General features: G+C 46.1%; 5 protein-coding genes across 18 annotated transcripts; 2 read left to right on the top strand and 3 right to left on the bottom strand.

Moving 5' to 3' along the window:
* Positions 1-3,687: 3,687 nt before the first annotated feature.
* LOC116795349 lies at positions 3,688-7,089 on the bottom strand. 2 transcript variants are annotated; one of them, XM_032705009.1, is made up of 4 exons: positions 6,645-7,088; positions 5,691-5,852; positions 5,215-5,304; positions 3,688-4,912 (listed from the first exon to the last, which is right to left on the bottom strand). In XM_032705009.1, the coding sequence occupies exons 1-4, from the start codon at positions 6,738-6,740 to the stop codon at positions 3,719-3,721; spliced, it is 1,542 nt and encodes a 513-aa protein (XP_032560900.1). In that variant the 5' UTR covers positions 6,741-7,088; the 3' UTR covers positions 3,688-3,718. The 2 variants fall into 2 exon arrangements, with proteins under 2 accessions (XP_032560900.1, XP_032560901.1); XM_032705010.1 differs by lacking the exon at positions 5,215-5,304 and having other exon boundaries at positions 6,645-7,089.
* A 3,563-nt stretch (positions 7,090-10,652) lies between these two features.
* Positions 10,653-85,529, top strand: PHF20 (PHD finger protein 20). Of its 7 annotated transcripts, none has more exons than XM_032704626.1 (22): positions 10,653-10,751; positions 12,924-12,974; positions 14,287-14,334; positions 26,170-26,221; positions 32,365-32,479; positions 38,394-38,565; positions 38,715-38,799; positions 39,517-39,596; positions 42,979-43,366; positions 43,748-43,855; positions 44,821-44,997; positions 46,188-46,361; positions 53,440-53,718; positions 62,177-62,356; positions 65,385-65,483; positions 66,080-66,241; positions 68,469-68,638; positions 73,734-73,833; positions 76,568-76,763; positions 79,253-79,652; positions 81,126-81,309; positions 82,818-85,529. In XM_032704626.1, exons 5-22 carry the CDS (start codon positions 32,397-32,399, stop codon positions 82,958-82,960), a joined length of 3,180 nt encoding a protein of 1,059 aa, XP_032560517.1. In that variant the 5' UTR covers positions 10,653-10,751; positions 12,924-12,974; positions 14,287-14,334; positions 26,170-26,221; positions 32,365-32,396; the 3' UTR covers positions 82,961-85,529. The 7 variants fall into 7 exon arrangements, with proteins under 7 accessions (XP_032560517.1, XP_032560516.1, XP_032560519.1 ...); XM_032704625.1 differs by having other exon boundaries at positions 68,442-68,638; XM_032704631.1 differs by having other exon boundaries at positions 10,719-10,751; positions 32,365-32,438; positions 68,442-68,638.
* Positions 85,530-88,912: 3,383 nt separating this feature from the next.
* On the bottom strand, positions 88,913-91,660 carry SLA2 (Src like adaptor 2). Its single transcript, XM_032705289.1, has 7 exons — positions 91,577-91,660; positions 91,376-91,524; positions 91,155-91,241; positions 90,803-90,906; positions 90,102-90,251; positions 89,824-89,947; positions 88,913-89,726 (listed from the first exon to the last, which is right to left on the bottom strand). The coding sequence occupies exons 1-7, from the start codon at positions 91,658-91,660 to the stop codon at positions 89,579-89,581; spliced, it is 846 nt and encodes a 281-aa protein (XP_032561180.1). The 3' UTR covers positions 88,913-89,578.
* Positions 91,661-95,246: 3,586 nt separating this feature from the next.
* On the bottom strand, positions 95,247-157,185 carry NDRG3 (NDRG family member 3). 3 transcript variants are annotated; one of them, XM_032704863.1, is made up of 17 exons: positions 157,122-157,180; positions 140,065-140,178; positions 129,952-130,057; positions 126,015-126,050; positions 107,440-107,545; positions 106,645-106,765; positions 106,106-106,168; positions 105,720-105,780; positions 103,988-104,074; positions 103,393-103,449; positions 102,176-102,279; positions 101,749-101,814; positions 101,260-101,311; positions 99,905-99,952; positions 99,200-99,235; positions 99,059-99,110; positions 95,247-96,781 (listed from the first exon to the last, which is right to left on the bottom strand). In XM_032704863.1, exons 3-17 carry the CDS (start codon positions 130,006-130,008, stop codon positions 96,603-96,605), a joined length of 1,125 nt encoding a protein of 374 aa, XP_032560754.1. In that variant the 5' UTR covers positions 130,009-130,057; positions 140,065-140,178; positions 157,122-157,180; the 3' UTR covers positions 95,247-96,602. The 3 variants fall into 3 exon arrangements, with proteins under 3 accessions (XP_032560754.1, XP_032560752.1, XP_032560753.1); XM_032704861.1 differs by lacking the exon at positions 140,065-140,178 and adding an exon at positions 97,282-97,320 and having other exon boundaries at positions 157,122-157,178; XM_032704862.1 differs by lacking the exon at positions 140,065-140,178 and having other exon boundaries at positions 157,122-157,185.
* Positions 157,186-167,544: 10,359 nt separating this feature from the next.
* On the top strand, positions 167,545-230,992 carry RALGAPB (Ral GTPase activating protein non-catalytic subunit beta). Of its 5 annotated transcripts, none has more exons than XM_032704856.1 (31): positions 167,545-167,632; positions 174,108-174,320; positions 174,746-174,948; positions 178,986-179,149; positions 179,756-179,942; positions 184,370-184,501; positions 185,582-185,760; positions 187,975-188,123; positions 188,230-188,446; positions 193,317-193,352; positions 195,047-195,248; positions 196,619-196,786; positions 197,550-197,664; positions 197,913-198,060; positions 200,782-200,846; positions 201,029-201,161; positions 203,139-203,260; positions 205,628-205,810; positions 208,045-208,196; positions 209,811-209,998; positions 212,128-212,234; positions 213,793-213,945; positions 214,579-214,788; positions 215,524-215,682; positions 217,649-217,817; positions 220,367-220,489; positions 221,228-221,364; positions 222,117-222,225; positions 224,630-224,708; positions 225,127-225,275; positions 226,925-230,992. In XM_032704856.1, exons 2-31 carry the CDS (start codon positions 174,138-174,140, stop codon positions 227,116-227,118), a joined length of 4,515 nt encoding a protein of 1,504 aa, XP_032560747.1. In that variant the 5' UTR covers positions 167,545-167,632; positions 174,108-174,137; the 3' UTR covers positions 227,119-230,992. The 5 variants fall into 5 exon arrangements, with proteins under 5 accessions (XP_032560747.1, XP_032560746.1, XP_032560749.1 ...); XM_032704855.1 differs by having other exon boundaries at positions 203,127-203,260; XM_032704858.1 differs by lacking the exon at positions 193,317-193,352.
* Positions 230,993-238,321: the final 7,329 nt, after the last annotated feature.

Below are 238,321 nucleotides of genomic sequence, written 5' to 3'. Positions count from 1 at the left end.
AGAGGGTGGTGAGTGGCCTGTAGGACAAGTGAGAGCAGAAGGAAGACCAGGAGCATCGCAACCTCACGCAGCCCTTCCCTAAGTACATCTGCTGCCCAATTTGAGTGTTCCCCAAAGCTTTGCTTTGAAATGAGCTGATTTTGGCCAAATCAGAAAAGCCCACAAACCAAGTGCTTCAGCTCATGCCCTGAGACTCAGGCTTACTCGTGCAGTCCCCTTGGCCTGATACCTGGATCACTTAAAAAAGTGATGGCCAGAGCAGCAGCTGGGCTTGGAACACGCCTGTGATTTGTTCTGGGCTTCCACCAGCAGTGCAGTTGGACCCTGTGCCAGAGGGTGGCTGGGACACAGCTCACTTGTCTGGCTGTGAGAGGAGGCAACTGCGGCTTGTCCGTGACCTGCTGCCAGTGCTGGAAGGGTGATGTGTCCCAAAGGGGCACCACGCCTGCAGCACTGGCTTTCTGTGGCCAGGTTTTGGTAGCATGGGGGGCTACAGGGGTGACTTCTGTTAGAAGCTGCCAGAAACTTCCCCCATGTCGCCAATGCCAGCTGGCTCCAGGAGAGACCCACTGCTGGCCAAGGCCAACCCCATCAGGAATGACAGTAATGCCTCTGGGGTAACCTATTTAAGAAGAGAAAGAAGGTTACTGTGCAGAGGAAAAATTGCAGCATGAGAAGAACGAAGTGAGAATGTGAACAACTCTGCAGACGCTGAGGTCATTGCAGAAGGAGGGGCAGGAGGTGCTCCAGGCACTGGAGCTGAGGTTTCCCTGCAGCCCGTGCTGCTGCCCATGGTGAGGCAGCTGTGCCCCTGCAGCCCTAGAGGAGCATCGGCGTGCAGAGACCCCCCTGCAGCCCTGGAGGAGCATCGGGCTGCAGAGACCCCCCCTGCAGCCCTGGAGGAGTGCACACTGGAGCAGGTGGATGCCCAAAGGAGGCTGTGACCCCATGGGAGGCCCATGCTGGAGCAGGGCCCTGGCAGGGGCCAGGCAGAGACGGGAGGGTCCTTGTCCCGCTGCTGCCCCCGCGCTTGTTCGATGGTCTGTGGGTGCAGCAGGTTCGGCACAAGCAGCTCGTGGAGGCGGCGCCGAGCGGGGCTGTGCCGGGCAGGGCTCTGGCTCCGGCACACCCGGGGACTGTCTGCAGGACACTCAGCAGCAGGAAGATGGGGAAAGCTGATTTAGCTGCTCAGCGTTGCTGCTTTTAGAGCTCCTGTTTTCCTGCAGCATTTGTCAGCCATGGTTAATGGGGGAGAGAATTGGGTGTGGATGCAACTGGGGAAACGAGCTCAGACAGGGTGAGGGGACAGGGAAAAAGCATGGGCATTCAGAGTGAGGTGGACCACAGAGGGACCCTGCCAGCGTTGACTGCTTACAGGTGGCCATGCAGAAAAGCTTTTGGGACACATGGAGTCACTTTTCATTTCTACTGTGCCTTCCAAAGCAGGGGACACCAGCTGAGGACTCTGCCCAGGCCACAAAGGTTTGAATCTGCATATCCTGCCCAGGCTTCTACCTGGACCTTCCTCTTTGTCACCGAGTAAGTGATCCCATGTTGTCTGAAGTGTTTAGTGTTTACTCCCATAAAGGGAGCTTGTGTCTGAGGGCTGGAGGACTGTGTGACCTCAGCTGTAGGGCATGGGGGCTGGCAGGAATTGGGGCCCAAGGCCATGAAGGTGTTCAGAAGCTCAACACTGGTCTGCAAAGCTATGACTTCTCCCAAAGGAGAACTAGTGGGTTATGTCATCTCATCTCCACTTGCAGCCCCATTTCCTCCATCCCTTCTGTGCTATGTCTGGTCCTTCGCTCAGATCACAGGGAAGCGGGGAGACTGGGTAGGTGGTGAGGAAAGTGGAGGGCATGGAGTGGAGTGGGGGCAGGACCCTCTCCTTTGAGGGCAGTGAGCTACTGGATTGCCTCAGCTGTGAGGTTCAGCTTCCCTGAAATGACCTTCCTGCTGGGGAAGACAAGGACACTGCAATTGCAAATGGGAAACACTGGGCTGGGTGTCCCCCAGTGGGTGCTATCTCCCCGCTCTCAGGGCAGTTTAGCCAGACTCTAAAGCCCCAGGGACCACAGGAAGGCCTGTAGAGCAGGATCTCAATCATCTGCAAGTAGACAGCCCCATAAAGGACGGAGATGTGAAGGGTCTACAGCCTGCCCCCTTCTCCCAGCTGAATCAGCAGGGATGTCTGGGTGCACTGATGTAGAAGGCCCTGCCTGTTTGTGTGTCTCTCCCAGCCACTCCATGGATGGGGCTGTGCCTGGTCTGGCCAAGAGCACAGACTGAGGGTGGACACTCTTCCCTGGAAACCTGCAGCCGGTTCCCAGCCTCTGGTCTGAGGTGCTCTGGTCGGCAGAGAAGGGGGTGAGAAACTGTCCCAAGGTAGAAAGTAGCCAGATGTGGAGTGCTGCTGTGATGCTGGCACGCTGGCAAGGTGAGTCACTCACCTCCCACCCTGGGTCAGGCAGACCTGTGGGACCCCCGGCAGCCTCTGACAAGAACAGGTACAAGCAGGATGAAGCACGATGGGGAGCGCTGGACACAGAAAACTCATGCCTGGCCTGCTGCACGTCGGTGTGGAGGGCAGGGACTCTGCCCAGATGAATGTGTAAGCCCCGTGCGCGGTGCCGGCCGGCATCTCCTCTCCCAGCAGAGCAGGCGCTGCACAGGCAGCAGTGACCCCGCGTGGGCTGCGCGGAGGCAGCCGAGGGCTCCCGCCTCTGGCAGAGGCCCGTGGGCAGGGAAGACAAACCCTGCGGGCACAGAGGCCCCTCCCGTCCCCTGCCACGAGGGCCCAGGGTGGCCGGGCAGGGAGGAGCGGGGGATCTCGGGCAGAAATTGCTCCCCCGGGTGCTCGCCGGGGCTGCTCCTCGGGCATTGCCCCTCACGGGAGTGACTGTCTGTGCTGGGCCGTGGGCCAGGGCAGCACGGTCAGTGCCAGCAGAGCTGCTGAGCTCGGGGCCAGCTCTCCCACAGCACTGCTGCACTGAGGCCCTTGAAGGGAGGGAGCTGTAGGACACCCCACTGGGAACTTCCTCCCTCTTCCTCAGGAATGTCACCTGATCACAGAGCCTGCCCTTGGGTCTCTGCCTGAGCTGGGTCAGCTGTTTCTGTGATGATGGGGACCCTGATCCCAGACTGTGCACTGACCTCCTCCCCTGACCTGCCTCGTCCCTGTGGGATTTTCCAGTGCTCATCTGATCACTGTCACCATTCCTGCTCTGCTCCCATTTACCACTGGCCTGGCCTGTGCTGGTCAGGGCAGTGCCCTGCCTGTCCCACTGCCAGCTCAGCTCCCACTGCCAGCTGTCCTGGCACAGCTCCCGCTGATAGCAAATCCTGTGGGGTGCACAATACTGCCTGTGCTGAGCATAAACAGATGAGACCTGAACAGATTCCCAGAGAAGGGAGAGAAGGCCCCAACCCATTCCTCAACTTGCCTGACAGCAAAGCTTGCCAAGCAAGCCAAAAATGCTGGCTACTCCTTGCCTCCCTACCTCTGATTTCCTGTGAAGTTGTGTCTCAGTGAGACTGAGGCTGCAGAAGGCGATGGGACAGGTTTCAGCATGGAAAACCCCCATACACAGTTTGGCCTGGCTCGAAGGAAGCACAAGCAAGCCCTTGGCAGTAAACTCTTTATTGACAAAACAAGGGCGTGGATCTGTGAGTGCTGTCCAGGGGCTCTTCACCTCTCCTGCCACACACCTCGCTCTCCTCAGACGGGCTGTGGGCGCACAGCTCTGTGCCGTGCTCCGGCCTGGGCAGGGGGCTTCGGCCCCGCCGGAGGGATGGGCTGGTGGGAAATCCGGGGGTTTGCCACAGGCCCTTTGCAATCCTGTTGGGTGGTCAGTGCAGCCTCAGGCTCGTTCATCCGCGCTAACACCGAGTCAGCAATCCGATCTGCCATGGACCTTATATCCAAAGAGTCAGCTAAGGCAGTTGCCTCCAGATTCATTTTTTTCTCCAAGTTCTCCTCCACTGTTGCAAGACCCTCAGGCTCCACGGTTTTGGCACGACCAGTCCCTTTTACACGCTGCTGTGGTTCTAAGGCAGGCAACTTCGCTCCTGTGTTTGCTTCCAGGTTCTCCTGTTCAGATGCTCCAGGGAATCCTGGCTGCAGCTGTCTGTTGGAGTCGTTTCCCCCAGGAAGCTCCAGAATTTCAGTGTGCTCACAAGTAGAGTCTTGTTCAAACTGAGAAGCTACAAAGGATTGCAAAGTGCAGTTAACACTCTCAACAACTTCTCTGGTGAGTTTGTCAAGGGAAGACTGTGCAGATGCTATGTCCAAAGTGGCTGTTTCATTTTCCTTGCGTTCGCCTGCTTGGGTGGCTCCTCCAACAACAGGCTGCTCCTTCTGCCTGGCTGCTGCCCCTGGCTCAGGAGCTTTGGACATGCTGGATGCCAGACGCTCCCCCAAGATCTCCAGCACAGTCGCTACAAGTTCTTTGGCCACCGCTTCCATTTCCTCACGGTGATCTACAGAAGGATCCGAAAGCTCTACTCTCATGCAGCTGCCAAAAAATCTTCCTCTGATCGCCTGCGCAATCCTCCTTAGACAGCTGACACGCTTATCCCCGGGAACCTTCAACCTCTCCAACACTTTTTGCACCACAATCTCAGCCAGCTCTTCAAGCTTCTGGGCTTCTGTTGATTGCTCAAACAGGCCGCTGGCAGCAGCATCTGGCTTCCTCTGGGACTGAGCACGAGCGCTCTTCTTGGCACCTTCCTGGCCCAACCCAGCTCTGGAGTAGATTTGGCCCGATTTGAGGGGAGTCTTCCTGTTCTTGGGCTGAGGTGGGCAAGATGGTTTTTGAGCCTTCAGCTGCTGCTCTGCCTGGCGGGAAGTGTTGGTGGTTCCGGGCCGTTTGGGGCCATGCTTTGATTTGGCCAGAGGTGGCTGAGTCCTCCCCTGAAAGGTGACACCAGGTTGTGGCCGCTGTTGCCTGGACAAGTGCTGAGGCTTCCCACAGGTCCAGGACAGCACTCTGCTTCAGCCAGGCAACGAGGGCAGGAGAGGACTTGTGCTTGCACATGGCCCTCATGCCCGTGCCCACCCCAGCACCCCACGCTGCCTCAGCCCCGAGCCGCAGAGTCCATTCCTCGCCACAAGGCCCAGCCCTCAGCACAGCTCTCACCTCTTGTGCACTGAGCACCTCCCCTGCAAGGAAAGCCCCAGCCCTCAGCACCACCCTGTGCCCATGCTTTACCCACCTCTTTCCGCATCAACATCTGCTCTGACCGGTCCCTGTGCCTGGTCAGATACTGCCTGTACTCATTGAACTCCTTCAGAGTGCAAACCACCTATGGAGGGACGAGGGCAGAACCCCCCAGGCACTGTCAAACCATGCAGAACTGCCCTCCCCAGTGGGAGGGGAGCTGCTCCTCTGCTCACCATTGCCCCCACTGCCCCTGGTGTCAGAGCCCCTGATTCCCCCCGGCCAGGGCTGAGCGATGCTCCTCGCCCCGGCTCCAGGCCTCGCCCCGGCTGCCTCCTCGGCACACGGGCAGCACGGGGCTGCCTGAGAGGAGCAGGGCTGGGACTTCCCAGGGGGATGTTGGCACCATTTCTGCTCCCAGGGAAACCAGCCCACAGCCCTGCCCTCTGCCCACAGCAGGCGGCTGCAGCAAGTGCTCTGGGAACCCGCTTGGAGAGGGCTGTTCTTGATCAGCCCGACACTCAAACCTACGTTATTGTCACGGGTAACAAAGCCCTGTCTCCTCAGCAACTTCAGGACATCCTTGCGATGGTGGTAGTCCCGCAGGAGGGGGTCATGCAGGCAGTTGTATTGTATAGTGAGGTGGTGGTTGTAGGGATCATCCAGGGTGAAATAAGGAAATGGCCGATGAAGCTGTAAGAGAGATTTTCCAGAGTATGAAGGAGTCAGGAGAGAGCAGGAAAGAGGTGCCACACGGTACTTGTGAAAAGGTAAAGGTTGAAGACCGAGCCTTCTCCATCTTTCTGAAGGCACAGAGACCCACACAGCCAAACTGCAGGGCCAGGCTGGGCTGTGATGGGTTGGGGGAGAGAAGACAAACCCCACCAGCAACCCACCAGCAAAAAGGCAGGTGGAAGAGCTGCAGACCCATCCACAAATGAGCCTTCAAACGTCAAGTCCAGCATTCAAATGCAGCCAATGGAGAATGCAGGAAAGAGTCTCCTTAGCTTAGGCAGGCCCATGACTGCCACCGGGAAGTCTCTGCCCTGGGAATGAGCAGCACAGGCTGCAGGAAGAGGAGGAGGACAGTGTGTGCATTCCCCAAGAAGGGAAGGCAAAGCTGCTCCAAAGACACCAACAAGGCAAGCAGGAGAAGGCTGGAGTCCCCCTCAGAGGTGCCCCAGAGCCCGGCTCGACATTGCTGGGTGAGCGGGAGGGCGCATTGCCCCAGCACCCCAACACAAAGTCACCTGCTGCAGGTGTGGGCCCTACCACACACGTGCACCGAGCCAGAAACCAGTGCAGAGAACTGATAAGTCCTTTTTCTCTGCGTTCCAGAGAGCTTGAGCTTCCCTCCACTGCCCAGCCCTGTCCGACTGAAGGGCTGCAGCTCCTGCTGCAGAGCAGGTGGCCACAGGAACTCCTCTACCTGATGGGAACCCTACCAAAGAGGAGAGCTGATCTACCCCTTTCTACTTGCTTTACCTTTTCCCCCAGTTTTGCCCTGCACAAGACAGGCTTGGATCCAGGAAACACGGGGATCTTGACTGCGAGTGGGAGATCCAGCAGTTTAGGGTCCATTTCACAGGTATCTCCTTCTCCCAGGTGTGGTGTTCTGGGCCCAAGCTGGGAACACACAGACACTTGCACAGCACTTGCAAGAGAGGACAGGTCCTGAGGCCCTAGAGCAGCCCCTGTGTCCCAGCTCCCCAGCTGAGCCCTGTCTGTTGCCCAGGGCTCCCCTCCCCCCCTTATATCCCAATACACTCAGCAGTGTCTCTGCCTTTCAGCAGGACACCAGCAATGAGATGGTGTTCCACGGGTCCTTCCAAGAGCTTTCATGGTGTTACGATCCTGCACTGACTCCAGATGGGTCTTGCTCCAGAGGCACAAGCCGGTCCCAGTATACCCACGGGACATTGTGAGATCATAGTTATGTCACATCACTGCATTGTCACACCACTGTGATGACATCCTGTCACACAGAAAGTGTCCACCAAACCCATGGGTGGGGACCCCCTGGAGGCCCCTGTGGGCCTTCCATTATGTGTGACCCAGCTGAGAGAGCTCATGTCCCCAGGCCCCTTCCCCTGCTCTGTTCTGTCAGTCTGGGAGGGAAAGCAGGTGTCCTCGCCAAAGGAAGAAATGCGAGGAACTGCCACGCCAAAGATGCCTGATTTGGGCTTCACTTTGCCTTTTCTCCCTTTTTAGACCTTCTTCCCTGTCACGGCCAAGCAGCTGCAACTCAGGCAATTGCTTCATGGCTGCGCTTCGCGAGCGAAGATTTGGGAAGGCTCTATCCACATTTGCTACAGGCACGCTGGTGACTTATGAGGCCAATACGTGACAGACATATCCGATTGCAAAAGGCACAGCAGAAAGACTCCTTAGATGGTATATTCTGCAAAACACGGTTCTTTCTGCGTTGCCTTTTCTCCTCGAGAGTGATCCTGCACTAGAGAGGAGACAGCAGCGTTATAGATGGTGTGTCTCCAGGCCTCCCGATTGGAGGCCAGAGTAGACCAGTTATGGTGATCAATATGGCCAAGGCTGAGATGTTGTTTCAGGGAGTCCTTGTATCTCCTCTTTGGGGCTCCTCTCTTGCGGCAGCCGGTGGCAAGTTCACCGTAAAGCAAGATCTTAGGGAGGGGGTGGTTGGTCCTTCATCCTGGAGACGTGCCCTGCCCATCGCAGCTGTGTTCTCATCAACATGGCCTCTATACTTGTGACTGCTGCTTGCTCTAGAACAGAGGTATTGGTCACATAATCTGACCAGTGGATGTTTAGGATTGTACGGAGGCAGCGCTGATGGAAGCATTCTAAGAGTCGCAGGTGGTGGCGGTAGATGACCCATGATTCGGAACCATACAAGAGAGCAGACAGCACAATGGCTCTGTAAACACTGATCTTTGTACTTTTCTTCAAGTGTTTATTACACCATACTCTTTTGTGGAGTTTTCCAAAAGCACTGTATGCCTTTGCTAACCTGTTGTCTATCTCTGTCAATCTTACCGTCCGAGGAGATGAGGCTACCAAGGTAATTAAACTGCTGGACTGATTTGAGCTCTGATTGGCCAATGGTGATGTGGGGACGATGAGGGACTTCCTGAGGTGCAGGTTGATGGAGAACCTCTGTCTTCTTTAAGCTGACTTCCAGCCCAAAGAGCTCAGCAGCATCTGCAAAGCAGGATGTTAGACGCTGCAGAGCTGCTTCTGTGTGGGCAACAAGGGCGGCGTCATCAGGCAATTGCACCAAACTGGATATTTGGCCCATCCCTGTCAACATCTAATTCCTGATTCACATCTTGAGAAACAGAAGAGAAACACAGGCCAAAGGAAATCCCTGCCTTCCCCTTTACTCAGGCTCCCCCTCAGCCCAGACACCTCTCTGCCGCCTTCCCAGTCTCCCCTGCCATTGTTTCTGCTGCTCTCACTTCCTACCCCTTTTTGGCTGGATTTGGTGAGGTCTCTGGTGCTCGTTTCTCCAGCCCCTCTGGTTCATCAGGGCAGCTTTCCCCCTGCAGAGCTCCTGCTCGTCAAACAAAGGCAAGAGGCAGGCACAGCAATCTGTTTGGCTGTGCAAGGATCACCACAGGTGTCTTGGGAAACAGCGAGAGGCACAGCCCAGGGATGGTGTTCCTCTCCTTCCGAAGCAGTTTCTGGCACATGCTCCAGCTGCAGCTCTTCTCCTGTTCAGCAAGTGGAGGAGCAGCACCAGCCACAAGGGCCACAAGCCCCACACTGCATTCAGCTGGCATAGCCTGTCATGTGTTGAGCATGGTGATGTCCCTGCAAGGAAATCCACTGAAGTTTACAGCACAGAACTGTGGGAGCTCAGCAAGAGCAGGAGAAAGGAGGGCTCTGCCCAAAGTCTTGGCAGGGGCTGAGGAAAGCAGTGCTCCTCCAACCAGTTTGGGCCCCTTCCTGGGCTGCAAAACTTAGTTTGTCCACGTTTACTGCTTTCCTTGATGTGTTGGACAACACTGGATCCAAACGGATCCTGCTGATCCAAGCAGGATCTGCCTGTGACCCGGCTCGGAACAGGCAAAGCCAGGCCAGGTGTCTGTGTCAGAGCACTGTTCCCGTTCCCTGGGAAGGGCTGCTGCTCCATGGCCGGGCAGAACCGGCAGGTATGGCTGATGTCTGAGTGCTCCCGGTCATTTTAACCAGGGATGCTTGCATTGGATAGAGACAGTGCACAAGGAGAAATGTCACCAACTGGCACAGGCACATCCGTGAACTGCCAAAAGCCATGTGCTCTCAGTGGGAACAGCAGAACAAGCGATTCCAGTGGGATCTAGGAAGACCCATTTCTGAGGAGAAGGAAGTGGTTTCTGACATGTCATCTCAGGGCAGGTGTGTAAGAGTCTGTGGGCTTTTTTAAGTCGTGAAACTCCATAATGAAATACAGTGCTGTCAAAAAAGGCATTACACAGACACTATGGTGATGTTTTGGTGAAATAAAATAAATATCTATTTCCCTCAAAATGTTGGAATTATTCTTTAGCTACTTTTATTTTAATTTGTTCTCCAATTTTTTTTCTCTTCTGGAAACCTGCAACGTTAACACCCTATGTGAGATTTCAAGGTTCAAATATAAATCCAAACTGATAACTATATTTTCAATCCCTTTTTTTTCCCTGTCGCAGTATTTTTAGCAAGCCACTCTGCTCCCACAGATTCCCGGCACACAGCTCACAGGCTCTGTCAAACCACTCGCACCCGCTGCCGTGCAGCGGTGGGGACACTGGGCTGAGGTTGATGTCACAGGAACAGCCACGTTTGTGCAGCGCCAGCAGTTCCTGCGGCTGCAGGAGGAGGACAGGAGGGAAAAGCTCTTGGATCGGCCGGGCAGCCCCGGCCATCCCGGCACGGCAGTGACTCTGCCACTCACGAACCTGACAGGCAGCAAAGCTCTGCTGGTCTGTGGGCCCTGAACAGGAATTCATTAATTATTCCAGGAAACCTACGTGATTTTATCCACCCACAGTGACAAACACTGCAATATTTGCCATTAGGAACTCCAGCCTGCAAAGAGTTTTGCTCTTCTGTATCAGTGCGGTTTTGGCTTTAAACTAGCATAAAACTAAAAAAAAAAAAGAAAAGAAAAAAAAAAAAAAGAACAGCTCCGTTATCTACAGAAGGACCCGCAGTTCTCTGGCTGCACCGGAGGGTGAATAGGGCTGAGGGGTAGTGACGGCCTCCTCGGGTGGGCACTGTTCAGGGACACGGGACGGTACCTGGGGGCACCGAGCAAGCCGGTGGCTGCGGCATCCGGGGCCAGGTGTGCGGAGGAACCTCATGGGTGTCCCCAGGGGCCAGGCCGTCTGTTTTCGCCGGTGTTCGGCCCGTGCCAGCCCCGCTCCCGGCCCCGCTCCCGCTCGATGCCCGCGCGCACCCCCCTCACACGGGCCCGGCCCCGCCCCCGAACCGCGCGCGCCCGCCGTCCGGAGTGGGCGTGGCTGCTCCGGCTCCGCCCCCCGGCGCCGCATCGCGGCGGCCATTTTGTGCGGCTGCGGTGGGTGCGCGGGGCTCGGGCGGGCCCGGGCGGGGTGGCTCCGTTCTAACCCTTTTTCCCGTACAGATCCCTCGGTAAGAGCGCGGCGGCGCCCGGGCGGGCCGGGCCGCCTGCCCTGCCCTGCCCTGCCCTGCCCTGCCCTGCCCTGCCCTGCCCTGCCCTGCCCTGCCCTGCCCTGCCCCGCCCCGCCCTGCTCTGCGCTGCGGGCCCGCGGTGCGGCGGGGAAGCGCGGGGAGGGAGGCCGGGCGGGCGCGTCCCCGCGCACAAAGGGCTGGGCTGGGCTGGGCCGGGCCGGGCCGGGCCGGGCGGCGCCTCCTCCCACCCGCGGGCCCGGGACGCCGAGCGGGGCCGCTCCCGCCTGGCCGCGGCTCGGCTGAGGCCCCGCGGCCCGGGCCGGCCCCTGCCCGCCGCCCCCTGGCCGTGTCGGGCCCGGCCGGCGGAGCTGCGCGGGCAGGTGAGTCCGTGCGGGCCGAGCGCGGGCCCGGGCGGCGGGGGCGGCCGAGTGACCTTGCGGCGGGGCCGGGGCCGGCCGGTGGGGGCTGTGTCGGGGCCCGAGGCGGGATCGGAGGGGCCCCGAGCGGCGGGAGCGGGAGGGGCGCGGGGCCGATCCCGGGGGCGCCTCTCCCGGCGCCGGGGGACGGGAACCCGCGTGGAGCAGGTACCGGCCCCGCCAGGGGTTCGCCACGGCCGGGGGAGGCTTCCGTGGGCGGTACCGCCGGCTGGAGGCTTCGCGCCCTTCTGTGGCCCGCGAAGTCAGGAGCACTTCTCCATCCCGCTGCGTTTTGTCCCTTTAAAATGTTTTAAAGAAACAGAAATGGTTGTGGATCCCACAAGGCGGTGACGCCTCATGGTGTACAGTTGGGAGGCACCGTGGTGGTCTTCCTGGCGGGCCTGGCTTTAGATACGGCTTATTGCCGCCGAAGTGGGGTTTTGTGTCAATGGACTTGGTGTGGATGCTCAGTCTGTAGCCATACCAGGGCTTGGTTAATCGAAACAGGTTGTCAGTACAATTTTAGCAAACAGTTGTATCTCCTTTACTTATTGAAAATCTTTTGGGTACCAGAGATGTTTCTGTGATCCCATGCTATTGTTTGTAGCCTTAATGCTTGAAAATATATCAAGAGGGATATCTGAATATTGATAAGCCCAAGTTGGATAAAAGAAATACCATCTTTCTGAGTACAGAATTTGGTGTTGTATGCAGTAGGAGAATTAAACCAAGTGTTAAAAACAATGACAATGACTTGAATTAACCTTTTGTCAGTATATGTACAGCAGCTTGTAATTGAGCGTTTCTGTAGCAGAGATGCTTTTGAACCTGGGTTCATTTAATTTTCTGTAATGAGTAAAGATCCTTTCACGGGACCAGTTTCCAAAAAAAAAGGCCAAATGAGAAGACTTCAGCAAAGATCAGTAATTATATAGTTCTCTCTTTAATTTTTGTGTGACTTTTAATAGTTTCTTGATGGAAGGTGGCTTCGGTGAATGCACTTCGTTTGACCTGAGTCAGCCTGTGGAAGAGTTCAGTTTACATTCTTGCAGATAAATCTGTGGATGTCTCCTCTATGGAAATAAAATCTTACTTGAGCGGGCTGAGAGTAAAATCTCTTTGCCTGTAATCCAGAGGAATTAATTAAGGTCAAGTTGGGAATGTGGCTAGAGTGGTAATTGCTCATAACAGTGCTGTCTTGACTGAAATGTAAGAAGCATGTAATTAATTCTTACCTTTAATTGGCTAAGTTCTCTGTAGCACTTTCTTTTGCTCTTGTAGTTCCTGGATGACCTAGGCAAGATATTGACCTAAATTCCCCCCCTTGGCCAGGAAAGGAGAGTGCCATCCCTAATTTAATTGTAGGTGGTGATCAGTTCTCTGTAACTGCACGTTTTATTTATAACTGCACCCGTAGAAGCCAGGTATTGTGTGTAGCTGTAATTTGTCAGACTTTGGCAGGAGCTGACACTGGCTGTCCCAGCGTTTGTCCCCTCTGTCCTGCCTGTGTGGCACTGTCCTGCACACATGTGGGCAATTGCCTTGTGAACTGAGCTAAAGAACGTACACAGGGCAGGGGGAGGATTTGTTGCTCAGCCCTACCTGTGGTTGTTGTCAGTATTTATACTGCAGTCTTGATGGTTGTCTGGACCTACTGGTGCATCATATGAAGAAGTCTTGTGAAGTGCTTATGAGAGTTCATTGAACTGCTGAGCAAGTATACCCCTTCATACTTCTGTTCCTTGCTTGCCTACAGGTTTGCTTTGACTCCTTGTGCTTCCTCTGCAAGAAAATACTTTTTTTTCAGGTAAGAAATGGTGACTTAGAGCTTTTGGTTTGTCTTTACTGTCAAAATGCCGGTAGCTACATGGGCTGTGTATTTCTGAAAACCTTTTTGGAACCAGTGGCTTTTCAGTTTTTTTGTGCCTGCAAGCACCAGGCTAAGTGATGATGTGTGACCATGTGAGTGTATACTGTGCCTATGCTGACTGACTGCAGGTAATAATGGTTACTGGAATATAAACACTCCTTTATGAGGCATGTTAGTTTGTTGACATGCCTTTGTGTTTTACAGGGCTTAAGAACTTCCAGCCAGCCTTGTTTAAGTGTAGCCAGCTGCAGTCTGCCTCATTTTTTTTATAAACCTATCTGAAATGGAATCATTAAAATTGCTTAAAAGGGAAAACTCTCCATCTGTTCTGCCTTAGCTTGGTAGCCTGTCTGAATGGAAAGAGAGGAAGCACTAGTGCTTAGTGTGGGGTGGTGGTGAGATGTTTTTTGCTATGAATTTAACACCAAAGAGCTTTCCTGATTCCCAAGGAAATGGAGAATATCCTCTTATTGCACAGAGTCCTTGAGTCAGGAAACTCTCTGGAACATCTATAGTGCTCTAGATGTGGAGCTGAGCATCCTTAGGCTAGACCTGTGTGTCAGCGGTGCAAAGACAGTGCTATTGGTCGGGTCTGAGTTAGGATTTTAGTTAGGCTTAAAAGCATGTGTTGGCATAGCGGAGGTTGTGAGTACACCAGGCCTGCATCGCTTCCTCCCTGTTCTGTAGTTTGCTAATGGCTTTTTTATTTCATGATCCCCTGTATTTGTATCAGTCCAGTGCCTGTGCTGCAGCTGTCTTCTCTATATTACTGTTATCAGTCTTACAAAAAAATGCACTGATTTTTTTTGTTTGTTAGTTTTTCCTGCTGTATTTTCATCTCAGAGCTGGGAGACAAGTCTATAAGCAGCCATGAAGTGCACCCCTTTCCTTCCTTTTTATAATAAAATGGGGGAGTCACATCCTTTTTGCACTGTTGCACATGCACAGATGATGTGTCTGCTTAATGAGTTATCTTCAATAAAGGCAGTTTTTCATCAAAGCTCATGGCAGTGTAACTTGGAACATTTCCTTTTATTTGACTATCATGAAAATATCCTTTATTGACAAGTAGGATAGATTTAGTCCTGTCCAGGCAGGAAGCAGTGGAATAAAACTGAGAATGCCATGTCTAGGTGTCAGAACACTGTATATTGACTGGGTGGTGCCTTTCAGTGGCCAATATTGCAGGTGGTATAAATTATCTCTGAAAAAATGTTTCTCAGGCTTTTTTTTATGGATGTTTTTACAGGTAGACTTCTTCCAGGAGTCATAAGTCCAAGCCCAGTTGCTGCTGCAGGTATTGTAACCAGATAATTTTTGTGCTTTCTGACTTGCTCCCTCCATTTTCAGTCATAACATTTTCATCTGATAGCTAGAATTTATGTTGATGCTTGCTGATAAGCAAAATCTTAGGTTTAGCATCCTGCTGTAAGTGTGTACTGTGCTGCTGGAACATCCAGAGCAACCTCAGAGCCAGGGGCAGGACATCAAAGCTGAAGAACTAGTTGGTCAGTTTACTGACCACACATAGTCTGAAGTGTTAAATTTCTGTCTGAAGTGTGGGTTTCTGTACAATACTGAGGTATTGTTTTCAGAAGGGATATAGGTGGTAGTGCTTCAGTACTTTGGCGTTGTAGTCAAGCAGACTGTATGTAAGCAAATGGAAGTTGTATTCTTGGACTCTGCTCATTTCTTAAAGCTGTTTTCCTTTAAGAAGATACCTGCTGTCTTGGTAAAGTAGTGACATTGAGCCCACATGTGGTTCTTGTCCTGATTTGTCATGCAAGGCTGCCCTGACAGCACTTGGTCTGGGGTTCCGTAAGTTCAACCTTAGGCTGCTGCAGCACCACCCTAGACCAAGTATTTAAATATAGTCCCACTGTAAGTCAGTTTGTCCAAGGAGTTTTGTGGGATTGTTGTTGGTTTTGCTTCTGAGGGAGTGTAGAATGGCAATGAGAAGCAGTCCGCTTTTTTTCCTTTTCCACATTTAATTTTTATTTGTCAAAGGCACTTTGAGCCCACAGGTACCCATTAGGCAGGGCAATAAGGTCTTTTTTGGGGATGGTTAGACTCAGTGCATTCAGCATCCTGAAGTGGTTTGTCCTGGTTCTGGTGAGGACAGGGTTAATTTTTGCAGTAGCCAGGAGGAGGCAGGGGCTGGGCCCGGGCCCGGCTGGTCTCTGTTGTTGGGCTCTGCCTGTAGTGGTGAATCACACCTGAATCCATTGCTCACCTCTCCTATACACTTCTGTTATGAATATTGTTACCTTGGGTGCTACCTTTGGGAGTGTGTTAATAATCACATCCAGTCTGTGGGGGCAAGACGGAAGGATGATTTTCCCCAGCTTTTCAACCCCTTTTTCTGCTTCAGGCATGTTACAACACCTTTTGTGAATTTTGAATTCCCTTTGGATGTTAAGGAAAGCATGTTCTTGTCGCTAAGTCTGTCAGGTCTCCTCAGTGTGGTCCACACCACGGTTAGAATTAAGAAAGATATTTCTAGGGAGGTCTTGCAGAGATTTGCCCTGAGGGTGGATAGTCATGAGTGGCATGGATTGTGGGAGGGCACGGGCCAGTATTTGGAGGACTTCTCTCTTCTGATGGTTTGGAAGTTCACCTCTGACCAACTACAGAACCCTGATAAAGTGATAAAATATGTGGAAGAAAAATGCTGTGGCAGTTGCAGAGAGGTGCAAAGTTTATGCAACCTGCTAGGTGGTGAAATGCCAGGGAAAAAGGTGTCCAGTGCCTGAGAGAATTAGCTGTGTTGCAGGTAATCCATAGACATTCAAATAAAAAGCAGTCCCCTGGCCATCCAGAGGAGGTCAAGTGCACACAATCCACGTGGTAGAAGTTTGTACAGAGCATGCTGTCGTTGTACACCAACTCATTGGCATTGATGTTAATGAAAGGAGGAGGACAAACAGGGCTTCAGGGGACAACCTGACACGGGCAACAGGAAGATCATCTTTTTTCCTCCCTACTGACCTGCGCCTCTGCTGTGGAAAAACTGTCCAAGACTGTGGACAGACTTGAAAGGCTTGAACAAACCAGAGAGGAAATGTCCCATGCCCTGCTGGTGCGGACCAGAGTCTCTGCTGTTGGGATAAGTGCCACCCAGCTCAAGAGAGAGGGGACACGCTGTGAGGTAACCTGTGGGTTTACCTGACCATGCATGACCATGGAGAGGATATGATGAAGTGGGATGGAAAACTCACCTCTGCCCCAGCAGCACAGGTGTTGTGTGAGTTGAGAGGGAGAACAGCCACCACAGGAAATTCTTCAAGGGTAAATACTGCTCTAGTTTCCTGACAGAACAGGAGGGCTGATGTTACTTCCCATCCTCCTGAAGGGACCTGCAGTTCCTATTTACAACAAGTGAGCAATGAGTGCTATGACCAGAATTAGAGGTGCCCTGCCTCCAGCCAGGTGGACAACTGGATCTACTGGACCGTGTGGATGCTATGGCCTGGCACATCAGACCCACAGGAGCATAAGGCTTTAGTTGACACTGGTGCACAGTGTGCCTCGATGCTATCAAGATACGTAGGGGCAGAATCCATCTCTATTTCTAGGGTCACAGGGGGATCCCAACAGCTGACTGTACTGGAAGTTGAAGTGAGTCTGACAGGGAATGTGTTGTAAAAACACCCCCTTGTGACTGCCCCCGAGGCCCCATCTGTCCCCAGAAGGGCATTACTGGGCTTTTGGGATAGCTGCTGTGGAGACAGAGGAAATTAGGCAGTTGTATACCTTGCCTGGTCCTTGAGAGGACCCCTCTGCTGTGGGACTGCTGAGGGTTGAAGAACAACAGTTACCAGTTGCTACCACAGCAGTGCAACGTCAGCAGCACCGCATGAACTGGGACTCTGTGACCCCCAGCCAGGACGTGATCTGTGAACTGGAGACTGAGGGAGTGGTCAGGAAGACTTTCTCCCCCTTTAACAGTCTGTATGGCCAGTGTGTAAGTCCAGTGGAGACTGACAGTGGACTGTCATGGCTTGAATGAAGTCACACCACCACTGAGCACTGCTGTGCGGACATGCTGGAACTTCAGTACGAGCTGGAGTCCGAGGCAGTCCAGTGGTGCCACTATCAACATTGCTAATGGGTTCTTCTTCGTTCCTTTGGCAGCAGAGTGCAGGCCACAGTTTGCTTTTACTCGGAGGGGTGTGCAGTACACCTGGAACCAACTGCCCCAGGGCTGGAAACACAGCCCCACCATTTGCCATGGACTGATCCAGACTGCACTGGAAAAGGGTGAGGCTCCAGAAACTTACAGTACATTGATGACATCATCACGTGGGGCAACATGGCAGAGGCAGTTTTTGGAGAAAGGGGAGAAGATAATCCAAATCCTTCTGAAGGCCAGTGTGCTGGTTTGAAAGTTAACCAGCAGAGGAAACCGAGTCAACTCAAAGAGAGATTACAAGTCAGAATAACAATTTAATAAAATAATACAATAAGTACGACCACACAGACAAGCAACAGGCACTAACCCACAAAGCCCAAATGTACAACCCAGCACCCCGGGGTACAAACAAAGCGGTGCTACCTGGGTCCCCCCTTCAGTCCAAAGCAAAGGGAGAGGGGAAAAACCTGCGGGTGGGAGAGCTGCTGCAGTCCAGCCAAAAGTGGTAATTGTAGTCCGTCCGAGGGTGGTGGTGAACTGCAGTCTGGTTGAGAGCGATGAGCTGATGCCTGGTTGAGAGCGATGAGCTGATGCCTGGTTGAGAGCGATGAGCTGCGGTCCTCCTCTGGATCCCACGAGTGGTAAAAAGGTTCCGAAACTCCAGGTTTATATACTCTCCAGTTCAGGTGGGAATGTTCAGTCCTCCCCTCAGAGCGGGGAATTCCATAAAAGGGTGTTTAGTCCTTCCCTCAGAGCGGGGAGTTCCATAAAAGGGTATGAGGGTGCTCATTCCATAAAAGGATATGAGGGTGCTCAGGAACATCCCCCCCCACACACCTCGCAGGCCTCTACTGACAACAGTTTCTGGGAAATGGCATGGAGGGCTATAGAATACACAGTTTGGGCTATACCCATTCAGTGATGAATCGGTCCCAGCTGTTCTAACCAGGACATTATCCACCCCTTATTCTATGCCGTCCATGTCATGCCCAAATTAACCCCCTTAAAAACTATGTCTCCTTAAAACTATATACACTTACATATATATATATATATATACACAATGAAACATTACAGACCATTCTCACTCAAAATTAGGTCCCCTTGTGGTACACAACGTGTCTCCCCATCTTTTTGCATTACCCACCAGGTGGAACCAGGTCCTTGAGCAAAAACAATCCCTCGGATGGGTTTGCCTTTGCTTGAGGTGGGACTAATCCAAACAGTCTTCCCTAACATTCCTCTCATATGCACCACAGGGACTTTATCTCCATCTACAGTATGCAAAAGTTCTGATTGAGCAGGGCCAGCTCGATTGATGGAGCCTCGGGTGTTGACCAACCAGGTGGCCTTTGCTAAATGCAGCTCCCAGTGTTTGAAAGTCTTCCCACACAGTGCCTTCAGGGTGGTTTTCAGCAGTCCGTTGCACCGCTCAACCTTTCCAGCCGCTGGTGCATGGTAGGGGATATGATACACCCACTCAATGCCATGCTCTTTGGCCCAGGTGTCTACGAGGCCATTCTTGAAATGGGTCCCATTATCAGACTCAATTCTCTCCGGGGTGCCATGTCGCCACAGGACTTGTTTTTCAAGGCCCAGGATGGTATTCCGGGCAGTGGCATGAGGCACAGGGTATGTCTCCAGCCATCCAGTACTTCCTTCTACCATGGTCAGTACATAGTGCTTGCCTTGGCGGGTTTTGGGGAGCGTGATGTAGTCAACTTGCCAGGCTTCCCCATACCTGTACTTCGACCACCGTCCACCATACCATAGAGGTTTCACCCGCTTGGCCTGCTTGATGGCAGCACATGTCTCACAGTCATGGATGACCTGTGAGACAATGTCCTTGGTTAAGTCCACCCCTCGGTCACGAGCCCATCTGTATGTTGCATCTCTCCCCTGGTGACCGGAGGCATCATGGGCCCATCGAGCCAGAAATAATTCTCCTTTGTGCTGCCAATCCAGATCTACCTGAGAGACTTTAATCCTGGCAGCTCGGTCCGCCTGCTCGTTGTTACGATGCTCCTCAGTAGCCCGTTTCTTGCCTACATGAGCGTCTACGTGACCGACCTTCACACTCAGCTTCTCTACCCGGCCAGCGATGTCCTGCCACATCTCTGCCGCCCAGATGGGTTTCCCTTGGCGCTGCCAGTTGGCCTTTTTCCATCGCTCCAGCCATCCCCACAGAGCATTGGCCACCATCCATGAGTCAGTGTAGAGATAGAGTCTTGGCCACTTCTCTCGTTCAGCTATATCCAAAGCCAACTGAACGGCTCTAAGCTCTGCAAACTGACTTGACCCACCTTGTCCTTCAGTCGCTTCTGCAACTCGCCGTGTGGGGCTCCACACGGCTGCCTTCCATTTTCGGTTTGTCCCTACCATGCGACAGGAGCCATCCGTGAAGAGCGCATATCGCCTTTCATCTGCTGGTAGCTTGTCATATGGTGGGGCCTCCTCAGCCCGTGTCACCTGCTCCTCTTCTTCTTCAGAGGATAGTCCAAAACTCTCACCTTCGGGCCAATTGGTGATAATTTCCAGAATCCCAGGGCGATTAGGATTCCCTATCCGGGTTCGCTGCGTGATCAGAGCGATCCATTTACTCCATGTGGCATCGGTGGCGTGATGTGTCGAAGGAACTCTTCCCTTGAACATCCAGCCCAGCACTGGTAGTCGGGGTGCCAGGAGGAGCTGCACTTCGGTGCCGATCACTTCTGAGGCAGCTCGAACTCCTTCATAAGCAGCCAGGATCTCTTTCTCAGTTGGTGTATAGCTGGCTTCAGATCCTTTGTATCCCCGACTCCAGAATCCCAGCGGTCGTCCGCGGGTCTCCCCAGGCACCTTCTGCCAGAGGCTCCAGGAAGGGCCATTCTTCCCGGCTGCAGTGTAGAGCATGTTCTTCACATCCTGTCCTGTCCTTACTGGCCCAAGGGCTACCGCATGGGCAATCTCCTGTTTAATTTGTTCAAAGGCTTGTTGTTGTTCAGGGCCCCACTGGAAATCATTTTTCTTCCGTGTCACAAGGTAGAGAGGGCTTACAATCTGGCTGTACTCGGGGATATGCATCCTCCAAAAGCCCACAGCGCCTAGGAAAGCCTGTGTTTCCTTCTTGCTGGTTGGTGGGGACATGGCTGCTATTTTGTTAATCACCTCTATTGGAATTAGGCGGCGTCCATCTTGCCACTTCACTCCTAGGAACTGAATTTCCTGAGCAGGTCCCTTGACCTTACTCCGTTTAATGGCAAAACCAGCTCTTAGGAGAATCTGGATTATCTTCTCTCCTTTCTCGAAGACTTCCCCCGCTGTGTTCCCCCATACAATGATGTCGTCAATGTACTGTAGATGTTCTGGAGCCTCACCCTTTTCCAGTGCAGTCTGGATCAGTCCATGGCAAATGCTGGGACTGTGTTTCCACCCCTGAGGCAGTCGATTCCAAGTGTACTGCACACCTCTCCAAGTGAAAGCAAATTGTGGTCTGCACTCCGCTGCCAAAGGAATGGAGAAAAAGGCATTGGCAATGTCAATGGTGGCGTACCACTTGGCTGCCTTGGACTCCAGCTCGTACTGGAGCTCCAGCATGTCCGGCACAGCAGCACTCAGGGGCGGTGTGACTTCATTGAGTCCACGGTAATCCACTGTCAGCCTCCACTCTCCGCTGGATTTACGCACTGGCCATATAGGGCTATTAAAGGGTGAGCGAGTCTTGCTGACCACCCCCTGGGTCTCCAGGTCACGGATCATCTTATGTATAGGGGTCACAGAGTCTCGGTCGGTGCGGTATTGCCGACGGTGCACTGTTGCTGTGGCTATCGGTACCAACTGTTCTTCAACCTTCAGCAGTCCCACAGCAGAGGGGTCCTCTGAGAGACCAGGCAAGGTGTTCAATTGTCTAATTTCCTCTGTCTCCACAGTAGCTATGCCAAAAGCCCAGCGAAGTCCTTTTGGGTCTTTGAAATACCCACTCCTCAGGTAATCTATGCCAAGGATGCACGGGGCCTCTGGGCCAGTCACGATGGGGTGTCTGTGCCATTCCTTCCCAGTCAGGCTCACTTCAGCTTCCAGTACAGTCAGCTGTTGGGATCCCCCTGTTACCCCAGAAATAGAGATGGATTCTGCCCCTACGTATCTTGATGGCATTAAAGTACATTGTGCGCCGGTGTCCACTAAGGCCTTATATCTTTGTGGCTCTGGTGTGCCAGGCCACCGAATCCACACTGTCCAATAGACTCGATTGTCCCTCTCCTCTACCTGGCTAGAGGCAGGGCACCCCTAATCCCGGTCATGGTACTCGTTGTGCTCTTCTTGTGAGTATGACCTGGAGGTCCCTTCAAGAGGATCAGACGTATCATCATTCCTGTACCGTCTGGAGTCTTGCCCACGAGAGACTGGAGCAACATTTACCCTTGAAGAGTTCCTTGTGGCACTTGTTCCTCTTTTCAGTTCACGTACCCGGGCTGCTAAGGAAGAGGTGGGTTTCCCATCCCACTTCCTCATATCTTCTCCGTGCTCACGGAGGTAAAACCATAGATTGCCACGTGGAGTGTGTTCTCTCTCCTTAGCTGGGGGACGCTGGCTCCTGATAGCAGAGACTCTTGTTTGTCCTGGCGCGATATGGAAGATCCCTTCCTTAATTTCTTCTCTTAGCTTCTGGTGTCCCTCTTCAATCTTCTCTTCCAGGCTTCGGACATGTTCGGCCAGTTTGGTTTCCACACATGAGACATGGGCTCGTAGTGGGGCGGTGACAGTGTCTTCATAAATCCTGAGTTTACTGACCAACGCGCCCACCTTGTCCTCTCCTTCCCTCCATTGCAGCGTTGCTAAGTAGCGGGAATACATTTCTGGCCCGAGTCGTGCAAACTTTAACCACATCTGGGATGTGCACTGTACACCATCTGGACTTTTAGGGAATCTTTCATCCTCTGAAAAGATTATCTCCAGTACAGCTAATTCTCTTAAACACCGGATACCTTGTTCCATTGTGTTCCACTGTCCTTGCTGTACGTGGAGGTCCTCCTTACAAAGGTATCTCTCCCTCACACTGGACAACAGTCGCCGCCAGAGGCTGAGAGTTTCCTGCCTCCTTCCAGTCCCCTGGTCAATGACTACATCTCGAGACAGGGATCCCAGCTGTCTGGCTTCACTCCCATCTAGGATTGTATCGTTAGCTGCGGCATCCCAGATTCGGAGCAGCCAGGTCAGAATGGACTCATTCGCCTGTCGTGTGAACTCTCTCCGGAGCTCACGTAGCTCACCCAGGGATAGGGACCGAGTGATTATTTCTGGCTCTGTCTCCTCCGGTGGATGTGAAGGTCCTGCCTCTTCATCATCATTTGCTATACGGACTGATTTAGTCTTTGATTTCCTTTTCTGGACAGGGGCGACTGCTATTGGTTTGGGTTGTTCTTCTGGCTCCTCGATGGTTTGTGTGGACACGGTGCCGGTTGATTCATTTCTTTCTCCCTCTGACTCAGCTGTGGTTTGGGTGGACGTGGTACCTGTGGATCTGCTCCTTCTCTCCTCCCCCTGACAGCACTGTACCATGTCAAGTAGTGTCCGGTAGGCAGTGGCCAGGGCCCAGCAGGTTGCTGTGAGCTGGCCATCTCTGGAGCTGCCAGAGCATTTTCCTTTCACCAGTCTTATCATGCTAACAGGATCCTGCAGTTGTTCAGGGGTGAATTTCCAGATCATTGGAGGAGAAAACTTCTCCAAATACTGGCCAATGTCCTCCCACTTCCCGTGCCACTCAGCATTATCTGCTCCCAGGGCAGGCGTCCAAACAACCTCCCTAGAAGGCCCTGTTCTGACCCTAAACATGGTGTAGACAGTACAGAGCAGACAAAGCAACACTAACAATAACATTATGCTGTCCTTAACATCAAAAGGGAACTCAATATTTTCAAAAACTGTTGTAGCAGGTCTGAAGGGGAAGAAAGAGGTGAGAGGCTGGAAACAACCATTCCCCCCTGTTTCCCCAAAGGGCTGGGTGCGATTTTTAATGAGGCCCCAGAGGTAACAACCCAAACCCGGACAGGCAAACAGGACTGAATACACATTTACAATGAAACTCATTGCTTCTGATGTTATGATCACATAAATATAGTAAACTAATAAAGCAATTTGGATCCCTCTGCCTGGTTTTAAAAAAAGCATCAAAACAGGCAAATAGTTCCCCATATGTGGAAATATGAACATGCTCAGATACAACATCCACGTGAATGCATCAAACAACATGGTGATCAGGGAGTTTCTATATCCAAATAGACAAATGCTTAAAATGAAATTGTGATTCTGACTTCTCTCCCTCTGCCCCACGTTGGGCGCCAAAATTGTGCTGGTTTGAAAGTTAACCAGCAGAGGAAACCGAGTCAACTCAAAGAGAGATTACAAGTCAGAATAACAATTTAATAAAATAATACAATAAGTACGACCACACAGACAAGCAACAGGCACTAACCCACAAAGCCCAAATGTACAACCCAGCACCCCGGGGTACAAACAAAGCGGTGCTACCTGGGTCCCCCCTTCAGTCCAAAGCAAAGGGAGAGGGGAAAAACCTGCGGGTGGGAGAGCTGCTGCAGTCCAGCCAAAAGTGGTAATTGTAGTCCGTCCGAGGGTGGTGGTGAACTGCAGTCTGGTTGAGAGCGATGAGCTGATGCCTGGTTGAGAGCGATGAGCTGATGCCTGGTTGAGAGCGATGAGCTGCGGTCCTCCTCTGGATCCCACGAGTGGTAAAAAGGTTCCGAAACTCCAGGTTTATATACTCTCCAGTTCAGGTGGGAATGTTCAGTCCTCCCCTCAGAGCGGGGAATTCCATAAAAGGGTGTTTAGTCCTTCCCTCAGAGCGGGGAGTTCCATAAAAGGGTATGAGGGTGCTCATTCCATAAAAGGATATGAGGGTGCTCAGGAACATCCCCCCCCACACACCTCGCAGGCCTCTACTGACAACAGTTTCTGGGAAATGGCATGGAGGGCTATAGAATACACAGTTTGGGCTATACCCATTCAGTGATGAATCGGTCCCAGCTGTTCTAACCAGGACAGCCAGTTTTACCATAAAGTCAAGTCAAGGAACCTGCCCAGGAAATTCAGTTTTTAGGAGTAAAATGGCAAGATGGTCTTTGTCAGATGACAGTGGACGTGGTCATCAAAATAGCAGTTGTGTCCCTACCAACCAGCAAGGAGGAAACACAGGCTTTCCTGGGCTCTGTGGGTTTTTGGAGGATGCATATTCCAGATTACAGTCAGATTGTCAGCCCTCTCTATCTAGTGACCTAGAAGAAGAATGATTTTAGATGGGGTCCTGAACAACAGCAAGCTTTTGAACAAATTAAACAGGAGGTTGCTCATGCAGTAGCCCTTGGGTCAGTCAGGACAGGGCAAGATACGAAAAATGTGCTCTACACTGCAGCTGGGAAGGATGGTCTTTCCTGGAGTGTCTGACAGAAAGTACCTGGGGACACTCAAGGATGACCCTCGGGGTTCTGGAGTCAGCGATACAAATGATCCGAGGCCTGCTACACCCCAACTGAAAAAGAGATCCTGGCAGCTTCTGAAGGAGATTTTGCTGTTTTCCAAGTGATTGGCACTGAAGCACAGCTCCTTCTGGCACCCTGAGGGCCAGTGCTGGGCTGGGTATTCAAAGGGAAAGTCCCCTTGGTTGCTGAATGGCACTGCCACTATGTGCCATAACTCCCATGGACAATGAGGATGGACTGCTCCAGGTACATCAGCTGTGAGCTCCTACTGCAGCCTGACCCAGTCAACAGCACCCCAGCCCTCCTGGCCTGGAAGACATCTAGGAGGTGTAGACCTCACCATCATGGGCTGAATGAACTCAACAGACATCTTGGAGGGACTGCCATTGACTGTGGAAATGCTGCTCGTGCTTGTACGTGTGTGTGTGTGTGTGTGTGTATATATATATATTTAGAAGGTGTAGGATTTGTGCGTGATGTAGATGGTATAGAATAAGGGATGGATAATGTCCTGGTTCTGGCCAGGACAGGGTTAATTTCTGCAGTAGACAGGAGGTGGCATGGCCAGGACCTGGAGGTGTATCTGTACCACCTGCTGTTATTTTCTGGGTTGGCATGGCTGGGAAGGGAACATTGACATGTGAATTGCTCACCTCTCGTGTACACTTTTGTTATGAATATTGTTGCTGTTACTGTTTGTTTCCTTATTTCATTGCTGCTTCCAGTAAATTGTTCTTACCTCAACCTGTGATCTTTACCTTTTGTGCCTCTGACTCTGTCCAGCCGCTGCAGGGGATGGGGAGCAGGAGGGGTGAATGAGTGAGTGCCACATGGTTTGGAGTGGTTTCAGTGGGAACACTGACTTGGACAATACCAGTCCTAAACCATGACAGGTTCTCTACAGCTTCAGTTAGGTAGAAACCAGGAGAAATGGCATTGGAGTGCCCAGTCTGCAGTCTAAATTGGGCTTCTGGGAACAATTCAGGTGGCTGTTTGTGCCACTCCTGCGGTGTGAGGAAGCCTGTGTGTATTGACAGGAATTGGATTTATGGATGAAGAAACTGTTCTGGAGAAACTCTTCTGGTTCGTTTCTTGTATGAGCAAAACACGGCTCCTTCTTCCACAGGATGAATGTAGTTAATCCAGCTGAGGTTGTCTTCGTTACCAGGAGAGGACTGCTTAGTTAATGGGTAGTTAGTTACTACTGCAGTACCTGGTGCACTAGAGTAGGAGTAATGGTAAAGTTACAGGTGACTTTTATTTGACAAAGGGTAAATAAATGATGGAGAAATTTGATGTGGGTGTGCACAGGGAGTATCTGTGTGTCTGTAAGGGTCTCTTTAAGTTTCTCTCTAATCTGGATCACAGCAGCCTCCTGACCTGTAATGAAATACTTCCACATTAAATTCATGTTTTAGAGGTGTTATTCTGTTATTGGGATATCGTTGACTGTAGAGAAAATATTTTTCTTAACTATGAACTACTTTTAGTCTCAGAAATCACATGACTTATTTTTCCTTTCCTTTAGTTGTACATCAGTGTTTGGAATGTTTGTGACCACATAAACAAGTTTCCTCTAGGTGAGTATAAGCATAGATCCTTGGTTTTGTTAATTGTAGCTTTTCTTTAAGCCTTTGAAGTTTTGCTTTAAAATTGAGGTCTTTCGTAATTCTTGCAGAGGTACTGTGGGTAATATTTATCTACATTAAATTCTTACATTCTTAAAGACTGCGCATTTTCAGTTGAAGGAAAAATGGGAGTCTCTTTAAAGTAGGTTTCCATTAGTGTTGCTTTATTTAAGGAAAAACTTGCTTTATTTCATGTGACTCAAACCTTTTTTCAAAATGTTTTTGTTTGTTTGGTGTTTAGGAATGTTTGTCTTTTACCTTTAGTGTGTTACAGGGAAAAAAAGGGGAAACCAGGACAGCTAAATAGGACATGATCAAATGACTGAAAAGAATTATTTTCAGTAATTAGTATTTATTTCTTTAATTGCACTTGGTAATTCAAATCGATTTTATTATAGGAAATTTTTTTTTTTCTGTTCTGCTAAATTGCTCATATTCATAATTTCTGCTTCCATTTTGGTCTGTTGCAGTTTTCACAACCAATTTGAACTGAGCACAGTTACATGAAATGTTGCTGAGGGCATGAAAATTACATTCTCTGTGTCCTGTAATCTTAGGGAGAGTGTGAGATCTTGCTCTGGGGAGGGTCAGTCATGTAACACCTTTTCAGTTTTGTCACTGAGCACTTTGAGAAAGTCTTGGTTTCTGCCTGAGGAGGAGAGCAAATGTAGATTTTTACTGGTGTCAGTTCTGTTAACCTGCATGTATAAACTAGAGGAAAAGTAGGAGTCTGAAATCCAGTCTGTTTTACGCTTTCAGGGAATGTTTCAGTGTTGTACAGCATTCTTATTGTGGAAATACTAAGTGTCAGTTCAGGAGCCAGTGTCAGTGTTGAGTGGCTCAGAGTTTGCCTGTGTAGTTGTAAATTGAATCTGGGAAGCTTTTAAAGCAAGAAATGAGTGCTGGTGAAGATCTAGTTGAGGATCTTACATTGTGCAAATAAGAACTGCATATACTCCAGTGTCGTGTTTGAAATGTGTCTTTTGAATAGGAAAAGGGAGGTGATGCAGTATTCCTTGGAATTTGTTCCAGTGTCAGAAGGTCTTCCTGCCCAGTTTGAATCTTTCTTATTTCTTCTCCCGTTGCATTAAAAAACAAACAAACAAACAAAAACCAACAAAAAACCAACCCCAAAGCCAAAAACTTGACTAGAGATCTGAGGTATTGTGGTTCGAAACAGTGTGAAGGACATCATCTGATGTCCTGAAACAGAGTCACCTGGCTGTGAAATGGTACCCAAACAGAATGGGCAGGAACGTAGACATCCTTGGATGGATAGCTACCCTAAGCTGTTCTTGGGGTAATGCTTTTAACAGGTTTAATATCTGGTTTTGTGTGTAGGGTCAAATACAGTGAGGCGTACTTCGTGGTAGCAGTGCTGCAGTAGTCGAAACCTGGTAAGCAGAGGTTGTTTTGTGTGCAGGCAATAAAGGCTGTTGCAATCAGCTTCCCAAGTCAGTGCCAATACAGTTTGTGGTATTTAAGTGTTTGTGAGACTTGCACATAGTCTTCCTAAGATGCCATGAGGACTGTATAATATAAATGGTGTCTGTAGATCCTGTTTTGCAGTCTGACATCATGGCTTTTCTCCTGTAGGTGTGTGGGTTCAGCACAGCATGGCTGTGGCCATCCACCTGCAGGGTGTTCCGACTGCAGTGGGGACCATACACTGCTCTGGAGTCCATTCCCCCAGGGGGTGGGCATATTGTAGGGGTAAGGCTTTGGAGGTGTGAGGCTGGTGTCATGTGTGCAGATGATATGAGTAAAAGGTCAAAACTGACTATTGCAGAGCAAAAAAAGTCCTGATGTTCAAAACGCGAATGGACTTAGTCCTGGGCAGTTTCATACTGGGCATGTGGGTATGCCAGCAGATTTGGAACACTGGGGAGGATGGCAAAGTCAGCTTAGGCTTTGTGGGAATCAACTGCGAATGTGTTTTGCCCTAGAAGGAATCAAAATAAGCTTGTGTTGCTTGTGTAGGAAGGGCAGTGCTGCCTGCAGTACCCGGGGCAGTTCCACGTGTGCTGCATCTCCAGGGAACACAGGACAATCTCTGGCTAGTTGCTTTTACTCCCTGGTTTTGCTACTGCTTTTTATTACTGTCCTACCAGGTAGTCCTGCTGAATCACCACTGAGGTGCTGAGTGCCTCATAGGAACTGGAGCTTACCATCCAGAATAAAACTGAAATTTTCAATGCAAAGTAGTTCTATATTTATGCAAACTGTTGAAGTTTACTGTTCTCTTTTATCAGGTTTGAGAACTGTGTTTGTTTTTTCATGGAGTTCCTCTTTTTTTCTCTCTATTGTATCCTTATGATAGAGGGAGGGAAATCCCTGGGTTTGGTGTGGATGCACAAAACAATGAAGGAGATAAGAGGCTGAACTGGGGGAGGGAACTGCATTTCTTCTGAGCTGCTTATGAAGCATTGGATGGAGACCATACAAAATTTCAAAGTGGGACTGATTTCAAGGCAGGGCTTTTGGTGTGATACTACGTAAGGAATGTTTTAATCACTCAGCAGGCATTTGGAAAACAGTCTTTGCCAAGGTAGGTGTGGTTTGGAAAAGGCTGCAGTGATTCTGCAGTTTCCAGAGAGAAAACAGTAGAGGCTGTTATTAGTGAGAGTTTGCCATAACTGCTTGGGTTTGCTCTATATGATAATAGGAAACATTTCTTCAGTTTCCAGAGGAACCCTCTTTTATTGGAATTTGGTGATTTGTCAGGTTTGGGGCTTGGCACTGACAGCCTAAAGCTGGAGAGAGTAAGAACAGCTACAGGTGTGCGGGACCTGCACTGTTAGCAGAGCAGAAAGCTTGTTTTAGAAGTCAAAAATTGTGACCCCTGAAGGGATCAATATTAATGTAAGCGTGTTCTCTTCTGCATTGCCCTGACATAAACATGCTGTCTGACTGGTACCTCATAGTATCTGAATACTTGACTAGCCTTCAAAAGTTAAATTCCCTCACGGTGACTTTTTGATGGGGAAGAAAAGACTTACCCTTGTAGATTTAGAAACATTTGTGTTGGATGTAGTGACTTGTCTAAACCCTCAGGTGTTTTTTCCTGAAACAGATCTAATCTTTATAGTGAAATAAGTTTTGGAGAAAAGCCATACAGTTCTCAGGGTAGGCTGAGTGACTACCCCTTGTTTTAATCATGGTCGTGAGCACACAAGAAAAATATATTCTCAGAGTTACCAGAGTGGAGAGCCTGCTTGTGTCCCATTTTAGGTACTAAGTCAGTACAAATTGATTTTCTGATGAAGAAAATTTTAGAAGAGATGTTTTGGTGAAGTGTTCTTATTTCCAAGTTGTAACTATGGCTGTGTCTGATCTGTGTGGGGTTGTTGGTTAACCTCTTGTAACATGGTTCCAGGTTTTTAAGTAGGCTTTGCAGGAGAGGACAGAGGCTAAAACATAACATCTCCAAGTAGAGGCAAGTCCCTGTGTTCAGTGCTGGCTCCCTGAGCAGTGAGGTTCTGCGCGTGGTCGGGGTCATGCTGCTGAAGTGCCGGTTGGCGTTGCCTCTTGCTCTGGTTTGTGCAGAGCCATGAGATGGCTCCCGGGGAAGGTCGGATCTCCTGGTTTCTTACCCTAAGGCCATGTGTTTCAGGGTGAAATGGTTCACATCCTCCAATGAGTAATTTCTCTCATGTGATGTTCTACCAAGTATGTGTCTGGTTGAGGAAGCTGTTCCTGACATGGGCTGCCAGTGGAAAAGCCAGCCTGCTTTCATGGCACGCTCGTCACGAGGACTGCTGGGTCATAGTGCACACCAGTGGTAGGATGTGAGAGAACCCAAAGCAGCCCAAGTTTCCTAACTTGGGAGGGGAGAGGAAAGAAGACTTTGGAGGAGGGGGTAGTGATATGAGATTTTTGCCCGTAGAGGTTTTTCCTCTCTTTCAGCTTTGTGGTCAGCTGCCATGTAACAAGCTTATCCAGGCTGGTGAAGTGCAGTGTGTGTGTGCTGTGACTAATGCTGGTCAATGTTAGCTGACTCTAGCTGTGTTCAGATTTTTTTCATGGAATCTGTAGCTTCTGTAAATATGATTAAATGGCATTGGCTGTTTTATCAGATTTTCTTTTAATTGTGCTACTTGTATTTTTTTAAATATTTAACCGAAACTATAGTAAGACCTTCCTCACCAAACTTGATGTGTTTATATAGGCCCTATTGTGTAAGATCCTGTTTCTGAAGTCAGGAGAGGTGTATGCTCCTCTCCAGCTCCATGTAGGTGAGCTGAGCTGAGTCCCCTGTGTCCACGTGGCAGCTCTTACTGAAGGGGACCACTGCCATTGCTTCTGGGAGTACGTTGGCTTGCCATGTCCCTCCTTAGTTAAAAGAAAAATATGGGAAAGAATCGTCTTGCAGATGTCATTTCTTCCACAAGTGTTAAGCAAAATGTGTCTGCTCCATATTTGGAGGCAGGAAGTTCCATCGCTAGCCTAAGAAAGGGGTATTTTTATGATGTAAATCTGCAGAAAAAATAGTGGATGTTTGAGTTGTGGGTGGATAAAACACTTAAAAATAAAATGTAGCTTTGCACATGCTGCTTAGCTTTCCTTTTTGTTTTAATTATTACATTCTAATGCAAAATAAACTGTAAAATCCCAACCATCCTAACTTTTTCTTGATTACCTTTCCCAAATAAAAGTTACGGACTCCCGCTCCAACCTTTAGAAGACTGGGCTGATTCAGATTCATGCTGTGTGAACTCAGTCTGTTATAAGATGCTCCAGAAAAGTAACTTTCAGTTCCTAGGTGGCTAGAATGTTTTATCTTTTGGTGTGAATTAAGCTTACAGGCAGTAGCATTTTTTTCCCATCCCCTTGCAGGCTACTTTAACAGAGGTGAGGATCAGTCTAAAAGCAGTGCTTTAGAGGAAGGCAGCAGAGGAGCTTTTGGTGGAGAGGTTTCTTTGCGGTGTGGTGGTTGTATGGAGGTGGTTGGGCTGCCTCGGTGGCCAGGCCTTGGCAAATGGCCTGGCTTACAAAGTGTGGTGAAGGAGTAGCTTTTCCCTACCATAGCAGCTTTATGACTTTCCTAAATATCTTTGGTTTCTGAACCACACTTGAACTTAGAGTAGTTCTTCACAATGTCAATCCTTTCATAGATGCAGCTCAGTTGATACCATTGCTGTTTATGCCCTGTGTGAGCCAGAATGCTGCTGCTTATTTGTGTGCATGTTCCTTGTTCTTGTAGTGTAAGACCGGATGGTTTCTTATTTTAACTTGCATCCGTTTTGTCCATCTTTAATGGAATCTTGAAGATACAGCCTTACTGTAAGGATGATGCTACTGAATAAAACTTATTTGTGATTTTTTTGAATCTTGTGAGCTTGAAGACTGCAGGAATGGATGATGATTTGTATCTTCTAATTGTGGGGAATGACTGACAAAAATTCAGGAAAAATAACACCTGAGCAGGCTTTCCACTAAATGTACTTTGAAAGAAATTACTTTGGCAAGATTTCTTAAACTTTTGTATTAACTGTTGGAAACAAATCTTAATGAAGACTATTTATATTTTCCGGTTAAAATGGTGGAGGAGTCGGATGAAAGCAATGCAAATATGCAAACAGTATAGACAGTCTTCTAAAATTGGTTAAAGAAACGACGTATTTCTGATGTCTTTGAACTCTATTGCACTTGTAGTGATGAAGCGACCTAGTGTTCTGGAGTGTTGCGGTAGCTGTTGAAAGATTGTCATTGTGTTTGTTTTTGCCCACTTCCTGTTTACTGGATTCCTTGTTTTCATCAAAACCGGGAGGGGGGAGAGAATATTACGAAACTTCTATCTCAGTTATGAATAAACATTGGGTTGCATGGTTCTTAATCGACCTGAAACTTGGACTGATGGACAGAGGTTGAGCTTCACTCTTTCATGGTCCAGTAGCTGCCATTTTGAACACATTTTTGGAATGATTCTGCACACTGTCACTTGGGAACCCTTATTTAAGACATAATTGCCCCCATTACTTTCTGCAAACCAAAATTACAGCAGTCCCTTAACATCTAGCTTCTGGGAATTATAGTGCATAAGCTTATTTTGTATATGTCTTGATTAGTGATTGATATTTAATTGCATTTTTCAGGGGAATAAAATCAGCAGTGTTGATATTACAAAATGACAAAACATCCTCCGAATAGAAGAGGGATCAACTTTGAGGTGGGAGCCCAGTTGGAAGCCCGTGACAGATTAAAAAACTGGTATTTTTTTAAAACCATTCATATTATATTAACTTTAAGTCTTTAATATCTTAAACATTTTGTATTGGTACAATATTTAGAGTCCTAGTCATTGGTTTGTAGGAAAGTAGTTAATTTATAAAAGTTTATATACCAGTGGTTGAAATGGGCGATAGATGTTACTGTGTTGTGCTGACCCTTGAGAAGTGTCTGGTGCTGTGTCTGGGAATAGGGCTGCTCCAAAATCTAGTTGGACTTCACACTCTTCTTCTCCTGAATTCACCCTTCAAGTTCTGTGCTGTACACAGACTGCAGAGCAGATGTTATGGAAGAATAAATTCTTTGCAGTAAAAAATACCCAAGGCAGTTCCTCACTGCTTCCTTTCCCAGTGCTGTTGTGAATTCATAGGCTTTAAAGTCTGATTGAATGTAGTGGCCTGTGCTCCTGTGAGGGTGGGTGGTGGGGAAACATATTCTACTCTAACAAAGTCTGCTCTGGAGCCTGTGTTGCAACCCTCATCTGTGACAAAAAGCACTTTCCTTGACTAACCACTGCAGTAGGAAGACAGAAAAGGACCTAAAAGCTTCTTGGGCTAACTTTGAACTTTGTAACTCTGTCCATTTCTGGTAGTCAGCTCAAAACTTGGCATTTAGTAATTCTCAGTGAATGAGGCATGCAATGAAAATTGTTAGAGTCAAAAGACCTCCTACAAGAAATAATTTGGTTTTAGCTCCTGTAGATAACTTCTCTTTCCAGAAATCAGTTATAGTTGACCTTTATTGAGGAGTCTGTGTGAGACATGACTGTACTTAAGGCTCTGGGACCTGCCTATAGGCTAAGTGTGCAAAGTCAGTGTTGAAAACCATGTGGACATCTCAGAAGGATGGAACACTGCCTTAGACATAGGGAATTTGTTCCAAAATATTCTGGTTGCATGCAGAGTATTTCTCTATTTTACAGGTACAGGGGGATTGGCATTGTGAAAATGAGTAAACGTAGCTCTTTCCATAAAGAACATGAGTATGAACACTAAATCATATTTACATGTTAATTTGGCTTACCTGTGTAACCCAGAGTTGCATAGGTAAGCACTGATCTGAATCTGCCTGCATCTTTGGTATTCTTGAATTTTGTTTATACAGTAAAAACAAGCAGTCAGGGCTACCCAAATGAGATCTCTTAGCCTGTCTCTGCTGTAGGCTGATTCAAGATGCAGTTTGGTATAGCTGGTGTTTGAGGAAGGCTAATAACTCGTGTCCGTGACTGTTATCCTTCTGACATGTTTGCACAGCCACTGTCTGAGTGTGGGTGTACGCAGCTCTTGCATGGGAAAACTTTGGGGGGGAATTCAACAACCTGCTTTCCACATAATCCTTGGCCTAAATTTGAATTTTGGATATGCTGAATGTCCAAAACCAAACCATGTTCTTTGGGTTTTGGAAACACTTGATTTTAAATGGCTTGTCTTACACAGAGTGCTTTGCAGCTCTGATGTTACAGCTTAGTTATGAACTCTCCAGTTGTGAAAGCTTTCATTTGCTTGCTAAGCTTTGAAACCTGGCTTGTGTGTATTTCTGTTTCCAGGGTTTCTGAACCGTAATTTGTGAGAGCTGGGGGCTTATTTTCTCTGAGCAAAAATATCAGTGGTGTCAGGCTGACACAACTCCTTGGTGTGGGTTTGTAGAGGACAGCAGACTGCTCTTTCCCCTGCCGTGTTCACCTGCCCCTGTGTGACCACAACCAGCCTGTGGTGTGGTTACAGAACTTTGTTTGCTGACACTTACTTTTCCCAGTGCTAGACCTTTGGAGGTTTAATTCTCCTGTTTGGTCAGAGGGCTTTGATTTCTGTGCTCAGTACCAAACACATCTGTCAGTTCATGGGCCACTACTGCTGCTCAAATGGCAGTGGTGCTTTGGGAAGTGCTTCATTTCAGAGCCCGATGCACCTCCCTTTCATGGCAGTGACTTGTGCCCTGAATTGCTAGTTCAGTACTTTGAGGGTGTTTGGATGTGATGCCAGCCCTACTGAAGAAGAGCAGACTGTGTGTGCACCAGCAGAGTAGTCAGTGTGGGGTCTGCTCCTTGCCGGAGTGCAAAGTGAGTGTTGCAGCTGTAGAGCTCATATTGGAGGTTGCTGTGCTGTATTTGGAATTGCAGCATATTGGAAGTGCACTTCACTCCCTGGTGCAGTTGTCTGTCACCTCCTATACTCAAACTCCAGGGAGTACAGTGAGTACTTCTGATTCTTAGCTTAGTTCTTAGGGCTTGGGTTGATGCATCAGAGTTGTCATGAAAGACTCGTGACAGTGTCTGTTGACCTCGAGGTGCTAAAGGAGGAGAGCTCTGGCCATATGGAGGTGCCCCTGTGCATGCTGGAAGGTCTCCTAGTACATAGTGCTGGAGTTAAGAGGGTGGAGGAGTGGGACTGCTCCAGTAGGACAGTCCTGCATGGACAGATCCCAGAGGGGGTTGCTGTAGTGATGGACATGGACACGCTGTCCTGGCTGAATTGATTTCCTGAAACCTTTTACATAGGATCATTTAAACTCTTCAGTGCTGGCTGGCTGCATCCTCTCTTACTAAGAAGACAACTGCACTGGTTACCTGTAGCAGGCAGATAATACCATCTCTTGTGTTACCTTATTCTAATGACACCTCCCAAGTTTTTCTGTCTGTTGTCTGAGTGAAATGGATATGAAGAGACTTTTGATTCTGGTTAGGGCTCTTGAGTGTTGAAACCAGATTAGTATTGTGAGAGTGTGGTGTACCCTGTTAAGATTTAGATTGTCAGTCCCATGAGTTTAATTGTTCATGCCGTCAGGAATTGCACTCAGTACTCGAAATGATGAACTCCCATGGCTGTTGTCCTTTGCAGTACTGGTTCTTCCTTTCCTCTCTGCGTTGCTTTGACTGCACTAAACTTGTCCCTTCCCAGCTCCAAGGGAGTGGGAGTTAATAACAGTTCTGTTTTCCTATATAGATAGGAAAGAAGAATGGAGATAAACTAGTCCAGGGAATTTCCAGATATTTACCTCTTCCCAGAGGAGAGTAGTTTTACATTTGTGTCTGCCATAAACACATTTTCATACTGTTTGCTGTGCTTTGACAGCCATGATCTGAAGTGGCCAGTCATTGCTGACTGTGATCTATTGAGAGTTACGTTCTTTGAGTTTTTGATTGTCACTTGGGTTCTTACAAAACTAATGCCAGCAATTTGGGCATCTTAAAAGGTTTTCCCTTACTGTTTAGCCAGTTCCTAAGGCCTTGAAAGGTAGAGCTCACCAATCCTTTCAAATTGAACTGGAAAACTGCTTGTTTTGCCCTCCCAGTAAATTGCAAGAAGTCATCTCTGATTTCAGCTTGTTTTTCACAGTGTTTTAGATAAATATTCAAATCAGTACCAGTTGGGGATTTCTTACCCAGGATCAGTTAGCTGCCTTGAATACCCATTGAGTCAGCTGAATGCTTCCTTTGTGGTTTGGGGGAGGATGTGTTGTGCCGCCCTGGACACATGGCTTGTACTCTCTTTTAGGCCTTAGCCAGGCTTCAGCTATTGGCCTTTCACTCTGTGTGTCCTCCCAGAGTATGTTGTTTTTGATAAACAAGCCTGAATTTAAGTTACCTCTACCCCTTGACATGTTCACAGGCCTTTTGGAGGATGTGTGTGGATGTACTCTGTTACTCTTCTGTAGAGATGAGGGAACACTTGTACCTCCTGACACGGTGTGCTCGCTCAGTGCTGTGAAGGGGTGCAGGTGTGGGAGGAAGGAAGCTTGCACTGTCAGTGTGTGGTGCTCAGGGCTGTTGGGAACTTGTGAACCTTTCTGCTTTGTTTTGAAGCTGCCAGTGCTGTCATCTGAAAGGAAGGTGGTATTGGGGAGGGGGCTGTCAGAGTTCATGGACAGATCTAGCACAGGTTCTAGCAGGTTACTATTCCAGTCGAGAGCACTGAACAGACATTAGCCGATGTTCATTGCTTCAGAAAGAGAAGATTTGTTGAGGCTTTGCAGCATGTTCTCCAGGAACTGCCTGGGAGCTCTAGTCCAACCACACTAACTTAGCCAAACTGAAATTTGGTCTCACTGTCAGGTATGTTTTTCTTGATGGTCTGGACTCCCATCAAGGAGTCTTTAGAAGGTGAGGTGGGATAAGTGCAGATGGCACTGGTGTGTGGTTCTGGGATGATGGTTCCAGAGGAGAAGGTTCTCCTTTTTACCGCATCTGAAGTGGGGAACAGTCTTGCACTGTGGACTTAGTTGGCTCTTGTCACTTGGGCTTGTCTCTCCTCAGTGGGAGACAGTGAATTGTGTTTACCAGAGATAGTTATTTGCATGAAAGGGATTATCTTGATACTGAGTCAGTACTCTGTCACTTTTATCAGCTTCCCTCTTCATCTTTGAGAACTAGACAAGTCCCAGGCCCACTGCAGTCCCGATGGCTACTCTCTTATTGAGAGGACCTGAGATTTCCTACCTGGTTTTGCTGTGCTCAGATTGTAGGGAATGGGATACTGATTTTTGTCATTACCTGTACTTAGTGATATTCAAAACCAACCTATGTTTAGTGGAACTACTTTGTGACTCTGACTGTTGCCCCCTCATGAACTTGTGCAGGGCAGTGCTTGAGGTCACCTAAATATGAAACACCTTGACTGTCACATGAAGGAAGTTGCTTCTTTTCTAGGAACCTGGTAGTGAGTTAGAGATGTCCCTGCCATGAGTATCTTCCATTTGACTTCCTCTCCTCCACAGCCTTTGCTGCATGTGTTTTGGGAATACACTGGGATGAACTAATGGCATTGTTTGAGGCATGTGGCACTGAGTGTTAAGCAGAGCCTTAGTCTGTGGTTGCAGTGTAAGTGTCTAGTGTGGCTTATTTGTATCTCTTTCTAAACAAATCATGACTGGATGTGTCTCACATCTGCTGGAGGATTTCAGTTGTAGGTAGCTTTGCTTTTCCTGTGTGTAGGTAGGGTTGTAGAATGGTAGCCTGGGTTGCATTTAAGTCTTAATTCTGGCGTGTCTGGGCTTTATTGTGTAGTATCAGTCTCCTTTTGAGATGCCACTTCTTTCTACCACTTGTTCTATCTTCTAAGTGTGGCTTACCAGGTAAAGAATACTTGTGGATTTGGGTTTTGTCTTCAGCCCTTTGTTCAGAGTTCACTGAGACCTTGCCTTTCTTTCAAAATACTGAAAACACCAACAAGTGGAAATTTTCTCCTGGTGTTATTGTGGAGAGGAAAACATTGGTACTTGGGATGTTATCTTCAGTTGGGGTAGTGAAATATGCTGTGATTCTGAAATACTTGTTGAAGTTACAAATTACCAATGCAATTTAAAGAAATACAGAGTTTACAAAGTCTTCCTGATCAGAAACATTTGAATTTGACTCATCTCAGTTTCCTCTGCTTCTGAGAGATTTGTATTTAAAATCCCAGGACTTTGCAGATGAAATTTAACTTTGAGAATTTAAAACTTAGATTAGGTTTAGTGTGCCTGCTGGGCTTTTGCTGTTGCACTGGGAAGATGATTCATGATGCCTGTTGATGGATATCTGGGAGAAGTGAGTGCATTGACCCCCAGGTGTTATTCTTGATAAGAATGAGCTAAAGCTTTTAGTTTTGTAAAATGTGAAATATCTAGGTGGGGAATGTTTTTCTGACTTTTGGATCTCTAATTACATTTCTTTTTCCACCCCAGACTAAGAACTCCTTAGTTGTCTCCTTTTGCTGCAGCCAACGTTTGCCTTTGCTGTTCAGTTTGGGGTTTGTTCTGTGCTTTGCTCAGTCATTTTGTAGCATCTTTATCGCTTATACAATTGATACATCAAATTAATAATAAGACTGGAGAAGCTAAACCAAGCTCTATTTGTATGAAGTGTCTGACACAGCTTACCTTACTCTTAATTAAAGTATTTTAATCTACCTTTGACCAGGTATCCAGCTCACATTGAAGAAATTGATTATGAAGAGGGAAAAGTACTTATCCATTTCAAACGCTGGAACCATAGATATGATGAATGGTTTTGCTGGGACAGTCCTTATTTGCGTCCCTTAGAGAAAATACAGTTAAGAAAAGAAGGATTGCATGAGGAGGAAGGTTGTGCAGTAAGTAGAACTTACAGGACATTTGAGTATGTAGCAGTTTAATGTGCGGCTTCTTTTAAATATTGGAAGGCTGATAATTGTAATGTTTTAATGAAGTTATATGTTTCAGTAATTCTCAGATGAAGACACTTTTGACTCCTGTCTTGCAGGGGTTTCACATCAATGACCAGGTGTTGGCGTGCTGGTCTGACTGTCGCTTCTATCCGGCCAAGGTTACTTCTGTTAACAAAGATGGTAAGGACTTGTTTCTGGGTTTTAATGGTTGTTAGTAATGGATTTCTAATTGTGTTGGGACCTCTTTGCTTAGGTGGAAAGGTAGTACAGCAGACAGAAGACAACAGTGGGAAATTGTATTTTCAGTTATGTGTTCGTCTGCCATCAACTTTTTCAGCCTCTTGTCCTGTTTGTGAGATAAAACCTTTCTGCTGGGATATCCAGTCAGTAATTTTTTTAAGTATATATTTGAGAGAAATTATTCCTTAAGTTTGTTGTCAAAAGATGCATGTAACTGCAATAAAACTAGTGTCAGAGCTGCAAAAGCCCTTTAAAAACCAGAGGGGATGTGGAGAGGAACCATGAAGGACTTATTCTAGTGCTGGGCTTACTTTAGGTTGACTGTGTAAGATCAAGGAGAAAATGGCTGTGTAATTATGTATCAGAATATTCCACCAAGAAAATTTTGGAATTTTTTGAGTAAAGTGCATCTAAGGAGCAACTCTATAAAGATTAGACATGCACCTTTATTCTGACCAGAGTTATTTTGGGTGACTTTGCTGAGTCTCCCTTATTTGGCCTGTGATGGGAGCTCTGCAGTTGAGGGTTCTAATGATGTAGATAAAGCACCTTTTGTTGTCTAGAGCTAAGTATTCAGCTGAAGTATTGGACCTGGTAGGAAATGCTCTGTTAAATAACTTCTGATCTTTGAACTCATGCTTTATTTTCAAATTTTAGGTACTTACACTGTGAAGTTTTATGATGGTGTAGTTCAGACAGTCAAGAACATTCATGTCAAAGCTTTTTCCAAAGATCAGGTAGGTATTGTGCTTGTGCTGCTAGTGTATTCGAAGATGAACAGTTCAGGTGGCTGGGTTTGATGAACTATAAAACATGAAATGAATGAAACACCCTTATTGCTAAAATACAGTATGTCTGAAATGAAGCATCTTAAAATGAAGAGGTTATGTGAACCTTTCTGGTGTGATTTCCAAACTCTTGGGTTCAGGTTTTTAAGTGCACCTCTTGAACTAAAGAAGTCATTGACATTAGTTTATGTATGCCTTAAAAATAAAGGGATGAAAACTGTGGAGGGGGCAGAAACTGTTCTTTCCCAAAGTAACTACTTAATTGTCCTGAGACTTTTTTTAAGAAACGTGGCTATTAATCTTTCACCTCACAACTTTGAGAAAAGAAGCTTTTTTTAACTATTCCTTGTTCTACTTCTGTGGTTTGGCTTTTCTACCAACCTTCACCTGCTCAGTGTGGTGGGTTCAGCCTTCAGCTCATGATGGAAAGTAGTAGTAAATCATTATATCAAAAAAAAAATAAATTGTCCTGCTTGTGGTGAGAAGGAAGAAATACTGCTTTGTACATTGATTTTCATGTGTGAGCACCCTGTAGGAAAGGCTGACAAATTCTAGTCATGAGTAACTTGGTCAAAGCTTCTTAAGTACCTGCTTCAGAATAATTTTCATTACAGGGAGGGTTTAAAAGTTTTAGATCTTTCATCAGCTATAACCTGTGGGTTTTTTGTCATGCCCTCTGCTTTTAGTTTTCTGACACTTGTTTGAGCAAAGGAATCGACTCTGTCTCCCCAGCACAAGTATTAAATGCAGATTCCAGGAGTGAATTATCAGTGATAGAATTTGAATTTGTCACTGTTGTGAGGAGGTGTGCCATTCCTTGGAGGTCTCCAGATTTCTGTATCTGCTAGGCTGAGAGGGAAAACTATTTCAGATTTGCCACAAAGTGCCCTTAGTAGCTTTTAAATGGTTATTGTGGTGCCAGGTTGAAGGTTGACTAATACTCACAAGGGAACTACCTGCATAATCTTCATTGCCATGAGAAATGTTTCCACCCTATTTAGCATTAAATAGATGAAGTTGAACAATCTGAAGAAAGATTCTGCATAAGAAAGCCAAAATATTTTGTGTCTCCTTCGGGAGTTTCATGTTTCTGCATAGCTCTGGAAAGTTTTTGAAAGGAGCTGAAGGAGTTGGGGTTTTTTTCTCCTTTTAACCATTGACCAGATTTCTCAGTCTAAGAGAATCTCTTTAAGTTATGCTAGAACATTTTTTCTGTCCTTTAGCATAAAGCAGTATAAAGTGAGAGTTTCCTAGTGAGCTCTGTTTACACAACCGGAAGTAAAGTTTAAAAAAAAAAATCCTTGAGCCACTGGAGAGCTCAGGATTTGGATACAAGTGTGAGTTAGGTGAGTGTAGATTCAGGTACAGCAGCGTGTTGGACGTGGAGGGGAAGGTGTCTCGCTCTGTTCTTCAGGAGGAGAGGCTGGAGCCACAAAGGCACACATGGCTCATATCTTAGTAGTTGTTAAGGGAAAAAAAGGCTCCAAACCCACCTGAAGGGAGCAACATAAGCTGATCAGAATTTCTTTAATGAGAGTGTAGAGGGTGTAACAGGCTATACTGAGCAGTGATGGTAAAATGCTAGTGACCTGAAACAGTGGGAATGTGCCTTTGAAAGGACATGCAGCTTTAGAGATCAGTGACATCAGGAGGTGATTCAGACATACTGTATTCATGATTCAGTTTCCTGAGAATATTTTGACTAAGATGGCTTATGAGAGTTCCAGTAGCACTGACTTGATTCAAATCAGCTGGTTCTGTGAGCAGCACAAGTGCTGAAACATAGTGCCTGAGGGGGGTTTTTTGAGTTGGTTTTGGGTGGTTGTTTTTTTTAATAATGAAGCTTCTCCCATAGCTATGGCACTTAAGGAGTTTACAGAAGACAGATTATTGTGATGTCTGGTAAAGGGGATGCTCAGACATCTAAAAGGTGAAAGGCTTTCTTCCCATTTTCTGAGTTGTTTTCATGAAATATATGGCAGTTCGATTTCACACTTTTAAACAGTGATTTATTTTTGTTTTTATTCTAGTCTGTCCCAAGTATGGTTGAAATAACATAGAGGGTGAAGCAGATTGCTTGTTCACCATTTTATTTAAGCATCAATATTATTTCTTAGGGCTATGGTCTGAAAATACCTTTAAAGGTATCACTTCATGTAAGCCACGGATAGACAGGAAGATTGGGGTGGAAAGAGGCAAGATGTAGTGCAGTACAAGGAAATAGTGAGTTTTAAGTGTATTCTCAAAATTTTTTATAGCTCAAATCAGCTGTCTCACTTTCTTTCCCCAAAGAAGTGTCAAGGTATTTAGCCTTTGCTGTCCCCTGATCCTGGTTTCAAGCTGAAGCTTCTTGTGCCCTGCAGAACTGTGTCTGGAAAGGAGCATGGTTGCTCCTTAATGCTTCAAGTTATTAGGCAACAGGAAGAGAGAAGGTGGTTGAACTAAAGGCAGTGTTGGCACATGACCAAATGGAAATTATTAATCCAGGTGCAAAGCTAGAAGGTTTATGTTCATTTGGGACAGCCAGAAGGAAGGGAAAAAAACCAAAATCAGTGTGTATCATCCTCCCCCCTTTCCAGGGATGTTAATAGGAAGCCTGATCACAAAAGGGAGAGGACATGAAGGAGCTGTTGGTACAGGGTGTTCTTCCTGGTCCAGTGTTATCTAATAAGAGCTCTGAGGAAATGAGGTGGCAGTTGAATGTTGCATCAGTAGCATGCTGGCCAGGGACTGTTAAGGATTTTCATGTCCTCTCATGCTGAACACAGATGACAAAAAAAGTTCAAAATTTTACATTTAAGTTTGAATGTGTGAATTCTAACATCACATGGTTCCTGATGACTTTGGTGATTGCAGTTGCTTTACATGACTCTGCCTAGCAATTTTAGCAGCAATTTTTTAGCAAGCTAACTGCAGGTCTGTTTTGAGTGAGACTCTTCTGTGAAAGGAAAGCAGTTTGCACATCCAGGTGATTGAGCTGTTTGCCCTTTTCTGTGCTCCAGAGTCCCACTCCTTCTGCAGTGTCCCAGGTAGACTTCAAATAGTACTGCACAAGCTGGTAGGGACTCAACCTGCACCCAAGAACAAAGGAACAGCAAGTCTCTTCTGCCCCTGAATTGTGCAGGAGGGATGTGTTGCACTGTACTCTTGCTTTGTCCTGTTGGCATTTCACCAGCTCACGTGGCTCTGAGTTTTAACTGGGGGTTGCAGTAGAACATGTACTTTTATCCTTTTTAAAACGGGACAGGGATGCAGGACTGCTCAATACAAAGGCAAGGGGTGACTTCAGACTGCAATAAGTTGATTTTCTTATGTCATTCTCTTTGTCTAGAATATTGTGGGTGATGCTAAGCCTAAGGAAAGAGGTAATGAAATTCCGTCATCTCCTGAAAACCGGGAGAAATTTAAAGAGCAGAGGAAAGCAGCAGGTAACGCAAAGAAAGACGAAGATGAAAAGACATTAAAGACTGAGAAACGAGTTAAGCAACCTGATAAAGAGGGAAAATTTATAGTCATCTCGGAAAAAGGCAAGGTCTCAGAAAAAAATATATCTAAGAATGGAAAAGAAGATAAAGAGAATATATCAGAGAATGATATGGAATATTCAGTAGATACACAAATTGAGAAGAAGCCTGAGAATGACAATGTAAAGAGTTCACAGGAGAACACAAAAGAAACTAAACGAAAGCGTGGCAGACCACCAGTAACACCTCCAACAGGTATGTAGCTAAGGTTAAATGTTTAGGCCATAAACTTACCTACAGGAATAAGAAGTGTCTTACTCTTTCACAGCCTACATCTCTAGAAACTTTTAAAAAAATTTAAGCTCCTCTTTGTTCAGGACAGCTGAGAGCATACTTGTCAGGTTTGGAGCCTCAGTGGCTTCATCAGAGATCAGATTTAGGCAGGTAACCTCCATGTATTATAAAACCTGTATTATGTATTATATACCCGCAGTAGGACTAAATGCTATGTGTGGGCAGAAAACGAGGTGGAGCTGTATTTTAGGTCGTAAGGCTTTGGAATTTGTGTTAATGTTTCAAAGCTTCATATCAATTCATATCAAAGCTTCAGTCAGTTTTTCTTCTCTATCTAAACAGAGCCAAGTTCCCAGACGCTGCAGCCCATAACTTTGGAGTTAAGGCGTCGGAAAATACCTAAAGGAGGTGATGTTCCAGCAAAGCGTCCCAGGATTGAAAAAAACCTGTGTGAGTGTTTTCTGCTACTCAACTCTCACACTATTTATATATATATAAAGGTCTTCAATCTTAAGGGATGGGGGAGGGGGAAAGTGTGTAATATTAACCTTGAACTCTGATAGATGCATTGACTGAAATTCGACACCCGTTTTTCTTATATTGGCCATTCATATGTGGCATCATACTGGAATTCCTTCCTAGATCTTGGAAGTTGGGTTTGGATAAAGGAGGCATCGGCTGTGAGCCTTGATAAAGAAGTTCACAGATGTAGGGGAGGCAGTGATTATATTGCCTCCGATATATAGAAGGTTATAAAAGCCTTAAAAGTTGTAGAAACTCCTTGGTTAATAGATGCAGGATTTACCACAGTGTTTAGCAAAGGCACTTTAATACTACATAAATGTTCATGTCACTGCAGCCAAATAGCTTTCTGCTTCATCTTAGTGTGTTGTGTATTGAGGTTGAAGAGCTTGAGTGTGGTGATGAGGAAAGAAAATTATATTCTCTGTAGTAGTCTCAGGACCAAGGAGGTGAAGATCTGAAGAAAGCTCTTTCCCTTCCTTAGGACCACAGAGTCTTAAAACTTTAGTGTGTGTACATTATTCAGCTTAGGGTCACAGTTGTTTGTGTATCTGAATTCTCATCTAACTCCTGCTATTACTTATGCCTGTGGTACAGCTGCTGTTTAGAATGTTGTGCCAGATACTGGTTGTATTTGTACTTCAATTCTGTTACTAGAAGAAAAAAGTTGAGAGCTCATTGTGATAGGCTTTTGCTGTATTTTTATTTTTATTTATAACTGTTACAATTGTAGCTTTTACAGAGGCTTAATCATCCAGACTTTTTAGCTTTTGCTGTTAACCTCAGTCCTTAAACACACTTTGAAACTGTTAGAGAGGGGAGAACTTAAGTTTGCTTGTGGGCTATTTAGTAATCCTGTAACTGCATGGTACCATTAAATATGTCTGTTCCAGCTCAGGAAAAATTCAAGAACTCTTCAGATAATGCTGAGAGAGACCAGATCCGGAGGCGATCTTCAAGACTCTCGTCCAGTATTAGCCATGAGATTTTAAATACGGATCTTGTCACAACTTCTGCAGAAATTCCGCCCTGGAAAGATGCAGTATGTAACCAAAAGGAGTCTGAGAAGGGTAAGTGGCTTCCTGGTGTACTCTGGATTTGTGTGGTGAGGTAGTTAGTAATCTACTTGTTATAAGCTCTGTATTTTCGCTCGCTTAACCTGCAGGCTCTGTATCTGCAATTAAAACCTGATTGCATCAGCAGTGCAGGGAAAACTCATGGAAAGTTTTACTCTCTCTGCTGTCCTGGTTGCATTTTGCTTTTGATTCCCTCTCCATCAGTAACCCTGGCATTTCCCTTGGGAGGTGGGAGCTTTTCCAGTGGAGGATAACTGATAACTGGCCTTGCAGAAGAATATTTTTCAACCTGTGGAACTCTCCGAATAAATAGTTTGGTTTGATTGTGGGGGTGGGTTTTTTGTGTTTTTGTTTTGGTTTTGTTTTGGTTTTGTTTTGTTTTTGTTTTGTTTTTGTTTTGTTTTTGTTTTTGTTTTGTTTTTGTTTTGTTTTTGTTTTTGTTTGTTTTTGTTTGTTTTTGTTTGGTTTTTGTTTGTTTTTGTTTGTTTTTGTTTTTGTTTTGTTTTTGTTTTGTTTTTGTTTTGTTTTTGTTTTTTGTTTTTGTTTTTTGTTTTTGTTTTTTTTGTTTTTGTTTTGATTTGAGGGTTTTTGGTGTTTGGTTTGGGTTTTGGGGTTTTTTTTGTTTGGCTTGGCTTTTTGTGTGTGTGTTTTTGTCTGTTTTTGTTTGGGGGGTGTTTTGGTTTGGGGTTTTGTTTGTTGGTTTAGTTTTGGATTTTTTGTGGTTGTTTTGGTGGGTTTTTTTTGGAAATGCAGGTTACGCTTGTGAAAATGAGGTAATCACAAAGTTTCAACACTTTCAGATTGAAGAAGTAACAACCCAAATGCTGAACTTACAGTTCTTACAGTTGAATCCTGTTGAACACAAAAAGCATCAAATGGGATGTTTTATTCTTAGACTTAGGGGAGAGAACACTCCCTTTTGTGCCCTTTTGGGGGAGCTCTGATAGTGGTTTGAGGAGACCTGTCCTATTTTGGGCTATAAACAATTACTTAGCCTGTGTGTTTCTGAGAGCTGTCAATGTAGAGTTGCTCCAAGGAGCTGTGTTGTGTGTGACTCCAAGAGCAGTCAGAGCATGGATGGGTATGGTTCTCCATGCAATGTGATGAACACCTTCCCCCCCCCAGTGTTCTGCAGTATGATTTTGTGTGCATTTTACTCAGTGGAAATCCTTTTCTTATTCCAGCCCAGTTAGAAATTCCTGTTGAACCTGACCAAAGTTTCAGTGAACAAGGATCACCTGGAAACACATCGCAAAGTGCAGCACTCGGTACAGATGCCAGTTTACAGGAAGGAAAAACAGAAGACACTGAGTGTTCCTCTGTTACTGTCAGAACTCAAGAACCTTCTGCTGCTACAGGTTCAGATTTTTCATGTTTAATATCGATGCGTTTCTTAAGGCAACTGATGCCAGGTGTTTTGTGCTTGTACAAGTGTTACTAACAAAAACTGTGCATTCTTGCAATGTTTGCGTTGGTAGAAAATGTTTATTTTTATTCCTTATGGACTTGGTTTTAATCTTGTGCTTTGGCAATGGACAGTGATCTTCTTAAAAGTGGAAATCATAATTTCTAAATGACTGGGTGTAATATTTCAGTATGAGTGATGAAGTTAACAAATGCTTGTTCTCAGTGTTTGGAATTCTGGATTAAGTTGGACTAACATCCTAAAAGATCAAGTTCTTTTATCCTTTCCATGCTGCAGGTATGTCATAACATTGCTGTTACTGCTGTCTGGGAATCCTGATTGTGCATTTTTATATCCTTATGTTTAGACTATTTAGAGGCTTTAGTGCAAATTTATGAAGCAGTTCAAACATTTCAGTGTCTGTCTTAATATATATATATTCTCTTTTCTCTTACCTGAGAGTGTTCCTACCTTGCTTTTTCAAATTAAAATTTCCTATGCAGATAGTACACTGTGTCAAAATGTGATGCTGTCCTGTGATTATTTCTCATAACTTTAATCCTTGGATCTACAGCTAAGTGGGAAAACTTGAACTACAGATTTCCTAGTTTCTGCTTTATCAAAAAAGCTGAATTTTAAATGGAACAGAGCATTTGGAGAGACTTACAGTTGCTCAGCATTGCTGGAGTAACGTCTGTGTGCTAACTTCCCTCCTGTTTGGTTATTTCAAATTCCCTGCTGCTTGCACATACCCTCTTCCACTGCCTCTGGGGGAACTGCACAGGTGGGATGTCCTCTCCCTTTGTACTCATGTGCACCCTCAGTGCAGGAAGGAACTCACCTCTTTCCTTTTGCTCAGGTTGGATGTGTAAATGGTCTTTTACTGTTTAGAACTCTTTTGATGTTGGTCTCCTTCAGCTGTTGCTGAGCATTTGTAATTTGGGCTTAGACTCGGGAGAATTCCAGCTGAATGTGTAACCCCTGTGTGTGTGTGGTGTTAGTCCCACTAATGGGGATGTGGGATGTGGTCTTCTCCTGAGCCTGCTTCATGAGGTACAGGCAGGAAGGCTGTGAGAGCAGAGCTGGGCTCACACCTACCCAAAGACTCTGATAGAGCTTGTGTACTCTTGTTCCTGGCACTTCTGTCAGGACTTGAGCAAGCTGGATTAATTTAGGAATATGCACTCACGTTGAATTCTGACCTAAAGTTCAACACGGTGGTGGTATGTACAACTCCACTCTTCTGAGCATGGATTTTGTTTTATTTAATTAAAGCCATCTCGTGTACAGTTATAAATGCCAAACATGCACCTGGGTGGACATCCAGATGTGACAAGCAGTTGTTTTTGTTGGAGAGAACTTGTAAGGATGGGGAATAAAAACTGTACTGGGTCTTCTTGAGTAAATACTGTCACCTGAAATCAAAGTACAAAAATCTACATTTCCATACTTAGAATCAACATTAGAAATGTTATGAACAAGTAGTTTATTGAGACGAGTTTTAAAATATGTCGATTCTATCATGGATAAATGCTTTGTAAATGTGTGTTTCCCTCCCCGTGCTCTGCCTTGCTCATGGGATCATACCAGTCCCTCCAGTGCTGAGGAGCTGCCTGATGGGGACAGCAGGGATCAGAGCAGTCCCTGCAGTGCTGATGGGGCACAGCAGGCCTTGCTCTTGCACCAGCTGCTGGGGAGGGGCATGGAGAGGCCTATGGGTAGGACCTGAAAATGCCTCCGAAAATCTCCTGTGGCTTCTTGCCCTCGTGGAAGGGGTGGTGTTACAGAGCCTGGGCATGTTGTCCTAAAAATAGCTGGTGTTGGAGGCTGAGAGCTGGGTTAACTCCTGTTGAGGGTGATTATGAAGGGAGCAGGTATGGATGGCTCCAGATAGAATAACTGTATGTCAGACAGTTATGCTTGTTGTGCGCTCAGTCTGCCCTGTGTATTAAACTGATTTTGGGGCTTGGGAAGAGAAGAAGTGCAGTCAGAGTAGGTGGTGCAGGTGGAAAATGGGGTGTTTATTGCATGCAAGATTCCCACAAAATACAGCACGGAAGTTCAGGTCAGCAGTAACTTCTGATACATAGAACAAGTGCAATATTGTAACCCTATACTAACATTTTTATTTGTAGGCTTTAATTCTAGTCACTTGATGAGAATTCATTCTCTTCCTAGGAAAGTAGGAAAGTACTGCAAAACACAATAATGTTAATAACCTTTATTTTCTTCAGTGTGATATGTTAGGGTTGTTAGTGAGTAATGCACCCTGGTAGTACTAATTTTACCCTGCATGATTTATAGGAAGAATGTAAAATTTATAGCATTTGAATATCAGGAATTTTTAAGGACAAAAGTGTTCTTTTTAAAGGGTGTTTTTCAGTGACTGGTTGGTAGATGATTCAAGATTCATAGTAGTTGCAGACATAACAGCACACACAGTCTGGAATCCTTTTATGATTGTATATTTTAAAATGTGTGTTGGTAATGTGTTCTGAAAGGGCAGTACAGCATTTCTTGTCAAAACTTAAGCTCCTTTTAAAATTTTTTCAACAAAATTCTGATTAATGTGGTAGTAGATAAAAATCCTGTTCTGCTGGCTTTTGGCACCTCTAAGGACAAGGGACCAGAAAGAGTGATCAGAATTTAGCTAAATCAAGTTGTCTTCCAAAAAGCTGGTGACAGTCTGGTGGCAAATCTTTGCAGCCAGTTAAAGCTGTGTTTCATATATCTGAAAACAGGCTTACAAGCACTGTTCAGTAGCTGTGAGTTTACTCTTACAAACTGATTGGACTTTAAAGGTGAGCTGCCTTTGCTTTGCACAGATCTGCTATTGTGTTTGTAGTTGTATTTCCCAGCACTCTTAAAATTACTTCTTTATTTGCATCGACGTGCATCGGGGATTCCATTTGCCTTATGCTCACACCTGTTTTTCTAATTTTGTTGCTCTTAGCTTTGGTTTCATTTAAGGAGAAGCATCCATTTGAGAGAGCTGCTGTTTTCCTGCAGCTCACCTGGGTAGGCTTTGATCCCTTCAAGGGAGGGTAGAAGTTGTCACTTGGAGCTTGCCAGTGTGGTAGGTAAATAAGTCCTTCCTGCCTTGTTCACTTAAAGCTCCTAATAATGAGGCACCGCGATCTGGTCCCAGTGTTTCAGTTACACCTCAAACTGCAGGTAGAGCCTTTACCTCCTCCCACCTGGCCCCTGTAAAGGTACATGGAGGGGCACATGGTGCACTGCACACTCACACCCTCACTGTGCAGCACAGGCTTCCCTGCTTTTATTGGTACCAATTTAGTTCCAGCTCAGGGAGGAAATAGTGAGGGGAGGGTTGTAGGAAATACTGCCTTGAGTAGTTCTTGCATCACCAAGTAGTGTTACAAGCTCAAAAAATCATGCCTTTATAAATGTGTAATGACCTGTGACTATTGATGCTGTATGTATTTCTTATACCAGGCATCTCCTTGTATGGATTCTGGATGCACTGGAAATGCTTGGAAGCTGTCCTTACCTAAAATAGTTTGAGAAGACCAATTAAGCAAGGTGTTTTTTGTTTCACAACTGAGATCTTGAAAGAAAGAGGTTTTTGAAAATGAAGGAAGAAATATAGTTTGAGAGCTTAAATGATGATCAGGAACACTTGGTGAGCTCAGGAAAAACAAGATTTCAGAAGAAATAAGTTGAAAGAAATAAGTAATTAGTGAGGTGAGAAGTGGTCCAAAGCACAGTGTGAAAACTGTCAGAAAGGTCGTGGTAACAATCAGTTGTGAAGATTATGTACCAGAGAATATGTGTCCTGGAGAGACTCTGTGTTTATTTTAACAGCAAGTGAAGAAATAATTTGATCTTCACATGGTATGTCTTTGGAGACCAGAAAATAGAGACTGGAAGTCTCCTCAGTTTAACAGGCAATTGTGTGTGGAGATCTGGTGGCTTGAAACTGCAGCCAGGCCAGCTTTAACTGGGGGGAAATGGGAAGAGTTCTGTGCACTCCTGGCTTTCTTCAATCACTTACCAGGGTGCCGCAGGAGATGCTGCAGGATGGCAGACCTTCAGTCAAGGTACTGTACTGCTGCCAAATATTCCTGTCCCAGCAGGAGTCAAGTCAAACAAAGAATGGGTGGTGGGGGAAGAACATCTCTGGTGGACTTGGAAGCTCCACACTGTGTGTTTTACTATGGACTTAGTGCTCAGTGTGACCCTTGGATCATTCAGCCCTGTGAAAACTGAGGGGTTTCCTCACTGGAACACCGAGGGGATATTTTTGAAAGTTAAAGCAGACACTGATGCTTGACCTTGAGTGTCTATGCTCAATGTTGTAATGGCTAATGGAAGGCCAGATGAGGAGTTTTAATTTTGGTTATAAACATGGAAAAGAAATAGCAGGTGTGAACTTACCATTAACTTCCCTCTGAAAAGGCAATTGCCTGAAAATCTGAAGATAATACAGCAAAACTTTCTCTCTATAGAAACCAGTTTTAGTAGCATGTGTTGTGAGCAAAAATTCTGTTTGTAAGGATGGCAGCTGCCCCTTTGGGTGTTGGTGTAGGAAGTGATTTCCACAGCACTCAACTGAGAGTGTCGGCTCTCCAGAGGCTTCCCTGGGTGGGGAAGTTGGGTATCAGCTGCCTGCTGTGCCCAGGTGACAGGGAGTTCTATTGTGTTACTTGTAGAGAAGGAAAATGCACCCAAATATGGTGGTGATAGGAATAAATTAAGCAATTTCAAATTGTGTGGGATTTTCTGCGTTTTTATTACTCTGAAGACATTCCTTTGGCATGTTGCAGTAAGCTTTTTGTCTGCTTTCTTTCCCCTTGCTCCATACCTTTGTTATCTCTTATTTCTAAGCTTCAGCTGACATGATCCTGTCCTCTCTTCTAACCTGTAGCTGATCAGTTAAAAGTCATTCCCTGTGTCTTTCTCCAGAGTTTGTCCAGCTCAGTGAAGGGGAAGTGCTCTGAGCTGGGATGCAGGGCCTCATCCCGACAGTGGTACAACAGTTTCCCTTGTCATCCCTGTAATTTTTTTTCCTAAGTCTTTGGACCCCATTACTCCCTTCTGCTGCAGTTACGTTTTCCTATCTTTGTGTTAGTTATTAAATAATAACAAGTTCTCAGCATTCATAGTCCTGAATGCTGGTTTTTAGCTTTACAGTCAAGAGAACCTTTCTGTGTTTGCTTTCACTAAACCCACAGCCATTGCACTGAGCCTCCCTGAAATACTTTTTCCTTCTTTCTGAATGCAGCTTTTGATGGTCTGCAGCATATTTTGATTTTGGTTTGGCAAACTTTGTCATTCTGCAAGTGCGATTCAGTAGTCTGTCTTTGCTGCAGTCCTGCTGATGTCTCTGTCAGCACATTCTTAACATGACTGTGCCATGAGCCTCCTGCTCCTTACTGCTGTGAAACCCCCAAAAGCAGTGCCTTCGTTTGTACTGTTTCCTTATGTAGAATCACTAAGTGTTCTTTCATCCAACCTGGTGTGCATACAAATTCATCTCTCCCTGTACATCAGCCTCTGTGGTGTCAGTGCTTATGTTTTCTCTGTGTTCCAGTTTTGTTTCTTTGTCAAGACACAGTCCTTCAGGGCTGAGTGTGCCTCAGGCACAGCTGTCTCGGGTGCCTCTCTGCACTGGGACATAACCTTTGTCTGCAGCTCAGTGACACTGTTTTTGTTGCTGCATGCCAAAAACCTGTAAGCAAACTGTCCTGTGTTTTTATCCCAGGATTGTATTGACACTACCTTTAACACTCCCATTCGATGCCTTCCTGCATATGGGCACTTTTAGAAAATCTTACTCTTGCTCATAATGTTTCTGGGTTCTTTTGTCCCTTGTTTTCAGCTGCTTCTACTGTAACGTCTTGATTTTCATTCATGCTCAGTCACTGTTGCTACGTCTGGGTCTTGCTTTTGAACACTTCTTGCTTAATCCTGCAAGTTGAAAATACTTATAAATAATATTTTAGTACTGGCAAAACAAATTCAAAAATTGTATTTGGAAGCTGTTTTTTTAGAAATGACACCTTTTTGAAATTGTGTCCTAGTTGGAGAGGGATTTTGTGACAGTGTGTGTATTAGTGATGGATAATTGCATAGAGCTCTTTATATCTGAATGTTTCCTAATTTTTACCTCTCCTATGTTGTATTGCGTACAGATAGTGGTGACAGTAATCTGATTTAGTTTAAAATGTTTCTTTTGTATGTTTCTTAGCAAAAACATGAATTAAAAGTTTCTGAAATGGTAAAACAGGAACTAGGAGTTTACCAGGTCAATTTAGATACAGCCCCAAGTTGCATGGCAGTGCTCTGTAGAATAGGTGCCTTAAAATGTTTTTCTGTTTGAGCCTGAAAACGTTCCTTGCTGTTTTTGAGAAACTAGGTAACTATAGCTCATAGGGAATGTTTTGTAACAGATGCAGGCAGTTTTCCTTTTGCTTGGTTTCATGCTTTCATTGCTGCTTCAAAATTGAAATAAATTTCAATTTTACTTGAAAAAATTTTTTCTGACATATTGCTTCCATTGTCCTTGGAAATAGCCAGGCTGCAGGGGTGGGAGCCAGAAAGCAGTAGCAAAGTAATGGTTAGCAGAGAAGCAAAACTGTTTTCCTTGGAAAGTGCTTTCACCAAAGGTGTGAATAGTTATAAACAATTAAATAAATACTTTATAGAACATTACTTAGAGACATAATCTCTGTGTGATTCAGTCTTTTAAGTGAAGGAGCACTTATACACTGGTATCAGCTGTTGGGCAAGGGACTCAGGGAAGCAAAATGTTATTTTCTAACAGTAACTTACTCATAAAAACACTGACTCCATGATAACCAATTTTTAAGATCAGTGTAGGCCGGAGTTTTCCCTTTAAAGCTATTGACCTTAAAGGCAGATACAGCATTAACATTTTATTTTTAGCATTTCATGGCTAATATGTTTGAATGCATGCTTACTTAACTTTTTTTGATGTTTTAAGTTTAGGAAACCATTTGATAAATATAGCCAATGCATGGGGGAATTTATCTGTTTTGTTCTTACAGTAACAAAACCTTGTAGGAGAACAGACTTTCTTGCATCAAAAAAAGCTGCAACTGTTGACCAGGATCACAAGTTTAGATGCAAGTTCTTGGACTGTTCAAAATCCTTCCGCAAAGCCAAGTTATTGCATTATCACATGAAATACTTTCATGGAGTGGAGAAGGCTGCAGAATCACAGCAGAACCCTGTAAAAAGAAATATTCAAACCAGAGCTTCTTTGGCTTCTGAAAAAGCTAATCAAGAAAGGTCAAAAAGAGGACGGAGCACAGCTGGTTCACTGTGTAAGTATGGTGCTGATCTCTTCCTTTTTTTTAAACAGCAGCAGGCAGGACAGGTGGAAAAGAACAGAAATGGATTTTCTTTTGGGCTTAAGGAGTCTTTCTAGGGCTCAGTCTTAGCATTTTTCTATGTGGAGAAGAAATATAATATGTGTGCCCATGGAGTTTTAGAGAAAATAATACTGAAGAAATTCCCTTCTCTAGAAATACGGATCATGTTCTGGTAAAGAACTCACTATGCATCTTCTCTTACTTTTCTGTAGCAACTCACTTGCACCTTAAACCTCTGTTCCTTTTTAAAAAATACAGTTCCCTGAGTTTCTGACTTGATTTCTGTTTCTCTCCTGGCTTGACAAATAGTACTGGTTGAAGACTTCTGTCCTTTTCTGTATTAGGGAAAAAGTCTGGGTAACTCCAGTTCTGTCCTATTTCTTCCTTGGTCTTTACATTTCATGGGCTGCCTTCAAGCATGTGCCTGGCTAGAAATCCGGTTTCAGTTCCTGAAATATTTACTGTTCTGTGGGCTGAAAAATCCTGGTATTTAATAAATGCAGTTGTTTCAAATGGGCTTGAAAAAGATCCTCACACAACATATGGGTAATGGAAAGGAATAAAAACTTAATAGTTAGCAAAAAAACCCCAAACACATTCTTTTGTTTGTTTGTAAGTTATAACTTCTTCAGTTTGCAAAATCACATTCGCTTCTGCTTCCTCTTCATTGTCTGAAGCACTTTCTGCCCAGTGCATGACACTGGCGTGGCAGTGTAGGTCTGGTGTGAACTGCAGTGGGATTGCTGATAACCTGGGCAGACTTTGCTCTTGTGGACTGATATCTCTTTGTACTGCGGGCCCATAAAACTAGTCATGTCTTCTGTCTTTTCATTCAACCTCTCTTATAAAATCCAGCTTTCTCCTTGCTGAATTCCTCAGTGTTTTTGTCTTTCCATTTGATCTTTCATTAATATTCTGTTTAAGAATTTCAATCTTGCAAGTTGCTTACAGAGCTCCAGCTCACCACAGCAGAAGATACCTTGTCTTACTTTGCTTCATGGCTGCTTTTCTTATGAGTCCAGAAAACAATTTTTCGCTTGAGGTGCTACTGCTTGTTCCTAAAAAGATCAGTGAAACTTTACATACTGTTATTACATGTAACCCCCAAATACTTCTGTAGGTTTAAATCCTACAAAGGCATAAGATTGGATTAGGTAGAGATAGTTTTCTTTAGATATATTAGGATGTGATGGCTTGCATGTGTTATACTGTGCATGCAGCTTAACTGAGCCCAAATACCGCCTTGAGGAACACACCTGAGACTAGGCAGTGTGAACACTGGCTGCTGACAAGTGCACAGGGATCAAAACAGGCTTTGTGCATCTCATGTGCTTCTCCGTTACCAGACTTCTGTTAGGGTCTTTCTAACTTCATAATTATTTTGACTTGTGAAGTAGTTTTCCTGTGATTGTCTTGGATGTACTGACTAGTGACTCAAGATCTTGACCCTTCCATTTATCCTTTCCAAGTGCACACTGTTGCTTTCATGTCATCATCTCATCATAATTCCTTGTGGTGTTGAGATGTAACTGTATTTGCTTATTTTTAAGCCCCACCCCTCTCATTCCCCTTTTGTGGATAGATACTTTTCACCTGGATCATTTCCATGATGGGCTTCATAGGATCTCCCTGCTCTCAGCCCCTGGGGTGTGCTGACAGCTGGTGAACAGCACATCAAGGTGGAAGGTGGGCTGTAAAGATCTCCAGTCACCTTCACAGTCAGAGCCTGCTGGTGTGAAACTACACTAAGGTTTTTCTTGATGAGGAAAAGTAATGTCATTATATATTAGTTACAGCATATGTCTGATACTAAGTGCCATTGGTTTGTAGCTCAGTGTATGTTCTTAATTTCTCTAGTTTTTGTTGTGGTACCACACAGTCCAAACCAGAGTTAATGGGGTTATGAGCTCACACTGTTGTATTTGAAGTTCTGTTCTTCTGTCTTAATGGCACACGTAGGAAGCCAAGTCTGCTAAGCAAGACTTTCTGTGTACTGATGCTTTTATGTCACCTTTTCAAAAGGCTTTTCAGGATGTACTGCTTAGAGTGAAGGCTTTTGAATCCATAATTCAGTCCAGGATGTGGTGGGTCTACTTTTCATCCTTACAATCCTTCTGTGAGCAAAAATTCTCCTGTTCAAAGAGAATATATTTAAATTATTTTACCTTTGGTACAAATGTCCTTTTCTTATATATTAGGTTGATTTTTAGTGCTTAAGAAAAGGTGGGTATTTCTAACAGATAAAGCTTTAGAAATTATGAGTCTTGTTATTCCATAAACTTGAAGATGCTCTTGCTTTAGAAGCTTTGTCACACTTAGGTCCTTATTTGACAAGTTTTATTTTAGAGTTCTGAGACTCCTTACTGTTTCTGCTACACATAAATAAATGGTGGGGGTGGTCTGTTACTCGATATAAAGTGAAAATACTTTTTGCGCCTAAAGTTCTAGAAAAATCTGCAATATTCAAAACAGTAGCAAAACTTTTTCCGTGCAGTGCTTAAAATTAGAATTTCAACACGTAAAAAAGAAGATGGATGTAAGAGGTCTTCAGTGACCGTGTTGTGGCATGTGAGAAGGAACAACTTAAATATAATTGCTTTGCATTACAGTGGAGACTGAAATTTTGACATCTGAAATGTGAATTGTGCCACTTGGTGTTGGCATCAAAGTTTGAGTGAGCTGGAGAGGTTAGTGTTGGACTGATTTGTCCTGTCACTCCCTTTTTCCAAAGAAGGATCTTGCCTTTGCAGTGGCAAATTTGACAGATAGCTCTCTAAGTTCTGTGGTGGCTCTGAACAGAGGGGAAGGAACTACCATTGCCTGCTGCTTGTATTTTATATATGCCTTACAGAATATGCCTGAATAGAGTGACTGGGACTTTAAGGCCACTGGATGTGTTCAGGCAATACCTCTTTAATTAATTAGGAAGTACTATGAAATCATGATGATGGAGCAGCTCCTCCCCCATGCCCATGTTACAACACTTACCTCCACAAGTTGCTGCTATTTGGTCTCCAGGAAAGAATTGTTCTCCCAGAGAAGGCCGTTGATTTTGTGTCCCCCTGGACCACAGGAGATGGAGGTATTCCTACCCTCAGCTCTCAGGTTGCATCGCACCTCAGCAGAGCCACCTCTGGTAAAGAGGAGGGTGAGACCTGCACTGATGCGTGTGGGTGCAGGAGCTTCCAAGAAGTGTTTTGAGCCTGGACCGCAGACACTTCTCACTTCTCTTTTGTCTTAGACAAGAGAGTTGTTTCAGGTTCTGACAGTTCAGATTGAGATTTCTATCAGACTTCTCTCTTGGGAATTGAATGTGGTGGAGTATCTCTGGCAGGTTTTGTCAGTTTGTTACTTGTTGATTGCTGCAATAACAAAATGGAGTAGAACTGGATTTCATGCCTGTATGCATTAGTCTTAAGACAGGCTTTTTTCTTTGTGTCCCTTCTCTTTTGCTGCAGAACCCCTTCGTTTACTATTGAAGTATGTCATCACATAGTGTAACTTGTGCCCTGCAGACACTTATTGTAAACAACATTCTCTGAAGGTACCAGTTTTCTCCTTCAGATATGTCTGTCTGTCCATGTAAAGTACCTGCAAATGGTTATTCTTAATAAAGATTGCTGTGTCTCTTCCTAGACCACTCCAAGGGCACGAGGCATGGAATAGCTTCCTTTCATTCTTTCTACCTGTAACTCAGAATTTGAACATCTCAACTTTGAGTTTTTCTGAATTGGTGGCTTTCATTTTTTAGTAAAATATCTTCATTTTGAGGTTCAGCAAAATGTAGTTCATGCCTTTCACGTTTTCTGAAAGGTGAAAGTCAAAACCTGAGTGCCTGCACAGCTGTTGTACCCCATGTCATGCCTTGGTGAGGCCCTCTACTTGATAAGGACTGGAGACTTCTGAGAAGACTGTAACCTCATTAGATGGGAACAAGTAGGGGAGTTGATAACGTGTGTGCGAGGAAGTGCTATCATAGGTGATTTATGTGTTCTTGAAGCTCTTCATAACCACTTAGTAGTGCTGACAGACCTTACACTGCCCCTCAGCACAATTGCTGTAGTAACACGGACCTCATCAGTTGATACTACCCATTTGCTCCTAGGACATTGTGCAGCTCCCCTGAGGAGTTTTACTCCTAATGGAAGGTAAAATAAGTTTTGGGACTTCAAAAATGCTGTTCAGTATTAGGCCCTGGTTTAGTGTGTGGATACGTAACAGTAGCCTCGGTCTAGGAAGATGCTGCCAGTCTTGGCTCTGCTGTGTTCCTTGCCATGAGAGAGAAAAGAAAGGAACAGATCTGCGGTTTGTAATTTGGAGACTGTAGAAAATCTGTCCCTACTGTGGAGTCCATAAAAGGCACTTAGAGAAGGAAAAAGTCAGTAGGTTTAAATTTTTTTACGTAACTTCATTGTTAGAAAATTCTGCCTGCTCAGAGTTACAGTATGTCCTGATAGTGAATAAATGACTTAATGCATGCATTCTTTACATGAATGCATGTAAAGAGAAAAGAGGCTTTGTCCTTATTCATGTTACTGATGAGATCTGAATTGTGCATGCGTAGGGTTGGCAAACATCTCAGACATCTGGTTGTTACTGGTAGCTGTTCACAGGTGAACCTCTGGCCTGTGCTGTAGTGATTGATTGTCAGGTTGATCCTTTGGGGGATTTTTCTGTGTCCTCTGAATTCTGGCTGCCTTTTTGCTAGGCAGTGGGATGTGCATGGTGATCTACAAACACAGGGCTTCTCCTGGCAGCGGGTGAAGATGTGCATTAACACCTTCCTTGTTCTGCAGAATTGCTGATAGTCATTGGTTTGTCCTGACAACACTGTGTTTGGTGTGTGGGGATGGCTATGAGTCAGGATGATACGTGGTCTTTCAGATCTTGAATGATATCCAAAATATCATTCGCTGGATATTCTCAGCAAATGATCTCACAGCTGTGGATGGTGAATACTGTCTGATTCACAACACAAGACTGGGAATGCAGTCTCTTTGCTTCCTGGGAATGCCGAGTTACCTTCTGACCTGGGGTCTGACATCAGTGTTCCAGGGGGACATGAAGCTCTTGCCTTGCCTGTCACCAAGCCTTGGTGTGCTCAGGAGTAAGTTCTCTGAAGCTCTATCTTTGTGGTTTCTGCATGGCTGAGGTGGTTTCAGATCTCAGCTCTGTATTTGTTGATTTCTAAGATCCTTCACTGTTTGTGGGTCATCTCATCCTATGGAAGAGGATAAGTTTTCCAGGTTTAGGAGGGAGGCCTGAAACAACTCCATGGGAGAAGGCTGGGGGCAGTTAATCAGGAAGCCTTCTTGTCTCCAGTATCTTGTGAACTTATCTCCTGTTCCTTTTAGTGGTATTTAGTGTAATCTGAGCTAGAAATTAATCTGCTCTGATGTTTAATCACCATGTCACTGTTCAAGAAGAGGGAAGGTGTCACTGGCCAGGATATCAGGAGGCTTTTTGTGCCTTTTCTGATTTCCCTGAGGTGGGACACAGGTGCAGGTGTCTTCATAGGGCCTGCACAGACAGCTTTAGGAAACACATGGGGGTCTCCTATGCAGTCCTAATGGGAGTCTCCAAGAGTGCAGCCCTGCTGTCACTACAGCCTCACAGTATAGTTGGCTTGGGACTGGGTGGAGGCAGAGGAGTAGGAAACCTTCTGGAGGGTGAAGGTTGGCTTGGGGAATCCAGAGGATGGAAGCAGGTGGCACACTCTGTGGGTGGTATTAATGCAGGATGGGGGAAATGTGCAAGTTTTAAAGCCACATGCCTAAATACAAGGTCCTGGTTGTGGTTGTTATGAATAATTGCACTTTGTTCTTTAGGGGATAATTTTATAAATTGACCTGAGTTATACTTGCAAGGGGAGAGGAAAAAGGACACTTCAGTGTGGAAGGTTTGCAAGTTGGCATCTCCATGGCATCAGTTTTGATGTTTGCTGTCCCAAAAGTTTAGGATAAATTTCCAGGTTTTTTTTTAATCTCATCTTCTCAAATTTAATCACAATTCATAAAATACATTTCACAGTGCTCAGAGGTCTTGTAGACCCTCTAAACTTTTTTATCAGTGGAACAAAGGTGTTTCAAAACTTAATGTGTTTGTGTCAGTTATTGAAGAAAAATACATCCAGTGTATGAAAGAGTTCCTTGAGCTCCCCCAGGACTGTGTTACAGGGGGCTGAAATATCTTAGATTATTATTAACCTGTGTGTCATAAAAGATAAGACATATTCTTGGCAAAAAAAAAACTCCTTAAAATTTAGTCTCACAAAGCTAAAGAGACCCCAATGGACATGAAATACTGTTCTGTTGACCCAGAGCCTGTGTGCCCTGGTCTGAGCCCACAAGAAGCCCAGATGCCCTGTGCTCTTTCCAAGACTGGTGGGATCAAGGTACCCATGGGTTTCTTAAATGTTAATTCATGAAATTGAGTTGAGCTGTTGGGAGCAGGGAAAGCTAGGAGGGAAACCTGATGAAGGTTGTCTGATTTGTATGGATTTTTTTGTATTGTAATTTTGGGTTTCTCTGGGATGACATTCTGTGAATATTTTTTACAGGCATTTTTGTTGCAGCGTGGTAGACAATCAGGAAAGCTGGAAAAGGGCTCGTTTATGTGACTTCTCACCCTGTGCTGCAACAAACTGCATTTCAGAAAGTTTGTTAGGGCACTGGTGTTCCCAAAGAGATTATGAAGTACTCTAATCTTATTTCTCAGCGACCATGTAACCATGGGAAAAAGTTTTCTGTCTGAACTGATGGTGTCTTGTTCAACCCCTGGTCATGGAAGTCCGCAGAAGAGCAAATTCTGTTAGTAGGAAGTCTTACAAAAGTAGACCCAGCTTAAAAACAAACAAGCAAACAAAAACAGCAACAAGAAAATGAACAAAAAACCACGACAAACCCTCTTTATACTTATTCCTGCAAGAGGAGTTAGTCCTGTTGCAAATGAAAGGTCATGCATGTACTGTGGTGCTAATCAAGGAGTATCTTCTGGTTTTGGTAATTCTTTCTGGACAAAACCTGCTCCTTTCTACAGTCTTGCAGCTCTTGAGGTAAATAAGCACCCAGAGAAAGGCACCAGTGCCTGGCTGGACAAAAGGCACCTTTTAGAGTCTTGGATGGAAGTCAGGGTTTTGTTTAACTTCTGTCCTTTGGGGCTGCTGTAAAGCAGTAGGGCAGGTGACTAGAAGATACCAGTTTGATTACAGAAATAGCTATGGGTGGCTCCTGTTCTTTTTTTCTTTTAAGTTCTAATGCATCTTCAGAGTGAGAGGACCAGGGAAAATGTCATCTGATGGCCTTCAGGTTTCTGCATCTTGGACTTCCTTTTGCCTGAGGAGATCCACTTGATCCTGAAAGCTCTGCAATGTGCCTTGTTATTGCTTCAGCTTGAAATGTTGAGCAGGGCAGGGGGCTTGATACCATTTCTTCTCCTAAGTGTGTTCTCTAGGACTCTTTTCCTTCTCTTTTTAGTCACTTTCAGGTTCTACTCAGAATTATTTAATTAGAGGTGTCCAAGAGGCATGTTAATCTTCAGACAAGAAGAAAGTTACCCTAAGTATCCACTGAACTTTTGAGGTGCTTGTGATGATAGAATTGGACATTTTGATGCAAGTCAGCAAGATGTCACCTTGGCCGCTGGGTCTCACTGACTTATTAATAATGAATATTGAACTCCAAAATGTCAGTGTACTGGTCTGGTTTACTCTGCTGTACTACTTGCCTTGCAGCCTTAGCTTTTACCATCTTCCTCACTCTTTTTCCATGTCCAGGAGTTGTTCAGGAGGAGTTGCTCCCTGGAGTTAGGAGAAGGAAACTGGCTTGACTTAAATAATAATAAATGGAATCTCAGGTGAAGCCATTTCTGTATCTCATGATTTTTATGAATTTTAGGTAGTGATTCTGAATTCTTACATCTCGCTCTTGCTTGAAACACTGTTGTTTCAGTGGTATGTATTTTAAAACTGCTCTTCCTTATATGTGCAGAGCTGCTTTATGCCATTTCTATGTGCCTCCTTACAAAGCTCACTTTGAGGACAGGCTGTGGTTCCTCTCACTAAAATAATAGGGCTCCTTTTCTCTTGGAGAAACTAATAAAAATGACTTGACCCATACCTCTGCCAAACTGAACTGTTTCTCTTTCCTCTTTTCTTTGAAGTCACAGTATTTCTGAAAGAATAGAGCTTTGGGGAATGCATGTGCATCCACTGTTTCTTTTTGAAGGGAAAAAACCCTCAACAAACCAAACAAGAGCACTGGAGGTTTGAGCCTTTCAGTCAGGGCTAGGACTGAGCTGAGCAGTGTCTGATCAGAAACACTCCACATGGACTGCCAGAGCTGCTGCTGCTGAACTAGACTGACTTTTGAAAGTATTTAAAGCTTGGACTTGGTCTTTGTTCTCTTTGTAGATGCTCCTCTACACATAGCCCTAAGGAGTACCCCATATAGAGATGAAAAAATAGAAAAGAGAAGAACTTCAACTCCTGTAAGTGCATTAAATAGTCACCGCCATTCTCTTAGAGACCAAACCAGGAACCACATAGCGAGAGCACTGCGGAGGCCTCGGGACAGAGACAGAGTTGGACATGGTACGGCTTTGGGTTTAACATGCAGAGTTAAACTTGGAAAGTCTTGGAAAACTTTTAAGCGTTGTAAGGAACTGATAATGTTGATAGCACATGTTCTGTATACCTACTTTTAGAGAGAGTAATTTTGTATAAATGTAGGGTATGAAATGTAAGCAGTGCTGTTTCACTGTCATTTGGTAACTTTTCTTGCTGTCTTCATTGGGGTTTATTCTTCCCAGTCAGTGGGTAATATCTTTAAGATGTAAAAAGTACTTGAAGTATTAAAGGGCATGAAAAGGTTATTGCTTATTTTTACTGTTTGATATGTGGGTCTTAATGCTGTTAAACTCTTGACTGTCCAAAACATTAAATGTTTTAAGTAATCCTGTACTTATTGAGATACCTAAACGTAAAAGGGGGGGATGTGGTGGGCATGGGGCGCGGTGACCTGGGGTGTTTTATTTTGTTAGGGGTGGTTTTTTTAATAGCATTTGTAATAGCGTGTTTATACTGAACCTGCTCTAGTAGAGGTGGGTGACAGCCATACAGTGGATGGGGGGGGATGTGTGTGCACACACATGCACAGAAACAATACATATGTTAAAATACTTTATATGTGTATAAATAATATATAAATAATTTCCAGGTACCTCTGGATTTACTACATCACCACTTTCAGATATATGGTGAGAAAAACACAAACTCTGAGCTTAGACTATTCTGTCTATAACAGATGATCTGTGTCCTGGAGATCTTCACCTTCGCTGCCTGTCTATGTGTTGTTCTGTTGATCATAGCAGTGAGGCAGTGCCTGGCACCTCTCTTTGTGCTTGGGCATCTTTTGCTGCCCACCCTTGTAGGAAGGCCTGACTGAGATCCCTCAGTCTCCTCGCTGTTCTGACTCAGTGGGACACGTCTTCCTGGGGAGTGTGGTATTTGAAGATTAGAATGAACTTTCACGTGATGGAGGATGATGAGTACTCATCCTGGTCCTCATGAACCTCTCCCATTCAAGGAAGTTGAAGTTTTATGTTTTTGCAAAAAAACCCCAAAGCTTTTAAAAATGTAGTTATTGAAAATGTAGCTTCATTTTTAGGATTATACAAGGCAGTTTATCATTCTGTTTGATCACACAAACCTGTGAGGATACTCCTAACCAAGACAGTCTCCCTATCTGGTCTTGGGTCAGTAAGAATTCATTACACTTTAGAGTGCTTGTGAGAAAGTTTAAGACAACAAGATTCTTCAGTACACAGTTTTTGGAAGGCCCTGGTATAACACTTGAATATTTGTTCTTTGCAGATTTTTTTTTTTCAGGGAGCATGCATTAACTGTGGTGTGCAGTCAGAAGACAGCTGTACACAGAAATTTGCAAATACTTAGATTTTTTCAGATTTTAAGACATACAGGTTAGCTCAAGGGGGGAAAAGTGTAGAACAAAGTGACAATTTCAGTCATATTTATGATGGATATATTCACAGTGACTGAGACAGCTTACTCTGTGCTCTTGGATATCTTAAAACAAATCCAGTGATCTGACCATGTGAATGTCAGTTCCCAAACAAAAGGAAGCAAAATTTTCCTGCTTCTGTTAAGCTCAGTTATTCTCTCTTTGCCCTTCTGGAAGAATAAAATGGCAGAACTTCTTGTATCCCTGTGAGCAGGGAGAAGGGAATGGTACCCGGAGGATCTTGAGCGTTGGAAGAATAGGAGATATGAGGACAGAGGAAAGTAAGAAGGAAGTTGTACTGACACTTGAATAACCCCCTCAACAGCCATGGAGGGGGGAGGAAGATGGCTTTTGTGCTGCCAGTCCTACTGCCCTTGGAGGACAGGTGACTGGGGTGGCCAGCTGCCATCAGGGCAGCAGCTGATGTGGCACTGAGACCATCACTGCCCAAGTGCCAGGAGAGGCACAGCAGGGGCAGAGGAGCAGGAGACGATCAAGGACTAAGAGGATGGGGAGGTGTGGGGCTAGACTCTCCTGAGCATGTCTCCTGCATCCCAGTTGATAAACATGACTGATATTTGCAGTTTCTCAGCTATTTGTGCCATAAACACACAGCCAGTGAATTGGGCAGTTTGCTATTGGCATGTATGAAAGAGGGTGACGTAATACACGGGTACTGCTGGTTTGCTTCATAAGTGGTTACAGACCAGCTTAAATGGTTTGCACAGGAGATTTCTTACAGTATAAAGTGTCTTTAGGTGCTTATTCTGCTATCCATCACCAGAAATTGAAATAAGTTTGTGAATAGGAGGGTGAGTGGCTCAATCAGCCAAGCTCTCTGAGAGCAGAGCCATTCTGAGGTGCAAGGCATCCCTCCATAGCAGGTGTTGATTGCACCGGAGCTGAGTCAGGATAATTTACTTAAGGAGCTGTGTAAGTATCTGGATATTCTGCTGCAGAGTCCTAAATCTGAAGGACAGAAGTTGTAGACAGACTGGGATCTGGAATGCAAGGATTTGTGCCCACGACCTCTCAGCACGGTTATGTGGCACCGCGCGTGCTCTGGTACCGCGCCTTTGAGGTTGGACGGGACTGACACTCAAACACATCCCATAAAATAGGATGGAGAACAGATGTTGAGAGAATAGTAATTAAAGCCACTTGAACTAGCTGTTACTCAATTTGCAATGAAAACAAAATATTTGACTGAGGAACTGAACTGAAGTTAGGGGGGGTTGGGGTTTTGTTCTTGTCAGGCTTCTGTTACAATGCTACTGAAATGTTCATCCATAATAATTTAGGAAGTGGATATAACAAATCCTCTTCTTTTTTTATAATTTTCTGAAGTGTGTAAATAATAAATGGGCACTGCTGTACAATTGATTTCTCCCAAATGATATTCTAATTTTGTTATGGCACAATCAAATTAGAACTTTAAAATACACCATTCCAGTTGAGAGCTGGAAATTCTTACAAATAAATTTTCTTGGGTTTTTTGCAGTGAAATGGCCTTGATTGTCCAAAGAAATCGTGGAGGTCTTTATAAGTAGAATAAATGTATATATTTAAAAATTAATTTGCAATATTGTCTAATTTTAGGTGTTAAAGAACATGAGAAGAACAAAGAAAGAAAATCCAAAGACTATGGAAGATCCAAGTCAAAGAAAAAGAAAAAAAAGAAAAAGAGATCTAAGCCTGGTAACGCTCATTTTTCTTCTGTAGATGAAAATGGCGCTATTATTTTGTATTGTTACTCAGTCTAGCTCAGTCAAGAGCAGACATTGCAGTTCAGACTGCTTTCTTCACTAATATGTTAGCTCTGATTTTATTAACTGGTTAATTTTAAATTGTGGTTAGCATGATCTGCCCACTTTGAAGTCCGTGGGATTAGGGAATGTGTGTAGCCTGTGTGAGTAGCAGTGGGATGTGAGGGGCAGGTTTCCAGCCAACAGTGCTTGTGTGGAAGTGCCTGTAAAGCAAAAGCATTTGTACACCTGCTCACCCTGAGGACTAGTTGGGCTGGAAAGGGTGGTCACTTAAAACCTTTCTTGCTTCTGTCAGCAGTGAACAGTGACTGAACAGCTTAAAATTTTCTGTTTCAGACAAAAACTTTCTTGCCTGTCGAAAGCTTGCCCAGCTTCCTGCAGCACTGTGTAGTCCTGGAGCCCCAGCACATCGAGTGGGGACGGGCTCAGTGACTGGATGTGCCTGCTGTGGGTGTGCATGGGGCTGTTCTTCTGTCAGCTTTTCTTGACCACAGATTTCTACTGTTAACACTTCTTAAAATTTTACAGGGTATTCCGGCGTTGGGGAAAACACAGATGTCTCACAGGAGCTTTCTCCTGAAAAATCAGTTGTCACAAAATCTATTTCTTCAAATAAATCATCTGCCCACCCGAGCACACCTCTGCACTGTACTGATTCTGGACAGCACAGGGGAAAATCAAAAGCAAATGGTGAGATAACTCTCCTCTCTGTCTTGCTGGTTCTGCCTTTTGTTGCTAGTAAATATGTGAGCTGCACTAACATACTTGAACACTAGTTCTTATGGTGTGAATTTGTCTTACACAGCACTCTGTGTGTTTCCTTGTCCCTGCCTGACGAAGCTGGACCCACTGTTTTGCCAGATGATGTTGCTGCTTTTTGCTCTGACTTTACCTTCATATACACGTTAAGACTGTTGCCCTTATTTTAGTAATCAGATTAATTTTGCGTTTTTTGCATCACCTTATTAACTCTAAAATAACCATGTTCAAACTTCATAATTACATTTTTCATATTTTGAAAGGTTTCTACAAAGTGAGAGCTCCTTGAAAGTTAAAAATGGGTGCTTTGCAAGTTTGCTACAGAATGTGCTGTGTTTGAGAGACCACTGGGTGTGGTGGTGTGTAGTTGTGTAGATACACTGTGATACCCGGTCATAATGACTCTGAGCTTCCTAATGAAGAGCTCTTGGGTAGCTGTTTATTGAGTAGGTGTTTATTGGTGTCTTCACAGTACTTTGTACACAGAAGTCATAAAAATGTGGCTGCTGTGTTCCAGCATTCGTAATCCTAATATCTTGGTCCAAATTACTATTTACTGTCACAAGATGGTACACTAAAAAAGACAGCAAACAGTTTGTTCTCTCTCTTGTTCTTAAAGCTCACAAATTAGAGGAAATAGGAAACGTATGACAGCTTGATGATGTACAAGAATCTTAAATTCCTTATTGTACAGCTGCACTGTGAAGGACTATCTGATTATTTTTTTGGACACAACTCTCGTTGTTTGACATTAGGCAAAACTAAAAATTAACTTCAGTTAATTCCACTACATAGGCAAAACAGGAAACATTAAAAACTACTGAAGTGCATTTGGTGGTATTGTCTTGAAACGCATTCTGCAAGTCTAAGCAGTTGTGTTTTCAGACTATATCAGCCATAGAACATACAGTAACTTGGCCATCAGTTGCCCAGACTTCTTTTGATCAATTCATAGACATTGAAAGTGGTGGGAAATATTGGAAATGGTTTTTATTTCATCCTTATCACAATTGCTTTGCTGCTTTTTGCATCTGCAGAAGTTGTACCACCAATAAAAGCTGTGCCTAGATAAAGTGTGGTGTAAGTAGAAGTGAAAGTCCTGTGCAGTGTGGCAGTGTAGTGTGCCTGACCTGTCACTTCAGAGCACCTTGGGAGTGTCCCAGCTCAGAGCTGGAATGAAACTTTGCAACTATTGCATTGGGTTCTCAGCCCTTTTAATTTGAGAACAGATATTTCTCCAAAAGATGTAGTTTATACCACAGACTGGTGGTTCTGGTTTTGCATTCTGTGAGCTAAGTGATGAAAATAGTTCTACCCACCATAGGTGAGACCCCACAACCTTACTTAAGAGTGACTAAAGTTTTCATCTTCCATTCCCCTCCAACTCATTAGATTATTTCCAAATAATTAAAATCCTTGTCTTCTTCCTCCAATCCTCCCATTCTATCCCCAAGGAAGATGCAGACATTGATTAATATTATTGAGATAAGAATATCAATTTAACCTGCTCTTTCAGTAAAGATTTTCTTGGCAGTTTTATTCAATCCAGAGATGCATTAATGCTTTGGCTAAGTGGTGTGAATGCATTCTGGAAGAATACCTTGGGCTATACACTGCCCATGAGTTGATCCTAAACGGGAGACTAAATGAAAATAATAATTTCTGAAGCAAGATTAAATTCTGTGTTGGACTCAATGTTTCTGTCACGAAGACATCACTTTGTGAGATTGAATGGTTCATAAAACAGAACCCTCTTGCTGCTTTTTGGGAACTCCACACTAAAAGTGCCAAATCACAATTCTGCACAAATTGCAGCAACTAGTATGACTCCTATTTGGATGTACAAGCCTGGTTTTGTTTATAATACTTACCTGTCTAAAGAGAGTTTGGATCTTTGGTTTGAGACACTGTATGCTGAACTTACCATTTTAATGACAGAAGCTGTGAAGTTGGAATATTTTTAAGGAGCTATTAATGAAAATATGAAACTTCATGATGTAGTAACCTTCAATAAGGAGTTAAATTTTAATGTTCCTTGAATGACACTGTGAACTCATACTTGTAGGAATGTATATCTGCATACTTGGGATGAGATCTTGAGGGTCGTTTGACCTTTTTTGTAATCACTTAGGATTTTATATAAATACTTCTTGTGCAGAGGATGACACCCTGAGTGAGTCATCTATGGATAGCTTGCTTTGGAGTGACGACGACTGCAGTCAGGATGTTGATGTAACCACCAACCCTGATGAAGAAGTTGAAGAAAGTGATTTTGAGATTGTTCGGTGTGTTTGTGAAGTAAAAGAAGAAAATGACTTCATGATTCAGGTACGAATTGGAGGGTAAATGCTCATGTCAGTGGAAAAGCATTTGTTGGTGGTTGTTTTTTTTTTTCTTCCTGGCAAGAAGTTTGACTGGAAGGTACAATTCTCCAGATAGGCTGAAGGAAAAAAAAAGTAATTACTGGAGTGTTTTGCTTTGAAGCAGAGCTGCACTTGTCCATTCTGCAGTAGTTAGCAAATTCTTAGTTCCTAATCTTCGTAAGGCCATCTGTCCATTCCACATATAGGCGCTATTTTTAAACCAGCTTCCCAGAAAACTCAGAGCAGCTTCTATTATCTCTTCTGCTTAAGACTGTTGGTAAAAACCTCTTTGGAAGTGCCCTGCCTATTTACTTTTACTTTTTGAGATGTTTGTAAATCGTCAGGAAATAATTCCATATGGAGCTGCTTTGAACCGTCACACCCGGTTCCTCTCAGTTTCAAATAGCAAAGTCAAACAGATCAACTTCATTTTTTTTTTCTCTAATTTTGCCATTGCTCCTTACATGAGCTGGTCCACATTGCTAATTCCCCATGAGTTTCAGAAGTAGCATATGCAGGAGCTTAAGTGTGTGATGCTCTTGAACGAAGATGACAAGCTTTTTGTAGTTGCCCTTCTGAAGAGATGAGTTTCCTGAAGAAGTTAGTTGATTTTGGGTGTTTAGGGTTTTTTTGTTTTGCCTTTTTTTTTTTAAGAGGCTCCCACCCTTCCTATCTAGATCACCTTTTTCTTGTGTGGACCTCCAGTTCAAAGTGTCAGTAGTGTAGCCTTTGAGGTAATTACTGCATTCTTTTGAGGTTTATTTGTGAAAGGATATGGCATGACACTAACACTAACTTCAGAAATATTTTTTTGGCACATGAACCTCACTCCTCATCTGCAGCTTTTGAAGTCACTTTCCCAGGCATTGTTCCTAACTTTGGCAAGGCTTGAAATCCACTTTACAGAACCCCTTGCTGGTACAGTTCTTGGCCTGTTCTGTGAACTGCATTTCTCTTAGGCAGTTTGGAACTAGGAGGGAAGACAGAAGCTGAGCTCAACTGGCTTCACAGCTGCTGATGATGTTTTGGTGGACTTTGCTTGAATGGAGGCAGAAAAGTGTTAAGGTGAAGAGGGGAGCACTGTTCAAGTTGCAGCGTGAAGAATTCTTGACTTCTGCAAAAGACCAGTAGAAACACCTTTTTTGCCCTGAACATCAACAACCTAATTTTAAAAATTTTTAATAGTGCTGGCTAATGCAGCTCAGTTTGATGTGTGTCCTTAACAGTGGAGTGGAACAGCTGCCTTGACTGGGGAGTTTTCTCTGGCCTTGCATGCGATTTCATGGAGGTTTGCTGGGGAAGGTGAGATACTTTGTCTCTTAGTGGTGAATTCACTTTGATGCACACCTTTATGTTAGTGTTGGATGCTGACATGCAGGGCAAAAGGTTCCTTGTGCATTGGGAGGGGAGGGTGCAGTGATGGGCAGATTGAAGTAAATCTGAGTGTACAGGAGAAAAGGAGTCTGACGGTGGGGAATAAAGGGGGTGGATGTTTTCTGAAATGACTTTATACTCCAGACTACTTCTTTGTGTTTTAATTTTCTGGGAAAACTTAGTTCAACACTAGGTCAGGGTTGCAGAATGTAGGGAACTGTGAGCTGGCTCAGGACACAGCCTATGGAAAGCTTTCCTGGAATGTTCTGTGGGCTGCTTCTAAGATTGGCTTTCTAGGTTGAACTAGTTTGGGGGTTTTTTTGAGCATCTTGCAAAGTTTTAAACACTTCAGTTGTTTTATGAAAGAATTGGCTGGGAGAGCAGGTTATTCTCTCTGGAAAAGAGATGCAGATGGACAGTGTGGTGAGTACCTGCATTCATTGTGGGGATTGAGGCAATAGGAATTGGGAAGCAAGGAGGCGGTCACAAGATTTTGTGGGGCTGAGATGGGGGTGCAGGTTAGGTTGTTTGCTTAAGGAAGCAAATGCTGTCCTCCCCACAGCTTTCTGTCAACCTGTATTTTTGGGAAAATGTTTTGAACAGTCTGGTTGTCTGTTGATGTAGAAATGCCCGAGTTTACTCTTTTTAAGAACAGAGCAGTAATACAAAGCAAAGCTGCTATGTTATACAACTGTGGAATTATCACAAGGGGAACCTATTTTCAGCTTTTCAGAGGTGGAGTGCCAAGATTGACACTTCCCTTTGGCTTTATAGAGCGAGAATCTCGTGTAGTTGTCATAACTTTATAATTAGGAAAGATTTCTTCCCTATTTTCCACTCACACTTCAATCTGACACTTGGAAAATGAATTCAGAGCTGTCTGCCTTAAGGAACTTGGATTTAGATTGGTCCTTTCTTTCTGAAGATAGGTCATTTTGCTCAGGTATGGGGTTTCAGAAGAATACTGTCCTTCTTTGCACTTTTCTCCCTTGGGATGTTTATTTTTCCCCTGCTTTATTATTCTGACTGAAATGTACTGGCACCTGGGGTACCTGCTTGAGCAGGCTGTGTACCCATCTGCCTGGACTTGGGATCAGAGTTAGGAACCAGGGCAGCTTCTTCATGCATGTGGCTGGAGGTTCATTTCTCCCAGGATACATGGATCCCCTCCTCTCTTACAAGAGGGAGAATGAAAAGTCATTTTCTCATTGAGCTGTGCTCATTGCCACGAATGTGCCAAATTTAGAAATAATGGGGGAAAATGTTAATTTTAAACACAAGCACCTTATTTTCCCTGAAAGATTAGGGACATTTAAGGCTTAATGAAACTCATACACATTTAAAATGGGAGTTGGTTCCATTTAGGTATTTAAACTAATAACACCCCCCCCCCAGTTCCACTTAGAGATTTTATATAAACTTTCTTTATCCTGAACTTGCCTTAATTAATTGTCTTGAGCAATTTGTGCATTAAGAACATCATGTATTGCACCAGGGTGCAGAACTCTGGGTTTGCATTTATGGAAGTACCTGCTTCAGGTAGTAGAAGTTTAAATCAAGAAAAAGCATAAAACCCCCAATCTGTTGTTGGTTAATGCTCTTTTTCCCAGTCTCTGTAACTCTGGAAGGAGGTTACTAGATTCCATTTCTGGAGCCTTTGTAAAGCAGCTGAGTAGCATTGCCCTGTGTTCTGTCTGGAGGCACAGTACTCCCTTTTCATGGTGAGGCCCAAACCAGTCCAGACAGACTGTTGTTGTCCCTTCTTTTTGGTCTTTATACCTGAACATGGGTGTGTTTGTGTATGATGTATATGATGCAGAGAATTCTGGGGCTGGGTTTGGTGGCCTCAAGTGATGGAAGTAAATGGACTTGGGATGTTTTTGTTCAGGAATGTGAAAAGTTGCTTTAAATACATGTCCTTTGTGTTCAGTTATTTCTGTTGTTACTTGAATTTCGATTGAAATATTTTTGCACAGCACTGTATGTTTTCCTCTTCCAAATTTCCTACTTGATGTGCTTTGAATCTCCCTGCTACTGCCTGGGCAGGGGTAGCTTCCCTGCAGCGTGTGTGCCAGCAGGAGCCTGGAGCCTGGCCAGCCATGCTGTGCAGTAGAACCTGCAGGTAAATGGAGGACCTGTGCCCTGGTGGGGTACATACTTAAATATCAGTTGAGTAAAGTAAAAAAAAAAGTTGGGATGCTTCACTGGAGTTCTGGGCAAAATTGCCTGGAAAATCACTGAGTGCAGTCCTGTGCAATATGGCATGATTTATTGGATGCAGGTGTAACTAGAACCAGGAGCTCACTTCTTGTTTTTACCACAGTCTGTTTTTTCTCAATCCATTTTCTTTGTTTTAGAACACCTTTTTCTGGCTCTAATAATCACCTTCGTGAAAGTAGGATGGTGTCTTTGCCTTTTTTGAAAACAACTCCTTATTGCTTTAGGACTGTTCACCCATTTTGTAAGGCAAAACATTGTTGGTCCCATCCTTCAGAAACCTGTTTCTCTACAACCTTTTGCGTTCTCTCTTCCCAGGGCTTCTATTTCCTCCACCCCAGGGCCACTCATTTAATGCAGTGAAGTATTCAGAACCTGGTTGTCTCTCTCTGTCCCTCCTACCTTGAGGAATGGCAGCAGATAAGAAGAGCATTAATAAAAGTGGTGTTGAACACAGATGAGATGTTTAACAAGTTGGCATCTTTGTAAGTCAGTGAGGAGCAGCAGCTGAGGTTGCTTGCAGTTGCTGATGGGGTGTGTTTTAGCTCATATTAGAATCCTCCACCAACACTAACGAGACCCCTGCATTAGGCTTTTGGCTCATGCTTGGGAAAACAGTGATTTTGAACTGACATCACAGTTTCAAATCAAAATTGACTTAATATGTGGGGGGTTTATTCCGTGTTTCAGTGGTCTGTAGGCTGCAGTCGAATTTTGTCTCCTGTGAAGATATGGGAGGGGGGAGAAAATAACAGAAACAGAACATGTGAATATAGGGTTTTTTCCTGCTCTAGAACTGTTTAAGAACAGTAGCTCTAAGAACACTGATTGTATTTTCAGTAGTGTAACTGTGCTAAATAGATCCAAACTGTGTCCAATCTTTGCCAGTATGATGCCCCCCCTTGGCAGGATGTTGGAAGCTTTTGATGCTAGTACAGCTGTATCTGCACTGCAGGTTTGTGCTGGTAGAGCTGCCTTTGAAATGGATGAAATGTTAGTGCTACAAGAATCAGTAAAGCATAATATTGGCTAGTCCTGTGTAACATAAGTGTCTCTGGGATTTTGTAATTGAATGTGGTTTACTGTTTGAGGGGAAAGCTTTTTAAATCAGAAAAATAGATCTGTTTCACTGGAAAAAGCTTGATTGCATACTGATTGCTGTCCTGGTTATGTGCACATGCATCCTGTGAAAGATCTTCATCTCCAAAGGGAATGTTTTTGTACCTTTCAGAATATCTGCTTTCAGTTTTTAATTGTCATTCTCCAGAAATACACATGAAAAATGTCTGGGAAAGGCTCAGATTTTATTGCAGTCTGATTCTTCAGTGTGTTTGCTTGTCGCTGGAAGGTGGGTTGTGGGTCTTAATACACCTTTTTGTCTTAAAATATGTAGATGCTGTGTCTCTTAATTGATGTATTGAGCTCGTGGCCTTCGTTTCTGTTAATGTGCACTTCTTGCCTTTGAACAGTGTGAAGAGTGTCTGTGCTGGCAGCATGGAGTCTGTATGGGTTTGCTGGAAGATAATGTACCTGAGAAATATACTTGCTATATTTGCCAAGATCCTCCAGGTACAGAAATTTAAGATTACATATCCTTCTTACAGATGTAGTACATTTGCTAGTTTTTATATATATATAGCTCAAAGATTAAACTCCGTTTTTCCCGTAGCTGTGTCTGTCACTATAGGTAATTTTCAGTTACAGAAAGTTTAATTTCTGTGAATGTCCATGAGTCAATATTGTGGAATTACAGCTGGACAGGAATGGAGTGGATGTTTTCACTGTGATGACCATCTGTCACGTTTTGCTGTAAGAAGGACTGCACTGGCTGGCTGTGGTAAATGAGTGTAGAAGCACTCAGGAAGCTGAAGCAAAGACTCCCCACGGGTGCATCTCAGGGGATGTGGCTGCGTCTCTTCCCCAACAAGGCTGGGCTTCCGTGTTCTTTATAATCAGTCAGCACAGGGCTCTGCAGCTCTGGCTCTTGTCGTTGGCTGCATCCCCTGAGACAGCCTGTGTATTGGCATTTATCTGGGGGAACACAGAGGGGATTAAGCAACACTTTCCCTTCTCCTAACGATGTATTTTTAAATACCTTGGTCCACAGCAGGTAAAATTACACTTAGGTGAATATTTTCTGACTTCCTACTCCATGGATTACAAAGCCTCGATGAAAATGGAAACAGATGAGGTTCTTGCTTGAGTCCATGTTTAAAAATGGCAAGAAAATAGATCTGTGGCCTAGTGAAAAGACCTTTTTGGTTTATATACATAGTTGGATTGTGATCTCAGATTTTTTTGGTTGTTGAAAGATATAGCTCTTCTGTACCTTAACTCATGGATTTGTGTAGTTGGTTTACTGATGTTTGTACTCACAGCAAGAAAGACATGCCACACTTAAATTTTAAACTATTTCACTACACAGATAACAGTATATTTAAGGGGGTTTTTTACAGTATCTTGCTTCTAGGATTTTAACCCTTTGTTTTCAAGATATGCTTTGTGTCAACTGAAGTTAGTTTTAAATGTAACTAAAATGCACATGCAAACTGTCATCACACTTGAATATCAGAATGGTTTTGTGTAAAAACTGACTACAGCTTAGTTTTGCTTATTTAATCATTAACTGTTCCTTTGAAGGTTCTAAAATTTACATTGGGGGAGCCTAATTTTTACCTCTGTTTTCAACAAGGAAAATGTCCAACTTTTTAACTGCATTGATGGCTTCTCAATTTCAGTGACTCTGCTTTTGGCTTGAAATGAGCTAATAGGCTCTGTGGATCTACAAAGAAGTGGCTTTTAAAACTGGGCATGGCAATTCAGCAAAATCTTTTTTAGGAGCTTTCCCCAGTCTAAACTGCTGAGATGTGTTACAGCATCACTTACGCTTCTGGAAATAAAAGCAAATTTGGTGTAATTTTGTCTCAAAACTGTATGAACTGCTATTTTACTCAATTCTGTTTCAGTCAAGTGGGATTTTTAAGACATTGGTTAACATTTACCCCTGCTTAATCATGATCAAGATGCTTACAGTGTAACTGATTCATTCAAGCTACACCATATACACCTCAAAAGGGAGCGCTTTTTACCTCAGTGTACACATCATCTCGGTTGTTCAGCTGACCATGAAGTTCTAAAAGTTTCCATTTTATTCTTCTGGACTGAACTTTATTTTCTGTTACAGATGGCAGCTTCTCTAATGCAGAGATAAATGAAGGAGGGCTAATGTAGGTGTGTCAGGAACATCTCCAACATGGTCCTGACCATACCTAGGAGTGTCCTTCTTTGTACAGTGTGGGCTGAGCTGTTACAGCCTTGAAAATTCCTTCTTCCCTGGGTTGATTTCTGATGCCACTTAACACCCCTGTAGTGCCATCCCTTGTCCTTACTCTTTTCTTTTTTTTTAGTTTCTCCTTAACTGCTGAAACCTCCAGTCAGTATTGGCCTGTGTGTATTGGAGAGCTTTTTGGGGCTGTTCTCAGTCTGTGCTCCAACATTATCCCTGGGTTTGGGGGCTTGCTGCCTGGGCTCTATGTAGGGCAGTGACTGTTTCTCAGGGTGCTGAGCTGTCTGCTGAGAACATCTGTTGTAACAGTACGTTTTACAGAGTGTGGGGGAGCTTTTGTTGCATATTTGTTTGTGTGTTTGCAATTTAGCAAGCATCTACAGTTCTACTCTTTCCTGCTAATACCATTTTTTGACAGCTTAAGTTACTTTTACTGATGCATTTATCACATTTAACGTTTCATTTCAGTTGTTGTTGATACTCCAACCTCTTAAACTAGAATTACCATCATTAATAGCCTAACTTAGGAGATTTTCCATCAGAACCTCATCATTGGTTCCTTTAAAATGTAGTTTTGAATACCTGTACTAATACATGTGTGATGTTTAAAAATAAGACCACTGGGAAAGGAAGTTCACTGCCTTTTTCTGTGTTTTGCTGTCTACAGAGACCTGCATTCAGACTGTGGTTTGTCATAACCATGGTTAGACTAGACAGTGTGATATCCTGCTAAAATATGCCTTTCTCTGCCTCAGCTGCAGCTCTTTGTTGCTGGATGTCCTTGGATGGAATTTGGGGTCTGAATGGTTTTACAGTTGGGCAGAGGTTTTTGAGTTCCCACTTTACAAGGTCTTCATTTCTTCAGAGTTTTGTCTGCTTTTGTAGGATCTTATTTGTTCTTACCAACAGCACCACTAAAGCTTTTGCAATGCTTGGAGATAATCAGAGTTACTACCAGTCGTGTTAACATACCACAGTTAATGCTTCATTTTAACTCACTCATTACTCTCACTTTAGGTCAGAGGTCCAGCTTAAAGTATTGGTATGAGAAGGAGTGGTTAAGCAATGGTCATATGCATGGCTTAGCATTTTTGGAAGAAAATTACTCCCACCAGAATGCCAAGAAGATCGTGGCCACTCACCAGCTGCTTGGGGACGTGCAGAGAGTGATTGAGGTGCTGCATGGGCTGCAGCTGAAGATGAGCATATTGCAGTAAGCGCATTTCAGTGCCTGCTGGCACCTTCTCAGGGGGAATTACATTGCAAGTAGAAAAATAGTCACAAATTCAGACTTCTGTTTGTGCTGCTTTGTGGATTTATAACGTAGTTTGAATTGCTGATGTGATCTTGGAAAAGGGCTTGGCTGCTTAAAAGCTGTTGGAGTGTGTTGAGTGTCAATTGACCACATGTATAAAAGGGTTGGGAAAGTAGAAAGAGGGAAAAAACTAATAACAGCAGCTTCTCCTGAAGCACCTAAATAGAGTGAAGTAAGAAGAGGAGGATAGGTGTATAACCTGTGGCAACATTCTTACAGCACTTACCTTCTCCATTCCGGTAAATCTACTCGTAGCTTCTCCATCAGGAATCAGATGTTTTCATTGGGTGTGGTGTGTTGCTCTGCTGCAGTGGGAGAGCAGATGCACCTTCAGCAACCTGCAGGAGTTCATTTCTGTGCAAAGGTCATTACAGCTATATCTGAAGAAAATAATATAATAATTTATATAAATCTTGATTTTCTTTGTATAAAATCAAGTTTTCTGCATCTTTTCCTGTTCAAAGTCATTCTTAGGTTGTGACGACTGAAAAAAAATTTTCCTAACTCAAATCCAGCAGTTTTAAGTTGATTGAATTCCATTGTTATAATTTATTAGTTGATAAATTGCACAGCAGCAGCTATTTGGAAAGCAAAGCTTTTAGTGCTTTCAGGGTTCTTTAGACCTTTTCCTCTTGTCTGTGGTGATGCAGGAGGTCCACTGGCAGGACTGGAAATGCTCAAACAGTGGAATAATGCTTGAAGCAAGAGAGTAGCAATTTTAACATAAGGTTTTGCTTTTCCATTATGAGATCCTGTAGTCAGATCTGCAAGTAATCCCTTCCCTCTTTGGAGACTGGAACATAAATATAAGGCCACTCCTTGGGCCTTTTGTTAAAGAGTGAGACTTCAAATTCTGATTTTCTGATTGTGAATTGAGATTTATGTAGTGCTGAGGTATGGAGCACAGGACAAGTATGTGATGCTTGTTACAGGTTTTGTTCCTTTTCTCTCCCATGCTGAAGTCAGTGTAATGGCCTGGGTTAGTTAAAGGTGGGCTGCAATCCTGTTTGGATCATCTGGTTAAAAGCTTCAGCCCCTGTTTTCTTTGTCATCACATAAATCAGAGACAATTTGAAAAATTACTGAATTAAAAGAATTATTATATTGTTGATGCAGATCTACCATCTAGAGGAGAGGAGATGATTTCACAACTGCCTGTAATTATTAGGAGAGCATTGCTCAGTGTTTCAAGGAGTTGGCAAAGGATCCAAGGTGACAGTGGCAGTGCTATGGGAGGGAGAACCTTCAGCAGGCAGGAGTTAAAAGGTTACTCAAGTATTAGCGTTTGAATTTTCATCCTTACGTAACTGGTGCATCATTTTTCAATTCTCTGTCTTCTGTAAAGTTATCCCTTGCTCTTTGCTGAGCAAAATAGTGTCTTAAGTGTAGCAGATGAGTGGAGCTAGAGCAGAAAGCTTTGGTGAGTGATCCCCTGGCTCTCAGTTTTGCAGGCAAGCCTGAGAGTGGCCAGGGAGATCCATCCCTGCCGTGCCGGCTCTGGAGGCAGAGGTGCTGCTGGGAGGTGTCTGAGCAGGTCCTTGGCAGCTGTGCTGTGCTTCCCTCTGAGAGACATGGAAGAACCTGAGCTGCTGTAGGATGGGCGAGAGAGCAGTTATTTCACAAGTGAACTGCTCATGTGTTGTTGAGTGCTTTGGTGAGCAGCTGGAAAAGCAGGATCAGCTGAATGGAATAAGTCCATCCATCTTTGCAAGGAAGCAGAGAGGGGGCTTTGGGGCAGCCCCCCCCTCTCTGTGCAGCCCAGTGCAGGTGCTGTAGGGTCAGAGTTTGCTCCACTTTGCTCTCCTTGTACTGCTGGCTCGATGCCTGACACACATGTGGAAGAACATCAGTTACAATGCTCAGTCTAAATTTTTTGTTAGTTGTATCTGTGTAACCTGATATGTATAGTTGTCCCTTCTGCTGGAATAAATAACATATTAGTCAACTTGAAAACAACTAAGATAAAACTTTTTATCAGAATAGGTGGAGGGGGCAATGGGGTATGATGTTGTACCATACCTTACTAAAAATATCCCAGTTAAAATTAATTTCTGCTGTTTGTAAAAAGCAAAATGTTCATCAAGGGCAACATTGGTGAGAAATTGTATGTGTCTATTTGCAACTTACTTTTCAAATTTTTTCGTAATGCCAACATTTGGCCTATGTACCACGTTATAGAAATGAAAATAGTGAACCTAACAGAACATTGTAGGAACATACACAGTTGAGGTCAGTGAAACTGTTATTTCAGAGTACTTGGGCATTTTTTAGTGATTATGATGATTTAGCATGTAGTGGTTCAAATATTCTTACTTGATTGCCTTGTGTAATAGGATAGTTTGCTCAGTCACTTTAAATGGGCGGTGTACTTTTTTTTGCTTGAACAGAAATAAAGAACATCCTGACCTAAAGCTTTGGTGTCATCCGTGGAAGCACATCACAGTGGATGAAAAAATCCATACAAAACACATCATTCACTTTGAGGAAAACTGTTGCAAAGAGGAGACAGCAAGTTATAGAACTTGGAATGGGACAGTTGAGAAGCCCTCAACCATTCCTTCTGTGGAGGAATCTTACATTACAAGTGAACACTGTTACCAGAAGCCTCGGGCCTACTACCCTGCCATAGAACAGAGGCTGGTTGTAGAAACAAGAGGTTCAACCATGGATGATGGAGTAAATAGAATAAGGGAAAATGGAGATGATGCTCTGTCAGAGAGATTTGGCTGGAATCTGGACCAAGAAATATGCAAGATGGAAAATGAATCCAAACACAATTACTCTAAGGTAATTGTATTAAAATAGACCTCTCTGCAAAGAGCATGTGTTTGCCTGGCAAAGAGCAAACCTCTACCTTTTTTAATAGTATTTGGTTTGTATTAAGTTTTTTCTTGTGCTGTTAAAGTTAAGTTGCCAGTAAGAGTTAAAATGATAGATGTGATCAACTCCTTCATTTCATATTATAATTAAAAAAACTAGGTTGACTTCTGGACCTCAAGTCACTTGAAAGGTATGGACCGTGCATTATGGTCCACTGGCAGTTCATTGCTGCTTACTTTTGTGTGTTAAATATAGAAATAAACACTAGGGTGCTTCTGTTAGTGGCAATTCATGTGAAATGTGGGCTGAGGAATGTTAGAAACGCTCTGGGAAATGGATGGATGCCCCTCTGCTCTGGAGCCAGGCTGAGAGAGCTGGAGAAAAGAAGGCTCCAGGGAGACCTGAGAGCCCCTTGCAGGGCCTAAAGGGGTTCCAGGAGAGCTGGAGAGGGACTTGGGACAAGGGATGGAGGGACAGGACAAGGGGGAATGGCTTCCCACTGACAGAGGGCAGGGTGAGATGGGATATTGGGAAGGAATCCTTCCCTATGAGGATGGGGAGGCCCTGGCACAGGTTGCCCAGAGAATCTGTGGCTGCCCCATCCCTGGAAGTGTCCAAGGCCAGGTTGGACGGGGCTTGGAGCAACCTGGGACAGTGGAAAGTGTCCCTGCCCATGGCAGGGGATGGGACTGGATGACCTTTAAAGGCCTCTTCAACCCAAACTACTGTACAATTTTATGATTCTGTGAAATACTGAGCTCCCTTTTTTAGGTTAAAGGTGTGGTGAACTTTTATTTCATGCATATGTAAGCTGTAACTTGTTATTTTTGACTTCTCTACCAATCAAGATTGTGTTATGTTTCCCAGAAAAGAAAATATTTTATTTCTTCAGTTTAAAAGAACCATTTTCTACATCTTGTCCTATTTCAGCAGAAGGATGAAAAAAGTAGACAAGTAGAATCAACACTGTGTGGTCACATTTTGTAAAGGGTGGTAATACTTGAGATGCTTCAGTGAAAGTTTTAGTAGAATTGCGATTAGATTCCTTAAGGAAAAAAATCTCTTCTCGCTGCAGAATTGTTTGCTCTTTAGCTGATCACTGGCAAGTGAAAAACGGCCTCAGCGTTCCCTGGGATGCACAGATTCAGTGCAGAGTCTTCCAGATGGAAGGTGGCAGGGACATAACTACCCATGTGTGTTACCTTCAGCACATCAGATGTTTGTGAAGTGCAGAGAATAGTTCTTAGCAGAATACCTATAAAAGTATGTCTGTATTTAGATCCTCTTGCCCAAACCAGTTTAACGTTAGTGTCTGGTCTGTGTCTCTCCCACTGGCCTGAGATGAGCTGAGTGCTCAGCACGGGGGCCTGGGAAGCCCAGGCAGTTTGGCTCCCCAGGTCTCTTCACTGTAGCAGATCCTCATGTGTGCATCTCTGCCAGGTGAGAGAGGCCGTGTCGAAGAAAGTCTCTCCAGAGGAAGCGATTGAAATGAAACTCATGGAGAAAGGCAAGGAAGGAGTTGTGAACTCGCAGCTGCAGTGGCAGCTCAATCTTCTAGCCCACGTGGAATCTCTGCAAGATGAAGTCATACACAGAATGGATTTCATTGAGAAGGAGCTAGATGGTAAGTAGTATTTAAAAGAATATTTAGCTGAGCTACCTGTTCAAAACATGTTAACCAGAATTTTACTTCTGCAGACCTACAAAGAGATAGGTGTTTCTTTATCACATTTCCTATAGAAAATAGATATGCTGCTGATGTGGGGGGTGGATTTTCAAACAAAGAGCAGAATTTCACAGAACAAGTTCTAGTTAGGTCACCTCTAAATAGCTGCGTCAGATGTCTTTTTGCTTTCAGGTTTTTGTCATTTTCCAAAACTCTTCTGTGTATCTGCACTTCCCTGTTCCTCGGGGCCTGCTGGCTGTGTCAGCCCATTCCGGGTGGCTTCTTCGGGCCACAAGGCTCTTATCCTTTCCTGTCTCTTCCAAATTCTTCACTTAAAGGTCTTTTGAGATTTGTTTTCCTAGTAGTGGAAGACTTCTGAACCCTTTGTGTTGGATTAAATGATCCAGGATAGTTCTTTCTCTTTACGTTGTTGAGTCTCATGGTTGGCTGTGTAGTGGTTACAACAGCAGCTTTTCTTTCAGGGGTGTTGGGAATACAATCTTTGCCCAAGTAAGAGCCCTCTCTTTATAAGTAAAAGTACTGAAAAGCACAGCTGAAGGGTAGTGAAGATCAGTCAGGCCTGTAATCAATGCCTGTTTCATAAATGAAGCAGCTCTGAGTCCCAAAAGTTGAACTCTTTTATGTGCTGCTGAGCAGGGGGCTGTGCAAGGGATTTCTGCTCTGAGCAGGCATCTCCTCACTGCCAGGCTGGGCAATGCCCACCAGTTCTTCAGCAGGTCCTGCCCCTGGGCTGAATTCACCCGTTGATGTGGGCAGTGGTGGTGGCTGCTCTTGGCAGAGCTTTTTTTTCTCTCTTCAAGGTTTCAGTCTCCGTCTGGTGTCAACATCCCATGAACTCATCACAGTTCAACCTGACCACCTTCCTTGTTGGCCTGTTACATTGTCACCTGAGTTGTCTTCTGCTCAGTGGGATTTCTGGTTCTTGTTTCCCACTGAGAAGCTTTAGAGCAGGAGTTCATTTTCCTTTTACCCCCATTTGTGTTACCCAGTTCTTTGTGTCTTGGCCAGTTGTGTTCTGTACTGATAACAGATTTCTTTCATTACCACAGTCCCATCCTTTCAGGATCTTCAGTGGTATCTAATGGTATGATCCTAAAGGTACTCTGATGGTATAAACTGCCTGTACCTCAGCGTCCTTGCTCTGGAATTGACACAGATCAGAGGATGTTTAGCACCAGATTTCACAATATCTGGTCCTGAGTTTTCCTTTTCTGCTTTTTCCTAGGAGCATCAGCTTCCCTCCCACCCCCATGTGAATTATTTTGTCATGTATCAAAAGTTAATTGGTGTGAGGGGCCTGTTTTTCTGATTTCTCAAATAACCAAATGTGAAAAACATTGCCCACTGCTTTGGGGGCACAAAAGATTAAAGAACTCCTGTTTTGTGACTTCAGATGAGCTGTTTGCTGAGAACTGCAGTAGTGACAGTTGTAGTTTTCTTTGCAGTTTTGGAGAGCTGGCTGGATTACACAGGAGAGCTGGAACCCCCCGAACCACTGGCTCGACTGCCCCAGCTCAAACACTGTATAAAGCAGCTGATAACGGACCTGGGCAAAGTGCAGCAGATCGCCCTGTGCTGCTCCACGTGAGGCTGGGCAGGGGCACTGGGCACGAAGCTGGAGCAGCTCTGGATCTGTACATCACGTTGGCATGCTGGTTGCATGGGATGCATATTGACTTCGGGGACTTGTGCAGAAGTGTTGTTTAAAGAACAGCTAAAAGGTTATTTGGGGTTTATTAGGCAATTACAACGCTGTGGAAGAGGCCATACCCTTGTCTCCAGAGGTTGGATGTCGGTTGATAAATTATACTTAAATTTTCACTCCTTAAAAGTTGCTCACTGAAATGGTAGACATGTTCATCATTAAATTGACTAAAAATTGTGCCACTGAAGAACAGAGTTCCAAGAGCCAAAAATGTTTGGTTGACAGAGGTTGTAAATATCTTTGCATAGTTTAAGTGACTCGTGTCATGTTTTATTCCTTCTGGTTTATGCATACTAGCACTCAGTATTTAATTATTAGGAAATGTTATAACAGTTTCAGACTTAGTAAGTATGAATGTCCAGCTCTTAACTATAAAGTGTTATGTGGAGGTTTGCAAGTAACGGTGGTCTGACTCCCACTTCTGTTACAGTAAATAATGTAGCAGGAGGTCACAGGTGGATTGCACTTATTTTCAGAATAAATGATTGTTTTCCATATTTATCCTGTCACTGTCACATGACTTGGTACTGGGGAAGCCCATGAACGTGGTGTTTATGTGCATTCTTGAGCTCTTTGATCCGGCCATCCTGTGCCTCCTGCAGCAGGACGGAATGTGCCGGGAAAGGCCCGGAGCCGCGCTCCCAGCTCACTCTGCAGCATGGTCTGTCATGGATGTGATGTATTTTCTACCCATTTGTTAATAATTGCCATTCCAGTTATATTTGGAAATGTAGACTTTTTGCAATACTCTGGACGTGTTTGTTGTAAAGACTCGCTATGAATGTGTGGTTTGGGGAATCAGTTTATTTTATATTGGTGTAAATAAAGCCTCAAGATCTATGCATGAGGTGCTGTCCTCGCAGACAGCGAGTGGGTTATTATCTTAGGTGGTCTGTGTTCACAAAATCCCTTTTTATACCTTAAGTTTTAATTTTCTGGTTTGTACTTTGTGAGAGCAAGGTAACAATGCTGCTGATGTTCAGTCATGTTATACAGAGTCTTTGGAAAGTCGTGAGTATTTGAGAAGTTCAAAGTCTTTCAGCTGCAAATCACCACTCCTGAAATAATGGCTGTGACTTTAGTTTTCTTTCCCAAACGTTGCTGAGTTCAGTTTCCTGTGGAACATAGTAAACTGGTTTTGAAGTGAGAAGGTGTCCTTAAAAAGCTGGATTTGTTACCTTGATTTTATTGTGTGCAATGGTACTACCAAAGGGTAACATTCTGGCACAGTTTTAATGGAAAGGCCCATACCTGTACAAATCATTAATTTGGAATATAGATCTGTAATATGTGTATTCTGCAAAGAATAATGTAAACTTGAAATATCCAATATTGTTGTAGGAGTTACAGTATCTACACAGTCAATATTTTATTTCCTTCAGAAGACAAAATAATTAGGCTGCTCTAGGTAGTAACTAAGGCTTTTGTGCCAAGATTCAGTTCAGGGAATAATTTGTCTCAGTTTTATAGTACTAGTTGGTATATAGTGAATACAACATATGTACAGCAGAAAAATAAACTTACTTTTCTGTAGAACAGTTGGAATAAAGCTTACATGGTATTTAAGGATCACTTGGCTCTCTGAGGATGAGACCAGTGCTTACACTGTGGCTCGTTCCTGTCAGACCCCCCGAGTTCACGTGTAGCTCTGGAGCAGGTCACAGTGACCAGACCAGCAGAGCAGCATCTGAGCAACCTCCCAGCCAGGAGGGAATGTTTGGGGTGGGATGGAGCAGACAGGAGCTCCCTGGGTGCTGGCTGTCCTGCCACCCTTGCAGGACACGGCTCAGCTGTGCTCCCAGGCCCTGGCAGGCTTCTTGCCCCAGGGGGGAACAACTTCTCAAGCAATGGCTTCTGTGTGCTCACTGTATGTTTTTACTTGTCAGTTAATTTTTGCTCAGGGCAGTACTGGAGGTTTGGAGGAAAAAGTGGTTCCCATGGGTAGATCACATGGCAGATCCCGGAGACTTTTTTCCCTTCAGTAGTGCTGGGGAAGCCCTTACAGATAAAGACTGAAAATATTTATTTAAAATAGAGTAGCACTTCTCCTGATCAGGAAAGATTCTTCATTTGTGCTCTACCTGGATTCGTTTCTGTCCCTGTTTTTGCAAGTTTCCACATTGTTGTTATTAACCTGAACCAACTGTTCAGGCTGACAGGTCACTTTTTTGTTTCTTTAAATCACTGGTAAGTGAATGCAACGTGGAGCCTTGATGAACTGAGCAAACATTGCACTGTGGGTACATATGCGTGTTTGTCTTTGTTGATGCACTATTAGAACCGAGGGGGCTGTACATAGAATTTTGCTTTGGAGCAATATTTGCAAAACTTGAAAACTTCTGTATCTTGGTGTTTGGAATAAATAAATAGGTTTTTGTTGGATAAGTCTTAGTAAAGTCTTTGTTTCAATTAATGATTGCTCAATAAAATAACTTTGGACTTTTTTGCTTGACATCACATTGAAATGCAGGTATTGTAGTTTGTCAGGTATATAGATCTTAACTGTTCCTGAAGTCTGGAAATTATTGTTTTCCAGATTTTTGTCATATAAATCTGGAAATAGGCAGACTGTTATGTATTGGGTTTTGTTCAGTATTGTTTAATGAGGAGCTTGTACATTTTATTCCCAAATCCTAATATATGTAATGGATTAGTACCCGATACGTGTGATCTGACCCTTGTCTTTGTTCCATTTGGATGAGCAGCCTGGTGGGGCAGAGGCAGTGCAGGACTAGGGATGGGCTGAAGGAAGGAGCTCGATGCATTTGAACAATCCATACAGAGAAAACACGTGGGCATGGGAAGGGGAGGAAGCTGGTGAGTGCTGGAGGAGCAGCGTACCTGGCACAGGCTGCCTGAAGGAAGGGCAGGCATTGGTGTGCCTTCAGGTGCATTTCTGGTTCAGTCTCTTCCCCTCTGTTTCCCCAGCAGGAGAGCAAGTGTATTCCCTGGTCCTAACAAACTTTCTTTTCTAATTTCTTCCTCAAAAAAAACCACTATTGTAAAACTGGATTTTAAGGCTGGAGGGCACATGGCTGCTGGAGCCTGGTTTGTGAGCCACTGGTGGCAGATCCCAGTGTGTCTCATGGCTCGTGCAGGTCTTTGCTGATCACTTATGTGTCAAAATTGGGTTTTGAAGTTGCGGTCTGAATTTGACATAATTCAGTGGTATGTGTGCCATGGCTTGCCATGTTTTCAGGAAAGTGTGCCCTGGGATTTATTTCCTTGCCTGATCTGAAGGCTCCTGCAGATGCCGACTCTGACAGCAGAGGCAGCTGCTCTGTCAGCTGTCAGCCTGCCTGTGGTAGAGTCACCTTGAAGCTGCTCAGCTGAAGAGATCAGACACAGCCATGTTACTGTTCTCACTGTTAATTGCCCAGAAGAGGATCTGTGATTGCAGGATCTGGTGTTGATCAGGGTGCAGCCCATGGCTGGTGTTGGTGCTCGTTGTGCTGGCAGCGCAGCAGCCCCACCGGCCTTGGTGCCGCATCCGACTGCAGGAGTGCTTGTGCCTGGGGCTGCCTCTGCTTCCTCGGCAGAGTTCTTGAGCACTGCAGGCCACTGCAGTGGTTCCAGCAGAGTGTTTCATATCTGTGTGCTTAATCTTTCAGGGTGCACAGCAGCTCTTGTGAAGTGAAGGAACTAGGTACAGCTCTTGTTCTGGGTAAAACCTGCCACAGGTACCCAGAACAAGGTCCTGTTTGAACAGACAAGGTAACGGTAAATACCACATTTTCTTTCCTGGTAGAACAGAGATGCAGACAGGAAAAACTGAGAGCAAACCAGCGAAACTGGGATTCATCCTGTCCTGCTGTGGCATGTTGCTGCTGGTGGTATTTGTGTGCCGTCAGGTGTTTGGACAGGAGGGGCTGGATGGGGCCATGGATCCTTGGAATGCTCCACACTTGGGCCTGAGGCCCTGCATGGCCCCGTTTCCCATCGAGGTGGGGGAGATATGAGCTGCATTGGGCTCAGGAATAGGAGCTGTGTGTACCTCCTGAGCTTTCAGACTGGTGGCTTTAAGTCCTAGAGCTTGAGTATGGACATGGCAAAGGACACTAGGGAAGGACCTGCTCCTAAAGGGATCATTTCTCTGCCCTCTGTCTGTTGGGGTGAGGGTTTGGCTGGATGCTGCCCTGAGCCTGGGCTCCAGGCACAGCTGTGTCCTTTGCACGGAGGCTCAGAGCTGATGGAGACACTCTGCCTGATTTGCAGCTCCTCTTCATCCCTTCAGAAGTCCCTTTGATCCTAGCAAATGCTAGGCAGGTGCTCCAGGGAAAGATGCTCAGTTTGGTTTGAGGAGGATGAAGGGTAGTGCATAGTCTTGTCTGGCTGGGTCGCACATCTGGGTGTCAGTAGGTACTTGTCACTTCAGAGGGGGGTGGCGACAGGGCTCTGGGGGAGGTCATGCTGCCCACAGTGCAGCTCATGTGGCCAAAGTGGCCACAGCTCACAGTCCCCTCAGGAGAGAAGCTGGGAAGCTCCTCTCCCTGTGAGGGTCCTGGGCACTCAGAACACCACCAATGAGGACCTGCTGGCTCTCCAGGGCTCCAGCTGTGGCTCCTCCACTGCCCTGGCACTAGTGGGTCTTGTCAGGGCTAGTTGAGTCTCTTTGGAGCCCTCGGTGTCCCTGTCCTGCACTGCCTGGGACAGGAGCCCTGTGGCCCCCCTCCCTGCTCTGCCCTCCCTGGCTGAGTGAGCACTGCTGCTCCTGGGAGCTGTTCGACCCACTCTCTGCTTCTGTCACCTGCTAAAACCTGCCTTGTACCCACGGGGTTCAGAGGCTGCAGCATTCAGCCCTGGGAGGCAGGGAATGGGTCTGGGCCATTTCCCAGCACGAGTGGCATGTGCCCAGAACAAGGAGCTCTCAGGACAGGGAAGGTGGAGGTCTCAGAGGCTGCTGGTGATGTGGCAGGATTTGAACAGCCTTTCCAACCACATCTGTCCCATATTACCTGGCTCCCTGTTAAAAATAACAGGAGCAGCAGCCTCTTGATTGTGGCAGTAGAACCACCCATGTGTGTAAATGCATCCAACAACCTGGGTGCATGGTGGAGGAAGGAGACCAAGACCCTCCTCACTTCACACAACGTGGGTCAATAGCAAAAGTAAAGGATGCAAAAACCCTCTTGAGTTGCCTCAGGGGCCCCAAGGGTGACAGCAGGAGCAAGGCCAAGGCTGAGGGGCAAAACCCCGGCTTCTGTCCTGTGCTGAAACCACCTGGGCTGAAGGTTGGGGCTGAGCAGGTCTGTAAAGCTCTAGGCAGAGAAGGAAATGAGAAAGTGATGGTGGGTTGCAAGAGTGAGCTCATCAGACAGGAACAGGAGGAGGAGATTGGAGCATGTCCAAGCCTGGGGGAAGGGGAGTCCTGCTGCACTGGCCTTGGGGTGCAGAGGGAGAAGGAAGAGAGAGGGGATGGTGCCGAGCAGTGAACCCTGTGGCCACAGAGGAACTCCCACTTTGCTGATAAGGGCCTGTTGAAAGTGGAGGCTCAGGAGTGTGGCTGCTCTGAGGTGTTTCTGCTGCTGCCCAGGCCCCTCAGCCCCGTGGGGTAGCTGAGATCAGGGTTGTACATGAGGGTTGTTTGCATTCTGCTTTTCTGAATCTACTCCTGACACAGACCTGTTTCTTCCCCCATCATTCCTAGAACAGCAATTGTGACATTAAATTACACTTTTAAACCTCTTAGGTTCATAAATTTGCCCGAAGAGAGGGCCAGCCCTGACGTGTGGCTGCTTACCCCAGCTGGGGGCAGGAGCAAAGCCCCCAGGCTGTGGTGGTGAAACAACCCCAGGGGCAGGTCACAAAGTGTTCACAAACTCTCAGCTGTGAAGGAGATGCCTTTTAATTGAGACACTACAGATGATTATTGCTGCATGTCCAGCAGGATCCTGTTTTATGGAACTTACAATCCATCTGTTAAAAGGTTTTAAAAATCAGCTGCTTTGAGCACAGTCAGAGGCTCGTTTCCCCCCGGCTTCTGGTCCCAGCAAGCAGATCAGTGAGTTGGGGGGGTGAGAGCATGAGGGTCTGTGGCTGCTGCTCACAGGCCCTTCCTGCACGGGCACCCACACCCAAAAATGTTTGAGCATGAACTTGGGGAGTCTGAGGGGGTTGGGCTGTTCTTCCACGTGGGCCAGGATTTAGCCTGTTGGGTGTTTACATCCTCTCTCTGCTGCTGTGGCAGCGCAGATGCCAGGAGCATCCTGTTGCAGCCTGTGGGGCAGGCAGGGCTCCTTCTCTGTGCAGTCTCTGCCGCCTCCTCCTCCTCCCAGGGGCTCTGGGTGCTCAAACATCCCATCCCAGAGTGCCCAGCTCAGGAGAGGATGGGCCCTCGGGCAGCCCCTTCCTCCTGCACTGGTGCCTGGCCCCACCTTGGTGTGGGCTGTCCCGGGCCCAGCTTCCCCAGCATCGAGGAGCTGGGATTGTGGCTGAAAGCAGGTGAAGGCTGAGCTGTGGGATGGGTGTCCAGCACAGGCTCTGGCCAGCTGGGGCCTGTCCTCAGCTGTTCTTTGCCCCGTTCCCTGCGGGGTCTGGCTCAGGGTTGTCGGTCTCTGAGAGGAGCAGGTAGGAGCTGATGGCTTCCCGCAGGCCCAGGCTGAAGGGGGAGTCCTCCGGGGGGGATGTGTTCTCCGAGAGCAGGAGGGAGCTGCTCGGGGCAGATGGGGCAGTCAGCAGGCAGCCCCCAGAGCTCGCGGGTCTGGCGGGGCTGTGGGAGCCTCAGCTCCTGCCCTGGATGTCCTCACCTGTCGATCTTGTCCCAGTGCAGCGACGGTTTCTTGACGAGAGGCGGTGTTGGAGCCGGGGCCGCCCTCATGCCGTCTGTGGAGCAGGGCTGGCTGAGGGGGCAGCACAGCCCCGCGCTGAACTCTGGGCACGGAGCCAACAGCATCAGCATCGGCAGCCCCCCAAACCCCGGGCACCTGGACAGGTGGGGCTGCCGCCTTTCCCCCTCCCTCCCGCCAGGGCACGGGCCATCTCCCCACACACACGGCTCAGGGTGCTGGGGCTGGCGGGGCATTACCAGAGTAGTGGTCCACCAGGCTGTGCAGGCTGGGGAAGGTGAGCCCGGGGGAGATGTAGATCCAGCCGTTCTCCAGCCGGTGGATGCGGTAGTGAGTCACCGAGGCCCAGGCAGCGCGTTCCCCGCGGCGCAGCGACAGTGAATAGCAGCCTGGAGGGCGCGGGGCCGAGGGCTCGTGGCTGGGCTACCCTGGGCACCCACCCCGCCCCACCGCCCTGCCTGGGGTCTCTTACACCCTGCGGGGCTCTGCCGTCACACAAGTGGTGTCACCCTTCTCCTCATGGAGCTCTGCATCCCTGTGCCAGCCCCGTGCCGTGAGGACCTCCAAACCAACCCGGGGATGGGGGAGGGCTGGGACATCAGATGTCCTTGGTGCCTCAGCCATCTGATGCACCACAGCACCCGCCACGGTCTCCCTCACAAGGTCCCCTTGGTGTGTGGGGGGGGCCCTGTTTCATTTTGTGGGCTGAGCTTTATCACTTCCCTTCGTAACCCAAAGCTGTAGGAAGCCGATAGGTGTTTGTTCTTTTGAGGCCCCGTGGCAGGGGCTCAGCACAAAGCGGGAGAGCAGCAACACCGAGGAGCAGCCCGTGGGGAGGGCCATTGCCAGGAGGTGTGAGCGAGGGTTCCCTCCCCCTACTCCTTGGCAGCCCACGGGGGAGGACTGGGAGGGGAACAGGAGCCGGCCCAAGGGCTCTCACCTCGCCTGGTCTGGCTCTCCCGTATCAGGAAGGACCCGCTATGGTTGCCTGGACGGAGCAGCAGCTCCTCCGCCTTCTGCCGACTGACGCCCTCGTACAGCCACCTGTGCGGGCAGGGGCACTGGCAGGGACCCCAGGGCACAGCTCGGGGTGCAGCAGCACATGTCCTGGGGACACTCCAGCACGCCCGGCCACCTCCCCCAGCCCCAGCACTGCTCCACAGCCCAGGGGGAGACACAGGGCAGGAGGTCCTGGTGCGGTGGCCAGGGTTTAGCCTTGGGATTGGCCACATTCTGGCAGTGGGGCCGTGTCCCCAGGACCCTCCCTGGGACAGACCCTTCCCAGCATTTACCCGTGCCTGATCTTGGCCACACAGCTGCTGGGGATGTGGCACTCCTTGCCAGACACCTCGGACACCACCAGCCACCATTCGCCGTCCCTGCAGGGAAGAGGGATGACCTGGCCTGAGGGGCTGGGGCTGCAGTGTGCAGGAGGAGACCCGCAGGGTGGATGCCACCAGTGTGGCCCCACGGGCTGGACACCGGTCAGCTCTCACTTGGTGCGGGGACTCACTCGGAGAGGATGCGGAGCTGCTCCCCCGTCCTCAGCACAGCGGCCACCCCCGCGCCAGAGGGGAAGTCACAGAGGGCCAGGGCCTGGAAACTGCTGGGGGCTGCAGGGAAGGTGAGAGGGCTCAGTTTCCCCCGCAGTGCCAGCCCCAGCTGGGGCAGGAGGACCCAGCACGAGGTGGGGGTTGGCACAGCACTTACCTGCCTGGGCCGGCAGCGGGGGCTGCGTGGTGTCAGCAGATGCTGATGCAATGCTGAGCGGCTTCTCCCGGCCAGGCAGATTCCCCATCCCTGGGGTTCAGCCCCTGGGCTGCTCTGTCTGGGAGGGATGGAGGGCCTCAGGCTCATGGGTCACATCCCTCGCCCTGTGTCCTGGGCAGGGCATTTCCATGGGATGATGCCAACATGGTCCAGGGCAGGGCTTTGGGCTGGGAGCCCTTCGAGGAAACCACCCTCCCACCACCACAGAGGGTGGGATGTCTGGGGACTGCCCAGGACGGGGCATCTGCAGCCTCATGGGGGACAGCCCCTGGCCAGGCTCACTCTCTGCATGCTGCCATCCTACCCCAGCCCCCTGTCCCCCAGGGCCTGGGGCACCTATCCCAATGCCCCAAGCTGCTGGTCCCCAGGGGGATTCAGGGGCTGTGGAAAACACCTGTTCCTGTTCCTTGACCATGGAGAGGTGCAGTTGGAGCTGTGTGTGACCCGGACCCATCCCAGGCTGAGCTCCCCTCCTTCCCTGCCCTGACTCTGTTTCTGCCCTAGTGAGAGATGAACGCCACTTACCTGCCTTCCACTGCTGTTACCATTATTTGGGTGCTGTCAGGCCTGAGCAGCCATCAGCCAGCTCAGCCCTCCCTGCATAGTGGAGCCTCGGGACAACCAGGGTGCACGGGGACCCTCTGGCACACTGGGTGGCAATCGCTGCCCTTGCCAGACCCCTTGGTCCACCCTCAGCCCGCTCCAGGGCTGGGTGTCGGGTCCCAGCGCTGGGGCTGCTCCCGGCGGTGCTGCCGTGAGGGCTCTGAGGTGCTGCAGCTGCGGTTGCTGCTTCCTGTGACGTGCACACACTAGATCGGGTTTCTCCTTTTCACTCAGTCCCAGGTCGCTCAGCCGAGCTCCCTGGGGCCCTTGGTGTGGGCACCAGGCCCAGGTAAATCCCTGTGGGCACTCAAGGCACTGGGCATTGCATGGGATTTGTGGGTGGGGAAGTGGGAGGGATGGGCAGCACATGAGAGCAGGAGCAAAGCTGACACCAGGAATCGTAGGCTGAGCTGGACATGCACCATCCCCAGGGTGGTCTTAGTGAAGGGGGGGATGTCCCAGGGTGTCTCCTCACCTGCAGCAGCACCAGGGCCAGGTGCTGCCCTCAGTGGGTGAGTGGTGCTGGATGTACTGGGCAGGGGGCGGTGTTTGGGATGCTCATGGGCACGCACAGGTACCTTGCGAGACAGCACTGCCCCAGAGCCAGCACTGCCCTACAACCAGCACTGCCTGCTGTGCCCACCCCAGGCTGGGTTACGGGTGGGAGCAGCCCCAGCTCTGTCCCATCCCCACCCTCAGCCCATCCAGGCCCAGCAGCTGCTGCTGGTGTGGGACCATTCGTTGCCCAGACTGTGTGTGTGGACCATCTACCTTTCAAAGCACACTCTGCTTGGCTCAGCCAGCACCACCTCTGCTGCCCCCATGCCCCCCACCCGTTCCCCTTCTGCTCCCCCCCCCACGAGGTCAGGACCCTCTGATGCACACAAACATCCACCCCCCCAATCCTGCCCTGAGGAAGGTCCTTGGGATTTGCTCTCAGCAGCTCCTGAGCTCATGGCCCAGCTATGCAGCGTGGACTGTGTGTCCCTCCCCCGCCATTTCCTGCCGTGTCCCCGCTGTGGGAACAGACACTCGGCAGCCTCCTGCCACAGCTGCACGTCCTGCTACTGTTTGTGCTGAAACTTGAAAGTTTCTGGTCAGCTGCAACTGCCTTGACTGTGTGAAATGCACTCGGGTTCAACAGGGTTTCTGGGCCTTGTGCTGCTCTTGGGGGTCAGGACCCTCCCCCAGGCAGTGCTGTTTTCCAAGAGGTTGATTATGTCAGGGAGAAGATTCAATCGCTCTTGGAACTGGTGGTGCAGCACCATTGGGGTCCTTTTGGATGTGGGGGACAACCCTTGGTGTGCCATGACCTGCCCTCCCCACCTCCAAGCCCTGCTCTGGGCTCAGAGCTGGAAAATAAAATAGGGCCCCAAGTTCCCCTCCCCAACCTGAAGTGGCTTTCTGGCAGCACATGGATTTCAGGGTCAGCACAGCCTCCCCAGCAGCTGAGGCCCTGCAGCCCCCACGCAGAAACCTCAACCCATGGCTGCAAGTCACACTCTTCTATCAGTGATCCAGAGCTCTGCTCAGCCAGACTCACCCTGTGCTGCTGAAGGAGACACTTAACAACACCATTTTATAGGGACTTACTCCAACCTCCCTGCTGCTCCTCAAGGGGTGGGAATGCCCATCCATGCCCTGCAGCCAGTGGCATCCAGCTCACAGCCCCACAGCCAGGTGGGTTCAGGACCCCAGCCCAGGAGAGGCCGTCTTGAGCTCAAGCTCTTTGCCTGGATTTAGTTGGTGTTGTTCATGCTGCCCAAAGAAATACTGTCCTTTACTAAACTAATTTCTCTCCTTGTATTTTGCTTTGATTTTTTTGCCTTTTTAACAGGAAAAGCACTTGCTTATGTAAAACCAAGTTTACTTTTCCTAGTTATTCTTGGGTAATAAAATCTATGGCAACCATCACTACAGATCTTGCCTTGCTTCTGCCCATGAGCCACCATGGCAACAGCACTCCTTGCTAAATCACTCCTCTTCCAAATTGCTAAAATCTCATCTCTGTATTAAGCTGGGCTCCTAGTCCAGGAGCAGCCTGGAGCTTGGTGCTCCACATCATCAGGAACAGCACTTGCCAAGCTTGCACCTGCCCCTGCTGCAGGATCATTTCCTCTGACTCATTTCCCTGTCATTTAAATACTGTGTTTCCTTTTTTTTGGGCTGGAGACAGGACAGTTCCTGGGTGCGGCCCGCTGGCGTTAGATCCCAGTGCTGCACCTACACTGGCTCCTCTCCTGGTGCTTTGCATCCAGAGGCGCTGAACTTCCTGCTGTGCCTGGGGCCAGGTCTCCTCAATGGTCTCCTGTCTCCTTTAGATTCAAATGCCTGTTTGTACTCATCCCTTTGTACTGCCACTACTCATTCATTGACACAACTGGCCAGGGTTTCCCATTTCTCAGCTGTCATTCAGTGTGCACTTCAGAAGAACGCTTTGTCTCACTCCTGCAATGACCTCCCCCAAAGGTCTCATAGACAGTCCAGACAGGATCCCATCCCACAGCACAACAGCGAGACTGGGACTAACTCGTGCCCAGCACCATAACCCTGCTCCAGCCCCAGTGGGCTCTCCATGGATTATGGTGACACCTGACAGCAGGGCAGATGTGCCAACAGACATCCTGCTGCCACCCAAACTGCCCTCTGCCCTCTCGTGTCATGGCAGTGGCCTTGTCACAGGTTTGCACGTTAACTCTGCTCCAGGGAGGGCAGGGGGCTCCGAGCACTGCCTGTCGGGAGGTGGTTCTTGCCTGTGTTGCAGCAAACCTGTTGTTTTGTCTCCATTCTGGACATTTCTAGTTGCATTTTGGTAGAGGCCAGCTCTCTCCAGTGCCCTTGGACAGCCTCTGCCAGGGGCCACTGTGCCACCAAACACATTGTCCCAGTGCAGAGGTGCCCAGTCCTCTCCCTGCCATGCGGAAGAGTTTGCCTCTTCCTGCGGGAGACACCCAGACTGGCAAACCCCGAGGGGTGCAGGTTGCCAAGACAAACACCAGGAGCACACAGGGTAACAATGAAACTCAGTTAGTTATAGCTTTATTCAATAACTGGTACAAAGTTCCCCTCAGGCAGAGCCTCCCGGTCCCATTCCCTACCTGAAATGGAGCAGAATGTGAGCGTGACCCTGGGAGGAGCTGGCTCCCAGAGGGTCAGGGCTGCTTAGCAGTGAGGAAAGGATGTTTTGCTCATCCATCAAGACCTGCAGCAGCCTGACCACTCGTCCCTTTTCTCCCATTAACACCAGACCCTGGCATGCAGCAGGTATCTGCTGTCCACCCTTGGTGACCCGGCCAGGTGTAAAAAGGCAGCAAAATCGTGAATCCCACAAAGACAGTAGGTAGTACCTGCATAGAGTGTTCACTGCTCACCCTTCTGACCTGACTCACAGGAATGTGTCATTGCTGGCTGTCATTTACATTCCTGCCCTCAGGTAACTGCACCCTGTGCAGACCCTGCCTGGGCAGCAGCAGTGGGAGGCAGAGCTGGCAGTGCAGGAGATTCTGGGATCTTCACCTGGCAAGGGGCACTGCTTCCCATTTCACAACCTGCTCAAGGTTAAAGATTCACCTGTGCCAGGGTAGAACAGTAACAACGTGTCACTGCATCCTGCCCTTCTGCCGGGTCAGCAGAGGGTTGTGGAGGTGGTCTGGGAGCCAGGGCTGGTGGAGTTTAATCCCTTGTACTCGGTTAATAGTGCACCTTGTTAGTGGAAGTTTACTGGTAAATTATTTGCTCTTTCAGGAGGCTCAGGTAAGAAATCACTCTGCTCCTTCTTAACACACACACAGATGAGATCAAGACAGTATTCCTGACCATTTGTTTTTCTCATGGCTGCCTGGCATGTGGGAACACACAGACCTTCCAGTGGGCTCTGTGCCCCAGGCACAGCTCCATACAGAGCACTGCCTGCTCCAACACCTGGAGTGCCACATCCTTGTGGTCTTGCTTTCCCACGTCCCACCGATGCCATACCAACTGCACCACAAGGGTCCTGTAGCAGAAGCACAACTAGAAAGCAATTCTAAACCTCACAAAGCCACAGAAATTATATTTAAATGAAGAGGGCAGACAATGGCTGTCATCTGGATTGATACACAGCACAGACAGGAGGTGGCATCAGCATGTACAGTAACGGGATTTACTAAGACCGCGGAATGTCAACGAGTTTTAAAGAGGCTCTGATGCCGAGGGAATACAGAAAGGATGAAAGTAATGCCAAGTACAGACTACCAAGGAGGTGGCTGCTTGGATGGGCATGCACAGGTTAGAGAGAACAGTTAATGCCATGTTGGACAAAATGCTAGATTCTGAGTGGGTTCAGTGGGGCAAGTGGAGCTGTCTAAATCCAGAAGAGGGGCTCCTGCCTAACAGGATACTTCCATGGTTTGAGGTGCAACCTGGAGGTCAATTCCTTCTGGGGTTCCAACACTTCCTTCCCCGTGGGTGCTGGCATGGGAGCGGCTGCGGCTGCTCTCTCCGGAGCCCACACTGGACGAGGAGTGGCTGCGGGAGCGCATCAGCCGGGTCATGCTGGCGGCCGGCACTGCAAGAGAGAGCACAGGCACTCAGACCAGGAGCAGCTCCTGGAGCCAGACCACAGTCACTGGGGCGTGTCACTGGGCAAGCACAGAAAGAGCTGTACCCTTCGTGAGGAAGAAAACTCACTCTTCGCCGCCAAAATGAAGTCTTTGCACGTCTAAAGCAAGATGTTTAAGGCCCAATTTCAAAAGGTCCAAGGTGAGCCAATGCCAGCAGTGTAACTGATCATTTGCAAGTGCAGTCACGGCCAGTGTCTGTGCAAACCAAGGCAGCTGTGGCATGGGTGACCTTTTGAAAGTCAGTCTCGTCACTCCAGAAAACCACAGAGCTGAAGTCATGCAACAATTAACAAAATACAAATGAAAGGTGGAAACCCATGGCACACACACAGTACAACGACCAGCCCACCCACAGCAGGACATGCTGAGACAGAGCAAAGCACCCGGAGAACAGTTCCACCCAGCACACAGAGCGGGGCCGAGGCGGACGCACGGTTGGAGGTACCTGACTCAGTGCTTAGGTGGCTGAGCTGCACATAAGGGACTGGAAACAACATGAGACAAGGAGAGGGATGAATACAGGAAAGAGCCAATTAGTTGCGGCGTGTGAGTAGTGACTGCACTGCTCCTGGGACCCCCAGACACCTTTCCTTCCACTCCCCACTCACACGCTGTGCTGAAAGCTCCCAGGATTTGTGAGAACAGCTGCTAATGAGCCCCTCAGGGAGGCACCAAGCTCACCCAAAAACTCATCAGGGCAGATGTCTGCAAAGCCTTTAGCTGAAAATCACAATGCACCTGATGACATTAACTCCCCACTGCACACCCCACACCTGCTCAACAGAGATGTTGTCTCTCTGTGTAACTCCAGATACGGGACAGATATCTGTGTCTTTGGGATGACAGAATCAGATTCCTGCTAAAAGCCTCCTGCAGTGTCAGCCCAGGAAGGTCCAGCTGCTTCAGCCAACGTACAGCAGGCACAGCTGTTGGAGAACTGGCATCTGCATTTCAAGCAGTGCCCAGCTGTGATTTGCTTCTCCCTTGTTCTCCCCAAGAGAGTCAGCCTTGCTGACCATGCTCTCCAGTTGGGAAAACTCTTCTGGGACGAGCCACTACTTCTGGAAGGAGGAAATTGCCCCCATCCTTCCTCATAGCTGCACATCCTCTTGACAAGAGAGCTGACACCCAAAGTGATGCTGAAGTCCTTCTGATGACAGCACTTGAGACTTTGCTAACACCAGGAACACAAGAGACATGAATGTTGTGAGGCTGAGGGATCCTTCTCACACAGCATTTTGTTCTGCAGGATCAGGCGCATCTGGCCAGCCTTGGAGAACATCACTGTCCTACACTGTTCCTACCTCTGAGGAAAAGCACAGAACCTTCTGCTAAGCCCTGACCATGATGTGGCAAAGAACTGCTGGCTGTGTGGAGACCATTGCAGGTGGCACAGCTGCCACGGTGGCCATGCCGAGCGGTCAGCCAGTCACACAAACCAACTCCTTCCCTAACTCCAGCTTTTGAAGCTTCATCATCCACAGAAGGGAGCTCCTGGCCCCAGCAGGCGAGATAGGGCTGCTGCAGGGCACGGAGAAGCCCTTCTCCTGACATCCCCCAGTAGCAAAGCCCTTCTCGGAGGTAAAGAAGCCTTTCTCCTCCAGTCTCCCAGGAGCACCAAGGGAGAGAGCTGAGCAGCTGTTAGCCTGACACACTCAGGTGACAGTGACTTCTGCCCCTAAGCACAGGGAGGAAGCCAGAGGGCAGGGCATGCACTGGCTCAAAGTACAGCTCTCTGGGCTCCCTGGGTATCTCAGAAGTCACCCAGCTCCCTGTTCAGTCATTAGAGGGATTCATTCCAGGGTATTGCTTATCCCTGGTGAGAGTCTGAGAGAAACAGGAACATCTGAGGAGAAAGGGAAGAGCCCTCATGTCCCCGTCCCAGCTGTGGGGCTGCACCCTCCTTCCCCTTAGAGAAGGTTTGCACAGAAGAGTTGCTGTTCTTGGGAACACACTTTTCTGGACTGGCACAAAGACGGACTTACAAGGTTTTACCAACACCAGCAACCAAAAAGGAGTCACCAACACATGTCAGGGAACAACACTGGTTTGCTAAGGCTTGTCAGCACACTAGTTGATTTTCCAGCATGGATGGATCTCCTGGCAACCACACTAGATCAGGGGTAGGGACACAGATGCCAGTGGGCTTGGATGGACCAGAAAGGCTGAGTTCCCTTCAGGACAACCCTGCTCCAAACCACAAAACTATGTTTGCCACTTACTGTAGCCCATTCCCTGCACGAAGTACTTGAAGGCTTCAGTCAGCTTGCCGGGCTGTGGAAACAGAGAGGGTGGCTTTAGTGCAAGCAGAACAAAGGGCTCTGTACCACCCAAGTGCCCTGGGAGAGCCAGGTGTGTCTCACCTGAACCACCTGGGGCAAGCCCCCGCAGTCAGCCATCTGCAAGAGGACACAAAAGGCAGGTTGAGCTGTCCTTCCCACCCCAGGAGGACAATCCCACACCACACCAGCCCTGCCCACCCGCCAGGGCTGAGAGCACCAGCCTGGTGCTTCTGTCACCTCACCTCTACTGTGGCTTCTGTCACTTCACCTCTACAGCTGGAGCAAGGCTGGGTGAGACACCTTTTGGGACCTGTTGCTGAGGGAACCCCACACCTTGGAGGCCATGCTACCAAGCGATCTCAGGCCACTCTGTAGAAGGCCAGCAGTGACCCTCCACCACCTCTGCTTCCCCGGCCACTCTGCCCAAATCTGGCACTTTGCACTGCCATGCAGCAGCTGTCTGCACACTGCCGGGCCCACGTGGGAGGGGGCAAGGACTGGAAAAGGGAATTTGTTGCTGCAGAGCACAGGGTGGAGGCAGGGCACTCCTGCTAACTCTCAGCAGGTCTTCCCTGCCAGTTAAGCTGGCTGTAAAGAGGGATTCGGGAACCTCCTGACAAACTCTTCCCTCCCAGCTCTGGCTGCACGGAGGAGAGAACACACTCTAAATGACTGTCTACAAACTTCTTAAAGCCAAATGCACGGAAGGCAAAAACCTAAGTGGAGCTGGGCTCGGCACAACCAGTGTCTTTGTGCAGGCCAGAATGATTCTGGAGTGCCACTCGCCTTCAGAAGGGTTGTTTTGGTTGGATCAAGACGTGAATTGCACTCCACCTAGAATAAAAGGAGAGAGGGACATGGTATCACAGAGAAAACTTGAAGAGTCAGATGTAAAATGCAGGGCAGCTGCCCCAGAGGCAGTGGCTGTCTTCAGCGATGGGAGTTTCTCTGGGGCCAGGAAGAACTGAGCAAGAAAGCAGAGAGCCTGTAGGAAGAGAACAATGAATAAAAGATCCAGGGAGGAATGCCAGGTGTTCCATCCAGGGATCTTGTGATGACAGTTGTGACTTCAAGTGAAATCACCCTCTGCTTTTGCAATGCACCATGAAACCCTGGAGCATCTTTTGGGCTCTGACAGCAAGGGAGGGAAGGAGACTTCTGCACAGTGCAGCATGAGGGACATCACTTAGTCCCCTGGCCAGAGAAGGAGGCCATGGCCTCTGTAAGGCTGTTGCAAAGAGGGAATAGGTGGGGGGCCTATAGGGAAATCAACCTCAGCAGGGGAGGTTATCATGGGCTGGGAACCTGGGCGGCCAGACAGTCACACCAAGATGCAGAAGACCTTACCCTGTACCCATGCTGTGGTCAGAAAGCAATGGGAATCCTCAGGGATAGCATCTTAGCAAAGTCAAAACTTGCAGACTTTGTTTCAGACTTCCAGATCAAACAGAGTGACGAAAAGGCAATAGGCCATAGCCAGAAAATGCCCTCCATGCACGTTTCCTAGGTCCAAGCTACTGCTTTAATAGATTCCTACACTCTTCCATGGTTTTGGACAACTGCTTTTGTTCATGACCCCCTGGTCTCCCCACGATCACCAGCTGCCAGGGAGGAGCAACATCCACCACAACCCCACTGCACTGTGCCATGCCCCATTTACAGCTGTGCTGGGAGGGTTATGGGTGTCTGCAGAGGACAACAGGAAGGAGATGTTCCTAAGTGCTGCCTTCCCAATAATGCAGTGCTTTAACAGAGCTCTATGGGACTCCACATCACAGGAATTGGAGTCACACTGGATATTTTTAATCCCCTGGTAGCCTCAGTGTAACAGCAAGAGAACAGCAGTTCACGACTCAAAACGAACTGCAGGCAAAGGACACGTGGTCCAGAACAGGGTCCTTTGCATCACGTGTCGAGTACGGTGCTCATTCTGATCCTGCCATCCTCACCTTGGAGCTGCTCTGAGGGCCACTGAGTCTCCTGAGCCTCAGCTCTCCCATGAGTAGCTGAGGGACTAGAAAAGAGCCTGGGACAAAGAGCCACTGTCTGTGACTGATTCTGGGCAAGGTGAAAGCACCGCAGGGTTGCTCAGTGAGTTGTGGGGTTAATGTCACGAGAGGAAAGTGTCCATGGGTACGTACCACTGCTTCCACGGCAGGAGAGTTGTCACCAACGACGAGCAAGGCAGGGCACCTGGTCAAAACCCAAAACAGATGTGTTACAGTGCATCGAAGGGACTCCTGAGAAGGTTGAGCTCTGTGAACCAACAGCCTCAACAAAAAAAGGCTCCTCAGAACTCCTGCCTGCCAGCACATCTCGGCATTTTGTTGCACCAAAACATTCTCCAGGGCTTGCACACACCCCCATACTGTCTCCTCTGCACACACCACCTGCCACTGCTGCTGCTCACATGTGCTCTGACCCTGCCTTCTGGAGAATCGCAGGGTGTTCTTAATGAGAGAGCTTCCAGATACCTCTGTGCCCCACTGCAGATGACAGTCCTGCACCACAGCCTGAGACTGTCTCAGACAGTCTTTCCAGTGCTTGGGCTTGGTGGGGTTCTTGCTGAGAAAGCAACAGCATCTTTTCTGCTGTCAGTAACTGAGACAGGCTGATCCAGAGCAACTCACTTGAGTGTTTTTGCAGTCATTTCATTGACACCAACGACTGGTCTCTCAATTTCCAGGTCTTTACGACTGAAAGATAAAACATAACAATTCTCCATCAAATCTGCAGAGAAAACCGGTTATCATGGGAGCACACAAAATTCAACCATGAGTGCAACAGGTTATCACTGTGTTATGCCACGAGCAAGAGCCCCAGCAGTCATCCCCAGGAAATAGGATCCACACTCTCATGGCATTGCTGTATGCCCAGAGATGATCTACTGAGGTGTCACAGGGTCTGTGGGCAGACACGAGGGCTGGGCTTGGCTCAGGATAACAGCTGAAGACTAGGCTTAGGACATGATATCCAGTAGGATAATACATATGGCAGCACATCTACTGAGTAGGGAAGCTATGGGAGCAGTCTGTCAGGCAAAAAGCTATCCTGTACCTGTTGTATGAGGTGAGGAACAGCTGAAGGTTATCTTGGTTAATGTCCTGTGCGATATGAAGCCTGTATGTTTGGATCAAATCTAGATTTGCCTGCAGTTCCTCCTGTACAAAAGCAGAAGAATTGAAAGACAAGAAAAAATATTTTTCACAAGTAAAGAAACAATAGTCATAAAAATACTGAAGCATTAAAGTGCCTCATTCCCTGTGAGTAGTGAGACAGAGGGCAGCACCTCCAGAGTGCATCAGTACCCAGGAGACAGGAGCGGTATGTGATGTGCCTGGCACCTGCCATGCTTTGGTAATGCGACTATGGTTTTACAACTGGTAGCACCCATCTGCTGCAAGAGTAGAGGTATCCTGAGATGGGGTAAGCTAACTCCCAAGCCTTGGTAATGTTTACACAGACACAAATCACTTTGGGTTAGGAAGGTCTTCTGCTGATGCTTAATGTTCAAGAAGCAAAGCTTTATAGGTAGGCAACAAGACTGGGACCAAAGGAAAGTTCAATTCCAACACCCAGTTCTAAGAAAAAACTGCATTCCTAGAGAGACAGAGACAGAGAGCAGGGAATGCAAGGAATTCACATAGAGTGAAGGGGCCCAACAGCAGGAAGAGAACAGCATGTGCCCTGAGCAGGAGTTGATGTATTGCAGGAAGGCTCCAGATCAGGAACCGATTTGCTGTGTGTCATACACAGTGTGCACGAGTCACAGGCCCTGCCATTGCCCAGTGGGAGGGAGACAGCTCATTGCTGTATCCAAAGTTTTCAGGAGGGGCTGGTTTGCCTCTCCTGAAACTGAAAGGGAAGATGAAGAGCAGAATGCAGCAGGTCAACATCTGGACACATACAGGGTACCACTGTCAGATCCAGCTGATCTGTGCTCTACTCAAACTCCAAAGGCTTCCATGCTGGCTATAGAGAACTGGCTGCAACTTGTTTCTGCAGGCAGTGGCCAGGGAACCGCAAGGAGTTCTGCCACCAGTGTGTGGGACACTACTTCCTTAGCATGCCCAGAGACAGTCAGAGCAGGGGTGAGGATGTGCGTGCTCCCCTCAGCATGCAAATCCCAGTGTGAGCCTGACACACAGAGAAGATGGTACTACCTGTGGCAACCCTTAGCTGATGGACCTGAGCTATTTGGGAGCAGCTACATACAGAAGTTAGAGCTCCGTGTACAGTTGCATGGGCAACATTAACACCTGCTGGGTACTTACATGGCCAAAATGATGTGCCAAGACAATATCCACTATGTTGGTTGTCCAACCTGAAAACTGAAGAGTGACTGTGAGTGAGGAGGAGGGAGAGTAACTGGGAAATACAGTTTCATTACACATTCCAAAGCAACTCCTCAGAGTAAAGAAAATAACAAGTGATAGAAGATACAAATGCCTGAAGTTTTGGATGGGCATGCAAAGCTTCAAAGAAACATGTGCACACACAACATAGCTCTCCAGAAACCTGGAACCTTAAATAACTGCAAGAGGCCAGAATAATTAAGAGATCCGTTCAATCTCAGTCAAATGAAGCCTGCAAGCAAGAGTACTAAATCTGAGGAAAGCTGAGTGCTTTAGAGCCACTCACCTCCAAGCAGTTTATCTGCATCTCTCGTTCACATATGATCACACCCACCCCTGCTCCTATGGCCGAGGCCACACTACACCCAGACTGAGAATGCAACAGGGACAGAAATGAGATTTTACAGTTCTTGCCAGAAATGGACAAATTCCTGTATTCTGTCCTTTTTTCTTACTCTACGCACTGCTCAGTAAGTGCTGAGGAGAGCAGATGTGTGGGGAAGCAGAATCTCACCTTGGATGCTGCCCAGTCAATCCATCCCTTTGCACATGGATCAACATTAATAAGAACGAGTCCCTCCACCAGGTCGGGGTGGCTGAGCTGTGGGGAGAGAGCACAGGCACACTCAGAAGGATCATTCAGCCCACATGGGGAAAAATGGCTGGTGCAGCAGCTGGAAAGCTTCTTGCAAAAGGTGTAGGACAGTGAAATGCAGACAAAGTGGGGAGCTCCTCTGTGCAGGGCAGCCATCGGCTCCCAGCCAGACTGGACTCGATTAGGCCATGGCACGGAGGGACCGAGTGCTCCACAGCCTTGCAGCCCCAGCAGGCCTTGGCAGTGCCTCCTGGAGACCCCAGGCAGCTGCAGGTCCTGCTGAGGCCCTGTGTGTCACAGGGCTGGGAGCAGTGACACTCTCTGCTCCAATCCAGCACAACCGTGAAGAATCTGGACAGGCTCCTGTGCCCGGAGAGCAACTCCTTCCACTCCTCAGGAAAGAGGCAGTCTCCCAGTGGAGATGGGGCAAATGGCAAAGAAGTTGGTGCTGAGGCTCCCAAATCCCTGCAGCCTGGGCAGAGGCCTGGCAAGTGTGAGCTGCAGGGGCACCTGCTCCATAGACAGCACTCCTGCTGCCCCCCAGCCCGCAAACGCCCCTTCCCCTGCTCCATCCCGCCCCCCCAAAACCCTGCAGTGTAACTCAGGCTGAGTGTGGGGGAAACATGGGTACACAGCACTTATGACAACTGCTTGCAAACACAAACGCGGCAATCTAATGCAACCAGCCACTGAGCTCTGGGCTCACTCCAAGGCTGAGATTCTATGGCAGCTCTCCTGCTCCATTGTACAGATTGGTGAAGCAGAAGGAAACACCTCTGTGCTCAGCAGGAAACTGCTTACAGCCCAGGAAGCGTGGCAAGGGCTTTGTGGCACTTCACTGTGCTGAGCACAAAGGCTGATTTGCACGAGCTCTTCTTTTGCAGGGCTGAAAACTACATAAGATACAGAAAGCAAGGAACAGCCAAACACCAGTGCCTCACACTGCCCCAGGCTCAACCCTGACTGGAGGGAATAGGAAGCAGAGAACTTTGTGTAGGAGGGGCAGCTGCCCAGCGCAGGGGCTTTAAGAAACAATAATGGCCTAAATAATTGACAACTCTCTGCACTCAATAACCTAAAGAAAACTTTACTGAAAATGTCAGATTTCTGGGGGTTTTTTTAACACTATCTCTGAAAGACTCAGGCAAATTCCTGGGCTGTTAAACGATGCCCACTGATTTCACATAAACACTGCACTAGAGAGAAACGTGTAAGCAGGTACTAAGATAAAGGCAGCACATTTTTATCTAAGGGTGGAGTACAAAATCTGCTTCCTTCCAGTGACAAAGCACATTCCTCATCAGCACTGGTTTGCAGCACATCACATCAATTCTTTGGTATCACAAACACTGGACACAACACACAGTAATGCAGCCAGTCTCGGTGAACACTCAAGGCTGGCTATTCCTAGCAGTCAGAATGGGCTCTGATGACTCAAAAGCATCACACTGCAGTCTTTCCACACCTGGCATAGTTTCAGAGTAACTTTGACTGCTCCAACATAACCATCTGGCCAGAGGTAGCTCTCCCAGGGCTCCCTGCAGCCCTGCTGTAATTACTAACTGCTACTTTGCCCATGCCCCACACACTGCGTGTTTGATCAGTGAGGACCACAGCTCACAGGAGTCACAAGCAATGAAGAGATACTTACTGCACACCTGCTGAGGACATAAGCACCAGCTCCCAGGCCAATCCCAATGAAGCTTTTCAGGCTGAAATACAGGCATTTCACAGTCAACAAGACTAACTTAGCTCAGCTGAAGCATCCCTAGTGGCAAAGCCTTTCCCCTCTCTGCATCCAGCTGTGCACTTATGGCTCGTTTTAAAACGACCCAGCAATGATGCAGCAGCCTTAAATTGCCTCAGGTAGCAGACAGTGTTCCCAGCACAGAACTAGACAGGGGCACACTGCTTGGGAGGTGCTCAGGCCTCTTGGGACACCTCAGTGAGCACTTCAGATGTGGCAAGCAGAGGCACAGGTATGTGCTGGAATGGCTGTCTCCAGCTGGCTCACCCCTTTTCCTTTCAGAGACTTACTTCAGGTGCGTCAGAACAGCAGGTAACATTTCAGCCAGTTCATCCATACTGGGATACTGGTACCTGAAAACCAAGAGAGCATCTCCAAATACAGCTCGACAGAGATTACCTCCCAGTTCTACCCGAGGTAGAAACATCTGACAGGCATGTGCACAGGTTATTAATTTGCAATGATACTGTGTGTTCCAGCCAACTGCGTGGATCCCATCCCTCAGAACAAGACTAACAGAGCTGTGGTCTTTTGGGCAGTCAGATTTCTGTGGCAGGATGGACAGATGAAATGCCAGCTCAACTGCAATGTGCTGGGCTCATGCTCAAGTCAGACAGCTAGTACCAGACTCACCACTAGTGAGGGCTTTACCCATGTCTCAGTAATTAGAAAGTTCCCTGACTGCCCCTTGGGAAGCCTCCTCATGTTGCCATTTCCTCTGCTCCTGAGAGCTGCCTCCCACTATACTCAGCCTGTCAGTCCCAGCTGGCACAAACGGGGTGCCACTTCAGTACAGACTGAACAACACAGGTCTCTGCAGAGCTCTTACCCAGATGGGAATGGGGGGGCTCCTTCCTGTTGGCCTGGTGCATCCACATGGCACACAGCAAAATGCTGGGTAATCTCTTGCATGTCTTCGAAGTTAAAGAATGCGTTAAAACAGGATTTGTCTGCAACAACAACAAAACAAAATGAGACATTTCTTGAAGTTCTATTGCAATCCACCCTCCAAACACATGGCACACACCTGCAGGAGCTCAAGCCCCTCTAGGCCCACGGGGCAGAGTGTGCTGGATGGCATGTGCTGCTGTGCCTCAAAACTGCAACATAGCAGCAAGTCCCAGCAAAGGAACTGCCACGACTGGAGGGCAGACAAACAGCCCAGCCTGTGTGCCCCAGAAAGCAGGGCCTTGTTCCTGGTACTCACAGTACCAGGAGGAGCACCTGTGTGAACGTAACAGCACATGCTGGGTGGGAAGACATGTCGAAAGAGAACTGAGCCTGCTAGAACATTACACTACTTCTGCAGCCTTGTAGAAGGGACTTGCTCACCTGCCCAGCACCCAGGGAAAGAAGGCCCTATCACACAGTGCAACAAGTCAGCCAGAGCATTATAGTGTGTTGGGTGGACCTATTTCCACCTTTCCACCTTGGCCCTACCTTTCAAGGGCTGTTGGAATGGATAGGGCATGCCACATGTTCTCTCTCCCTCTCTCTCCTGCAGACCTTTATCTTTTCGCCCTGGAATGACCTCAGCTCCAGGTCAGGCCTGCTGCTCCCCACACTTAAAAGCAAATACCACAAACAATCACTTTTTCAGGGTCCTGGGAATGCAAGGGCTTACGGTTGAGGCCAATGTCATGGTATGTGAGGATGACAGGTCTGTTCCCCTTGGGTGTGCCCCGCATGGTGACATGAACCACTCCAAAAGCTGTCTCAATGTCATGTTCCTGCAGAGAGAGAAGAAGGAGCCTCAGTGTTATGTGTGCTGCCTGCACCACAGGGAAACCTAACTGAAGGCCAGCAGCAAGGGCCTCATCCCCACTTCAGCACTGTTCTCCTACCCACAGTACAGCTTTTGCAATCACAGAACGGTTTGGGCTGGAAGGGACCTTAAACACCATCTCATTCCACCTCCTGACTACATGCAGGGACACCTTCCACTAGATCAGGCTGCTCCAAGACCTGTCCAACCTGGCCAATCCACAGCCCTGCCAAATCTCTCTGTCCAATTCCTCTGTACAACTGCTGCCCAAAGCAGGTTGCTTTTGTTGAGATGTGTGAAGGGTCCGGGCCTGCATCTTCCCATGACCAAGATCTCATTTCAGTGGCTTTCAGTGATGTTGCTGCACTGTAGCAGAGCTGGGTGTCACATGTGCAGCTGTGTCTAGGGACTCAGGGCATCACGAATGCAGCTCCACTTCCACAGCCAAGCCTTTGTTCCCCAGCTGGTGACCTCTCTCCAACACACCAGCTTACAAGTCTTGCCAGTGCACCCCCCAACGCACCCCCTTGGCATCATCCTGTCCATGGCTGGTGGGAGGGGACATAGCAATGCCCAAGAGGCTGGCAGCCTCTGGGGACCATGTACCAGGGTGTTTGGGAAACAGCACAACACAGAGCAGGCAAATGGGACAGCAAAGGGACCCGGGCTCTGCAGATCCCATCACTGCCTGTCTGTGAGGTTGCTCCCATCCACATAGGAGTGAGTGGCAGCTTTTCCTTTCAACAGCAGTAAAAATGAAAGATCCAGACACACACATATGTGTTCTCCCAGGCTGCCTGTCTACTGCAGCCTCACTTTGGCCATTTGGCCAAGACCCCTCAGCTCTTGCCCATGCTGCTGCATTAGTGTCTGCTGACCTGTACCCCAGGGAAGGCTGAGAACTGTACCTCAGCCAAACACTTTTTTCCATTATACCAGGTTTGGTAATGTGACACTGAACCACCCCCAGTGCCTCCGGCAGCTGGCACCAGTATGGCAGGTTATGCTGGTTTCCAGCTGGGCATCAGTGGAGCAGTTTCACGACCTGTTTCATGATTAATTGCCAGCCAAACCATGTGTCTTTTCCCAAATATCGAGAGCTTTTTGCACTGTGCCTTATGTCAGACAGCAAGAGGAGCATGAGGCCTCCTGGTACCTCTTCAGTTTCTGTCCGGTGCAGAAACAAGCCACAGCCTCATAACGACACATGCAGAAGTGCCCACAACATTGTCCAAGTTGAACTAAAATAGCTGCAAACACAGTGAGACAAACACTGATCTGGGATAACTATGGACTTTGGAAAAGCTGTGGAGATGGCAGGGAGGCTGGGTACACAACATTATCTTTAGGTTCCTTCTCTCATCTACAGAAATCAAAGGAGAGACTTACAGACACTATAAAAAGCACCAATTACTTTCTTCATATTAAAACAGCATCTGCTTAGGAAAAAGCCTCATGGTCCACCCTGAAGTAAGGACATTACACCTCAAAAACATGTTTTACTAGTTTACACAAAGTATGTGAAATATGTTTTTGAAACAGTAATGTCCAATACCCTGAAAGTCATTAAACCAAATATAGGACTGGAGAGAGTACCTGGCTTGCAGCAGACCAGAAATTCACTTCACCTCCCTTTTCTGGGCACTCTGAAGGCTAGTTGTGGGCCAGACTGATTTAGTTCTTGCAGTGGAAGACCTTCCTTCCCCCAGCTGTGCTTCTTTTCAAGGGCTCCAAAGCCTATTCCCTTCCCCCAAAAGTGTGGCAACAGGAGAGCTGCCACAGTTAAATCATCTGAGGTAGTCTGAAGCCTTCCGGAGCTTGGCTTTGAAGGATTTGTGAAGACACCTCTGACTGGGGCTGGGGTTTACCTGCATGCAGCTGTTGCACTGTGCACATGCAGAAGCTGGAGTACCTACTTACACAGCAGCAGAGACCTCTCTGCAGGCGAGGTTACCCAGCCTGATGCTCACATGGAGGGGGCAGGACAGGACTAGTCTGTGTGTGTAAAGTGAGCATGTGTCCATGTGGCAGGAATGCCTGCCCTCATGGCAAGGCTGCACAAGGCAGCCCAGGGCACAGCCTCTGCTTCCTGAGCCTCCAGAAAACCCCCAGCTCTGCCCCTTGGCGATGTCTTGGCTTTCGGGGCTGCTTTGCTGAGCTGGGCAAAGCCCCGTCCTGCACAGCCACAGCACTGGCCCCCAGTTTAGTGCTCTCCAAGCCTGCAGGTGTTAACAAGCCCTTTAACAATAAAGTGGCAACTTTTGGAGAAGGCCAAGAGTGGTGACTGGCAATGCTGGTGGCTGGGATGGTGAAACACAGGGAACTCACGGAAGAGCCCAGCAGGTGCCAAAGCAACCGGAGCTGGCAACCCCCGTCTGCACTTCCCTATGCCCCTGAGCTCACCAAGGCCTGGACTGCCATTAAAAGCAGGTCTGCCTGCCAGCTCTGGCACTTGCTGGGCTCTTCCATAAGCAGCTTTAACTCACTGAGCTGGCAGGGAACTATCCAGTTGCCCTTTTCTTTTCTTTTCTTTTCTTTTCTTTTCTTTTCTTTTCTTTTCTTTTCTTTTCTTTTCTTTTCTTTTCTTTTCTTTTCTTTTCTTTTCTTTTCTTTTCTTTCTTTTCTTTTCTTTTCTTTTTTCTTTTCTCTTCTCTTCTCTTCTCTTCTCTTCTCTTCTCTTCTCTTCTCTTCTCTTCTCTTCTCTTCTCTTCTCTTCTCTTCTCTTCTCTTCTCTTCTCTTCTCTTCTCTTCTCTTCTCTTCTCTTCTCTTCTCTTCTCTTCTCTTCTCTTTTTTTTTTTTTTTAATCTTACTTTGTTAGACTTCTGCCAGGTCAGTGAGTTAAGAAGCTCACAGAGAGGTCTGGCAAATGCTGGTTGTGGCTCAGAGCCCAAGGGGAGTGCAGAAGGAATAACCCTGCCCTGAGCACGAGGCCAGTTAAACTGACTCACGGCTAGAGCGGGGGGACTAGGGAGGGTCTAAGGCAGCAGCAAAAGGTCAACTATCAAACAGAAGCACAAAACCTAAACTGAGGCAACAGTGAGAAAGGCACAGAAAGCAACAAAAGAGCTGGTGACATTTTAAAAAGTCTGCACTACAGTCTTTTCTGGAATTACACTCAAACACTGCTCAGGTCACACCTGCCTTCACTAGGTGAGCTACAGGACAAGGTACTAGAAACAGAAACACCCACTTCCCTTCAGAGACTCTGTCACACTGCAGCACCCTGCACTTCTGTTTTCTGAAGCTGAGCTTGGGTCTCAGCTCTCTAGTGGGAAAGGAGAAGAGTTTCCTTGAGCTAATAATTAATCCTTGCTCTCCTGCTTACTTTGACATTGCTAACTGTGTAAACTGTGATTTGGGGAAATGAGACAGTTTGTTGAGAAGAGATTTTCCATGTCCCCACTGGGCACCAGCCCAATCTGAAGGGGACTTCCCTGGCTACTCCTTCAGTCACATTAGTGATTCCAATATAGGGAATGTCCACTGAAGATGGAAGCAACATGAGAAATCCCATCTTTGAGAAATCCTATCTTTGAGAAATCCCATCTTTAAGAAATCCCAGCAAGCAGAACTTTAAAAAGTTTAAGATGCTAAATCTGCTAAATCTGCAAACTTTTTACTCTGCCCTATACAGTGACAATGCCTAAGACTGAGAGTGCTTAAGATTATTTCTTATTTCTCTTGCTAGTTTCCAGGCAGGGTGGAAATCCTCCTCCTGGGAAGCAGCTTCCCTCCTCTGGTTAAAGCATTTTACTTATTGAAGGCTTTTTCCAAGCTCTACAAAGGAAGCAGCAGCCACTAAAATTGAGATAAGGGTTTCTACCTTCACTTTTTTAGCTACAAATCAGCTATCACACTGATATCTTTTTCAAGATTATCTGGAGAGACAAGATTGAGTTTCACCCCCGACTTCCCTACGGGTAATCAGTAGGAAATGTCAGTTTTTCCAGTGAACTCCATTTTCTCTGAAACTTTGCCCTTTTGTTTCAACCTCTGATTGCAAAGGACAAAATCATTTTCAGATGTCACACAATTAGAGCACACATGACTCCCCTGTCACTGCTTGTCTCCACAACAGCTCTGCCACGTATCAAAGCCACAGGACAGCACGAGACAGAGGCTTAAAAAAGAGCCTAGATATCACACTTTGGATGGCAAGGAGGATCTCTTCACTTTTAAGATACAACTGCTACCTTGAACTGCCCCTCCAAAAGTTATTATTTTGTTACATTATTACTGGCTTACTACTCTCCCAAACATGGAGCCGAATAACCCAGTTACAGCAGGCACCAGAGCACTCAGTGAGAGAACAGCAGCTTGGCTGGCTGCACCGGGAGTCCTTGCCAAACACGTTTCCTTCACATCTTTCTTGCAGACACCCTTCCCAGCCCCCCAGTGAGGTGGCCTGCCTGTGTCACCCTGTGTCACTGCCTCCATAACCACTGCCCAATTCCGAACACCAACTTGGCATGTTTTCTCCTGGTATTTGCCCATTGCTCATGTAGAAGTGTTGAGTTGGAAAGTATCAGACACCCAGACTCTGGCATGCTTGGTTTCTTTCTAGCCTCTGCTCAGGGTAGCTTTGACACATTGCATCAGTGTAGCCTGAACAGAGACTCAAGGATTGTTACCTTGCAGCTGTGTAACTCCAGCTACTGTCTGAACACTGATCTGGTCTAGTGCAGGGAAGCAGTGATAGGAGAAGGCACGTGGAAAACATGGCCAGGAGACAGCCAAATTTTTACAAACCTGCAGTCTCCAAAATAAGGGAGATGAATGCGAGACAAGATAATGATCTGCCAGTTGTGTTTTGAAGAGCTTGATAAAGTTTAATTTTCACTTAGGGACTGGAAACTTTCAGAGGTTTTTCTGAAGAGATTTTATCTCCTGCCTTTATTTGTAGAGTAGGTAAAGAATAAGCAGCAGCTGCAGCCACCCTGCTGCAAAGGGAGGCAGAGCACTGACCGGGTGGCTGTCACAGCCGCAGGCAAAGGGCTGTGCCCACACATCCTGATGGCCCCTGCTCTGCCAGCGAGGCAGGGGCACGGGGCCTGGGCAGGCAGCTGCCATCGATCTGCTCAGAGCAGCTGGGAGCCACAGCTTCAAAAACTGGCACTGCCTGCGGGTCGTGAATGAGAAGAATGATGATGGAGGAGGAGCAGGAGGCACGGAGACCAGCTGTAGCTGCAGCCTGCTGGGCTGACTTCAGGACAGTGTGCTTGTGCAAAAGCATGTAGTGATATTTTCTCAAACATATGCATCTTGTAACAGTTTCCCTTAATTTTTCCAGCCTCCAACAATCTGCAGGTCAAATGAGACTTTCTGAACTGGAGCTGTGGTCTTCCACTTTAAGAGAACGGGGCTGCCACCTCCTGCTACTTGAGCCTGCCTCCTCCCCCTGTGACCAGAAAAGCCTAACAATGTGTAGGGAAAAGAACCACTAATTTCCCCACCTTGTATATGCTGATTTTACACCAGACCTCCTAGCCCTTGGTTTGGAAGCTGGAGAGCAACTGACTCCATTTCCACAATCCCCAGAAGTGATGCTCTCTAACAGCTCACTGCAACTCCCTCACATGTTCCTTTCTGGGCTGACGTGCTTGAGACTATCTGGGTGGCCCTGGCACAGCAGCTTTCTCCTGACCATCCTGCTACTGTGCAGCTCTGTCCTTGCTGAGCCCAGGGTTCTTGCAGGACGTCACATGTGCTGTGGGTGCACGCAGCAGCACAATGAGGTTGCTTTGTTCTCTGTTCCTGATGAACAAGGATTGATTTGCTTTGCTGAAAGCCACGAGCCCCTCATTGACATCGTCACTCATCCCTTGCAATATTAGAGTTTTATGCCCCCGAGTTATCGTCAGCCCTGAGCCCACGCTTTCATATTCCACTGCAGGAAGCTTTGACTCAACGTGCAGCACACTTTGTTTACCCAAAGGCAGATAAATTTTGCCACTGCACCTTCCATCACGTTTTCCAGATCATTGAAGAGTATATTTTAGCAGTGCAGGCCCCAGCACAGGTCTCCAGGGTGCTTCTCAAGTGATCTCAAACAGCTGTGAAAACAAATGCTGGGGTTTTTTAACCAATATTTCATCCATGAATGGACCTCTCTTCTGACCCCACATGGCCTCCTAAGTCCCTTAAAACGTATGTCTTATGACTCCTTTTAGTAAGGGGCCTTGTCTTTTGGAAATCCAAGTTGGTTGCATCAACTGAATTCTCTTTATATCACTACTGACTCTTTCAAAGAATTTCAACAGCTCTGTAGAGCAGGACTTCCCTTTACAAAACTTACATTGACCTTTTCCCAATATTGATCAGAGTAATTCATCCACTACATTTTGCTGGTTTTATCAGTCTGTCTGGTATAGCTCATCAGTGAATTCCCAGAATTCCTGAGGGATGTGTCTTACAAACTGCCTGACAGGTGAAGCACTGGGCACCATGGCAGCTTCAACAGAGGAGCATGGCTTTCACTTAACACCTCAACTATTTCATCCTTAAATTCATTTAAAACTCCTCCATTGAAAGTTCCAGTTAATATTATGAAATATTAAAAACTGCTAAAAAAGGCATAAATATTACCTTTTGTACAGCCTCTGCAGCAGGCACTGTGGTTTAAGACAGGCTCTATGCTGACTCCCCACAAAGAGCATTCCAGCACAGTAACCTCTGTGAGCTGCTCTGTGCTAAGCTTGCATGCAGAAGAAATTAAATTTAAATTTTCTGCTATGGCTAGATCTTCCTTGAGCCCTCCTTCCAGAGCCTGAGAAGTCAGTAGCACTCTGCAAACCCCCCCCATGTGTTTCCATTTTGATAGGTCTGAAACAGGATGGTTGTTTTCTTCCCCTTGCAAATAATCTCTCAGAATCCCCTTCTGCCTTTGTTCTGTTCATATATTTAATCTACTAGAGTTTATAACCTTTTCCATTTTCTGTAGCCTTTTTTAAAATTGCTTTTTTGTTTTCAATAGCCTCCTTGCCCTTCTGTATAGCCACGCTGGCTTTCTGGCATCATTCCTCGTCTCTGCTGTGATGGATGGTGGGCACTTGCTCTCTGCTCAGTTTATGTTCAATAATCTTCTCCATTTATGTGCAGTTCTTGTTTTGAACTCTGAGTGCAAAATCAGTGAAGTCTTCTATAGTTTGGTGGTTTGTTTCCTTTCCCACAGGGATGTTGATCTGGAACAATTATGGCTCCTGTCACAGAGCAGCTCTTGGAAGGCACAATACATTTCTCTGCCCTTGTCAGATCACATCCACGATGACTTCTCCCATCTTGGCACTCCCTAACCTGTTGCTCCACAGAAGTTTGTGGCTAAAATGTAGTGCTGGTGCCATATAATGGGTACAACTTAGATTAGCTGACTTGATGAGGAAGTACCATTGAAAAGAGTCCTTCTCCTGGCCCTCTGCCCTGCCCCATGTCCAGTGAGCTGCTGGTCCCATGGAAGTCTGTAAGCAGGAGTGCAGGGTTGGGGTCACTGCCCCACTACACTGGGAAACCAAAGCAACTGAGCCTGTGGCCACAGGATCTCTCCTTCAGGAGGAGGGTGAGCAGTGCAGGTGCACACGTGGTGGCAGAGGCACTGACCTGCCTTAGCTATACTGTTAAGATACACTTCCAGGTAGGACTTGGGCAGAAGAACAGGTAGTGGCCACCAATGCTACTGACCATCTCTCAAAGTCCTGTGATTTTTGCTATAATCTTTATGGTGACAGCTTCTGAGAATCTCCGCTCTTGGTCAAAGAGCCCTGTGCTTGAGAAAATGAAATGTGTGTTGTCATGGTTTGAGATAGCCCAAATTCCAATTCCCTAGCTCCATCCCCCCTCCCACATCTCAACCAATGTGAGATGGGTTTTTCCAGACAAAACACAACCAGACTCAAAGTGGGGAAAAGGGAATATATTACAATGACTATACAAATAAATACTACAATACATTATACACACGACTACAACTATCTCTACCATGACATAAGTATTTACAATGGATCAGATCTCTTCTCCCCTCCAAATAAAAGTCCAGGAGGGAAAGAAGGACAGATCCCTTCCAGTCTCTCAGGGCAGCAGCTTCTTCAGAGTAGCAGTCACTAAGCAGCAGCATCTTCTAAGGCAGCAGGTTCTCTCTCTCTTCTGTTTCTTGTAGCAGCTGATAGCTGGATCTCTGCCAGCACACACGAGGGGGGTATCCCCCTCGGCCACTCGTCTCTCCAAACGAGGGGTCTTCCGTGGGCTTCGTCACCCCAGACAAGGTCGTATCACCACGTCATATCACGAAGCACAGGGGGTCTTCGTGACGGTCTGGTATCTCCAGGAGATTCAAGCTCCTTGCAGGGCCTCTGTGCCCTGTCTCAGGCTGCGAGCTTCTTTGTAGCTTGCAGCAAGGGAGGGCCCTCAAGGCCAACCTCCCCCACACCGTCCTGGCTGAGCTCTCAGGACGTCCGAGCTTCTCAGCTCCTCTCTGCAGTGCATGTTGCACTTCAAGGCTCTTTCAAGTAAGAGTCTATCAACTTCCTCCTTCCAGGAGGTCTCAAAGGAGTTTGGGGGGTCTGGTATCAGTTCTTACCCCCAGAACTCTGTAGAACTCTGCTGCTGACTCTCTCTTCCCTCAGGTCTCCTTCCAGGAGTCCCTTCTCTGGTGCTGCGTGTCTTTGTTGCTCCATCTTATCTCTTCTGGCTCTCTGCCACCGTTTCTCTGGTCAGTGCCAGCTGCTGCTTTCTCCGGCCACTGCCCACGGCCACTGCCCATGATGGAGAAAACATCTCCCAGCATAACTATAGGCACCTAGCCCAGCATTATGCTGTTCCAGGTCCCCACAGGCCCCAGCTGGGGCTGGGGGCCAAAGCCCCCCTGTGGAGCTCAGAGCCCCTTCCTCGTGGCTCACAACATGGCCACCTTCTTCTCCCTAGCCCAAAAACTACAACTCTTCTCTTCCGGTCTGGTTGTGATATGTTTACATTTTTTGCAGTAGCGCTCATTGGACAGAAATTCAAAACTTCCAGGGGTTTCCACCCCTTGGGGTCTACCACTTTTCTTATCCTCTGGGGGAAAACAAAGTCCAAACCACTACATGTGTGAACCATAGAGGCTCAGATACTGGAAGGTGATAAAACACAACTCAACAGCAACTTCAAAATATTTTAGATCAAACCCAAGCAGGACCTGCTGGGAAGCATTTCTTGCTGGGGATTTGCAAAGGTCAGACAAGGCTGGGACATTATCCTATTTGCCTTAACATCTCTGAATGCTTCTTAAACTGAGGAGGAAAACCCACACTCAACTATGACTGCCAAAGGCTAAATCTACTGTGGGACTGATCATGGCAAGAAGTGGGCACACAGAGGGCAAACAGTTCAAATGCAGGAACCACCTCTGATTGCCACCTTTGGCCAGAGAGGGAAGCAATGACAGTGCCACTGGCACTAAAGAATCCCTTCAGTGCAGGGAGCTCGGGGTGCAGCTGCAGTGGGAACTGCAGGTTGAGCTCTGGGAGGCAGGAGCCTGAACTGCTGCCCCTTTGCATAACAAAGGGCATAGGGACCTGTGGCCCAGCGAGGGGGGATGGGACACTCGGGGGATCGGACACTCAGGGACACAGCCAGAGGCTGAAGACCCCCAGACTTTCCTGCCCTTCGACTGTGAGGGTATAAAAGCCCAGAGGTTCCTTTGTTCGGGGTCCCTCCTCAGAGTCACCAGCTCCAGCTGGTATTTTGTTATTCAGTTCTTGTACCATGATTAAATTATTTTAAGGATCTGGAGGTCTGAGACTCTGCAGTGGGAAACCTGGGCTGGAGCCGGTAAGGAAACCTGGTCTGTGAGGGGAAGGAGCAGTTGCAAAGGGGCCTCAGTCCCAGCTCAGGTGGTGCCAGAGTGGCTTCCAGGGTGGCTCCTGGCTGGTCAGACAGAGGAGTTTCCTTAATATCACCGAAAACTTTCCATACTGAGAAAAAACATTCTGAGTGAAAGAGTAAGGCGTCCAACAGCAGCTCCAAAGGCACTAATGCCTCGAGCTCCAGAAACTGCCAGGCAGCAGTGGGTGACAAACCACAGTGGTCCAAATTCCAGCCACACTTCCTCAGCCCCAGGTCGCATGATCCAGTGCTTAAGTTTTTAAAAGTTTAATAACTTTCAAGTTATTAAAGACTTAAGTAAACCATTTGTTTCACAGTGGGAATGATTAATGATGAGAATTTATATTACCAGTACTTTTCAAGAGTAATTTATTAAGCTTCTCTTTTGGCATTACCAGATGACCTCCCAGTGCGAAGTTGCTCTAAGTTCAAAATTAATTCCTTGGAAAAACTGAGAACTGATTTAATGTGCAGACTAACAATAAAGAATACATCTGTGAAATCCCTTCAATTTTTTTTTTAAACGCTAAAACCTGGCAGAACACAGAGCAGTAAGGTGTCTATTGCTTGCATTTTACTCAAGCTTGTTGAATGTCTGTACTAGCAAAGGGCTAGAAACATCCCAAAAAAACCTTTCAACTTAAGCACATTTAGCTGCTGGTTCACCTAAGCAAAGGAAACTGCCTCTGCTGCTTTGCTGTAAGGTGGAGGAGATGCAGATTACTCAGGGCAGGCTTTCCCCTTTTCCAGTGACTCTGGCTACAGCTATTATTTACTTTACGTCATCTTTGCCAGTCTTGGCAAAGGTGAAAAACTGCACCGTGCTCCTGGGGCAACCTATCCCAGCTGTTAACTATGGAGGGACTGAAGCAGAGATTCCATTGTCTTGCTCTCAGCAGCAGCTGCCCTCAAATTTCTACACATTACTAAAACAACACCACAAACTATGCCTGCAGGATAAGAAAAAAATATTGTCAGACTGCAAAACACCCCCACCTGTTAACTCTTACCATTATAGTATCTCCAACCTCAAGGCAATTGGCAGGTAAGCGCTTCCCACCTCCTCTCTGTGCAAAACTATTTTGGAAATAGTAGAGCTGAAGGAGATGGCTGCATGGGAAGCAAGACTAAATCAGACCTAAAGCAACATCGTGAAGTAAATTATTCATTTCCATACACAGCAGAAATTTATTAATAGAAAACCCAATATGATCTATCCAAGCATGCAAACAGTTTCTGGTACTCTGTGTAATTGCATTAAGTCTTAAATTAGAGAAATTCTGGGTGAGAATTGAGAGCAGCAGTAGAACGAGGTACTCAATCTGATTACACAAACTCAAGAGCATCAGGAGACAAAGGTGCTGCTGTTGCTGTAACACAAACAAGCATTTGTGTGTGCCTGTTCCAAAGGCAGGTGACAGTGAAGGACAGACCCAGTGCCTCTCTGCGACCCTTGCTCATGCTTTGTGTCAGACAGCAAGAAAGAGCAAGTCACCTCCAAACACAGATTCTGCCAGAGAACAGACACTGGCTCTGCACTCAAAGGAACTCAAGTGAGATACAACAGAAGCATGGCTGGGTTTGTGCTCCCACAGCAGAGAACACGAACCCCTACAACCCCACAATGCTGAGACCAATAAGCAACTCATGACAACACCGACAGGTCTGAGCTGGAGCAAGATGCTCTCTCTGCTGCCCTGCCCACGTGTTCCAAGCAGCAGTTAAAGCTATAACTTCCTTGCACTCCAGTCAAGTATCCAGCGTCATGAGAAAGACACCCAGCACAGACGGAGGAATACATGCGTTAGGGTTAGATCCCCTCTTTCCCAGCTCAGGCAGGAAATTGGACCTCGTAGATCTGCACTGCTATTTTGAGTCAGCAGAGTATGAGACTGCAGCCTTCCCCATGGGCTGCAAACAGAACAGGCTGATGGCTCTGGCACTCCCCCATCCCTGGGCAGTGGGCTCAAGGTGCCACTACCTGCAGACACAGCCTTTGTAAATCCGAGGCCTCAAGGGAGATCTGAATGTGCTAATACACAGGTGAGTCTAAAATATTTTGTGTGACTGCCAGACCCCAGATCACCACAACTCCTCAAGGAATCCGTAAAGTAAGGCAAGGGCCACCTTTCCAGCTAAGGACAGTCCTCCTGCTGACACAATGTGCCAAACTGCATTTCAGCATCTTGCTGAAGACCATGAACATCTTCAAACCTCCTGAAGAACAGAAAGCAGGGCCATTTGTGTGTCTCCAAACCTTCCACATCCCCAGCAACTAGAAGTGAGCCTCACTGTGTTGAGATAAACCCAATACTGCAGTTACTCATTAGTCGCTGTGAAATACCATTAATGAGTGTTGCATAAAGGATGGAAACGGCTCAGCCACTGCCGCTGGAAAGGCACCATTCAAACCCCTTTCTCAACCTAAAGCACATACATCTGCTTTGCTCTAAGGACTCACTGACAAGAACATTAAAAGCACAGGAACTTCAAACATCACAGCTGCATAATCAGCCTCTTTGGCACACTGTTGCCACAGAATACAGAAAGCAAACATAATGCTTAAGTAAACCCCAAGGAAGGGTTGTGCACACATAGTTAAAAATAAGAACCATGTTTCAGTCCAAGTCCAGCTAGCTAAAACTTTCCAGAACTGAACACTGCAGTTTTACAGAAAACAGAGTTTTTAGATGGAAAATCAGTGATGGGAGGAATCAGAAGAAAAGCTTCCCAAGAAACAAAAATTTAAAAAATGTCCAAAATAAAAATCCATTTAAATAATTTTAGCTTGTTGTGATGTCAGGAGAAGTCAAAACCAGTACTTTAGTGGTGATGCTAGTTTTAATAAGATTAGGAGCATCATTAATTTAGCAGGCATTAAGTAAACTTGCTTTCTAGATCAAAACATCTTCTGTGTTGTAATTAATTTCACTCCAGCGCTTTGAACAAAAGAACTCGTTGTACAAACCAGAGGAACAACGGTCCTCAATATCCCAGCCCAAATGTTTCACTGCTGCTGAGAACAGCCCCAGTTATTCACACAGAGAAAGCAAACCCTTCCTCAGAGAGCTAACGTTCTATGTTATTTCATCACAATAAAGAGAAGATGCCTTAAAACACCTTGTATTCAACACCAGTGGGTAGCACTCACAAGCTGGCTTTAATTAAACAATGAACACAGTTTCAAGTCAACCTCTCCCACATCAGCAAATGCACGCGATGGGATATTTCAATAACCTCTCAACAGCAGATACCATCTCTGACTGCACAGCAAGCAAAAATAAAGCAAAGAGACTGGGCAAGAATAAGCAAACATTTAAAAATGCAGATTAAAAAGCTTCTGAAAGAACTCCTCCAAAACTGAATAATTAAAACGTGGTCTTATTGAACAGTGATACTTTAACTAAAAAAAAGTGCAAAAAATTCTTCATCGAGGCCTGTCATTAACTCTGCAAACATTGTGCTGTGTTTTACTCTGGACACAGGCAACTGAGTGACTGCATTTTCCATGAATGTCAGCAAGGCATCCAGCAAGCTTTTGTATTGGGAAGCTTTATTCCTTTCCTCCAAGGGTTTATGCATGCCTTGTCTTTTCTGTTTCTGATGAACCCTGTATGTCCTGCATTTACTTAGTCCCACCTCCTCCACCCATTGTTTGCTTTCTGCAAATATTCAGCCAAATCCCAAAACACCTCCACACCCCAAGGCCCCTTCTCCTGAAAGCCAAACACTTCTCTGCCTTCCTGCTGGTGGGAGGCAGCAGAGGGGAAGTGCCAGCTACACATGAGATCAAATGGCAGCTTATGTCAGACTGAAACATAATACAGGCTTATTTGGATAGTTTTACAAATATATCTGCATATTCCTTCATTTCTATTTAAAGCAAATCATCTGAAAAGAGGAGAGAGATTTAGGCTGAGACAGAACACCTACTTCTGAAGTCTGAAGAGGGTCTGGATAATAATAAAAGCCCAGGCACAGCTCTGTTAATGGCACAGGTCACCACACCATCTGTCCATCTGCAGCACAGACCGTTTATTCCACCATCTGCCCATGGACAGTGGAAAAAGCCAACCCTAGATTTCATTAGGGTTCATATAGCTTTCAAGTAAAATGTAGGTCTCAGATTTAGGTTAATACCTTTTAGTTCTGAGAATAACCTACATTCCTATTGATAAAGACCCCTAAGCCCCCACACTATCTCTCCATTTCATTTCCATTGCAGTTACCAGATTACGTGGCGTTGTTTAACTGATGCCAGGCAATCTGTTATATGTCAGGGTTAGCTGGGGTTGCTTGCAGATGTACAGCTTAGGAAAACCAGGGTAGCTCTATCTGGAAGTCAGTTGTACCAGAAAAGCCAAAAGCTTCCTCACACACAGTCACCTAGAGTAACAAATTTCAGAAGCAGGAGGATGCTTGTGCTGTTGACTTTGCCCAGATCTGATCCTGGCAAGTTATTTAAACATAAAACCAAACACATGAGGAAATGAATAGAAATTCCCAATGGCATTGCCCCTTTTCCCCAAAGGAAAGAAAGATCTTACAAACCTTAAATATACAAGTTACCTTGAAAAGTAACACATGCCAAAGCTGTACAGAAAACAGCGTGGGGAACCTGTATGCCTGGCACTACACACCTCCTGGAGTCAGTGACAGTGCTAATGACATGCTCCTGAGCTGGGATTAAACTAAACACTTCTCCCATTCGTAAGCATGGCCCAGCTGTAGAGAACATTTTGAAACCCCAGCTTCCAGCCAGAAGGCCGTCTAGAGGCACCACAAAACAAACAAACACTGAAGCTGGATGTTACTCCAGCTGTATCCAAGGCTAAACTCTGGCAGGGCATCAGTCAGTCCTGGCAGGAGCTGGGACATTGAGATTAGCTCAGCTGGTTAGAGCATGGTGCTAATAACACCAGAGGTGGTGGGTTCAGTACAGGCCATTCACTTCAGAGTTGGACTCAATGATCCTTGTGGGTCCTTCCAACTCAGAATATTCTATGAAATTCTGGGATGGACTTACAGCAAATGACCTCATAACCGAGGGCACAGAATAACACAGACTGAAATAAAACAGCACTCACTCCAATATGTCAAGATCTTATACTGGACCTGCACTGCCAACAGGGTTATCAACACTTCTAACAGAGTCTCACTTTTTCCTCACCACCCCCTTACCTCACCCCACTGCCTGCAGCCCTGCAAGCACAGCCCAGGATGCGGTCAGCCCCAGTCCAAGCTACAGCTTTGTCTCCATCTAAAACAGCTTCTTTTGAACTATTAGAAAAATAAAAAGGTCTGAAATGCAGGTCTCACGTCACTGATGCTGTGCTCTCATACTGCAAACACTGCATTGTGTAAGATAATCCATCCCACAAACCCTTTAATTTTTGCTTTAAACCCCATCAGGTCCCTTGCAGATGTTGTTGCTATTGGAAGTTGATTGGGAACTTCACTGCACTGTAACTGGAAACCATCTTCCAGTTATCAGCCTTCATCAGTCAGTTTGTGCCTGTTCTTGTCAAACTGAGATCCTCCCCAAGGCTCTTCTTCCCTGTGAAACTCAGGACAAATTAAACCCGTGCCTCAGTCTAGGGGCTTTTAAGTCTTTCTCTACACAACAGGATCTTCCTTCCTCTGAAATCCCTGGCAAACTTCTTTACTTTAAATTGCCCTGACACTGACTCAGTGTCACAGAGGCCTGGATATGCAGCCAGATGTGCTTTGCCAGATCAAAAAGCAGCAGTAATTTTTCACAGGACAAAACAATAGCTCGATGTCCCAGTGTAAGAACTGTTCCTGGTACTAGTAACTGAGGCAGATAACCCAAGGACCCAACACTCCATCTATCCTTGCTGGCAGATTTCAAATAGCGATTTAATCTAGCCCTTGGGGTATTTTCCAGGTAGGAGCAGAAGGGGGGGGGTGTCAAGCCAGGTGTGCCCTGAAAGTGCACCTTGTAGGGAGAGATGCTGGAGAAAGGTGAGGTTAGGACACTATTTACAGTCACAAGAGACACTGTATTAACATCTTGCTGAAAAAACCTGTATTCTAAATGAATTACCAAGAGGGCTCCCGGAAGGAACATCTCGCCTCCTGCCCAACTGTTGCCATGGCCACCAGCTCACTGCTGATCTACAGCAAAGCAGAGAAGCAACAAGCATGTCCTTCCAGGCCCAGCACTCCCCAGAGCCCCTCTCCCTGGCTGCAGCCCACTCAGCTCTTCCAAAGCTCAGCCCTGGGGAGGACAGGGAGCTGAGACAACAGCACTGAGTTCTGTGGGGCTTGCCCAGCTTCAAATCTGGGGCTCTGTTCAAAGAAGGGCACAGAGGCTTTGCTTATTGAGGGAAAGTGTAGAACCAAAAGGCAGCAGCCATTCACAGCTCTGTGACAGGGACTCCATCCCACCTTCCCACTCTGCTCCAGCTCCCAAGACCACGCTGCTCCCAGTCAGGCAGGGCAGGGGCACACCCAGAGCTTTGGTGGGTCAGTAGAGGATTGGCAGTGGAGGCCAATAAGCCCTGGCATCACATTCACATTCTTCCCAATCCTGGCAGACAGGCCACTGCAGGAAGTGCCTCTGCTATCTAACAGTTACTCAAAGGCATTGCACCTATTTTTACCCTTTACCCATCTGACCTGGGAGCACACTTCACCTCTAGAGGTGAGAGAGAAGATAAAGACAGATGGAGACATGATGGTACAGGAAAGTGTTTTGAAACCATTATCCTTTATTTCACAGAAAAATCATTGCTTAACACTGCTGCTGCTTCTCAGACAAGAAACAACATTTACAATGTGCTAAAATCAGTGATTTTTATAGTTTGAAGCTTTAAGATAATAACAAAACTCACAATGAATGGAGCTAAAGCAGTATAGTGGCATGTGTCTGCCCAAATGGGGGCTACTGTCAGTGATATCAAGAGAAGGAAAAAACACAAACTACCTTCATAGGACTATATTTATGACGTTCCTGTTCTGCAGAGGCTTGCAAGTGGTTTTCTGGAACAATCCCTTGCAGCCCCAAGGGCTGGGGACAGAGTGGCTGGAGAGCAGCCAGGCAGAAAGGGAGCTGGGAGTGTGGATTGACAGGAAGCTGAACAAGAGCCAGCAGTGTGCCCAGGGGGACAAGAGGGCCAATGGATCCTGGCCTGGCTCAGGAACAGTGTGGCAGCAGGAGCAGGGCAGTGATTCTGCCCCTGGACTCAGCGCTGGTGAGGCCACCCCTGGAGTGCTGTGTCCAGCTCTGGGCCCTGAGCTCAGGAAGGACATGGAGGGGCTGGAGCAGGTGCAGAGAAGAGCAACGAGGCTGGGGAAGGGACTGGAGCACAAGTGCTGGGAGGAGAGGCTGAGGGAGCTGGGGGTGTTCAGCCTGGAGGAGGTTCAGGGGAGACCTCCTGACTCTCTGCAACTCCCTGACAGGAGGGGGGAGCCAGGTGGGGGTTGGTCTCTTCTCCCAGGCAGTGATCAGTAAGACAAGAGGGCTGGGTCTTAAGCTGTGTCAGGGGAGGTTTAGGTTGGATATTAGGAAGAAATTCTTTACAGAGAGGGTAATCAGCCACTGGAATGGGCTGCCTAGGGAGGGGGTGGATTCTCCATCCCTGGAGGTGTTTAAGGTGAGACTGGATGTGGCATCAGTGCCATGGTCTGGGAACCACAGTGGGGTTGGATCAAGGGTTGGACTTGATGATCTCCGAGGTCCCTTCCAACCCGGCTGATTCTATGATTCTGTGATCTACATCAACAGACTTTTATTAAATCTAGCACATGGTATTGCAGCCCTACCCCCGCTGGTGTGCTCCAGCAGCACTGTGTGACCTGTACTGCACCGAGCAGAGCACTGCAGACACAGCAGCCTCCCATGACTGGAGAGAAGGAACAGCTGCTGGCTGCATATCCACACACTCAGTGAGAAGGCGGCAGGATAATCTGGCATGGAAAAAGAGCCTGTGCTCCACAAAATGCCCCACGAAATCTCAGAGCTGCGCTCCCCCATCATAGAGTGTGTCCTCTGTCTTTGATGCTGGTGGAGCAACAACTCCTCTGAAAGGATTATTCCTATGGCAACCAGAGCCACTGGGCTCATCTCTGCACCATCAATGAACTCCCGAAAACGACCATGGCTGTGTCAAGAGCCAGGCCCAGCAGAGCAGGGTGTTGTATCTTGGGCAGCTTGGTGACTTCCATCTCCTCTCAAGATAAATAGATAGAGCATGCAACCTCCTCCTTTCCCAGTTGATGAACCAGATGGGACATGACAGAGCTGAAGTTCCTCAGCATATTGACTTTTTCCAAGAAACTGCTTTTCAGGAGACCAGCCATCCTGCAAGATGTTGTGCAGCCTTGGCAGAGCAGTCCAGCTCTGCACCTTAGAACTCAGAAGAAACTGCTTGGCGTGAAAGGGTGAAGGGCAATTTCTGCCACTGGACATATTCCAGTTCTTATTGATTAAACCTTAACAGGAGCTAAAATTAAGATACAGATTTTTTTTTTCATCTCTCTCTCTCTCTCTCTCTCAACATTACTGCTGACTGGGAGTCTGTCAACCAATCCTTGTCTCCTACACGTGTCTTACCTGACAGTCGAAGTCCTGGAAGTTGCGAGCTGCATTCTGTTAATGAAAAACAGGAAAAAGAAAAAAGAGTTCAGCACAGTGCCCCAGAACACCCCCAACAACATCATGAAAGTTCCCCTCAGAGACCTCTGTTTTAGTACAGTTGAGCATGGCTGCAGTCAGGTCAGCAGCAAAATATGAGACTTGTACAAGTAAACCTCATGCAATTTCTGCCCATTTCTACACAGCAAAGTTATGGGGCTGTCCAGAGGCTGCCATCTAAGGGGAGCATCTGTGGGCACAGCTGAGAGCATTCGAGTAGGGACAGTGCACATAGAAAGGACCATGGCCAAAGCTGGCTGGGTATGGGTTGGGTTTTGTCTGGTCCTGCTGTTCATTAAGAATTTGGATGCAAAACTCTTGAAGGACTAACCCTGGGATCTCATGTAATAAGCACAGGAAAACAGGCCATGCAGTCACTGCCATGGGCATGGGATTGTTCCATGCACACACAGGGACCCTGCAAGCTACTGAAACCCCAGCACATGGGAACTGGGCTCAGCAGCTCACAACTGACTGCTCCCAGAGGGTGACCCACACATGCAGCTGAACACAGTCAGGACAGCACACATTTGGCACCCTGCAGGTTTGAGGGGCTGCAGGAACCTGTCTGCGTGCCCACACGCTTTGTTAACACTGTCTCTGACCATAGAGTAGGTTACACCACTGAGAGCTGTCAGCTGCTGAAAAGGCTGAGCAAATCACTTGAGATAGCATTACAGCTCATGTGTTTAAGGCATAGCTCCTTAGTACTAAAATTACAACTAGGATCACATATGCACAACAGAAACACTCCAAACATTTCTTCTGGCTGAGCACCCTCACTCCTCTCCATGTGTAAACACATGGCCCTGTTTTCCTCCCTGCAGGGCCTTGCCACATTAGCAAGAACAGAGGTTGCTACCTACATTCTCAGTTTGAGACATTTGAGATATCTGCAAATCTGTTTTAAGGATCCATTCCCCCCTTTCCCTGTCTGTGGTAAGTATTGAACCCCGTCAATGTTTTGAGCATAACATGGCAAAACCCACCAAATCCTCAGGATGTGGGAAAAGAAACTAAAAAGCAGCCCCTTCTTATTTCAGTTTGAGACACTGAAATTAATTGAAATTTCTGACACCACCACCAGGTCGTGAAGAAGGTCAATTCAGTCATCCAGTGCCACAGAGATTAAGGACTTTAAAAAACCTGTGGAGAGATGAGAAATTTCTGTACCCAGCACTGGATTTGGATGGTGCATGCTAAGTAAAGAAAAGGTTGATCTGAATTTGTACCGGAAAAAGCCTGAGATCCCCTGAGTGAGTAGAGAGGAAATGACACAGAGCAAGGAATGAAGGTCTGAACTGGGCTGCTTGTTGTCAGGGTGTACCATGAGGCACAAGCAGCATTAGGGCTGAAATGCCCTGACTCCTGCATACTTGATTTTAACACACCAAAAATCTGACTTTAAACCATTTATTCATTGTCTTGAGAAAGTTTAAGGCAAGTTTTCCACGCTGCACCTCAAAGCACAGAGCTAGCTGGGCCAACACAACCCAGCCTAAGGGCTGCCCATTCCACCTCCTGAATCTGGCTCTGGCATTTCAGTAACTTTTCACTGGGGCAGTCCTCTCTTTTTCTCTCTCCTTCTACTAAATGGGAACATTTGAAGTTCCTTTACTTCTCCAATATAAAGTCACTGCATTTTAGTGAGGCTGAATGAGGTGAACCAATATAGTGTATTTTACTTCCCTGCACTTGCTATCAGGCTTAAACTATTCACAAACAAAAATGTGTCTGTATTCTTTAAAAGTCAAGCTTGTAATTTTTTGCTGATTTGAGACAGAACATATCCAGGACTCAGTGGTCCCCAGTGTCATTACCTAGAGTTAGACAAGTGAACAAGATACGACCTGTTTCCATTTCCCAGGCAATTCCACTGTTTTGAGTATTAAGACACCAGAGCTCCGTCTCTGTGTACAGCAGCCTTTGTACCTGAAGAGTTCATGAGCACTCACCCATTAACACCTTAAGAGTTTTACTGTACTATTTCTGGCCATTAATCCATGCTGGCTCGAACTCCTACATCTAAAGTGGGTTGGTCAGTAAAAAATCTTAGTGAACTGCCAGCTCAATAGATTTTAGACTCTGATACGCTGCACAGAACAGCATGTTATGGCACCACACCCACATGCTCCATAAACTACGTCTAAAAAGCACACATGTATTATTTTAAGCTTGAAAACCTTACTAAGGGCTGGACCTTGGAGTTGGCCACTCCCTGAGGCCCTCCCTTTGTTAAAACAAAGTGCAAAAAGGAGAGCCTCAGCACACTTCTCTTCCCGGGCAGTACTGAGGATGGTTCTGGAGCACTGTCTTTTTCCCTACTGAGGTATATACTATACTTTCTGTATGTTCAAAACCAAGTCAAGGAAAGCAAGTATCGCTCAATATGTGCCCTTCTGTGTGCCGGTTACCACCACTGGGTGTTCTGTTCTGATGAGCACACTGCATTTGAACCAGAACTCACACCACAGCCAGGACTGGATGGCACTGACCAGGCCAGACTTGACAGAGAAACTGAAACTTATAAAGTGAAAACCACTGTTTTGGCATGCTGCAATACCTCCTACTTAGGTCAGCTGACTGAAGCAAGGGCAATCTACCCTCTTGAATTCAAACATGGAAAATCCCAGGAGAATCATGAGCAAGATCTGGGGCACTGCATTTAGGAAGCTTGTCTTCTGTAAATGTTTAATTCTTGTTTTGAAACCACAAACTGTTCTCAAGGCCTGTATTTTAGCTGCTGGTCTACACTGATTTTGTACTTCCCAGACTCACATTCCAGGAAACATTTTAAACAATTGAGTTGAGGAAGCCTAGCAGTCAGCACTACTCTGTCAGAACAGGTAGCTGGACTGCAGAGTTCAGCTGAATTTTTAGATTTCACAGGTACTAAACAGATATGCTAGAACACTAGAGAAATGAGGAAAAACTAATCAGTACAGACTAAAACACAGCAGAATTTCAGAGATTTCACTCATTTTGTGGCAGACAGCCCAGTCTCCTACAGGCACACAGTGAGTGGACAAAGCACCACAGCCCTTTGGCAGCACAAGCCAGTTCTTGATGATGCCATTAAACAGCAAAGCCTTGGGAACTGCTTCCCATACCACTGGGCTTGGCTGTGAGCTATGGAAAGTGACCCAACTGCATTGCTCATAATCACAGTTTGCAGGTGCAAGATGCTAGATCTTGTTGGGATGCCTGTAATGACTTAGGCACTCAGAACGACAGTTTGTGGCAGAATCCAGGGAGGCCAGGGCTCTCCTAAAGCCTAGATGGCTCTTCTCCAGCCCACAAAAGAGAAAGATTTAAACAGCTGCTGCAATACGATGATTTTCAGAAGTCTCAGTATTGGATGAATCTGGACTGCTCTAGCTGAGCTCTGGAGACATTAAAAGGAAACAGCTCTCCATTACTAAATCCAGGGAGACGGGGCTGGTTTGGGTGTCAAAACACTAAAGGATAATTTAAGACAAAATATTTTAAACAAAAAAAAGAAAGAAGAAAATAGGATACAATAATCCAAAGTTCCTCTAACAAGGAGAAACTTATTAGAGGTTCTATAGCTACGTCAGGTCAGGAATGGGATCACCTTCCCATTTTCTGCCCAGCCTTTGTAAATCCTCACTACAGGCATGACATACTGTTTGGCCAGGACTCCAAACTTACCTGAACTGTGGTGGTCTGTCATTCCCTGAGACTTTGGAAGAGTGTGTGGCGGTAAATTACCAGAGTGGGATTTTTCAGTACTTCAGATACTTTAAGCTGTAAACAACTTCTGGCAATCAGGGCTCCTCCCCAGACACAAAGTCAGCCTGAGTACACTGTAAGAACAAAGCAGCAGCTGCATTACCTTGTCATTCAGGAGCGGTTTGATCTCTGTCAGCTGAACATCCTGCAGTTCATCCATGGTGCTGGAACTGAAGCCAATTAATCCTCAGAGCAGCAAATGGGTGATTCTGAAACAAAGACATACTGTTAGAAACAGCATTACAAGTGAGGCTAGTCAAGGAAAGCTTTCAGATTTTTTCATTAGACTTGTCTGTGCTCCAAATGAAGCCTGCAAGAAGCTGGTTCTTGGTGCAACACAAGGCACCTGTAAGTGCAGAAGGTAAACCCAATCGTGCTCACACTGTGTCAGTCTCCTTACTCCTTGTCCTGCCCACAGAAAGTTGTTCCTGAAAGCTCAGGCCTTTCTACTGAGAAAGTCTGAATCCATTTCCATGCTGGTACTTCAGCCATAGTGTGTCTGGAAGTGAACTGGACATTACTTGATCAGCTGAGTGAAAAACTGTGTTCAGTGACATCCCCCTGCCACGACCAACAGACCTGAACCCCAGTGTCCTGCCACCAAAAGCAAGGCTCTGCTGTATCCACAAGACACGCAGCCAAAACTAAATCCACACATGGGAGACAGAAGTGTGAAGATCCAAGCTCACTGGCAGAACAGCCCAGAACCCGGGGCAGCCCCTGCAGCAGGTGGGATATTGTTACACCCTGAGCCCGCTCGGTGGGTTTTCAAAGGGCTTAGGTACTTAGATTCCCTCTGGCAGCACACAGGAGAAAACAACAAAGTTCTCATGAGGCTGAATAACAAATTTTACTTGCAAACTTTAGAATGTTAAGGTAGAATAAGGTACTTGGCAAATTTTAAAGCAACATCCAGTCAAAGAAAGGCACTTCACAAAGCATTGACTTAGCAAGCTCCAACTCAACCAAGTTTAAGTTATCCAGATTTCGAGAAGAGGAAGTTAGGAGAAGAGAGAGGGAGAGAGAGAGAGAAAGGAAAATGAGAGCGAAAGATGACCAGTCACCACCTTGGACTCAATGAGATCTCAGGTGCTGTCAGGTCCAAGGCAGTGGGACACGCCAGCACCACACCTGTGCCACTGCTTTTATCTGCTCTGATCTCCCAGGGCCCTCCCCAGGTGTGGCTTTTGGGGTGCCAGTGGCTTGGTAACCATTCTGGGATTGGACCAGAGGCTCCAGTGGGTGGGATGTGGAGCACAGACCACCCCACCTACACAGAACTTGTCCTACTCCCCTCACCTTAGTTGCTGTTTTTAGTCAGTAATCATTTCTCCAATCTCCTACAGATATAAAAATGGTCCCCAGATATGGCTGGTCCAGTGGAATATGTGCAGGTAACACTGTTAACTGGGCAGCCCAAACAATCAGATGGTGCAAAGTCAGCAAAGGGAAGAAAAAAGTATAATCAACAGTATGTGAGGCTGCCATATGTCTGTGAGAAATCGCTGCTGCCACGGAGCCAGAGGAGAAATCTTCCAGCATAAATACAGCAGTAAGGATGTAGGAAAATATGGCTGAGTTTACCAGGGATTTAATTACTCCTCTGGAGGCTCTAGCTGTGTTTCTACACAGAAGAATTTCTAGAGCAAGCAGTTGCAGCAATATGAAGACGGCTCTGGCAGGAGACGGTCATGCCGGATGGTGTAGGTTATCTGGCTGTTCAGGAAAATTGCACCTATTACTGCAGATGGCATAAAAGAAGTCACAAACAGAATGAAGCATGTGGTGGACTTCCTGGGCACCAGCTGAGTGTGCTAGGAAAAGTCTCTTGAGTACTGTCAGGAACAAAATTCTTTGTCCAAGATATTATAGGCTACTAATCACAGAAGAAAAAAAGTGGAAAAAGAACACGTGTGTTCCCCAGCCACCTTAATTCCACACAAACATGTCCTGCCCTGGGAAGAAGCAGTTCCCTTCACCCCAAATACTGTGCAAAGCTGCACCCTTTGTGCCAGGACTAACTAACACTGGTGTGGCTGAAGCCAGTCTGGCACAAAACAAATGGAAACAAAATGCCTTTTCCCTCTGAAAATCAGCCATAGCAATTTCCCTCTCTTTTATGTCCTTGGCTTTGGGAAACTTTAAATTACTCTTCCTTTTCAGCTTTTTTGCCATAAAAGATACCAGTTGGGAGAGTTTCAAGAAATCAGTTAATCTAGAGGTAACAACTCCTTACCTCACAATGAATCTTTACTCAGAAGAGGAGTAAGAGTAATTTCCTCTGTAAGCCCCAGAGGAACACTGGTTACTATCTTTCTGATAAGATATTATGGAATAAAAAAAATAATTCTGCTAAGGAATTACAACTTCCATATACACTGGGGCTGATTAAGAGCTCGGCATCTACTAGGTTCTCTCGAAAACAGCATCCCATGAGGTTACAGACATAAAAGGAGTTTCACACAAGCATCACAAAGCTTATCTGCAGATAAGCTGCAGACAGTACCAGAATGACCACCTTCACCTTATTATCTGGAGACTGTATCCCTTCTCTTAGGCTCCTCTGAAAAGACACCTGCTGGGCCCCATGGCAGGCAGGAATGTGATGCTTATTCTTGGGGTCACCCAAGAGACCAAGAAGTTGTCCTCTCTCCAAAGGGATTAAAAAGCTGTGCACACACAAGCCACCTTTCTCTGTGGGTTTTTATACACCAGGGATTGGTAAGTTCCTGAGCCTTAGGCTCACACCTTGCCTTTTTGCCTAAACCACAGTCTACAGGGAAGCAGGGCATCTAATAACCCCTCTCTGCCGAGCTCTGACTGACCAAAGAACACGTCAGAGCACCAATTGCTCTGCATTAGATTGCTCAAAGATACTTTTGCCAAAGACTTGAAGATATTTCTCCTAGTTTTCCCCTGGCTATACAAAGAGCAACAGCTCCCAGAGAGCCCTGGGAGGCATCCCGCATAAACCTGCCCAGGGACACCATTTGCTGTCAGTGTGAGGAGGTCCATGAAGTGTACAAAGCCTAGAGAGGCAGAGATATACATTCTGTAAATCCCATGCACTACTATGTTCATAATTTATAATATGAGAAGAATAAAAACTTAAGTAGGGCTTCAAAGCAAGGATTGTCAAATGCTTATATCTCATCAGCTCTGATTTCATACTTGGTCTCTAGATTCAATTACAGTGCACACAGTAAACAGCATCACTCTGAAATTAATCTGATGTTTATCTTCCTGGTTCACTATTGCTCCAAATAGTGCCTCAGGGGAAGGGGTGTCTCCCGGGCAAACTCCTATGGCACTGCCCATAATGGGCACTGCTTGTTGCCCCTTCTTAAAGCGAGCTGGGCAGCAGGAAAAAAGGCTGGTGAGCTGAGAATTACTCAACACTTCCTTGAGAGAGAAGAGACAACCTTACCACTAGCTGGGCTCAAACAGCTGGGAAAACTTCTGTAGGGGAGTTCACAGAGGAGTAAGAGACCTGCTAGGCAATGAGCCTGCAGCACAGTCAGCCAGGGAGCTCCTCTGCTCTCTCACCCAGGAGCAAGGCCTCCGAAGGGACCGGAGAGAGCCCAATGCTGAGGGGAGCCAGGAAGCCACTGAACATTGCTGAACTGAGATTAAATCACACAGAAAGATCAAACCTACACAGCCTCAAAAGGGCCAGACGGTGAATTTTTTTCCTAAACATTTTGAATCTAAATCTATTCATCTAGCAAATTTGATTTTTTTTCTCCTTTCCTGGAAACTTAAAGCTTTTTGGCGGTTTTTTGAAGGAAAAGGTACAGGTGGTCCCCATCACTGCTTGCAAGCAGCTTTTTTTAGCTTGCTGAACCAGCTCTTCCCAATCCACTCGTTTGGGAGCTCTCCACAAAAACGGCTGTCACAGCCTCAGGATGTCATTTCCATCCGTTCAGAGGATATTCTGTAGGTAGATGCATGCACTTTTCTCTTCCCAAGGTCTTAGCAAGTTCAGTATGATTGCCCTGGACTGAATCTGCGTAACTTATGATCACAGCACAAGATCTGACTCGCTCTACGGGACTATTTGCCACAACTTCAGGCAAGCACCCTGCTATGCCAACAGCAACACACCTTTTGGTTTGAGACATGGCAAAGGGGCACATTTGAGCAAAAGAGAATGCTATGTAGCAGAGAGACCTTGTAAAGCACATCTCCAAGTGCAGAGGCAAAGGGAAGGGTGGGATGTTGTTGATCTGGGGCTATTCTCTGCTCCAACTGTGTTAAAGACTCCTTGTAAAAGCTCTGCAGACATGTCTGCCCAGGAAACAATCAAATTCCTCCCTCCACTCCTCCTGTTATTTAAAGAGACATACATGTCATTTCATAAGCTGACACAACAAAGCAGCATAAATATTCATAGCACTCAAAAGAGTTCTGTAGAAGACAGACTACAGGCAAAGCAAAAGGTTTGCGTGGAACGATCCCTGTATAAATCATGCATTTTTTCTATAAACGTTCCTGTACCACCTGTTTTGTAAGTATTCCTCTTGCCTCTATTTATATATTACTATAAATACACTCAAATCCCCCAGCTGACACCATCCATCCCTTTCCAAAGGTTTCCTGAAGGCTGGAGTAGACTCTATTCTCTTTGAAAATCAGTAAGACAAGAATCCAGGTGAGATGTGGTGAATCATTAAGCATGGAGATTAGAATCAGGGTAGAAGACAAGGCTACAAAAAACCAAGGCTGGTGAGCCTCAGAAAGGAAGTACCTACCTATAAACAAGATCTGAAATCCGTGTTTGTGTGCTTACTCCAAGATAAGGCTGCTCTCAATTTACATAATTTCAATATACAAAGGAAGAAGTTGCAGTAAAGTGAGTTCAGTAAGTCGAGAGCACGAGTCCTACAGACCTGAGCATGAAACCACATCATCTGCAGGGACCAAGGCTCCAGGTCCTGGTCACTGAGGCTCTGGCACAACTGCTTCCCACAGGGTTGGGAACTGCAAGAGCTGCATCTTGACTTCAGCTGTTTTCTTATGGGGCTGCAATCTCCCCACACTGCTAAGGAACTCAGTGCAACAAAACCTTGCATTCAGAGGCTAAAAATTCTTGTTTGTTCATCTCAACTTGAATACAGCTTCTAATTTGTTACCTCCATAGCCTGCTATACTCCTGCTTTGTATGTTAACCACACTGGGGCAAAATCACACCCATCAGTGATCAAGCTATGCTACCAAAAACATGCACTCCCTCGCTGGGCAGCCCAGCACAGGCCATCTGAAGCAGGTCCTCTCTAGGGACTGATGGCACTTACAGCCATGACAATCCAAGTTATGTTCCTGAGAACCACCCTCCGACACAGCCGCCCACTTCTAAGGAGATGGAAAGCAGAAATGCTGCTCCTGGTATGCAAAGGAAGATGTGAACAAACCCAAGATTTGCAGCCCATGCCAGAACTCAAATACTCTACCCACCGCCTGCATGTTTGCTGCTCAGGCATTTCTCCAGCCGTGTGTGCTGTGCAGCTCTCCACAGCAACTTTCTCCTTCTTCATAGGCGGATTCCCACTTTCTGTGCCTTCCGTGCTTTGCTCTCACACACAGGAAGACCAGCTGCCTGCCAGGGCTCCTGAGCCTGGCTGGGCAGACTGCAGCCTTGGCACACAGATCTCAGCTAAGTTTCATTTATGGGCCTTGAGACCCTTGGGCATTCCTGTTGTGTTGCTCCTCAGCCCTCTGCAAGCCTCTGGGCAGCAGTGTGCTTCTCAAAACCTGCACGGGCTACTCTGTTTTCTACACTAAAATGCTAGCTGACATTGTAAACTTCCAGCAAAACAGGCAAAAGATCCAAATTCCCTTTAAAAATATTTTCCTAGGTTATGCACTTTGCATTCCAGCTCATATATTTCTGGGAATGCACCACATGGCATTCCATCTCCAAGACAAACCGTGTGCCTGCAGAGGAACTCTGTTCTGCTTCACTAGTGCAGTGCCAGCTCCCACACTTGAGCAACAGCAGCTTCCTAACCCACCATGCTTTTACCTCCCTGAAATCTGGGCTACATCTAGGACAGAAATGCCAGCTGGTAAATATAATTTCTAAGGAGCTTAAACAAGACCTACATCTAACAATGGCTTTGTAAAGAAAAGGTCCGTGCCCAGCTTAATTCTGGAGGAGTCCAATTCTAACTAAAACCAGTGTCACACTGTCACGGGTGTAACTGAGCTCAGCAAGCAGGACACCATCCCTGCTGACCATCTGAATTAACAGGCAACAACTACAGGGCTGATTAGGCAAGAATACTGCAAAGTCTTCAAATTGTTTTGCATTACCTTGACCAGTACCCATGAGAACACTGACCCACGTACTGCCCTGTACAGGACAGTCCCAGAAGTTTCAGAGAGGGGACACGCCAGGATATAAACTGGTACGAGAAATTTCCCGATGAAAATGATGCAAACTACTGTCTTTGAAAGAGCCTTTTCTGGTCATGGCTCTTTCAAACAACCTTGCAGCATTTCCCTGAATAAGCTGTTCCACCAAAAGCAAATGAAATAAGCAGTGGCTGCTACCATCAGTCATGTGATTCACATGATGTCCCATGTCCCCTTCATGTCCACTGGCATCACCCTAAAGCAGCACCCACATTACCCAGCGTCAGAGTTTGCACAGCTCAAACTAAACCACAGACCATTTTTACCAGTTTCATGGCAAAGGACATGCTCAAATGAATCTGTTCAAGGACTCTTTCACCTCTACTGAGCCACCTGCTTTCACTACCCCTGCAGTTCAGGAGGTGGCAGCAGGCACGGGTGAGGGCTTTCGAAGGTTTTGGTTGGATGTTTGTCCAAACCAAAACATCTGTAGCTCTTCATCAGCTCTGTAACCACCACAGCCACTGCAGCTTCTCCACATGCCATCTCCTCTCTGTCCCTCTCTCCCCCCCTTTGAGCTCTCACCTGCAGAGGCACTCACTCTTTGTACCTGACCTCACTTGCTCCCCAGCACTCACTCTCCGGGAAATGCTCTCTTCAGCAGCAACCTACTCTTAAGCAGCTTATGCTGAAATTTGACTGCTTTCCACCAGACCCTTCACTTTCCTCTGCAGTTTGACTTTCAAGCTTGTTTCTGCTTCATTTCAGCCATGCTTCCTACTGACAGTGCATTTTTACATTTTAAGTGAAAAAAATTAACCAAATGTGAATACATACTGCACTGAGCAAAGCAAAGTGTTCCAGGGCCAAAGTGGGTTGGAAAATCCGTTTAATGAGGATTTAACAATAATTTTTATCATGAAACAGCACATTTCAATTTACTGAAATTTAATGTTGATTTTGCATTTTATTTATCTTATTGAAAAAGTTGCATTTTCACTGGTTACCAAACGTTAAATTGCAGTGATCCAAGACCAGGTTGGACGGGGCTTGGGGCAACCTGATCTAGTGGAAAGTGTCGCTGCCAGTGGCAGGGGGTCAGAACTGGATGATTTTAAGGTCCCTTCCAACCCAAACCATTCCATAATATAACCATTACACTCAACTGAGCCTTCTTGCTGCGTGGGAGGAACCACCATTTAAGTTATTGTATAGCTAAACAAGCAATTAGTCAGACCTCGGTTTTTGTATTTTGTAATGCAATTTTGATTGATATTTTTAGTTCATTTGTGTGAGGTGCTACTGGGATGGAAGAAGAATACTGAGATCAAATGCATAAGAAAAAAAATCTGTACAGCAACTTTCATTTAATTTTTTTGTGCTCACTCATATATATAAATTGTACAACCTAAATCCAATGTCATAACATATATTCACCAGTGAAGAAATAGCATCCAGTAGTTTTGGTCACATCTCTTGGCATGTGCAGTGTAATGTAGTGCAGTCTGGATAAACCAAACTTAAAAATCATCACAGACATGTGAAAAGCTCAAGAACAAACAGTTCTGCTCCTCAGCAGCTAAGAAGACATAAATGCTTCTGGGTTCGGCTCATTCAGGTAACGAACAGCCTTTCACTGTGCTCTGTATGTTATACATCTAAACCACTTCTAGCTTCGCAGAGCAAACCCAAACTGTTCTTCTTACTTCATTCAAACTTGAATAAATGAATTTTGGTCATCAGAAAGTAGCATACTTGCAGGCAAAAGCTGATCAAACATTTCAGCATCTCCAATTCCAAGTTATATACCCTGGTGGACACGGGAGAGACCTTAAGTTTTATCACAGCAAACATATATTGTTTAGTATTAAATAATGATGGGTATTGAATATAAGAATACCAATGTACACAGAAGACAGACGTAAGTCTCAGGATGCAGTTTCATCTGCTCTAGCTACAAACTGCTTGCAAAAGGGGCATTCAAGGGACTGATATAAATTTTAAGAACACATATACATTGTATAAAAAACAAATTGCTAAAATAAGATTTTTATTATACGGGTTTTTCTCCTTCCTCCTCAATAATAAAATTTTCCCCTTATGCATGCAGCACTGCTCCTTGAGCTTCAGCGAACAAGCTCTTTCAGTTTGGCCCACCCTGTGCCACCTGAAGGACAGTCTGAAGTATCAGTGCCATTACTTCAAACCCACTGCAACTGCTGTACAGCTGTCCCATCATTTCCAGTCTGTGAATTCACTTCCAAGCAGAAAACATCCTTGTGTCAGGCTGAATTATATCCCCGTCCTGAGGCAGCTGGCCAGGAGAAACAACTCTGGTTAGCACAGTTAAAACCAGTAACAGAAACAGGACAACTCAGAATCAATTCGTGAGGAAATTTAATTATTCACTTAATACAATTGTGGGTTGCTGCCAAAAGGGATGCTCCTGTCCTCCTGTGCCAGCCAGCACTTCCTTCCTCTCCTTCCCTTGCACCAGGCCAATGATTATGTAATAATCTGGCAAATCAGATCTGCTCACTCCCTTCCTCAAGTGTTTTTGCAAGACTAGCTTTCACTTGGATCAGTGAACTGACTGATGAAAAAGCTCCTTCAGTTCCTTGTGTGCCACCTTTTTTCTAAATCTGTCAACTACAAAGACCTTGATTTGAGGTTTGATTGTAAGAAACCAGGTGTTTGGGCAGCGTTAGCTCTTCAGCTGAATCAGAGCAGATACTGTACGTTCTCACTATGCTGCCAGAGGATATGCGGGGTCTGCACTTAGCCTCTAATTCATTTAGATAGAGTGGATACAGAACAGAACTCTGAGTTGCCTTGTTGTAAGGTATTATTTCAGGACATAGAGGAACTAAAGTTTCACCTGACAGCCTCTGAAAAGGAACATCAGACCCTTCAGCTCTCTACTCTGCTCTGTCCCCTTGTAGGCAGAACCCAATCCCTGCCTCAGGCAATGTCTGGAATGCTTGACTGTAACATGAGCAGACTTAATGCAGACTGTTTGCCAGGCTACCTTTCTGCTGCTTTAGTGAGCTGAAGGAGCCTGTCAGACAATCACATGAACATCAGAACAAGCTCATGTCACGAGGACCAGACATGTAATGAGCTCTGGAGTCATCTCCAACTCCTGCAGTCTAAGCTGAGGATCATGTATATCAGAGTAGGCAAATATACAAATAAAGCAGTTAACTCAGTACAGTCTTCATGGTGCTCCCTGGATACAGATAAGCAGGGCTGTAAATGAACACCTAAGTATGCATCAACATGGGCATTCATGTTATAAGTTCCTGAAATGGATAGAAGCCTTTTGATAAAACAGGTCATAATGTCTTATTTCAGAGAGGGTAGAAACATCCCTGGAAGTGTCCAAGACCAGGATGGACAGGGCTTGGAGCAACCTGGTGCAGTGGAAGGTGTCCCTGTCTGTGGCAGGGGGGTTGGAATGAGATATTTGAAGTCCCTTCCAACTGAAACCAGTCTGTGAGTCTGTGATGCAGCAATGAACCACATTTTCTTTCAGCCACTGTGAGCACCCTCCCTTAGGAGTTATGGGAGCAGTTTGCAAACACCTGCATGAATACAGGAGAGAGACAGGATGGAAAACACCAGCTGCTTAAGCAGTACATCATTCATAAGAATGACTTCTGTCTAACGTCAGTTATAAAACTACATATAAGGTAGATATGTAAAATACCATTGGAAGGCAGTTGATGTTTTCCATAGAATTAGGAATGCCTTTCTGTAACTAGCTGGAGGCCAAAGGAGGATGGCACTCTGTACCAAATATGCCTCTCCAGATTTTAAGTTTGTCAGATAAGGCCACAGGAGGAATCTCTGACCTACTTACCAGGTTCCGTGTGGACCCAAACCCAGTTTGCTCTCCACAGATTCCAGTGGTTATTCTTGGTTGCTTGTGAGTTTAGATCTTCCTGCAAAAGCTCTGGCCATTACTGCCTGAGATCTGCCAAAGTCCAAAAGACACATCCTCTTAAAGGTGCCTCGTTCCCTGGTGAGATTCTGTCCCTCCAAACCCAAACCCTGTTGGCATTTTAGGCAGGAAAGAACATCTGCTTTCCTTTTGCTCCATCCTTCTTTCCCTCCCTTTCCTCATTCATCCCCACATTGATTCACGTTTGAGTGGTCAAAATCAGAAGCCAAAGCTATCTGATGTGTGAACTGGACTGGGTAAACAACTTATACCAGGAAAAGAACAGTTTTTAGAAAGGTAGGTTGAATCTGCATAGCTCTTGCTTATGATCAGTTAGAAGTAATAATTTCTTTTTTCCTCACCCAAACTTCCTTACTCCAAACCAAGGTCCCTGGTTTAGATCAGAGCTTCACTGTCATTAAGAAATCATAGTGTATGTTAAGGTGGTTCCTATTAAGTGAAATTCAGTTTCATATACCTGGGATACTGCAAAAACATTCACAAGCGTAAGACAGCTTCACTTCACATATCTCACAATGGTAACCCGTGATCCCATAGACACTCCAGCCAGGACATACAGTTATTGTAAACAGACCCCCGAGGATGTCAAAACACAAAGGTATTACTTCTTCTAAAACTAACTGAAGATCTCAATACAAGTGATTTAGTTCTAATACTCTAGTTCTGAATGAAGTTAAACCACCATATGGGTTTCATGTTTAACCCCTCCTTGTTTAGAAAGACTGGGTTACAGCAAATTAATTCCTGATTTCATTCCATAGAAACCAGCAGTTTCACCTGACAGCCTCTGAAAAGGAACATCAGACCCTTCAGCTCTCTACTCTGCTCTGTCCCCTTGTAGGCAGAACCCAATCCCTGCCTCAGGCAATGTCTGGAATGCTTGACTGTAACAAGGACACACCACACCAAAGCAACAGTGAAGGAACAAGCTGATTACACCAAAGTCTAAAACTAATTTCTCGAGTAAGAATTACTAAGAGGAAGTTTCTCAGAAGCCTGTTGAGAGCCTCTTCCGCGGGTGAGGATGGCACGGCAGGAACACGGCAGGAACACGGCAGGAACACGGCAGGAACACGGCAGGAACACGGCAGGAACACGGCAGGAACACGGCAGGAACACGGCAGGAACACGGCAGGAACACGGCAGGGTTCCTGTGTAGGGACCCGGACACAGCTGCAGAGCCACATAGGTTGGAAGGGATTTCTGGAGGAGAGATTACTCCTCTGCAAGCAGGAGTAATTTCAAAGCTGGATCCAGTTGCTCAGGGCCTTAGGATTTTCAAATCTCTGTGGATGTAGATTCTAGCATTACACAACACTCTCATTGCTAAAATAGTTTCCTTTAATCTAATGCGAATTTCCCTTGCTGCAAGTGGAAGGTAGATGAATAAACAATGAGATTTTTAACCTTAAAGTATCACAGACCAGAGTAAAAAAAAAAAAAAATCCATAAGTAGGTGTGGCTGCTACAGCCACACATCAGAATTATTTAAAAATTCCCTTTCTAAAACTGTTTAATAATGAATAAGGAGTCAAGTCAGACTTCACAGTAAACCATAGATGAAGCAGAAATTCATCTGGTAGATTTTTCAGGGCAGATGTTAATATGTCAAAATAACAGGCTTAATATTAAATTGATTGCCAACTCTGAAAAATGCTCAATACTTTCCAGAAAAAGAACACATGAAGAACTGCTCAGGATCTGAGCAGTGCAAGATCCAGCCTCAGAGAGTTCAAGAGCAAATGCCTAGGATGTGGTATACCTGATAATTGCCCTTTGCCTGTACATCCACATGTACCTCAGACAGGGTCTGTCTCTCTCAGGTCGTGTAGAAGCTTCTTGCCCAGTGCACTGAAACACTCCTGTTCCTTGTGAACAGAAGGTATTGACTCTCAGGCTTTGTGCTGCAGAAAAAACAGTAAGGCAGCCTCGCCCATGAAATCGAGCTTAGTGCCTCCCTCCTTCCCTGACAGTCACAAAAACAATCAAGAGCTTGACCAATTACACCCAGAGTACTTTCATCCCAATGTCACAAAACAAAAATACACTCTGCAGGCTATATCAAAGACTGACTCCTTCTGACAGCCCATTTGCACAGCTCTGAGCAGCCACAACTTCCCAGAAGTTCGCATGTGCTGTCCAGAGAAGGACCTTCCCAATACAAGGCTCTTGGCAAGTGGCAAGAACACCAGCCCCGACCCTACAAAAAGCCTCTTGACAATACCTTCTCCAAAGACAGGCTAGCTTGCCAACACTCACCCCAAGAGAAATTATCAAATATTTACTATATCCTTTTTGTAACATTATCTGCACATTTCTCCTATATTAACCTTTAGGTAGAATTAAGTTTAAAGACACTGTTGATGCAAGCATCTTGGAAATAAAATGAGAGCCCTAGTTACTTCCGGATTGATTTTATTCTTCCAGCTTTACTCTTTTTCCCCTCCCTCTTCAAGCCTCATTGCCATATCCTTTTGGAAAATGGCAGATACGAGACCTACCTCATGTCCAGCACTGCAATGTTATAGCTATGATATCTAAAAAACCCCTCAGAATGTATTTAAAATGTTCTGAAGAAGGATAGTTGTACCATAAGATGTAATTAAGACAGTATTAGTCAGGTGAATTGTGGTACTATCAAGTGCCAAACCCAACTGAAAAGACTATCATATTAGTTTAAGCCACCATCAGGGAACCAAAGCACAGATTCTCTTTTGAGCCTCTCCCACAGCAATGTCAGCTAATGAGTTTTAGCTGACTTGTGCTGCGCTCTGTGAGTGCTCTCAGACCTCTCCACACCCAGTGATCTGTGAAAACTCAGTAATCCAATTACCCTGGATCAGAATAACACTTTAAAAGTAAAATGATAATAACCCACCTTACCCAGAGCATTTCCTCACCACCTCCAGAGCCTGGTCCAGTCTCGGGCACAGCTGTGCCCTGCTCAGGAGCAAGGCCCTCGAGGCCACACGCTCACACTGCAGCAGTGGCCGGGCGGTTGGCTCAGCAACACCAGCAGACCCCACCACTCCTCTCTTTCAAACTCAGAGCATCTCAAAGATTTGCAGGTTGAGGTCACAGCTTTTATTTAATGAGCTGGAAATAATGACACGCTTCTGTGACCAGCGGCCATTCTGCAGGTCAGAAGCAGATGTTAAACACAACCCCAAAGCTCAGTTCTTCTGAGCAGTCTATGAGTCTAAGTTAGTGATGTCTCTCTTTACAATTCAGTAAATAAATGTTTAGCAGGGTGCTCTGAACTGGCCTGAAACAGCAAGAAACTAATTCTGTCAATAAATATGCAAACACAACAAACCACAGGTAATAAACCACAAATAAATAGTACTCATACACTAGAACCACGTCTGGTTTCCATGAAGGCAAAACCTGCTGCTGTTTTGGAGCAATCCCAAATTGTTTTTTATTGTTGTATCCTGTAGTAGATGAAGCTGGATGTCCTACCACAGCATAGAAAATGCCATCATCCCAACTCACAGTCACAGAGCGTACATTAGCTCTTGCTGCCACGAAGTTTTAATACTCCAATCACAACCTCAGAACACCAGACACGAGGCCAGGCTGTTTATTCTGAGCTGCAGGAAACGAACTGTACTTGACTTTACCAGGTATTTCCACTAAAACCCTCTGTAGAGAAGTTGCACTGATTTTCCCAATGAAAGTGATCAGAGGGGCCTGTTTTTAGCCAGCAGGCTGCATATCCCTACTCCACCATTTGAAGGATTCTCTTGTGAGCAGAGCTCTAGAGCTAAGCTTTCAAAGCCCTACGAACAGCGTTCTGATGATAGTGTTAACTGCAGATAAATCAGCTTAAATCCAGGGAATTGTTCCAACAGATTAAAAACTCGCGCCAAAGAGGAAAGGAGGAGGTCGTGCTCCCACTTTAGAAGTATCTTACTTTATTTTGAGCCTGCCACCCACTATTTCCATTTGGTGGTCTTAGTCCTTTTCTCAAAAGAGACAATGAAAAATGGGTTCACATATGCTCTATGCTGCTAAGACTTTGTGCTTCCCTCACCCCTCTTCAAAGATCTCTTTTGAAACTGAAGAGTTTTGATCAATTTATCATTCTTTACAAGGAACCCATTCCACACCTCTGATCATTCGCATCAACCTTGTCAGAATGTCTCCCAGTTTCACTGGGCTTTGAGAGAGATGGGACCACTGCTCCTGCAGCATTCACACCACGGCTGCACTGGGACTTTACACACCAGCAGGTTGCCTAGTTTGATCACTGTTATTTTTCCACAAGTATCTAATCTTCAATTTGCTTTTCCAAACACTGAGATAATATTTTGGTAGAACTGCCTATTATAACCCCCAGTTCCCACTCTGTCTGGAAAAGCTAATTCAGAGCTCACCACTGTACACATACAGTGGGGGCTGTTCTCCAGCTGCATTACTTCACTATGCTGAATTTAAAATGCTGCTTTATCACTCAGTGTCATAGGATTTTTCCATGTTTCCTCAAAGCTAACTCTTCCCTTTACTATAACGATGTATGTTTGCTGATAAAAATAAATTTGTCACCTCTCTTCCTTTATTTTTATAACTCTGACTTCTCTGTGCTTTGGCTTCCACATCATTCTCTGGCAATGGCTAATATTGTGAAAACACTGTATAAATAAACTTTCCATCTGTCTGATTTATAGCTAAATTATTATTGGACATCCCAATAGTCCTCACGGTCTCAGAAATGCCAGATATTCTTCACTCATCTTCTGTGCCAGTCCTCCTTTCATAAAGCTTTATCACTTCCTTTTGTCCTCCCACTGGCTCCTTTCCGAGGTGCAAAGTCCTAAACTGTTTAATGTCTCCTCCTCTCTCCTCATTCCACACCTTTGCTCTCTCTTGTCACCTCTCTCTAGTTCTCTTATACTCAAAGAACTTGCCAGATTACACTGATAATGAGCTCCAGTGTAGATTAATCCTATGATTTTACTGCTCTGTAGGACTATTTTTCACGCTTCCTCAGGGAGATATATCAGAGTTTCTCTTTAGAAATGTGCCTTAATGCTGCCACATATCTTCATAAATGTGCAGGCAACCTTCTACACAACACCCTGCTTCCCCCACCACTCCCAGAGTTGGAAACTTCATTAAAAAAAATTATTACATAATTTTAAATCTAAGATGCTCATATGTTCCCCCTAGACCTCAAGCTGACCCCAACTTTTAATTTATCTTTTTTTAATTAGTCCTTTTATATACATTTGCTCGATTTATGTAAGAGCTACACAAGGTTTATGCCAGGGAGCTTCAAAGAGAAAAGTGTCCATCCCCTGCAGCAGGGACGGACACTCCTCTCCTTGCTCAAGGGCTTCTACCAAAGGAAGGGCTCAGAGGGAATCATCACAGGCTCAGGTGTGATTTTCAATTCTTTTCAAAACAATGTGTTGATCTGATTATGTTGCATAAGTTCATCCCAATATCTTTTTAGGCTGTTCTCTTGGCTTCTTGTGTCGACATTATTCAGCACAGTGAAGTCAGAGGAGATCAGTTTCTGTGATCTGTCTGAACCTCCTCTCTAGCACAGGATAACAAATTTTTCTCCATAATTCCTTCACCAAACCACACATGCTGGGAGTGAGTGGTCCTGTTTCTTTTGGGATCTTTGAGTCAGCACGGAATAACTTTGCATTTTATGAAGGGACCAGCACTTTCCCTTGCAGCCCGATACACTGGCACCAGATACACTCGGTTAAATATTCACCTCAGGTAGAATTTGAACGTTTTGGTTGTCCTTCAAATGAAACTGTACTCAGGGGAGAAACCAAGAAAGAGGTAAGAGCTCCAAGGCTACTTCCCCTGCAATGTCTCTGCAGCCTGTTTGGAGTAAAATAGAGCCCTCCCTTCACCACCACTGCCCTGTGGGCAGGTTGAAAGCTGTTTTCTATTATTTATTAAGCAATCACCAGTAATAAAGTCATTGCTCTTCATCTAGCCACTGCATGAGAGAGAAAGACAGCACAGCACTGGCTCAACCAAGCTCCTTAACAGGCCAGTGGTGATGGCCATCACCACATTGTGCTAATGCAGGTGCTCAGAGGAAGAGTTGTCCACTTGGAGATGTGACTGCTCATCCCTTAAAAATGAGAAGTATACAGGCAAGCCAGTAAAATAAGGATGGAACTTTCTAATAGTGGCCCAGAAATCACTGCAGTCCTTGTCTGTTTGGCCAGATAAGAGAAAGAGATCCCCCTCCTGCTGCAACTGCACTCAGGAGCTCAGAAGAGCAGAGCCCCAAGCAGACCCTCTGAGGGCAGCACCCTGTCTCTCCCTGTACCTTGATGCACACAGATGCTCGAACCCACAGGGAAGCAGTGACCCAAGGGCATGGAACAAGTCCCTTGATTTATGGAAAGGTGAGTGCCACTCTTGAAAGCTGAGGCCCCAGACTATGGAAAGCAATCTGGAATCACTGCTGCTTGGAAAACCTGGGGTTTTCTTTAAAACACAAAAGAAAATCTGAGTCTAGTGATTTATGATAGGATAAAATACTTCAGACTTCACTAAAGGAAATGTTTCAAGATCAGGATTTAAACTCTGTGAGCCTTCCTTATTGAAAGTTTTGACAATACAAAGATTGTATTTCCTCAAGTCATTTTTAGGCCAACAAGGTGACTGATGATGGTGTCTACAGAAGCAGATCACTTTAATGTGGAGACATGATAAAAATAGCAGCAAAAGTGCTGTATTTGAAATCAGTCCATAGCCCAAAATGACATTTGAAGGCTAGAGATCTGAGAAAACGTTAATATATCACATCAAAGGAATCAAAACTACAGAAAAGCAAGCTATCTGCATTGCAACACTTCTCAGTTTAGGCAATTAATGCTCAAGTAGAGAATTAGGCCTTCTGGTGCAATGTGTTTCAGGCCATTTCAATCTTTTTCCCCAACAACTGCTTCCTACCAGTGAGAGAAAGTACAGAGACTGATATTCTGGAGACCTCCCAAAAGGGCTGAATAATACCTGCCTAAACATTTCTTATTTTATGAAAATTAAGTACTGACAGTATTTCTTCTGTCTTTATATAAAGTCCTAAATCCATATTCCTATTCTACTATGAATTTCTTCAAAGGTTACTATGCCATACAATGGACTTTATCTTATTTCTTCCTTTCTTCTGTTTTTAAAGACATCACAGGCTTTTCTGCTTGCTTTATTGCTTTCATTGTTAAGAAACTCCTGTCTTTAATAAAGAAGAATGAAACAATTAAAGTCAAGAGAGGAAAAGCAGTTATCTTTTGTAAGGCCCAAGAAAAAACCTCCATTATTTTTCTACTACTGACAACAAAAGATAATACAATGCTCAGTGAATGCCTCCTCCATCTGTCTGAGAAATCCAGTGCAACGCCATTTCCAAAGCTGGCTTTTGAGGGCTGCCTTGTGCTTGTTTTGCAACTCCAACAAAACATTTTTTAAACAAGGAAAAAAGAAGCTGAAGGCCGTTTTTGCAGCCCAGAGCAGGTCCTGAGGACAGGGGAGCAGAGCAGCTCAGTGCCCACACCCAGCACTGCCATGTGTGCCAAGGTCTGCCAGTGCCACACGAGCACTCAGCTCACTGTCCCTTCCCAAAGGATCTGCTGCTCCACCTCACAGCGCTACACACACCCATCTGCTCTCCACTGCGAGAATTCCTACAGGAATGCTGATCCCTTCGGGATATCACAGTTAAAAAAAAAAAAAAAGGCAGATGACAGACTTATTAGAAGTCTTTAGGGGTCACTGCACTGCCAAGAAAAACAATGTTCGGTGAGGAAATATCATTTTCTAACACTTAGAGCCACCACCAAAACCGAAATGCATTCATGTGGAACAGGCACAGGACCCCCCTCCTGAGAAACCAACTGGTAAGCTCTGCAAATCGTTTTAAAGACATTTTTATACTGGTGTGAGTGGCAGCTTATGTATAATTTTAGTGGCCTAGAATTACCCTTGAAAACACTTTATTTAGGCAATTACTAGCAAGCATAACAACAAAAGCCATTTCTCATAGTGTAAGCTCAATCACTCTCCAAGGGCCCAAGGAGTTCATTATACCAGTGAAGCTTCTGGAGTACACACATGACCAGGCAGTCCTGGCACTGACATGGTTGCTTCCCAGATTTCCAAGAATTGCTCAAATAGCCAAATACAGGACTGCCAGGCTACCTAAAATGTGGAAGTCATTGCCAACATTCATATGCATTTACAAGGAATTCATGAAGACAACATGAAAGTACGTATCAATTAATATTCAACACGAACAGGAAACAAACAAACAAAAAAAATCCAGACCAAACCCAAAACAGCAAAAACTCCACAATATTTGGTAAGAAGAGTGCAAGGGGTGTCCATCATTGCCCTGGAATGACCATCTCTGGCCAGAGAGGGACCAGAAAGGTGGTATGACATTAAGGTTTGAAAAGACCTCTAAGATCATTGAGTCCAACAATTAAAAAACTAAATTGTAAAAAAATCTTCCATTTACCACCCAAAGTATAGATATATCAGAAATTAAGAATCTGTTTTTTGGAGGGAGACAGGTTTTTTTTATCCCTGCACCTCCACCTCTATGTTCTCCAGCATGCCACCACAGAAGTTCAGAAAAACCAGGATAGTCCCTAAGAAAATCACATCAGCAAGGGTCTCTAACTTGCCTGCAGGTCTGGGGTGGGAACTGGAACACTGGTTGAGTGACAGGGAGTGCTGCAGTACAATCACTTTTAAGGCAAGGAACACCTCTGAGTAACCATCACACATCTGAGATGGTTCCCTCTGTTAGAGCACAGCCTCAGCAAAATCAGGCAGCAGTTACTGTCACAAAGCACTCTGGTCACAGATCCTTTGGCCACCTGCAATATGTCCAGACAAGCACATATTCAAATACCATGAATAACCTCAGCTAAAGAACAACAAAATCAACCTGGCTTTAAGCCTTTTTTTAAAGACTGTTCTCCAACTGCAAGCATCACACTCTGCAATTGCACATGAATAACCCTTTTGCATGTAGGAAACAGGAAAAATGCTGATGCTTTCTATGACTGACTACAGGAGCTGGACAGCCATGAACTCCAAGTCTACTTAAAATCGGTTAAAACCACAGAAATTCAGTGCCCCAAAGTTACTGCACTGCCCAGCCAGTGCAATGGTTCTGCTCAGTGTGGCCGAAAGAATATTTTAAACCTTCCCTCTCTTATGGCAAGGCCCCAGTAAGGGAGCGTTCCCAGGCCGAGACACCCCTGGTCACTGCAGCATACGGCCCCTGTGGCTGCTCCTGCTGGGGGTGGAGGCCTTGGGGGTTTTCTTAGTGTGACACTGGGAAAAAAACCATTAAAATGACACTTAGGCAGAGAGGACCTGAACTTCTTCATTCGCTCTTTTGTACTGACAAAGCTACATGTGCTTTTGTACTCACACTGCTGGAAAAGTCCACCCCTTTTGCAATTTAGATATTTGTGTGGAAATCTTGATGGTGACGGGGCGGTAACGGAGAATGGCAGTTGGGAGCCCTGCAGGACTCCATGCCGACTCCTGGCTACAATAACTCAATCCTGTGGCCCAGCAGTGTGCAGGAGTGCAGTGCCCAACACCACCAGGTCACGGTATGGCCAGGGAGACACTGCTATGACCTGGCACTGCAAGTCAGCACAGCTGAGGTCTCACCAAGCAGACATCCTGACTTTGTAAATGCCACCACAGCAGCAGCAGCTACAGCATTTGCATTATACAGGTGTTGCACTGTGTAAAATGCTGAAGAATAATATCCTTCGTCTTAAAGCAATGTCCTTGCTGGGAGCCAGCAGCCCTGTGGTTCCACAGTTCTGCTCCCAACTCCAGAGCACTCGCAGAGCCTGCCATGCCCCATGTCCTAGTTGAAACGGCTGGGACCGATTCATCACTGGATGGGTGTAGCCCAAAACTGTGTATTCTATAGCCCTCCATGCCATTTCCCAGAAACTGTTGTCAGTAGAGGCCTTCCAGGTGGGGGGATGTTCCTGTCCTCATGCCCTTTTGTGGAATTCCCTGACTGAGCACCCTTACACCCTTTTATGGAATTCCCTACTCTGAGGGAAGGACTGAGTATCCTTTTATGGAATTCCCTGCTCTGAGGGAGGGACTAAATATTCTCCTGCCTGAGCTGGAGAATATATAAACCTGGAGCTTCAGAACCTTATGACCACTCGTGGGATCCAGAGGAAGACTGCAGCTCATCGCTCTCAACCAGACTGAGACCACCACCCTCGGCTGGGCTGCAACCACCACTTTTGGTCGGACTGCCGCAGCTCTCCCACTGGCAGGTTCTTCCCCTCTCCCTTTGCTTTGGATGCGGGGGGGGCCCAGGGAGCACCGCTTTGTTTGTGCCCTGGGGTGCTGGGTTGTACTTTTGGGCTTTGTGGGTTAGGGTTGGTTGCTTGTCCGTGTGGTCGTACTTATTGTATTATTTTATTAAATTGTTATTCTGACTTGTAATCTCTCTTTTGAGTTGGGTTGGTTTCCCCTGCTGGTTAACTTTTAAACCAGCACACCTCATGACCACCCTGTGCAGGGATGGAGCTGAGGGGCCACTCACTGCCAGGTGACCTGGCAAACTACTTATTAGCCAAGTATGAATTGGCTGGAACACTTGCTGGGTGTTCCATCCACCTACTCCTAGAAATAACAAAAAAAAAATTGCTTATTGATTTGGGGTTTTTTAATAACAAATGTTTCTAATTAACTACTTATCAGGAAAGAATAGTTTTGTTCTGTGGCTGAGCTAATCCATGTGAAAATTTTCACCAAGTCCTGTGCCTTTCTCTCCTTCAGCCCATGGATAAAGCCCAATTGCATTGTAAAATGAGAAAAAAACCTTCCCTGACTTCTCTAAGACCATATGATATATATTTGACAACCTTTACACCCAAGCTAAAGGAAAAAAGAAGTTTAATTTCTAATGAGGGCCATTTCTTTGATGAAAACCACATTAGAATGAACTACATAAGCAAAACAGCAAATGTAGAGTTCTCATACAATGGCTAAAAATGCCTCTTTGCCAACTGAACAGCACGTACTTGCTCAATACTCCCAACACTGTTATGTTAGTCCTCCACCAAGGCAGAGACAAGCCATGCAGCACCTGAACTGGCAGCACAGAAAAGCAGATTTAAACCACTCCCCAAGTCACATCTTCCTACCACCTTGAAAATAAAGCACAAATCCAGATACAAGCCCTCATTTTCTGAAAGGAAATACACCAATCCAAGTCACAGAACTATACCTTTACACCAATCAAGTTTTTCTTTCAGCCTATGCAAAGGTAGAAACACCTACACAAACCAAAAAAAACCCCAGACCTTGTTGGCTAAGTAATAAATTTCAAAAAACTATCACAGCCAAAAGAACCCAGCAAAAACATAAGCACCTAACTTCAGTTCTCCACACAAAGACAACCCAAAAAACCCTCAGCAGAAAACTATTATGTGTGACAACAAAACTGGAGAATTCACATACAAACTTTCAAGAATAGTCGATTAGCAAACGGAAATTTCATTAAAGATCTTTATCCTTTGTAATTAGGAAGCTTAAATGTACACAGACCCCAAATAATTCTAGCATTTACAAAACACTACAAGGGTATCGATCACAAAATTTGTGAATTTCCAGTTGCATATTTTTAAAATATTAATTTATTAGGAACAATTGTATGATAGAAGTCCACATATAGGATAAAAAATATTACTAGATCCCTATTAATTTACATAAATGCACTAAACCCCTCTCCTTATTCACTGTCTTTGTTTAAGGAATTCTAGATGTTAACCCAGAGTCACATGTCTTTCTGCCTCAGTCCAGGGAAAGTGTCCAAGAAGCAGTCACACACCCCACTGAATTAGTACCTGGGTGTAATTCATACACCAAGTCATGCTAATCTAACTACAGCATCAAAATCATGCCAACTTGAAATGAAAAGTGTGTGCACAGACACTTAGACTGTCTCAGTCTAGACTTCAGTTCAGCCTGTAAGGTCACAGTTTCAATCAGCAGCAGCAAGCACAGAAATACGCACTCGTCTGACTGAATTGATTCTAATTAAATCCCCACGTTTGTATACTGCCAGTACAACACCACTAACTCAGCTTTAATTTGTAATTTGCTGGGTTCATTTCCAGTCAGATCTGTTTGCAGCCTGGGCTCTCACTGTGTGGAGTGCCAGAGGGACCCCAGGACAGGCAGAGCCTCTGGGTGAGCAGCGCTGGAACTGCCGCAAAGACACACCCAGACAGGTGCTGAACCTTGGGAAACCCCAGGGGGCAAGCCCAGGCCTGGACTAACAACCAGCTGAAAACAGAGCACAGAGGACAGGCATAAGTGGTCAGTTTTCCCAGGGAGGGAGTCAGCCAGGAGCCTTTTGCAGTGCTCTGCTGCACACTGTATTCATAAACAGGCTGCAAAAAGGGGCAAGGAGTGGAGTGAGTCTCCTGAGGATATAAGCTGTTCTGAGAGCAAAGAGAAGGCCTGGCTGAAGATCTGCAAAAACACCCTCTGAGAGTGAACCACAGGGAAATAAAATAACAGATGAAATTCAGTGCAAATAAAGTAGTCTGAGGATAAGTGGTCCTTATTTCACATATAGAGTGGTGTGCTCCAAACTGATCATTAATACTCAGAAAATCTTGCTGGAGTCATAACAGGCTGATTAAAGCATCAGCTCAAAGCCATTCAACATATGAAAAAATAAAGCTAATGTTAGGAAATTATCAGTAATAAAATCACCACATAAAGCTATAGAATGTCTGCAGCTTGAATGTTGGATGCAGTGCCTGCTCCTTCCTTTCCAAAGGACATAATGGAAGGGAAAATATTTTTTACAAGGAAACAAGGTTTGAAAACGTGAATGAGGAATAATCAATCAGGCTAGGGCTCTTCTGCCTGGAAACAGAGATTGCTGCAGTGACATAAGACAGAAACCTGTAAAATCATCAGCTGAACAGAGAAGGTAAATCAAGATCAGTTGTTCACTGTGTCTAAACAATACAACAGCTAAGAGAGAGGAAATGAAGCCAGCAGCTGTCAAGTTCAAAAGAAAACAAGCAGAGGTAGTCAGCACCTACAAGATGATTCTGTGCTCTGGAAGGTCTCCCCTGGGACATGGCAGTGCCACACATTTAAACAGATGTGAGACACAGGCTAGTTCACAGAAAAATGCATTAAGCGTGAACAAAATAAAAGCAAACAACATCTAACTCTTGACATCCTACAGCTGAGGAGAGACAAGAGGGCCATCAGGCAAAGGTTTATATAACATATCCTGACATTATGCTCTTCTCTTTTTGATCACTGTTAGGAAAGAACAGCAGACTAGATGGTTCCACCTGACTCTATGGCTGTTCTTACTCTGCATAAATCAATTAGGTCTCTGGTACTCCTCAGCCCTTCTTTGAACTTATTCAGCTTGCTTACCTGGCAAAAGCTGATCTTCTGGGGACATGAGGACACAGAGGGGCTGGATTAGTGCTCTGATTATTTAGCAAACTAAAATGGATCAGGAAAACCTCCAGTAAATGCTGAAGGTGGTACAAGACAGAGCAAGAATAGGACCAGCCCTTTAGCATGCCAGCCAGTTTAAGATGTAACACACAGCTCCATGACCAAAATACAGAAGAAAAGGAAGCTGCAGATTGCCTATCTCCTCTGTTCAAACACACAGGTAAAAGTCACAATTCCAGCTCTTGCGGGGGGGGGGGGAAGTGTCAGTTTCACATTTTTAATCCATTTGGTAGTTAAAAAGAGAATCTGGTTTATACACGACTGAACAGTAAAGGTTACTTCAAAATTAAACACTGCATTCAAAACCTCTACTGTTTTTACACTATGTAAAATAAGGAACACCTCTTTGGGGAACTATGCTCACTGTAAACAGAGAAACACATCCAAGCCTGGGAAGGACAATAACCAAATGAAAACAGAGCTGTTCCTTCCATGCTTCCCACAGCACCAACTGGTTTACTGCAATAAAGTGTGCTATATCAGTCACAGAAGACGAGGGGATATGACCACATAGAAAACAGTGAGAGATCAATAAGATCATTAAAAATCCAGCAAGTCCCATTTACAATTCAGAATTTACAAGCACAGAACTGAAGCCCAAGTGAGGTTATAGAAATCTCTCATCAACTCTGGTTTGCACAGTCACCCGGCCCTTTTCATGGCAAGACCAAATCAGAATGGCTCTGCTTAATAACTAACCTGACTGGACAGAACACTGAGAATTCCCAGGGAAAAGCAAATGCAGCATTTTATTATTCCTCCCAAACCACATTCATGTGAAAATGAGACCACTGAGAAGCACTGAAACACCTATCAGGAACATTGTCTTCAACATTACACAGGGAAACAGCAGCAAACCCTCCTCTGCTCTCATGGAAGCACTGTGGGTTAAACCGGGCCTTAATAATCCCAGCCACAAATAGCCTGAGCCAGCCCTGGGCAGTGCCCAGCACGGGCTTAGGTAGCACACACATATTTACTTGTATCCAAGACACAGCTGACACGATGAGCACAAGATAAACCCTGCTCAGGGGGGGTTATGGTGTTAGCACTGCCTACGGAAACAAAACTGAGGGTTTGGCTTCACCATTTTCCAGGAAGCAACAGTGCTGGCAATCCAATAGAGCTATTGTTTGTCAGAATGACAATTAAGTAATTAAAAATTAAAATCCCTAGTCTCTTACACGTGAAAACCAACTCCCAAAAAATTAAAGATGAATTGCTTTCTCCTTTATTATTTTTGTACTTAGACTATACTATGACTGTAATTATTTGTGCTTCTTATTGAAATAGCTATATATTACTACTTTGCTATAATGTTTACCTTGAGCATACAACAGAGGAATGTTTAAGCAAAAATATCCCAGTAATATCTTCAAGAAAATTTTCCAGTATATCTTTAAGGAACCAAAATACATGTCGTACGTAATAAAAATGTACCACCACATTTACCAATGAAAAACACTGATGACTGTGTCATACATGAACAATGTGAAATATAAGCTGCAAACAGGAGCACTGGAGGGTTTCTGAAGGTGATCAGAGACGAGGAAAACGCAAATCAAACACGTTTGCTCATTTCAATTAATTTTTAACCTCAGATACAAAATGAGTAGCTAGGAATGTAATTACAGCCTCCAATAATGCTGCTTCCAGAAGTTGTGCAATTTTAATTGTATAGCATTGTTTAATTTTCACCGTGTAACATTTCCGCTTCCACACCTGCAAACATCTCAATACAAGCCAAATATAGTCCACACCAAGCTGCTGCCCTCAAGACAAGTTTCCATGCCTTGTGTGCCACACACAAGCTAAGTTTCAAAATTCCAAACAAATAAATGAAATTGGAACAATCACTGCCAGTCCTGAGCTCCCTCCACAATCCCCAGTCCAGTGGCCAACAATCCAGATGAATCCTAGCAATCTTCTTGCTCCTTCAGGGATCTACCCCCAATTCACTGAGAGGCATCTAGTAAGCTCTTCTCCCCCAGCCCAAGTAAATTATTGCACTAGAAAACATCCACACTAATTTTAAACCCAGCTCTTTGACTTTACATCACCTTTTCACTTTTCACCACAGACTGGTGCACTGGTGCCAAACATGGTTTGACAGGCTCCAGAACTTGGAAGACTGTTGTTTCTACAGGTACGGCAAGTCACAAACTAAAGCAATAAGCCTCCAAGTCCTCCTGAATACAGGAGAATCATGAGCATGCCTGGCACAGACAGCAGAAGCAGATTCTTCATAGAACCAAGGAATGGGTTGGGAGGAACCTTAAAGCTCAACCACTTCCAATCCCCTGCAGGGACACCCTCCACTAGACCAGGTTGCTCCAAGCCCTGCCCAACCTGGCCTAGAACACTTCCAGGAATGGGGCATTCTTCTCCATTTGTAACCCCCATCTTCTCATCACCTCAGCATTCAAGCACAAAAGCTCTTCTAGGTTTCCCAGATGCAATTTCCCCTGATCCTTACCAGATCTTTCCTATTCTCTGGAGCAAACACGAGTGTGACAAAGTCACCCAAGTCCTGCTCCAAGCTGACAGCGATTCACATGCTGTGATTACACACGGGTTCCAGCCTCCTTTCGGGAGCACCCAAAGCACGGGGCAGACACCAGGCTCTCAGTCTCCGCGGGACCCCCTCGGCTCCAGCCCCTGCCGGGAGCCAGGACAGGGCTCGCGGCCTCACCTGCTCTGCAACACCCCCTGTTCCGCGCAGCACTTCATAATCAGGGGCTCTGAGACAGCAGAACCATCTCATTTTGCTATAATGTTTTAAATTGTAGCTTAATTGTAGCTCCTTGTGACTCACATTAAATACAAAATAGAAAAAAAAGAGACATTAACCTAATGTGATGACTCTAGTCAACAAATTTTTTACAAGCTATTCCTTTCCCATTCACGTTCCGACAAGGCTGGGCCGAAATAAAGAAAAACACCCCGTTTTCGTTGTCTAAGCTAAATAATACAAACGAGAATTTCGAGATGTGAATACCAGGAAGGAAAGCTACAGATGAGAGCAAGCAGATGAGAGCAAGCAGAGCGCTATTTACATGAAGGGACCGCAATAAACCCGTGCACTCTCGAGGCGTCCCTCCCGCTCCCCGGCGGAGCGCGGAGCGACAAGAGGTCATTTCCCAGCGCGGCGGCAGCGGGTCTCTCCGCCGCCGCCTCCCTCAGCGGGGCCCCGCCGTGACCCCCGGCGGCCGCGGAGCCGGGCGGGCCGGGACACACGGTGCCCGCGGGCGCGGCTGCCGCTCAGCCCGGCCCGCCCGCCGCCGCCGCGCGCACCTGCTGCCCGGGGACGGCGGCGCGTCCCGGGGGCCGACGCGGGGCCCGCGGGGCCGGGCAGGGCAGGGCAGGAGCGCGGGGCCGGGGCCGGGGCCGGGGCAGACCCGCGGGGCCGGGCCGGGGCTCACCTGCACTGCGGGACCGCCACTCTCCGCCCGCCGCGACACCGCCCGCGCTGCGCCTGCGCGGGGCCGCCCTGCGCGGGGGGCGGTGCGGCAGATAGCATGGCCCCGCCCCCCGCGGGACGGGGCGGTGCGGCGGGAGCGCCCCCCTCCCCCCAGCCGTGAGGGAGCGCGGGCAGGGAGGGAACGCGGGAAGGGAGGGCACCACCGGCCGTGGGGGAACGCGGGAAGGGAGGCAGCGCAGGCACTCCGCTGGTGGCGGTTCGGCTCGGCTCGCTGACCCCCCCGGTGCTGTCCCTCTGTCCCCACTCGGGGGTCGCACCCCCGTGGCACAGCAAGCTCGGTGCCTGCCCGGCACCTCGAGCTGCGCCCCGCGGAAGGCGTGTGCCGTCCTCCGCCTCCTGCTGCCTTTTCCCGCTCTCCAAGAAGCCTCCACGTGGAAACGCTCACTTCACGGGGTAGTGTAGCACACCCGGCGCCTCTCGCCTCGCCCCCGATGGGGACCTGACCCAAACATTTAAAGACAAGGTACTACCCAAACTTACCCCGCGCCCTGGTTTCTGATGCCACCCTGTGGTCCCGCGAAACGCTTCTACCTCAGCAGCTGAAGGCTGGTGCTGGAGGAGGCGACGCAGAGCTGAGGAGTGTGTAGGTAAATCATTCCCGAGCACGTCCCGGGGAGGGTCGGGCTCTTCTCCCCGGGAACAAGTGACAGGACGAGAGGAAAGGGCCTCAAATTGTGCCACGAGACGTTTAAATTGGATATTAGGGAAAATTTCCTCACTAAAAGGGTGGTCAGGCATTGAAACAGCCTGCCCAGGGCAATGCTGGAGTCACCATCCCTGGAAGTGTTCAGAAAATGTGTGGATGTGGCACTTGGGTGTTGAGGAAACTTCCCAGTGTGACCATTCCCGGGACTCGCTGGCAGTCGCACTCCCACCACCAGTGACTTTACCCGCGGCACTGAAGCCCCTTTGCATCGGCGGCTCCCGTGACTGGCGGGTCCCGCTCGGCTCCCCGCACACCCCACGCACAGTCACACCAGGGTTCCCATGGAGAGTCTCAGGTGTCTCGTTCCACAAAGCAATTTATTCACGGCACAGTAACGCTGGAGCTGGTACCTCCAAGGAGGGACCCCCAACAAAAGACCCCTGGGCTTTTCTCCCCTCCCAGTCCAAGTGTGTGCAAGTCTCAGCTCTTCCTCCCCAGTCCTCAGCTCGTGCTGTGTCTCTGAGTGCCCAGGCACCCGTCTGGGCCACGGGTGCCCCTGCCCTCTGTTATGCCCAGGGGTGGCAGTTCCTCTTGCCTCTGGCTCCCTTCAGGCAGAGCTGAGTCTGCAGCTGGCACTGCGGTTGCACCCGAGCCCCCTGCGCCAAATGGACTCTTCAAACACGGTCAGTGGTGGCCTTGGCAGTGCTGGGTTAATGATTGGACTTGATGGTCTCAGAGGACTTTTCTAGCCTCAGTGATTCTATGTTATTTCATCTGGGCATGTGCTGCAGAACATCAGTCCAGGACCCTGCGAAAGGCAACAGCATTTGCCCTAACTAACACCACCTCCTCCCCGTGTGCTTTTGACTGACAAGTGTCCTTTTTTTTCTGCAATTCTCCCAGAGAGTGTGAGTTTCTATTTTTCTCAGAGCAGACACTGAAGAAAAGCAGTGCTGCTGGCAATGACGTACAAAACCTTACACTGTGGTGTTGAGCATCCAGTGCAGCAATAACCATGATGTGATGGCTCTCTGGCTGTAAAGGCAGTCAGGACTGGGGCTCCTCAATGCTTTTTGCAGTCACTCAGACACCTGGCATGTGAGTCAATCTAGGAGAGCAGTGGCAATGAAACAACCACTCCCTCCATCCAGGTCTGTAGTTCAAAATACTAAGACAATCTTGAAACAGTATTGTATTTTAATTAAATTAATTATTTTTCAAGCTTTATAGAAAAATGAATTGTTCACTACAAATTGATAAAACTGTCTTAAGCCAACTTAAACCTCACCCATCCCTTGCTTAAATGTGCACATTTAGTACAGCTAAAAGGAGTGTTTGCATTCAGAGGAAAGCTGTATTTGGAAAAAACCAGCTAGAATTCAGTCTGTCTCTGCCAGCCTCTCTTCTGCCTAATCCACATCATATTTTCCAAAGTACTGTTGTTTTTCGTTGCAATCAGAGATGCTCCAACATCTTTTCTGCATATTTGCATTCAGCACTCTCTGAAGGAGAGTGTTTGCCAGAAGTATCAGCTTTGACAAAACAGAGTCTCTATCAAAGCATCTAACCGGGCTGGAAGGCTGCTGGGACGGGTCTCAGTCTGCAAGGAGTTCAAAATCTAACATTTCTCCCTCTGACAGCTCTTGTGACAGCACAGAAAGAAGCATGCAGCATATATGCTGCTGCACTGCAAGGTGAGGGGAGCCTATTCTCTTGATTTTCCCACAGGAGACTCATTTGATTGTTGAGGGCTATCCAGGTTGATGGATGGCTTGTTTCCAGGAGGGACAGCAGGGATCAGGTGACAGCTGGGGCTGGTCCCGAGCAGGCACCTCTGTCTTCTGTGGCAGTAGTCAGGGGAACAGTGGGACACAAGCTTAACTCTGCCATCCCTACATCCACAGGCCTCACCAGGTTTGTTCAAATCTCCTGGACCAGTGGGATTGATTTCCCAGGCCTTTGCAGTTTCATGCAGAGAGCAAAGCTGCCCCAGCAGCTCCCAGCTGGAGCCTGGTCTCCTGCAGCTCTGCCTCGCCAGGATGGGGCTCTCCTACTGTCCAGCACAGGGTGACTGTCCCCTTCAGTCCCAGCCAGGATATGGAGCAGCTGCTACCCAGGGGTGCATGGGGAATGGCAGGCCTGTAAGGTGAGCTGTGCAAGAGGGCCCGGTGCAAGGGCTTGTGTTTCCAAAGCAGTGTGGGCTGCTCACATCCAGAAAGCTCCCCTCACGATGTGCCTTGGCTCAAAGAGCTCCTGCAAAAGGCTGCTCCTCTCCGTAAGATGGAGCATGGTAACACTGAGGGCAGGGGGGCAAAGCCGCTCTCCACAAACCTCATTGCTTTGTATCATGGCCCATGGATCATTTGTGTCTTTCTGGGGCTTTCGTGGAAGTGGAAGAGTTGAAAGGAGCACTCTGCTTGTTTCGTTGGCAAGTCAAAAACACCTTCTACACTGTCACTGCACATTCTTCATGTTGACCATTTACTGAGGAATCTGGGGCAGTGCAGCTCATGGTGCAAAAAGGGCCAGGCTGAGCTTGGCCGCTCAGCGCTCTCAAGGCAGAGAACTCCTTGTGTAGGCTGGTTTGTGGTTGAGGGGCTGGTTTGTGGTTGAGGGGTTTGTGGTGGAGGGCCCACACACCCACCCAGCAGCCAAACACAAAAGGCTCTTCTGCTCCTTTTCAGCAAAACCCCCTTTCTGCCCAAGCTTGGCCCTGCTCCAGGCACAGTGGCCAGGAGCACTGGCTCTGTTTGTACAGGTAGGGGTGGCTCCTGTCCTCCTACCTAGAAAACAAACTGCATCAGGTTCCTTCTGCCTTTACACACCCTTGCCTTTCCATCAGTATTTACTTGTTTAGTAGTTGCTATATCTATATTTACTTCCTAGTAAGTATAAATAGAAACTAAAGCAATGAAAGCTCAGCATGCCTGAAAGTACAGCTACACAGTAGAGGTGTGCAGTGGAAGTGATGGAAAATGTGGAATGTGGACTGATGGAATGCATTTTTTCACATCTCATTTTCTGAAAAAGCTCTAAATGGGACAATGCCATCAGGGTTACAGGAAAAGGGAAGAAAATCTTTGCAAGACACCTGTGATATTATCTTGGTGCAGAAGAGCAGGCTGAGGAAGTAGCCAAAATATCCAAATTAAAGCTATATGTATAAATGTACATAAATGAATGGTTAAGATTATAGATATGTTATCTATGATATATGTTAATGATATATGACATATACATTATATGTAAGATATATAGCAAATTGATGTCAATGGGTATAGACTTAACTGAAGGCACGGTCCTGGAGACTGAGTAGTTTGGGATGGAGCTTTGGACTGGAAATATGCTAATGTTTGTAAAATATTTAGTGAATTAAAACATGAATGATAGAAGACATCCTCTAAGAAAACACATGGTGCAGTGTGATAAGAAACTGATGAAATGCTTATAAAACAGGGCTCTACCTTAGATACCATCTCCTGAAGCTCAGTCACAGCACAGACAGCACAACACTTGCTTCTCTACAGGAGACCTGTGTGACAAATCTTGTGCCTGGTCCAGAAAAAGTCCAGTTCCTCACAGGGCTCGCAGGGCTCTAAAGCAGCAGCTGTGGGCAGTGGTGTCTTTCTGGACAGGCAGGGTGGCATGAAGCTCCTGGGCTCTCTGCCCAGCTGGGTGCCAGCAGTGGGCAGGGGGAGAGGCAGACCCCAGGAGGAGCAGGATGGGATGGACAAGGGTGTGATGAAAAACTTCTCTATGAGGCCCAAAGTCAAGATAACTCCCATGTCTGTCTGCTTACTATCCAGAAGCAGGGAGGTTCAAGCCTAGAAAAAAATCCAAAAGGTTTTTGAGAAGGTAGCTGAAGCCTTGCTGCCATTGTTGTTTACTCCAAAGCAGCTTCAGGCTATTCCCTGGCTGAGATTTTTTTTTATGGGGAATGAATCATCCAGAAAATCTGTTTCAAACTGAGGTAAGTAGAAGAAATCCTGAGACAAATTGCTCATAAGAAGAAATTACTTGCACTAGATCATACTCGCTCAGTGTGTTGTAGACTAAACAAACATTAGTCATCTACCTGCTTATGTAACCACAGAATGAAATGCCCTTGATATGAGAGGAATGGGACATGGCAAATGCCATTCTGATTTTTAAAAGGGATTTGAGGAACTACAGACCACTCAGTTTACTGACTCTATCAGGCAAATATATAGAAGCTATTCCAGAGAATGTGATTGATAGAAATATGGAAAAAAATCTGGTAAAAATAGTGATGAGTCATTTTATAGAGGAGAAAGTGCTTCAGTGGCAAAGCAAAGAGGCTGCATGTCCCCAGCAACTGAGGGCAGAGGTCCATCTGGGGACAGAGCACCTGGCTGGGGAGGCCAGGGCCAAACCCCATCCCTGCTGCCAGACCAGGTTGCTGCTTCCTGGCAGCTGTGCCCACTGCCCACTCCACAGAAACGATGGGTGGTGGCACCCCAGTGTGCCCCCACTGTGCTGCTGGGGAGCAGTGTGAGGGGGCTGAGGTGAGGTGCAGGGGGTGATGCCTCCGTGCTTGCAGCTCTCAGTGCCGAGTCACTGGATGGGGAGAAACCAGTGACTCCTGACCAAACTGTCTCAGATGAGATTTGAAAATGAGCCATGAATTTTGAAAGGAGCTTTTCAGAGAAAGAGTTGAAAACTGCATTTTTACTTCCCCAGTCTCAGTCGAGTTTACATAAGATCTCATCCCAGATGCTGCTGCCTGCAGTGTAAACCACACCAGGGCTTCTCGGAGAGTGTGACTAGTAAGACCAGCATTAATAGCCCCATTAGTGGATGGATGACCATGTCTAGCGTGTAAAAAGGCCTTACAACAAAACAAACCTTTTCTTTTTGTTCTTTGAATGCCAATGGTCTTGTCTGACATTGCTCTTTTTTTGAGAGCTGTGGTTCCAATCCTGGAGGAAGAGTGCTGGCTGAGTGCTGTTGACTTGTACCTGATCAGCCAGGCTTGCGTTTGACAGCACACCATCACCACCACATCCTTTTGGGTCACAGGGTAAGAAAACATGGCACACAGAGGCTGCTACTGCAAAGTGGTGACCACAAGCAGTTTTAAGCTCGAGTGAAAGCTGTGGACAAAGGGAACCCCCCACCCAATACTGACTCCAGTTTTCTGTTTCTAATCCCTCAGCCTTTTTTCTCCCAACACTCAAGGTCTTTTCCTGTAATCCCTTTGGGGTTATTGCCCCTGCACACATGCTCCTGGAAATTTGGTGTTCAGTTTTGGCTTTCCATTTCTGTGGGCTGCATGCCTGTGTTTTGCACAGCACAAACACCAAAGGCTGCCCCAGTACCTGCGGTTGGTCACCAGCTGGCTTGGAGCCGTGTGTGGATACCTCCTGGTCAGCCACGGGCCTGTCCCTGAGTCCCAGCCAGGTGCAGGTTATGTGCAGCCCACGGGGTCAGGGCTAACCCTGAGCTTGCCTTTTCCTTGTTTCATTTTCTGTTTGCAGTTAAATTTTACTAATTAAGTTAATGTCTTATTAGACAATCTTTTCTAGAATCGTTATATTATCATAAAAACCAATCACAGAACAATCACAGGGTTAGAAAGGGCTTTAAAGCTCATCTCATTCCATCCCCCTGCCATGCTCAGGGACACCTTCCACTAGCCCAGGTTGCTCCAAACCCTGTCCAACCTGGCCTTGGACACTTCCAGGGATGGGGCAGGCACAGATTCCCTGGGCACCTGATACACCCCATATGTTCTGCAAATAAATAAAAAACCCCATATGGAAGTGCACCTGTATTTGTATAATATATTTGTACGCATTTGTACAGCTTCCCATATGTAGAGATAGATATAAATATCTCTCTGTCTAGCAGGTCATGTCAGTGCCACCCTGGAGCTGCACAGCTGGTGGCTTCTGCCACCCACCCTGGGCTTGTGCTCGCTGCTGTGCTTGGTACAGCCCCCAGGAGAAAGGTGCTCTGACTCTGGGAGGAGACAAATAAAATACCCATTACTGGAGGGACTGTAAGAAGGAAACGGGGAATAGCAGGAACAGCCTTATGCCCCTGCTGTTGTGATCTTTAGGGTCTTCCTAAGGATACTGTAATTTGCAGTTTACATCAGTAAGCTTTTCAGTTAGTAGAAAGATCCTTATATACACAGTCATTACAACAATCAGCAATACAAGAGTAGCAATAAGTAAAAAACCTGTTGGGTGTGGGAGTAGTTGTATAACAGCAGCTGTTGGAGCTAAATCCATAAAAGTGTCCCACCATCAGGCAGCAGCAGGAGTCGCTTGCCTTGTGGCACAGATGAGGTGCTGATTCTGAGGTAACACTTGTACTTCTACAGCATCACATGGCACACGTCTACACCAACAACAGAATGTTGCTGTTCTCCATCACACTGCTGTTCAGTTTCTATCAATGACTGTATGTTATCTTCTAAATTTCTTGTGAACCACAGAGTGCTGTAATGGAAACCACCTGCTCTTGGTCCGAGGAGGGCCCGCATTTGGGCCGCACACAAGGAGTGCTTGGCAGACAAGGAGTGCTGAGTCAGGTGTGATGTATGGAATTACTCAATGCTCTCTGTCATTGAGGATGTATTCAAATGAGATTTATTTTATAAACCAGATAAACCAATGAAAGCTACAACAACATTAGAATACAGATTTGCACTCTCAAGTGGAATTGGAACTACCCAACTGTAAGAATTCTCACGATTTCAGAAGGGTAACCCAGAATGCACAATCCCTCACGCAATGAGGGCTCTCAGCCTTGAGGAGTTTCCTCAGGAGAGCCCCTGTCTGCTGACCCTCAGCTCCGAGGAGGAGCAGCTCCACTGATCCCTGTTGGGGCTCGGTCTGTAGCCCCACTGAATGTGATCTGTGGTCAGATACAGTCACATTACCCCTCACTGAGCGGGGTCTGACCTCCTGCCCCACCACAGCCACCACGCGGGTGTGACGGGGCTGGTCACGCTGGCCAGCCGGGACATGGCCGGCTCACCAGCCGGAGGGGCTGGTCCTTGCTGGGACGGTGCACTGCCACACCCTCACACAAACATTATCACGACACTCGTGAACTGGGGGAGTACTACAAACCCCAGTGTGGCCTATGGGAATGACACAAAGTCAACCATCCCAGCTGGTGACAATTGTGACCTTATCTGATAAAGCTGTTGAGATACATGTGATGGGAGGGTTAACTGCTGGATTACAGCCGTGAGAAGGGACATGAGAGGGTATCTTGAGGACAAGGTGGACCCAAAGTTCCAAAGATGTTGGGATACTAAAGTCAGCTGATCCAGTGCAGATAGAAACAGATGGAGGCCAATCCCTCTCCTTAAAACAATACCCAGTATCTCAGGAAGCAAGGAAAGGTATAAGACCAGTAACTGAAGATTTTCTGAAAAAAGTGATGTCAATTCCTCATGAGTATCCTGTAATACTCCTGCCTCACCTGTTAAAAAACCTAAACTAGGCCTGGATGGAAAAATAGTTCATAGATTTATCCAAGACTTACAAGAAATTAATTAATGAGTAACTGTACTGCAGCTAGTAGTTCCTGATCCTTCGACAATGATAACCATGATGCCTTGGCTAATGCCAGTTGGTTTGTGTGCGGCCTTTGTCCTGTTCTGGTGCATCTGGAATCTCTGCATATTTTTGCTTTCACCTGGGAAAGGAAACAATCAACGTGGACTAGATTCCAACATACCTGGTGGTCGTGTTATGTGTGGTCCACACAAAAGAAATGTAGAGCTGTCATTTCAGAGGTTCAGCCGTGCCTAATTGTGCCTGATTATCCCCCTACATCAAAGGTCTTTCCTATGCACAGCACAACCACCTTTCCCGCTCGGTGCAGCCTGATGTTACGGCCCTGTGAGCCATCAGCTCCACTCCAAGTTCTGTGCCCCACAACTCAGTGATGTGCAAACCCCACCATGCAGTCCTCTGTGCCACAGAGGAGCTTTGGAGTGGCCAGAGGAAAGGAGTATCCAGCACTTCACATGGGCTGATACACAACACCCAGCAACTGAAAGCTTTGGTGAATCCTGGTTGGGGCTCCACAGGTTCTGCATGAGGCAAAGAGAAATAATTTCATACTCCACAAATCCTGGGGGACATGGTAAGGGGTGTCTGCTTGTCCTTCCAAGATGATATTTGTGGTCCATGTGCCACAATTTCTGCAGGGATGGATCTTCCCTACTGAGAGCCAGAAGACTGCAGGTGGGCAGGCAGCTGGGAGGGGACACAGCCAGGACAGCTGACCCCAGCTGACCAAAGGGGTACTCCAGACCATGTGCTGTCATGGTCAGCAAGAGAAGCTGAAGGAAATGAGCTGGTGAAGCCCAAGCTGAAGTGAACTTAACAAGGGACAAGTGGCAAAAGCTGCCTTTGGCGACCAGCCCAGAGGCCCATGTATCCTTGGCATAGACTGCTTCAGGGGAGGGTAATTCAAGGACCCAAAAGGGCACTGCTGGGCCTTTGCTGTAGCTGCTGTGGGCACAGAGAAAATTAAGCAGCCGTCTCCCTTGCCCAGCCTCTTGGAGGACACCTCTCTTGCGGGGTTGCTGCAAAGTTTGAAGAACAGCAGGTGCCGATGGCTCCTCCAGTGGTGCACTGGGGGCAACATCCCGCTGAGTGACACTTCCCAGTTCCCATCCATGAGCTGATTCGTGGCCATGATCAGCAGGACCCGCTCACAATTTAACTGCCCCGTATGGGCACCATGAAAGTCTGACAGAGGGGGGAGCTCACAGTGGGCCATCACGACCTGAACAAGTGTCACTGTACCAGATGTGCTGGAGCTCCAGTATAAACTGGAGTCCAAGCAGCCCAGTGGTGCCACAACTGACATTGCCCATGTGTTTTTCTCAGTCCCTGTGGCAGCAGCGTGCAAGCCACTGTTCGCTGTTATGTGGAGGGGTGTCCAATACACCTGGAATCTACTGTCCCAGCAGGGGAAAGCACCACCTTCCCATTTGCCATGGACTGACTAAGGTGCACTGGAACAGGGTGATGCCCTGAACGTCTGCAGCACATTGGTGACATCATGGTTACAGATGCAGAATAAGGGCTGAGACCACCTCTCCTCAAGACTTTGGTGAGGGGACTTCTAGTCTGAAACCACTGGAATCCAACAGTGACCAGGAGCAGAGAGTCCCTGACCCTGGCTGGGAGGGTGAAAGAGACAGCCAGATTTACTGCGCTATGTGGATTCAATGGCCTGGCACGTGTGGTCCGTGGAGTACGGGGCTGGAGGGGGACAGATACAGGGTATACCCTAATGCCATCAGGGAGCAAGGCCTGCACCCCTCGGGTCAGCGCCTGCCTTGCGTGGCTCGAGCTGGACGGGCCCAGCTCTGCCTCTGGGGCGGCAGCGGCTCCTCGGCCCGAGACTCCTGGGGCGGCAGCGGCTCCTCGGCCCGAGGCTCCTGGGGCGGCCGTGTCCGGGTCGGGGGAGCCACAGGCGGGGCGGCCGCGGCCCCTTTAAGAGGGAGCGCAGAGCGGCGGCGCCAGGCGCGGCTGCGGCCTCTCGGCGCATGCGCACATCCTGACCCCGCGACTTATTCGGTGCCGCCGGCGCGGGGCCTGCGCGCCGGGGCGGGGAGTTGCGCTGCAGCACGGCCGCGCATGCGCAAGGCGCGGCCCCGCCGTGCGCTTTGTGGCGCTGCCGGAAGCGGGCGCGGGCCGAGCGTAGCGAGCGGCGCTCCTGGTCCCGCTGCCGGAGCCGAGCGGCCGCGGCCCCGGCGGCCTGAGGGAGCGGCCCGGCCCGACATGCCTGCCGGGCCCTCGGCGCAGGTAAGGCGCCCGGGCCCCCCCGCCGCGGCGCCGCCGAGCGCGGGGCCTGTGGCGCGGGCGCCGCCCGGAGCCTCCGCTGCGCTGACCTCTGCGCTGCCGCCGCGGGGCCCGCGCGGGCCGGGCGGGGCCGCGCCTTCCCCGGGGCTCCCCCCGCGCCGAGCCGGGGCCGCGGGGCGGGTGGAAGCGACCCCCGGGGACTCCCGCGGCCCAGGGCCCCCCTCGGCCGTGCCCCTGCCCCGGGAGCGGCGGGAGGTGTCACCGCACCTTCCTCCCGTGCGGGCCCTGCGAGCGGGACCGGGCCTGCGGCAGCGAAAAGTTTGTGTCGTTGCTCCCCCGCAGACTCCGACCGCGGCCCGGGGGTGCCGAGCGTGCCCGGCCCGGGCCGGGCCTCCAGGGCTCTGCCGGGGTTCTGCTCCCCCCGCCTCGCTCGATCTCCGGGGCCTGCGGGCATTTATTGCTATTTATTTGGCGAGCAGTAGATGCATCAAGGCTTCTCCCCAGGCCAAGGGTGCTGTGGCTGCGGGATAGTCCTTCTTGGGCAGTTTGTAGAGTGCCACAAGAAACTGGACTGAGAAAGAAGTGAAATTGTAAAATAAACTGTTGAGTAAAAATTATTCTCAATCTGAGTCAGGCAAATGCATTGTTCGTGGTTGAGTTTGTTACGTGGTTTTTGGCAGAAATGAGGGGTGTGAGAACTTATTAAATTCTCAGATGACCTGCCTGGAAGATAATTTTCTCGACCCTACTGTTAAAAACAAGTGATGGTGAGAAGCACAGTAGTAGACTGAGTAACAAAGTTTGAAAACAGAGTAACAGCCAAAACATACAAAACTGACTGACGTTTTTGCTTTCCTATTCTGCTAATCTTCAGCTATTACAGTGGGCGGCTTCTGGGCAGTGGCCTCCCCCTGCTCCCTACCTTTCCCAGCAGTGTTCCCGGGAACAGGGAGGGGGTGATGGGGACAGCCCTGTGGCTTAAATGGCACCTTGTGTTTGAGACCCAACCTTCCCTGTGGCACAGTCATGTATTAATTTCTGCTACAGTAAGGGAATAAAATCTGACAAATTCATCTTCCCTGAGCAAGGGTAGTTGGGATTCTCTTCTCTTACACTCAGTAGCTCTGTGGCTGAATGGCCTGAGAAAGGATCACAGGAGTTCTTGTTTTTTCTATGCCTGATCTCTTCCTTCCTGACCTTTTTTTCATTTAATAGTAATCCTGACATGCATATTCATTTATTTTTTAACAAAATACTCACTTAAAATGCCAACTTTCTGCTAGTCTTTCTCTCAGATAGGTCTTCTGTTTGGCTCTTGCCATTTTTATTTTTTACCTGCTCCCTGCCTGTTATCCTTTACACACAGTGTGTGCCTTGGGCAGAACTGACCTATTGGATGGCTCTGACAAAGAGCTGTGCTTCGTCTGTCCTGGTGGACTTAATACCGGAGGTGCTGAGTTAGGCTGAGCTACGTCGAGGTCACTTTCTCCAACATGAACTTGCAGAGTGCTGGGACAAGTGGGCACATGGCAGCTGTCTGTTCTCAGGATGTCACAGGCCTGAGGAAAATTGCTCATAAAGCTCCCTGGTGTGTGCTTTGGGGAAGGCAGGTTGTGGTAGGATGGCTTTTTGGCAAAAATTGTTTACTCTAGAGAGCAGATGTTGGTACCGTTGGATAGGAGAGGTCGTGTTAATCACAGGGATTTCTTGTTTTCTGGGAAATGCTTACAGAGTGTATCTAATATTGCAGAACTTTGATGTAGACCCTTTATGTGGATGCTTCTCTGGTTTAGGTTCAATTAGGCCTTCAGCCTTCCTTGAGTATCTCTGCTGATGGTCTTTACATCTACTGTACTACTGACCACTGCCTCTGCTTTGATTTTTTGGTTCTACTAAAACCCAGTATGGATCCACTTTTGGGACAGCTCGTCCTTGTGCTTGAAATTCTTTTGCATTGTGGGCAAGCACTTATTGTACTTGTGAAGCTGCTGAGTGTGAAGGACTAAATGTTCCCGTTTGCCCCCAGCACTGCCCTCCCTCAGCACACGATTTCTGAGGAGCTGCTCCATACACAGGGATTGAGTCCCTGACCTCTCCCCTGCACACACTCCAAACACCCTACCCGAACTTAGGCTCTGACCTACTGCCCCTTCCTTCAAAGTAACTGCAGAATGTGGCTGTGTTTACTTAGGTAATTCTCACTGTCTAACTTCAGTCATCCAGGAGGTTAAATATTTTGGCTGCAGATGTTCATATTAAGTTTTTGGGAACTGGAAATAGAACTTTTTTTTTTTTATGGACTCATTACTATAAGTTCTTTCACGCTCACCAGCTTGAGAACTGAGGATCTTTGGTCTTAAATGCTGAAACATCCAATTTCAGTGGTTTATATGGTGATAGCTACTGAAACTCTTAAGCTGAAACAGATCTGGAGGAAATACATTGAAACCAGATTATTGACCACACTGAGGAATGTTGGAATTGTGCTCGGTTTCATAGTAGGTGATAAATATTTTAACTTCACATGTCTGCTTTGTTTTGCCAATGTTAATACTGACAATTTTTTTCCAGGTCTGTCTGTGGGAATCTGGAGATGTTTTATTTAGTGCCGCCTTCAGGAACATACATTGAACATATAGTATACAAGAGTGTGTAAAACTGCTTGGTAAACTTCAGGGGTTTATTTACTCTTCTTTCACCCCTCCTCTTAATTAGCCTTCTGAGAATCCTTAATGATTTGAACTCTAATAAGATGTGTGTATGTGAAATATGATTATTCAGCTGCATAAAACTTGGGAGATATTAGTTGGGCCAGTGAGAGTCCTTTATGGAAGCTGAAGTACAGGAGTCAAAATCAAGGTATGCTATTGATGTGGTATGACAGTTGCTTTTTTTTGTCTTCAATTTGCTGTTGCTGTTTCAGTAATGAGTGATAAATGCAGGCTCTCTGAAGGGAGAGGGTCCTGCTGCTGCACAGCATTAGGTGCCTTTGGTCTAATGCAAACTACAGAGCTGTCAGTGTGTGGAATCTGTCAGAACACTGGCTTGGATACCATCGTGTGGGGAGTCTTTCCAGCCTTTTTTAACTCATGTCCGGTTATAAGAAGCTGCACACTAGATGAGTTTAGCTGTACACCAATCCTAATCGATGGCAGCAATTTCCAATTCAAGTGGCAGTTGAAGTGGAGTCTTAAATGAAACTTCTAATCCTCACAAATAAAAACTTCTAACTGCTAAACCTAAGGGGCAAATAGATTGATATCCTGAGAAGTCCCCCTCATAAGGATTTTGCATCTGAAACAATTACTTGTTTCAGTATTCCTTGTGTATGGATAAGACTAACAGAAGATTTTTTTTTTTTTATGGCAAGACCAAAGGAAGCCTCAAATATTAATAAGATACAGATTCAATCATTGAATTTGTGTATGATGGTCAGGCAGCAGGCTGTGCCTGTGTGGTACCAGAGGTTTTGGCTACCCTGTCCTGCTGCTAAACCTCTTAAACATGACATATTGTACAGATATTCTGTACAGATATCCTGTATCTGTTACAAGTGCTGCTCCTTGGAAGTGTGGAAGGGTCACCCAGAAAGGCTTTGTATCTTTGCTTTATCATGGCAGGGAGCTGCATGAAGGTGGCTGGTTGTGTCCTAGTGCAATGAGAGTTTTCCAAAATGCAGTAGGATTTGGGAATCCTTGTCCTTTCTGAGTTTTGTGTTCTAGATGAGAAAGCTTCTACATAGGCATTGCGTGCAGTTTGCTTGGGCTGTGCTGCGTTTCCACACATCTGGGCACCCTGCTCTGGGCAGAGGGAGAGCAGCCACAGGCCTGTGCTGTGCTTATCACATCTGATAAGCTCCTGCCATGAGCAGTTCACTTCAGCTCTGCAGCCGGAGAGTGGCTATGGAAAGGACGTGCTGCTTTATCAGTTCCAATCACTTATTTAAATCAGCCTCCTCAAATGGTGTTACCTGCTTCTAATGAACTTGTGTCACAGGAGAGGGATGGAGAGTGCTTCCCCTCTTCCCTCGTAGGGAGCAGCAAAGCTGGGGGGCAGGGAGAAGGGACACTCTGCTCTGGGGGTAGAGGCACAGGGCTGTGGGACTGAGAGGAGAAGGGGAGATCCTGGAAAGTGGATGATATCTCATTTCTGTCCCTTCTGCTTCGACTCCAGACAAACTGGAGACTAAGGCGTTCAGGTGGGACAGAAGGGGTAAGATAAAGAGACTCTGTGGCTATAGGATATGAAAGGAGAAGTATGGAAACTTAGATAATGAAGCTAAGCAGAGACTGAAGCCATCACTGATGATTGTAGGATTTCAGGGTTTTTGTTTGTTTGGGGGGTTTTGTTTGTTTGGGGGGTTTTGTTTGTTTTGGGGGGTTTTGTTTGTTTTGGGGGGTTTTGTTTGTTTTGGGGGGTTTTGTTTGTTTTGGGGGGTTTTGTTTGTTTGGGGGGTTTTGTTTGTTTTGGGGGTTTTGTTTGCAAAAGATGCAGGGGATGTGCTTCCTGCAGGCTGCTGCTGCTCTGGTTAATTCACTTTCAGTTGAGCACGTGTGATTGCTACCTCAAACCAGAAAGGATGTAGTTTGGAAGACCAAGATCTTGCTGCCTCACTTTCCCTCCTCTCTTGAAGGGAATCGTCAGGATTTTTACATGGGTTTTGAGTGTAAATAAACACTTGGGGAGTCAGCTAAATATGCAGACCTGTTTAAATGGTGGCTTGTCCCTAGGAAGGTGTATTTCTAGGAGTGGCTTCTTGTTTGGTTTTGGGCCAAGGAGTGCCTAAGAGGTGTTCAAAACATTCCCTGTATAACTAACTGGCTTCCAAATTGTGCCAGGTAAGTGTAGTTGGCAAACAGACCTTGGAGTGCCATTCGTGACAGCTTGAGCTGATCTAAGCTGTGGCTGTTGGACACTCCTAGCTTTTCTCCTGTGCCAACCCTGTGGTCAGCTGGCTCAGATAAGGGATAAAAAAGACTGCTGGTGCTGGTGGGAGAGGAGGAAAGGAGATGATGCAGTTGCAGTTATGGTGGCTCGGGCTGCCGCGGTGCCACCTGCTCGAGCAGCAGTGTGATGTTGTGAGCAGGTACAAAGCCTGCTGCTGTCAGAGGGTGCTCCTACCACCCCTCTGGCCCTGGGTCCTCACTGCTCCATTGTATTGGCACAGATGTTTGTCTCATCTGAGTTACATCAGATCTCGATTCACCTAAAAGCTGTCTCTGCAGACAAAACTGGGTGCTGGCTTAGCTCTCTGGATGTTTTGATGTGTGGATCAAACCTGGCTGCGTGTGGCAGATCTCCCTGAGCTGAGGCTGGAGGGCATTCCCGTGCCTGGCTGCTGCCCTGCCCCGGGGCTGTGGGCTCTGCCCAGGCTCCAACCCTGTCCCTGCACAGCAGTGGGTGCTGTGGGTGCTGCTGGGGACACAAGGGTACTGCTCCCTGAGAGGGACTGTGGAAGCACAGCTTAACTTTTGCTGCTTCTAATCGCCTCTCTTGGTTGTGGTTTCACAGCAATGCCGAAAAAACCACCCTAAACCTCCACCACTGCAAAAACCTGGTTAGTTCATGGTCACTTGGCTTCCTGATCCTAGACTGCAATGAGGGGAAAGGTACAACTGCAGTTGTACTGGGATTGTTGCTGATTGGAGAACTGTGTCTCCTCTCTGGTTCTGAGCGTGCTCCCTGAGAAATTTCCTAGTGGCTTTTCTGTCTGGACTCTGTGGGACAAATGTAGATTTTTAGGGAGTGACTGTGTGTGTTGTCTTTACAAGGATTTGAAATGCATTAGAGCATATCCCAATGCCTTAGGTTTGGAACATGTATATGATGAAACTGTAAAGTGATGCTGGGTTTAAGTTAGTGATGCGCTAGGACTCAGTCAGTCCTGAACTCACTGCAGATAAAGGGCACTCTTCACTATCACTCAATCACATTTTTCGGCTACCAGGTTTGAGTAGTGCATGTTGTAGGAGAAATACCTTATGAACATAAGAGGCTGAATTTTTGTCTTCTGAGATGACTCAGGTTTTCCTGAAAGTTCCCTGGTATCTATTTTTAACTACTATTGAGGTAAAAAAGGGAAAAGGGGATGAATTGCAACCATTGCTTCTATGAGCAATATACTTGTAGAATTATTTTCTGCTTAACTGAAGATGACATGTAAGTGAGAGCATCTTTCCTACAAAGATGAGGGAAGCAGAAGTGTGAGGTGAAGTCGCTTTTCAAGTTTAAGTGTCTCAAATGGGCTGATAGTCCCAAACTGAAACTTTCTGTAATCTCTAATAAAGCTCTTGGCTATATTAAAACATATTAAGGTTGAAGAACAGCTGTTGGAATCTCTTCCAGGTCTTCAAATGTATGACGTGGACATGTGCATCTTGAATTTACAAGGGTCTGGATTGTGACACACAGCCTCAGTTTGGTAACTCATGTCACAGACATTTCTACTAATTGTCTTTTTTCCTTCCTTGCCCCCCAGGTGTTGTTTGGATTGTAGCATAGAGGCACTATGTACTCAGAGTGGAGATCCTTGCATCTTGTCATTCAAAATGATCAGGGGAATACCAGTGTACTTCACAGCTATCCTGAGAACGTGGGGAGAGAAGTGGCAAATGCAGTGGTGCGTCCTCTTGGACAAGCTTTAATTACATCATCTGTTGGAAGTGAGAGTTTACTAAAAACAGACAAAGAAGTAAGTGCATTTCTTGGAGATCATAGCTTTCAGAGTGGCAACTTAATGGTTTTCTATAGCCTCTTTTATTTTTCTCTTTTTAATAGTCCAAGTTTTATGAAGTGTGTTACATTTTTAGGTTACTAATCTACATAAGGCTTCTATTAACAGCTAGTTCATCATCAGCTCTTGTGTGTTCTGAAGAACTCTCTCTACAGGTTAGACTTAAGATATTCAGGATTTCAGAGTTATTTGTAGTTTATTCATATTCTTCATAATATCATGATATACGAGTTAGTGGTTTAGTGTTTTCTTGCAGGATATGTTAAATAGAATTGCCCATACCACATAACTACTGATATTTTGTTGAGTTAGAACCAATGTGCTCTGACCATTATTTACTTGCTAATATTTCTTTTTAATAAATTTTGCTTTGTGTTTGGTAGGTAAAATGGACTATGGAGGTGGTTTGTTATGGACTGACTCTCCCTCTGGATGGCGATACTGTGAAATACTGTGTGGACGTATATACAGATTGGATTATGGCTCTTGTGTTACCTAAGGACTCCATTCCTTTACCAGTTATTAAGGAACCAAACCTTTATGTTCAAAGCATTCTCAAACATCTCCAAAATCTCTTTGTACCGAGGTGAGTGTTAGGGCTGGGGTGCTCAGGAGGCTGAGGGAGTCCAAGCTGTAGTCAGGAGGTAACCTGTCAGAGACCTCGTGAGGCACAGATGTTCATGACTAAAATAAGACTGGTTTTGCTGCAAGATTAGGAGGAACATGTTTCTCCACACCTGTTTTGTAATTTTCAGTAGCAAATTGAATTGTTGCTGCTAGGTTTAGGTAGTCAGAATCACAGATCATTCATAGACTTTAAGGTTTACTGTCCTAAGAAGATCTGTCTCTGTTGGATGACTGGAGGGTGGGGGAGAGGCTGAAGAGCATCACTGTGCAACCGTGTGCTTTTTATTGTGTAAAACTGAGATAACCAAGCGCACCTCATGGTAGTCCCAGCCTTTGGTGATGCAAGATTTGACCCCCTTTCTGATGTGCTGGAGGATCTTGCAGTAAATGACTGCTTTGTGACTGCATCTTGCTGCCTCTTAAATGGGCATGGTTATGCTGGCTGTGCTTCACTGGTAGTTTTGAAAGAATCCCATGGAGGTGTGCTTGCTGCCTGGCATCCTTGGATGTTGATGTTAAATAGACATGTTTCCACGTCTTGGATCCGAGTGTTCAAACATCATACCTTGATTATAATTTATGGCAAGTTTACCTGCTACTGTTGAACACGTGTATCAGATATGTAAGAGGAGATTCACTTGACTTCAGATTGATGTTTAGTATATGTCCATAAGTATCAGATCATCTGCTTTTGTCAGTATTAATAATATATCACTGCAAGTGGACTTCAAAGTGCTCTGCTGCACTTGGGTCATTCCACTTTACCTGCAGGCTTTATTAATAAAGGACTTTGAATAATAACTTACGCAAATTCAGACAAGGAGTTCATTGCTATTTACTGATTGCTTCAAAAATCTGCCACCTACCCTTAGTGGTTGTTGCTTTTAACTTGTAGTGAAAATGCATTTTAATTCCCGTTAAAGGATGGTCAGGGCAATGGCACAAGTCTGCAGAAAGCAAACTTGTGGGTTAGACTGCTGCAGGAGGTTGTCTCAACTTTAATACTTGCAGAATACAGTCTGCTGTCTGGGATCCTTTATTCCCTTGGCACAGTAGAGAAGTTCTTCGCTAGTCCATTAAATAGTTGTTTGTGTCATCCCTTGCCTGCTCTCAACCAGGGACCCTGGTAGCAGGCAGCTCAATAGTCCAGCTTCTTGCATGCTCTTGGCACAAGCTGCCATTTCACCCTTCTCTCCCAAATTCATGGTTAGAGCTTGATGCGGGGTGGTAGACTACACGTGATGACTGTTGAATGCAGTAATTAACATTTAGAGACAGGGAGGGCTGAAAAATCATTATTTTAAACATTGCCCACCCCTCCAGTATAACTACTCTGTGGTTTTTCTTTCAAGAGTCTCTGAGATTTATCTGAAACACTGATTTTTCATGGCTGCTGCTGTCAACACTTGGTGTTCAAGTCCCTGCTCTGTTTTCAGAAAAAAGAACTCCAAGTTTTGCCCTCTAGGGAACTGTGTTCAGAATTCACTCCAGCAACAGGAGGAATTTCTATTCTGGAAATGAAATGCAGAACTGAGTTGTGCACACCTGGCTTGAATAAAAGCAAAGGCTCAGTCTAACATGCCTGTGATGGGGCAGAGGAGAGTAATTTCTGGGCTTACCCAACTGATGCAGGTTGCTGATGCGCTCCTGTAGAATATTTACCCAGGAGCTCTACTAGCAACCTGTGTTGAACTGTCTCCTGGAAAAATCTCCTATTCTGTTGAAAATACTAAGCCTTTATTATAAACCTCTGTTCTATGGAGGGTTGTGATTAAAATAGCTTCCTTCTTCATCCTAGTTCCCTGGAAACTAGCTGTTGATGTAGCTGTTGGTTTGGCTGCCTTAAAAGTGGTGGCCCAGAGTTGTGGGGAGGTTTCAGACCCTGAGGAGGATGCACAGCTGAGGTGTGAAATGCAGCAGCCTGAAGTGGGCACTTCAATGTGTAAATGGCATCTCAGGACCTTGTGTACACTGGTACAGAGTAGGTGTGCATAGACCATGCTAGTCTGAGTGCTCAACTGAATCAAATGTTTACATGCATGGTCCTTGAAACAGTATGATGCTGAAAAATGAAACTCTGAAAGCTGGGTGAATTGAGTTGCCTTTCTTCTCTCTGCTGGAGTGACTGGAGGGAGTGTGCTTCTGTCCTTCCTTCCAGCACTGATTCTTGGTCCACCCCGAAGAAACACTTTGTTGACATATTTGAGCAGTCCCCATGTGACCTCCAAGCTTTTCATCTCTGGAAACCCTAGAGTATTCAGGAAGTCTTGAAGATTACTTAAGCAATAGTGCTTGTTGCTGCTGTCAGGTAGAGTTTCAGTGCCACAAACACTGTTGAAAGCACAAAAAGGAAATATGAGAACTCTCTCTCGTGTCTTGCCTCCCCAGGAGAATGGGGTGCAGTTACCAGGGTCCTCTGTGCAACAAAAATGTCTGGAATTGCTTGAGAGACCATGGAACAGGTGACTGTCCAAGTACTTTTTTGTAGTAACTTCGTATGCTTCTCACAGGAACTCATGAGAACAGTGCTTATTGCAAGGGAGTGCGGCCCAAAGCAAAGTTCTATAGAAATCCAGATATCTAGAAATGTTGCAACCAAAACTTACCATTGGGTTGACTTTGTGAACAGGAGGAACTTATAGATGGACAGGGACCTTTGAGTTGCCTTTATGAGATTAGCTCAGAAGTATCCTCAGAAGCATATGGAGCTCCTATATATTTTTTACAGATTCTCTAAATTATTAGGGAAACAAGTCTTGAAACAGGCTTGGAAGCTTCAAGCCTATGTAGATGAAGGATATCTTTTGGTTTGAAGTATCTGCTCTGTTGTTGCTCAGACAAAAAATAGTGCTATAAGCAAGGCAGGACTTGTCCCCAGGTTTGTTATTCTACAGAGATTCTGTGTTATGATCTAGCACTGCCATCCAGCACTGAGGTCCTGAACTGTGGCTGGTGGTCTGCAATTTTGCATTAGACATTGTCTTGTCTCTTTGCAATCCTGTTTCCAGTACTGTAACACAGCATTTATGCTATAAAGATAAGAGCCAATAGTATTTAGTGGATCAGCGCGTTCTTGGGGTTCTTGCCATGCAACATGACTTGTGGGTTATATCACACTGAAAGTGTTTGGTAGGAATCCCATAATACTCCTTCGTGGTCCAGTGGAAGGTAATACTTCTATGATTTTTTTGATCATCCCTTCAGTAAGTGGTAGGAGGGATGAGGAAATGGTACACAGGTTGAAATATGCCTTACATATATTGCACACTCTAATTTGTAGGCTCTTTCACCCTTTAAACTTTTAGACTTCCTCAGCTCTGCTTACCAGTGTCCTCAGATACTGTCCAGAACGTGTCATGTTACTGTTTTGTGCATGTTCTGCCTTGTCCAGACTAACAAGTGGGAAGTGGTGATGCTGCTTTGTGCTGCTTCTGCAACACTTCATGTTTAGTGACTCAACAGTGCCACTGTGGATCTGATCATTACTACAGGGAAAACTTCGATAATATGAAATAATTTCCTTTCTTCCTTACTTGCCCCCAGTTGCTTGCATTTACAGAAAAAGATGTAGAAAGCGGTCATTAAAAGGAAAATCAGACTCAGGGAAGAAGGAATAAGAGTTGACTTGGAAGCAAGAGGAGAACTAGGAAGAATTTAAATTAGTTTGCTAACAATATTTCTCCTAGTTTTGCCACTTCTGGATTATGTATGTAACAATTCATGATGTCTCAACTGCATTCTCACTGTTTGGCCCAGGCTAAATTCCTTTGAGATGATGGGTTGTGCTTGCTCTAGTGAGTGTTCACTCTGTGTCTGATGGTACATCTTATGCTCATTGAGGCAGAATCAGAATGCCTAGACACAGTTAGGGTGCACAGAAGCATGTTCCCGGCTCCCTTTCAGTTATGTTTCCTCTTGTAACTCCTGAAAATTGACATTATTGTATCCATCCCTTTGAAGTTCTGTTCCTCAAGCACTGTTTTTTTTCTCTTGCAGGCCAGACCCAGGATCCAGTCAGATCAGACTGTGCTTGCAGGTTTTGAAAGCTGTCCAGAAACTGGCTCATGAATCGACAATTATGGCAAGAGAAACCTGGGAGGTTTTGTTGTTATTTCTTCTTCAGATCAATGACACTCTTCTAGCAGCTCCGACTGTGCAAGGTTCATGTTCATCTTCCATTTGGTTCAATTACTGGCAAATCTTTTGGCTCTGCTTGATGTTGGGCTGCCAGCGGGATGGCGGAACCTGTTAAAATCTCTTAGTAGCCAGCAAAGCATAATAGCTCACTCCTAATTTTACTACATTGCTCCAAAATAAAACATTGCCAGAGAATGATTTGGAGCTGAGTTTTCCTAAGAGTAGTTTTGCAGGACAGTGACTCTGTACAGAAGCAGTTCATGGCGAACCATTTCAGATGATGTTGTTCCTTTGTTGTTTCACTGAAACCCCCTGTGTCTTACTGTTTGGCCTGCCTACAGTTTTACCTATTTCAAAAAAACCACTTCGCTAGATAAAGTGCAATAGAAGACTGCCTGAGATTGGTGAATTCCCAGTGTCCCTTATTGACACACAAGTGGCTGGGTTTTATCTATCTCATTTAGTCTTTCAAAAAGGCTAATTGGCTGTAGGAAGCAATCAAGAATCACTCTTAAAAATTAGGAAAAAATGAGTTTGATCTTTATGCACTTAAAGTGAAACCTCTTTGGGGAGATACTTGATGTTTAGATGAAATACTAGCTGAAGGTGTGCTTCGTTTCTGTTACAAGGTGGCATTGCTGAGAACCTGGCTGAGAAGTTAATTGGCGTGCTGTTTGAGGTGTGGTTACTCGCCTGTACGCGGTGCTTTCCAACACCCCCGTACTGGAAAACTGCCAAAGAGATGGTGGCCAACTGGCGACATCACCCTGCAGTAGTTGAGCAGTGGAGCAAGGTCATCTGTGCCCTTACGTCCAGGTAGGAACAATCCTGTGGAAGTAAACACGACTGGGGATGATCGTGGTTAGACATGTTTTTTCTTTGTTGTTGCTTATTTGTGGAATGTGCAGCAATCCAAAAGTGTGGAGCAATACGATGAGCAATACAAAGTGACATCTTGCTGGTCTCCTTGGACTCTGTGTGTATGCCTCTGTTCTGCAAGGGAAGATCTGAGTTGGGTTGTCTCTGCTGTTGTGTAAGCTCAGCACCTCTCTGATATTTAGCACTTTGCAGTGTGTGTATATTAGTCTCCATCACTGTGACTCTGCATCATGTGCCCTGAAGAATGACTCATGAATATTAGTGGAGCATTATGGTGTGTGTGTTTAATGGCAATCACCATCAAAATTGTTAGGTGCTTGTTACTACTGCATGCTGCTGGGTTTGAGGCGACTCTGGGACTCTGCTTCTCCTGCCCTGTGAAGCTGAAGCCATGTTACAGCTGCCTGGTGCTTGTGCCCCAGCAGGTGGGATATGATGGGCCAGAGGCAGGCCACAGGCTCTCCTCTGCTCTAAAGAGTATGGGAGGAGAGCTGTACCAAGCCTTGCTGAATATGGGAACAATGAGGATCATGAAAACATAGAATTGTTTAGGTTGGAAAAGACCTCTAAGATCATTCCCTCAGTGCTGCCAAGCCCACCACTAAACCATATCCCCAAGGGCTACATCCACACACCTTTTAAATACCTTCTGGTGACTCCACCACTGCCCTGGGTAGCCTGTGCCAGTGCCTGACAGCCTTTTCCATGGAGAAGCTTTCCTTAATGCACAATCTAAATGTCCCCTGCCATAACTTGAGGCCATTTCCCCTTGTCCTGTCCCTTGTTCCCTGGGAGCAGAGCCTGACCCCCCTCCAACCCCCCCCCTCCTATCAGGGAGTTGCAGAACCAGAAGGTCCCCCCTGAGCCTCTTTTTCTCCAGGCTGAGCCCCCCCAGCTCCCTCAGCTGCTCCTGGTGCTCCAGCCCCTTCCCAGCTCTGTTCCCTTCCCTGGACATGCTCCAGCCCAGAACTGACCTCAGGATTTGAGGTACCTCAGCAGTGCCAGCACAGGGCACAATCACTGCCCTGGTCCTGCTGACCACACTGTTGCTGGTATAAACCAGATACCCCTGGGATACTTGCCCACCTGGGCACACCTGGCTCATGTTCAGCTGCTGTTGATCAGCATCCCCAGGTCCTTTCCTGCTGGGCTGATTTCCAGCTGCTCTGCCCCAAACCTGTGGTTCTCTGTGGGGTTGCTGTGACTGAAGGGCAGGATGTGGCACTTCACCTTGTTTAACCTCATACCATGGCCTTGGCCCCTTGATCCAGCCTGTCCAAATCCCTCTAGAGATCCTTCCTACCCTCCAGCAGGTCACCCCGGTGTCACTTGCAAACTGACTGAGGGAATACTCAGATCTGTGGGCTGCAGGAGAGTTTGGGCTCTAGTAGAAGGCTCTGAACAGTGAGGAGAGTTTCAGTGTCCTTAATACTGAGGTCTTTGTGATATGATGTCTTTGTGGGACAGATCTCAACCTCTTGGAGGAAAGAACTGAATTAATTGCTGATAAGAGGAGAGCTCCCAGCTCTCCTGAAATGTCAATAACTTATTTCTGTGAAAGTTCAAAGATGCATAAAAATGGCTGCACTGTGAAATATTCAGTAGTGTATTTTCCTACAAGGGTTTATTTTAACTCTGAAAACTTTGCTTTGAATTGCCTGTCAAAATTTGAAGTGTGGGTAGATTTTTCCAGGTTGTGCAGCTACTTGTTAAACCTGTGGGAAATAAAACTGCAGTACGAGTTCGGCATATTTCCCACGCTATTTCTTTAACTATTTTTAGCTCATTAGATGGAGCATTGCATAATGGAAAATACTTTATGATTCACTGATCTGAAAAGAACAACCCTGTCTCAAAACATGTGTCGGTGTTCTGCACCATGCACTGTGCCTACACTTTATTTCCCACTGTTGAGTAACAGTCTTAGTTCTGTTGGTGCACAGTAATCTGCAGGGTTTCTCCAGTGTTTTAGTCTGTGTTCAGTAATGTTGGTTTACACCTGATACGTGGAAAGTTGAGCTCCTCTGAGGCTGACTCTTAAAAGTTCAGTGGTATTTTAAGCTGCATTTTTAATACTTCAATGAAGTTCCAGCTTCAAAGAGTTAAAATGTTTTAATAAACAGTTCTCTGAATTAGCAATAAGCTGAGTAAATGTTTCAACTTAAAACCATATGGAAAATTATATTTGGACATCTGTACACATATACAGTGTTAATTTGTGTCCCTGGCTGTGATTTCATAGCAGGATGAAACTGAAATCTTAGTTGTGTTGCCATGCCAATTGATACTACTTGTACCCCATCTAGGTTGCTTTAATTATATTTTAACTGATTTGGGTGTGTGGCTTACACTTTATTTCTGTTTTCAGTAATTCTTTAAAATGGCCCATATTTCAGTCAAGATTTGGTCATACTCTATGAAAAACTGTTTTCTTGCAAGCTCATAAGGAGAACTAAGCAGTGCAGTGTGCTGCCAGACAGTGGTGCAGGGCATGATGGTGCATGGGATAGGGCCAGGCTCTTTTGAGTTTTTCAGAGCCAAGTAATTCCTCAGCAAAAACCTACCATGGGAGGAAGCCTCTGGGCACTAAATATAGATGGGCACAGTGCAGGAGAGCAGTTACTGCCTCGTACAGATGTGTGTATTTCTAGTGTTGAGGAAACTTCCCAGTGTGACCATTCCCGGGACTCGCTGGCAGTCGCACTCCCACCACCAGTGACTTTACCCGCGGCACTGAAGCCCCTTTGCATCGGCGGCTCCCGTGACTGGCGGGTCCCGCTCGGCTCCCCGCACACCCCACGCACAGTCACACCAGGGTTCCCATGGAGAGTCTCAGGTGTCTCGTTCCACAAAGCAATTTATTCACGGCACAGTAACGCTGGAGCTGGTACCTCCAAGGAGGGACCCCCAACAAAAGACCCCTGGGCTTTTCTCCCCTCCCAGTCCAAGTGTGTGCAAGTCTCAGCTCTTCCTCCCCAGTCCTCAGCTCGTGCTGTGTCTCTGAGTGCCCAGGCACCCGTCTGGGCCACGGGTGCCCCTGCCCTCTGTTATGCCCAGGGGTGGCAGTTCCTCTTGCCTCTGGCTCCCTTCAGGCAGAGCTGAGTCTGCAGCTGGCACTGCGGTTGCACCCGAGCCCCCTGCACCAGCATCTGGGTTGGACCTGGAGAAGGCCTTGTGTCCTAAAGCTCTTCTGCTTCTCTTTCCAGGCTAGGCACTGTTATAGGCTGTGATTTCAGACACTTGAGTTAATCGGCTGCAGGTTACTGTAGTGCCCAGTTCTGGGAGAAGTGGAAGATGGGAATTCAGCCCATTAGACTCTTGGTTTAGGGGTCAGCCATAGACTACTTCTGTCCTCCTCTTCTGCTGCTTGTAATGACTTTATCTCTGTAAAAACTTTATGGCTTTATAAGTGACCAGTGTGATGAATGGGACATTTCTTGACCCTTACAAGCAAGTTAGCTTAGGGAAGGACACAAACTGATTTCTGGGGATGCTGGGATATTCAGAAGGTTCAAGGCAAGTCTCCTCCATCCCTTTAGAGAACATCAGGAACATTAATTGATCAGAGAACTGTAATTTGGTGAAGTTGGTATGAAGCAGGGGTCAGATTAGACAGCAGGAGCTGAGGGAAGGTCATTGGTGACTGTTCAGGTAGTTGCAGCGCTTCTCGAGAAAGATCTCCATTTACCCAAGCAGTGTCCTCATGGCTCTGCATTGCTGTGAACTCTGTGGGTTTGCTCTTGGCTGGTCTGTAGGTCCCAGCCGCCCCTGGCAATCGTGGTGCATGTGTTTTGAAGAACTCCCTGATCCGTGGGTTGCAAGTCCTATGCTGCTTGTAGGACCACACTGGGTGCTGTTCAGTGTGCTGGTGTGCAGTGTAGGTCATCAGACAGGGGCTGGAATTTAGACCTGTAACCTAATATGACTTGCTGGTGTCATTGAACGCTTGTACTAAAGAGCTGTGAGGATAAGGGCTTAAATTCCTTCCTTTTTTAATATTTATTTATTTATTTATTTTTAACTTTTTCCACTCTTCTTTTTTATGTAGCGTTCTGTCAGCTATGCATGTGACTGGTAGTTGGTGACCCCTTTGGCCAAGCAATGGGAGAGCTGCCGAGGGCTGTTGTGCCTTAACAGCTCTTGGATTTGGCTGGAGCTTTAGGCAGGCTCCAAGGTATGCACCATTCAAAGCTGTAAGAGGGCTGAATGACTGTATGAAATGGGGATCTCTAGGAAAACTTGGGATATTGTACTGTTGCCTGTGGGCTCACCTGTGGGCTGCTGGTACCTGTGGGGTTCAAATGCACTGTTAAGTTTTTGAGGAGTGTGAACTGAAGGACGGGTCTGTCTGACTTGCGTTCTAGGTTGCTGCGTTTTACGTACGGACCTTCATTTCCTCCGTTCAAAATCCCCGATGAAGATGCTGGTCTGATTCCTCTTGAAATGGATAATGAGTGCGTTGCACAAACTTGGTTTCGCTTTTTACATATGCTGAGGTAGTGTAATTACAGCCATCCATTGTTCCTGTTCTTGCATCAGCTTTATACATTTGAATGACAAATGAAACATTTCTCTGGAGATTGCCAAGATTAAGCACCTAAATAGAATAAAATGAGAGACTTGTGCCAGTGCCCTTCAGCAGCTCAGGGTGAGGCCCTGAGTGAGTTGTTCAACTTTGAACTCTCTGACTCTTTCAGAATGTAAACTGGTTCAGTTAATTAAAAGCTCTTTTAACTATTTGACATTTTGGAGGAGCTGAAAAATGAGTTCAATAGAATTTTGTTTCTCTGAGATAGCAAACAGGAAAAGCAGAACAATAGCTCTGAGAGATGTATACAACTTCTGTTTACTCTCCAGGGTGTTAAACTTAACCTACAAAAGATTATTTTTAATATGGGTGTTTCTCTTTAGTTTTTCTGAAGAAATCTACACAGTTAATCTTAACATGTTACTCTTTCTTAAATGCACGACTGAACCAAACATTTTGTTTTGTTTTAAAGATTCTTGGGAATGACATTACATTAATGCTTTCAAACACTGGCATATTAAACTTTTCATACAAAACATTATTTAATAGTTAAGGCTAGATATATGTTAGACTGTTTAAAATCTACTTCTTAACTAACTATAAAACCTCTTTTTTTTTCATTTGTGGTACTAATGTCACAAGTACTATACTCTTCAAATTTGGAATTGCTGTTTCAGGATTTGTGTCAGTCAGGAAAAATTTTTACAACCCACTCTCTTTCTTAACTGGGTTCAGAAAACCTCATAACTAATTAATATTACTGCAATAGCGGGATTAGTCTATCAAGTGTATACTCTGGTTTGTTTCATTTTAATAAAAGTATCCAGTGTGTTTGGGTATTGTTTGAAATGAAGACAACTAAGTACTGCCAACCGAGGAAGTGATGGAGTAATTGCTAAAATGTATTGATACTGGATGCTGGTTTGTGGTGTTATTTAAATACCTTAAACTATTAAATGCCTTAAACTATTACATCTTCAAGTATTTTTAAAATCTTAACAGCTGTTCTTAAACTGACTAACATATATTTTTCTCTCTTTGTGTGCAGTAATCCTGTGGATTTGAGTAACCCAGCCATTATTAGCTCTACCCCCAAATTTCAGGAGCAGTTTCTGAATGTGAGTGGGATGACTCAAGAACTGAATCAGTACCCCTGCCTTAAACATCTGCCTCAAATATTCTTTCGTGCCATGCGTGGGATCAGCTGTTTAGTGGATGCATTCCTAGGTAATGCTTTTGTCTTACCCATGGATAGCTAGGAATATTAACTTAATCCTTATTTTATTCTCCTTAAATCTGTGTTCTCCATAAATAAACCAATAAGAATTTATCATTTGCAAGTATATTCTGGAATTGATAGGGAAGGGACCTCAGATCACTTCTAAAAAGAAATCTATATGCACAATAGTAGTATTTGAATGCATGAAGCTGGAGATGGCCTTAGTTTCAGATGCAAAACAAGTAAATTGGAAGTCTAAAATAAAACAGGGATCTCTTTCCCAAACAAAGCTTCTTTTCTCTTTTTTCCTAATCACTAGTGCAAGTGCTATGCTTTAGCATGTTGTGAGTGCTATTTCTGCAGTTTCTTTTGGCAACTGCTGTGTGCAGTGCCTGTTTTAGGAAAGTGTTGAACTTGGACTGTCATCTTCAGATCTTTGTGAGAGTTTCACTTAATTTACAATTAGTGGGTGACTAGTACTGCTGAGCAGAAAAGTTGTGTTTCTTTGTGTCTGCTGGTACATGAGAAGCTCAAATTGGACTGAAAGGTGAAGCAGATATAAGCACTGACTGTTTTAAGTAACAGTATGGAATACCTGAAATTTAAAGCGTTATTCTTAGTATGCTTATTAAAAGTTCTTTGGTGGAAAGATGCCATTGTAAACTCTGAAGAGCTGCCTCTCTCCAACTGCTTTTTTGCTTAAATGTGTGCAAACGTCATCTGCCAGAAGCATGAGCTGCTGTGAGACTGCAGGAGACTCGAACAGATGCATAAATGGTTTTAGAAAACACCCTGGCTGTGGAATGAGACTGTCAACCTGGAGAAGAGAAGGCTCCAGGGAGACCTTAGAGGTGCTTCCAGCCTAAAGGGGCTCCAAGAGAGCTGGAGAGGGACTTTGGACAAGGGCCTGGAGTGACAGGACAAAGGGAAATGGCTTCCCACAGACAGAGGGCAGGGTTACATGGGATATTGGGAAGCAATTCTTGGCGCTGAGGGTGATGAGGCCCTGGCACAGGTTGCCCAGAGAAGCTGTGACTGCCCTATCCGTGGAAGTGTCCAGGGCCAGGTTGGACAGAGCTTGGAGCAACCTAGGCTAGTGGAAACTGTCCCTGTCCATGGCAGGGGGTTGGACTTGATGGGCTCTAAGGTCCCTTCCAATCCAAACCATTCTGTGGTTCTGTGAATTGGACACTTCAGACTTAAGAAGATGCCATGTAGGAAGGTGAAGCACCCAGAGGAATAGCATCCCAGAGAATAGCCCATGTGGAGTACGGAGACTGGAGACTACCATGCATTCAGGCACAGGAGAGCTCTCAGTGAAATTAAATTCAGGCTGTAGGTGTGGATGGGAAGGTGTGCTCAGGCAGACTTTGAAGCTGCAGAAACCCCTTCAGCAAAGGCTGATGAGAGAGTTCATTGCCTTCTGACACAGGTGCTAAAGCACGTGGTTTTTATCTTACTCTCCCTGGTATGTACCTACACTGTTCTTCCCTACTTCATTCTTCAGACAGGGTGTGAGAGTGTTGGTACTCATTAAAATGGGCAGAAGTGGTGTTTGTCACTTCAAGTTTTGCAGAAGTTGAGTTCTGATTCTGACTGGGAGGAATATCTGTGTACACCATGAGTATTTCCCTGAAGCTGGGTAAAAACTGGTCTAATGTCCTGCTGCTACCAGAAATATTATAGCTTGCTTGGCTTTCTTACCCTATCTCATGTACTGACTTAGTATTTGACTGTTCAGCAGCTGATTGAGCTGAAACCCAGCAGAAAGCTGTGTGGTGGATGGGTTTCATCTTAATTTAGTGAGCTAAGGTGGCTTTAAAGGCCAGACATCTCAGACATGTCTTAGAAAGGGTGGGGGAGGTATGATTGGGAAAGAAAGGCAAAGGTGAGATGCAGCTGAACTTTGGCAGGAGAGAGCTGTGAAATTGGCTTTGGCAGGTGAACCTTGCTCCTGTCCCTGCTTCTAGACTGGTTCCTCCCATGTGTCATTTCCCACAGCCTTAAGCGTGAGGTCCTTTGGTGTCTTGCTTATCTGATGTAATCACTGTTTTCATTTGCTTGTGCTTTTATTTCTGCTAACAGTAAAAAGAGAGAGGTATTTTCCTTACTGCTGCCGTTCTGGGGGGCAGGGCCAGGCGTGGCTGTTGCCCGAGCCGTGCCGTGGCGGGTGTGAGCCCGTGGGCTGTTGCTGACAGGCTGCTGTGTTTGTGGCCCCCCAGGCATTTCCCGGCCGCGGTCGGACAGCGCGCCGCCCACGCCCGTGAACAGGCTGAGCATGCCCCAGAACACCGCCACCAACACCACCCCGCCGCACAACCGCCGGCACCGCGCCGTGACTGTGAACAAAGCCACCATGAAAACCAGCACTGTAAGAGCTCCTGCTCTCTGAGTAGCTGACCCTTTGGATAGCTTCCTCAGTTAGAGGAAGGAATTTCCTTGCTTCTAGGAGCTGATCTGTTCTTCTGTTCAAATAGGTAACTACCGCACATACTTCAAAAGTGCAGCACCAACCCTCCTCTACTTCTCCACTCTCCAGCCCAAACCAGACAAGCTCTGAGCCACGGCCACTACCAGCTCCTCGCAGGCCAAAGGTTAACAGCATTTTGAACCTCTTTGGATCGTGGTTATTTGATGCAGCGTTTGTTCACTGTAAACTTCATAATGGAATAAACAGAGACAGCAGCATGACTGGTAAATATTACTGAAAAATATATGTACACTTTTTTCTTTGTTTTATTGACATTTCCTACCTGCAAGATTAACACATGCGTAATAAAAAAAAAGTAAAATCTGAAGTGCTCTGTTGTGGTTAACGCCTCCTGGCTGAGCCACCACCTGCTATTAGCTGAGCAGGTGTTTGGGGGTTTCAAAGTTTAAAGAAACCCCTTACTTTTTACTATTAAATACTCTCTTGCTCTAACAAGCATGGCACTCCTAATTATGGTAGTGGGGAAAATGTTATTAAGTGAAGGAGATCATGTGGTAGGATTCCACTTCTTAATTTGAAATCTTGAGTATCTACGAGTAATAGCAAGTTTCTGTAGTGACTCTCTCGTGTTTAAAAAATTGTCACACATCCCTCCAGTTACTGCACAAAGTGCTACTTCTCCTTGGTTTTGGAGAGCGTTGTGAAAACAGGAATTCTTAAAATAGCAAGTGAATTTGCTGCCTTTCAGTGATGGTTGCTGTGTGTTTCCCTAAATGCCTTGATACCTTGATTGTCTTCATCCCTTAACTGCTAAACTTATTTTGTCTCCCGTGAGAACAGATGTTTTGAGATATCATAGCAGAATTAGTGCTCTGCTCAGAGAGACTTTTTAGCTCTCATCTTACTTTTAGTGATAATATTCAGAAAAGAATAATCTTTCTCCTTGCATTTTTCCCTGTTCCTTGGTATTTTGAATGTCTGCTAAACTCTTCCAAGAGATCTATTGATCAATCTATCAGGAGCTCACTGGCCTAAGAAAAATAGGGGATTGAGGTTTGTTGTAGCAAGTTGAATGTATAGTGGGACTTGACAGCACCAGTTAAACTGGTGATCTTTCTTTTTTGTTGTGTCAAATCTCTGTGTGGAAGTTTAGGATTTGGAATCTTCTAAAAGTATTTTTAGATATGTAGCACATAGTTTTTGAAAGTGTTCATTGTGGATTTCTGTGACAGGAGGTTGGAGTCTCTCTGTAGAAGGCCTGTGACATCTGACTAGGGAAATAGCTGAGCTTAGGAAGGAGAAAAGCATCTTTGAGGGTGTGTTCACTTGCATGTGCATTTAGTGTATTTCTGCATTTAGTTCTTTTCAGATTGATGGGATCATTTCAGTTTTGACACAACCTGTTTCTTGAGCAGTTTTAATGAAGTACTTAAACTCGGAAGGATGTCAGCTGAGATGCTGCTTATGCAACAGTGCCAGCTGTAAACAGAGGTGTTGTGATGCTGGCAGAAGTACACAGACATTCAAAATCAAAAGGATTGACTTCCTTGAAGGGATTCCAGGGTCTTCTATTTATACTGCAGTGTCTTAAGTCACCTAACAGCAGTCAGAAAATTGTCATGTTGCCAGCCTTAGAGGGATTTAGTGGCTTTTGGGAAACTAGAGACAGCTGTTTGGAATCGATTCCGTTCCTTCTCTGTGCTCTTCTGAGCTGTCCATAGTGAGACCAGTCTTTGCATGTCATGTGATCTGCTGTGTATTAGCAGTGGAGTCCCACGAAACTGTCTCTGTCATGTCCTGGCTCTTCTAGCGATTTGGAAGACAGAATTAACTTACAGAAATTAGTCAAGTACCTGTTGCCTTTCCAGGGTGTTGTTACTGCTGTGGAAGGTACTGGTCACTGGTCGCAGCAGTGCTGTAGTGGGCTGGGTGAAGGAGGGAGAACTGAAGATGGACCCATACTGCTGGCACTCTGTAGAGAGGCCCCAAACTCTGATTGTCTAGTTTATCCTTTTGCTCAACCTTTGCTTGAGGTGGGAAAATTCACCAAGACATATGAAAGGCCAGGCCCCTGCAGTTTCTTCTGACTTGAAGCATCAGTGTCTCTTTAATGAGGTTTAAATCCAAATTGAGAAGTTTCTGTTCCGGGAGTCTGCTCTGTGAATCCTGATGCATCCAGATGAAGTGTTTTCCTCCTCGAAGAGCGTAAGGCAGGAGATGCTGTGCTGGATGATGAGTGATCAAATCTGCACATTGTGCCCATCCACCTGCCTTTGCTCATGCTGCCCAGTGTAAATGTGGCTTGAAGGAGGAGGGGGACAGGGAAGGGACATTTAGCTGCCACAGTCCCTACCCTTAGGAAAGAGGTCAAACATAAATCTGATGCTTTATGGCTGTAGCTGGGCTATTCCTGTATGTCATGGTCCATCTGTTCCCCTTTGTAGCCATGATGCTTTAGCCACTAGCTGGAATATTCTTACTGTGTTTGACACTGCTGTTGATAATCTTGGGATTAGCTTCAGGAAGCACTATTATTTTTGAGTGCTTCAAATATTTTATGCTTGGGAAATGTCTGCACTTACAATCAGCTTTGTCATGTAGTGTTGTCTCCCACTGGCCCACAAGCACTATTTTTCTTTTAGTTTTGGAACTGCAGCTGTATAAGATCTCAGCAGCTTTAAAAAACCTTGCTAATGTTCTCTTTGTTTCAATCCCATGAGGTTAAGAATTCCTTCTCTATTGGCTCTCTGATGTGGCTTCTGTGTTTCACTGCTATCTGGAGGACTGAGAACCACTTTTCAAAAGGAGGTGAACTGTTGTGTTACAGCTTGCTCCTTGGTCCTACAGAGACCCAGTGCCCTGGGACACCTCTCGGGAATGCTGCATTTTCTAGCGTTTCTTGCTCCTCTTTTGTCGCCCTGCACATTCTCAGTGAGGACCCCTATGACCTGATTGCCATGAGCTCAGTGCAGTGCCTGGCAGGTAATCCTGTGGTCTCAAGCTCTAGTTCAGAATTTGGTTTGGTACTTTTCAAAAAACCTTGATGACTCACATGGGCAAGCACATCATCCTTCTCCCATCTTGCAGCACACATCTTTTTGATGAGCTTTAGCTAGTAAAGAGCAGTTGATCAAGGCTCATGTGAGTGAGTACTCCTCTACCCTGGTGGTTTTTTTTTTTTTGTCCCAGGGCCTCATGTCTTACCTCTGGAACTCTTTAACCTCCAGAAAGGAAGTCACAAAAATTGATCGGTAGAAAAATGTCCAGCTTTTTGTAGGTCTTGAGAAGGAAAACTATCTGAATGGGTGGAAGGGTGACTGAACTTGCTCTACTTGACCTTGCTTTGCTGGGGAGGGCTGACTATATAATCTCCAGAGGCCCCTCCGGTCTCAACTCTCCTGGTTCTGTCAAGTTAACTGCTGCCCCACTCTTGTTCAATTTTCTGTCATCTTCATAGTGAACTTCTTGTAGCAACCCTGACTCGATTCAGGAGAGACATAAGTGTTCCACATTTGTGGTTTAGTCTGTCTCTCTTTGGGAAGAGAGAATTGTTCTCTCTCACAAGATTAGCTGGAGGTCATCTGTATATGGCTGAGTGCTTGTGGAGGTTATCACCTGGAAAGCCGTTGTCCTGTTTGCTCTTTCAAGGTCCTTCAAGGTAGTCCTGTGTCAATATTTGGATTCTGAAGCAGAGTGATGATTTTGCCATCACTGGCATGATGCTTTTGGGCCTTGAGTGACCTTATCAGGTTTTGGTTTCTGCACCCAGACCTTTATGGCTTTATGGTGGGCAACTAATAAACATCACTCTGTTGTTGTGAGAGAGTAAAAATGACCTGTTGAAAAATGTGTAGGTGGTTTGAAAGCAGCTGGATCCTGATTGCATAGTCTATAGAATAAGATGGGTGGATGGTATTGATGTAGCTGATACTGTAGGTTGAATGATCCCTGTGATAGAAAACACCTTCATAAGAAATTTGCTAGGGAGCTTGTATGAGGTTGACCCTGAGAATGATGTACCTGTGCCAAGTGCAGCTCCAGTGGCAGGATGTGTTTCAGACCATCTTGGCCATACGGTGTGTGCTGTTGCTGTCCTCAGCCTTTGAGAATTGGGAGACACTCACGAGTACCTTGTGCCAGCATTTCAGCAACTGAATCTTCCAGTCCGATGGGCTCGTTCTTAGTCCTTGTCCCTATAGCGGTTGGTCACAGCCTGCCAGCTCTGTGGTTTATGGCAGCTGAAGGAGACACCTTGCTGGGTTGCTGGTGTCACCCAAGTGCTGTTGGCAGTGGGGGAGTCTTGGGGTGTACCCTCATCTCCTCTGGCCCTCCTGTCATTAATGTCCCAGAGAATGTTTCTGGGGTTCTAGGAGCAAACTCCAAGCAGCCCTGACTGGAGACATCTTGAGTGCTGCTGAGGGGCTCGGTGGTGGATGTTGGTCTGACCCTGCCAGTTGGTCTGACCACTCTTACCCAGGTGGTGCCTGGTACCTGGCAGCTGGAGTCCTTCCTCTCTTCTTTCTCTGGACATTGATTAAGATGTTGGTGTTTCTGGGAGTGTTCTACCTTTTGTTTCTGCTTTGGAAGGTTGTTGGTGGAGCTGGGGGTCAGGAGAGGCATGCTCGGGTATTTTGGTTGTTAGCGGCTTGGCTTAGGGCAGTGGGAGCTGTGACACTGTCACGATCTCGTGGTTTGGAAGCAGCAGTACTGCTGTGAGGAGACTGCAGGTAAGTACTGCCCCCCTGCAAGACATACCCCAAGTCACAGGAGCCCTAGGATAGCCTTGTGTATGCTCCACGTGCAGTGTGACACAGGGACAGGTCTGTGAGCTGGGAAGGGTTAATACAGCCTGTTAAAGAATGGATGTACATAGATATGAACAGCTCTAAATCTTAGTAGTATTTTGTAACTTTTTGTTCATTGTTTTGCATGGTACTTTCAAAACCATAATTTTGGACCTGAATGCCAATTTCCTATGTGTTTAATGAGCTTGCTGTATCATAAAGCTTTTAATCTATTTTTTAAAAAAGCTAAAAGCTTCTTAACTTATATTACAATTTCACCATCTTAAAAGTATTTTATAACTACTGCTGTCCTTTGATTTGTTTCCATTTTATTTCTATTATCTTGCAGCATCTTTTATCCAAATTCTTCTTTCTTATAAATCTTGTAAGTAGGAACCAGTAGCTTTTCCTTAATTGCTGTCATGCTTTTCTTTTTCCATAATCCCATATTTTATTTGTAAATTCATGCTCATCGTCTCTTGTAGCTTTTGCACTTTTACTTGAAAAAGACAAGTAATTTTTTTTGTGTGTGTTTTTCAATGGGGAGGATTGTTGGCAAAAGCAAATTAATCTGCCTGAATCAGTCCCATCTTTTCTGTACTTTAGTCTGTGATCATGTCATGAATTTCAGGACTTTGCACTAACCATGTTTTTTTTACTTAAAGCTTATTTTACAGACCTAGTGTTTGATTTGTATGCATTGTGCATGTAGTGTTTTTTTCCAACTACAGCATATTGCTGGATAGCTTATTTAGGACAAAAAAATGGCTCATGGGAAGATGCATAAAGATTTATGATTATTTGCTACTTACGTCATGAAAATTTGCAAGGTAACCATAGGTTAAATGCCGAATTTGAGGACAAAAATTCAGAGTAGACACTTGTCATTAAGACATTTCCTTTAAAAAATAAAACAAAAAACCCACTATCTGTAAATTATCAGGTGTTCCAACTGCCAAAGTGTTAACACGCCTTTGTTTGCAAGGCTGACTGTGAACCTGCTGTTCCCCCAGTGTCCCAGAGTTGAGACAGAGGAAGTTCTCTTATGCCAGTGGAAATACATTGATGTGATTCTGTCAGGAGCACACATTGTCTGCTCTTTGCTTTTGTAGTTATAGAAATTTTGGAAATCTGTAGAGTCTTAGCTAAAAATAAGAAGGCACTCTTTCTGACATTAGTAATCCTGGAGTGAAGCTGTCCAAGGAAAACACAAAAAAAAAATTAAAAAAAAAAATCCCATTGAGTGCAATATATGTTTTGTTTTGGCTGCCATCCTGGAAGAAAGGATGGAGCCTGCAGAGCGAGTGGTCTCATATCCACATGACACTGTGTGAAAGGGGGACCAGAAATCTCTGTAGGAAGACCTGGTTTGGGGTGGATTGGCAGAACTGGCCTGCGGGAGTGAGCACAGAGCTGGCAGAGCCGTGTCCCCGTTAGGTCACAGAGGCTCCTGAGGGGCTGCTGTGGGACAGGGGCAGGAGTGGGCCAGCCCCTGTAGCTGCTCTCTGGGGGCTCTCGTAACCTCATACTTGGCACTTTCAGTGGTCACGTGAGGAGAGGGACACCGAATTAGGAGAGTGGGTTCTACAACCTTCCTTTTCTCTTATGGGTCCTTAGATTTTTTGGGTTGATGTTCAGAGCAGCATGAGATGAGTTGGCCAGCTGGAAATTAAGCACTTCCTTGGAGGTCATAGTAATGACACCATCTAAATTTTGGGGATTTTTTTTCAAGGCAGGAAGGCAAGGTGGCACTTCATTGTTGTGGGGACGAGAACTAGGTGAGGGAGATCCTTGTCCTCCAGAGAGGGTAGGAAGCTAATACTGGATATAATCTTACTCTTCCCAGCAGAAAGGAAGGGGCAGTCTCCAGCATATGAAGGTCAGTTGTTGTCATCCTTACAGAGCAAAAAAGTTAGTTACACCCAAAAATTCTTCCTGAACAGAGGCGCTGGCTCAAATACAGTGAACTAACAGCTTCATGTTAACTACTAAATTGGACGTGATCTTTGTGTCCCGGATCCCATGAGCCTGTTCTGTACATTGGCACACACAGTGAAATGCTGTTTTTTCTCTTCCCAGCTATAGCGACCCAAGCTAGTGTGGAGTTCCGCCGGAAAGGATCCCAAATGTCCACAGACACTATGGCTTCCAACCCCATGTTTGATGCGAGTGAATTCCCAGACAACTATGAAGCAGGAAGGGCAGAGGCATGCGGGACACTGTGTAGGATATTTTGTAGCAAGAAGACTGGGGAGGAAATATTACCAGCTTACCTATCCCGGTACTAACCTACCTTCCAGTTGCTTTATTGACTTCGTGGTGCAGATTAATTCCCAGTAAACGGCATTCTGCTGCTGTCCAAATCCCATGGTGCCAGTTCAAAAAGCACCAGGTTGGCCTTCAGAGGCTGGAGGTGCTATCTCTGGCTAACCCCAGTGCTGGTCTCCTCTTGCATTCTCATGATGCTGATTTTCATTGGGTTTTCTTCAAGTTCCAGTTGAAGGGGAGTCTCTTAAAGTGTGCCTCCAGCTGGAAGGAACATTTTCTTTGGCACTTTCTTGCCTCTTGTATTTTTATTTTTGTTTAATCTGTCACTGAATATTGTTCAGATGGAAAAAGTGTGCAGACATGAGACTTCGTACACTTTATTAGACCACAGAGGGTCTTGTGTTGTCAAATACCACAACACTGGGTTTGGTTTTTTGTGGTTGCTTATTTATCACCCTTCGAATATTGAAATGTGGGAATTATTTGAAACAGCTGTGTTTGAACTGCCTCTGTGTTCAGTTTTGTTTCTAATAAAATAAGGCAGTCTTGCCTATCATAGTATACCTTCTTCCCAAATTTTTAGTAAGTAAAATAGCAAAGGCTAAGGCAGAGAGTCAATTTTAAATCATGATTCTCTCAAACTGTTCGTGTATATTTTTCCCAGATGGCATCAAAACTTCCCAGAAGACTGAACAATTTTATATCTTGAATGTTGTAGTATTTTGCTTATAGATAGTTCATGTTTCTCTTGCCTGGTCGGTGGGACTCCTCTGGGTCTGAAAGCCTTCTGAAAAAGCTAAGGAGGTATAAGTATTCTTTAGCCAGAAGCTGCAAAAGAAGCTGCCTTGGAATGGCGGGCAGCGAGTTCCTGCTCCTGTTTTTTCATTTGAACCGGTTATGTTGGTTATGTTTGGTCTCATTTTCCAGATTGCTGTCCTGACATCCTGTCCCTTGTCCTGTCCACCACTTCTCCTGAGATTTCTCAGTATTTTTCTTGTTAAAATCAAGGTTCCACTCCCACCCTTACATGGGAAGGGAGTAGCGGGAGCAGGTGGTCCAGCGCTGTTAGTAATCAGCTGGGTGTATCAGCACAGCTCCCAGGCTGGGTGTTGCAACAAGTTAGTGATTTCAGTAAAACTGTGCTGCCTGGCTTTTCACATGAAATACCTGTGATCTGGGAAGGTCTTGTTAAGCTGGTCAGATGTGTTTTTGCCCATGCCAAAGTAATGTGGGGGGATGCTCATATCAATATTTCCTAGCTCTGGTTCTGAAACTTACTATATTTTATGTAGACAAGATCAAATAGTGGATGCACATTCTTGTTCATGTGGGATTCTGATGGTTTTTATATGCAAATAATTTAATTTTATCTTTCTTTGTCAGATTTTACATGCTTTTAATTCAGGGTTTGCAGATAGCAGATTTCGTTTGCCACCCCGTTCTTGCCAGTGTTATTCTAAACTCCCCTCCTCTGTTCTGCTGTGACCTGAAAGGAATCGATGTCGTGGTTCCCTACTTCATTTCGGCTCTTGAAACTATTTTACCTGACAGGTAAATTGCTGTTTCCGTATAAACATCATCAGATGTTAGGAGGTATTTGTCTTCTGTCATTCCTGAGTAGTTTCACCGAAGGAATTCTGCCGCGTGGGGCTCACAGTGCATGATAATAGCAGCACTGTGTAAGCTCAAATTTTCAATTTTATTTGAGGCAGTTTTCTTTAAAGCAATAATAATGCTTTCTTTAAATGTAATATGTGAGTTGGTAGCTGCATATTCATGGATGGAAAGCAGTACCTTTAAGAATAGGGAAAAGGAGCGATTTAGCTCAAATATATTGAAAGCCTACTGATTTTAAACTTTCATAAGATATTCATTAGTGGCTGTTGCTACAGTGAATTCAATAAGTGAGTAATTGTACACAACGTTAAATGGAAAAATTGATAATTTAAACTGATGAAATTGGAGTAGGTTCTTAAACCAGAAGATACAACCTCACTTGTCAGAGCTTTATAGATTTCTGGATGTTTTGCTAAGTAAAGCACTTAGTAGTACTCTCTGAATGCCTTTTTCAATGCATGTGTTATGTCTTGGTGCTGCATTTTGTTTTGAAGTTATGCATAAAATATTATTTATCTGCTGGGCTTAAATCTGAGCCAGTGCTTCTTTTGGATAGGTCTTGGAAAGAAACAGCTACATTGCATACTGCAAATTACTTAAGACCATTGGGTGGCTGTGTATTTAATTTTAACTTAATTAAATTTGGCTCCAGATTCCTGTGAAAAGTTGATTAACTGTGTGATGCTTTGATTTGCAGAGAACTCTCAAAGTTTAAAATCTATGTAAACCCCACAGAGCTAAGAAGAGCTTCCATTAACATCTTGCTGTCTCTGTTGCCTCTTCCTCATCATTTTGGAACAATAAAGTCCGAGGTAGTAAACTTATCACTTTATTTGCATTTCCGTTTTATTTTCCCTGTTGTTTCGGAGTGGGATTTGATGGTTTGTGGGTTGTATTGGGTGTTCTCTTTGGCACTGAAACACTTACAGCGACCGAGGGAACAGTAAGACCATATTACAGGTTGTCAGTAGCAATGGGTGCTGTGGATGTTGACTTTTGAAACAATACCCTGCTGACGTGATCTTTAATTGATACTGAAATAAGTGTGTTTTTCCTTCAGGTTGTCCTGGAAGGGAAATTCAGCAATGATGACAGCTCAACATATGATAAGCCAGTAACATTCCTGTCCTTGAAGCTGAGGCTTGTGAATATACTTATAGGAGCTTTGCAAACAGAAACAGATCCCAACAACACTCAAATGATACTAGGTTATTTCAACTTTTTTATTTATTTACTGTGTTGTAGAAGTGTCTGTCTTAATCTGTCCTGGGATAACATGGGTTATTAGTAATGTATTGCTTTGCAAGAAGAAGGTTTAAATTCCTGGCAGGTTGTCATATTGTAATCTCCCTCATACTATGAAAATGTCTTAAAAAGCCTCATGTTTTTGTTAATCTCTTTCTTTTTACAGATGTGGAGTAGTACTTGAAAAGTAGAGGGGAAAGTAAAACACATCCTAGCATAAAAAGTCAGTCATAACTAGGAATGGAAATAGGAAAAATTGTCATTTTAACTTTGGGAAGGATTCACAACTAATGGATTACAAGGAAAACCTTAGTTTTTGGCATAGTTAAGCCTAGAAACAAATTGAAGTACCAGAGACTGATAGTCCAACTCTGGCAAAATACAGATGACATTTGTTTAGCAGTGTGTAAATCCTCAGGCAAAAGCCAAAGTTTTGAATAGAGTCTGGAGATGCACTGTGCACGGTTTGGCAACAAACTGTTCTTCGAAGTAAAGGGTGGATTAACGTGCTGAATACTCAGAAAGGAAGTAGAAGATAAAAACTTGGATAGTGCATAATCTATCAACTTAAACATTTTCAGACAAGTAAAAAGGTACTTGCCTATTATTCTCCCCCACTTTCTCTTTCAACATGATGTCCTTACGACTTCCCTGTTGTCTGTTTAAAAAGGCAACAGTGTGCCTTGTTCTGGGAGGCAGAGACTCTAGCTGGTTAGCAGGGGAGGGCAAGGAAATGATGTGAGCAATTAAGGGAAAGGAAAGAAACAGAGTCTGCAAAGACTTTTGTAAGGTTACCTTACAGGAGTTGAAACAGTTTCTTTTCTAGCAGAAGACTAGAGTGGAGTAATTTGAAAGAATGATTTGCGACCAGTGCTGGTGAAGGGGTGAGGATACTCCTGGTTTGCAAGTGAGACCCTCAGAGCATTGGTGCTTTGAGGGTTGCCCCACCTCCAGTGCCACGTCTGGCACCACAGGGCGATGCTCTGTTAGACCCAGCCATGCAGTCCTGTGCCCCTCACAGCCAGTTGGTTTGCAGCCAGCTGGGTAGGTGCTCTGCCTTGAACAGGATTTTTGCTATTATTATTCCCATGCTAGTCCATCACAGTTCAATCTCCCCCGTATTCCTCTTCTGAAACTCCTGTTTCCATATATGAAGTTATTTCCTGCTGGCTTTAGCTGGAAGGGGATTCATGAACCTCCATTTTAGCCAGAAATTCTCACATGTTCACCAGCTTCTCAACAAAAACACTGTTTCCAGCTGCCACTAAACGTTTGACAGCAAGTGGTGCCTTTCATGGAATCACAGAATGGTTTGGGTTGGAAGGGACCTTAAAGACCATCTTGTTCCACCCCCTGCCATGGGCAGGGACACCTTCCACTAGACCAGGTTGCTCCAAGCCCTGTCCAACCTGGCCTTGGACACTTCCAGGGATGGGAGGCAGCCACAGCTTCTCTGGGCAACTGTGCCAGGGCCTCCCCACCCTCACAGGGAAGAATTCCTTCCAAGTATCCCATCTAACTCTGCCCTCTGGCAGTGGGAAGCCATTCCCCCTTGTCCTGGCATTTCCCTTCATAGAACAAGTGGTGTCTTCCTAAATATTCATTGCTGGGTGAGACAGGGAAGAGAGGCAGAAAACTAAAACTGGTGCTACCAGATATGTAAGTGTCAGCCTGTTTCAGGTCCATGTCCTTACTCCTTTCCTCATCATCTGGAGGTGGTGCTGCCAAACAGATACAGGCTGTTCACCCTATTTTACTGAAAACAGATCAGCAGTTTTAATTTAAATGTGTTACACTTATATCTTTCCCAAGGTTGAAGAGAAAACTCCCTCCTTGCTCGTTTAGATGCAGTGGGGTTGGTGACCCCTGCACTTAAGAGCTTCAGCTTTTTGAATACAGTATTTCGGTCACTGTTGGAAAACATAGCATGGAAAGTGAGAGGCTGGGGAAGACTTCCAGGTAGAGGGAATTTCAGTGTATGCCATCTTAGATTATGAACTGGCCTTCTGATACATATCCTTAAATTTCACCTGAGTTTTTAAATGAGCACAATCTGATGGGAGACAAGGAACCATTCCAGCCCTTCTGTGAAGCCAGAATCCTTCCAAACTGAGGAATTTGATAGACTATCACAGAATACTTGGGGTCCAAGGGACCTTTGAAGATCACCCAGTGCAACCGTCCCACCAAGGCAGGGTCACCTAGAGCAGATTACACAGGAACACATCCAGGTGGCTTTTGAATGTCCCTAAAGAGGGAGACTCCGTGTTCTCCCTGGGCACCTGTTCCAGGGCTCTGCCACCCTCTGTGGAAAGTTCTTCCTCATGTTGAGGTGGAACTTCTTGTGGTTTACTTTATGGCCATTATTCCTTGTCCTGCCACTGAATAGAGTCTGGCACCATCCTCCTGACATATTTATTTTTCTATCTTGAGATATTTATATGTATTGATGAGATCCCCTCTCAGTCTTTTCTAGACTGTGTTCAAAGCATTTTTAAAATAGCTGAAAGCAGCTTCCATCTGCTTCAAATGGCTAAACCTGAAGCAAATCCTGTGTTTTAATAAGAGATTTTATAAAACAGGGTGGCTATCTTGTATGCTAGACCTTCTGTGCTTCTTTGTAAATTTTAGCAGTGAATATTCTACTGCAGTCTGTAGTTACCTTCTGATATCTGGTTCTGCAGGTGCAATGTTAAATATTGTTCAGGATTCAGCACTGTTAGAAGCCATTGGCTGTCAGATGGAAACGGTGAGTTTTTCTTTGTTTATTAAGTTACCTCTTCAGAAAGAGTACATCCCTCACTTTACCTGCTACTGAAAGCAGCTCAGGTAGCATCTTGAGGTTTGATCATCTTTTGTATCTGAGAGCACCCGCTGGCATAAGGAACTCTAATCAGAAAAAGCTCCTGTAAACTGCCTTTCCCTTTGCAGAACGGTGGTGAAAACAACCTGTTCAAAAGCCACAGTCGCACCAACAGTGGCATCAGCACCGCGAGCGGTGGCAGCACAGAGCCCACGACGCCCGACAGCGAGCGGCCAGCACAAGCCCTGCTGAGGGACTATGGTAAGGACAGCTCTTTGGAAAACCCTGTCACTGTATGCCAGGATGATGCTGCCTGGGTTTTTCTGTTCCAGTTCTGGCTAATCCATTAATGTGCCCAGGTATGAACCCAGGTGGACAGTCCATCTGTGTGTTGCTGATTTGTGCTCTCGTGCCCTTCCGGTGGTTGTTTTAGTCCTACTAAAGGACTCTTAACATTTTCAAAATAAGAATGTAAAAGCTTATGGAAAACGTGTTTGCAAACTGCTTTATTTTAACTTATGTTTTCAAGACACTTAGTTTTTGTCAACAATAATGGGATAAATGTACACCAAGTGTAAATTAATCTCTTCATTCATTTTGGTGTCGTTCCAAATGCTCACCTGACCTCTGCAGCACCTTTTCTTAAACCACATTTAAAAAACATTTAAAGGACTCTGGTTTTTGTAAAGCAAGTAAGCAGAATGCTTGTGATGTCTCATTTGTTATAACAAGAGAATTTAGTAATTAACTTAAGTTTGCTATGTCTTGTACTGTACATTTTTGATTCTTTGTAGAAAAATCTATGTTGTTCTAACTCTGTATAGTAAGCTGGCTGAATGTCAAGATCCTGCAATTTCGTTTGCACTTTTGTCTTCATCAGTTTAACTGATGTTGGCCAAGTAAATGTGAGAACAAGTCACCTTTTTATTATACGGTAGCCTCAGTTAACAACTCTGTCCTCACCAACCAAAAATGTTTGGTGGTGGTTTTTTTTATCTAGTTTTATAAACAGCAAGAGATGGGAGATTAGCAGGAAAGGCTTCAGTATATTCTGGGGATTCATATAAACATGTTGGTGCTTTCCCTACAGGATTTGCTTGTTGGAAATTATCAAATTGCTAATTTTCAGCATACCATTTGAATTGTTCATGGGTGTTTTCACTGACAAGTGCTTGTAAAAATATTCATTTGTGAGATTAAAAAAAATCTTCTAAATATTTGACTTACTGAGTCTTCAAACCATGACATAACTTGAAATATATTTTGTAGCATATGCCTTTTATTGGATTTTTTAAATTTCCGGTGCACAGAAGGTAAGGTTGTAAGGAATTTATGAAAAGAATTTGTGTTTCCACTGGATGCTTCAAACAAGAGAAAATTGAAGACAAGATGGTCTATTGTAACTGTTTAGCCATAGCAGACTCTTGAATCTGCTGCTGGTGTAACACTGAACATAGCTCTTGAGTGGTTAATATGCTGATTTAAGTTTTGGGAAGGATATACCTTAGCTGTCGTAGTTCTCATGTCTCTTTATAACTAGTCATTGAGCAGTTATTTGTTTCTGACATTAATTTACATACTTTGGTTTTAACAAATACATGTAGTATTTATGTTTCTAATATTTTGAAGTGAGAACAACTGCTACTTAAAACATTTTCTATTTTTAATTTTGAGCTAAAGGTTCAAGGGAGTGAAAGGTTACAAAAAATTGTCTTTCTCCAGCACTGATTCTTTCATTATCCACATCTCTTGAACCTAGTGCAGCTTTTGATTAACACTAGGTAAGGAAGGAATGGTTAACTTCTGACACGAATATCTAAAATTACGTGTGCTCTATTAGTTCATCAATACAATTACTAATGTTTAATATACATTACCAATGCCTAAATTTTTCTGAGACTACAAGACATGCAATTTAAGTACAATAGCAAAACCTGAAGCTGACTGTTCTGCTGCTGAAGTGCAGCAGAGCACTGGGATTATCCAAAATGCCTTAAGAAAAAATTAAATAGAGCTAGCTAGTCTGAATGGGTTTGTGTAATGCCTGGAGTGTACAGGAGGGAGTTAGCCTATGCAAAAGTCACCAAATTTTGAGATTCTGGGTTGGGTATGATTTATTTTATGTCTGTATTGTCGCTGCTTTGCCTTGTGCCTGTGCTTTGCTTATTGTCACTAATGCTTAGTTATTTTCCCTCCCTGTGGTGTGGTTTTGGGGTTATATCCTAGCTCTTCATACAGATACAGCTGCTGGACTGCTGATACGCAGCATCCACCTGGTAACCCAAAGGCTCAACTCCCAGTGGAGGCAGGACATGAGTATCTCTCTGGCTGCCCTGGAGCTGCTCTCTGGACTGGCAAAGGTGAGAGGTGCAATTTGGTGTGCTCTGGCCCCTTCTCACAGGGTGGTTTTAGTCCTGTTTGGGTGAAAGTCAGGACATCAAACAGATTTCTGTGCCTGAGTTTGTCAGCGAATGTTCTGTTTGGGCACCAGAAAAAGCAGCATTGTAGGTCATTTTCTCCCAGTTTAAGTGCACTGTGACTCAAAGGACACGTGCCCTGGGGGTGCCTCTTGGCTGAAACTGCTGCTCAGGATGGCCTGTTCAGGCACACTGCTCTGCTGCACGATTCTGGCAGGTTTTGTTGAGCTGGCTGGCTGGCTCCTAACCTTTCTCATGGATTCCCACTTGTGTCTGGCTTTGGTTTTTGTTTTGCTTTTTTATTCTACGCAATCTGCCGTATTAGGTTGCATAGTTGAGGAAGAACTTGCCACTAAATTGGCAGTGTCAGTGCAGGACCCTGGGCCATCAGTTTTCAACCTTCCTGTAAACCATTTGATGTAGCTTTGCTTGGCTGGGGGTCTGGTCTGTCCTGTTCCCTCTGTAACCCCACTGGGAAATGAGGTTTTGGTGATGTTAGTTGGCAGATGGCAAATATGCCAGGGAATTAAACAACTTTACTGCCTTTTTTGTATTGTACCTGCTTTTCCCCTTCCTCCTCATTTTGGAAATAGTTTTTAGAGCTTGAAGAAAGATGTCATATTTTTAATATGGAGGTGCCACCTTCTTCAGAGCTTTGTCTGCATACAGCTGCTTAATTCAACACAAATAACAACTAAAGCTACTAGGTGGGGACAGGAGGAGAACTGTTGAGAAGCAAAATGCCCTTTTCTGCCTGAGGGCTCTTGTCCCCAGGCTGGACTTCGTGACCTTTGTTAAGCAAAAGTCTAGTGTAGTTACAGCAACCATGATAACCTGGCATGACAATTCAGCTTTTCCTGTCATATTTCCACAGGAACTCAACAGATCTCCTTGAAATATGTGTCTCAGGCAGGTTTTTAGAGTGTGAAGTCAGCACTGAGCTGTGTTGGACTGAATGCTTATTTATTATTGCAGCAGCATGAGCTGAAGAACATATTTGAAAGTGTTTGCAATGAATTAATGTATATTATGGGGTCTTAAAGAGTGTCATACAGAACCAGGGGTTTCTGCAGCTTGGTGGTTTAGCCAAGTTTTCTTTCTGTTTTTTTTTTCCTTCTCACAATGATATGGGAATGTGGAAATATATTATCTTTTCAAATGCCTCCCCTGGTTAATATTAAATATTATATTTAATAATTCTGACGCAACTGAAATCATTCTTCCCTGGGATCTTTTTCCCCTTCATAACAAAGTGGGTAGAAAGAAATCACCTCTTCGTGCAGAACTGCAGCAAGGAACCTGTTCTGTTTGTGCCTTTGGCGGTGACAAGTCCCAAAGCCCTTCTCAGGGAGGGGCTGCCCTGGCTTATGTCTGTTCAGCACCAGGTTATCAGTGGGACTTGGGAAAGTCAAAAATGCTACTTCCTGGAAGGTTCATGAACCTGCCTTTCATAAACTCATCTTGAGGACACTCTGCCATAGATCTTGGGCTTCTAAAGGACACACTGCCTTAATCCTGGGGCTCTGAATTGTCACTCCCATTTGTGGAGTACGTCTGCCTGGCTCCAGTGCTGTCACCTTCCTGCCTGGATAAAAGTGCACCTGAATGAGTAAAGCTCTACAAGGCACAGTCAGATGCTACAGAGTAGGAAAAATCCAGCTGTTCCTGTGCTGAGTCACAGTTCTTTAGCGGTATAATGCACACCGTCATGACTGTGCCTGGCTGTTTCCTGACCCTCTGGTCTGGAGCCTTCCTCCCTGCAGCCCTGAGCTGGGAGAGAAGCAGAGGGGTGTTGGCAGTGAGTTTTGGGGAATGGGTTATGGGTTTTTTGTCAGCCTGCTTCTCTGGGAGTGGCTTTCCTGTCCCTTTTTCTACTGGTGAAAGTTACTCTGCTGAGAGTATGTCTAGGGGAAAGTTATCTGAGCAGAATGAAGCCCTTTGGGAAGGGAGACTCCCACTCAAGAGAGACTTGAGTGGGTTCTTAGAGATATAGAATGGGTTGCCAGAGCTGAAGAAGTGGCATTTGCTGAAAGTAAATTTCCAATACTGCAAATTCAGCTTGCATTTGATTTCTTATCAAACCATGTTGGTACCACTCTTGCTCTTGAAAACCAAGTCATGCAATGTGGTGGCACCTCAGTGCAGCATTTCTTTCAACTTAAATAATTTTACCCACAATTTTAAACTGTAATCATAAAAGACCTCAACTGCTTATTCCCGTTTCTTAAAACTGCATTTCAAAATGCACTTCTTTCTTCTCTGGAAGATTTCTGTGGAGGAATTCTCACACTGTCCTCCTTGCTTGACCAGGTGAAGGTGATGGTGGACCCCTGTGATCGGAAGCGGGCGATCAGCTCCGTGTGCAGCTACATCGTGTACCAGTGCAGCCGCCCGGCCCCGCTGCACTCCCGGGACCTGCACTCCATGATCGTGGCAGCGTTCCAGTGCCTCTGCGTGTGGCTCACCGAGCACCCCGACATGCTGGATGAGAAGGTCAGAGTCTCTGCTGCACAGATTTTGAGCACTGCAGTTGTGATCCTTTCGTGCCCAAGCTGTTGGTTTACTTTAAAATATATATATTTTAAAAATATACTTAAAATATATATATATTTTAAAAATGTACTAAAATATATATACATATATTTTAAAAATATACTTAAAAAAATATATATCTTAAAAATGTACTAAAATATATATACATATATTTTAAAAATATATTTTAAAATATACTTTAAAATAGTGGGGTTTTTTTTTTAGGAATTTCAAAACTGGGTTTTGTGCAAAATACTTCTGAACTTCAACTCCCGCTCTTTATCCTCTGATAATGTTTTTGGCTTCAAGATTACCTTTATAGTTCTAAGAATATCTCAATCTTTCTTCTTGCCTTGTGAAACTGGAAGAAGAGAGAAGAAACCTGGAAAAAACCAGAAAACAAAAAGAGAAATGTGGAATTGAATGGGGTACATATATAGCTACCTGCTGCAGGTAGCCATGACTCTTGTCATTTCTCAATTCTTACATGACTAAAGCATCTTCTAGACTTAACAGAATTCCTCTGGGATTTTGATAATCAGAGCTTGTTTCACCAAGAAATCAGTTTTCTAGAAACTGAGCAAAGCATAGCTCAGTCTAAGATGAAATTTGCTTGGGAAGCTGGAGAAGAGCATGATGATGAGAGCGTGATGTTTCTAATTGCCTTCTGCCCTGCTGCTTAAAAAAATAAAAATTTATGTGCATAGTTTTATTGTTGGTCTCCTTTCAGAGCCAACTTTTTGTATTTTTATAGATTGTGGATTTTTATGTATAATGTAATATTTTGATGTAGCTTTAGATAGAACATTATTTCTTTTTTTTTCTCCTTGCAATGATATGGGAATCATACTTCGTTTATATATTCTATAACACACATAAAAATATATGTATTTTTAAAAAATGAGAACTGAAAACCCACAAGCAGGACTTTATTTAAAGATGCTTTATACATATGCTTTGGAGTACTGGCATGGCAGTAGGTGACTGGGACAGGATGGGTTTAATTCCCTGGGTTTAATTCCGTGTCTGGGTCAGGTCTGGATGTGGCACAGCATGGGTTTAATCAGTTGCCTTATTCCATTTCATTAGGATCTTTTTTTATTTCAGTTGGCAGTATCAGGAGATAGTGTTATATACTGTGTGTGTTATGAACTGGACAGAGTAGCTCATTCCTGAGTCACGATAGTCAGGCGGGGACCTTTCCCTGCATTTGCACATATTAGAAATGCAGCTTTTCCAGGTGCCTCCCCTTATACTTGCTTTGAATTTCACCTGCTGTATTGGCAGTCAAAACTGTAAACTCTGCTGCAACTCTTCACGGCCAGTCTTTGCAGCTCAGTGCTTGTTAATTTTGCTCTGTCAGAAAACTCTTATTTTTCATCTTCACCTCTTATTCTATATCAGTGATGAATATAAGGAAGGACAGAGGCCAAGATATAGAACCCTGTCTGGACTGCAGTGGTACAAACTGACCGCCTGTATTCAATTTTAGCCACTTATTTATTCAGTAGCGTGCTTTCCTTGTTATTCTGTAGCTCAGGCCATGAGATCTGAACCTTTGTTGTAGCAATCCAAATATTTTCAGCAGATGATTTTTTTATGTACGGCATTTGTGAGTCATACCTGTGGTTCTACTGAGTGCTGGCCTCTCCTGTGATAGATTTGTTGAAGCTTTTACAGTGTACTTTTAGAATATTCTTCTCTTGATGAGTTACATACCGTGATATATTTTACTAATGAAAGCTGTTGGCAATTGAAAGATTTAGAAAAGGATTTCTTGCAATTTGCCAGATGAGTTGATTCTTAATGTGCTTAGAACTTAACAGTTCTACAGAGAGTCCCAGAAATGCATTATTCTCTTTAAATATGTTTACATTTTTCAGTTGCATTCATAATAGTCCTCTTGACAATTTGGTACATGTGTAATGCAATATACTGTGTGTATTTATTCATTCAAAGCACTTTTTACCATTAGCATGCAAACATAAGTAGTTATCTATAGATGGAGAAAATACCAGTTCTGTAGCAAATGTGATCTTTCTCTAACAGTGTTGGAATAATCTTCTGCCTTTATTTCTGACCTCATATTACCAGCAGTGCTTTATTTTACTTAATGAAATATCACTGTTTCCCTGAGGTCTTGGAGATGTTTATTGGAGTGCTTCTGCTTTAAGGTGGTTCCTCTTGTGTTCTAGGATTGCTTGAAAGAGGTACTGGAGATTGTGGAGCTGGGCATTTCAGGGAGTAAATCCAAAAACAGTGAACAGGAGGTCAAGTACAAAGGAGATAAGGAGCCAAACCCCGCATCCATGAGAGTAAAGGATGCTGCTGAAGCTACACTAACGTGGTATGTAATTAATTTACCAGAGTACCTTTAATGTTCAGTGTTGCCTCGACTGAGGGTGTTTAATTAGGAGTTCCCAGCTGGTGATCTCTGATGTAACGAGCATTTGAGAGGTTAGGCAGAAGCTCCCTTGCTTTGCTCTTTGGGCAGGATGCTGTCTTAAATCTGTCCCCCCTCCCACTCCAGGTATTAACAGAAAAGAGATCCCTGTGATCACTGTTTTCCCCTCCTGCCTGCTCTCTTCCTTGTACACCAAAACTCAGACCCTCCTGCAGAGGCCTCTCTGCAGACAGCAATTCCCTCTCTCTCCCACTTGACCTAGTGATCCTGTCTTTCCATTGCCCCTTCTTCTCAACCTGACAACACACACTGTCCCCACCCTGACTGGGAACTGAGAGACACTGTGTGTGATAGCAGGGAATGGCACATGCAGCAGATGTAGCTGGAGCAGGATGGGATGGCTTCCTGCCCACAGCATTGGGCTTACTTAATATATTTGAGAGGTTCTGCTGGAAATGCAGTAACAGATAATGTGTGGGCTGGGGAGGGGAAGCAGAGAGAGGAAAACTGGGATTTGCTCCAGAGAAACTGGAAAGCACTGTGTTATGGGCTGAACAGCATGATGGTAGACAGGACAGATTGAGGATGGGGAGGATAAATATGTTTTGCAAAAGGTGATAGCTGCTTTCCATTTTGCTTTGGTTTGCAGTCCAACTGTTATAAATGTTGCTGTTAGTAAAAACAACTGTGTAGTTTCAAAGGAAAAGCTACTGCCCTTTGGAACTTGTAGACAAACCTTTATTGTTGCCTAAAAGTGTTTCTTTTCATTTAGGGAGAGGAAACTATTTTCAGAATAAAGTGGAAAAGCATGTGGGGAGGATTTTAATAAACTTGCTTTTGGTCTTGGTGCTGGTGTTAAGAATAAAGTCCTGACTTAGATCATATGATCTTCAGTGTGACACTGGACAACTCTCATTAGTGGTTCCTGCCATAGAAATTTTTAGTTTAGGTACTGTTAGGTAGATCCTGTACAACTTCAGATGATTTAAACTGATGGTTCTAGAAGCCTCCCAAGGCTGTGCCTCCAAGGAAGTAGGCACACCTGGAGGCTTTCTTCCAGGGAAGGTTGCAACCATCTGTGGTTGTCATGCTTGTGTGATTCTGGATGTTTTAGGGTCTTAATCCCTTGAAGAGTTTTATGTTACTGTTATCTGTACTTGAAGAAAGCAAAGGCAATCATAACTAATGCACTGCCATATCTGATATGAGAGGACTAAAGTACGGATGATTGGAGAAATAATCTTTTAAGAATGAACATAAACAGAGCTGTGGAAGGGTACAGATTTTCATGCATTAAATCAAGTCTTAATATATTTATAACCTAGGTTATAAAGAAACTCGTTCTGTAGGCAGAGTATCCTTCTTTGTAGGTTTTCATGTATGTTTTTCTGAAGTTACTGATTACTTTAAAACAGGCTGATGGGTGAGGGCAGGTGTGCCCTGGCAGAGTAACTGCTAGATTAAGATATAGATGAAGAATATGAGTGCAGGTTTTTTCTTGGGGAAGAGTTCATTGTCTTAATCTGTCATAACCCTCAACTTGTTTCCCACTTGCAGCATTATGCAGTTACTTGGAGCCTTTCCTTCTCCCAGTGGTCCTGCTTCTCCATGTAGCTTGGTGAATGAAGCCACGTTGATTAAATATTCCCGTCTCCCTACCATAAACAAGCACAGCTTCCGTTACTTCGTTTTGGATAACAGTGTCATCCTGGCCATGTTGGAACAGCCTCTAGGGAATGAACAGAGTAAGTTCAGACTCCTCATTTCCTTCTTCCTCTGTTGAAACTCTTGTATAGAGCTGCAAAACAAAGGTACTTCAAGTGTCCCTCCCATGTTTCAGGGACTTACATGTTCTGGGTGTGCACACTGAGCAGAGGTGCTCTGGCATAAAGTGGTGGGAATAACTGTAATGCCACTAATAGTCAAACACGCACAAGCCCACCCAAATGGTTCATGCAGTTGTCAAGGTGTTTCACCCAGTTAGATTGGATACTTGCTGCTGACTGTCACTGAAATTATGGGTGATGGACAAAGGCAAGAGCATTATAGTTTGAAACATCCTTGTTCATAAAACAATGAAAATGTAAAGAGTATAGGAGATTTGATGGGTGTAAGTGCTCAGCACATGGTGATGTGTCTCCTTTATGCTTGCACCATTGCTCTTGCTTGCTTTAGACCTCCTATTACTGCATATTTCTGTGGGTGCTTTCAACTCAGGTCATTTTTAGGTGCTTAGAAGCTGTTATAACTTTCCCATGTCCATCCTGTTCTGTCAATGACACCTCCTGTAAAGGAGATTTGTCACAGAGTGTTGGTTTTCACAGCTGAATCTTAACTTTGTTTCAGCCTCATAGACTTTGACCACCGAGAATTTATATTACAAAAGTCTGGTATTAAATTAAATGACACTTTGAACTGAATAACTGATCCCTCTGTAAGTCTTCATGTGTCATGGCATTACCTAACAGAACAGATAAAAATTCTCTTACATGCCACCTCAGTTTAACCTATGTTAGATCTGCTATATTTTCCTCATCTATGGACACGATGGGGCCTGGATACTAGTCTTGAGAACAGAGATCTCACAGAACTGCATGAACTGGCTCAGAGAAGTTATTTTGAATTGTGGTCCAGAGTGCTCTGACCTCATTGAAAATCATTAAACAGATCTTGCAGGAGGCTCTGATGCTGGGAGCTATTGCCACACATCCACCCCCAGTCTATGTCAGAGCAAGTGTGCTCCTGACTGGAATGGATTAGAGCATGCTAGAATGGCTAAGCAATTCTCATCCTCGCTCTGCCTCTGCTAAGTGCATTACTCAGGAATCCTGTAAAGCTATTAGAATCACAAATTAGATTACCTTTTCTTGCTGTGCATAACTTGCTTACAAATCCCCTTTGAATTACAAGATTAATTGCAATAATGAATGAGTACGTCAGGTCGCTTCTGAGGCAGATCACTGAAGTGAATGATTGTGGGGAGTTGGTTTTGGTGGTCTCTGTGTGTGCTTATGTAGCTATGCTGCACTCTGTACTTCCCCTGAAATACTGGGGAAGGAACAAAAATCTACTAGTTACCTGATGGTGCCAGTGTGTGGTTTATGTGCACAAAAGATAAATGTAAATACCTTTACGAAGAAAAGCTGTAGAACTATGATGATCCCTCATCTAAGGTGTCTATTATCAGTGACCTTTTAGATCTCAAAGGAGGACTGAAATCCCTGCAATGTTAAAACCATCATTGTACCAGTAGAAAGGCACCTCAGGACTCTGCAGTCTGACCTCCTGCTCTAACTAAAGGCCAGCATTGAATTTGGACCAGGGCAATGCAACTGCTGTTGTCCAAGTAGGTCTTGCAAACCTGTGAGGACAACTTCTCTATGTCCCTATTTCTTGTGAAAAATTTTCAATGGTGTGGAGTCAGAATCTTCCCCAGTCTTTGACCATTGTCTCTTGTCCTTCCCTTGTTCTTACTGCTGCTGTTTGTGAGGGACCTTTGCAGAAGGTCATGGAAGCATCCTGGAATCTGTGTCCATATGGTTGTTGTCTCACCTGAATAGAACTGGACAATCTTCTTCAGTTTCCTGGGGATAATTTGGAGAGAAACTGTGATATGCATGAATTTGGGTGAAAGTTACTTTTAATCATGAAACTGAGCTGGCAACTCCTGAACAGACCACAAAGTGGAACAGCAGTTGCCGCAGAGAGGAGGTTTACTTGCTTTTCACTGGGAATTGTCTTCAGGGTCAGGGAGGAGTTAACCTTGAAAACAAAACCTCTACCATCATGCCTGCATTTCTCTCTTGTTAAATGATTACGCAGTGAACTGTTTACAACATATGATGTGTTATTCTCTTAACCATGTGCTTTGCAGATGACTCTTTCCCCTCTGTCACGGTTTTGATCCGTGGGACATCTGGAAGATTTGCATGGGCCCAGCAACTCTGTCTTTTACCAAGAGGAGCTAAAGCAAATCAAAAGGTCTCTATCAAAGCCCGTAAAGAAATCTTTAACTTAGAGATGTTCAGCAGAAATTCCACTAATGTGAGACAGCCCCCCAGAGCTGGTGATTATACATTAAGGCTGAGCTACGGGGCCTTTAGCTGTAGGTAATGTGCCATATCTCTGGTGACTCTTTACCACTCGTGATTAGTATTAACTGCAGGCTGTGAAAGTGCTGTTGCCTTCTAGACTTGCTTAGGGGAGGGGTCATTCTCTTTTTTTTTTTTTTCTGAAAACACCTTCTGAAGTGGTGGGTAAGGCACAGTGTATTTAGTGTGTAGGCGTGAGTGTTGGTGCTGGTTTTCAGGTGTCAGGCAAAGCCCTTGCGGCACAGGGAGCGAAGTCTGGAGGCACAGAATATGGTGCTGCAGAGAGAACAGCTCTTTAAGCTACAGAGCCTAATGTTGCAAAGATGGCTGTAAACCTGCTGTGAAAAAAATTATTCAGATGAACTCTGGAACAGGTCCAGAGAGGAACAGTGGAGGAGAAATACCCCAGTCTCATTTTACACTAAAATTCCTTACTGCAGTTGTCTAGTGGAGCATGTACTCCTGTTATGAAAATTTCTGTCTGTGAATTTCTCCAAATCTTTAAATTCTTCACATGACCCTTGGTAAAAGAAAGGCAATAATGATGTAGCTGAAAAGAGTGTTTGTCAGTCTCAGCTGGAATGTCCACATGAAGCAGCCTTCGGGAAGACCCTCTGGGATGTGTTTGGAGCTGTGCTGTCACTGGAGCTGAGCCCCGTGGCTAAATAGTGTCAGTCCAAGTGTGCTACCTCTTACACCAAAGGACAGGCCATGACTTCACTGCTGAGCTCCTCACTTTTCCAACTTGATGGCATTCCATAACTTTAATATTAATAGTTTTGCCCTTTTGAAATGTAATTGGTAGTAAATAAACGTATGAAACAGTACTCAAGATGCAATGAAAGGTCTTGCTTGCTTGGACCTTATGCACCTGTAAACCTGCACCTAGATCTTTTGTTGCTCTCCTTGGTACCTTGAAGTTTGGAACTACATACTGGCAGTATAGAACATAATGTAGTAGCCATGTCAGAATTACACCATGATCCATATGTAAGCCCTTCAGATATTCTGGCAGTGCATCTCCCTCTTGACCCACAGCATTGCTGCTCTCCTCGAGGCCTTGGCTTATTGTGATCATCAGTCAGGAGGGTTGAAATGGAGCTTCTCAAACATTTGCCAGCTTTCACTCAGTACACTTAGAATGGGCTGAAAATAAGATGTTGCCATGTAAGCTTGCCATTTTTATTAGGATTTGCAACTGCTTAGAGGTTAGACAGTAAGCAGGGTTCATAGGTTCCAAAATGGGCAGAATTGTATCTCTTTTTAAAATTCAGTCACATTTTTAATACAGGCTTAAAATACTTAATGTTTTTTTAATGATTGGTTCACTAATGGATTAGTGTAGTCCTGGTGGGGAGGGGAGAGGGAATGTTTTTCATCTGCTATAATAAAGTATTGTCTAGTGATACAATACCTGGAATGTAAAAACAATCTTCTTTTTTCATCAGACATTTGTACCAGAACCTCGACCAGCTCCTAAAAATGATGTTGGATTGAAATACAGTGTGAAACACCGCCCTTTTCCTGAAGAAGTGGACAAGATTCCATTTGTGAAAGCTGACTTGAGTATTCCTGATTTACATGAAATTGTGAATGAGGAAGTAAGTAACTGTCTCTGACTTGATTTTCTTCTTGGGGTTTTTGACTGTTCATGAGTCATGCACTAATGTCTTGCTGTAAGTAGTTTTACTCTTTAGCTTGTCTAATTTCATATTAATGGAATAATAACATCTGCAAATTAATGAAATCTGTGCACTTTTCCAGGAAGATGACAATACTTTGGGTATGTTTTTTGGGAGGCATTGCGCAACATGTTTTAATGCTGATCCTAATACCTTGGTATTGTGGGAAGCAATGACTTGCGTTTTGTTGCTTCTTCTAGGGAAATGGAAAGGGGGGGCTTTTTTGGGACCTCCTGGTGGGGAAGAAGGGAGTGCGTGTCTCAAATATTTTAAAGTTTCACAGAGTCTAATGTATTTGAGTTTCTGTTCACCAGAACTGAAGCCATAGCCCATCGTGGATATTTACAACAGCTCTCTTGTGCAAACATGATGTTCAGATGTTCACTTTGTAATGTTGCAAGGTCTTGCTGATAGGGTTTTAGTAACTGTCCTGGCGGTGCGTTGCAGTTGCTGCTGTACCTGTGACTTAGAGCTTTCCTAAGGGCTGGAACGGTTTTCTCTGTTGCTCTTGCTGGTTTTGGTGAAATCAGCAGTTCACACAATGTTTTCTAGCTCGAAGAGCGACACGAAAAGCTGAGGAATGGCATGGCCCAGCAGATTGTCTTTGAGACTTCCATAGATCAGAAAAGCGAGGAGGAGTGGCGGAAGAAGAGCTTTCCTGATCCGATCACGGAGTGCAAGCCCCCCCCGCCGGCGCAGGAGTTCCAGACCGCGCGCCTCTTCCTCTCTCACTTTGGGTTCCTCTCACTAGAGGCGTTGAAGGTGATCTTTGTGCGCAGTGGGTGCATAAGCCATCACATTCACACTTGAAATCATTCCCACAGCTTGAGTTAGGTTTTGAGTGATTTTTGAATATTTTCTGAACGTGATTGCCGTGGAAGTTCTGCTGCAGAGGTGGTTGTGCTGAAGTGGTTTAGTTCTACATAAACACTTGGGGGTACATAGTGGATGTAGAGGTTTCTTTTTAAAGCTGAAATAAGAATTTATAGAGATGATCCATATTCTTAGTTTGAAATTCTTTTAGTTTGAAATTCTATTTTAGTTTGAAATTTGCTTTTCCTTCCAGAAAGCTGTCAACAAAAGAAGATGATTGAGCATTTGCAAAAATGATGTCTGAAAGTGCTCAATATTTTCCATATTATTGGTATTTAGGTTAATATGAAATTGCACATGTGACTATGTGCGTAGCTGTGATGTTTTGAAAGCATCTGCTGCTTTTGTTGTGTGCTCTTCCAGAGCAAGATCTGATGGCTGTTTCACTGGCAAAATACTGTTTTTATTTAATGAGAGTAGAATGCAACAAATTGTCAACCTGTCATGCTTGCTGTTACTTGTGTACAGTAACGGGATTATATTGCATCAGAAATTTGTGTATTATTTTGCTCTTAGAAAAGGGAAATGGTCTTTTTATATTTTAATGGATTGCTATTCCAGCCGCAAAGACCTTTCAGTTAAGATTTTTTTTTTTAAACTGATGAATTCTTGTCTATTGGACAGGAACCTGCTAACAGTCGTCTACCTCCTCACCTGATTGCACTTGACTCTGCTCTTCCTGGGTTTTTTGATGACCTTGGCTACTTGGATTTACTACCTTGTCGTCCTTTTGATACTGTTTTCATTTTCTACATGAAGGCAGGCCAGAAAACGAGCCAGGAGGTAAGTGAAAGTGTGCCAGCTAGTCTATATTGTCTTGTTTCTAGTAATTTTCAAGTGAGTAAAGCATCACTGCTGGTGATTAGAGTGGGGTGCCAGAACCGGTGTGAGCTACAAGTCACTGCATACTCTCTTCATCTGTAGGTTGAAGTACGTTGCTCACATTTAGGATTATTTTAACACTTTTAATATTTAAAAAAATATATATGAAAATATTAATAGTATTTTTATTATCTGTTCTGTCCTTATTGTCCTTATTTGTAGAGTTCAAAGATTCAGATCAGAAAAGCATTTCAGCTTTGTTGGCTCAGCTTGCAGGAAAGGTTGCAGTTTGTTCCAGCAATGTGCAATGTCAAGGTAGTTTGGTTTCATTCTAATGTTAAACACATATTAAAGGAATGAAAAACTTTCTGCAAGTAGGAAAGTATTATTGCTTTGTAAGTCCTTACATTATACTATTTAGATTCAAAGGCAATTAGGTTAATCAGGTTAGTTTGTCCAAATCTAAACTGTGATTTCTTTGTGACCTATAAACTTCCTAAGAGGGTTTATGGGCTCATTAGAGAAGAGTGTTTCTCTAGTACCTTCTCATTCCATTCATAATTCTTGTAGTAAAGAGTAGAAGCTGGCTTCCATAATAAAGCATGATGTCAACTCCTTGTGTCACTGTGGATGCACAGTGGACAGAACACTGAAGCACCTTCTGCTTCTGTGTGGGACACAGTTCATTTCCTGAAACCAGGATCATGCTGTTTGTGATTGTTCAAACTGAAGTTCAGAGTAGCCACTGAACTGTAGTTCAGTGTTTTCACTGAAAACGAAGTGTTTTCATCTGCTAAGTCAGCTGTGAAACAAGATACACTAGGTTTGCCTTTGAGCTGAGATATGCTCTTGCTGAGCTGGCAGAATGTTTATATGCTCTTGTGGAGCTCTTATGTCTTCTAAACCACACTTATCCTATCTTGTTCTGACGCACAGCTATGACTTCAATGTGCTCAGTAATGAGGGTTAATAATGATATTTCAGTGCACTGTCTGTGGTCACTGCTGAACTCTGTATGAGGCACTGGGATGGGGTGTCAGGATCATGTGGCTACATGGAGCCTCCAGCCTGGAAGCTTTTCTTCCACTGCCCATCCCTGCAGTTTCTTCTTTGCTGGGGCCTGTATCCTGGTGTTCTGCCCCTGCACAAACCAAAATCATTGATGCTCCTGACCCAGCACAAATTCCTGCGTGGCCCAGAAAGGATGGATGCATTGTCTGTTCCACCAACCTCAGTGGTTCTGGTACTCAAATCAGAAATCACCCATTTCCCTGTGTGCTCAACCGGGTGAAGGGCTCAACTCTCGCTTGGTCATAATGAGATAAAAATTGCCATCAGATGTGGAAACATCCCAGATCTCTGTCAGAAGTAGGATTAAAGTTTAAAGTGAACAGGACAGTGTGATGTTTGATTAAAGTGCACACTCAGTCCTGCTGAAAATTATTTTGGAAAATATGCTTCATAATTTAATGTGCCTCTAAATTGCTGTATGTCATCTACAGGTGAGTAGTGAGGAAAAATACTTGTCTCTGCTAATTTCACCTCAGTTTAATAGTGAAAATTGTCCAGAAAACCCTTGTGTTAACTTTGGTACTAAGGCAGATTCTGCACTGAACACTGTGTTTTGTTCCTGATGAGTGGCTGAGTCTCAAAATTACCATTTCCAGCAGTTTGATTCACTGTTTTACAGGCTTTGAAAATGCTAGCAGAAAGTAAAATTGATTGAATAGGACATGGCCAAGCAGGATGGGAGGATGCTGGGCAGCAGGGAGTAGTGTCCATGTAGAAAGTCTGGGGTTCTGGGCTTGTTCTGTAGCTGTATTTGGGCAAAACTATGTTGGTGACAAAAAATGTTAATTAAAAAACTATGGAGGAAGAGACTTGTTTCCTGCTCCTCTACCAACATGGTTGCTGCTGGTTGTTTCAGATCCTGAAGAACATGGAGTCTTCCAGAATTGTTCAGCCCCACTTCCTGGAGTTCTTATTGTCTCTTGGCTGGTCTGTTGACGTCGGGAAGCACCCTGGGTGGACTGGTCATGTCTCAACAAGCTGGTCAATCAACAACTGCAACAGTGATGAAGAGGGACCTGAACAAGGTAAGATGTAGTAAATGCTATAATACTAAATTAAAATGTTTAGGCTCCTTTAGAAGACAATTTAAAATTTCTTTCTCCTGTATACCTGTCTGAGCACTGGCATTTTTTTTGTTTTTTTGATAAATGCTGATGTTTGCTAGAAAGAAATGTGTAAATGTCTGTATGTTGTTGGGAGGAAGCAGTCTCAGCAAGAAATACCTCCAGCCTATATTTTTAGCAGAGTTGATGAGTCTTTATTATATTATCCCAAACCAGTATTCAGGTGAACTCGGTTGCACATTGTGCTGCGTACTGGCAAATGGGCTTGACATACTGTGTGATTCAGTGTTCTGTAAGTAGATTAAAATGGGATATTGACTCATAAGTTAGCCCTGTAGTCGTGCTTGGTAGGAAGGAATGAAAACAAGCTGCTGTTTTGTAGGTCCCAGAAGTTGGAGCCCACGTACAGCTCCTCTGTCCTGCTTCATTGGCTCTGCTGTTTTCCACTAGAGCAGCTCCTCCCCTGGGCTTGTCATGTACCACCACCCCCTCCCCATTCTGTCACCCAAAATGATCTTCAGGGCAGTGAGTTGCTGTCCCAGGGTGGGAAACTCTGTGAATTGGGTTAGTTTCTCCCTTGGACAACTTGATCAGATTCCCCAGGAAATGGTAGTGTCTGAGTTAGTTTCAGTGTCACTGCTCTGAGGACCAGGCCTGCTCTTGGTGACCTCCAGAGCTGCAACCTCTGCTGTGGGCCACCCAAAGGCAGGGAACAGGCTGGTCCCAGCTCCTTCATCGTCCTTGACCTTATGTTTGCATCAGATGTGACACTGTTACAGTTGCAGATGCTTAAGCAGCACTTGCTCTGCTGTCCCGTCACTGTGCCTTAGGAATGCCCTTCACCAGCTGAAGGCTTGTCCCTTCAGTTATGGAATAAAATTCAAACCATCAAAGGCTAGAAATGCTGGGGAGAGGTTAGAGAACAGGCATGGCTTTCTCTGAGCAAGTTAGAATGGGTTACAGAATGACCAGGTCTGGGTTTAATTTTGCAGTAAGGCCAGGGTCAGAATGTGCTTTCCTCAGAAGCAGAGCCCTCTCCCCTCCCTTGGCAGTGGATTTGTCGGTATGACTGTGCAGAAGGCAGTGCCCTGAATAAGTGGGGAACCTGGTTTGATGTGGGCTTTTTAACTTGGATTTTTTTCAGCCATTTGAATGGGATCACAGACCACCAAATAGCTGAATTAATTCAACTAACTGGGGGAAGAAGGAACCCAAAAGGCATTCAGAAATAGAAGAGAGGGAGGGCAGGTTACTACTGATCTGGTTCTGCTGAGGAAGAGTGGGAGCACAAGTCTGATGAGGAATGGCTGACGGAGCTGGGGGGGCTCAGTTGGAGGAAAAGAGGCTCGGGGGGGACCTTCTGGCTCTGCAACTCCGTGACAGGAAGGGGGGGCCAGGTCGGGTTCAGTACCTTCTCCCAGGTAACAAGTGACAGGACGAGAGGAAATGTCCTCAAGTTGTGAAGGGTTGTCCAGGTGCCCAGGACAGTAGTGGAGTAACCATCCCTGCAGGGATTTGAAAGCCTTGTGGATGTGGCCCTTGGGGACATGGGTTAGAGGTGGGCTTGGCAGTGGTGAGTTGACAGTTGGACTTGATCTTGGAAATCTTCTCCAACCTACATGATTCTGTGATTCTAGAATAGCTTCCAGTGAGTTGTGATTAAAATAATTTCTTGGGCATGTTTCCCTGCACACCTCCAAAAGCAAAGAAGTTCTTAAACAGTTGGGTTTGGGTTGTGGTGCTGTTCCCTGGGAGCTGTGCACTGGAGATGTGGGAACATTTCCCTGATGGTGAAGCATGGCTTGGAGTCTTTGGTGTGCCTCTGGCCACTTCTCTGTCAGCATGCTGAATTTCACTGCTCCACTGGCTTTGCTGAGGCAGCTATCCCAGGAACCCTTCTGTAAACTGGAACAGAGAAGTAATTAATTTCAAAGTCCTTGCTAGTCTTTCTGGAGGTGACATGGGGAAGGAAAAGAGGGGAGTGAGGTTCTTTCTGTATTTGAAGGCCTCTATTGGCCAGCTGTGACAAGGGAATCAGTAGGAGGTCAGAATGAGGAGCTTCCTTGCATGGATTGTAGCCAGATCTTAGTTTCTTGACAGAGAAAATACTGAGGAGAGTCTGTAGAAACTGGTTTGAATTCTAGAATAGTATCAGATTGGAGTTATAAATGTAGTCATTCCTTTGGGAATGGAATGACTAACTGAATGATCCTGCTAGAGGGAATGCTCAGAAATAGATAGTAGGTATATTCTTGTAGTAGATGTGCTTACAAGAATACTAGGAAATAAGGAATCCAGTACATTGGAAATGTGTTCAACTTAAAGGCATTTTGGGTTGGGAATGGCTTTTCCTTCAAAAAAGCAAAAACATTTATCTGAGAAGAGTGGTTAGCCATGAGATGTGACTGTGAAATCCTTTAATTTTAAAATGAGATTTGCATGATTTTTTTTCTCATTGATTGCACCTTGTGCTTCCTTCTGACCAAACTGTCCTTTTCTGTCCATTTTAGATGATCTAATTATCTCAGAAGATGTTGGGGCAAGTATCTTCAACGGGCAGAAGAAGGTGCTGTACTATGCAGATGCTCTGACAGAAATCGCCTTTGTTGTCCCGTCCACCGGTGGGTCCCTGAGTAAGATTTCTCTGTACACGCTCTTCACAAAAATGAAACCAACATTTTTTGTTAGAGAGCTTTTTCAGAAGCAAAACCTTAATAAGCTACCTAGCAGTGTGTTTAGCAAGACTCTTGTCAGAAAGCTATGGACATTTAAATTACAGCATCCTAATCCTTAGACTCCTTCCTGAGGTGGCATCTGTTCTGAACCCCTCTTTCTCAGTGTGAGATGATCAGTAGATGCCCAGGGGTGCACAGCAGTTTTGCTGTTATGTGGGTGTGTTACACTGGACCTGTGGTTCACCAGCAACTGGTGATGTGTGGGTTTTTTTCCCTTTCCTGTCAGTGATGTGCTCCTGCAGCACATGGAGGAGCATGTGCACCACTGCTAGGTAGGGAAGCAACAGGTTTCATGGCATCCTTGAGACATTAAAACTGATGTGCAAAAGTTACCTGGAATAAAAGGGTTGTAGACATATGAAGGAGGAGACTGTATTCCGCAGAAAATTGCTGGGACACTGGTGAATCCATAGGGAATGCTTTAATTGCAGTCTGTTTCTGGAATAATTGGCAGTTATTGTCTCCTGGCTCCTCTTCCTGCTTATGGGTGCTATGGTGGCTTGGCCATACATCTATGTATATTTAGTTTCAAAAGCCTTACAACATGTTTTAGTTTCAGAATTGTACGCATGATGACAGTAAGTTTTTTTTGGCAGAAGAGTAGACAAAACCCACCTTCTTTCTTCTGACCTACAGCTGACTCACTGGAAAGCAGTGTCTCTGACCAAGAAAGTGACTCCAACATGGATCTGCTGCCAGGAATATTGAAGCAGCAGCCTCTGACACTTGAACTCTTCCCCAACCATACAGACAATCTTAATCCCTCCCAGCGGGTAAGGCAAAACTTGCATTGAAAAATGGCTATTTTCTTTCTTTTTCTCTCAAGAAGCACACTGGCAATGCTGCAGGATTTTTCATAGTATATGATTTGGTTTCCTGGGATGTAGAACTCCTTGTTCCTTGCCATTAATCTTTGTCTGCTTTGGTCCTGCCAGAATTTGCACCTACAGTAGGAGATTGTGAGACTACATTACAAATATAAAACTTAGGCATACTAAGTAGCAATACTCTGCATCCTGAAATGTGTGCAGGAAAAAGTATATGCAGTAGTTACAGAATAATTAAGATGCAAATCCATGCTTGGAAACTGAGGATAGACAGATGTGAACACTTTTCCTACCTGCCCAATTTAAAACAGTGTGTCAGTTGTGTCCGAAGTACCACATGTGAAGTTGCTTTTGTACTGTAACAAAGCAGAAAAACATGAACTGCTGTATCTGTAAGCAAAGGATTCACAATTGTTGATTGCCTGTTTAGAATTCACTTCCAATGTATATTTAGGTACTGATTTAAGGTCTTTGAGAACATTAAGAAAAATTTTAAACTGATGCAAGATTGAATGTATTAATTTGGGTTGAGTATAGGTAGTGTGGAGACCCAGATTGCAGTGGGTAGTTCCAGCACAGCTGCCCTGACTCGAGAGCTGGTAGAGCTTGTACCTGGCTGAGATGTGCGTGACTGGGGAGCAGCTGGGAAATACTCGTTGGCTGCATTACTGGACTCATGATGTTTGTGTTCAAAACAGCTCAGTCCTACTTCCAGATCCAAGAGGATGCCTCAGGGCCGGACCATTCCACCGATGGGACCTGAAACCAAAGTGTATGTGGTCTGGGTGGAACGTTACGATGATATCGGTGCGTACAAGTTCTTACTGTTCGCTGAAGTAACAACAGAGCGGGAACCAGAGAAAAAACTGTTCCCTTCTTTTATCAAATGCTAGATCATGAAACCACAGACTGGTTTGGGTTGGAAGGGACCTTTAAAGGTCATTTAGTACAAGTCCCCTGCCATGCTCAGGGACACCTTCCACTAGATGGGGTTGCTCCAAGCCCCGTCCAACCTGGCCTTGGACATTTCCAGGGATGGGGCAGCCACAGCGTCTCTGGCCAACCTTTACCAGGGCCTCACCACCCTCACAATAAAAATAAATCCTTATTAATGTCTGTAACAACACTTCTAAGATTCTGAATCATTTTTCTGATATTTGAATGGCAATCCATGGGGTGTAGATGAATCAGTAGCATATGTAGGTCTGAAGTTCCCGTTAGCTCTGGCAGTACCTGTGAAATGCTGTCATGAACCTTCTTAAGCTCAGCACACAACGCAGTGTGCCTCCCTTCTTTTGAGTTCCCCTCAGTTGCTGTCTTCTCAGGGCGAATGTGGTTTCCTTTAACAAAAATGGCTTCTGACACCTGCTGCTTCTGTGCTGAAGGGATCATCACCCTCCTTGGTTTGGTGGTACCTTTGAAACTCTCCATGTTCTCTCTCAGGAGAGGGCTCGTTTGTTCTGCACTCAGAGTGCCTGTCCCATGCTGTGCATCCCAGCTCCCTTCCTGTCCTGTTGCTCAGGCAGGGTCCTACTCCTGCTGCAACTTCATGTTTCTTAGTTTGGTGGTTCCTCTCTTACTCTGGGTAGTGGCTGGTCTGGGAGAGACCCAGCTTTGCTCATCCTGTTACAGCTGTGGCATGGCCATGGTGGGCAGCTGGCTCTAGGTTTGAGGAGTCCTTCGTCCCCAAGAGCTTTTTGTGTGCTGGTTCCAGGCCACGGCCTGGCCTCAGCGCTGTGCGAGAGGCTCTCTGCACTGGCCCAGCTTAGCAGTGCCTGCAACACAGGCCAGTAACCGATGCTTTACTGTCTTTGATTTCTAATCTTGGTTCTCAGTCTGGCAGTAAGGGTGGACCTTAATTAAGCCCTTAGCTCCTTCCAGAGTAAAGCCAACAAGAGAGTGGGAGCGATCAAGAGGAAGCTTCCTGTGAAGTGTAGATGTAAATTGTCAGGAAGACCACCTTGTCCGCAGCACATCCCTCAGAGCCTTACTGGGATCAGGAGAGACAGCAGGTTCTGCAGCATCATTTCCTTATCTGGACATGGGCCCAGAGGGTGTTCCTTTTATCTTCAGAAGTCCCTCGCCCACTTCAGTTTCCAAACTGGTGTCCCTGACCCACTTCCTTCTTGGGTGGCAGCTAAAGCCAACTCACTGAAGAGGCAGCAACTGTGCCACACAGGCATGTTTCTGCTTGGCTGCTTCTTTCAGCAGCCGTAGGAATCTCCCAGAATTCTGGACCTGGAGCTGAAGAAATGAGTTTGTGAGCCTCAGTAAGCGTGGCAGTTGGATGGGGGGAGGAGGAGCTCTTGGAAGTGGCTCCTAGCCCAGGGGCTTTGCCATATGCTCCTTATGTTCTTGGCTTTTGCCTTATGCTTCTTGCTTATCTTAGAGTCTGGACAGTGGAAAAGCTGTCACTTTTTAGTCAAGGGTATCACTCCAGTGCCAGCTGCCTGCCCTCCCTCTTGCTCCGTCTCAGAGTGTTTCCATGGCTCCCTATGCTCTCCCTCTCTTGCTCCAGCTGTTGAGTACCCAGCTCTCATGTCAAAATCTGGTTTTGGACCTTAGACTCTTTCTGTGGAAGCACTGTCCTGCTGCCCAGACTGGACTTTTGTGAATGACCCTCAACATCTGTCACCCCAACAAGGAAGTGCCAAATCCCCTTCCAGGCATTCAGGTTCTTGCTTCCTGCACCTTCATTATCCAGTCCTTGTTACCAAGTACATGGCAGCAGAGTTGTAGGTTATGGTGGGGGTCTGTGGAACTTAGATTTGAGGAAGGATACTGTGTTTGTGGGAGCAGGGCTCAAGGGAACTGTAGGTGTGAGCAGTGGCATTGTTTGACATTCTTAGCGCTGTTCTTGACGCTGATTGCTTGTGGATGGGTGGAGATACTGTGAATAATAATTTAAAAGCTCTTTTGTAATTGAAGTAGTTCATCTCATTCCTGCTTTCAAAGTTCCTCTAGAGATTTTGACCTTTGAGAGAATGGAGGATCTGGGACGTCCTCTGTTGAGTGCAGGTGGCTGAGATGTGTCTGTACACTCCAATGAATGCTTAAACTTAAAGACATTACCATGTAGGAACATCCATGGTATAAATGCTTGAGGGCTGTGTGGATTTGACTGATGATAAATAATTTTTCCCTGCATGCACACAAAAAAAATCAAAAACTGGAGTAGATAAACTTTATTTGGTGCGTGCTGTTCTTACAGAAAACTTCCCCCTCCCTGATCTGGTGTCTGAGACAAGCACTGGTGTGGAAACCACAGCCAATAGTAGCACTTCCCTGAGGTAAGACTGCTCTTATTTTCATTATTTTTCTTGATTCCTCAGTGGACCTTTTTTGGTGGAAAACATGAAAGAGCTTTTCATATCACTGTAGATAAAACATAAATTAGGGAACAGAAAATGTGTTGTTTTATCTGAGTCTGCGATGAGCCTCCCTCCTGATTCACTCCCTGGTGAGGTGGTTAGTGCTGTGTACGGATTGTGCCAGGCTGCAGGGCTCTCCAGCCTATGGAGACAGGAGATCATAGGCACAGTACAACTGATGGAGCCCTCCTAAGGTCCAGAGCATACCCCAGGATCCCTTCTGCCTTAGCCATGAGGCATTTTTTAACTTTAACACTTGAACTGGACATTTTTCTTCTATAGATTAATTGAAACAGTGCTGTAAAACTGATTTAATAGTTATGGTTTTTCCCTTAAGATCTACCACTCCTGAGAAGGAAGTTCCTGTGATCTTCATCCATCCTTTAAACACTGGCTTATTCAGGATAAAACTACAAGGAGCAACTGGGAAATTCAACATGGTTATCCCACTGGTGGATGGAATGATAGTCAGCAGGAGAGCTCTTGGTAAGCTAAAGGGTTTTAGGAAGGCTCATGTTTTTATTTTATTTCTTTTTAATTATAATATATCTGCAAAATACATGGTCTGGAATCTTTCCTTGGAAAAAGTGTTGGGCATGGCAGAACAAACAAAAGCCATGGTTTTGCAGCAGCGGCAGGAGCAGGAACAGCAGAGGGAGCAGGAGGGCAGTGCTTGGCTGCCAGCACAGCAGGAGAGAGGGGCTGGGCTGGAGATTGGAATGGGGCCTCTTCTTTACGTAGGAGAGATCCCAAATGTGACCCTAACGTTTGCATGGAGAACCAAGGTGTGCTGGAAGGTACTGCTGAATTTTTGGCTGTGCTGGCATGCTGTGTGTTCCTTTTGGTTCAGAAGCCAGGTAGGGGTTAAAACCACAGCAGCTGAAGATTTTCTAATGTGTTCAGTAAAAATCCCACGCAGGCATGTGTTAACAGGGTGTGTGTCCACTGCCTCTTCCTCTGTTCCTGGGTGGATTCATGGATCTATCTTGGTATTGGTGCTACTTAGCTTCAGCAACTGGAAATCTCACCCAGTGAGAGCAGTTCATGAGACAGAGCAAATGAACTAATGGGCATTAGAATACCTGTACCTGCCCATAAAACTGCTTTGTAGGAGATGACTTTCACGTTCTGGGGTTTGCATGCTTAATTCAGCACTGGGGAAATTAAAGCCAGACTGAGCCCTAAATAACATTTATAAATTCAGCTGCTGACAGTGGCTTTTACTGAAAAAGAATCAGGTGTGTTTTCCTAGAGTTGGATTTGTTTTTCAGCTGCATCAGGACTGTTAATATAGTGAAATTTGTTGTCTCTGAGTTCAGCAGCTGCGGTTTGTATGCAGTCAGGAATTAAGTCCTCTAAATAAGGAAGGCTGTTTCTGCCTGTAAGGAAGAGCTTGTGAAACAGCAAAGGGGGTAAGGGACGCTTACTTCCTTAGAGACATATGAATTTCATTTCAAAATAAAATAAGATAAAGTTCACTGCCAGTTTTGGCCGAATGCTACTGCTTCTGTTCCCCACCTCCTTCTTCCTCCACATCCAGCAGTGTGAGTTACAGAGAGGTGAAAACAGTGGCAAGGCAGTGAGGGGAAGAGAAACCAGTGCCAGCCACAACCCAGCAGGTCTTTCCTCATCCCCTTTCCAAGTGGGAGACTGCAATTTCTACTGGAAAAAAGTACTGACAGGCACTTGTTTCACTCTCAGGGCTCCCCTGACATTACCTGGTGTGACCTCAGGCCCCCCGAGCTCTGATGTCCCCATGTGGTGTGGCCAGGGCTGTGGCACCGCAACTCTTGTATTGGCTGCCCTGGATTCTTTGCCCTCTTGTCCCAAGGGTGCTGTTGCAGGCAGCTGCTTGCCTCTGGCAAAGCTGAGAAATCCTTCTCCTCCAGCCAGTTTTGGGTACTACAGAGTGAGTCCCTTCCTTCCTTTTTCCCTTGAAGGTCCTTGCAGGCCTAGGGACCATGGCTGTCTGTTATCACTTGCTCATGGAGAAAAGTCCTTGACTTGGTGGTGCTGAACATCTCCCCTGGGTTTAGATGGGACAGACCCCAAAATTGTCTTTAGCTGGGAAGCCAGCAAAGGGGCACAGGCTTGATTAAAATTTAAACTTGATTCAAATGTTGTTTCTTTTTCAGGTTTCTTAGTGAGGCAGACAGTAATAAATATTTGTCGGAGAAAGAGGCTGGAAAGTGATTCCTACAACCCCCCCCATGTCCGTCGAAAACAGAAAATAGCAGATATTGTCAATAAATACCGGAACAGGCAGCTGGAGCCGGAGTTTTATACCTCACTTTTCCAGGAGGTTGGGCTCAAGAACTGCAACCCCTAGGTCACTATCCTTCCAGGACAATTAGATCAGAGCTTGGTGGCTACACTAATGAAAACAGTTAAATAACAACAAATTTCCTCAGCCCTCTGGAATTCAGGAAATCATGTTCTAGCACAAGTCAGCAGATACCATGTGGGAGGAATGAGAAATGAATCCAAAACATTGCAGTTGGGATATTGACTTAATTCACCTACCCTCAAAAATTTCTGAATTCCAGTCTTCCTGGATGCTAGCAACATAATCTCTTCACCTAGTCATCCATTCCAGACTAATTAGGAACTGTATGTGTCTCACTCTGAGGGGAAAACAATCAAAGTAAAGCCATCTCTGCATATGAGGATGGAAAACAGAGTACAAACAACCTGCCATCAAACACCTCGCTGCACCCCCATGTCCAAGGGTAAGGGAGCAGGATCTCTCCTTGGGGAGAAATCTATTTCAGAGCATTAACTATCCCTGCAAGACCTTCAAAGAAATGTTCAGTCCCCCTTCAGCGCTCAACAGAAGATCCTTCACTGCTTGTAATCCATTTGTGTACCAAAAGCAAGAAGAGGAAGATTGCTCGGAAACACCAGGCCTTGAAATCCAAAGCCCAGATGCTGTGTGTGGCCATTCCCTCCAGGGCTGGGAGTGAGTCCATCTGCATGAGATTTTTCCTGCTGACAACAACCACCACTTGAAATTAACTGACTTTCCAACAGCAGTTGTTACTGGATAGAAGCTTTTGGTTATATAAAGCAAGGTTATGACTTTCAGGTCTGTTGCAAAATGTCACATTTAATTTCAGTAGTTTGATTTTTATTTTTTTAAATTTTTTTTATGCGACTGCTTAATTTATTTTGAAGTGTCTGTATCACCTACTCACCATTTCCATAAAAAGTATAAACATCACTTGCCTTCCTTCCATTGGATTGAAATCTGAGATTCCGGGGCTGCCTCCTCCTTGTTATTTATAGCATGAGCAGTTTTCGCAGCTTCTACAACACTTTTCAGAAGCTCCTGTTAAACAGACTAAAACAACTTGAAAAGAAAATTCAAGAGTTCTTCTTTTTCCCCATTAACTGCAATTCCATGAAGTCCCTTTGGAGTTATAACTCAAATTGTTTTAAGTCTCCTGTACGGTCTCACACTCGCAGCAGTGCTTCCCTTCCACCTAGGTCAGGAGTTTTTGTTTCAGCCTGTGGATTTGACATGTTCAGGACTCGAAGGATGTGCTGGGAAAAGGTGTTTACAGCTCTGGTGTGACACTGGGAATCTCAGAGATGCCGTGGGCGCTGGCAGCCTTGGGAGCACCCTCCATCTCCTGGCACATCCCGCTGGTGTTGCAGCAATGGATCATGGTTGGCACTCCTGGGGAGGTGCAGCCTCTGGTCACTGGCAGCAGCAAAGGTCCTTACCCTTCCAGCACCAGGTAATGGAAGAGGATGACTGCGAGCAGGAATTTGGGGAGCGCCTCACGTTTATTTCGAAAGTGGTTTTTCTTAGCCATGCTGTGCATTGCAGTGATACCTGTCAGGCACTGAATTTTGATATTTCAGAGTTACTTTTTGCAACAGTTCTGACCTGAAGCAGTCTTAATTGTTTCATTAGCTGCCAAGGACAGACCTTGCTCCCAGCTTTCCATGTGGTTTTTCACAAAGAGATCATGGAAACACAGGCCCCTAAAAATACATGTGAAAGGACTTTCAGGTTATCAACCAAGCAAATTTTAGGCAACGTGTGTTTGTTGAAAGGGACAAGTGCACCGACTTCTTAACTCAGCAGCTCTGTAATTTGATCTAGATGAATCAATAGTGAAAAAATGAAGCCACCCAAAGAAAACTCCTGCAGCAGGAAGCACGCTCCGTGCTGCCCACGTGGCACATGGCAGGAGGAGCCCTAAGGCAGCATTTGGGTGCATTGGCCAAGATGTGCAGGGAACCTTGGACAGCCTCATTCCTCTGCCAAACTCCTGTCAGCAGCAATTTAATGCACGGGCACTAAATTTACCCACACTGTGTATGTACCTATTGGATCCAGTTAATGGCCAAACACACTTTAGTCCGCTGGTTTAAGAGGCATGAGCGATGCATGTGTAACCAATAAACATCCTGAGCAATCCCATGTCTGCACATCAGTAGCATACCAGCAACCCCCATCCTGCAGCAGAGTGTTACACAGGCTGGGTGCAGCACTGAGCTGCACCATGAGCTGTGGTCAGGCTGCACCCAGGAACACAGGGATGGGCATCTGGGGAACCCTCTGTGGGTTCTGGCAAGGCCAAGATTGCCAGCTGGATTGCTTGAAGATTTACTTTTTAAAAAAGGCCTGTGCTTGGCTGGAGGGTCGTCTTCAGTCTGTTTCCATGTTCATCTGAGGCATGGGGTTGGCACCCATGGGAGCAGGAACAGCCATGAGAGCAATGGGACTTGGCAGAGCTCTGGAAAGAAGGGAACTTGGGCACGTTTTGGCTACTCCAGTGCTGGGGGACGGGCGTTTAGACCCTGTGTCAGATGAGTTGTAGAACCAGCTGGTGCGCAGGTCACGAGCTGGCAGTGGGGCCTGGCTGTAGGTGGTGGATTCACTCTCTGGAAAGGTGAGCCTTCAGGACAGGCCCAGTGCAGTATAAAAACATTGTGATGCAGAAATGCCTGCCTTTCCCCAGGGTTTGGATGCTGGTGGCAGCAGTGGCACCCTGGGTAGAGCTGTGCCACTGGAGGATGCCTGCAGGGACTGTCCCTCCTTCTCCTGTGTGTGTGTGTAGCTCTCAGGCTTCATAACAAAATGCATACCACCAATTTGGGAATTATATCCAGCTCCTGTTGAAGTCTGGCCAAACTAATGGCTTCAGCTAGTCCAGAGTACAGCCTTCAGTGTCTTTCCCTTAAAGTGTCAGAGCAAATGGTCTTTATTTCCATGGCATTTGCAAGAGTTAGTCAAGAATCCAGAGGGTTTTTTTACATCATGAACTGCTGCCAGGGGGTTTTGATTTGATGCTTGAGTGGTCTGGGTCAGTGTCCCTGTCCAGCAGAGGTGACAAGCGCTGACCCCCTCACTGACCTGCGTGTAGGTGGCACTGAGCTGCAAGTGTTCCACAAGAACTAAACTGAGACTCTCTCTTTTCATCAAACCTTTCAGTTTGGGGTCATAACAGAGCAGGAAGGGTGATCACCATCACCTTGTTACAGTGTTGGAATTATAGAAATTTTAGTACCTTAATAGAGATTCTTTTAAAGAAAGCATTTCTTTTAAAGCTATTTTAAAAAGGCATTAGAACCTTACAGCAGGCAGGAGAAGGGGAGGACAGGGCCTGTGGAAATTCGGGTGTCTGTGGGTAGCAGTGTGTGCAAGGCCATAGGGAGGAGCAGCCCTGGCTGCCCCTGGGCTGTGTGTGCTGGGTTCTCCATAGGTCACAGTGTTTCCTTCCACGAGGTTCTGAATGCCCAGGAAGAGGAGAGAACTAAATTTCAGTCTCACAGACAAATTTCATACTATTTCATGATTGTGTGATTGAGTGATGTCTCTGAAGGCAAAACACAGCCCTTTTCCCCATGGGTTTTAGCAGGAGCAATTAGAAGTGAGGATGCCGGATATCATGTGCTTCAATCATAGACAATTTGTATGAATACCTGTATGTTGCCAAGATATGAACTTTTTGTTCTTATTGTATTTTTCTGTAAATATTCCTGGCGCTAAGTTGTAAAGTAAAGGCAAAATGTAAATATGAAGATGTGAACTATGTTCCCTTGTCTCTAGTACTTTATCTCTTATTTGTTTAGAGAAGGCACACAAAGGCTTGTTTGTATTTATGCCAATTCTTTGTCCAGGAGAAACACATCAAATATTGAATGTAACACAATTAGTCCAATAAATTTTAAAGATTCTTATCTAGTAACTTTGCACTAGTCAGTTTTTAATATTTTCAAAGCTTTGGTTGAAATTCTCCAGAGTTGTTTCCCGGGGCAGTAGCAGACAGAGGCAGCAGAATTGCACACCCTCTCCACCACAGTAGCTCTGAGAACAGCACACTGGCTTCTAGAGAGGGAAATCACATGGCATCTCAACAGCATGGGGAATGAGAATGTGGAAAAACAGCTGTTGAAGGGAGATGGGTATTCCTGCAATGCCAGTGTTCTCTGGTCACTCCATGTCTGCTTCCCATCTCGGGTGTGGGCCCCCCATGGCACAGCTGCTCCAGGCATCTGCCAGCAGGACAGGGAGGCTGCTGGGATAAAGCCACGTGCTTCAGGTGTGGCATGGAGTTCTGTGAGTGTGAGGGATGGCTCTGCTGTCCAGGCAGATGGGGGAGAAGGGCTGTGACTTCCCAGGTTTGCATTTGGAGAGGAGCTGGGCAGCAGTGAGAGAGGGCGATGTGCCCAGCGAGCCCTGGGGAACTGGGATGGCTTCAGGAGGCCTGGGGTAGAGAGTGGGTTGTCAGTGGCATCCAGCCAGATCCCCGGGGACCCTCTCTGGGCTCCCTAGGGGAGGGGAGGAGGAGGAGGAGGATCCTGCCTGTGTATCTGTGCTGCAGTGCAGGGGCTGGTTCCCTGGCAGGGGCCCTGCAGTGTCCCTGTGATTTCACCTTTGCAGCAGCTCTGGTGCCTTTCCCAAGCTACCCCCTCCTCGATGTACCTGAGGGCTGGAACAAAAACACTGAACTGACTGTTCCAGAAACCTCGAGCTGGGATCTGGGAACATCTGTTTTCCTGCTGGCTCCATCTTTGGTAACTTCAGCTGGTGCTACCTGCCCAAGCTCCTCACCACGATGCTTCAGGGAAGGTTAGGGCAGGTCCCACACTGATCTCTGAAGAATTACACAAGTGAGCATTAAATAGTTAAATATCTTCCTTCACCATCCCACAGTGCATGGCCAGGGGCAGGAAGGGTATTCTGGGGCAGGTGTTGGAGCCCGATGCATTCTTCTTCCCTACAAAGGAAGCAAAAGGCCGCAGTGGAGCAGCCCAGCCTCTCCCAGGGGCTGGGGACCCTTGGCTGTTCCTGCCCTGTGTCCTGCCCACTCGTTCAGGCTTCTTCCTCACTGGGGGCTTCTGCATGTTGCTCTTCCAGTGGCCTTTCCACAGCTTTCATTTTGCTGAGTGCAGGTTCTGGCCATGCCTGAGCCCGTGCAGGGCACAGGTCTGCAGTTGACGTCTGCTCCGCCTCCAGGCAAAGGAAAGAACTTTCCTTTGCTGCAGTTTTCCTAAAACAAGTTTTCAGCCCAAAGTGGACAGGCTCTTTGTCCCTGGCAAAATGAAGTGCAGGCAGTCTGGTGGCAGGACCCCGAGTGGCCCAGATCCCTCCAGCCACATGCTGCATTTGGGTGCCATGGACTCATCCTGCCCCAGCGCTGGTCACCCCGAGCTGGTGCCAGCCTCCCTCTCCTTTCCCCAGTTTTATTGACAGACCTGACAGGCTGAGCATTAGGTACATTCCCCCTTCCCGAGCTGTGCCGGGTGTGGGGACACCCAGAGCTTTGGAGCCTGACCCAGGGTCACAGCAGCCCCTGAACCCTGCTGTGGGAGTGGGGTGGCACCTGCAGATCCTCAGACCATCCTGTGTGGCAGCCCCCAGGGTGGCCTTGGGAGAGCTCCCAGCAGGACCAGGGGCTGGGCAGGGGGCTGAGGGCACCTCCTGGTCTGGGGTTCTTGGGAGGAGGGATGTTGGGGAGGGATCAGTCACTGCTCAGCTGTTTCAGGAGAATGGAAATCCCACCTAAGGGCTGTGGATTGGAAGTGCCTCTCCATCAGCCGAGCCTGTGGAATGGGCAGTGCTTGGCATGGGCGGGCTGTGTGGCTGCACGGTGGGGAACAAGCTTCAGCTGTGAGCCCAGGAGCTCAAAGGCAAACTCCAGTGGCTCCTCAGCCTCAGCTCCTGGGGCAGAAGGGCCCAGCTGGGAGCAGCCCTGGGAAGCTGCTCGGTTTCTGTGGAAGGTCCCCTGTGCCCCGTGGGTCTTCACTGCTGGGAGTGGAGTCACAGAACCGCTGTAGTGCACCTGGGGTTGTTTGGGAGGCAGCACACGGGTGACTGCTGTAAGAACAGAGTAACAAATCTGGGATGAGGCAAGAGTGGCCACAGCCTGGAGCAGCCCAGCAGTGTTGTTCTCACCCTCTGCCACAACCAGAAATGAGAATTAACCCCATGTCCTGCCCAGTCCGGGCAAGAAAAGGGGCTGGTAGGGGGATGTCGAGGAGATGACTCTTCCCCAGCACCCTCTGTCATCTTCATCAGCTCAATTCCTATAAACTTCCTGAGGAAGCAGAAGCACTGCACACCAACACCCAAGACACCTGTTCTTCTTGCTGCAGCATGGCTGCTTCTGACCACAAATGAAGCCAAATTGCATTGCAGATCATTTTCCAGGGTGAAATGTAATTTGGTTACTGCTTTAAACTGAGAAAATATTATTTGGCTGCTGGCCACAAACACACGTCTGTCAGGAGGGGGGAAGAGGCTGAAAGCGGAGCTGCTGAGCTGTGGCTGGTGGAATCCTCCAGCACACTCACTGTCCCCAGGCCAGGCAGGTGCTGACAGTGTATCCCTGGGCTGTGCTGCTGCTTCCAGAGCATCCCTGGACCATATCAGTGCCCCCAGTGTCCCTGGGCCACATCATTGCCACTGGGCTGCCCAGTTCCTGGGCTGTGCTGGTGACACTGGGCTGCCCAGTGGCCCCACTGGCCAGGTACCCCAGGGCTGTAGAGGCCACTGGGGCACCCCAGGGTGTGGATTGGGTCATCTTGGTGACACCATCACAGGGGAGGGCAGCGTGTTGCTGTGGCACCCCGCACCCAGCTGCTGGAGCAGCCCAGGGGGCTCAGCTCTGGCTTTTGGCTTTGCGTGCTGCTTTGGGGATCCCTCTCCTTTCCCGTGAGGCTCCAGAAGCTGTGAGCAGCACTCCAGGCATGGCAGCAGCCACAGGAGCTGAATGGAGGCTCACCCGGGTGCAGGTGAGGTTTAAACTACTCTTTCTGCTTCCACGAGAGCAATGAGATTTTCTGCTTTCTTACATTTACTTTTATAAATTATATTTTATATTACTGTATTAATCTTAATAAACATTCAATTTATTACAGTTCTGCTGTACCAAAAGTACCCACCCTGCACATGGGTCCCAGCTGTGCTCGGCACCCCAGCAGAGTGGGATGGGAAGAGCTGACCCCCCCTCGGCTCTGGGCTCACACCAGGGATTCTTACAAAGGTGTTCCTGGGAAGGCAGAGATGTTCCAGTCCCTCCCTCGTTGGCTGCCCCTGGCGCTGGTGCCGGTGGGACGGGAAGAGCCGCAGACATCAGCATCCCCCCTCTGCGGGCTCTGGGGGAACAGGCTGCTGTCGGGGGTCACCCCCCGCACCCGTGCGGGGCAGAGCCCGAGCAGAGCAGGGGTGTCCCAGGGGGCGGGGGGCGTGGGGCCACCATATGGGGCTGACGGGCAGTGCCACAGGGGTCCTGAGCTCCCTCCCCATCGTGTCTCAGCCCCGACCCCAAACTGGGTTTTTAATTCCCCAGCACAGCCCCCCCCTTGCCACCGTGCCCACCGCCCACATCCCGGCACATCCCCGTTGGGAACTCTCTGGCACGTGCCCTTCTGCCACCCTGGGGTCTCACAGCCCCCCCAGACTATGGTGGGCCCTGGGGGGTCCGTGCTCACCCCGCCGTGGGGGCTCTGCTGGGACTGCCCTGCCCGGTGCGGGCGGAGGGCCGGGAGGGCCGGGGGACCCCGAGCAGCCCCTCCACAGTGTTGCAGACCCCCACCCCACAGGGACATCCCTGAACCCGCACTGGGGCCCGTGTTCCTCCAGCCGGGACCGGGGGCCAAGTGCCCTCGTGCTCCCCCAGCAGCCTCTGATGGAAGCCCATTTGATGACATTATTCAATGATTCAGTGCATTTTCTGCCTCTTAAAATACTTAATATACATGCCTGTGTGATTCATTATTATTATTATTATCTAATAAAAGATTATCTGACTCACTTTCATGTTTTTTCCAATTACAAATTGAAATTGTTCTCACTCTGACCTTGCAGCTGCTGGATTTTCTAAAATTAGCCATAATGATGCATTTTACTAAGATAATTAATTAGCTAAACTGAGAAAATTGAGTAGTAGAACTGCTTCACATGCTGCTAATTATCTTTTATTATGTCATCTTTACATGCAAATAAAGAAATATTGTGATTATTTTAAATACTGTTTTCATTAGCTAATTCACTCATTAGCGCAGCGACGGCTCTGTCTTCCCCAGCAGCAGGAGCCTGTGGGGACTTGCTGCTGATCGACTGCAGGACTCTGCCTTTCAGGTTGAGAAAATTGAGTTACAGTCCAAATTAGGTTTATTTTGTCAATTTATTTTAACAGCAGTGATGGGCAGCAAGTAGGAGGGCTCAGGGACGTTGGGAGAGCTGGGAGCACCCAGAGCTCCTGCTGAAGGCTGGGGAGATCCCAGGTGGTGGGAGAGTGTGATGTAGGGGTGCTGCCCCCCAGGCTCCTCTTCCCCAGGGGCCCTCCTTTTTCAGGATGTGTCCTGTGATCCCAAGCTTCATTCCAGCCATCCCAGAGCTACTCCTGGCACCTTGTGGAAGTCTGGGAGCAGTTGGGTGGACACCATTTACGGTGCTGCACAGAAACTCTTCCTGTCAGACACTGTCCATATGGCCACGGGTGCTCCAGGGCAGCAGCATCGGTGCAGTGGGACCCCAAAACCTCCCACTTCAATGGGGGTTTCCTTCCCCAGAGCAGGTGGTCGGCAGGAGCCAGTGTGGGATGCTGAGAGCCCCCAGTGCTCCCCAGGCCTGCAGGTCAGGCTGGTCCAGGCACTGGCCACAGGCAGGAACTGCTGCATTTGGGGATCCCAGGCCACACTTGCATTGCCCACCAAGAGCTCCCAGAGCTCCTTCCCGACTCCCCGCTGGCTCCTGGGCTGTTGGGTGCTTTATGCTCCCAACATTGGCTCTGGCACCCAGATTCCTTCGCTGGCAGAGGCACAATGGGCCAGGGGATGCATGTTGCTCCCTCCAGGCTTTTGCTCAGAAATACCAGCTGTATTTATTCCAGTGGGGAATTCCTGCGGGGGGAAGAGGGAGCCTCTCTCCGGGCAGGTGGCTTTTCACAGCCCTGTAATACCCCAGGGGGATGAACAGGGGTGAGGACTGCCATAGGGATGCTTCCTTCTGGCTCACTGGGCCATATGAGGTTCATGCTGGGGTCGCAGTGAAGGCAGCATCGTCAGGTGCCACGGGAGCCACTCGGTAGAGGGATCACAGCGCCCTGGCCCTGGCCCTGCAGGCACAGCCCACTCTTCCCATGGGCCTCGCTGGGCACCAGTGGTGCCACAGAAGGGGCCTGGCAATGCCCCTGCCTGTGGGGGCAAAGGAACTGGGCTGAGGGAGGAGCTGGTGGCAGTGGCAGCTGTGGGATGGGATGGGCAAGAGTGAACGGGGCATTCAGGGCCCTGGAGGCAGCGGGATGCAGGAGCAGGGCTGGGCTGCAGCAGGAACCAAGCCCCGGGTACAGTCCCCACGTGTTCCAGGTTGGAGCTCCTGGGTGGCATGGACACATCATGGAACTTGCCTGGCAGGATGGAGCCCTTGTGCGTGCCAGGGGAATGGGAGCAGCCAGGCCCTGAGGTGGCTGCCTGCTCAGTGCACTGGAACCGTGGCTTTCTGCCTGGAAGTGCAGGCAGTAGGCAGGGCCCGCTGAGCTATTCCAAAACCCCCACTCCCAATATTTATCACCTTGAGACTCCTGCCATGTCAGAGGCTTCATCCTGGGAGATGTGCAGCCAACCCCAACAGCACAAATGGCCTGTTCAGGTCTATGGTGAGCACACATCCTGCAGAGCAATGCAGAAGTGGGGTCAAGGAGCAGGCAAGACCAGCAGAAGGGGATCACAGCCACTGAGGATCCCCAAAGCAGCCCCCGATTCTTTTCAGGAACTCTCCATCAGAAAACTGTGCATGCCCCATACTGTTGCATCACACATGAAGAATCCCCTCCCTGGGGAGGGCTGTAGGCATTCCCGTGCCAACCTGAATGTCTGTGTGTTTCATAGACACCCAACTTTGTGTTTAATGGGTTCCCACTCCCCACAAATCGAGACTGTGACCATTACTCTGACCATGGATATCAAAATTGCAATGATTGGATTCACTGGATTCATGGGTGGTGATATCTTTCCTCTCCGCTATCTACTCTTGTCCTTTCCGTCTCTTTCTTTCTTTTCTTCATATATTTTCTTCATGATATTTTTAAACTTTCATAAAAAAGAACAAAAACAGCTGCCTTCCTCCTTTCCTCTGCAATCAAATTGTTTTAAAATAAATATGCCTAATATGTACACCAGTCATTCATTCTTATTTTACTCTAATTAACCCCAAGGCAACAAGACTCTGCCTCAGAGGTGGGTCATGACAAGCTCTTGGCCTGCCCCAGACTTTGAGTTTCTGCACTGGGGCTGAGCCCATCCAAGCAGGGTCAGCCCAGTCCCACAGCCCCACACACCTCCCTCCAGCTTCACCAGGTCCCCCCGACCACTGGGCTGTCCTTTTGGAAAGGGAACTCTGCCTGGTCCTTGCACAGAGAGCAAAAGGAATGAGCTGGAATAATGACAAGGGCGATTTAACCAAAAAACCAAAGGGGAAATCTCGGCACCTTGCTGGGAGGGGGAATGCAAGATGTGGAGCAGAGTTTTCTCCTCACTGTTTGAAAGTGGCCGTCAGGAGCACAGGGCTGCAGGTCCCAGGCAGGACAGGATGAGTTTCAGCCTTTGGCTTCACACTCCACAAGGGACAGGAAGGACACAGCCCACCTCTGCACAGCCCTGCTCAGGCCTACTCACTGGCAGAGCTTACAGAACCATGGAATCAGACTGGTTTGGGTGGGAAGGGAGCTTGAAGCTTATTTAGTACAAGCCCCCTGCCATGGACAGGAACACTTTCCACTGTCCCAGGTTGCTCCAAGCCCTGTCCACAGCTTCTTTGGGCAACCTGTGCCAGGGCGTCCCCACCCTCACAGGGAAGATTCTTCCCAATATCCCATCTAACCCTGTCCTCTGGCAGTGGGAAGCCATTCTCTCTTTTTCTGTCCTCCTATCCCTTGTCCAAAGTCCATCTTCAGCTCTCTTGGAACCCCTTTAGGCACTGGAAGGGGCTCTAAGGTCTCCTGGAGCCTTCCTTTCTCCAAGTGAACCTCCCCAGCTCTCCCAGCCTGAGCAGAGCAGAGGGGCTGCAGCCC

This window comes from Chiroxiphia lanceolata, chromosome 17 (assembly GCF_009829145.1).
Source record: "Chiroxiphia lanceolata isolate bChiLan1 chromosome 17, bChiLan1.pri, whole genome shotgun sequence".
NCBI classification, from domain to species: domain Eukaryota; kingdom Metazoa; phylum Chordata; class Aves; order Passeriformes; family Pipridae; genus Chiroxiphia; species Chiroxiphia lanceolata.
This window is presented reverse-complemented; position numbering and strand designations above follow the sequence as displayed.

Coding starts and splice junctions, on each gene's coding strand:
- LOC116795349 (XM_032705009.1), bottom strand. CDS start 6,740: ATGGACCCTAAACTGCTGGATCTCCCACTCGCAGTCAAGATCCCCGTG. Junction 5,853..6,644: donor GGGCAAAACTGGGGGAAAAG/GTAAAGCAAGTA, acceptor TCTCTCTTACAG/CTTCATCGGCCATTTCCTTA. Junction 4,913..5,214: donor AGATGTTGATGCGGAAAGAG/GTGGGTAAAGCA, acceptor GTCACCTTTCAG/GGGAGGACTCAGCCACCTCT.
- PHF20 (XM_032704625.1), top strand. CDS start 32,397: ATGACAAAACATCCTCCGAATAGAAGAGGGATCAACTTTGAGGTGGGA. Junction 43,856..44,820: donor CAGGATTGAAAAAAACCTGT/GTGAGTGTTTTC, acceptor TGTCTGTTCCAG/CTCAGGAAAAATTCAAGAAC. Junction 53,719..62,176: donor GAGCACAGCTGGTTCACTGT/GTAAGTATGGTG, acceptor TTCTCTTTGTAG/ATGCTCCTCTACACATAGCC.
- SLA2 (XM_032705289.1), bottom strand. CDS start 91,660: ATGGGGAATCTGCCTGGCCGGGAGAAGCCGCTCAGCATTGCATCAGCA. Junction 90,907..91,154: donor GTGGCCAAGATCAGGCACGG/GTAAATGCTGGG, acceptor CTGCCCGCACAG/GTGGCTGTACGAGGGCGTCA. Junction 89,948..90,101: donor CCTGGTGGACCACTACTCTG/GTAATGCCCCGC, acceptor CTCCGTGCCCAG/AGTTCAGCGCGGGGCTGTGC.
- NDRG3 (XM_032704861.1), bottom strand. CDS start 130,008: ATGGATGAACTGCAGGATGTTCAGCTGACAGAGATCAAACCGCTCCTG. Junction 105,781..106,105: donor GCTGTTCTGACGCACCTGAA/GTAAGTCTCTGA, acceptor CCTGTATTTCAG/CCTGAAAAGCTTCATTGGGA. Junction 96,782..97,281: donor CCACCTAAGCACTGAGTCAG/GTACCTCCAACC, acceptor TCTCTCTTGCAG/TGCCGGCCGCCAGCATGACC.
- RALGAPB (XM_032704855.1), top strand. CDS start 174,138: ATGTACTCAGAGTGGAGATCCTTGCATCTTGTCATTCAAAATGATCAG. Junction 198,061..200,781: donor CAACACTCAAATGATACTAG/GTTATTTCAACT, acceptor CTGGTTCTGCAG/GTGCAATGTTAAATATTGTT. Junction 220,490..221,227: donor GTCCACCGGTGGGTCCCTGA/GTAAGATTTCTC, acceptor TCTGACCTACAG/CTGACTCACTGGAAAGCAGT.